The sequence below is a fragment of the Pantherophis guttatus genome, chromosome 5 (assembly GCF_059756535.1).
Source record: "Pantherophis guttatus breed Tessera chromosome 5, ASM5975653v1, whole genome shotgun sequence".
Taxonomy (NCBI): Eukaryota; Metazoa; Chordata; class Lepidosauria; order Squamata; family Colubridae; genus Pantherophis; species Pantherophis guttatus.
The window spans coordinates 94485115-94741707 of record NC_142067.1 but is presented as its reverse complement, the minus strand read 5'-3'; the positions used below and the strand labels follow the sequence as shown (position 1 = coordinate 94741707).

At 38.2% G+C, this 256593-nt stretch overlaps 5 protein-coding genes across 42 annotated transcripts; 4 read left to right on the top strand and 1 right to left on the bottom strand.

Annotated features, from left to right (window-relative positions):
- Nucleotides 1-22434: 22434 nt before the first annotated feature.
- On the top strand, nt 22435-91081 carry MGAT4A (alpha-1,3-mannosyl-glycoprotein 4-beta-N-acetylglucosaminyltransferase A). The gene is made up of 17 exons (XM_034431318.3): nt 22435-23067; nt 27213-27268; nt 32471-32776; nt 56623-56790; nt 58774-58914; nt 61814-61947; nt 67042-67088; nt 69465-69578; nt 70773-70848; nt 75385-75499; nt 76818-76948; nt 79891-79998; nt 82984-83177; nt 86480-86558; nt 87679-87745; nt 88396-88508; nt 89703-91081. Exons 3-17 carry the CDS (start codon nt 32683-32685, stop codon nt 89727-89729), a joined length of 1608 nt encoding a protein of 535 aa, XP_034287209.1. The 5' UTR covers nt 22435-23067; nt 27213-27268; nt 32471-32682; the 3' UTR covers nt 89730-91081.
- A 6321-nt stretch (nt 91082-97402) lies between these two features.
- On the bottom strand, nt 97403-106691 carry UNC50 (unc-50 inner nuclear membrane RNA binding protein). Of its 16 annotated transcripts, XM_034431322.3 has the most exons (8): nt 106293-106645; nt 106100-106178; nt 104781-104854; nt 102180-102463; nt 99365-99485; nt 98545-98684; nt 98359-98460; nt 97403-97768 (listed from the first exon to the last, which is right to left on the bottom strand). In XM_034431322.3, the coding sequence occupies exons 4-8, from the start codon at nt 102457-102459 to the stop codon at nt 97632-97634; spliced, it is 780 nt and encodes a 259-aa protein (XP_034287213.1). In that variant the 5' UTR covers nt 102460-102463; nt 104781-104854; nt 106100-106178; nt 106293-106645; the 3' UTR covers nt 97403-97631. The 16 variants fall into 16 exon arrangements, with proteins under 16 accessions (XP_034287213.1, XP_034287212.1, XP_034287214.1 ...); XM_034431321.3 differs by lacking the exon at nt 106100-106178 and having other exon boundaries at nt 106293-106667; XM_034431323.3 differs by lacking the exon at nt 106100-106178 and having other exon boundaries at nt 106430-106667.
- A 1138-nt stretch (nt 106692-107829) lies between these two features.
- COA5 (cytochrome c oxidase assembly factor 5) lies at nt 107830-115642 on the top strand. Its single transcript, XM_034431334.3, has 3 exons — nt 107830-108257; nt 112158-112241; nt 114422-115642. The coding sequence occupies exons 1-3, from the start codon at nt 108156-108158 to the stop codon at nt 114461-114463; spliced, it is 228 nt and encodes a 75-aa protein (XP_034287225.1). The 5' UTR covers nt 107830-108155; the 3' UTR covers nt 114464-115642.
- Nucleotides 115643-118694: 3052 nt separating this feature from the next.
- INPP4A (inositol polyphosphate-4-phosphatase type I A) lies at nt 118695-230486 on the top strand. 22 transcript variants are annotated; one of them, XM_087871471.1, is made up of 28 exons: nt 118695-118748; nt 130898-131142; nt 158450-158623; nt 166214-166282; nt 166933-167130; nt 168740-168784; nt 169478-169596; nt 169703-169819; nt 171444-171523; nt 174012-174123; nt 174619-174709; nt 176190-176337; nt 182799-182929; nt 186294-186398; nt 188597-188705; nt 192442-192459; nt 194838-195021; nt 196176-196394; nt 197586-197724; nt 209649-209681; nt 210214-210386; nt 211954-212077; nt 213387-213513; nt 218026-218166; nt 218810-218907; nt 220996-221108; nt 224479-224633; nt 226989-227194. In XM_087871471.1, the coding sequence occupies exons 5-28, from the start codon at nt 167025-167027 to the stop codon at nt 227167-227169; spliced, it is 2868 nt and encodes a 955-aa protein (XP_087727597.1). In that variant the 5' UTR covers nt 118695-118748; nt 130898-131142; nt 158450-158623; nt 166214-166282; nt 166933-167024; the 3' UTR covers nt 227170-227194. The 22 variants fall into 22 exon arrangements, with proteins under 22 accessions (XP_087727597.1, XP_087727603.1, XP_087727605.1 ...); XM_087871477.1 differs by lacking the exons at nt 130898-131142; nt 226989-227194 and adding an exon at nt 230283-230486; XM_087871479.1 differs by lacking the exons at nt 192442-192459; nt 226989-227194 and adding an exon at nt 230283-230486.
- Nucleotides 230487-237730: 7244 nt separating this feature from the next.
- Nucleotides 237731-255418, top strand: LOC117673749 (inosine-uridine preferring nucleoside hydrolase-like). Of its 2 annotated transcripts, none has more exons than XM_060686646.2 (6): nt 237731-237761; nt 246772-246962; nt 247816-247995; nt 248504-248615; nt 251933-252069; nt 254931-255418. In XM_060686646.2, exons 2-6 carry the CDS (start codon nt 246783-246785, stop codon nt 255249-255251), a joined length of 930 nt encoding a protein of 309 aa, XP_060542629.2. In that variant the 5' UTR covers nt 237731-237761; nt 246772-246782; the 3' UTR covers nt 255252-255418. The 2 variants fall into 2 exon arrangements, with proteins under 2 accessions (XP_060542629.2, XP_087727606.1); XM_087871480.1 differs by lacking the exon at nt 237731-237761 and adding an exon at nt 241919-242008.
- The last annotated feature ends 1175 nt before the right edge of the window (nt 255419-256593 follow it).

Below are 256593 nucleotides of genomic sequence, written 5' to 3'. Positions count from 1 at the left end.
ATATTGTGTAGAGAACTGTAATAAATTTTTAAGTCCAAAATACCTTGTGTGAACAACGTTGATTGTTGTCTTGTTTCAGCTTTCAAACTCATAACATAGTTGCTAGGTGAGAATAGCAATTTACTCAAGGCTGAATAGATAACTGAGAGACAAAGAAAGGAATGTAAGTCAAAACAGAGTCTCTGAGAAAGAAAACTTGCGGGGTAATTTTGCTTTCAGCAGGAACATGGAGAAGTCAAAATCCAGTGCAATTTTTCAGATTCACTGTGAGTCATGATTGACTGAAGACATCTTTGTGAATGAGCAGTAATGACAACTGCTGTGTAGAAGGAAAGATGGGGGGTAGAAAGTCTCCAGAGAAGAAGAAGAATGGAAGATCACCCACAGGGGCTCTGAATGGCAGCTCTTCATGAGGAGATCATAAAAGAGCAGTCACCAGAAGCCAAGGGAGATGACAACTTTGCTTTCAGCAGAAGTGGAGCCTTTAATAAGGATACCAAGCCAGCCAAACTCATTTTCTAGATACATTTGGAAATGTTCAATTTAACTATTTTATGGATAATAGAGACTTTCAAAACCGGGAGCTTATTTTAACACCGGGTAAATTTTACCTTCTTCTTTGGATTTAAGAAATGTTTAAGAGTTAAGATATAATAATATACAATTGGCCAAAAAAAATGGTTTTGTTTGTTTTTCAAATTGCAAAAATAAAAAATTAGTGGCAGGACAAATCAATATGGACATGAAAATCACCCAAGTGGACCTGGTTACTGCATTTGATTGGATGCAATAATATTTGTTGATCCTGCACCTGTGGGAAAATGCTAGGATGAAGAGGAACTAGTTGACAAAAAAAAAGTATTTGATTTAAGAAAGTTGTAAATGGACTGGGAGACCAGAGAGATTTGAAATATTGGTTATTTGTACTGTAAATTATGAAAAACAACTATATAATTAAATAATATACTCATGGGAAACAACTGAAAGGGAACTACACCCTTAACAACTGAGGCCTGATGAAGATTGCAAATGGATACTAGAAGGAACTAAAAGAGCAGGCAGAAAAATATTAAAATAGCCAAGCTGGCTATAATCATTTCATATCTTAAAGCAGGGGTCCTCAAACATTTTAAACGGGGCCAAAAACGGGGCATGCAGATGCACCCGGAGGCCCATTTTTGGTCTCTCCTGCCTCCAGTAGCAGTCTGCATCCTGCCTCCCGTGGCATCCATGCACCCCATTTTTGACCTCCCATGCCTCCAGTAGAACTCTGCCAGCCAAAAATATGCACGTTTTTGGCCTCCCCACCTCCAGTAGCATTCTGCATGCAAAAAACGGGGCATGTGGAGCCCTCCCGGGGCATCCACGTGCCCCGTTTTGACCTCCCCCACCTCCAGTAGCACTCTGCCAGCCAAAAATGTTGGCCTTATTTTCCAGTTCTAGCCCACGCAGCTCATGAAGGTAAGTCCTGCATTCAGCCAGCGGGTGGGGACCGGTGGGTGAGTGAGGCGAAGTGGGTGGGGAAGCCTCGTGGTCCTGCACGGGCCAGATTAATGGCTTCGGCAGGCTGTATCCAGCCTGCGGGCCATAGTTTGAGAACCCCTGACTTAAATAATTTTTTGATAATTGAACTTTTAATAACTAAAATCTCAAAGAATACAGATTTCAATGGATACATTCTTAGAAAATGATGAGAAAAAAATTAAAAACTTTTGCTTCATTTAGATATAGATTTTGAAGGCACGAAAGGCAACAAATTGAGATCAATGAAATCGGAACATCAAAACAAATCAGGAAAGGCATCAGGATATGGAACAGCTGCAACAAGAAATCTTTGATGATATCTTTTTATGTGTTTTACAAAGTAAGCTGATGAAAAACCCCTCCTAAATGCAAAGATCGATGAAAGATCAAATTCTGCAATGCCGTTGGAATGATTTAAAGTTTAAGATTGTGAAAAGGTGAAAGAAGGGATATAAAGTTGAACTATTTGATCAGGGATAAATTATTTGTTTAATATTTCTAGTAACTCCTAATGGACTTTTTGCTGAACGAGAACTGTAAACATAGGCTATGGGAAGAAAAGGTTTTTTATTTGTAATTTTAAAATCATGTTAAACATGATTATTTTAAAATTTTAAAATCATGTTAAACACCCCAGCATAAACATTAGTTTATGCTGGGGTGATGAAGGTTGCAAGCTGCTTCTTTATTTTATAAACTGCTGTTTTTTTTTCCTCTTTGAAGCTCTAAAGTAGCTATGCCTTTTTTCAGGTTCACATTGCTGCTTCAAAATCAAAAGTTCTGCATGCTTATATACTGTATGTAGAGCTGCTTTGCTTGCAGAAACAGTCAGGAGCTTCTTACAAAAAGGTTTGAAGCTAAAAACAAGATGCTGCTTCTGCTGCTTTAATAATCTGTGCCCCCAGAATAGCTCTTCTTTCAGATAATTTTCAGATTGGTAAAGTTCCTGTCGATAATCATTTAAAAGGCCTGATATGCATCTTGCCTGGTGACATAGAGCTTCCTCTCTTACTGTATTAAACAGTGGATCTGCATAGATCGCTGCAAGTTTAAGCAACAGACTGAAGGTGATGCTTTTCTAAAAGTGATTATTTCGTTAAAGTAATCAGCCACCCTGAGTCTTCAGAGAGGGGCGGCATACAAATTGAATCAATCAATCAATCAATCAATCATTGTGGTTAGATTTGTTACATGTTTAGTACATATATCATGTTTACTATCTTTCATTGAGGGGGACTATTTGAACTGTGTAAAGTTAGTACATAAATATATTAAGTAAAATGACTGAGTTATTAAAAATGTGAGAGAGGGAATTTATGAATGACTTTTCAGAACAGTTAGCCTTTATATAAGAAGATTGGAATGTTCTTCCGCCATTGCTCTCTTGCCAAACAAATGCCAAACATGAGATGGGGAAGCGCTTTGATGTTAAATTTAAAAACATACACCATTCAAATGGTGTATGCTACACTTAACAATCCAGTGTTCAGAACATGAGACTACCACTCCATCTCACTGTACACAAAGTGCACAAGAGAGATTACAGACACCGCTGGTAAATTTCATATCTCTCAATTGACCCACTTTAATAGGAACTTAGTTAACTTGGATAAGAAACTTGTGAGAGAAGTCAGAAGCATGAACTTATTTCTATAGTTTGCTTTAAACCAGTCAAAAGCCCTTCATTGGTATATTCCTCTGCTTTTATATAGGCACACAAGCACTATAGTAGGAAACATACATAAATGTTGGAAAGAGGGGTTTTTTTGCATGAGGGAAAGCAAAAATATATTTTATTGCCTTTGCCATTGGATCCTACCTCCCACTTGCAAATGTAATGTTCTAGGTAGCCATTCTGTCAAACACAGAATATCTGACTTGTAATGATGAAGGTCAAATCAGCTCATTGATGAGAATTACACAGGAGGGAGGAATTTGTGATATATTTCACAACATCATTCACTGTTTGAATCTGAACATGTTATTTCTACATAACTCCCTCTTATTTGTAAAATGTCATTGCACCAAGAGGAATGCAATTTCAGATACATCTCCTGCACATTGACTTAAAGAAGCTCACTCATACTTGCTTCTGAGTAAATATGTGTAGAATTGTAAATAAATCCGGGGCTTGCAGAGAACCAGTGTATAACAACTGAATTTATATCCATGAAATAACTTTCAGCCTTAATATGTCTATTGAGAAACAATAGCATTGTATTCAGTGAGCCACCAACAATATAAGTGTTCATAAGAATGCAGGTTTATCATTAAAATACAAATATGAACTTCAAATATTTTAAGTAAACAGTTTAAAGCCTCATATATTTACCTCTCTAAAAACTATTCATGTATGCATACATTCTAAAGCGTCTTTACTGTACAGTCTTATTTGCCTACTATGAAATAGTTTATTTGGATTTTCCATTTCGTTGCATACATTGGCAATCTTCCCAGAACACCTATGAATGAATTGCTCTAAAACAGCTTAAAGGGAGGTCAACCAGGAAAACACTAGACTATTTTGTCTTCTTAGAAGCAGTGATATAAATAAGCATTGCTTTAGTAAATTAGGTGGATACTTTTGGGGGATATACTGTATATCACTGATACCAGTATTTGCTGTTACTTGATTTTTCCTTTTGTTTCACAGATCTAGCATGGTGCGGTGGTTAAAATATTGTAGTTGGATTGGGGAAATTCAAGTTCAGGTTCCTTAAACGTAAGTGTTGTCTGGGGGATAAAATTAAACCATGTAAGGCACTTTGAGCTCCTGGAAAAGAGGCTGAATATCAGTCAATAACAAAATAATATTCTATATCCCCTTGCTACCAAACAACACATGAACATTTTAGAGGATAAAGATTCTATCCTGTTCACTTGGGAATTCCTGAGATCAAGAAAAAAAAATCCATAGGCCTATCCTTAAACAGACCTATTTCCTTCTAAATGTTCTGCCACCAAACACTGGTAGCTTTACATCCACTGGTGCAGCATATTGTCACAGCATCCGAGGTTTTGAACCTGATTCCATCTTAGCCTGCTCTACTTGTCCTTGTTACTCCTTGGTTACTGACAAATAATACACAGGAAGGAAGACAACTGTCTAAATATTTTCCTCTTTAAAACTGAAATCTAGAATAAAATTAAATTTTTATTAGTCTAGACTTTAAAATTAGTCTCAATCTTGTGACATCATGTATTCCCATGCTCTCTGAAAATCATTAAATAAGTTCTTCAAGTGGATCAGAGAATCCAGACTTCCCCTCTATTTACGACATACAGCTTTTTATCTCTCCTATAAATTCCACTAACAATTTTTACCACTTCAACTTTTGATTCTTGCTCTTTTCCCTTTCTTTTTCAGCTCACTAGCACTACAGTCTCCTAAATCAATATTTCTGCCAATCTCTACTCCTTACTGACCTTCTGAAGTGAAGATGATCAAGCCATCATTGAACAGGCCCTTCATTTTTCAATCATGCCTTCAAACTAGCATCTAAATGTAATGTCTTTCCACTACAAAAAGATGTTAAAAGATGACAATTGAAAGTTTCAAGCTGTTAGGTAAGGTAAAGGTTGCCCTCGCACATATGTTCTAATCGTTCCCGACTCTAGGGGGCGGTGTTCATCTCCGTTTCTAAGCCGAAGAGCCAGTGCTATCCAAAGACATCTCCGTGGTCATGACTAAATGCCGAAGGCACACGGAAAGCTGATACTTTCCCACCAAGATGATCCCTATTTTTCTACTTGCATTTTTACATGCTTTCGAACTACTAGGTTGGCAGAAGCTGGGGCTATTAACGGGAGCTCACTCCATTACGCGGCGCTAGGGATTTGAGTCGCTGAACTGCCGACCTTTCTGATCAACAAGCTCAGCGTCTTAGCCACTGAGCCATTTTCATATATATTGAAATAAAAAAGTATAGCTAGGAAAGAATTCAGATTCTACAAAAACAGAACGGAGTTAAAACAGGATCACATCATGTACTCCAACTGGTGCAGAATGTGGCTGTGCGGGGGATTATGGGAGCGACGGGGCGCTCCCATGTGACTCCTCTCCTGCGCGAGCTGCATTGGCTCCCAGTGGACTTTCGGGTGCGCTTCAAGTTGTTAGTGATCACCTTTAAAGCGCTCCATGGCTTAGGGCCGGGGTACTTACGGGACCGCCTTCTGCCACCAATTGCCTCCTACTGGCCAGTTCGCTCCCACAGAGAGGGCCTCCTCAGGGTGCCATTGGCCAGGCAATGTCGGCTGGCAACCCCCAGGGGGAGAGCCTTCTCTGTGGTAGCACCTACCCTCTGGAACAATCTACCCCCAGAGATACGAGTGATCCCAGACCTCCGAACTTTTCGTCGGGCCCTTAAAACTTATTTCTTTCAGTTAGCCGGGCTGTCCTGATTTTAGGGCTGGTTTTTTAAAATTTTGATATGAATTTTAAATTGGAAATGTTTTAAATTATGGGTCAAATCTTATTTAATTATTTTAAACTTATTTTAACTTTTGTATATAAATGCTTTTATTTTTGGCTGTTCACCGCCTGAGTCCGAAAGGAGAAGGGCGGTATAGAAATTCGAACAAATAAAATAAATAAATAAATGATAAAATGGGTTTCGATTCCACATTCTGGAAATTGTACTCAACTGATTAATATGTATTGCATATTAAAATGTCTGTCTGAACATATATACATATATCCCATTTATTTGCTGCTGGTGATCTCTCTGGTTTCTAATGTTTTGCTGATAGGAAAAAGGGGAACAACTTTAATCAAACCCCTGTTCTGGGACTGAGCACATTCTACCACAGGGGTCCTCAAACTTTTTGAACAGGGGGCCAATTCATGGTCCCTCAGACTGTTTTGGGGCCGGACCAGCTGGGTGGGCGTGGCTAGGTGGTCATGTGACTGGGTGGGCGTGGCCAATTTAGCAGTCCATTTTGCCTTTGTCCTTGCTGTACTTGCTCAACCCAAGGAATCTATTTACTTGAGACCACCCCCCCCAAAGGGAAAGAGTGCAAACTTTCTTGCCACTTGCCTAACTTCATTACAACAGCAGCTTCAGGCTCCTTAAAATAGGCCATTAAAAAAAAGAATAAAACAAACAGGATTTCCTTCAAAATAGCTCCTGATCATATGTTTCAGATGACCTGTGAGTGCCTGCCAGCAGGGGAAAGTGGCCAGGGAAGGGACAGGAGACCAGCCTCCTTTTTTGAATTATTTGGGATTACAAGGCTAAAGGTCTTTTAAGCCTGAAGGAGAATTCACAAACCGATTTGCTTTTTGCCACACTTGTGCATGTGTATATACACACACATGAATAGCTACCAAAATTATTCAGCAACCAATTTGGTGGATGTACTGTACTTTATATATGGCAAGAATCAAAGCAGTGGGTGAATTCTCCTTCAGGTCTTATACTGAAGTTGCATTTGAATTAGTGTTAGCCAACTTCAGCTGATTTTGAAAAAGCTAGGAGACATGGAGACATGTCCCCCACCCGCCTGCTTTTAAAGTGCTACTTTAAAAGCAGCCCCTCCCCTACTCACCCACCGGCCCTGGATCACATGGCTGTGAAAAACATCCTGAAAGGCTGTTTTTAAAGTGTTTTTAAAGACTTTTAAAGCACTACTTTACAAGCTGGCAGCTGCTTTGCAAGCTGGCAGCAACCCCTTCCCTACTCACCCCCCCACCCCACCCTGGATCATGTGGCTGTTCTGCCGGCAGCAGAGCTGCTTACAAGCTGGCAGGAACCCCTCCCCTACTCACCTTTTAAAGACTTTTAAAGACTTTTAAAGAACTACTTTACAAGCTGGCAGCTGCTTTTCAAGCCAGCAACAATCCCTCCCCTACTCACCCACCAGCCTGGATCACATGGCTGTGAAAAACATCCTGAAAGGCTGTTTTAAAAGACTTTTAAAGCACTACTTTATAAGCTGGCAGCTGCTTTTCAAGCCAGCAGCAACCCTTCCCCTACTCACCCCCCCCCACACTCACCTCCGGCCCTGGATCACGTGGCTGCACTGGCGAGATCACCCCTCAATCAGCTGGTCCTCCCCTGGACCCTTCGGCCTTACCTTCGGCAGCAGCGGTATGATCAGCAGTGCAGCTCAACCGGTGAAATAACTAACCAGAAGTGCAGTTGGAGTGGATGCTCGCTGAAAGATAAGGCCGACGGTGAGGGGCAGGGTGAGGGGTGGGGCTGAATCCCACCACTCTGCGGGCCAGATACTTTGTATTGACGGGCCATATTAGGCCCGTGGACTGTAGTTTGAGAATGCCTGTTCTAGCAGGATGGTACAAAAGGAAGCACTTGGCAATTAAATCTGACCCTTTTGAACCCGGGTAGCACAACTTCAAACACAACTTCTGATTTCATCTTTTCTAAATTAAAATAAAAAATGGCCACATATTTTTTCCTTTTGAGCTACGTGGAGTGGTGGATTTCAAATTTTTTTACTACCGATTCTGTGGGTGTGGCTTGGTGGGCGTGACATGGCTTGGTGGGCATGGCTTGGTGGGCGTGGCAGGGGAAGGATAGTGTAAAATCTCCATTCCCACCCCACTCCAGGGGAAAGATACTGTAAAATCTCCATTTCCTCCCCAATCCAGGGTAAGGTTACTGCAAAATCCCCATTTCCTCCTGATCAGCTGGGACTTGGGAGGCAGAGAATAGATGGGGGCGGGGCCAGTCAGAATTTTTACTACCAGTTCTCCGAACTACTCAAAATTTCTGCTACCGGTTCTCCAGAACTGGTCAGAACCTGCTGAAACCCACCTCTGGCTACGTGGCATATTGTAAGGTTTAGAATGAACAGAATAGTTAATCATTATGGTTAACCATGCATTCCTTGACTGATTTAGCCAGAAATAGACAAACTTTGTGATGTCACTTTATATTCACAAACTGATGAATATGGGTGTATTACAAATTGCGAATATGATGCATGTCCATCTCAACGTGATTTAGTATATATTCCAAAACTCCTTTCTTCCTGTCTCTCTAATGCCTTCCTCAGGTAGCCCCCAAATACAGAATTTACAGCAAGAAGAGTTTTCCATTGGTAACAATTGTGCCACAAGTCATTTATTTTCTAGACCAGTGCTCTCAAAATATTTTTGGTTGCACACTTTTCAAGGTAAGCATGTTTGTATTGTAGGAAGTTAGCACCCACTCACCCCCTAGAACAGTGATGGCGAACCTTTTCAGCACCGAGTGCCAAAAAGTTTGTGCCGAAATGTCACACGCATGCTTGTCGGGGCCTTGCACTGGAAAAGCCGAACTTCTGGGTTATAACACACATGTGCACCCAATGATCAACTGGCCAGCATACATACGCAGACCAGTTTTTGCCACTGTGGCACACGCGAAGGGATCGTGCTCTGGAAAAGCCAAACTTCCGGGTTCTGGTGCGCATGTGCACCCGACAATCAGCCAGCCGGCATGCATGCACATACTGGTTTTCGGCACTGCCATAAGCATAAAGGACAGCTGAATCCTCCCTATTCTATTGTTTTCTTCTATTTCTTTGCACTGTTCATTTAAGAAAGCATTGTTATCTCTTCTAGCTATTCTCTGGAATTCTGCATTCAATTGGGTGTATTTTTCTCTTTCTCCCTTGCCTTTCACTTCCCTTCTTTCCTTTGTTTTTTGCAAAGCTTCCTCAGACAGCCATTTTGCTTTCTTGCATTTCTTTTTCTTTGGGATGGTTTTAATTGCTACCTCTTATACAATGTTGCGAACCTCCGTCCATACTTCTTCAGGCACTCTGTCTATCAGATCTAATTCCTTAAAGCTATTTGTCACCTCTACTATATATTCATCAGAGATATAATTTAGTTCATACCAGAGTAGCCTAGTGCTTTTTCCTACAGTCTTCAATTTTGCAACAAGAAGCTCATGATCTGAGCCACAGTCAAGATGTCAGGGGATGTCGATGTCAATGTTCAGTCTTGTCATCTCTTGTTTGACCACGTCCAGCTTGCCTTGATTCATGGATCTTACATTCCAGGTTCCTATGGAGAATTGATCTTTACAACATTGGACTTTCCTTTCACCACCAGATGCATCCACAGCTGAGCGTCCTTTCAGCTTTGATCCAGTCGCTTTACTCTTTCTGGCGCTACTAGTACTAGCCCTCTGCTCTTCCCCAGTAGCATATTGGACACCTTCCAACCTGAGGGGCTCATCTTCCAGCGTCATATCTTTTTGCCTTTTGGTACTGTCCATGGGGTTTTCATGGCAAAGATACTGGAGTGGTTGCCATTTCCTTCTCCAGTGGATCACATTTTGTCAGAACTCTCTGCTATGACCTGTCCATCTTGAGTGGCCCTGCACGGCATAGCTCATAGCTTCATTGAGCTACGCAAGGTCCTTCACCATGACTAGACAGTAATCCATGAAGGGGATCTGTTATATAATGCTTCCTTGTTGCTGATATTTATTATCTCTGATGTTGACATTTCCTGTAAATGCCAAGGAAATTGGGTGATTTTATGTAATCTCTTCCTGCAGAGTTCCTCTGAGTTCAGGGTACAGCATATTATTTTGTGTCTACTCCAGGGGTGGGTTCTACTTACCTTTACTATCGGTTCGCATTGCACCTGCACACGCTCTTCTGTGCAGATCATCTATGATGACATTCAGGTCAGTGGGCAGAGCCTCCCGCTGGTTTTACTACTGGTTCATGTGAACTGGTCTGAATTGGGGCAACCCACCACTAGTCTACTCAGACTTTTATCTTATCTGGTCCTTTACTGCTTTTTGGGGGGAAGATTCTCTTAAGCTGCTGTCTGTAATTTAAGCAGCTCTATATTTCTGTTTCCTCCATATTGTAAGTTTTGCATGTTACTATTTAAAGGTAAAAGAGAATGTTTACTTTCCCCATTTAACATTTTAAATATATAAAGCACATACTGAAACTTAAGAGTGACAGATGGTACAAAGTATATAGCATAAGATGTTTCTTATAAATGTCACTAATCTTAGTTTCCATTTGTTTATTGATTAATTCAATCTATCGTATGCATATCACTATTTGCTTCTGGAAAATAGTCCAAGGTGAATGTGAAGCAGGATGGGAGGAACTGGCACACAACTTGTATATGGAGTCCCGTCACCCTCTCTATTTGAAGAAAGAAGGCATCCAGTTCTCTGATTCATTGCCTTCTAAATCTTCCTGACAGAATCTTCCTTTGCATGTATATGTATCTATTTATTTATTAGATTTGTATCTTGCCTTTTTATTTTGATAGATAACTCAAAGCAGCAAACATATAAAATACTCCCTCATCCTATTTTTCCCACAACAACCTTATGAGGTGAGGTGGGCAGAGACAGAGTGACTGGCCCAAGGTCACCCAGCCAGCTTTCATGCCTAAACTGAAACTTGAACTCATCATCTCCTGGTTTCTAGTCTGATTCCTTAATCACTAGACCAAACTGGTCTCTGTATAGCATCCATTTATGTCTAAATGTGCCTTCTGTCCATTCATAAGCTGATCAGCATATTTTCTGGAATTTAGTTTGAGTCTTTATAGGAGATCCTGCATGAGTTCCTTGCATAACTTGATCATTTTGACTTTACTCTGTTTTTTGTGGGAAACTTTATTGTTTCTATGAGTTTCTTATTTTTGTTTCAACACTCTTTCTCATATTACCTTGAGGCAACATTGTGTTGACATTCCTTTAATCACTGCCCAGTTTACTGACATCCTTTGACCTTGGTGAACATCTTGTCCAGTCTGCTTATCTGCGGACTAATCATTGTTATTTGATTCTACTGTTTCTGTATCTTTCTAAATATCTCCCAGCCTGACTTAAGCTTCTTTAAAAATTTCCATTCTTTTCCACTCATTCATTAAAATGTTTGAGAGCCAGTTTGGTATAGTGGCACTAGGCTAGAAACTGGGAAACCGTGAGTTCTAGTTCTTAGGCACTATGCCAGCTGGGCTAGTTCTTCTCTCTCAGACTTATGAAAAAGGCAATAGAAAACTGCTCCTAAATCCTGCCTTGCCCAAGCAGTCTCCAGGAGCCAAGAGTAACTTAAAGGCACAATAAATAAAAATTAAAATGGTTACATGCAAAGCAGTGCATTTTATGATAATCACAATATACATAACTGTATATTATGTAACTGTATATAATTGTATATTGTACATCATTGTGAATAATTATGGTATATGCCTTGCTTTGGCACAACCCAAATATGTACCAGCTAATTAAACTTTGTACTATGTACTCATATTTCATGTATACTTTTTTTATACATCGGTTAGAAATATTTATGCTCCATTCAGAATAAAAGTTTCCCATGTAGTCTTTAATTATCTTTTACAGTATTTCCCAAATGTATAAGCAAATATACAAATGCAATAAAAATGTACTCTTGTGTTGGAGACAATTGTAATACAATTTTGTGAGTTATTTTTAAAGCTTAAAACAAGTTTGAAGCTTAAAACATACACCCAGAATCAGGAAATGGGCAATTTCTAAACATAATAAACAAATAAATACACATAAAAAATGTCTGCCACAAGAAAAACAGAGCTAGTGATATGCTCTATGTGCAGTATTTTTTGAGATATAAAATGCGTTTATAGGTCAAAATATGCACATGCATCATAAGGCAAAAGTGGTTGCCCAAAATGCACACATTAAGAAATAAGTATTTTTTTAAAAAAAGTAATAGATTTTGTAAACTAACACATGCAAAAATAAAGCATAAGGATTCACACTGAATCCTTCTATTGTTGAATTTATAAATTGGTGTGAGAGCATAAATTTAAAACAAAGTTATGTTTGTTAACAATGTTAAGTTTGTTAAAAAATACTTCATGTGAAAACAAAATTGTTAGTTTTATTCTATGCAAAATGAGGAAATCTAGTAAGATCTAGAAAAATGAGGAAATCTAGTAAGGGGTCCCAACAGACAAAATAGCTGCTACTGAATAGCTGCTACTGATGCATGTATATGATTCTTTGCGTAAGAATGCTGAGAAAAAAAATTCAACAAGTAGCCACTTTTATTATCTACTGTAGCTCTCAAGTCTAAGAGCTTGAAGGAAATGGAGGGAAAAACTTCTAGTGGCAGAGAGCGATGACGAAATTAGGGGATATTTTGTGAAAGTTTAGATTAATCAAAATAGAAGGGACTTATGCATGAAACAAATCCCATGTACTATTTCATTTTAGTATTTTAAGTAATAGTTTACTAATTATAATCTTTGTTAGTCCAGCACATGTAGATTTATGCCAGATCTTCTTGTGGAAGATAAGGTCTCTATTCTACAACTGTCTACCTAGTACTCCAGAGTGGCCTTTCTAATATGTCTCTTCATCCATAGTCTCAATGATCACAGTTGAAGGAAAATGGAAGTTCTAATCCAATTTCTCCATTTGGAAAGACTATTCTAGTTTGACTGCTGTGAGACTAAACGCTTATTTATATATAATTGAACTGTAGCGTAACCCACTTACCTTTTAAAAAGATATTTGCACATCACTTAGCTGCTATGGTTTCCTTAAAGCTCTATTATTATTATTTGCCTTTCCCTGTGAATTCTGATCCAAGAACGTACCTGAAGTACTAACATCAGTGAATGTGATAAAGTATTGCTCTGTTCCTTCTAGGGTTTTGAATTACAGGAACAGAAAAACATTAATCATGAAATAAGCATCTTAATCATGAAATAAACAATGTTGGCAACACAGTTTTTGTTATTATCAAATTTGTTGTTGCTGGAGCTTTACAAGCCTCAGACATGGTTTATTAATTGTTTTGCAACTCTACCTGCTAATTATATTTAACTTGTATGGTCTAGGACTCTAGGTCCTCTTTCAGCAAGATGAATGGGATGGCCTTATAGATGTTAAGACTCATTCCTTGCATTCTTGGATAGGTACTTAAAACACACCCAACAGTCTGCTTCTAATATTAGTCCTAGTATCCCTTACCCAGACCAAAGATTGTCAGCACAGAGTAATTGGATCTAGCTATTATCTTTCTTTTCCAGAACATGCTGCTGATAACAACATCCCTCCCTTATAGAACATTAAAATACAGACCAAATCACCCAATGTAACAATGCTCATAGCATTGTTATCAGTTCGGTCTGAGAGGGTCAACCAAAAGTGTTTCAAAGACAACCATGGAGATATGTGACAACGTAACAATGAAATATTATTGAAATGGCAGTTTCATTACTAAATTGTGTGGAATGAAACCAAAGTTTTTCTAACCAGTGGTGAAATACAGTATGTCATAAGGAAATACAATGTTGCAAACTCACGGAGAAAATGCTGTGTAGGTATTACATATTTAATAACTGTTTGCAAGCTGTTCATATTATGTGGTAAATTGCATAACCTTTTTAATGCAATTAGCAATCAGTTTTTCCCTACTGTACATTAGATTTGGAGAGTGGAGTCCTTCCAGTTTAAATGTTTGAAGGTTTTGAATGATCAAATTTAATATGCCCACAGTCAATAAAATTGAAGCAAAAAAGACTAAACCAACCAACCACAGTCACAGAATAAGGTGCCACTTAATTTCTAAATTCACTTATCTTTGGAAAACCTGAAGGACCATGTTACAGCTGATCATTAGGGAGGAAATCTATGTAGTTGCTAACAATCCACACTGACTTCATGGCACATAATCAATTATTACTAAATGCACAGCATTGATGTAGAAGAGTTCTTCCAATTGACTTTCCTACAGATTTTTACAAAGATCTTCTCAGTCGGCAAGGCAAACCACTCCAAGGGCCAGGATGCAATACATTTGCCATTGAGCTTGGAGATGATGACACTATAATTCAGTGGTGGGTTTCTACCAGTTTGAGTGAACTGGAAGCAGTAATTTGACCTGCGTTGCAGAACCGGTAGCGACCGCTGGCTGACCATGCCCCCAAACTGGTAGCCTGGTTGCTGCTTGCTTACCCCGCCCACCCGCACAATTGCTGGGAAGTGGCTGGCAAAGAGGTCGCAGCTGGGAGGCTTCTGGCAGTCGCATTGAAAAAGCTGCTGGTGTTGCATCCCACTGCCTGCTGTGCCGTGCTTGGACTGACGCATCCTATTGCCTGCTGCATCAGTCCGAGTGTGACACAGCAGGCAATGGGATGCATGTGTGCAGCTGGCATGAAGAACAGGACAGCAATAGCAGCGGCTTTTTCACCGACCTCTGGTAGTTTTCAGCGGCCTGCGGCCAGCCATTGCAGCCACAAAGCAGCTCTCAAAGAGGGAGACTTTTTCTTTTTTGATGCGACTGCAAGAAGCCTTCCAGCCGCTGCCTCTTTGCCAGTCACTTCCCACCAGCGGCAGCTGGCTGGAGGCCACCAAAAACTACTGGATGTTGCCTTCTGGACTCCAGACCAGCCACCGTGGGAGGAAGGTAAGCAGCCCAAAGAAAGAGGCGGTGGGGGAGGAGGAAGTGGGGCTAGGGCTAGAGCCACTGAAGGAGGGGAAACGGGGCGACGCATGCGACTGTTGAAGGGAAGGCGGGGTGGCATGCAGAAGGAGGCTTTTGATAGATTAGGCCAGGCCTTGGCAGAAAATAAGTAGATAGGTAGAAATTAAAAAAAAAATCCTACCCTTTTCTGTGGGTGTGGCTAGGTGGGAGGGTCATGTGAGTGAATGGCCGGGGCCGTGAGTGATGCCAAGTTGGCCATGCCCACTCAGTCACATGACCAAGCCACGCCCACCAAGCAAGCCACGCTCACAGAACCAGTAGTAAAAAGTTTTTGAAACCCACCACTGCCATAATTTCATAAAGCATCTAGGAATGGTACCTTTATTTAAAATTCTGTAACTTGCATACAAGTAGTCCTTCACTTATGACCACAATTGAGCTGAGTTTTTTTGTTGCAGTTGTTAAGTGAGTTTTGCCCCATCTTATGATCCTTTTTTGCCACAGTGAATCATGCAGTCGTTAAGTGAATCTGGCTGCTTCCATTGAGTTGGCTTGTCAGAAGCCTGCTCGGAAGGTTACAAAGAGTGAGCACATGACCCTGGGACAATCCAACTGTCATAAATACATGTCAGTTGCCAAGTGCCTAAATTTTAGGCACTTGGGGATGCTGCAATGATTGTAAGTATGAAAACCAGTCATATGTCACTTTTTTCAGTACCATTGTAATTTTGAATAGGCTAAACAAGTTATTGTAAGTCAAGGGCTTCCTGTAGCACATCTCTAGAAAGCCAGAGGGAAACAGACAGGTATGTGGTAATTTTATCTTGATTTCTATGACTATTGGAGCCATGGTGGTACAGTGATTAGGATGCAGTACTGCAGGGCTAACTAACTCCAGGAGTTCGATTCTGAGCAGCTCAAGGTTGACTCAACCTTCCATCCTTCTGAAGTGGGTAAAATGGGGACCCAGATTGTTGGGGGCAATATGCTGACTCTGTAAATTACTTAGAAAGGGCTGTAAAAGCACTGTGAAGTGGTATATACGTCTAAGTGCTATTGCTATTAGGTATTGAAGGAAAACAATAATAAGGATATAATAAATAATACTAGAATATGATATACTGGTATACTAGATTCTGTAACCATTAGGTTCCTGTAATACATATATGCCTTTGTATTTGTATCTCCTGTAACAAACATATTCTGTTATTAGGCCTCTGTAATGTATCTGGTATTTGTCAAACGTATGTCCCTGCCATTTGACCTGAACTCATATCAATCTTCTTTCTGTACTATCTAAGAGCATGGTATGTATCAACAAAGGGATAATTTACACCTCAGTCCTAATTTATGTTTGATCTGGATAAACTCCTGTCTTCCAGAGCCAGGGGGCTAAGTGGCCAATTGAGTAAACAAAGAAATGCTTAAGATAAAACTAATTGGGAAGTTTCTATTCCCCCTTGCAGGGCAACAAGGAATACACAAACCTAAATTAGGAGGCCAGAATTGGGTACTAAGCTGACGTCCCTGAGGGTATAAAAGGACACCATACCTTCCCCAAGGTGTGGCTATCTCCTCGCATGTATTGTATCTGTATGTTCTGGATATAGTTCCACCCAGTATTTTGTTTTTGGCCATAAATAAAATCTGCTTTTTTGCAAGCCTCGTCTTGAGTCTCTCTCTTTGGCATTCTAGTGACTCAAGTATATTTTGGGACCTTACAGTATTAAAACGAGTTTTGGATTTTCTGGAGATGTTTGGAGTTGCTGGAAAATACAGAGGGATACTTTCTAGTAAGTAACAATGTTTCAAATGATTGGATATATAAAGTTATATGGAACTAAAAGCCTTTCACCTTTATTTACAACTTTTCATATTACAAAGCTGTTATTGTGCAGTTTAGGAGTTTAGATTTAGGAAACAAAGCCTCTTCATTTAATGGCATCTAGAACTGGCATGAAACAGTAGGAGGAAGGAAAATCACAAGCATAACAATATACAAACTACAGAAGATTTTGTTAGATTATTTTAGTCTATCATCCCCCTTCATTAAGATTTCTGAATTATTTTCTCTTGGTAGGCTTCTCAATTTTCTCAGAACTGAACTTTAATAAAACTTGTTTTCTTTTCTTTCTTTTTCCTTTCTCTTCTATAGGATAATTCTGTTTTTCTCTCCTACAAAAACTAATGCTTTCTTTAATATGTCACCGCTGTCATGTAGCTGCTTAATCTAATCACATTTATAATAATCCCAATATTTTTCTTTCCTCTCTCTCTAGGCTAAGAGTTGGTTGTCTTTTGTTGTTTACTGCCTCATTCCTTTCATTTTCTTTCTTCTAGACCTCTCCCACTTTCCAATTTTTTTTCTTTCTTAACTTGAATGGTTCAGAAGTCCTCATCCACTTTCAGTTAATGGATGAGTCAGAATCTACTTTGCTGGCATTCAAAGAGACTGGCAGTTCCAGTGGGCAGAAAAGCAAGACAAACTCTTATCTCTATTATACCCCTCCCCATTTAGCTTCCTCTTTTATCTGACTGGCATGATATAATCAGGGGTGTCAAACTCAAGGCCTGGGGACCTCGGATCTGACCTGCGGGATGCTTAGATCTGGGCCATGGGGCTACCCTGGAAACAGTGAAGGACAGGCCTGCAGTGCCTCTGCCAGCGAAAATGGAGCTTGGGTGGCTGCGATGGCCTCCTGCAACCTTCTGCCAGCGAAAATGGAGCTCACATGCAGCCCTTCTGAGCTCCGTTTTCTCTGGCAGAGGGTTGCAGGAGGCCGTCGCAATCACATAAGCTCTGTTTTCACTGACAGATCACTCAGGCCACCACCGGTGTCCCCAACTCGAGTGAAGTCAAGCTGGCCATGCCCACCCAGCCTCCAAGGTTAAACAGAACCTTGATGCGGCCCTCAATGAAATCGAGTTTGACACCCCTGATATATATCATTAGGCCACAGCCATCCAGCCATTTTATTTTTATTTATTTGATTTTTTTTGTCCCATGTTTATTATTTTTATCAATAACTCAAAGTGGAGAACAGACCTAATACTCCTTTCTCCTCCTATTTTTCCCACAATAGTAACTTGGTGGGGTGAGGTGGGCTGAAAGAGACTGACTGGTCCAAAGTCACCCAGCCGGTTTTTCATGCATAAGGTGGGACTTGAATAGTTTTCTAGTTTCTAGGCCTCTGTAAGATTGTAAATCTAATTACAGCCCACTTCAAAATAACTCCTACTGCAATCAAGTATACTTGTATCTAAAAAAATATATTTTAAGAAAAAAACCAGAGCTGGCCACACAAACAGTTCTGGATCTTGAGACAGAATGCTTATCAGTAAAGTACAAATGATTGTCCTCTTTCACAATATTTCACAAGGAAGTCTAGAAAAGGAAGTACAAGACCTATTTCACAGACAAAAACCAGGAAAAGCTCCAGGCCCAGACAAGATAACTCCTTCTTGCTTAAAAGTCTGTGCTAATCAATTGGCCCCTATCTTCACCTGAATCTTCAATAGCTAGAGATGTGCTATGTTCCTTCTTGCTTCAAACACTCTACTATGATCCCAGTGCCAAAGAAGCCCACCATCAAGGACTAATATCTGTAGTCATGAAAACCTTTGAAAGGCTAATGCTGTCCCACTTCAAAACCATCACGGATCCACTGTTAGGCCCCTTGCAATTTGCATACCGAGCAAATAGATCAACAAATGATGCTGTTAATGTGGCTCTGCATTACATCCTACAACATCTTGAATCTCCAAACACCTACACAAGGGTCCACTTTGTAGACTTTAGTTCAGCATTCAATACCACCATTCCAGACAGACTTCTAAGCTAAACCAGCTAGAGGTACTTGAACACAAATGGATCATAAGCTTCCCAGCAGGTGAAGCTAAGCAGAATCACATCAGATACCTGTACAATTAGCACAGGGCCCCCCCAAGGCTGTGTGCTCTTCCCACTTCTCTCTCTATCCCAATGACTGCATCTCTAACGATTCATCTTCATACTGAAGTTTGCAGATGACACAACAGTGATCAGTCTCATTCAAGACAATGATGAATCCGCATACAGATGGGAGGTTGAACAACTAGCCTCGTGATGCGACTGGAACAATCTGGAACTGAACACACTCAAAACCGTAGAAATGGTGGTAGACTTTAGGAGAAACCCTTCCATACTTCCATCTCTTACAATACTAGACAACACAGTATCAACAGTAGAGACCTTCAAATTTCTAGGTTCTACCATATCGCAAGATCTAAAATGGACACCTAACATCAAAAACATCATCAAAAAAGCACAACAAAGAATGTTCTTTCTGCGCCAACTCAGAAAGCTCAAACTGCCCAAGGAGCTGCTGATACAGTTCTACAGAGGAATTATTGAGTCTGTCATTTGCACCTCTATATCTGTCTGGTAGTGTTGTGGCCCGTCAGCGGCCTGTGGAGATTGTAGCTGATTCTGACAACGAGGAGGCTGATGTGGTGTTGTGCCAACAGCCTGTGCAGCTGGCACTTGAGTCAGACAATGAGGAGGCTGGAGAAGATGCGGTGCCAGAGGCAGGGATTCCGCCAGGGCCTTCAGAACCTCCAGAAGCTCCTTTAAGTGTGAAAGACGAAGAGGAGAAGCCTCTTCTTGATGCACGGGTGCGCAGAGCTGCCAAAAGGCAGGAGGAGGTCTCCATGAAAGTAAAGCTTGGGGCTAATTGGCCACTCCCTTAGCCTATTTAAGGAAGAATGCTGACTGAAGCAATTTGTAGGGAACAACTTTAGTTCACTCTCCTTCGTGTTTGGATTCTCTGCAAATTGCTTTTGGGCTTTCTGCCAACCATAGTAATATTGTGATTACTTTATCTTTGGTTTCCTGTAGGCTGTTAAGAAAGTTTATTAACAGCCTTTGTTTGAAAAAGACTGAGTTATTTTAGTAAATTAAGTTTTGTACAGACTGTGTGTGTTCTGCGTTCTTTGGGGTCCATAGCTGGGGCAGAACAGGTTTGGCTCTGCAACCCAACAAAACAGACACAGACTTCAGAGGATAATTAGAACTGCAGAAAAAAGCCATTGCTACCAACCTGCCTTCCATTGAGGACCTGTATACTGCACGAGGCAAAAAGAGGGCTGTGAACAACTAGACACAAGAACAGTTTTTTCCCAAATGCCATCACTCTGCTAAATAAATAAGTCTGCTAAACGATGCTATAGAGCACTGCACACCAGAACTAGACACAAGAACAGTTTTTTCCTGAACGCCATCACTCTGCTAAACAAATAATTCCCTCAACACTGTCAAACTATTTACTAAGTTTGCACTACTATTAATCTTCTCATCGTTCCCATCACCCATCTCCTTCCACTTATGACTATATGACGGTAACTTTGTTGCTTGTATCCTTACGATTTATATTGACTATTTCCTAATATGATTTGATTGCTTATTTGTACCCTATGACTATCATTAAGTGTTGTACCTTATGATTCTTGATGAACGTATCTTTTCTTTTATGTACACTGAGAGCATGTGCACCAAGACAAATTCCTTGTGTGTCCAATCACACTTGGGCAATAAAAAATTATATTCTGTTCTGTTCTGTTCTATTTACCCTGTCCCTATTTCTACCATACAGCAGCACCATCATGGCCCAACAGCCTCCATCTTGCCCCTTGGTTACAGGATGTTGTCTAGTCTCATCCCCTAGGGCAGGGATCCCAACCCCAAGCTGCAGCCCACTAGTGGACCGTGGCTAGTTCAGAAGCCAGCCCTGAGCTGTGGGGCCCGGTTCCACTCTCCCCCCCATTGGCTGGGCCACCAAGTCTTAAAGATTGGGGACCGCTACGCTAGGGGAGGAGCAAATCAGCTTTAAGTCATCAATAAGGCTGCAGAAATGTTACTTTTCTTCCATTAGATTTACCATGCCCCAGCACAGGCTCAATGTATGTAAAATCCCTATCACTTTGTCACCCACTATCTTGAAGGTGAATTCAGGTGATTATCATGAGTGTGACTAGCATGGCCCCTCCGCCCAGTAATCTCTTCGGCCATTTTCATCTTGCTTTTCCTATTATAGCACTCTGTTTCCAGATTTTCTTTGAAAGTTACTCTTTATCTTATTTCCCTATTTTTGAATCAATGTTTTTTCCAAGATTTCAACAAAGTAGAGGAAATAAAAGGAGACCTCCCCTATTTTATTTGGGGAAGAAAAGTGGTTCTTTGTACAATACCCTTTTACCAAGGCTCAGGAATGATATCAGTAGAACACAGATGTCAAACTTGCGGCGTCATGTTGCAGTCACATGACTTTTGTGACTTCCCCCCCCTTCGTGGAGCTGGCGTGGGTGTGGCCTGCACATGACGCATCCGGCCCACGGGCCACCAGTTTGACACCCCTGTGGTACGCCAAGGGCACCATCTATCTTTAGTTGCAGTTGTTCTACCTTTCCTTTTTGCAGTCATTAGAAAATAATGAGGAATGAGGAATTTGCCAATCCTTTAAAATTCAGGTGAATTTGATCTAGTCAGTTCCAGTAAACCTACCCTATAGATATTATCTGATTGCTGAGTCATTGCCCGCTCCCCTTCCCTACTCTCTGAAGCTATTTCTGTTTTGATATCCTCCTATGTTTCTTTTATACTATTTTAATTTGGAAAGATAGTCAATGGCTATTTGGGAAGAACAGATAAATTGATCTAGAGAGTCCTGAAATCACTCTCACGCCATTTGTACTGTTCTGTTCTGTATTCTTGCTGCTAGCAATGATGTGCAAGAGATAAGAGCAAAGGAGAAAGAGAGAAGCAGACAAGCCCGTCAAGATGACACCACTTGGCAGGACAGAGGCAGGACAGGGAGTGGCAATGGGAACAACAACTTTTACGTCAACATTGTTTCGTGGTAACTAAGGGAGAAATGGGCAGCACTTTAATAGGGAAAGGCTCAGTAGTGTCTTCTACTTCTAATCTTTCCACTTTTCCTTTGGCTTCTGTACAGACAGAACTTTAAAAAAAAACTTTTTAAAAAAATTAAAAGGTTCTTATAAGAATAGCTGTGTGCACCTTTAGGCAATATAGAAGCTATAATTTGGCAAAAGAGAAGTTTTAGATAAGTGTGTCATCAGGTTGTTTTCGACCTCTAGCAACCATAGATTTTCTTCACGATGAGCTAATGCTAATCTGATATTTCAATGTTGCACTCATCCCCACCATAACTGAATCCATCCAAGTTGCTGCCGGTCGTCCCCTTTTCTGTCCTTCCATCTTTTCCAAGGAGCTTAGTTTGCTGTTGTTCTAAGACAAAATCTTTATTATATGATTTTCTTGCATTCTATTTCAAAGTATTATTTTAGATTCAAGTAGCTTTTTCAAACAACCCGTTTAGCAGACCAATCGCCTGCTGCCGGTAGTTGGCCCAGAGAACTTGAAAGCAGAAGTGTCGGGTTTTTTCTCTCTTTCTTGGGTAAGATTACACTTTTTTTCCAACACAGACGTCAGAGTATCGGGCAAGGACGGCTAAAAAAAGGAAAGCAGCTCGCAGCTCAGATAAGACCAAGGATGTTAAGATGAAGGGTTACTAGTAGCTCTCCGATTGCTCTCGCTGTGTTGTCCCCCAAATCTGCTTTTGTGTATCTGTATAAATATTGGGTGGAATCAATAGCGAGGAAACAGTACCATCTTAGGCACTTTTATGTGAGAGCGAGAGCAAGCGCAAACGAACGCAGCACACACCACTCACACGGCCACTTATTTCCTACAGCCCCGCACCTCCAAAAGGAAAACAAAGCTCGCGAGACTTGTATATAAGGGCCGAGTAGGGGACTGACATCTTCGCAGACCATCGGCTGCAAAGGACCATTCAAGCAAAGATTGTTAATTGGTGACTTATGCGGCTCGTCTTGGCCAATGGCAATGCGAGTAAGTGAAGGGAGGCGGGTACTCTCAGCCTAGCCGGGGAGGCTCGTGGTGCCTGAAGTCAACTATTGCCCTGGGAGGGGTTTTTTTTTCTTTTTCCTCCTCCTGCACGGCATCCAGAAGGCAACCTCTCTCGGCTGACGGCGGCGTTAACGGCGAGCGGGGGTTCCGTCGCAATTGCGCACTCTGGAATCCCCCGTGCAGGAGCGGCGATTCTGCGGTCCAAGGTGAGCGTCGTGAAGGAGAGGACGGAGTAGCGTCCCGATGTAGCTGTTTCTACTCCGGGCTGTGATCTGGGGTGGGGGCGAGAGGAGGAAGAGACGCATTCACCTGAGGGAGCGGGGGGGGGGGGAAGAGATGCTGCCTACCGCGGCCTTGGAATGATTTGGCGGAGGTCGGAGAGAAGCTTGCAGGGCATCTGCCCCGAATGACAGCCTCGGGTGATGGTTGCAATCGAGGCGGGTGGCGGATAGGAGGGACGGAGAGAAAGAGGGGCGAGTGTGTGTGTGTGTGGGGGGGGTTGCTACAGGCTGGGTGGTACTCCCGGCCGCCGCAGCATCTTCGGGCAAGCCGTGAGAACGTCCGCGGGTCGGGCTTTGGGAGTAAACGGACCGCTCACTGCGGCAGCTCGGGGCTTTCTTTTTCTTTCTTTCTTTCTTTTTTTTTAAAATTATTATTATTATTATTTCTTTCACGCGTTCGGATAGATACAGGTAGGAAGGAGAAGAAGGGAAGGCGGGAAGAAAGTGGTGGGAGGACGGTCGGAAGTTATGAGGAGGGGGAGCCGCGTGCCTGTGCTGGCTGGTGAGGGCGCGCGGGAAACTCGCGTGTCGTGGGACTGCTGTCCTCCCGGAACTGTGCCTCGGAGGTAAGGCGGACGGGCGCCGAGCTTGCCGCGTGTCCGACTTTGTGACATTTGGGACTTTACCCGCCCCCCAAAGGTGGGTGGTAGTGGGGAGATATTTTTGTGGCACCGCATGAGTGGAGGGTGTGTAGACTGGGAAACGGCAGTCTGTCTGTGGGCTGTCACTCCCTTCCCCTTTCCACACAAGCAGGTGGATCTGTATAAAATTGGTGGAAAGTGTGGAAAACCGAGATGGATTTACACGCAAAAAAGCGGCTATATTAAGTTCATGGGTACGGAAAGACCTGAAGAAATAGGTGTGGTTGAGAGAGTCACTTTCTGTAAGTGTAAGAGAGAAAAACTTCAAATCAGTATAAAGAGAGGAAAACTATTTGATGGACAAAATATTTGAGTATTATGTGCCCAGGATTTATTTTGGATTATTTTTGCTCTGCGTTTTCATCTAAAACAAAGTAGCTAAAAGGATTTATTTAAAACAAGACTTAAGCTATTCGTTGCTTTTCTTTGATTACACTGTCTGGAAATGTTAGTTGTCCATCTCCCTGATGTTTTTGCAGCTCTGTGCTAAAGCTATCTATTTCTTGCATTTATATATTTAATTTAATTTAATTTCCAATTTATATACCGCCCTTCTCCCTGAGGACTCAGGGCGGTGTACAGCCAAGATAAAAACATAGAATACAAATATTAAAAAACAGTTAAAAATATATATAAATTTTGGCCCGAAAGTTAAGAAATCACAGACTGATTAAAAGAATTTAAAAATTTCTTGTTAAGCCAACCCGGCTTGCTGGAAAAGATGGGTTTTAAGGGAACAACGGAAGGCATTGAGGTCATGGATTCTCCTTATCTCAGGGGGCAACTGATTCCAGAGGGTAGGAGCCCCCCCCAGAGAAGGCCCTTCCCCTGGGGGTCACCAGCCTACAGTGTTTGGCTGATGGCACCCTGAGGAGGCCCTCTCTGTGGGAGCGCACGGGTCGATGGGAGGTCGTCGGTAGCAGCAGGCGGTCTCGCAGATAGCTAGGCCCTATGCCATGGAGCGCTTTAAAGGTGATATATATATATATTCAGAGTTATCCTGGGCAATTAGCTCAGTTACCCAGTAAATTTTGTAATTCCCCAATCCTAATTGACCACACTGGCAATTTTTTTAATAGGCATAATTTTTCTAATGCCTATGTTATATTAATTTTATTTGTAGGCGTACGTAACTTATTAAATTAGACCACAACTTTATTCAGGTATTATTTTAATAATAGTAACAGAAAGAGGTAGATAGCAGCATACACAATTTGAATATGGCAGTATAGTCTCTTGGTCAAAGGCCAGTATTCCTAGGCATGTAGTGATGTCACAAAAATTTCAAAACTAGATCATTTGTGTGATATTGTGAAGTGCGCAATGTCACTTGCTTCTCTATTCCCCTTTAGATACCATATCTTTTTATTTATATACACAGAGAGACACTTTTACATACAGTGCATTCAGAAAGTATTCAGACCCACTTTACTTTTGTCAATTTTGTTGTGCTGCAACCTGATTCTACAGTTGTTGAAATTCATTTTTTTCCATTAATCTACACCCACTACCCCATAATGACAAAGTGAAAACAGAATTTTAGAAATGTCTGTAAATTTATTAAAAAGAAAAAAATTGCAATGTCATATGAGCATAAGTATTCAGACCCTTCATTCAGTACTTTGTTAAAGCACCTTTGGCAGCAATGACAGTCTCAAATCTTTTTGTGTATGATGCAACAAGCTTTGCATACTTGGATTGGGGATTTTCTGCCATTCTTCTTTGTAAATCCAATCAAGCTCAGATTGGATGGTGACCATCGGTGGACAACCATTTTCAGATCCCTCCAGAGACGTTCAATAGGATTCAAGTCAGGGCTCTGGCTGAGCCATTCTAGAACATTCACAGAATTGTCCCTAAGACACTCACGTGTTGTCTTGGCTGTATGCTTAGGATTGTTGTCATGTTGGAAAGTGAACCTTCGGCCCAGTCTGAGGTTCTGAGCACTGTGGAACAGGTTTTCATTGAGGATATCTCTGTACTTTGCTCCATTCAGCTTTCCCTCAATCCTGACCAGTCTCCCAGTCCCTGCTGTTGAACACCCCCACCCCAATAGCACGATGCTGCCACCACCATGCTTCACTGTTGGGAGGATATTGGGCAGGTTATGAACAGTGTCTGGTTTCCTCCAGACATAATGTTTAGAATTGAAGCAAAACTGTTCAATCTTGGTTTCATCAAACCAGAGAATCTTGTTCCTAACAGTCTGAGAGTCTTTTGGGTGCTTTTTTGCAAACTCCAAGTGGGCTTTCATGTATTTTGCACTAAGGAGAGGCTTCTGTCTAGCTACTCTGCCATAAAGTCCAGATCGGTGGAGAGCTGCAGTGATGGTTATCCTTCTGGATCTCTGTCCCATCTCCACATAGGATCTCTGGAGCTCAGTCAGAGTGACCATCGGGTTCTTGGTCACCTCTCTTACCAAGGCCCTTCTCCCACAATTGCTCATTTTGACTGGGTGACCAGCTCTTGGAAGAGTCCTGGTTGTGTCAGACTTCTTCCATTTGAGAATTATGGAGGCCACTAAGCTCTTAAGAACCTTCAGTGCAGCAGAAATTTTATTGTAGCCTTCCCCAGATCTGTGCCTTGGAATAATCCTGTCTATGAGCTCTGCAGGCAGTTCCTTTGGCCTCATGGCTTTTGCTCTGCTACAGTACGCATTGTCAGCTGTGAGGCCTTCTATAGAGAGGTGTGTCTTTCAAAATCATGTCCAATCAATTTAATTTACCACAGGTCAATTCCAATCAAGGTGTAGAAACATTCAACAATGATCAAGAGAACTGGGAGACACCTGAGCTAAATTTTATGTGTTGTTGCAAAGTGTCTGAATACTTATGCCAATGGAATACTTCATTTTTTTCTTTTTAATAAATTTACAGACATCCCTAAAATTCTGTTTTCACTTCGTTGTTATGGGTTACTGAGTATAGATTAATGAAAAAGAATGAATTTCAATAACTAAAGAACTGTAGAACAGGCTGCAGCATAACAAAATTGACAAAACTGAATACTTTCTGAATGCACTATATATAAAATAGTTCCTGATGCCTATATTGAATTAGCTTTCTTGTAGGAGTATGCAGTTTATTAAACTATAAATTTATTCTGACATTATATATAACAATAGACACACACATACCTATGAATAAAGATAAGGTTGTAATCAGGGGTGGGTTCTAAAATTTTTTACTACTGGTTCTGTGGGCGTGGCTTATTTTGTGGGTGTGGCTTGATGGTCATGTGACAATTCTTTAGTATTTAGCAGAGATACTGGTCTACCAGGCTTTTAACTGCTTGCAGAGCTGTACCGGTCTACTAATTTGTTTTTGGAGGCACCAGTCTACCAGCACACTGCCTTTTAACATTGATCAGCTGTAGGGCGGCCCTTTGAAGCTCCAGAACAAGAGTTTAAACAGTTTTTTTTCCTTCTAGCCGATCAGCTGGGACTCAGGAGGCAGCAATAGATTGGGCGTGGAGCTAAATAAAAGGTAAGAATAACACAGGGGGGACCGCGGGGGGGGGGCAGAACCAGTTTGGTGACGTCTTATTGTCACCGCTACAGGATTGGCGGAACCGGGAGGAACCCACCACTGGTTGTAATGCATATGAGCACTATCAGGTTTTTAAAAGACACTTTAAAGACAGTTTTTAAAAAAACACTGGCTATATATTGATATGTAAATAGAGAAAAGCCACCAAAATAGGGGCTGTTTGCATTTGAGAATCCAACACATTCCTTATTGGTAGCTCTAGTACAGATGTGACCACTGAAAGCTCAATCAGAATGGTTTGTCTTGCAGTAAGAATATTAAACGCAAGTCTCTGTTACATTGTTCTCGTGCTACACTTTCCATTCCACTCAAATGCTACTTTAGACGGCAGTTCTAAACTTTATTTGGACCCTATTGAATACAGGAGTGTTACTAAATTATCCTGAATAATTGGATCTTGTTTACATAAAAACACTTGTGTGTTATATGTATTTGGAAAGTAATTACTTTTAGTCTTTATAATAGGATAAGATAAGATAACCTTTACTGTCATTTTTTTTCTGTGAACACACTGGCACACATTTAAAAAATGAAATTCTGATGCCTGCTCTAAAAAGACAACAACGGTATATTATTTTCTGGGGGGGGAGGAGAGTTTGTAGGAAGAGGGAGAAAAGCTTAAATACATGAAAGACAAACTTCAGCACTACTGACCTTGTAAGAGGACAGCTATAGTGGTAAAAAAAAATCAGGATTCTGGTAGCACCTTTTTTGACTAACAAGTTTTGTTAAACGGCATACATTATTGAACAGATGGAATTGCAGTTCTTGAAAGCATATGTCTTTCGATAAAATTTAGTAATCAGAAAAATTGCTACCAGACTCCTTCGGATTTTTTTCAAAACTATTAACACCGTTGAGTTAAAATATTATGCATCTCTTGCTATGTGGCTAGATATGTATCTACGGAAGAACATATTCCTTTCCCTGTAAATATTACAGTCAGCATTTTAAAACAGATATATTAAAAACAGTGCTTAACAACTCCCTGCATGTTTGCTGTATGTACACATTTAATTATATTTAAGGGACAAATAAAATAACTAGAGAAGTTTAAAAAGAAAGCAAAAATACAATTATTATAAATCGCCTAATTGAACAGTGAGAGTAAAATATAGTTGGAGGAAAAAAACAGCCATCCTTTATTTTGCCAACCATAAGTGTAATAGTTATACCCCAACCAGTACTAGATTTGCAGTCTCTATTGGTCATAGACATTTATTTAATGGCTTAATAATCTTGATAGTTTATTTTCCCTGGAGCTGGTTTGTATTTGATTCAATTTTATTGTCAGTTTTTGACATACACAAGCTCACATTCTTTGCAGATTATTTATTATGTTCTATTTAAGGATTTTGAAGTACCAAAAAAAATGGACAGAGCAACTTAAGTATGAATCATTCTGGCATAAATGATGTTACCAGCATTAGAACTACATTGACTTGTTTTTCCTCATTTTGTTTCCTACTTTGCTTATTAAAAAAAGGCAGTTTTTCAAACCTGCAAATGAAATTAGTACTGAAATAGGTTGCAAGCACAGCCTGGAGAATGTTGAAGGAATTGATGGTAGGGGGCGACGGTTTAAAAAAATGGCTGTTCAAGTGCTGAAAATGGTCTTATCCATCTGCAACTCCAAAGTCGAACTGCTCCATGGAGGAACTGGGATTTCCAGAAGAAGACCATCTTGATTTGTTGGTGGGATGGGAGATGGCTCTCAAAATTCTGAAGGGTCCTTGGTGCTCTCTGAGCTTGGTTGTTTTCTTGAAGATGTTTCATTACCCAAACTAGGTAACATCATCAGTGCTGCACCGCAAGGAGGCAAGGAGAGCAGCAAGGCCCCGTCTTTTCAACCCTGAGCTACAAATATTTTGCTTTATTGGTTTCCAAATTTTAGCTTCTGGTGAGAGTTAAGCTAGTTGTTTTAACTATCAGTTCCATTTTTGCCATTTAAATGATTTCTAGACCTTCTGTATTAATGCAGAAATAGTTTTACGAGGCAACCAAAATACAGATCTGGGAATGCCACCATGAAATCAATTGTTTTCTGGGGGAAGCTCCCAATAATGAAAAGCTCCTAGTAGAACTTAATTGTGCTAAGCCTTATTAGGGTTATACTTTTCATTAATGTGACAGTATTTACTGATGCACCTTCATGGTGGATAAGTATTAGCCTGCAGAGAACCATCTCTAGTTTGTGAAAAATAGCTTGTTTTCAAAACTGATGATGTTACTTTTTACTGTAGTGTCATAAACAGTGATGTTAATAATACCTTGGAACCATATGGCATTTCTTTTTTGTTACTGTTACTGACAAATTCTGTTTTTGTTTGGCAAAAATGATATGTTTTACTATGCCTCTGTACAGTCACATAACAGAATCAACTAGATCAAATCTTTTGATAATTACAATAATAAATACCTTCTTTAAATAAAGTAATGCCAGTATGGATGAATTGCAGTTGGCTTAGAATTGCTGAGGAGATTCATAACAGAAAACAGATATTTGAATAAGCTAACTGCTCATTACATAGACACCAGTGGTGGGTTGCTACCGGTTCGCACCAGATCGGGCGAACTGGTAGCGGCGGGGAAAGGTCCCCCCCACCCACTTCTGTGCATGCATGTCTGCACGAGCGCCCGCACACGCACAAGCGAACCAGTAGTGATGGGTTTTGGAACATGCACCTAATAGACACAGAGTTTATTCATGGAATATATCAATATATCTGGAGTTTTTGTATCCCTTTTTCTTCAAGCTTCTAAAATTAGGCTGCAAGTTATTCTTAGACTTTCCTAATCTTTTCTGCATTTGGCTGGGTCCTTATGTTTATTTTTATTTTTTGTAAGCTACACCCGGCAGGGAACTGGACTAGATGATTTGCAGATTGGATCCTGATTAATTAGCTGGATGATGGGATATGGGAGCAAAATGCAATGTGAATTAAATATTATTCTATTAACTTCAATAGGAGCTAACTTTAATTATTTTTGCATCGAGTCAGTCTAATTTTGTTTTCTGAAATTCTTCTTTCCTTTAGGAATGTTTCCAAATATTCCCTGGCCCTTTTCTATATTAGCACAAAAAGGAAATATGTTATGGATATCTTCCTGTAACATTACTAATTTCATTTCATGTGTGTGAGCTTGTGTGTGTGTGCCAATGGGCAGACGCCACTGTGATTTTTTCCAAAACTGGCCTACCTGTGAAACTCTGTGTCCTCCCTTTGTACTCTTGCTATTTGGAAGACTTTAAAAAGACTTAAGAAGATAGTAAGGGCAGTTTCTACTCACACAACCAATTTCTCATCCAAGTAAATAAAATGAAAGCTAGGAGTTTCTGTCCTTTCCCTCTCAGCATTCTGAACCTGCTGTGTGTCTGCTATAAGCACAACATAAACCATTTGTAATCAGAGCAGCCTGGCTGGATGCTGGGAAATGATAATTCATGGCCCTTCTCAGTCTTTTCAACTGGTCTAAAAGGAATGAATGGGTAGGAGAAATTTGTCTGGCTGAATTAAGACTCTTCTTCCATATCAGGATGTGGCAATTTGACTTCATGAAAAGTAGAAATGAAATGGAGAGCTTGCAAAGCTAGTGAAAAACTTAAAGGAAAGCTTGAACTGATTGGATCTCACCTATTGAAGAATTGTCCTCTAGGAAGGAATAGAAGCCATCTGAGTTTTTCAAGGTTCTTCAAATGAAACATTTACTTGGGATAGGGGCAGTGGTGGGTTTCAATTTTTTTTTCTACCGGTTCTGTGGGTGTGGCTTGGTAGGCGTGGCATGACTTGGTGGGTGTGGCAGGGGAAGGTTACTGCAAAATTCCCATTTCCTCCTGATCAGCTGGGACTTGGGAGGCAGAGAATAGATGGGGGCAGGGCCAGTCAGAATTTTTACTACTGGTTCTCCGAACTACTCAACATTTCCACTACCGGTTCTCCAGAACTGGTCAGAACCTGCTGAAACCACCTCTGGATAGGGGGTAGGGAATGTCCCCCCCGCCCAAAGTGCAGAATAGTGTAACATAGGAGTATTAAGCAATAGGTTGGGAACTATATCATGAGGAAGGCATGCACATTTGTGTTTACTAAAGCACTCCATTACCACTTTAATGCACTTGGGCAGACAATATGTTAGTTACTTTACCTGTACTGGATTCTCATGTTCATTTTATTTTTCATGACTCTTTCCCCATAACCCTATTTAAAATTGAAATTAGCAATTTATCAGGAGGTCTCAACATTGTGTTTACATAACAAGCTTTTTTCTGAATATCTGGCATAATGCTAAAGCATCATAGATACTTAAATGAACATTTAAATAATGATGTAAAAGTGTGAATACAAAATAATGAAATTCACAGATTTAGATACTATCCCTTTCTGAGTAAAATGCAAGTGATCAAAGTGTTTTATTTACTTTGCCATATTAAAATCTAAAACTTACCATTAAGAAATAATTCAGACCCTTAGGAAAAGGGAAAAAAGGCAGTCTTGAGGATAAGAGAAAATATTATGTTTGAGGATATCCAAGTGATGCTAAGATTAGATCATGGGGCATAAGTTCTGGGGAGATTCCCCGAAAAAGTGTTTCTGCAGCTGTTCTGTTGATGATCTGGCTATTCATTGCATATTTAAAAAAACCAAACCAACCTTTAAAAAAACCTTGTCAGTAAGCTGGTCCAATCAGATGTTGCCTCAAGTGATCATGGAGACTTGCCTCTCAAAATGCAGCTGTGCATCATGCAGTTAACAAAAAACCCCTCTTTTGTTATGCTAATAGCAAGCTGGCCCAATCAGCTGCTGCCTCTGAACATAAAGCCAATGTGAGCATTAATGTGGTAAAAGGGACTGAGACTCAATGCCCTCCAGTCTCCATGATCATTTGAGGCAACATCTGAGGCATTGTGTGAGGAGAAGACTATAATGAGGAATATAACTTTAATAGATACTACTGGTATTTATTTTGGGGCTGCCAACATATACTGCTACGAACAATTGAGTAAATTTTTGGCAGGACCAAGAATTCAAATAGGTGATTATTCAGAGTTTTGTCTCTTAAAAGTAATATACTGCATTTGATTTACTATTGATATCTCATGTACAGCCTCATTCTGAAATTACTGTTGTTTGTTCACAGAACATAACAGATTGAACAGATTAAAAAACTCCATTCTACAACAACAAAATCTTCAGTAATACAATGTCTTTGCCAGCTTTACAATGATTAGAAATGACTGGGCAGTTGTCTACTACTGGCTAAGCAACATTCATTGGAATATCTGGTCTTTAAGCCACAAAATTTGAATGTGGAACCTTGGTCAAATCTTCACAGTGTGATGTTGAAATGAGATGAGGCTCCGAAATGGAACTGTGGCCACTGCATTGATTTTCATCACATCTTTCCTCAGTTTATCATGGTATACAGCATGGCAGAATGGAAAAGGTAAGTCATATCTTTTATGAAAAGAGAAGGAAAAAAGGGAAACCAATATAAATACATTTGAAAAGTTCCTCTCAGATGTTTAAACTAAAAGAAGCACCATAATGATATTTTTTCAGAGAACAGGGCTACTTAAAGTTCAGGGCTCAGCAGAAAATACAGTAAAGGTACAGTGCTTGCTTGCATCTAAAAAAAAATGAAATCTAAAATTTAAATTTAGAAGGAAATAGTCTCTTTGCAGATCCATAGCTTAGAGTTTTCTTCAGACATATAGCAATAGCAATATTGCTTAGACTTATATACCACTCCACAGTGCTTTACAGCACTCTCTGAGCAGTTTATAATGTCATCATAGTGCCCCAATCTGGGTCCACATTTTACTGACCTCGGAAGGATGGAAGGCTGAGTCAACCATGATTCAGTCAGGATTGAACTCCTGGTTGTGGGCAGAGTTAGTCTGCAATACTGCATTCTAACCATTGCTCCACATGGCTTCTATCAATGTTTTGCAAAAAAAAGGGCAAAAGACTATATAAAATTGTTAGGAATTATTACTATATGAATTATGCTCAAGAAGTTCTGATAAGTATTAATGGAAATATATCAATTTCTGTTTTAGCTCTTATTCTACACCAGGGGTGTCAAACTCACGTTGTCATGTGACATATCGTGACTTTCTCCACTTCGCTAAACTGGGGGTGGGCATGGCCAGCACATGTTGCATCTGGGTCACTGGTCGCGAGTTTGACACCCCTGTTCTACACCATAGCTTTGCACAATTTTTAAAAAAATCGACATAGGATTGTAATACTGAATTCCAGCTTGAATTACAATGAGTGTTCAAAGAATGTAGGAGAATATTGTTATGATCTATTTTCTTCTTTCTTTAACATGAGTTAATTGCTACAAAGATGATAGACAGTATTCTTTTTTAAAAAACTTGGTTGTGTTTTTTAATTATGGTCAATTCAGTATTGACCAATTCATAAAGAAAAGTTTAATATTTTATGACAATTATACATACTGTTGACTGAATCAATTATTCCAGAAACTTATTTATAGAAGAGTTTATAAGAATGACCATTACAATAATCTAGCATGTTCAAATTGGTGTTGTTAAATATGGCCCTAATGCATTGTATTATTAACTTGCCATGCAAATCTTCAGAGATAAATAAGACTTGTGATTTATCTATGGGATAAATTTATCTATGGGAATTTTACATTTTGTGATATCAGTACAGCATTTGCAAATAAATATAAAACATCACAAGAACTTATGGGCAACAATGTCTTGGAGGAACTGCTTTAGTACAAATAAGGAATCTACGCAATTCATTCTTGGTTGCTGGCTTACTGTAAGTGGTAATAAAGAGAATATACCATTCCTGGCTTGTACAACATTGTTCACATCTAAGGTATAAAAATAGGAACAGAAAAGATTGTGTGGGTTTTGCTAGAAATAGCAGTGCAATTACTTGTTGTCTTTTTCATTGTAACAATTTTTGGAAATGATTTTGTTTCTTCCAAGTTTTTGCAATTCCAGAATTTAGCCAGATTGCATATTTGACATGTATTGTTAATTATATATGTTAAATATCTAAACTGGATGGATACAAAAACAGAAAAATCAGGAGATTGTACCTTTTTATTAATGCTTATCACTCTTACTTTATTTCTTTTTAATGTTACAATTTCCAGAAAATAGGGATCTATTTTGACCAATTTTAGAGATGTCAAATATATTCACTTTTCCTACACTGCAGTATAAAGCAAGAAAAAAAATAATCTCTCTTGACTATTTTTCAGTTAGCTGAAAATTCATAAGAGACATATCAAGGGAAGGCTGGTTGCCATTGGTGACATGGTTTCAGGAGTCTTGTTTCAAAATTTTTCATTATGGTTTACCGCCTAACCTTGTGTAACAAGCAAGCCCCACTGAGTTCAAGGTTATTTCTAAACAAATGTATATAGGGCTGCAGCTTTGATTCATTTTCTTTGTGTTTCCTACTGTAGAAGAATGCTATTCTGAAAGTACTATGTTGAATGGTTGAAAGTGAAATAGCTTTTTTCTTAAACTTTGTTTGATGTGAATAGACCTGTGAAAGAAGTAGGGATCACTGATTTTTATTGTACGCTAAATTTTAGTTTAAGCCAGGCTTCCCACACTGTGTATCTGAATTATAGAGAGAGAGGGAGGGAGGAAATGTATCACGGTGCTTCAAGCAGAGCATTCAAATTAGGAACATATTGTATCACTCTCTCAGGATTAGCTGGGAGAGATGCTTTCCTTTTCACAAAACTGGGTTCCTAAAAAATGGATTAAGTTGCAAAGACCAATGTAACAAATGTTCTCTATTTGCAACCGCAATTGAGTCCAAAATTTCTATTGCTAAACACAGGACAGTTCTTATGTGAGTCTTGCCCCATTTTATAACCTATTCTTCCACAGATCTTAAGGGAATCACTGCAGTTATTAAGTTAGTAATATGGTTATGAATTTGGTTAAGTGAATCTGGTTTTCCCACTGACTTTGCTTGTCAGACAGTCGCAGAAGATGATCACATGACTTTAAATACTACAACCATCATGTGACCATGGAGGATTTTGCAACAGTTGTAAGTATGAAAAACAGTCATAAGTCACTTTTTTCAGTGATGTTGTATCTTCAAATGGTCACTAAATGAATGGTTGCAAGTCGAGGACTACCTGTATAGAGTTCTCTTCAACTTCCACCCAAATACTTTGATCCAAATCTTGTTCTTCAGCCATGATAACACTCTATATTACAACAGGTCTGGTGAGCACTTTGTCTTGAAAAGCATCATAACTAACTAGAACCAATGTCAGGTATGGAAATATATTAAAGAGTTAAAATATATTTTTAAACTATAAAAACCTTTATGTATTTACAGTGATAGAAGTTTGGGGTCTACTTTCTATTTTGCATATACTGTATCTATTAGACTAAAGGCAATGCAGACAAAACAAATCACACAGATACAAAAAGGAATTGTTTAAAAATAAACGTCCTTGATGTCTAGCAGAACTTTCTTAAGCTTTAGCAAGCAGAAAGAAGAGAGAATTTGTTTTATCCTTAGTTTTTTTTTTTTGACAGAATAGCTACATAATATATTAGACATAGTATGTCTTTATATTTCAAAATACATGGCTCATTTTAATCATTGCAAGCAAGAAAATATACATTTTAGACATCAGGGCTCTACAAAATTCTCCAACCTTTCTGGCTTTGTGGATTGGTCGGGGTGGGTGGGGAGAGGGGATAGTCCCATGTGAGTGGTGGGCATGCACACCTGCCACTCGCGCAAATGGAGTGTGCACATGCACTTTGCCCGCTGCTCACACAAGTGGGGATGTGCTCAGGTGCACACTCAATTGCCACTTCTACAGCCCGGTTCTGAACAGCTCAAGGCCTGGTAGTGGGCCACAGTCCGGGGATTAGGGACTTCTGCTCTACTATACTGATCAACTGTTATGGGATGAGTTACATACCAAATAAAGACCAACCAGCCAATTTATAGTGAAGCACAAATGCTTTTAGGCAAGTTCTACATATACAGTATCTACTGGCAAAGCAAATTTTTATTCAGGTAAATGAAAAATATACATAACCAATATGTTCAAAAGTATTTTACATAGTATAATAGGTAAAATATTATACTATCCTTGATTTAATATGTTGAATATGTCTAATATTCTAAGAACTATATTCTTCAATTCTCTATGCAATTTAATATGATGTGTTTTTTGAAATGATTACCTTTCTGAAACCTATAGTGAGCCACTATAAAATGATCTTCTGACCATTTGAGTAGGATAGCATTGTGAAATGCATTCTTTTTAAAAAAACTTTTCCTAGATGGATGAGAGGGTGTAGTTTGAAGAAATTAATTATCTCATTTGAAACCTTCAATTTTCCTTGAGAAATTCATTGAAAACTTCATATCCTTTTGTGTGCATAGGCTGGATGGATATATAGGGAGCAAAAGAGGCTAAACTGTTTGACATAGAAAAGCAACCTGTGTGTTATTTTTAGTTAATGGCCTTCCCACATAACATTTTTAGTGCTACAAATCAGTATTTGTTATATATATTCCACAGATCCTTATTTTAAGGTATATTTGAGTACAAGTAAACAAATAATAGCTGTCCAAGAAAAATAGCTCATTCATTAGGTTTGATTGCTTCTGCTTTGCAACTGGTAGCAAACAACACAACTATCCCATATAATAGCTATGACAACAGCTTTCTGCCATAGTACAGGTAGTCCTCGACTTACAATCATTCATTTAGTGACTGTTTGAAGTTACAATGGCACTGAAAAAAGTAACTTATGACTGTTTTTCACCTTTACGACCATTGCAGCATCCCCTAGTCATGTGATTAAAATTCAGACGCTTGGCAACTGACTCATATTTACGGCAGTCCCAGAGTCACATGATCACCTTTTGCGACCTTCTTATAAGCAAAATCAGTATGGAAACCAGATTCACTTAACAACCTTGCTACTAATTTAACAACTGCAGTGATTCACTTAACAACTGAGGCAACAAAGGTCATAAATTGAGGCAAAACTCACTTAACAAATATCTGGCTTAGCAACAGAAATATTGGGCTCAATTTTGGTCATGTCGAGGATTATCTGTACAAGCCTCAGTTTTGTAGCCATTGCTCTTTTGAGGCATGGGAAATACCTATTGTGTTCTACCAGTATTAAGACTGCCTCGTTCACAGAACACACACTGCATGCTGTAACCTCCTTCTGATGACATTATACTTCAAAAAGTATATAACAATAAGCCGTCTATAACCACAGCGTCCATACATTGTAGAGTACCAAATGTTTCATTGTGTAGTGTTATTTGATTTACGTGTAGGATGTGGCAAGGAAAGTTTATACTACTTATATAAGCAGGGGAAATCACACTTGCCAATTTTCTACAGGCATTGTGAAACTGAGGTTATGAAATTGACTAGGCTGGATTCTCTGGTTAGATCAGATTGCAAGTTATACTAAGAAAACATTGGAATGGTAGAAGATGTATCTGATTCCTGAAAGCAGAAAGGATTGTTTCATGACACACGCACACAAAAACCCTATAGCAGATGATGCAGGAAGAAAGAGTTATTCACACCTGTGCACCTCCATAGACAAGAAATTGAACTCCAACAAATCAACAGAGCAGCAACTTGAACCTAGAGTTTTTATTGATTTTGTTGGATTCCTATTTGTGAGGCTATGGTGTTTGTGCTTCATACTTGCTTTCTAAGCAGTGGTGTCTGCAGGAAAGGGGGGAGGGGGGGCAAGCCAATTGTGTCTGCAGCATTGACTCAATCGTTGTCTGTTTTCATGTGGATTGTGATGTCATATATATGCCCAGGAGGAATAATTTATGTGCTGTAATATTGCAGTGCTCTCTATTTCATTGGGCAAAAGGGATGAGCTTCCGGAAATATCACTATTTCTAAGTGTAGGAATTGTTGGACATACTTGCCGTGTGTCTAGTGAGCAGCAGTTGTATTTTGGAAAATTATTATTACCATAGTAGCTTAAAAGGGGCTTTGGAATAGATTCTGCCGTCGCTGAGGGAGACGGGCAGTTTAGAAATAGGAAATATAAACAAACAAACTTTCCATGTCTTTTCTTTGTTGCTGCTTTGGACTGCCCCAGTCATATTGAATAATTCCAAAGTAATTTGGAGCCATGGAGATTACTTTGGAGAAACTATGCAGAAATGGTTATATAACAAAAGGGTGAAAAGCATGAGAAAGCAGTTCATGCTGTTTCAACCCACATTGATAGGGTATAAGAAGGAGAAAATGAAAAATATGGACTCTATTTTAGTCATAGATCAAATTGATTGATTCATCTTTTAAGATTGTGTTATTATAATCTAGATCAGTAACTAATGGTTCCAGTCAAATGTATGGAGTCTCGTTCCTGACCTGATCTGGAATGTTGTAAGTTGCCCCCTGGAGCTTCCTCAAATGAAGTTCTTGGGTTTTTCTCCTACCACCCCTACTTCTGAACATCCCACATTCTGGGGATTACATGTCTAAAAAGCTATCCCACATGCTCTTTTACAGGAAAAAAAAATCCTCTCTGCACCTATTGGCATTCTGGGACAGACCAGATAGGAAACATGACCAGAGGAGCTAATTCTACTTTATTGTAAAGCTGCATTTACAGAATCATGCAAATCTGAAATACATTTCTCCTCCTACCCTATCTCCTTTACAGCCCCAAAAACTAAGGAGGGTCTTTTTTAAACCTTGACTGGTTGTTTAAATCAAGGACTAACTGTATTTCTGTAGCTATTCACATTTGTTGTTGTTAGTTGCAAAGTTGTGTCCAACCCATCGTGACCCCATGGACAAGCCTGGCCTTCCTGTCCTCTACACTCCCCCAGAGACAATTTAAACTCACGTCGACTGCTTCAGTGACTCCACCCAGTCACCTCGTTCTCTGTCTTCCCCTTCTTCTTTTGCCCTCAATCTTTCCCAGCATTAGACTCTTCTCCAGTGAGCCCTTCCTTCTCATTAGATGGCCAAAGTATTTCAGTTTCATCTTCAGGATCTGGCCTTCTAAAGAGCAGTCAGGATTGATTTCCTCTAGGACTGACCGGTTTGATTGCCTTGCAGTCCAAGGGACTCGCAGGAGTCTTCTCCAGCACCATAGTTCAAAGGCCTCAATTCTTTGGCGCTCAGCCTTTCTTATTGTCCAACTTTCACAGCCATACATTGCAACTGGGAAAAACCATAGCCTTGACTAGACACATTTTTGTTGGCAGGGTGATGTCTCTGCTTTTTAGTATGTGTCTAGATTTGCCATAGCTTTCCTTCCCAGGAGCAAGCGTCTTTTAATTTCTTGGCTGCAGTCCCCATCTGTGGTGATCTTGGAGCCCAGGAAAATAAAATCTGTCACTGCCTCAACTTCTTCCCCATCTATTTGCCAAAGCTATTCACATACACTAATTTATTTATCTAGTTGTTTTTTTGAAAAAGCAATAAGGGAGAAATTTAGCACTATCAATTAAGAGACAGTGTAACTATTTTTTATTTGTCTCTATCATCATGTATTTTCCCCAATTGTTAAAAGGTATACTATTTTTTTTTAAGTTGGGTCTTCCTATAAAATCAATTTAACATGGAAAAAGGGTCAAATCTTCTTTTAAACCTTTCATTTCAATTATTTTTAACTGATGTAATTGTTTCCAGAGATACTAGAGTTCCAGTGCATTTTGACCTTAATACTGTTCATCCAACAAAGGTTCCATATATTCTAAGGTTGCCGAAATCAAATTAATACCAACTGCTGGTTTCCAACTGCCACCTCTCTTTCCTGCCGATCCCACCGCTTAGGAAGCAACTACGAAGCACAAACATTATAGAGTCGAGATGGCTCAGTGGTTAGAGTGCAGTACTGCAGGCTACTTCAGCTGACTGCTAGCTGCAGTTCGGCAGTTCAAATCTCACTGGCTCAAGGTTGACTCAGCCTTCCATCCTTCCAAGGTCAATAAAATGAGGACCCAGATTGTTGGGGGCAAAATGCTGACTCTGTAAACTGCTTAGAGAGGGCTGTAAAAGCACTATGAAGCGGTATATAAGTCTAAGTGCTATTGCCATTGCTATTATAGGAACCCAACAAAATCAGTAAAAACCCTAGGCTCTAGTTGCTGCTGTGTTGATTCGTTGGAGTCCAGTTTCTTATCTATAAAGATACACAGGTGTGCTGGTTTCCAGTATTTAATATTTGACAATAGGTAAGCATGATTCTTCAGAGTCAGAAAACTGAATCCACCCTTATTAACTGCTAGTTGCATTGTAAAGATATTCTCAGAATTGAAAAAAACCATATAAATTTTAAAACCAGGAATTGATTTCTGAATATATTTTTCAGATATATGAACTGAGATTTCTCTCAAAATATAAACATGCTTCCTGAAAGTCGAACTTTAACATCATACCTGCTGCTAAGATACAGTATACAATCATCCAGTATCCATTGGGCATGGTGTGACTTTTTCTGAGCACATGAGAAAGTTTAGTGATGAAAGGATGTACAGGAGGAAATGATGATCTTTTGTGGGCAATGAGTTGCATTTTTTCTCCAAAATCAGAATCTTCAAAGAACTTTCTTCAGTTCCTGAGTTTAACTGAATACATCTGATTATTATTTCCTGTAAAAGAACATAGTTCCAGTTTGCATTTCATTAAATGTCGTAATATAACTTTTTGTTTGAAATTACCAAAATCTACATTAAGTACATATCTTTAGGAGAAAATGAAAATACTTTTCTGAAAACATGCTTTTATTCAACTTCTTTAGCATAGTAGTGGCAATGTTTATAGAAAGTTTTGTTACCTTTTGGAATTCCATTAATGTGATGTACAGTACGTACTATAAGTGCCAAATTAGGGCTTGAGATTTTCCAGTGCTAAATTATTTACCACCGAAACTTGTGGTTGAAATTATTTTTTACACTATGCCAAATTAACACTGTGCCAATTGATAATTTAAACATCTGTTGTCCTCTTGAATTGTGCTCCCTTAAGCAAGTATGCTAGTGTAATTAAATCCTTTCATCCAAAATATACTGCTGATGATTTATTTGGTAAAGCTAACAAAGCAATGGTTGATAAAAACTTTAGTGTACACTAAATAATTGCTTTTCAGAAATAAAATCTTAGAAGTAAGAAAAACTTTGTTGCATCAGATTAAAGGCAACATCCAGTAATTTGTTCTTATGAAATTCTTAAGCAGCACATAAGAGTCTTTCGCACTTTTGTTAATAGAATAATAGAATAACAGAGTTGGAAGGGACCTTGGAGGTCTTCTTAAAAACTTCCAGCATTGTAGCACCCACAACTTCTGGAGGCAAATTGTTCCACTGATTAATTGTTCTAACTGTCAGGAAATTTCTCCTTAGTTCTAGCTTGCTTCTTCCCTTGATTAGTTTCCAACCACTGCTTCTTGTCCTGCCTTCAGGTTTTTTGTTGACTCCCTATTCTTTGTGACAACCCCTTAGATCTTGGAACACTGCTATCATGTCACCCAGTCCTTCTTTTCATTAAAACTCCCAATTTCTGCATACCCAATTCCTGCAACCGTTCTTCATATATTTCAGCCTACAGTCCCCTAATCATCTTTGTTGCTCTTCTCTGTACTGTAGAGTCTCAACATCTTTTTAATATTGTGTCAATCAAAACTGGGTGCAGTATTCCAAGTGTGGTCTTACCAAGGCATTATAAAGCGGTATTAACACTTACGTGATCTTGATTCTATCCCTCTATTAATAGCCTAGGACTGTGTTGGTTTTTTTGACAGCTGCAGCATACTGCTGGCTCATATTTAAAGTGATTGTCCACTGGGTCTCCAAGATCCCTCTCACAGTTTCTACTGTTGAGTCAAGTACCACCTATTGTATACTTGTGAATTTGGTTTTTCTTGTCTAAATGTAGAACCTTACTTTTTTCACAATTGAATTTCATTTTATTAGGTAGGGCCCAATGTTCAAGCCTGTCAAGATCCTTCTTTATCTTAAGCCTATCTTATAGAGTATTGGCTGGTGTCATCTACAAATTTGATGAGTACCCCATCTATTCCCTCATCTAAATCATTGATGAAGATATTGAAGAGTACTGGGCTTAAGACAGAACCTTGGGTACCCACTTCATACTTCCCTCCATGTAGATGCAGTTCTAATAAGGACTTCATGTTGAATACAGTTGGTCAGCCAGTTATGAATTCATCTGGTGGTGATAGTGTCTAACTGATATTTTTCTATCTTATTAAATATAGGTTGTGTAAGTAATCAAATACCTTACTGAAGTCCAAGTAAATTATATCGACAGCATTCCTCTGGTCCATTAATTTTGTTACTTTGTCAAAGAATGCAATAAGATTTATCTGGCATGATCTGTTTTCAACAAATCCATGTTGGCTTCTGGTTATGACTTTATTTGCCTCCAGGTGTTTGCAGGTGTTGGTCGGTAGTTTCCTAGTTCAATTTTTTTTCTTTTTTGAAGATATTTTCCAGCTTTATGTTGCTTGTGGTCCAAGATATTGTATGATCATTAAAGTTACAAGACATCAGCTTAAAAAAATTTTTTTTTGCCCTGATATATTTTATTGCAATTCTTCTTTTATAGCATGAAGAACACACTTATCTCAGAAATACCAAGATAATTTATTTTTGCAGTTTCATAGTAGAAAAGATAGATCTGCAATACCCATGTACTGGTTTATTTTATCTGTGAAGGTGGTCAAATATTTAAGAAAAACATTTCATGATATAAATGTGTTTATCATTATTGTTCTAACTAGATCCAACTCTACTTATTGGCTTTAATCTAAATATTTTGCACTGCAGAAGCAGCAAACTATGTAGTTAGAAACTAATTGTAGTCCACACTCAATTATTATTTTTATTATTATCACTGTATGTTGTTGCTACATCTGGCATAGTCCTTCCAAAAATCATTGGTCATAGCACCAAGTTATACATAGCTACATTCTGAACATGAAAGCCTGGGGGATAAATTAGTTGGCCGAACTTCTTTAAAAATGTATAATCACATTTTACTTACTAGGAAATAATTCCTTAATACTGAGCCTTTGTGAACAACAAATCTTTTAATCATGAATATGGACTTAATTTTTCTTATTGTTAAAAAACAATGTCTAGAGAAACTTAGGGTCTGGTCTTCATCAATCTTTATCACAATCAAAACAATTGATATTAGCTGCAGTTTGATATTAGATGAGTAACTAAAACATAATAATTACATTTTTTCCTGTTTTTTAACTAACAGTTTTTTAAAAAGGCAGAAAGACATAACTTAGATAGCTACTGGGGAAAGATGCATTTTTAATTCGTGGCATAAATATTGTAAGTCATACTTAATACATTACTTTGATACTGTGGTATTTATACACTATTGACTAGAGATTATTATATGAACACTAATGTTTAGATAATAAGACTTTAAAGACAGAAAAAAGGAAAAGGTCTTATCAGTGTTAACTATGATTTGAAATGTTAATAGTAAATTTGAATTAAACTTAATTAAATATTAAGTATTAAAACCACGCAGCTCTGAAGCTTCATGCTGTGCTGTAGTTCAGAGTTTTCTGTGTGCACCATCATTGTATGGCTGCACGAAAGTCCCACAGCCATCCAGGGAAACCCTAGCTGGCCCAGCCTGGTCTAGCACTGAAGTGCGAATTTGAAATCACCCCACGAAGGCTCATCCAACCCAGCTTGGCTCAGTATTATAATGTGAACCTGCAGTTGTCCTAGGAAGCCCCAAGCCGGCCCAGTATCTTGGCATGGAGCCCCAGCTCAGCCTGGCCCAGCAGCATGGTGCAAAGCCCCAGCTGATCTCACTGATCTCCACTCTCAGGCCCCTGTCATCCTGTGCTCTGCTGCCCCAGCTGCCCTTCCCTGTCATTTTGCTGATGTTGCTGACAAGGTATGCCCAGCCTGGTCCTTTGTGATTATGCTGCTGGCTATGCAAGGTCTTCTTCCCCAGGTCTCAGGAGGAAGCTGCCACAATGTGCAGCCAGCTGTTGCATGCTTGGTCAGCAGTAGGAAAAAGAGGATAAGAAGGTCAGCCGCGGTGGCAGAGCACAAAATGGCAGTATTGTCAGAGTACAGGGAGCCAATAGAGCAGGGGAGGGGAAATAGATGGGTGATGGGAGTTGAAGGGCTCCTGTGGTTGTGTTGCAGGCGACCAAGTGCTCAGATTTTGATCATGTGATCATGGGGGAGGGGTGATGCAAATGGCCTTAACTTTGGGGACCGAGCAGTGGAGAAATCTAAATTTTTTTACTACCGGTTCTGTGGGCATGGCTTGGTGGGCATGATGTGGCTTGGTGGGCGTGGCTTGGTGGGCATGGCAGGGGAAGGATATTGCAAAATCTCCATTCCCACCCCACTCTGGGGCCAGTGGTATTTGCCGGTTCTCTGAACTACTCAAAATTTCCGCTACTGGTTCTCCAGAACCTGTCAGAACCTGCTGGATTTCACCCCTGGGACTGGGCGTAAATACAATTCTTTCAGCAATGCTATAGCTTCAAATGGTTGCTGAATGAATGATTGTAACTCAGGGATTATCTGTATTGGTACCTTAAAATAAATTAATGGTCTACCTATTTGTTAATTTTCTACTTTTAATTTGGTAGCCGCTTGTGTGATTCTAACTTTATTTTTAGATAGTTCATAATTACTTCTTTTAAAAAAATAATTTCTAATTGATTAATTTTTAAAACATTTAACAAAGAAAAACCATAAAAGAAAATAGAAATAACAAAAAAATAGTAAATAGTGAAAACAGAAAGTAGAAAAAGAAAGATTATAAAAAAGTGATTTTTGACCTTTCCTCTTGACAGTGATTATAAATAGTTTTGTATTTTGCAATCTCTCTCTTTAAAAGTGTATCGTTTCTTTTTTCTGTAAAGGTTCCCTTTCTAATCTTTTGACCCATAAATTAGAAGTTCATTTTCTTCTCTTTTGGTAGCAAAATGTTTGTGAGGAATTTTCAGTCAGTGAAAAATGTAGTTGTTAATCTTTTGTTAATTAAACAATCTAATTTTGCCTTTCCTGCTAGTTCTGGCATCTCCACCAACCATTTCTCTGTTGTGAGTATTTCAGAATCTTTCCATTTTTGCACATATAATAGTCTCACAGCAGGACTCGTATATAAAGATAATCTTTCATGATTCTTTTATCATTGGCTGTCCATTATTCTCAGTAACAAAAATTCTGTTTCAATTGAATGTTGATTGTTGAAATTCTTTGTATCATTATATATATTTAAACCCAGAAATGTCTGGCTTTTTTACAAGTGTATCAGGCAGATCATGTTTAGAATGACCACATTTCCAACATAAATTTGAAGTACCTTTACACTTCCTAAACAATTTTTGCTGAAGTTATATACCAATGGTATATCATTTTACAAAAATTCTGTTATAGATTACAAATAATCAGTGGTGAAATATGAACCGGTTTACTACCGGTTCGCTGGCTGTGCATGCGCAGTGCACACCACACACCAAATGCGAGGTGCGCGCATGAAGTGTACGCCAAAAGGAGGCATGCAGTAAGTAGAACAGCATGCGAGGGGGGTGATCAGCTGTAGCGCGCAAACTTTTTTTTGACTTTTAAAAAAAGTTTAAAAAAGCCTCTGACCATCGCATTGCTCAGCTGGGATTGTCAGAGGCTTTTTTTTACCGTTTAAAAGCATTTTTTCTACAACCTCTTCGGCTGACTCAGCTGGGATCGTGAGAGCCTTTTAAAAACTTTTTTTTTGTTTTTATCGGCCGCAGAGGTTGTAGAAAAAATGCTTTTCAAAGTTAAAAAAAAGCCTCTGATGATCGCGTGGCTCAGCTGGGCATGGGGGGGGGCAGGGACTTTTGCTACCGGTTTTCCGAACCAGCCGCTGCCATCGCTACCGGATCAGGTGATCCGGTCTGAACTGGGAGCATTTCACCCCTGCAAATAATCCTCAAAGTTATGATGGACCTGCCTGGGAGTACTTACAGTCCAGATTTAGTGTTCTACTACAGGGGCACACTCTCACAGTAACATGACCGCATTGGCACTAAACAACTGGTCTGTTTTGTGGCCATTTGCAGTGTCCCATAGTCACATGACCACATTCTATGACAAGTTTGCCAAAGTCTGTCATTTACTTTCATTTTTTTTAAAATTTGATTTATATGCTGCCCTTCTCCGGAGACTCAGGGCTGCTTACAATGCGTTAAGCAATAGCCTTCATACTTTTGTATATTTATACAAAGTCAGCTTATTGCCCCCACAAACTGGGTCCTCATTTTACCTACCTTAGAAAGGATGGAAGGCTGAGTCAACCTTGAGCCTGGTGAGATTCGAACTTACAGTAATTGCAGACACTGCTGTTAATCACAATGCTTTTAGTCTGCTGAGCCACCAGGCCCAACTAGTCCAAACTGTTTGGTTAACAACTGCGATAGCCGCTTTGCTTAATGATCACTGCAAAAAAGGTTGTATGACAGTCATGAGTTATGACCATGATGGGCAGGATCAATTACAATTATAACTGAGGACTACCTGTATAGCATCATGTAAATTTCAATCCTTTTAACCATATATTTTCCCGCTGTTCCATCAGTATATTGTGTCCAAATTTCTTAGCCCATTTTGTCATATAGCCTCTCACTTGTTTTCTTCCTTTTCCAATTTCAATAAGTATCTATACATTTTTAGTAATTACATATTCATCATTTGTGCATAGTCCAAATTCTGTTTTCTGCTGTTCAAGTCTAAATATATTATAATCTAATATAATATATTTAAATCTTTCTCTTAATTGTGCATATGAAACCATTGAAAACTAAATCCCTTTTCACTCAATTGCTGTTTTGATTTCATCATATATTCTTCTTCTAACTACTCTTAGTAAGTTAACAACTTTTATTTAGCTACTGTTTTTCTTTCCTGTAACATTTCCAAAGTTGCTTGTTGAGATCACTGGTTATAGAAATCAAATCAATAAATTCTTGTGCTGCGACCCAATAGCGCATGTACACTGATTGATTATGTACCATCAAGTTGTGTCAACTCTTACAGACCACATGATTTTTCTCCACGAACTACATAATATGTATATGTGTACGTGAAATGTATGTAAAAATTATACATGTTTGCTTTTAAAAATAAACCTTTTACCGTCTGTATTGATTAGTGCCATTGATTATTGACTTGATCACCAGAGAACTGAGATATGTGAGCAAGCAGTTTCTTGTTTAATGGTTTGTCACAGAAGTTAACATAGTTCAGAAGCAAAAGTCAATTTTTCAGCCTCACCAGACCATCTCCATCAGCCAAAATTATAATATTATTAAAGTTTTATTAAAAGGGTTTGCCTGTAGAATTTTGTAATGTTTGGATGGGTTTTTTTTTTGAAATTTTAATTTAATTTGGGGTGATTGTGGCTATTGTTTTAGCAGTAAACTGGCACTATGTGCTGACCTCACATTAGAACTCACCTATAATTTTACAGGCATTTTAAATGTCTGTAATCCAGGAGCAGTGTGTTTCAGTTGTAATATGAGATATGCTCTTGATATAAACTACTTTCCCGCTTGTCAAGATAAGATATATTTTCTTGATAAGCGGGAAAGTAGTTTAGTTGATAGATTAATTCACTGAACAACCATATTGATAAACAACTGGCTAAACAGGCACAGCTTTTTAAAATAAATCCATATTGTATTTCTTTGAGAAAAAGAAGAAATGGAAGTCTATTTTCAACATCCTAAAAGATTAAGAGCCTTTAGGTGACTTTTTAATCTTCACTGTTTGAACAACCTACTTCTCAATTTAGTCTTGTAAAATAAGATGAACTTTGATTGGTACTTTGTTTCCTCGTTTATATTGTCTTTGGCTTGTGTGTGTATTTATATCCCACCTCCTAATCCTGCTGCACCACTCCAGGGAGTTAATGCAGTATGAGTAAGAATCAATAAAACACCTGAATAATTAATATAGTAATAGAACAAAAATAAAGTTGAAGTCCATCTACCTTGAAGTGGCCAAGGTTGAGAAACACTGATTTAGACGATAGTCACTTTGATGCAGGGGTTAAAGACAAGGGGTTAGAAACCAAGAGAAACACAAAACCAGCTAGGTGACTTTATTTATTTAGTTTGTCAAACGGCAAATTACTTCCCAAACAAGTACACTGCCAAGTAAACTGCCAGGACTTGTCAGGAGTTGACTCAAAGAAATTTATGTGTGTGCACACATACACACAGATAAAGGGGGGGGGATTACTGATGTTTAAAGTAGCCTTTCACCATCTAAAACTCCAACTTTCCCCAAAATACACCCTGGCTGAACAGGGCAAGTCTCTAAATGAAAGGGTGGATATATTTTTGGAAGCTTAGGATTTCGCCAAGGTTGGTGAACTGGAGATGGTAGAAGAATGGAATTTTTCTTTTTTTAAGGGTTGTTTGTAATTTTTCTTTTGAATCTTTTTAGTCATATCTTTTAGGATTTATGCTCAATGATTTTTGTGGCTTTTGCCCCATAATGTTTTGAAAAAGTACTATAATGCTTGGCAATTATGACACTATTATTTGGTGAATCAGATGGTTGGAGTGTTACTGCAACTGCAGAAAGGCGGATCCGAGATTTGTAGGTTGCCCAACCCTGAATTATGGTTTGAAGAGAGACTGGAAAAAATGGAGGCCAAGTGAGATAAGATTTTAATACAGAAAGAAAATGGTCATACAAGACTAACAACAGAAATTAATATAATTTTGCATCCAGGAAGTGTCTAAGCCATGTAGAGTTCCCCTAACAAAAGCTGACTGTGGAGAGGGATCTTAGTGACTGACAGCTTTTGTAATGTTTTAAGCATAATATAGAACCGTGATGGCGAACCTATGGCGCGCGTGCCACAGGTGGCATGCAGAGCCATATCTGTGGGCATGTGAGCGTTGTCCTAGCTCAGCTCCAGCGCGCATGTGCATGCTGGCCAGTTAATTTTTGGGCCTTCTGGGCCCACTGGAAGTCAGGAAACGGGCAGTTTCTGGCCTCCAGAGGGCTTCTGGGAAAGTGGGAAAGGCTGTTTTTGCCCTCCCCAGGCTCCAAGAAAGCCTCTGGAGCCTTGGGTGGGTGAAAAATGGGCCTACCGGACCCACCGGTAACCTTTTTGCCATCGTGTGCCAAAATCAGGGGGAGTGGGGGGTTGCACGCACATGCGCAGGGTGCAGGAGGCATTGAATTATGGGTGTGGGCACGCAGATGCGTGAATCTCCCCCCCTTGCAATCCCCGCTTTTGGCACTCGACAGCAAAAAGGTTAGCCATCACTGATATAGAGCAACATACCAGTTTGTAGTTTATGGAGTCCAGGATAGAATAGTTTATCAGTGTCATAAAAAACATAAGAATAGAAACAATACTTCTTCACTAATTTTGATGCCAATATTAACAGCTGCCTGGAGTTGCCTCTAGATAAGATGGGTGGCACAGAATATAGCACACAAATCAAATAAAATCAATCAATTAATAAAAATAAAAGTTAATGTTATTTCCATAAAATAGTACAAAATCATAGAATAGTCTGTAATATCATTGCCAGGGTGACATGAAGAGACCGGTTGATCCACACAAGTAATTTATAGCACCATGCAGCCATCACTATAGTGAAACATCACCAGTGTTTGATAGCTTTTATATCCCTACAGCGATGGCTGGATGATAGTATAAATCACAAGTGTAAATAGTCTTTATGTCAGTGTGATCTGATGCGTTTACAAGGAATGAATGATTGATATATACACACACATAGTATTCCACATTCATACTAGTAGCAGTGTAATTGCTGAGGTGTCCTATGAAGCCACTAGTTGCCCCAAATACCGTTGAAATAACTTTATCATATATATCTGAAATGTTCCATTGGAACAGGAATATTGCTACTGTGAATACATTTCTCTCTGTCAGTTCTGGATATATGCCAGAATGGACCTTAAGCCTCAGGAAATCTTGGTACATTTTCCATTGTCAGGCATGAGTGAGCAGCAAATCAAGCTCTCCGTTTAGTACAACATCCCTTCTTTAGTACAAACTGGCGCTTATAAGAGAACCTAGGATTATGTTGACATTTCTTAGGAATATAAAACCAAAGAATGCTTGGCTAGTCAATGCATGTGTTTAAGTGTCAATTGTAGAAAGTATTGTGAAACAAAACTAAAGGGAAGTGCAGGCAGAATTAAATAATTTTATATGAAATAAACCAGTTAAAATACATTTAATTCCTGACGTGCTCTGCATTAGACATTGATTTTTACCATCTCCTGAAAAATTCCTTGAGACAAAAGTAGGTTTGGATATCTATGTTGTACCTCTCTTCAGTCCATGAATCCATATGTGCTTTTCTTTAAATGTTAAATGTTCTTAATATCTATGGGGAAAATCTGATATAGATATAAAATATTATGTACTTTAAAATAATTCATTTTAATAGCATACAAAATGGATTGTAATAAAAGCAGGGTATTGTAAATGTAGTCTTTACATTTTTAAAGAAAAAATACAAATGGAACCTTTATTCATTTTTATGAACTACTCAGTGATGGCAAACAAAACATGCACAGATCACCATCGTAACTATAGATGGCCACTAAGCAAGGACTATCTGCTTGTTGTTCTAAAGGTCTTGAAATTTTTATGAAGTATAACTTATTAGTGTTTGGAGAGAAATTAGGAGGGAAAGTATCTATGAAGTAAATGTTCAGAATGCCTATGAGGTAACAGTAGAGTCATATATTGAGTGATCTTCAACGTACTTTCTGAATGCTAAAATGTGAAAGATTTTAGACCCACAAAATACAAACATTTCCTCCTTATAGCAAAGAAAAGCTTTTTTTCCCTGAAGTTACATGATCTCTTAGAAGGATTATCTAGGACAGAAGACATTAGTTTTTGACTATTGAAATCTTTTGGCAGTTAAAATGGAAATGAATTGTTTTTGTAATAAACTATTTGACCCTTTAAAACATGACACCAAACAGGAAACTCCATTGCTCGTGAGTCACTTCAGTAATTTTTTTAGAAGTAACAAAATGAATACGAAACAATTTAACTATCACATCATCAGTCTATGCTTCCTAATATTCTCTCCTTTAATTAAAATCTAGTGCTTGTGTAATAACTGTATCCCTACTTCATTCAAGTTCACGATTTTTGCTGGGCTTCAGTTTTGATTAATTTTAGAATTGAAGAATCTAAAAGGAGATTTTTTGCATTAGTGAAATGAAATTACAGCAACATGACTAAGCCTGTGGGGTGAAGTGTTGGTGGTTTTAAGTATCTTCTCTCCCAGAAGCCCTACAAACCCTCAAAGTTTAAACACTTTGCATCCTACCTTGGTGTAATGGCTTGGTAGGTCTGCTGCTACTGTCTTCCAGGAGGTGCCTTACAGTACCTACTGCCATATTTACTACATTCTGTGAGACAAATAAGGCCTCTACATCCTATCTATCTTACTGACATGGGAGCGGGAAGAGGAAATAATTTATTTGGATTTATAGTATTGGAATCCAAGGTTAGGGAAATCTCTGTGGAGCTCAAAAGAGAGAAATGGAATCAAACTTTACATTTTAAAGAGAGAAAAAAAGAATATAGAAATTCTTTTTTAACTGCAAGTAGTTACAAGCAAAGCTATCAGTGGTGGAAAACATAAAATTACAGAGCTCCTCAAACCTTATCCTAAAAGAAACACCAGTAAAATATACACGAAGATAACACTCTAAGTGAACCACAAGATAAGATGGCATGCTCCTATTAAGAGACAGTCAGGTGCAAAAAGGATCCAAGTTGCATAAAAAGACTGATTTTACATACAATCAGTGGATTCTAGAGACAATAACATTTAAATCAGTGCTGGGATTCAAAAATTTTTACTACCAGTTCTCTGGACATGGCTTGGTGGGTGTGGTTTGGTGGGCGTGGCAGGGGAAGGATACTGTAAAATCTCTATTCCCTCCCCACTCCAGGGGAAGGTTACTGCAAAATCCCCATTTCCTCCAGATCAGCTGGGACTCGGGAGGCAGAGAATAGATGGGGCCAGTCAGAAGTGGTATTTTTCCGAACTACTCAAAATTTCTGCTACTGCTTCTCCAGAACTGATCAGAACCTGCTGAATACCACCTCTGATTTAAATGGCATATATATTTCAAAATAAAAAGCAATCTGTCATAACATTGCTAAATAAACCATTACTGCCACCAATGTTTCTTGTCTGCTTCCCTGGATTTTCCAGATTTTTGCATATTATAATCTTAAATCAGAGGTTTAAGAAAGCAGTTGTTATTTCTCAATTTTACATAGACTCGGTACCTGAAGATAACCTCAGCTAACTTATTTTAAAAGGACCAAAATCTTCTCTCTAAAGAAAGGGGAGGAGTTCGAGAGAGCCTATCTTTTGCTGCATACTGAATTTTCATGTTGATTGCAAACGTCTGCTGTCTGCCTGGCATGCAGCTGACAGTCTGTGAAAGCAGACTGGAGTGGTTTCACAATGAAAACCTACTGTATTTAGACAGTATAATATTTTGCATGTATAATAAAAATATGCAAGTGAGCAGTTAATTTGGTAGTTAATGGTTGAGGCATCAGAAGAGCAAGAAGCTGTAAAAGAAGTAAAGAAGAAGAAGAGTGATCAACTGATTACCTTGTAGCAACATTGTGCATTTGGGGACTAAATAGTATACAGTAAGACCAGATATGACCAAACCTATACCGTTAATATAAATAGTTTGAAAAATGATGTGTATAAAAATAACTGTCTAGGTCTACCTTCAAAGCAATTCCTGTACAGACGACGCACAAGTACAATAACTGTTCTTATAGTTCCTAAAGCAATTCAAAGGATTTTGACCAGGTCAATCTCTTCACTGTTATCTACTGCTTTTCCCAATTCGTTTTAATGTTTCTCTAAAAATACATACAGTATATGTAAAAGAAGCAAAATACAGAACGTTCAATGGGGTGGGTTCTAAATTTTTTTACTACTGGTTCTGTGGGCATGGCTTGGAGGTCATGTGACTAGGTGGGCGTGGCTAGCTGGTCAGAGTCATTTCTGGAAGGTCCTCGCACTTACGACCAGTCCTTGCACTTACGACCTGACTCATTTGTTTGCTTTTAACACTGATCAGCTGTAGGACGGCCCTTTGAAGCCCCGTGGCAAGAGTTTAAACAGTTTTTTCCCCTCTAGTCATCAGCTGGGACTCAGGAGGCAGCAATAGATTGGGGGTGGGACCAAATAAAAGGTAAGAATAACGTGGGGGGGTGGGGAGGTGGGAGGGCGGGGAGGAGAACCGGTTCGGTGACGTCATATCGTCACCGCTGCTGGCTCGACCGAACTGGGAGGAACCCACCACTGGTTCACAGAGAAAAAAAAAATCCCAAGGTATATGGTCTATCTGTATTCTCTATTAAGTAAGTGACAGTCCCCATTTAACAATCACAAATTTTGGTCATAGGTTATTGCAATCATTATGACCTGACTCAATTTTATGATTATTTTTGTGCCCAAAATGCAATCATGTGACTGTGGGGTGGGGGTGGGGCAGCAGTCATAAATTCAAGGGTAGGTTTTAAGTAACTAATTTGAGGTCCATTGTAAAGCGACTGGTTAAGTGACTAGTTATTAACCAAGGATTACTTGTATTGTCCATAGTTGGAATCAAAATGTTGTTCCATAGGTGGCTTTTATTTTCATAACTATGCTTCGAGGAAAGAAAATGTATACTATCAAAATTTTCTAGAATTTCAGTTAGCAGTAGATCAGTTTGATACAGAATTATAAACTATATATATAGAATTCCTAGTGTTCCTAATGACAAAAGCAGGACAATTTGAAAAACAAAAATGATTTTAACGTTGTACATAGTAGATAGCAACCCAATATTGTTGCTATGTACAATGTTATCTTCACAAAGGAGTCTTCCAATTCCCAGAATAGCAATGTCTGGTATTCTTTTTGTGTTGATTTAATATATGAACAGAGAAGTGTGAAATATATGAAGAGAGAAGTATGAAAACCTACTGATACAATAGTAGATGAAAAACTTGTTATGCAGTTCTAATTTATGTCTTACAAACTAGGGATTCTGCAAAAAATGTTTGGGATTTATTGAATACAATTTGCTTTATTCCATATAATTTTTTCATAAGAACTGTCTCACATTTATGTATTTTGTTGCATGCTCTTGATTGAAACAATAATTAAACATGCGTTACACATACTGTATAGCTATCATGCTTTTCTGCCAAGCAAGCATATGTGATTCTCCTCTTCAACTTTCATGATATTGGAGTGAAAGTGTGATAGCTCTTAGCCCCGAGAACTGGGAACTCAGTTATATGAATAGACTTCAGTGTTCAAAAAGAGTTGAATGAAATCCAGTTTGGTTCAGCTCTAGGAAAATAAGAAGGTGCTTTGGATCATTCTGTTTAAAACCCCATATGTGATAAACGTTGTACTAGTCTTGAAAAACAAGTAAATTAAATCTTGCTCTATTAAAAGCAGCTTATTGTGAAACAGAGTTTGCCACAAAAAAAGAGGAAGTGATAAACGTGCAGGATTCAAAGTAAAATACTCTAACTGAACTATATAATTGTACTAATTATGTTTTTGAATAAATCATGGGATTCAGGAGATATTCATACTGAGGATGACTGAAGATGAAACATTTGGTTTTTCTGCCTGGATGTTCTTAAGTAAGCTGTCCTTCCTTTTTTTAAAAAAAAATATAAGAGGCAATTATTTAAGAGCTGGATGTTACCTATTTGCAAATCACTATCCTGTTCCTTTCCATTAAAGTATTATATTTAATTACCTATGAGTTGTTTTTAGTAGGTATGAGTCTCCTTTGTGTCCATTAAAATGATTTGTGTTGAAAAGGGAAGTATTATTTATGTTATTTAGAGCTTCCGAAATTGGTGCTTCACCCTTTGTGTTCTCATTATTTCAGAGCCTTCCAGGAGCTCTTCTGTTGAGTCACTTAACTTCCAACTTGTTTGAGGTGGAAGAGAAAAGAATGGAGGTTAATAATAGAACTATAAAGTTCCTGACCAGCAGTAATTATTGCTTTGTCCTGTTCCATGGAAGTTTAACTCTTGTTTCTCCTAACTGAGCAATTCAGCACGATTTAACAAATTGTTTACAGTTCACAACAATTCTTTTAGTAACCGTTCAAAATTACAGTGGCACTGAAAAAAGTGATTTATGACCATTTTTCACAGTTATGACCTTTGAATCCCATGATCATGCAATCAAAATTCAGAAGCTTGTTAGCTAGTTCATAATTATGACCTTTGCTGTGTCCCAAGGTCATGGGGCCACCTTTTTGACTTTTTCACAAGCAAAGTCAATGGGGAAGCCAGATTCACTTAATAATCAGGTTACCAATTTATCAACTGCATTGATTCACTTAACAACTGTTAACAACAGAAAAGTTGAAAAATAGGACAAAACTCACTTAACAAATATCTCACGTTTGTTTTGGAAATTTGGAAATTATGGATTCTATTGTAGACGTAAATTGATTACTATCTGTAATGACACCTAGATTGGGTAGTGACAATTTTTATCTTACTCCCCTCCATTGTTCATTTGAAGGAACTCTGGAAAGCTTATTCAGTATTGGACCTTCCAAAGATGGTAATCGTGGCCACACTTAAAAGACACTGAAAAATGTTTAGGAGATTTTGAATTCTAAATTGTCTTTGCATAGGAAAAATAATAACAGCTAAACTGATGAAATGAAAATAGGTTGCGTAACAAATGCTTGAATAAATATTAATATCAGCACAATCACTAAGCCGTCTATGCTTTTAAAGCCCATTTTATTGTCTTAATAGTAATTTCCCAAAATATATTACACAAAAAATATGCTATCTATTAAATAAAAAGGTGGATGACTTTCCAATTAGTAAATATATATATTCAATATTTTAAGCAAAGTAATAATTTATAACATTTCTTTTGGTAAAATATAATTGTAAGTCTTTTATTGATATGATTTAGACTCAAACATCAAAATTGTTTCAACATTTTATATTAAGTTTTAGAACCTTGTGACATTTCTTTTGATTAATGGAATTCAATTAAAAAAACCCTCTGTAGAATAAGCATTGTGACAGTTCATTCTGTAACAATGAATGGCAATCAATTGTGCAGAAACAGCCAAAGTTGGACTTTGATTTGTGTTAGGAAATTTTATTTTATTTTTGACAGAAAGTAACTTGAACTTTTTTATTCCTAGAAAAGCTCATTGCTTATCAAAGAGAGTTTCATGCTTTGAAGGAACGCCTTCGCATAGCTGAACACAGAACCTTGCAACGTTCTTCTGAATTAAATACCATCTTGGAGCAGTTCAGACAGGCAGTAGCAGAAACAAATGGAAGTAAGGATGCATTAAGCAGCGTTTCAGGTACAGATTGATGAATTTGAAGATTATTGGGCTTGCTATTCTCACTAGGTCTCTCCTGCTTTCCATAAGTCATAAAATACAAAACCTCTCTTACGTTATTATTTCTTGCTTTCATATGCAATTGAACAGAAAATACTAGTTTTATTTATTACTTCTCTTTATTACTATTGCCTTTCTTTTGAGAGTTGTTGGTTCTGTCATGAAATTTAGTAAACATTAATGTTAAGCATGTATTCACTAAACCTATTCAGACTCTTCTCCCAGTCATACACACATACATACCTGTTTTTTACTGTGCTCTCTGCTTCCTTCTCCATCTATACGTAAATAAGGGAGATCTGTGACTTATTTACTTGATGATCAGAGTAACAGAGATGCATTTAAAGAAGGTAGTATTGCTCATAGGCTTAATTCAGGTCTCATACATTTGTTTTTCCCTTTCCAACCAGAAAATCTTGAGAGGTATGACCTCCAGAAACCCAGAGACCCAGAGGCTTTTTTTTCTTTTAAAAACATTTTTTCTACAATATCTCTTCGGCCGAAGAGGTTGTTAAAAATGCTTTTAAAAGCCTCTGATGATCCCAGCTGAGCCACACGATCATCAGAGGCTTTTTTTTTTTACTTTTAAAAGCATTATTTTTGGCCGAAGAGGTTGTAAAAATGCTTTTAAAAATAAATAAAAAAAGCCTCTGATGATTGCGTGGCTCAGCTGGGCATGGGGGGGCACAGGGATTTTTGCTACCGGTTCTCCAAACCACCCGCCACCATCGCTACCAGATTGGGCGATCCAGTCCAAACCGGGAGAATTTCACCCCTGGATTATACAATTTATGACCGGTTGAGTCTTCGTTTGTCAGTGTTTACTTACCTATGGAGATAAATAGAATGATCGGGGGGGGGGGGGCAGAAAGAAAAGTAGTGTAAGTGAGAGTAACTTCCAACTTCCTGCCAGCTTCCCTATTGGCATTGCCTGTGGGAAGCTGGCAGGGAATGTCAGAAATCAAAATCTTGTGACAGCAGCTGACCACAGCGACACTCTAGTAGCATAATTTGGCAAATAAAACTGGTGTGTGAAGATCTTTGAAATTTCAATTACTGTATTTTTCGGACTATAAGACGTATCTGACTATAAGATGCACCTAAACTTAGAAGAGGAAATTATCAAAAAAACGTTTTTGACCTCCGCAGGCCCCATTTTCAGGCCTTTTTTTCAGGCCTTTTCCAGCCTTTTTTGGGCCCAAATTTTTGCTTTTTCTTTTTGGCCTGTTTTCGAGGCTTTTTTCAGGTCATTTTTTCCAAAAAAAAATTGGCAAAAAAAGCCTCAAAACGGGCCGAAAAAAGCCCCCCAAAAGGCTGAAAACGGGCTGAAAAAAGGCCCAGAAATGGGGCATGGGAGGCAAAAAAACGGCTGGTGGGTGGGCAGGGCTTCGGCAATATTCAATCTATAAGACGCACAGACATTTTCACTCCTTTTTGGGAGACAAAAAAGTGCGTTTTATAGTCCAAAAAATACGGTACGTGGGAATAAGGGGTCCTGGATTTTCTATGCATTCTTTGAGTTAGAGGATTTGAAGTACTTTGATTAAAAATTGTTGCCCTACGATGCACTGTTTTGGTTAACTGGATGTTAAAAGGAAACCATGCTCTGAAAAGGATGTGGTGTGCTTGCTGCCACCTGTCAGCTGCTCCTTTAAAAAGATGTCCCTTTTCCTGAGTTTGCCTGGATGCATAGTCCCAGAAAGATATTCACTTGAATAAATATTCAGATAGTCCCAGAAAGATATTCACTTAAATATTCATTGACATTAAAGAGGTTTGAAGAGTATATAAAGATCATGTTGCAACTTCCCTAACTCAAGTGCATATTTTCCTGCGACTTGTTGCTATTACCTGAACCTAGGAAAAGATGCACCTTTTTCAGAGTGCCAGAAATGAATATATCCATGACTCTTATGCAAATGTAACCCTTGTGTTTGCTTTCAGATGAAACATTAAAGTTGTTAAATGAACTGACAAGCAGAAAATCTCTTCAAGTGCCAAATATATATTACCACTTGCCTCATTTGTTGAAAAATGAAGGAAGCCTTCGACCCTCTGTACATGTTGGTCTCGGACGAACAGGAGGTAAACTAGCAAAATCGATACGAGTGATAGTGTGATGCGCTTAAAGATATACTTAAAATTCTGTTGTAGCTAGAGTCAGCATGACTTCTGAGAAGCAGAAAATGAAATTTTATTTTCTTTGTTGTGTTATCTCTTAGATTTCAAATTGAATTACTTTTTTAAAAAAGTTTGTTTTCAACCTTTTTGCTTATTGTTTTATACAGATCCTGCTGTTTTGATGCTAAGGTATAAGAGAAACAATGGATTTGAAACAGCATGTATTTGCCTTAATTAAAAACAACAACAGTGCATGACATTTTGAAATCATAATTTAGCAAATATGGATGCTGTGCAGCTTTTATAAAACTTTAAAAGTAAAATAAATAATTGGATTAGTTTATCTTTTTGACTTTTCACAACTATTTCAACAGTCGGTAGCTTTAAAATGTCATATTTACTCTGTTCATCATCTTATTCAGTTATTGATTTGTCTTTCTTTAAATAACGTGTTCAAATGACTCTAGAATAATTAGAATGGGCATTGGACATATTATAGGAAAACATGCACATTATATTAGACTTCAGATTATCATAGTAAATGTATATTTTCTGTACAGAATTTATAATCCTAAACAAATAATGTGCCTGAGAAAAATTATGGCTCTTGATTAGAATTTTAGAAATTTGCAAGGCAGTATTTACCCATATATAATGTTTATATATTTACATGTAATCCTTGTTTAGTGACCTGGCTGAAATAAGATCATAAACATAGTTGCAATTTTGTACAACCATGCAGTTGCTGGTCCCAATGGTAGTCATTAATTAACGACTACCAGAATTTAAAAGATTTATAAGGCCATCCCTTCCAACAACTCAGGATTCTGGGTGTTGTGAAAACATCAACAGTAAAAATAAATATAAAAATCAACCAAAAAAACCCCACACCCCCAAAAACCAAAGATATAATCAACACACAATTGAGATGGCTATGAAAACATATGCAAGCATCACAGATAAGCTTATCCACCACCTACATAGATAAAAAGCCAGGTGTTCACAGTTTGTGGCCATTTGAACATCAGGGGGAACTCATTCCAAAATTCAGGGGCAGGAATAGAATATGCCCATTTCCTAGGTCCTATTAGGTGACATTGTTTCAGAGAGGGAAACTGGAGTTGTGCCCATTCTGCACAACCTTGTTTTGTCAGTATGATATTGAGTTGTTATGCTTATACTACCAATTTTGTACACTGGGTGTGATGTTTTCCTTATCTAATTTTGGATGGCTTATTTTTTTATAGAGCAATCAGCTTTAGTGAGAAACTGCATTTTGCAGGCTTTACACTCTTTTGAGGAAACAAGTTTTCTTTGTTCTAATGCATGTTAGGCATGAAAGACACAAGGTTGCTCATTAAGATTTATAGCAATCTTTGTGTATGCATGCAGACTGTATTAAAGGTAGACTAAAATATCTATGTTTCTCATGTGCTTATTGGATAACAAGTTAATTTTAAAATCTTTCTCTAGTAGACTGGGCGTTACAAAAATCATTGTCACACCCAGTGAAATTTGGATCTAAATGTTTTATACTAAAATATGTTTTTATTTTATGGAATCTTATATTTTATAGATTTTAGATTTAATCTTGCATTTAAACATTTAAATGCACTTTCTAGGAAGAAAAGTATATAAAGAAAAGTCAACAAATCCTGGGTAATTTCAGACCACCAACTTCTGCCTAATCTCTTACACATTCTGTATAATTTTCTACATTTGCCATGCAAAGAATTTCACATGGAGCATGGGTACTAAGCCGGCCAATTGTTACAAATTTCAGCATGCACTGATAAGTGTGAAAGCTTGATTATGTGCCATCAAGTCATTATTGACTGCTAGCAACCAAATAGATATTCTTCCTGACAATCTGTCCCTAACTGTTGTTTCAAAGCATGCTGCTTTCCCTGAATTATGAATTGTGGGAGGAAGGATAACTTTTAATTAGATGATGTGAAGAATAAATGGGATTGTGATACTAATGATTTTTAATTGTTTAACTGATAATGGATTGTGTAAAACAGAAATGGCCAACCTTTTCTAGTGTGAGAATTGCACTTGGTCTTGAAGGACATACAGAAAATGAACATTGGGACAAAACTGATCTTGTTTTAATTTAATTTTTCTCTCCTTTTAACACATTAAAATGGACAAAACCGTGATAATTTTTGGTGGAGTTCTGGGGCCACATATGGCTAAAGGTTTACAACTCAAAACATGCATCTGTACCTCTGTCTCTACCTTTGCAAAGCATTGCACATATTTGGAATATTATGAGAACACTAAGTACTCTTACAAAATGGTTGTCATGGAGGACAAGGCTAGCTCCAAAAAAATTGTAAATTTATGAGGATGCTTCATGCTGTCACATAAACATGAAGGATGCTCCTCACTTACCTCATGTTCTTCTGACTATATTTTTTGCCATGCCACCTGTTTTAATTGTTTTTCTAATTTAAATTTCTGAGGAAGTCAGATGGGGCATTGTAGAAGTAGCAAAGGAGATATCTGCAGAGACTGTAGCTCTTATAAATGCTTTTTTGGGATGCTCATAATTTAAAATTTGAGGACCTAGCAGTAAAATTCCAGCTTCATGCTCTTGAAGAATATTATTTTCTCTGGCCAAGGAAAGACTAAAGCATTGAGGTATTAACTGCTACTTCTTCATGAAAGTATCATTTTTAAGTGCTCTTTTTATGCAACCTGTTTTCAGAATACCTAGTGGAATTGCTTGGGGCTGCATATTAATAGTGCAGAAAACAAAGCAGAATAACCTAAAAGGCAATCAATAGTATATTTAAAAACTGCAAAATAAGTCATTTCTTTTGTGTTCAAGGAAACTGATTTATCTATTTGTTTTTAGTTTCTATAGTAATGGGTATTCCAACTGTCAAGAGAAAAGTAAAATCTTACCTTACTGAAACTCTTCACTCGCTGATTGATAAGCTGTCACCTGAAGAAAAATTGGATTGTGTTATGATTGTATTCATAGGAGAGGTAATTCAAATATTGTTTATTTAATTTATATAGCTGTCTATTTCTCATACATTACTCTGGGATGCTTACAATGAAATAGATAAAAAACCAAATACATGTTTAAAATTAAATGCATACTGTAGCAGATGGGCATCATAAAATAACTGTCAACAAAACCAAGAGATGGGCTCTATCGCACTTCAGAGGTCCCACGTCCCAGCACAAGACCCAAGTTTTTAGGGTCTTGATAAAGGCCAGCAAGGTCAGGGTATAACCTAATCTCAGGTGGAATGGCGTCCACTGTTCTGCCCCAGCTACAGACCCCAAAGAATGCAGCACACACTAAGTCTGTACAAACCTTAGTTTACTAAATTAAACAGTTTTTTTTCCAAACAAAGGCTGTTAATTAACTTTCTTAACAGCCTACAAGAATACAAAGAATAAATAATCTTAATTTTACTATGGTTGGCAGAAAGCCCAGAAGCAATTTGCAGAGAACTAAGGATGATTGCCACAACATAAATGGAGCTCTTCCTGAACTCTACCAGCTGACACTCCTTAGCATGCCCCTCCTGCCAGACTTGGAGGGATAAGTAGAAACAATTGGTGAGGGATGGTCCCATAAGTAGTCCAGACTCAAGCCATGAAAAAATTTAAAGGTAAATACCAATGTCTACTTTAAATAGATACCCCACCTCTTTGAGCAGAATCTGTGAATCCAGGAGGACCTCCAGATTGTGCACGAGGTCTATGTGCACTGTGCCATTCACTCAGAAACAAAGATGGAAGGTTCCCCAAACCAGAAGTCCAAAAACACAAAGCCACTTGGCCTTCCCTCTGTATCTGAAGCCTATTGAGCCCCATCCTGAGCCCCATTACTTCCAGGCACTGAGAGAGACTCTACATAGCATCATAACACCAAGTGGAGATGTAAAAGTCAGCTTTGAAAGCCATATTAACACCAGAAGCTTCCATGCTGCCAACTTCTTGTGCTTGGGAAAGTAGGAGGGGGGGATTCAGTAGAATGATTGTAGTTAGACATAATAGCATTCTTCCCTTCGGTCAAGGTCATGGTGTTTATGCAACTGGAGGGGGAGTGGTTGCAGTGATGGCTCAGGTTGGGACAGATGGTGATTGGGCCATGTGACAGACTGATGGGTGCAGGGGTTGGATTTAGGGTTTTGATTTACTGAGGGAAAACCCGGGACTCTCAGATTTGGATTTTCCCAGATGTGCCAGTATGCCCACTCAAATAAATGGAACTTTGAGAAATGCTTGCCTCAGAGTTTTTAATTGGAGTGGGGTTTAATTGGAGTGGGAGTGACAATAAAGCTGTGTATCATCAGTATACTGATGATACCTCACCTCAAAGCTTCACCCTATGGCTTCCTGTAAATATTAAACTTTTTTTTATAAAATTCAAAATTAGAAGATACATTTTCAGTCTGTTTTAAGGTTTATCTCTTAGATGTAATGTGAGGTTGGGTAGGGGGCTTGGTAGAAAGCAGATTAAGATTTTCCCTGTAGATCTTGGATTATCTGAACCAGATAGAAAAACCTCTTGTTTCCATTTTACATACAATGGATATGACAGACTCATCGATAGCATGATATTAAACACTCATCAGTTTAGACCAGTGATGGCTAACCTTTTTGCCATCACGTGCCAGGAGAGGGGGGGCGGGGGAGGGTCACGTGCATGCGTGCCCACACCGATAATTCTATGCGCCCTGCCCTGCGCATGAGCGCACAACCCCCCCTCCCCTCCCCTCTGCTCCTGGCACGCGATGGCCTGGTAGGTCTGTTTTTCTTTCTTACCTGGTTCCAGATCCTCTCTATTTATCTGGGAAGGGCGAAAACAACTTTTCTCACTCCGTCGGAGGCCCTCCAAAGGCCTGAAACAGCCCATTTCCCAACTCGCAGTGGGACCAGAAGTGACATTTTTTGCTGTTCCCCAGCCTCTCTAGGAGTCTCTGGAGGCTAGGGACAGCAAAAAACGTCACTTCCTGTCCCACCGGGAGTTGGGAAATGGGCCGTTTCAGACCTTTGGAGGGCCTCCAAGGGAATGGGAAAGGCTGTTTTCGCCCTCCGCAGATGCATAGAGAGACTCTGGAGCCAGGTAAGAAAGAAAAACGGGCCTCCCAGCCCCTCCGGAGGCAGGAAACAGCCTGTTTCCCTACTTCTGGTGGGCCCAGAAGGCCCGAAAATCAACTGGCCGGCGCGCGCATGCACACCAGAGCTCAGCTGGCGTGCCCACTGATATGGCTACGCGTGCCACAGGTGGCACGCGTGCCATAGGTTCGCCATCATGGGTTTAGACTATAGAAAGTAAAGTAATCCAGTTAGTTCAAAGGGCCTTGTTTCACAGATAAGAGTACACAGATCATATCCTAAGAACTGTCTCTTTTTGCATGGTATCCAAACAAAACTAATGTTTTCTTTGCAGCTGCATATTGCAGAGGAGATGTGCTTGAAATAATTGAGATAATGGGCCATTAGTATCAAATCTTCATTAGGTGCAGCTCTTTGAGGCATAAGATTTGTGGGAGTTCATTCAAAAATTGAAAACAACCTCAGATCTGTTTCTGTTGTTGAAGTATACAGTAAGGCTTTTAATGGCCACCAGGTGAATTCTAGACAAACTACATAAATTTATTGCTTTTTGGTATGGAATGAATTGACAAGGTAGAGAGTCGTAACTGTCATAAGGGAAATTGCTGAAGCAAATTTCATTAAAATATACACGTGCTTCTTTGTGAACGGACTTGAATTGCACAAAATGAGCACTGTTGAGTGTTTTACTGTTAAGGGAAAATTCTGTTTGCTAAAGGCAGTCACTTAAGCAAAAACAAGTCTGGACTGTTATAATAATTTCTGTTTGTTTAATATTGGAAGCTATTATGGCATTGAGCCTGGAGCAGCATTGAACTTAATTCAGGAATTATGTAGCTTGTACAGTCTGCTTCTGAACTACATATAAAAAAGGTCAGAGTTCTACATGTGTAAGATTAAGAGGCCAGCAATCCTGTGTCTACTTCTAAAGTGTTTTTTCCCTTTGTCCTTTGTGTTTCTGAAACAACATTTTGATGAGGTTTGGGTTTTGGCTGGGAGAGAAGGGGAAGGAAAATTCATTTCTGTCTGCTTTTTTCTGGATCTAGTTCATCCCTTTTATGGAAACTTATGGAGTTGTTGCTCCATAACTTTTCTGGCTGGTCCAAGAAACCAAAATTATATCAAATGAGTTGTGGACTAAAACATTTGCTGTTTATGAATTCTTTAGAACAGTGTTTCTCAACACAGGCTGGGGAATGCTGAGAATTGAAGTCCATACTTTAAGAAGTATGGACTTCAGAAGTCACTAAGGTTGAGAAACACTGCCTTAGACCAAATACATTAGATTATTGGTTTTCAAAACTCTCTTTTAATTAAGCCAGTTTCTATATATGGAGAGATATATTTCAGTTGGAGTAGATAAAAGTTTTATAGGATATATATAACTAAGATCATATCCGCCTGGCATAATTTTCATCATTTTTGTGCCCCTGAACTCTTACAAATCAATCCAAAGTTGATTTTTCTACCATTTTTACTTCTGCTGCCCTTGAAACATTGAGAACAAGCAGAATATACAATCACTGAATAGTTCTCCCTGAAATTACCCCGAAGTTCAAAGGATGGTTCTGAAAAGGTATCCTATTTCATCCACTGCTGACATCATAGACTACAAAACTCCATTGCTCTACTCCATGCAATAGAAAAAGAAATAAACAACCATCGGTTCCCCTATTTATATTTTCAGTATATGCTCCATGCATGTTAGCCAATTTTGTGAGAAGGGAGAGCTATCTTTCTGTTTCTTTTTAAAAATCTAAGCTAGCTGAGATGCTGAAAAGATCACTTAATGCCATTATTACAGTCTGATGCTATAGTTTTTCTCAACCTTATCTACTTAAAGATTCATGGACTTCAATTCTCAGAATTCCAGTTTGCTGGCTGTGGAATTCTGGGAGTTGACATTCATGCATCATAAAGTTGCCAAGATTGAGAAATGGTATTTTTCACAGAGGTTCGAGCCATGATTCCTGATTTTTTTTTTTAATTTGATTTATATGCCGCCCTTCTCCGGAGACTCAGGGCGGCTTACAATGCGCTAAGCAATATTGCAGTGTAGAACTTCTGGGTGTACATGATGGTGGAGAAAGGAATGGTTATCCTGAACCCAGACACTGGAATTGGATGAGGCAATGATATGCTACTTATGTATGCCAAAGAAATCATGCTGTGCTGATTTTTTTTAGAGAGGTTACAAAGCTAATTAGAAGGATTTTAATTGGGCCACCTCAGTTCTTAACATAGTTAAAATGCAGTGGATACTTTGCTTGTGTGTAGAAATTGGGAGGCACAATTGGGCAGTAACAACATAGATCACCCGTAAGTTCTATCATTGCAATTCCCATTCCCGACTCCAGTTTGCTGCAGTTGCAGAATGGGGCCAGAGATAAGCCATCTCATAATCAAAGTAAGCAGATATCATGGGGAAGGACAATTCAGAACTTGAAGTAGCAGAGATTGTGCATGTGGAGAGGTCCTGCTCTTTTTTCAATGCTTTTCTGGGTTCAGATTCAGGTACCATGCCCAAAATATATGTGCCTATTGTGTATTTGTGAATAAAGGGCCTATATTTAAACTGCTGCTTTTCTCAATCAAACATACGAATCAGAGGAAAAAATCATTTCCCAACTATCCTGCTTTTGATTTTGCCAACAAAAACTGCTTTAAATAGCTGTGTCATTCACAATAGAGGCAAAGCATAGGTATTATATTACCATTCAGGTCTGTTTGACCTCATGGCTCTAACACTGGAATTGCTTAATTAAAAGTAAACATGCTTAAATTTAGCATGCTAAAATTGAATTTAACTGAATGTTCTGCTGGCTATTATCTGTGACAAGAAAACAATCTTTTTGTATGGCATTTGTTAATGAATGAATACATTTGGGATGTTGATGTCATGTTAGCCTACTTGAAGAACAAAACTGGGTATACAAACTATGCAGTTGTCAAACCAATTATCCATACTATGTATAAATACGTTGTTTTCCTTTTTTTTTCTAGACAGAACTTGAGTATGTAAATGGTGTTGTGGCAAACCTTGAAAAAGAGTAAGTTTCATTTATATAAGTAACCACTGAAATATTTTGGATTATCCACTTTTTAGTACACAGTTTAGAGTCCAAAAGTGACATTTCTAAATAGGTTTGTGTAATACATTATATCAATACACAATACATTACAGTTAAATGCAATGATACGATTCAAGTAATTTAACAACCGGTTCTCCCTAATGACCGCCTAGATAGGTGTGGCTGGGGGCTGTGTCATGTGACTGAGTGGGCATGGCCAACTCAACGTCACTCAGCAGGAAACTGCAGGTGGCTACTTCTGGCCTTTGTTGGTGCAGCTGGGCATGCATGCCTCTTTTGCTCGGGGAGACACCCGACCTGCTCTCTGCCCTGAGACACTGGCCTGCTGTGTTCACTGCCACCGCCTCATGGCTTGCCCTCTGACCCCCGCCACCGCTGCTGTTGCCAGGGGCGAGTGGGGCAGGGTTGCATTGTGGCTCTGCATCGTAATGGGCTCCAGGAGGAGGAGGAGGGACCCCAACTCCCCTTTGTGAAGTGTGCTAAATTTCACTGTGCTGTGCAAGGCGCTGTGAAAGCAGCGGGCAGGCCACTTCAGCCATAAGGCAACAACAGCAGTGGCAGTGGTAGTGGCGTGGGTTGGGCCAGCGGGCAGGGTATGAGGCGGCCACGGTGGTGAACGCGTCAGGCCAGTGTCTTGGGATGGAGAGCAGGTCGTGTGTCTCCCTGAGTGACTGAGGCATGCCCAGCTGCACTAACAAAGGCCGGAAGTAGCCACTCGCCGTTTCCGGCTGCAAAAATCTTTTTAAAAACCCTGACTGTCAGGCAGCAAGACCCAGCAAGAGATGAGGCACCAGAAAATCAGACCCAGCTGCTTCTCTCTGCCACGGGGCTTCCTGGACGTGGCTTACAGCTCTGAGCCTGAAGCAGTGGGAAGCCAGGGCTGCCTTGAGCGCAAATGTACTGTGATGAAAATGGAGTGCTGTTGCTGCGCAAAGGCAAGTACAGGCACACTTCACTCCTGCACTAAGGCTCCGGCCATCACCACCGCTGTTTCGGCCACCTGTGCTGCTCCACCTTGCTGCAACAGTGCCATTACCTCACTCTGACCAGCGAGGGCTGCGCGACTCCTTGCACCACTTCTTGTAGCACCCTCTATGGTGGAGATTTTCAGCCCCGCCCAGAGCGAGTCTCCCTCTCCCGCCATCGCCCTTACCTTCTCAGGCCAGACAAGGAGTGACTTTGAGGGGAGGAGCAAGGGGTGGGGCCTGCCAGTGGTGGGATCAGCCGGTTCACCAAACTGCAAAAAGTTAACTATCGGTTCGGCTGCACTAGTTTGAACTGGCTGAATCCCACCATTGCTTAAATAGCTACATTGAACATTGAGATAACTTTCCTTCTAAAACAGCAAATAGCATTACAATATAAGATCCAGGCAGGCGTGAAATGGATACATCCACATGAAATAAATATTGCATACCTACATTAAAGTTTTTATGGTAGTGGTAAAATATAAAAAAGACTATCTAGGTGCTTAAGAAGTTAATATTGGTTGGTTCTGTAAAATACATATTTACCTTTGTAAACTCTTCCATTGATAATTGCAAGTAGTTTGAGACAATATGCTGCATTGATTTTATAGATGTAGAATTTTCAACCTCAGAAACTATCAAAGGCTTGGTGAACACAGAAGCCTCTTCAGTCTAGTGTGGCCCCAGGTGACAAAACTCAGTGGTGAAATGTAAAATTTGTTACTACTGGTTCTGTGGATGTGGCTTGGTGGGTGGGGGTAATGTGACTGGGTGGGCGTGGCCAACTTTTTTTTTTTAACTTTTAAAAGCATTTTAAAAGCCTCTGACAATCGGGCAACTCAGCTGGGATTGTTAGAGGCTTTTAAAAGCATTTTTTTTCTACAACCTCCTTGGCCGAAGAGGTTGCAGGAAAAAAAATGCTTTTAAAAGGCTCTGATGATACCAGCTGAGCCGTGCGATCATCAGAGGCTTTTTTTTAACTTTTAAAAGCATTTTTTCAGCCGAAAAGGTTGTAGAAAAAATGCTTTTAAAAGTAAAAAAAAACAGCCTCTGATGATTGCGTGGCTCAGCTGGGCATGGGGGGGGTGCGCAGGGATTTTTGCTACCGGTTCTCCAAACCACCGGCGCCATCGCTACCGGATCGGGTGATCCGGTCCGAACCGGGAGCATTTCACCCCTGACAAAACTATAGTTTTACATGTAGGTTGAAATCAGCAGTTGGCCTCCAATTTATTAACTTGCTCAGTGCCTTACATTTTGTTTCACAGCTGAATAAAAAATTGAACCCAAGTCCAAATTGATCACTGATGTCTGAAGTAAAGCATCCTTAAATATAAAATAACAAAGCTGACTTTTCTGACCCCAGGTTTTCTACAGAAATTCGTTCTGGTTTAGTGGAAATAATAGCTCCTCCTGCGTTTTACTATCCAGACATGAAAAATCTAAAAGAGACATTTGGAGATTCAAAAGAAAGAGTCAGGTAAGGACTTTTTTTCTTGCAGGTGTGAAACTACTAGATCTTAACAGAGATAGTAGATAGTCTAAGATACTCTTAACTTAAATATTGCATTTGAGAATACAGGGTAAACTAGGCCCAGAATCAGGCTGCAAATTCTATTGCATGTTTTGTATCCCGATCTTTCCTAATTTGGTGCCCTTTAGATATGCAGGAACTATAGTTTTCACAGTCCTCAGCCATTGGCCATGTTGGTTATAGAATGTGAAACTGCCCATATACAGCATTTGAGGAAAGACAGCTTCCATTATTCTTACTACTCTTACTATTACAGTATTCTTCAGGAATATTCATTTTTAAACATGACCTCAGACATGAGTCTTAAGGAAAGGGTTTTTCCAATCTAAATCTTATCTTTTAGCTTTCTCATAATAATGTCAATTTTGCTGTTGTAGCCTTCTTTTGATCCGCAAATGCTTAGTTTGGCACTGTGTTTATGTCATCGGATTTGGAACTTTTTTGAGCTGCTACTGTGGTATTTGGTGACAAAGCAGATAAAGCGGAAATATAGTTTGGATTAAATAATGGCTAGAAAAACATTCTATAATGGCTATTGTTGCTGCAATCCTAGCACTAGAAGTCCATGTTTCTTTGGTAATGTCTGCTAGGACTTGGGGCAGAACCAAGGTGCTTCCAATTAGAACATGGGAGTATTTTTTTGTGATATTAGATACACATCAAACCAAAGTAAATATGACACAGGAAAACCTTGAACAGGATCTGCAAGATTTTTGAAGGACATCATCCAAACTTTCCCTTCCACTGGCAAAGGAAACTGAAGGCCAATAAAGATTCCTATGCAAAAGGAAGGAGGGTAGGGAACAACTTGTCACAGAAGAAATTGGGTGGAGAGTCCCCCAATGCAGCAGAGCAGATTTTCAAGTCCAAAAGAATGTAGGAAACTGCATAAGGAAAGGACATTGAAAAGGAGCTTTTTCCTCTGTTAGACTTCCTGTGATGGGCCTCTTCAGAGGTTCCAGTGAAGTGGTGGATGATGATATTTGGGAATCAGTCGGGGTGTGGGACGGAAACAGAGAGATTACTTGTGTTCATTCATTATTAAAATAATAATAACTAAAAGCCATGTTTATGTTTCAAGCTTATGTTTTGTCTGCCTGCTCACATGCAAAGTCAATAACATTAAATATTTAATTTTAGATGGAGGACAAAGCAAAATCTGGATTACTGTTTTCTTATGATGTATGCACAGAAAAAAGGTGTATACTACATTCAGGTAAATTGTTTTTATATTTTGAATGTAAAAGTGAATATTCAAAATATTTTTAAAATGTGTAATAGTGAACATGGCATAGTGAGTATTCCATAACACAACTATTTATCAAATGGTCCTTTAAACCTAATAAAATTTATTTATCATAATACCAATTATTTATAATATATTATTTTACAAAAATGTGTGTGTGTGTGTGTGTGTGTGTGAAATCAATAAAATAATGAAAAATAGTGGAGGATTTAAATGTTTGTTTTGCAGTGGAATTTAAAATTTCAATTTAAAATTAAAACTGCCTTTTCATGATTATTTGAAATTTTAAAAAGCTTGTAGGATTCTTAAACATGAAGTACATGCAGTATTTTTAACTTAATTAGCATCTGTTATTGTCAAAGTTGCATTTTGTAAATTTGGTTCAGCCTACCAGGCATCAGTGTGCAATAAGGCCATAGGCAGAGAGTTACACATGTTTAGATTTTTAGCCTCAAAGCATCTAATTAGTAATTAAGCAATACTAATTTTGCCCTGGAAAAAGACACAGATTGGTATAGTTAAAGTGCAACAAGCATCTCTTTTTGTATGCTCTCATTTGTCTTTGAATCCAAAGTGTTACATAACTGTAAAGCTGGCCCAGACATGTAAACACCCCTTGTTTAGTGACTACGTTGGTTAGCAACCATTTGCAAATACAACAGTAATAAAAATATTAATTTCCTGACCAATGTGCTCACTTTTATTCAAAATTTTGTACACATGACATTAGTGGCACACCTGAGTAAGAGTGACACTGTTGTAGCTGTACAAGAATCTTTTCTGAATGACATGGTATTAATCAGTGATCTTCATAGCTTCTCTCTTTCTCTCTCTTTTGCTTAATGATCTAGTTGTTGGAATGGATCATGGTTGTTAAATGAGGAGTGGGCGTAGTTTGTATGTAAAGCACAGAATTGCATGGAGAAAAAAAAGACTACTCCATCACAGCTTTTAGTATTCCCTCTCTGAGATTTTTTTAAAGATGTGCAAGCAGTCTCATTATAAAAAAAAAAAATTAATGATCTGGTCCCACAAGATTGTATTATATTGGTGCCTTTGGTCTAAGTCTGCAGATGTCCCTGGGCACATAAATGAGAAAGCAAGATTCTCCATAGGTTTTTTTCCTTTTTTTTTGGTCCAGAATACCTTTGAGTTCACCCAGGCTTAAAAACATCTGAGGAGAGGAGTGGAACAGAACAACATTCTGGGAATCAGCACTTTCCTTTCCTATGTTCTGACTCATTTTAAAAAGAAGGAAGGAAATTTAAAAAAAAGTTTCTCTTAAAATAATGATTGGCTTCTGAATAGGATTCTACATCATGTTTACGGTTGGGTGGAGAAGTTTGTTCATGTTGCTGAGCATTTGGATGTGGAAATTTCTGTGGGTCATTTCCAGCTTAGTTTTCACCCATCGGACTTCCCAGTCAATCTCTCTATTGAGATGAGAGCAAGTACACACATCAACTCAGTTCAGCTAACAAGAGTAACCTTTATTAAACATCAGCAAATATTTAAAAAATTGGCAGAAAGGGACAAAAGGTTGGCAAAAGAATAGAGACAGGAGGACACAAATGACAGGCAATAATTTAGATTTATATATCTGCCTAAATATCAAAAGGCACAAGCCTTCCAGAGCCATTGGAAACCATACTAATGATCATGGAGAGTCCCAAAGGAAGTGGCCTTTGGTTCTTCCACCTTTAAACCTTTTGTGAATATAGGACATGAAGTGATCCAGCCCTTATTCTGCAATGTGAAAGAAACAGTTTTGTAGAATGGAATGGTGCATCCAACAGTAGGTGCATTTTTGGAGATGAATTGTGTGTGAGTGTTTGGCACTACTTGAGTATCTTCTGTGAAGTGAGAATTGTTGCCAGGGATAATTTAGGGTGTTGTCATTACCATTAGCAGCTTGTTGTTTTGGCTTTTAGAAAATTGGAGGATGACATGCACATGGTTTTTTGTTTTGCTTTTGAGATAGATTATAAATTTTATTGTGTTATCAGAGTTGTCTTGAGAGTTTGATATATATCAAACATCACTGAGCATCACTGGAAAATATTTTGCTGTGGGGAACGGATGTTTTGGGGTTTAAGACATAGAAGTCTATCTTGGTCATAGTTTCTTTAGTAAGTTAATTACAACGGCTGATGTTAATTTGCAGTTCCGCAATCCTATATTTTACCTAGAGACACCCCCATTAAAAACCTTAAAGGCTGTATTATTGAAACAATATTTGGCCATTGAATTTCATGAATCTCAGTGGAATGCCTTATGTGAAAATTCTTTTAAAACAATTTCATCAAGTTATCAAGAAATTGTATAGAAGAAATTCCTAAATAGCATCATGATGTATTAAAATTATATGACATCCATCTCAATTTTTTCAAATTGTGCTGGAGATAAACATATATTTATTATTTTGTTTTTGATGCAATGGTAAGCATCGCAACAATCTTTTAAAGTGAACCATGCAGTGGTATTGGTATGTTTTCTACATTTTAAAAAGTGCTACTTTAAAAAAATCAGTTTTAATTATTAATAATGGTCATTCTGAAATACTGAAAAATCAAAGCATAATATTCTTAGATTGATAGCAGATTCTAAAGTGTGGGAAACTGCACTGACACAAAATTAATTCAGAAACAAAATTTAAATTTAATAATAAAAAATAAATGTATCATTTATTAGATAAACATTACTGTTTTTTAGATTTCTTCTATCAGCATAAATGACATCTTTTAAGAAATATATTAAATGATAATGATTAATTGTTGTGTTCTCAGCACTCTTTTTCATACACACACACACACACACACACACACACACACACACACAGAGTTCAGTATTCCCAAAGACTAAGAATATATTTTTTAAATTCTTTCTTTTTCCTGCATTTTGCTTTTATAATTGGGGAGGGGGCAGGGAGTAAATTATACCATAATTCGGTGCTCTAGGCCACGTTCCATTCTTCCCAGATTTTGCTCAAGAGTATTCCCCAACTTTGTAAAATAGATTTTGAGAATGTTTCAGAATGGGACCAGGGAAGGAAGGAGATATATTTGTTTACCATGAAGAGAGAGACAGGCCAACCCTTCTTATAAAGTGCCAGCCCAAGACTGAGTAATAACCACAGATGTATTATTACAGTTGAGCTGCCAAGACAGATACTTGGCACATCCTGCTCTGTTTTCCTTTCTGATTAAATACATGGATAAAGAGTATCAACCTTTGCATACCTCCTTAAAATTAAGTCTCATTTAGTGTAGCAGGACTTAATTCATTTTCTTTCGAAGTCTCTATAGCATTGCAGCCTAAATTATGACAAGGCTGCTACTTCTTTTTAATGTAAGGTTTGCTAAGGCTTTTGTAGCAATGAGCCTGGGGACAAAGCCTGCAACGTGGTTGGGTTGATTTGTTTGTTAGTGTTTTGGTTGTTTACCCTGGTTGCATATATCAGAATAACAGAGTTGGAAGTGACCTTGTAGGTCATCTAGCCCAACCCTCCGCCCAAGGAGGAGACACTACACCATTTCTGACAGATGGCAGTCCAATATTTTTGTGTTTGTTATATGGTGTTTTTAATTGCTGTTAACTGCCCAGAATCATGGATTTGGGATGGGCAGCCATAAATAATAGAGAAACTACCTGTGGAAGAAAGGGCCCCTCCTTATAAATCCAGATAGTGCTCGACTTAGGACCACAATTGAACCCAACATTTCTGTTGCTAACTGAAACATATGTTAAGTGAATTTTCCCCATCTTATGACTTTTCTTGTCACAATTGCTAAGTGAATCATTGCGGTTGTTAATTTAGTAACCCAGTTGTTAAGTAAATCTGATTTTCCCATGGACGTTGCTGGTGAGAAAAGGGGATCCCCACAAAAGGGGATCACATAATTGCAACTGTCAGAAATATGAATCAGTTGCCAAGCATCTGAATTTTGATTACATGACTACAGAGATGCTGCAGTGTTGTAAGTGTGAAAAATAATCTCTTTTTTTCAGCATCATTGTAACTTCAAACGGTTACTAAATAAACTGTTGTAAATCGAGGAATATCTTTATGATGTTTCCTCTGATAGGTCACATGATATTTCCTTCATCACACCCGCAGCCTAATAGTGAGACAGCCATAACAGTATTTGTGTTAAAGAAGTATTTCCCTCTTATTATTATACTCTCCAAGGGCAATCCTTGTCTGCTTTTTCCCTGGAAGAAATTCAGGTGATTATACTGGTTTGAAGCAGAAGCTACAGAGACAGAATAAGCATTAGCAGTAAGGATAGCAAATTTCTTATCAGAATAGGTTTCTGCTGGTTCAGGGATGGGCAGAGAACATTTCAAGTCATCAGTAGGAAAAGGCCCAATGATAGCTGGATTTAATGTATGTTTGAACCTGAAATCTGCTTAGTTTAGTGCCACCCCCATACAACTTCATTCCTCATTTAATTTCTTCTATTTTGCTTGCTTGCTTACTTACTTGCTTGTGCTTGGCTCCCTTAGCTTGAGGATGACATCGTTGTCAAGCAGAATTATTTCAGCACAATAAAAAATTTTGCACTTCAGTTGTCATCAGAAGACTGGATGATTCTAGAATTCTCTCAGCTGGGGTTCATTGGTAAGAAAAAAAAAATCCCTTACATAATTTTTAAAAGGGAAGGATAGAAAAGCGCTGTAAAATCTGGGAAAGTAGTTTAACAACCCCCATCCCACATACAAAAACAACTTTACAGTTCATTTTGTAATATGAAAATATTAGTTGTAAATTTTCCCGTGCTAGATTATGTGTAGATAGCATTTAACATGTAACAAAACGCATGTGATAGAAAAGGGAATAATGTTATAATGTCTGCAGTTCTTAAATAAAAATTTTAAAATTGAAGTATAAGCCTTAAATGGACTTCAGTCATCTAAACAAATTCATTTATAGATTAAGACAAATGAAAAGCAATGTTTTAAAAGCTTTCTTAATGTCTTATTTCTGCCTCTATCAAGGCCAGCAATTCAATATTTGCTTCTGAATCCATATTTGAAGAGAGATTCTACTTTCCTCGTATGTTAATATTAGTCTGATACAAGTTTTTGAAGATACTGGGTTTCTTTAAAAAAGAGTGTGACTTCTCTAATTCTTCACTACTGTAGTATGGCATTATAATTTCTAGCATTTGGTATACTATGTTCAACTAACAGCCTCCTTTAAATTGATAATGGAAACAAACGCCTAATCTCCCATTCAGTAGAGGGGGAAAAAGGAGTAATGACAAAAGCAGGGTTGCACCGTGATGCAAACTTTCCCTTTTGTATGAGTGTTTTGTCAAAGTGGTATGATGCTGCATGTGGCATTTGACAAAAAAGTGATCGCTGTAGGTACCTTTGCTTCGACATCTGCTGAAATGAATGCAACAGTTCCTATGAATTGAGGAAGACCACCTTTGCCCGAGAAACCCTGCACAAACAGGGAATGCCTTAATCAGAGTGCAAGACATATCATGAGAATGTTTAGTTCTGGAAGAAAAATGTAGCATAAAACAGAAAATATAATTATGGATGCCAGTTTTTAAAAATTTTGATCTCCAAAGGGACAGTTTAGAGCATTAATTGTTAATAAATGAGAAGGTACAGAGAAATGAAATTTAATATACATTAGTTTTAGTTTTATGTTTGAAAGTGTGTTCATCTAGGTAGCAGTTCCATGCCCTTGTGTCTTCAGCCTTTCTTTTTACCTAAATGAACCTATTAACCTAAATTATTCTAGTGCAAATTTATACTGATAGTGCTACATTATATAAAAAGAGCAACTTGCAGTAATTTGCTGGTTCAGATTCTAAACAACAGAGTTTTGGGTTCATACTCTTTAATGGAACACTGCATTTATCACTCAAAGTGCTAAATTATTGTTGATACATTGTTATTTACAGGTAAATTATTATTTACAGGTAAAATGTTCCAGTCTCCAGATATTACACTCATTGTAGAGTTCATACTTATGTTTTATAAAGAGAAACCAATTGACTGGCTCTTGGATCACATTCTTTGGGTGAAAGTATGCAATCCGGAGAAAGATGCAGTAAGTTGGTTTGAGAGTTTAATGTTTCTGAAAAGTCTACCTATATGACATGATTGTAAGAAAATATGTTAAGAAACCTAGTCATAGTTTTTATAGCTCTTTTCTAAATTATAGTTTCTTGTAGATAAACAACGTTTAGTGTATTATGAAATGATTAAGAAGATATGATTAATGGTTGAGACATTACCAGAAAGAAATCATTTGAAGCTGTGCAAAGCTTTCGGATGTGGTGGGTCAGTGGCTAAGATGCTGAGCTTGTCGATCGAAAGGTCGGCAGTTCAGCGGTTCGAATCCCTAGTGCCGTGTAATGGGGTGAGCTCCCGTTACTTGTCCCAGCTTCTGCCAACCTAGCAGTTCAAAAGCACGTAAAAAATGCAAGTAGAAAAATAGGGACCACCTTTGGTGGGAAGGTAACAGTGTTCCGTGCACCTTTGGCGTTTAGTCATGCCGGCCACATGACCACGGAGACGTCTTTGGACAGCACTGGCTCTTCGGCTTTGAAACGGAGATGAGCACCACCCCACAGAGTCGGGAATGACTAGCACATATGTGTGAGGGGAACCTTTACCTTTAAAACTTTTGGATGGAGCATTTTGAAAAGCATGATTAATATAACTGATTGTCTTGAAATGTTAAAGAAGAACATTTTCTAGAAGGTTTGGCAAGGCAGTTTCAAAAACTGTCTTTGGCTGTGGGTATGTGCATACACAGACAGCAATTCTCTGAAACTGCCAGAAAAACAAGGCAGCTCTGTGTGCAAGTATCTGTAGTCACAACCATGAACCATTTTGAAGCAATCACACCAAACTTTGCAGGAGACCTAAGGCAAAGAGAGAATGTTTTACTTATGCTAGCATACTGTATTTTGCAAAAAAACAACAACACACCTTTGCACAGCCCTACTATACAAACACTGCAGAGGCCAAGTACTATAAAGACTGGATTATATCCTCAAAAAAATTCAACTTCTCCAACTGTGCCCCAGCAGATAGCATGCCTTCTGCAGGTGGCCAGCAGAGAACATCCTGCCTGAAGTTTGAACACTCATGGCCTGCTGTCCGGTAGGCCAAACAGATTGCTGGGGGAGGAGAGGGAGGGAATCTTCCTGAATCTACTTAGGGATAAACATGCATTTGTGTGAAGGTATTCCATCCCCTTTTTCCAAATGTAGATTCCTTTCTACCACCATGTTTCCTGGCCTATGGATTGAAAGCTGCAATAGTTGAAGTGTTTACCCTGTGTTGAGAATGCCTAATTAATAGAATACTTTGCCTAGGGCAGGATCTATGTAACTCAGGTAGAGAAGGATGGTCCTTTTATGACTTGTGGACTTCAATTCCCAGAATTCTTTGAAGTCCACAAGTCATAAAAGGGCCATGGTTCCCCACCCCTGATGTAACAGAAAAAAAAACTGTGAGGAGCAGGGAAGGACAGACAATTCTTCTATGCCTAACTCTCTCTGTCAGCCTTGGGATGCACTGCTTCCCTTGTTCCTTCCCTTGCTTGACCTTTTGTAGGAAAGGGCTGTCCTGTCAGCAGCAGTAGCAAGGGGTTAGGGACATGGAGCAGAAGTTTTCCCAATTCTATTTCTGCAAAAATCAAGCCAGAATTCTTTTTTAAATGAACCAGGGAGCAATTCAGACTCAGAAGCTAGAAGAAGAGATGAAGCAAAAGTCCCCTTCAATGGGAAAAGAGTTACTTATAAACCCTATAGAACTTTTTATTAAGTCCGGACACAAAAAGAGAGGCAGGATGATCGTAGTGAAGTAAAACAACCATTTATTTCGGGCAACAGGAACAACAACAAAAATAACTACGAACTGAGGGCTGCCCGAGGCTGCAGCTCCTTTTACAGGGAGCTGTCCAGTATGTCAGCCATTGGTGCTTGTTCATTTTCCCACTGGGGAAAATGAACCAATGAGTGAAGGCTGATGTATGACTCACTCCTACTTGCATGTTCAACACTCCTCCCAATGAGTGATGGCTGATGTAAGACTCACTCCTACTTGCATATTCAACACCTTTCCACTACAAAGAGCAAAAGAGTTGCTTCTGCAATGTGAGGCATGCACAGATAAGGGATACAAATGACCTTATGTTGAACTCAACTGCTAGGGACTTCCATTAAATTCATACTATTTTTTTCTTCGCCATAGTACAATTTGTCCTTTTTTGTGTGCTGCTTTTCAACCCCAAATAGATATGTTCAGCTGTCAAACATAGGCAGTGTGGTGAGGCCTTGGAAAACAGGAGTAGTTTTTGAACGGTTTCAGTGTTCATGTGTGGAAATGTTGGCTGTACACCTTGCTTAGCTAGAACCTATGTCTTACAATGAATTTTTTCATGGCCTTTGAAAAGAAATGATTTATCTGATGAAAGAGAAATGAAGTGTGGAAGCAAATCATATATATCGCTTCCACATTTCACATATATATCAATATGAGAAAATTATTGAAAAGAGAAAAAAATAATAGACAGAAGTAGTTTATACTAAAATCAGAAATACAAATTGATTTGTCCAATTATAGTTTTCAGATCAAATCATAACAATAAGAATGATGCCTGATACATTATATTATTAGGCATAACATTTTTATTTTTTATTTTAATTTATTTATTTTAATTAAGTGCATTTCAAATCAGAGTGACATTATAGGTTGCAGAAGTAAAAGCTGCAGTTGAACAATATATTTTTTCTCAGAAATGGCATTTAGAAATCCTAGCAGCTGTGAGAGATGAATGATAAACTATTAATTACTTCCTATAAAATCACTTACTAAAGTTCTGATGACTGAATTTTTGTAGTGGTGTGAATATGTTATTTTAATATGCTAAATAAAAACAAGGTAAGAATGCAATAAATGGCCCAGATAGCCAGTTTTTAAGCCATGTATAATGATGATGTGTCTTATGCTAAAAATATTTCCACCATTTTGTTAAAGAAACATTGTGATCGCCAGAAATCGAATCTCAGAATAAGGTTCAGGCCTTCACTTTTTCAGCATGTGGGTCTACATTCTTCCCTAGAAGGAAAGATTCAAAAACTCACAGTGAGTACTGACAGAAAGCAATATATACATATACCAATTTTTGGAAACTTGTTCATTAATCTTAATTAAGAACTACATATTTTTAAATATATATTTCTTAACTATATACTGATTTTAAATACAATTGCCACAAAATCTAAGTATAATTCAGTCGTTAAGTGAAACATCACATGACCATGACTTTACTTCTTTGTTGTCTATTAACTCTGTTTGTCACAACTCAGTTGGGAAGAATTGGATGTATGTTTGTGTGGTTCTTGTGCTTGCAGGCACTTGACAATTGGCTGTAAGTGCTAATAGATTGCCAGACATCTAGATCATGATCACATGACTGCATCTAGTAATCCCTAAAATCTTTCCTTTCCTTTCCTTTCCTTTCCTTTCCTTTCCTTTCCTTTCCTTTCCTTTCCTTTCCTTTCCTTTCCTTTCCTTTCCTTTCCTTTCCCTTCCCTTCCCTTCCCTTCCCTTCCCTTCCTTCCCCTCAGTCTTGCTTAAGTCAGTGATTTGATTTATACTGATCAGTTTATAATTCTGTTAGAGTGGGTGTTAATCAGAGACTCATAGTGCTTGGGTATGAGTCATGATGGGGAGATGATATTATTTCAAGATTACCCTTTTTAGGTGAGAAGAGTTCAGAAGCTCTTCTAATGCCATACTCACTCTATATGCTGACCTGAGCATTGCACCACATGCAATGGGATCAAAAGTTCTATCTTATCTAAATGAAGAGACAGTATCATTGGTAGATGATCACAGTCAGAAGTGCTAACTGTTGTATGGTCTCTTAGGAAATTCACAAGTCCTGAAGCAAGGGCTGTATCATCTATTGTGCTCAAATTGAGGCCAGACCAATATGTAAACTCCCCTGGTCTGTCCCTAGGATCAACACCATTTAGGATATGTAAACTGAGGTTGCTAAAGCATTTTGCAAGACAAAAATCTGTGAAGTTAGATTTTGGACCTTGGATTGGTGGCTGTCCAACAGTGGACGCAAATATACCTCTGGAGGATATTTATGAGGTTTGAATAGCAATAGCACTTAGACTTATATATCGCTGCACAATGCTTTACAGCCCTCTCTAAGCAGTTTACAGAGTCAGCATATTGCCTCCAACAATCTGGGTCCTTATTTTACTGATCTTGAAAGACTGAGTCAATCTTGACCTGATGAGAATCGAACTGCTGAATTGCTGGCAGTTGGCAGTCAGCAGAATTAGCCTGCAGTACTGCATTCTAACCACTGTGCCACCACGGCACTAAAGGGCCTAATCATTATGGCCAAATCTTGCATTAAAATCTCCTTCTATGATTATGATTATTATTAAATATATATGCCTCCCACCTCATGGTTTAAGGCTAACTCTGAAATCTACTTGTGGATAAGTTAACATCAGTTTGAATTAGTAGTTTTTTAAGCATTGCCAAGTTTCTTTACATTCAACCTGAATTTTTGAGGGGAGTAAATATACATTTATCATCAGAAGTGAGCAATGTTTAAATTTTACCAACGTTGATGTTGCAATATTCCTAAGTGAATTCAACTCAGTGCAGCATATTTTCAATTTGGTAGAAACTAATATAGTCAAGCCTCACTTTGCCTCCCTTTTGGCCAGAAGCAATTGCTTCCAATGAGGTTATGTGACAACTGTCTTGTGTCTCCTGTCTTCCCCTGTCTATGGTTTCTTGCTTTTGGTTGTTTAATATTCAGAAATGTTAGGCTGCTTTTGTGGCTTTGAAGGAGCTGAAACTCCTGAATTTATTCTGTGTCACTTCCTTCTTTTGCTTATTTTCTTGCCATCTCTTGATTGCTTTCATGATAGTACAGTTAGTCCTTGACTTACAACCGCAACCGGGACCAGAATTTCCATTCCTAAGCAATGAGGTTACTGTGTGAGTCACACCTGATTTTATAACTCTTTTTGCCATGGTTGTTAATGAATCCCTTCATTATGAATGCAGTTATTAAGCGAATTGTGCCATCATCAAATGGCTTCCCCTATTAGCAATAGCAATAGCACTTAGAGTTATATACCATTTCCTAGTGCTTTCACAGCCCTCTCTAAGTGGTTTACAGATTGTGGGCATATTGCCCCCAACAATCTGGGTCCTCATTTTACCCACCTCAGAAGGATGGAAGGCTGAGTCAACCTTGAGCTGGTGAAATTTGAACTGCTGAACTGCAGCTAGCAGTCAGCTGAAGTAGCCTGCAGTGCTGCACTCTAACCACTGTGCCACTTTGGCTCTTAACTTTGCTGCTTGGAAGCCAGCTGGAAAGATTGCAAATGGCGATCACCTAACCCCGGGACGCTGCAGCTGTTGTAAATGCATCCCTGTTGCCAAGCGCCTACATTGTGATCATGTGACCATCAGGGTGGTGTGATGATTGTAAGTATGAGAATTTGTTTTCAATCACTGTTGGAATTTCAAACCAAATTCATAACCAAATGGTTGTAAGTCTAGGATTAACTGCAGGTGTAGGAGGTTGTTTCTCATGCAATAAATAAAATATTGCTAACTATAATATTCCATAGATTGAAAAAGAAAACAGTTTAAAAACAAAAATAAGGTAAACAAAGCTTAAAAATTGGAAATTTATAAACAGGAGTTAGGAAAGTCTGTAGGACAGGGGTGTCAAACTTGTGGTGTCACAGCGGCCGTGGGTGTGGCCAGCGTGTGACGCATCCAGCCCATGGGCCGTGAGTTTCACAACCCTGCTGTAGGAAGATGCTGTCATGTCACCATGCCCTCCCCCACATTTTCCTGTATGTTATGGGACAAAATATCCAGATGTAGTGCTTAGGGGAGCTTTTCACTACAATTTTGTCTAAGTGAAATGTGTCATGGAAAATTGTCACAAATGATTTTTATCAAGAAAAATTTAATAACCTAGAAAAGCACAGGAAATGTATTTATTGCCCTACACCTCTATACTTTGTTGTTGTTGTTGTTCTACCCTTAACATTATATCTTGTCATTTTTTTGTAGGATAAAGACTTCTTGAAACCATTATTGCATAAAATTCATGTGAATCCACCAGCAGAGGTTTCTACAACATTAAAAGTCTATCAAGGGCATGCTCTTGAAAAAGCCTACATGGGTGAAGACTTTTTTTGGGCTATTACACCAGTTGCTGGAGATTATATTTTGTTTAAATTTGACAAGCCAGCTAATCTAGAAAGGTAACTATTTTGTTTTCATTTTAATATGAAACATCTCCTGGGCTGGAGGGGCTTAATATCTCCTGGTAGTAAATGAAACAGTGAAGACACTACCGGTAGTCCTTGACCACCACTTGGACCCAAATTTTCTTTGCTAAGCAAGGCAGTTAAGTGAGCTGTGCTTCATCCTATTATTCTGTTATGGGCTTTTTGCCACAGTTGTTAAGCGAATCACTGCAGTTGGTAAGTCAACCTTGCAGTCATTAAGCAGGGGCTGCCACAAAGATGAGGGAGTCAAGCTATTCTCCAAAGCACCTGAAGGCAGGACAAGAAGCAATGGATGGAAACTGATCAAGGAGAGAAGCAACCTAGAACTAAGGAGAAATTTCCTGACAATGAGACCAATTAATCTGTGGCAGGACTTGCCTCCAGAAGTTGTAAATGCTCCAACACTGGAAATTTTTAAGAAAAGATTGGATAACCATTTGTCTGAAATGGTATAGGGCCATGATGGTGAACCTATGGCACGCGTGCCACAGGTGGCACACGTAGCCATATCGGTGGACATGTGAACTCAGCTCCGCCAGCTGATTTTCAGGCCTTCTGGGCCCACCAGAAGTAGGGAAACAGGCTGTTTCCTGCCTCCTGAGGACCTCTTGGTGGTGGGAAGGCCCGTTTTTCTCTCTCCCCAGCCTCCAGAGCCTTTCTAGGAGTCTGGGGAGGGTGAAAATGGCCTTCCCCACCCCCGAGAGACCCTCCGGAGGCCCAAAACAGCCCGTTTGCCAACTTCTGGTGGGAACCACTCCCACCCCCACCCTGTTCCTGGCATGCAATGGCAAAAAGGTTAGCCATCACTGGTATAGGGTTTCCTGCCTAAGCAGGGGGTTGGACTAGAAGACCTCCAAGGTCCCTTCCAACACTTCACTTCACTTCACTTCACTTCACTTCACTTCACTTCACTTCACTTCACTTCTATTCTATTCTATTCTATTCTATTCTATTCTATTCTATTCTATTCTATTCTATTCTATTCCATTCCATTCCATTCCATTCCATTCCATTCCATTCCATTTCATTCCATTCCAAATCTGGTTTCCCCATTGACTTTGCTTGCTAGAACCCAGCTGGGAAGGTTATAAATAGTGATCACTTGACCCTGGGACAGTGCAACTGTTATCAATCAATAGTTATCAAATGCTCAAATTTTGATCACATGACCATGGGAAAGCTGCAGTGATCATAAGTATGAAAACTGGTTATAAGTAACTTTTTTCAATGCTATTGTAACTTTGGTTACTAAATGAATAGTTGTAAGTCAAGGACTACCTGTAGTTTTCTAAAGTACCCAGAATGAATAGATTCTACTTGAAAAATTTCCTTCAGAGATTCTTTCTTTTCAGTGGGAGAGAATTCAAAAAATAAGAAACCGATAGAAAGGGGTTGAAAAATCTGCTAAATAAAATATATTACAAGTAGTCCTCAACTTACAGCAGTTCATTTAGTGACCATTTGAAGTTACAACGGCACTAAAAAAAATGACTTATGACCATTTTTCACACTTATGACAGTTGTAGTAGCATTCCCATAGACACGTAATCAAAATTTAGACGCTTGGCAACTGACTCGTATTTATGACGGTTGCAGTGTCCCTGGGTCATATGATCACCTTTTTGGACCTTCTGACAAGCACAGTCAATGGGGAAACCAGGTTCATTTAACAACTGTGTTGCCAACTTAACAACTGCAGTGATTCACTTAATAACTGTGGAAGAAAGGTTGCAAAATAGGGCCAAACTCACTTAACAAACAGAAATTTGGGACTCAATTGTGGTTGTAGGTCAAGGACTATCTGTACATTGTGGGAAGGTAAGAAGAAGCAGGAATCCCTGAAATCAATGAGGCATCTTCCCTGAATGGAAGGATTTGCATTGAAGAGAGATCTATAATTCTAGGAATTTTTCATATCTCTCAATCATTATGTAGAATCCCTCACTGAGTTAATATTATACATGCGTTCACAAGACATCTTTATGATTATGCTTACAAAACGTCATGTTCAGTTTGATGAAGAACAAGAATCTATAATTCTGCAAATATGAAACACGAGTACCATAAATTTTCTGTTGTTTGGAAATGACTTGACTGACATTTTGTGTTTAGCTGCTATTATGAAAAGATGGCATATCCTGTTTCATGGGTGGACCATCTCAAGTTCTGCTTTGTTCTCTCACAGTAACTTGGCTGAAATAATATAATAAAGTGGCTGCTTTAAGCAAATATTAAATGCAGTAATATAAATGAAGGAGGATTTGCAAATTGTGAAATCCTGTTTGTTTAATTTCTATAGCTGCCCATTTCTGTCAATTTTCTCTGGGTGGCTTACAGTTCAATACCTATTGTTATTTTTGTGCATCATCTTATTCTGAGAAACAATCTCACGGTTCTTGCTATCTTTTGCTTACTATTGTTATGCAATAATAGCAAACTTAGAAATTGATAAGGCTATCTTACTTGAACTGAACGTTACAATCATATCACAATGTTTGCTCAGTCTTAACTTTGCTGCTAAATTAGAATAGCATCAGTTTGATGTTTTACAAGCTTCCATATCTGAATTATATACTAATTTCCAGTCTTTTAAATAATCTTCCATTATATTAAATTCTTAATGTGGATGCTATATTCAGTTTTGTTTCTTGCTGTAGATAGCATGCAATAAAGATAGAACAACTGGTACTCTTGAAATATTTCTGACGTAGCTCCTGTAGTTCAAAAAATGTGGAGTGCATTTGGCTACTAAATTTTTGTATATGAGTGAAAAAAAACAGGGTCATTTTGAACTCAAATGCTAAGATTTTAACAGCAGTGCAACACTTCCTGTGAAATGGGAACTGTCCATTTTCTTTTAACATTTTGCACAATTCTGCCAAGTATGCTCCTATTCTGAAGATATTCAGATAATAATTTTGTTACTCTGATGTCATCTAAACTGAGTTTGAGTTAGAAAAACATTTTTCATGTTTTTCATATGAAATCTCATGAATGGCAAAATGGCCTTTAATTAGATTCTCAGCAAAGAGATAGAGCAAAAAGTCTTCTGCACTTGTGTTGTTATAACTGAAATTCTGCTAGTTATCTTGTTCACCTATTTGAAACTATCAATAATGAATTGTTTGCAAGATCAGTTTTGTTTTTCATCCTTGGTAGCAATTCTTTGCATATTACCTGAAAGTAAACTCTTTCAATAGATAGAATTAGAGATACATGGGTGATTTGTGATTGTTTTTACAATTTGTTTTGCTTTATTGTTTTCCATGATATAGATTCCTGTTCCATAGTGGCAATCCAGAACATCCAGGGGATATATTGGTCAATACAACTGTGGAAGTATTACCTCTTAGGGTATGATAATAAAGTCTATTTCTTTTTCCTTTCTATGGGTGTAACAGCAATACAAATATTTAGCAACAACAGTTGGGACCAGAACTCGATTGCTAAATGGGTTCAATCCCTAAATTGGAAAATCATGTGACCATGACTGTGCTTATGATTTTATTTCAGCTTTCCTTTTTTCCTACTCCCAAGCTGAATGCTTACTGCAATTCTGGATAATTAGCAAGAACAGAATTAATGTTTGTGTTACATTCACTGTAGACTAGAGAAAGGGATTACAAGAGAGTAAGCAGGAATACTCTTTTATTAATAATGGGGATCATACTGGCTGTTTGCTTTGCATGCTCAAGGCTGAGAATTTAAAGACAATCACTTCCTTCAATAACTGAGTCTGGAATCACCAGCATTTCTTTTTATCCCACTCTTAAAAAAATAAGCCTGGACTTCATGAAGCCTATTCTGTAACTATAGCTGGAGGTATTTCCTCCCTCCCCAGAACAGTAAATATTTATACAGCATCACAATAAACTTGACTTTAGTTGCTAAACTAAAGCTTTCTGTATCTCTTTCAGCACAGGCCATGCTGCAAGTTTTGTAATTCAGCCATAGCTGAAATAATGCTGAGCAATGATAGAACCAAGGAGGGAAGCTGTATTGGACTGCAGGCCTTACAGATGATTAAAAATAAAATTTAAATTATCTACTTATAAATTATTATTAACTTGTAAAACTTCAATTCTGTGTTGTCTTGGGGCTTATTTATTAGTAAATATATTTAGTATTGGACTACAGAAACTTTTTATAGGTTTCAAAGAAGAAGCTGATCAATACATAAATGCCTCATTTATATTATCATGCATATTATGTTAAAATAGGTTGTATATATGTAAATAAAAGGATGTAGCATATCATTATCTTTTAGGAATATTATTTCACTTCCTGGTATCAACCAACCATAGCCTCTTCTGAGAAGGCCCAGTCCAGTCTTGTTGGTTTCCAGGGTATTATGAAGTGGGGATGAGGGGGAAAAATTGTGTATTTTTTATTTATTACCATATTAGTATTTGTTAAACAATTAATTAAATCCTTTATCAGTTTGATGATAATTTTTTTATATCTCATTTTTCAGAATAAAGAGCTGGTATTAAGCAAAGAAACCAAAGAGAAACGGTTAGAAGATGGTTATTTCAGAATAGGTAACTAAATAATACTACAGTTCTGTTTTATAGACATTTGAGTACAAAATCTAAGTAACTCAAGTTATGGCTCATTTTGCATTTCTATTGATCTAGCAGCATACTAATCAAGTTCAGGTGACAGAATTTCATGAACCAATGTTACATAAGGTATCTGAGCAGCGATATAGTATTGGCATTACCACAAAATAAGAAGGTATGCTGTGACATGTGGGAACTGTGAAATCTAGGGGAAAAAATGCAACCATCTAATTGTGGATTCTGAAGTCTGCATCACTTAAATGTTGTTATGGTAGAGTAGTAATTCAGAATTTATTCCAAAGTGATACTTTGGAGTGCATAGGGGTGCATATATAGTGTCTCCTTAAAGCAACCATCTGACTTTACAAAAATACACAGCAGCAGCATTAAATAATTTGAGTCAAGTGCTATTTGCACTCTTCATGTTCTCTGAAGGCCTTCTTTGAAATTGTACATATTCCAAGTAAATGAAGTGGTCGTACTATTTTCATTTGATAGAATAAATAAGTGCTATATTGGCAGATAAATTTTTTGACTTTTTCATATTATACATAAAAATCCAGGTAAGTGTAAGTGATTTGCATTTGATTAGTGGATGCTTATTTAGAATGATTATTTTGCTTTTGAAGGCAAATTTGAAAATGGCATAGCAGAAGGAATAGTCAATCCCAATCTAAATCCAATTACAGCTGTCCGGCTGTTTGTCATACAAAATTCATCCGTCTGGACAATTATAAATGAGGTAAGAGTTAAACAAAGGGTGCTTAATAACTAGAGCATTTGCCTTCAGGCATTTAAATTCTTAAGTTTCTTAAATTAAATATCATGGTATCTTCACTATCTTCGGGACTATTCTGAATCTTTCTCCTTTATAAAAGTGTAGCTGCTGTGCAGTGAAAAGGAATATTAATGCTAATACTGGATGCAAAATTCAGAATAGTTTGACTTTTTTGCATTTTACCGCACTTGTATATTCTTGACTTCCTGTCGTAGACTAGATATTCCAATGGTATGAATTGAGTTAGATCCAAATATGTCCTATTTGTTGAAAGGCCCTTTGTCCTTTTCCAATTTTCCTAGCTACAATACTACCCATGCTATTCAGAAGGTTCTCCAGTTCCTGAGATCTGATTTCTAAGAATAGCGGAGAAAGGACATTCATTTCTTCTGTTACCAAGTGCCAAAGTGCTTTCTATCAATATATTCTGCTCATGGGGTCTTTGAACTAGTCCGTTGTAATAGACAGTTCAGAAAACCTTTTACAATAACCAAGCATGTCAAGTGTGTCAGTTTGCAGGAGTCTTAATGACTTCGATCAGACTTGCCAAATCTGGTGGTCTGTCATATAAGTTCTATACATCTGAAATGTCATGTTGGGAAAAAGTCTTTTAGATTAACAGAGAAATTGTGGCTAGTAGTCATATAACAAAGAACTATACCTTATAACAGAAAAGAGGAAGTTTCTGTTTCTCCTTTATCTTTCAGTAGTACTGACCATAGATGTACTGAACAATAGCTCCCAGCAACCACTTTCATCATGTCTTCTGCTAACAGATACTGTAAATTTTGATCTAGCACACTGGTGTCAAACTCGTGTTGTCACAGCAGCATCATGGGACGTACTGTATCGGGACTTATTTTCCCTTCACTAAACCAGGCCCGGTTGACATATCTGACCCATGGGCTGCTGATCAGTTTGATAGTCCTGATCTAGCAGTTCACCCCATCTCTGATTAACAGTCATTCTTGTATCAAAACACATGCAGAAGCACACTCCAAAAAGGTGATTTTTGTTGGGCTTCCAAGCATTTGTTAAATGTTGCAGAAACTTGATTACATCAGACTGAAAGGCATATGAACTTTGTTTGCTTAAGTGTTTGACTGTTTATTGGAGTCTATCAGACATTTTTCAATTCAACAGATTCATATTTTACAGATTCATATTAAAAAACTCCCCAACTGATCAATATTGAAGAAGTAAGAAGACAGATTTTGAACACTTTTGCAAAATCGTCCAAACTGCAGAAGGAAGATATTGAGTATGCACCTTAATTCAACTCAATTTTCTCACTGAAATACTACCTCCCGTGAATTCTACTGTAATTGAGAATAAAGACTCAGCAAGAAGGATTGATTACAACGTAGAAACTGATATTCACCTGGCATTCTTTATCTAGATTAATAATTTGAACATGAGTTCGGTTGGCTAGGGAGCACATAAATTCTCCTTGGTCTATCCAATGGTGATGGGTTAAGTACATAGAAGGTGTACATATTGTTACATTCCTTGGAAATGAGAAAAAGGTGTTAAAATGCATTTTATGAAGAGGGTACTTTTTGAAAGTCCATTTATTTTGTTATTGAAAACCCTCTTTTATAGATTATCAGGGATATATATTCAAAAATTTTAGGGTATTTAATTTATTAAATAATTTGAAAAGTACATATTTTTATGCCAATAATAACTTGATTAAGTTTTTTTTAATGTATTATCTTACTTCTTGAGTTAGCTGTACATTTTACTTGGTTAATGATCATATTTTGTAATATATTGCCATGGTCAGAAGAGTTAAATTGAATTTGCCAATGAAGCACTTTTGTACCAGACCAGGTTCTCCTGCACAAATCCCACCGAAATAAGAAGGGTTTACACAGAAGAACATCCTCATGAGAGGTTCACAGAATTACAGATATGGTGTTCAAAGATACAAACATGGCGCGCAAGGACTTTGAAGAACATTACCTATGATTTTCATAGCCCTGGAATTAAGGAATTTTATATTTCAATAGAGTGAATGAAGTCTGCAGCAATTTAAAGTTTGAATCATTCCCCATTAAAGGGGTACTTTGATAACAGGTTGTTCTTTTTTAATCTTTGTAAAGTTTTCTTCAATGCAATCAGCCAAGTTGCTCCTTTGGATAGCAATGCCTTCTGAAATCAACTTTTTTTTTTTTTTGCATCCCCTTTTCAATGAACTCTGCTCAGTGCTTTTGAATGATTTAATTTAGCATTATGTTAGGGATAATGGAATAGATACACAGTAACCTCAGCTGAGCTTTTATAATTGTAACTTTGTCAGTCCTTAAATGTGGAAGTGATTTCTATTTCTTAAGATCCAGCTTCTGCTTAAAAGCATTGCACTCCAGTTGACTGAAGCAAGACTCCTGTGATCTAAATGCTTGTTGTCTTTTGTATGTCAAAGAAAAAAGATGTTTGCTTGGTCAGTAGCCTTGAAGAGAGGCAATTCAAGCACTTTGTGCTCTGTAGCACAGAAAACATGCAATAGTAAAGTAATAATAGTAACAAAAAAAAAATTCTTATCTAACTCCAGCCAAGTTATGAAAAGCAAGGCTTTTTTTTTTCTTAGTCCTGTGACTCACACAGGTAAATCTTCAATAGTGATAACTTGTATTGTGAGTTAATTCTTAGATATTTCTGTGTCTCGGATGTAAGTTTTTGCCAAAAATCAGTGTCTCTCTTGCCTTCTATCAAATATAGAAATGATTTGTAATGTATTGAGTGGATTGGATATCTGTTTTCTATTTGAGTCTATGAAGAGTCCATCCACTTCTAAAGAAAAGAAAGATCACAGTATGAAAAAATACTTGAATTGTTTCAAATTATTCAAGATTTGAGATTGCTTTGATTTTAATTAGATGGACCTTATATTTATGAAATAGTTTTGCTGAAATTCTTTGTTGGTTGGGGATGTATGCATACAGAAATGCTTGTATGACATACTAGCTAAGTTATGAATTTGAATATTACTACTTCTATAAAATTAATGGATGGCCTGTACCTATTCCAAAATGGAAGGAATAGTAATAATGGCCTATTTTACAGACATATATTAAACTAATGAAGAACTCTGATTCCTAAATGTTCTATAAATCTTAAATGTTAAAATTATTTTTAGATAACCTGTAAGCTGCCTGTAATACTGAACACTAATTGAATGTGTATTTAATATTGACATGCCACGTTGAGGTGGGTGGGTAGGGTAAGGGGTATTTATGCTAAACTTAATAATGATAATCAAGAATAAGATTTTCCTACCCAAAAATAATGTTGGGTAGGAAAAACATAGAGGATTGGTGAGAAACTGTTCAAAATATGTACCTTTTCTTTATATGGAAAAGGGAATAACGTGTATGAAAATATTCATTTCCGTATTTTAAGTTTGCTATGAACAAGTTGTAAAGCTATATAATCACTTGTCCTAGCTCAAGCTAATATAGCAGATCAGTGATATATGAGTCTCTGCCTCATAAATGTGAGATTTTCTATCCCCAGCAGCTTATTCCATTGCAGTTTGTGTAGGTTTATTAACCTTTTGTATTTAATTTAAAAATTAGTCTGAATCTTAGATCTAAATGTAATTTGCTGTTCTCTCCCAAAGACCAATAGATCACTTCCTCCCATTGAATGTATGGTCTTTGGGGAAAGTCTCTCTCTCCAAAATCAGTAGCCAATTGATTTAACAGTAACCCAGAAATCAAGTGATGTCCTCCAATGCAACTTTAGGCATACTTAATCAGATGCAATATTTCCTGTATTCAGTAGTATTCTACTTTGCAGTACTACAGTTGTAATGTTTTAATCCTTAACTTTAAATCTCTACAAATAGACAACTGTCTTAGGTATAAACCATTCCATGTAATAAAGAATTGCACAGATAAGGAGGTACACTAGCAAAGTGTTCCTGTACTGCCAACAGGAAATGAGAAAAAGTAATGAATGTCAATTCTTTATACTGCCAGCTTTAAAGATCCAACAGGCCAAGGATAAATCAGGTAATAATGCCCACCCCCCCCAAGCAATTGGCCAGTTGTATAAGGATATCTAAATGGACCAATAAACATCTATGTGGATTAATGCTCTAATGAAGAAAAGAGCTTGTGTACAATTATCCACCACTTGAGCTATAGTAATAGAATTATCTTAATGGTCTTGTCTTAGCATCATTCTAAATACATTCATTTCATTTGATGTTATAGTAGAGATTATTAAAAATAATTTCAAATGCTTTCTTTTATTTTCTAGTGGAAGATTTAGATTATTGTTTTTTAAGTATAACAGTGAGACAGGCAATGTAATGATTAAGGCATTAGACCAGAAACTGGGAGACCCCGAATTCTAATCCTGCCTTATGCATGAAGCTAGATGAGTGATTTTGGGCAGTCTCCCCCCCTCCCACCTTAGCCTAGAAGGAGTCAATAGCAATCCACTTCTGAAATCTTGCTAAGAAAACTGCAAAGGCTTGTCCAAGCAATCACCAGAAGTCAGTATAATACTGACTTGAAAGCCAGATGCAAAAAACAAACAAACAAACAAAAAAAACAATATGCATTGAGTTGGTGCTTAGAATAATCTCACTGAACGGAATATGCAAAAAGCTTCTTGCTTTCCAATAACCGTGACTCTTTCATCAGGACATGAGTGCAACTATAATATATTAGATAGTCCTCAGTGTAAAATCACAATTGGGACCAGAATTTCTGTGGCTAAAGAAGGCAGTGGTAATGTATGGTAATCCTGCCCAATTTTATAGCTTTTTTTTTTTTTGCCACTTAAAGCAAATCACTGCAGTTCTAAAGTGAATCTGGCTTCCCCCATTGACTTTGCTTGTCAGAAGCCGGCTGGGAAGGTTGCAAATAGTGATCACATGATCCCAGGATCCTACAACCATCGTAAATACATGCCAGTTGCCAAACACCCAGACTTTGATTGGTGAATGTGTGGATGCTGCAACGGTTGTAAGTGTGAGGACCAATTATAAGGCACTTTTTTCACTGCCATTGTAACTTCAAACACTTGCTAAACCGTTGTAAGTCAAGAATTATCTATATCTCACTAGGTTGTTAGGTTGTTAGAAAATAGGTTCAGTAGAAAATTCTCAGTTGGTGACTTAACAAACAAGTATATCCTGATACTTTGGAGTAGATAATAACATCCTTTAGCATCCAAATTTCCAAAAAAATCCAAATTTCTAAAATGGGAATTTAATACATGGTAGTAGGCTTATTTTTAGTTCAAAAATCATTCCAAGTTTTCCAATAAAATGTGTGATAACTGCCCAGAATTTTGTTTAGAAGAGTGCCTAGAAGGTAGCATTTTGGTGGATCAGTACTTTGGTATAGGTTTCCTCATAGTAGCCATTTTGAGAGTAGGCCAATGCTCTTCCCAGATTTCACCATGCTTGGGTTCTCATACATTCTCAGCTTTCTAAATATATCAATCATCCCAAACTCCTGATACAATTATCTTTTCTTATATTTTCTACTGACATTCATATTTTCTTAAAATAAATGCAGCTGAACTAAATGTTCAAGTTGTTGGCATTCTTTATTTTACTGAAATATTAAATCTTAGCCGTTGATAATTAAGCATAGTTATTTTTTAAATATAAATAGGTGTCTGGATATTTCTGGTGCTTAAAACATCCCTGTTTTTTAAAAGAGCTTTTAAAAGAGTTTTTTTTTTCCCTAAAGCTTTTGAAATTCTTCCTGCAAAAGTACAAATATTACTTCATGCCCCTTCTTGCCTATTAGGTCTCAAATTCAGTCTACTTCCTCCTTCTGGAGAAAGGAACAGCTTGTATATTACTTGAATTATGGTGTTTTGAAGATGCTATTTTGATTGTCAGTAGAAACCAATTTACTGGTTAAAAACATTTAGAGTTGCCCTACTCCGTTTTTGACTCTGTCAGCTTTCTAGTTGTGCTTCTGTTCTTGTGCTTGTAAAATGTGAATCATCATCCTACAGCCAGATTTCTTGGCATTCTCCATGATATGGTTAAGCATTTTCATTACTTGTAACATTTTTCTAGAGCTAGATTTTGATATTGTTAATCTTGCTGCTACATTTGAAAATCTAACTGGGTCATGTTAATTGTGCCTTTCATCAATGCGCTATGTGCCATGAGCTGCCCATGTACTATTTGAAATAAATATTTTAAAAAACTGCCTTCTGGAGTTTTAACTAGAAAAAGAAATGGAAAGTTTTGCAGAAGGGCTGGAAGTATTTGTATTAGATAAATACAACTGGAAACAAGTGTACATAAAACTAAACAAAAATGCTTTTTATATGCAATAGTTTTAAGGATAGAATATAATAGAATTCTTTATTGGCCAAGTATGATTGGACACACAAGGAATTTGTCTTAGGTATATATGCTCTCAGTGTACATAAGGAGAATAAAATACATTCATCAAGAATACAAAGATACAACACTTAGTGATAGTCAAGGTTACTAATAAGCTAGCAGATCGTACTAGGAAACAAAAACAATATAATTGAAAGATACAAGCAACATGGTTATAGAAATAAGTGGGAAGAGATAGATACTAGTAAGGAAGAGAAGACTAATAGTAATATAGCCTTAGTAAATTATTTGACAGTGTTGTGGGAATTAGTTGTTAAGCAGAGTGATGGCATTTGGGAAAAAACTGTCCTTGTGTCTAGTTGTTTTGGTGTGCAGTGCCCTATAGTGTCTTTTTGAGGGTAGGTTGAAACAATTTATGCCCAGGATGTGAGGGGTTTCTAGATATTTTCACAGCCCTCTTTTTGACTCATGTAGTTTACAGATCCTCAATGGAAGGCAGGTTGGTAGCAATTGTTTTTTCTGAAGTTCTAATTATCCGTTGAAGTCTGTGTCTGTCTTGTTTGGTTGCAGAGCCAAACCAGACAGTTATGGAGGTGCGGATGACAGTCTCAATAATTCCTCTGTAGAACTGAAATCAGCAGCTCTTTGGGCAGTTTGAGCTTTCTGAGTTTGTGCAGAAAGAACATTCTTTGTTGAGCTTTTTTGATGATGTTTTTGATGTTGTGTCCATTTTAAGTCTTGAGATATGATAGAACCTAGAAACTTGAAGGACTCTACTGTTGATACTGTGTTGTCTAGGATTATAAGAGGTAGTAATATAGGAGGCTTTCTTCTAAAATCCACCACCATTTCTACAGTTTTGAGTGTATTTAGTTCAAGATTGTTCCGGTGGCACCACAAGGCTAGTTGTTCAACCTCCCATCTCATTTATCTTCATCTCATTCCTCGTTGTCTTGTTGTTATAATCTGCAAACTTCAGTATTTTAACAGAGGGATCTTTTGAGATGCAGTCATTGGTGTATAGAGAGAAATGGAAAGAGCACACAGCCCTGGAGGCCCCCTGTGCTAATTGTGCAGGTATCTGATATGATTTTGCCTAGCTTCACCTACTGCTTCCTGTCTGTTAGGAAGCTTATGATCCATTTACAAGTGTGGTCAGGTACAGCTAGCTGATTTAGTTTAGTTAGAAGAATATCTGGAATGATGGTATTGAATGCTGAGCTGAAGTCTACAAAGAGGACCCTTGCATAGGTCTTTGGAGATTCAAGTTGTTGTAGGATGTTGTGCAGAGTCATATTAACAGCATCATATATTAACATATGTCATATATTAAGATAGATAGATATACAGCATAATTCCAGCTAACATATAATGGCTATCTTAGAATAGTTTTCTTTTTAATTTTCTGAGGTGGGATAATGATTATGGAGAGGTGTGAAAGTAAATCAAAATGACAGTACTTTTCCTGCAGAATCTTCTTGTGAGATTATATGCAGTAATAGAACTATATATTTTTCTCCTGCCCAGAGTTGCTTTTTGAGATGGGTAGCTATACAGATTTGATCAATAAACAAATTCTTTATTTTATTCAGTTTCCACTTCTCTCATTTTATTTCCTCCTCCTGCGAACTATTACATATGCTTTGTATATACCATATTCTTCCTCATGTCCTTCTAAGAGTGTTGTCACATACCACTTTACTAACCACTTAGTAGAGTTTACATATTAATGTGACTAGAGTATTACTCTACATATTAATCACTAAAGTTTACTTTATTAATCTGTTGGATAGTCGGATTGGAAAGACTGAATGTATAACAGGCATCTTGAATAATTCATACTGGATTAAGAACTACTGAAAAGCTAGTAGTTATCTGCAATAATTTTGCTCCTACATCACAAAATTAAACTTGAAAACACATTTTCTGTGGCATGACTGTAGTTTTGTAGTACATGAATAGCAAAAAGTATGGACATTTTAGCACGTTGAAGAGTAAAGTAGTGCAATTTAAAAAATCTGTACACTTTATATAAAGTCTATCAAGCTTTTTATATATCCTGGAAAATCTATGGGCACAATGATGTTATGCTTTTCCTGGTGCCCTAGAATTGTATAAATGCGTATGTGTTAGAAGCTGCCAGACTAACACAAGAATGGTTAGACTATTTTCCAGAGTACATGACCACAAAAGTGGGTTGGATAGTGTTTCCCATCTTAAGTGATAGCTACTACCTGATGCTAACCAACCATGTTTTTATAATCTTACTTGGAATGGGTAGCAGTAGAAGCACAGCTTCTTTGAGGCCAACAGATTCACATGAAACATTATTACTATGTTTTTACCCACCTTTTTATATGGGTGGCAAGATGGCAAACATTTAAATATTGTCTTTAAAACACACTAGGCATTTATAAGTAAAATAAAATCAGTCATTACTGAAACTTGTCTAATATTGAATTTTGTAATATCTTATTGAATGACTTAAATTAATTATAAAAAGTGTAGTAAGAAATCTACTTAAAAGCAATTGAATTTTAAAAAGAATCTTTATTACAGAGATATACAACTCTTCCACAAAGGAGGGATATTGAAGGCTTATTGACAGAAGGCTGTCAGTGCTTTTTTTTTTAAAAAACCCAAACATTTTGTATACACTGATCTACAGTGAGGAGTAAGTTATTTACAGGAATGTACAAGAGTATCTTCATTTCACCAGGTTTGACATTTGTACAAGGTGTTATTTATTGGAGACCAGTTTATTTCACTCTGTATGTGTAGAAAACGCAAAGTGCTTTAGTAAAGTTCCATCCAATGGCTAAAGAGACCACGTACAGCAAGATGAGAAGCGCAAATGGATACAGAAGGATCACCGTGTTCTTCAGGAATGGCAGTGCTGAAAGGGAGCAGAGCTTCAGTAGAAACCAAGACTACATCTCTTTGTCTCAAGGATAAGAAAGAGCAGGAAGGGCTCCCTCTTGTGTGTGAGAAAGCTAATACACTTTCACTAAAAAATACATCCCCAGAGCTATTGTTAATTCTTGGAAATATGAAGCTTCCTGAAACAAAAACAAACCACTGAAGGAAATGGCAGAGTTTTCACTCCAGGGACTCATGTAAATAATTTACTATACCCCAAGGGAGGGTATGGCAAGACAACTATGGAGTAAGGAGTAAAAGTAAAGACTTTGAACCTAGCTTCTCTGTGATTACAGATAGTCCTTGACATATGACTGGTTGCTTAACAACCATTCAAAGTTACAATGGCCTACCCCCCCACCCCCACCCCAAGGTACTTATAACCCAGTTCTGAAGATGACCTCCTCCCTGACGGTTACATAACTGCATGTCAGGCACTCATGCCCGTGAAAATGGCTGTTTGACAGATAACGATATAACGTTTATACACGCTTGTTTAGGGCCAATAAAACTGTTCCTTCTCATCTGCCATACTAATTTCTTGCTGAAAGATTTACCGCTACTTACCACTGTACCCCAGAAATGTCACATAGATGTAATAACCAATTGCAATCAGCCAGAAAGTATTTCCAACAAAATAGCCAATAGACGATGCTGATAAAATTACATCTGCAAGAGATAATTCAGCCTCAGTATATGACATAAAAGAAAGCAAGACAATAAAAATGTTTCAATTTAAAAATAAATACTTACAATGAATGAAAAATAACTGGATAAAATGCAGGATAACAAGAAGTGGGTAGAAAGCATTCAAATGAACATCAAAAGCATAGCCCCACTCTACATCATAGTCCCTGTTTTGTTGCTTTAGCAAAAATTTATTGGAGATAAACCTTTGGGGGGAAATTCAAAACCTATGTATTAAAATGTGCAATGCTTTATTATTTCAATATAGCATGAAATAACTCTAACTCTCTTTCCTTCTGTGTAACATTTATTCATGTTTTGTAGTACTGTCAAATCCAAATGTGTTTTTGATCTAGAAATCCAAAATAAAATTTACAAGTTCTTTTAAGGAATATTATAAAAGCAAAAGAATAGTTTTGATTCCTTAGCAGAATATTAAAAATATAAATATATTCTTCAGTAAGGAACTCTATTTTTCCATCCACCTCTTCTCAAATCAGGACAAGGGGAAAAAAAACATTTCCCATTCTTTCTAATACAGTATGTGCCTATTATATGCCAGAGAATCCTAAACATATTTTTCTAGTCATTTTCTAGTCTGGATGGTTTCCATAAACTCTACTGCATACATAAATGTCAAGTAACGGTGATATGGTAACAAGTGAACTCAGAATTAATTTTAATTTTCTATGACCCTCTCCAGAAAGTAAATCCAATATGCGAGTATCACTTATGCTCCGTTGTTCAAAATTTATGCTCCGTTGTCTTTCCTTTTAAAATCTTGAGCTGATACTGGAGTACACTATTAATTTTAAATTCTCTGTTTGGAACTTGCTATTTTTAAATTCAGAAATCTGCATTTTAAGATTATTTTAAAGATACTTACCACATTAAAGTTGCAATTAGAAGGCCAACTCCTACACAGTCTATAAACACGACCCACAGCAGTAGCTTTATCATTTCAACAAATCCAAAGCCTAACACAAAGCCAAATCCTATAGTGGATACTGGAGGAGGAAGATGAACAGCAATGATATATATGATTAATTCAAGGTATACAAGATGCCCTAACTTTGGATAGTCATGTGCTCCCCAAAGTTTTAAAGAAGACTCATTCAGTAATATGCCTCCATCTCCAATAAAGTTAGTTACTTACAGGTGAAACTCGAAAAATTAGAATATTGTGCAAAAGTTCATTTATTTCAGTAATGCAACTTAAAAGGTGAAACTAATACATGAGATAGACTCATTACATGCAAAGCGAGATAGTTCAAGCCTTGATTTGTCATACTTTTGATAATTATGGCTTACAACTCATGAAAACCCCAAATTCACAATCTCAGAAAATTAGAATATTGTGAAAAGGTTCAATATTCTAGGCTCAAAGTGTCCCACTCTAATCAGCTAATTAAACCATAACATCTGCAAAGGATTCCTGAGCCTTTAAATGGTCTCTCAGACTGGTTCAGTAGGAATCACAATCATGGGAAAGACTGCTGACCTGACAGTTGTGCAGAAAACCATCATTGATACCCTCTATAAGGAGGGAAAGCCTCAAAAGGTAATTGCAAAAGAAGTTGGATGTTCCCAAAGTGCTGTATCAAAGCACATTAATAGAAAGTTATGTGGAAGGGAAAAGTGTGGAAGAAAAAGGTGCACAAGCAGCAGGGATGACCGCAGCCTGGAGAGGATTGTCAGGAAAAGGCCATTCAAAAGTGTTGGGGACTTTCACAAGGAGTGGACTGAGGCTGGAGTCAGTGCATCAAGAGCCACCACACACAGACGGATCCTGGACATGGGCTTCAAATGTCATATTCCTCTTGTCAAGCTGCTCCTGAACAACAAACGTCAGAAGCATCTTACCTGGGCTAAAGAAAAAAAAAGCTGGTCTGTTGCTCAGTGGTCCAAAGTCCTCTTTTCTGATGAGAGCAACTTTTGCATCTCATTTGGAAACCAAGGACCCACAGTCTGGAGGAAGAATGGAGAGGCACACACTGCAAGATGCTTGAAGTCCAGTGTGAAGTTTCCACAGTCTGTGTTGATTTGGGGAGCCATGTCATCTACTGGTGTTGGTCCACTGTGCTTCATTAAGTCCAGGATCAACACAGTCATCTACCAGGAGATTGTGGAGCACTTCATGCTTCCTTTCGCAGACGAGCTTTATGGGGATGCTGACTTCATTTTCCAGCAGGACTTGGCACCTGCCCACACTGCCAAAAGTACCAAAACCTGGTTCAATGACCATGGGATTACTGTGCTTGATTGGCCAGCAACTCGCCTGACCTGAACCCCATAGAGGATCTATGGGGCATTGCCAAGAGAAAGATGAGAGACATGAGACAGAACAATGCAGAAGAGCTGAAGGCCGCTATTGAAGCATCCTGGTCTTTCATTACACCTCAGCAGTGCCATAGGCTGATAGCATCCATGCCACACTGCATTGAGGCAGTAATTGATGCAAAAGGGGCCCAAACCAAGTACTGAGTACATATGCATGCTTATACTTTTCAGAGGTCCGATATTGTTCTATGTACAATCCTTGTTTTATTGATTTCATGTAATATTCTAATTTTCTGAGATTGTAAATTTGGGGTTTTCATGAGCTGTAAGCCATAATCATCAAAATTATGACAAATCAAGGCTTGAATTATCTCGCTTTGCATGTAATGAGTCTATCTCATATATTAGTTTCACCTTTTAAGTTGCATTACTGAAATAAATGAACTTTTGCACAATATTCTAATTTTTCATGTTTCACCTGTATATAGTTTCATCTTTCCAAGCAAATACTTCCTATTCTCTTGTTGTCAATACTGCTAGTCTGAAAACTAAGACACATATACGTAAAGTGCCTTGGTAATATTTTTGTATTTACATGTTTCTAAATTAATGAAGTAAGTTATAAATAATGGTGTCTTTTTTAAGACTAGGGATGAAATAGCTCAGCAGGTTAGCCTGCTTACCAACAGAGAATTACTGGACATTGGTGTTCCTAGAATTCAGACACAATTCTGAGTTCCTTCACAAATACTGTGAATCTGACCCTACCGCAATGGTGGGTTGCTACTGGTTCTCCCCGGTTCGGGCAATCCAGTAGCGGTGACGGTGAGGTGAGAGCGAACTGGTTCACTCTGACTGTCAGCTGGGCCCTCCCGCCCACCCCTGCGCTATACCTACCTATATTTGCTCGTTTTTAGCCCAGCTGATAGATGGGGCAGAACGGATTGCCGCACCTGTTGTTCCGAAATGGAATCGCGTGCAAAGCGCGTGCGCGAAGCGAACCGGTGGTAACACCAGTTGAAACCCACCACTGCTCTACCAGTAGGTGTTCAGACTTCTAGCTCTCAATTCTGTAATGGTTTACTCTGGTTGAGCACTATGTAAAACACCAATATTTATTTATATCCCACCTTTACTGTTTTTATAAATAACTCAAGGCTGCACACACACAAAATAATCTTTCCTCCTATTTTTCCCACAAGAACTCTGTGAGGCACGTTGGGCAGGCAGAGAGTGACTGGCCCAAAATCACCTAACCAGCTTTCATGCCTAAAATTCACAGTCTCCTGGCTTCTAGGCTGATGCCTTAACCACCAGACCAAATTGGTTATTGTTTCGGAGGACTCATTACTACCAATATTTCAGGGCACCAAGCTAGAAATACTAATTTCAAGTAAATAGGGAAGTTCTCAGGTACTCACCACACAGCCAGATACTCAGCAACACAAGGAAAGCAGGGTCATCTCTAGCCCACTGGTCTTTTGTTTGTTTCCTATACTGAAAATTTCTGTACACCTTCTGTGGTGAAGTGAACAGATACAACATCTGCCACACAGCAAACTCAAAGTCCATGTGACGAAAATGAAGGAGTCTTCTCAAGTATTTATAGCGCTTTGCCCCAGCTGTGTGTCTTGCTGATGCTCTAGTATTTAAAGATCCATTGCCCTGATCTCGGGGGTTAATTGATGTGGTAGGCAACATCTTGCTAAAGAGAGGGAAAAAACAATTACTACCAACCTGCCTTCCATTGAGGACCTGTATACTGCATGAGTCAAAAAGAGGGCTGTGAAAATATTTACAGACCCCTCACATCCTGTACAAAAACTGTTTCAACTCCTACCCTCAAAACGATGCTATAGAGCACTGCACACCAGAACAACTAGACACAAGAACAGTTTTTTCACTCTGCTAAACAATTCCCTCAACACTGTTAAACTACTTACTAAGTCTGCATTACTACTAATCTTCTCATTGTTCCTATCACCCATCTCCTCCCACTTATGACTGTGTGACTGTAACCTTGTTGCTGGTATCCTTATGATTTATATTGACTGTTTCCTAATATGATTGGGTTGCTTATTTGTTCCCTATGACTATCATTAAGTGTTGTACCTTATAATTCTTGATGAATGTATCTTTTCTTTTATGTACACTGAGTGTATGCACCAAGACAAATTCCTTGTGTCCAATCACACTTGGCCAATAAAGAATCCTATCCTATCCTATCCTATCCTATCCTAGCCTAGCCTATCCTAGCCTAGCCACAATTTTTAAAAAGTACATCTGAGCTAAAACTTCAAAGCAGGCACCAGTTTCCACACTGAAATTATAAACCACCTCCTCCCACTTCTAAGTAGTAAATCTTGCTCTGTTTTTTATAAGCATGTATTAGATCCTGTTATTAAACATAGTAGTAGTAGAAAGCCAATCCTCACTTTATCTGTTAAGTATACTCAAAGTGTTAACATACTTGATACAACTGCAAAAATTATTCCTCAAAAGATTCCAAATGAAAAAGTCACAAACTAATGAGAAAATGTTCCACTTCATCCATTTGGCATCACTATTCTTGAATAAGCAGAGAGGTTAATATTAATACCTCGGCTAAGGTCATCGTTTTATATGATTCTCTGGCTCTGGCAATGATGTGATTCAGTGCAAAGAACTCAATACATAAATAGCTATGAAAGAGTTTTACCTATTTCTTGTAAGATTGTTGGTAGGAATAATGCTTGCTAAAAAAAAAAACCCTGCTTCCAAGAAATCTGGGAGAATTTCAAGATATATACAGCAAGTATGGCAGGAGTTTGCCATTCCAAAATACTGACAAGCAGAGAAAGCAACAATAAATCACTGGCAGTGATTTTTCTCTCTCATTGCCACTCCTCACTAGCCAAAGATTCATTCAGGAGCCATAGCTACATGCATGAACCACAGTCTTCTGCAAACTCCTCTTCCCCTCTTGTACAAGAGAGTTATCTGGTTGATATAGTTCAGACCAGAGGTGGTACTCAGCTAGTTTGGACCGGTTCATCTGAACTGGTAGTGGAAATTGCGAGTGGACCCACCTACCCGCTTCAGCTCTATGCCATCCTATTTAGGCACATTTTTGAGGCTGGGAACATGCACAGAAGGTGCACCCGCGAGCAACGCACATGCATGGAAGGCGGGTGCTCACACACACAAAGTGAGTGTGCACACGCGGGGTGAACCGGTAGTAGCATAATGTGAAACTCACCGCTGGGTCAGACCAGTGATGGGATTCAAATTTTTTTACTACTGGTTCTGTGGGTGTGGCTTGGTGGGCATACCAGGGGAAGGATACTGTAAAATCTCCATTCTCTCCCCACTCCAGGGGAAGGTTACTGCAAAACCCCCATTTCCTCCCGATCAGCTGGGACTCAGGAAGCAGAGAATAGATGGGAGCGGGGCCAGTCAGAGGTGGTATTTACCGGTTCTCTGAATTACTCAAAATTTCCGCTACCAGTTCTCCAGAACTGGTCAGAACCTGCTAAATACCACCTCTGGTTCAGACCATTATCTTCTCACACAGGACAAATACATCCTGACTTTGTGAAACACCTTTAAATGATCCAAAGCTTTATTAATTCATAAGATCATTGTGTTGTACAAATGGAAAACAATATATCTGTAAATTATTTTTCTTTCCCACATAGAAAGGGAAAACTGTGCTGCATGTATAAAGTATACTAGGAGACTGTAGAAAATGACAGCAAAAAGGGAAAGTTAAAATATATGGATCTCTATAGGGGAAAGGGGAAAAAAAGGATAATGGGGGGGGAAGAAGGAGTAAGAAATGAAGACATAGGGGAAGAAAAACAAAGTAACAGATGGAAGACCACTATGAAACAATACTTAAAAATGATAAGATACCTATATGTTGTATGTTGTGTAAATGTCATATATGTGTTATAATAAAATTACAATTTTTTTTTTTTTAAAAAGAGGGAAAGTTCTTAAATTATCTTTGACAAAAACAGGCAACAACTGAGTTTTTATACCTTTTGATTCAATGTAGTAAATCTCAAGTGGCTAGAGAAAGTTTAGGCACAAGAAAACCATTCAGCAAACATAACTGTGGAAGAACAGAAATGAAAGTAAATCAGTACTGTAAAGGGAATGAAAAGCCAGTTGCAGAAAATATAGGTAGTCCTCGACTTAACAACCACAATTGAGCCCAAAATTTTTATATTGCATAGCGAGACATTTGTTGAGTTTTCTCCATTTTACTACCTTTTTTGCCACATTTGTTAAGTGAATCACTCTAGTTGTTAGTACTGTACTATGGTTATTAAGTTTATCTGGTTTCTCCATTGACTTTTCTTGTCAGAAGGTCACAAAAGTTGATCACTTGACCCAGGGACACTGCAATTGTCATAAATTTGAGTCAGTTGCCAAGCATCTAAATTTTGATCATGTGACTGTGGGGATGCTACAATAATCATGTGAAAAACAGTCATAGGTCATTTTATTCAGTGCTGTTGAAACTATGAATGCTCACTAAGCAAACTGTTGTAAGTCGAGGACTATCTGTACATGTTTGCAAGGTTGTTTTTCTAAGGAAAGGCTAAGTATGCAATAAAGTAGAGCAGGCTGTGTCTTTGCTGCTAAAGTTTGAAGGGGAAGAATAGTAATCAAGAACAGGAATTAGGTAATGAAAGAAGTTCCTAGAAGAAGAAACCCCAAAATCAAATCTGGAAGAAAGCAAAAGCCAAATACTTGAGCACTCTTGTCAAGAAAATTATATGGGCATAGAATAGATCAAACATTTAGCTAATCTAAGTTAAATCTCAGCAATCAGGACAATGCCAGCAACAGCCTGTGGAATAGCCTACAAAACTTAACAGCCTACAAAAATTTAATATACAAAACATATTAAATTCAGAAAGTTAAAGAGCAGGCAAGCTAGTAATATTTGTTCTGCAGGATACAGTCAGAGCATAAAACCAACGCATAAAACAGAGACGTTACACTTAACTTCTAAAAGGAGAACCCGACAGGAAGAGACAGAGGCATTCTGAAAATAGCAGCAAAAAAATATCCCTAAATATCCAAAGAAGAAAAGATCTAAGTGGCTTTGGCTTCAAGAACAGATCAAGAGAGGCCAGTCTGTTGAAGAAATAAAGAGAATATTAATCCTAGAGAGGAAAAACCATGACAGATTCAGAAAAGCTCAAGAGAATAAAACAGGAAACTGTATTTCTGCAACGACAAAATAAATAAATAAATCAGAGTTCTTAAAGCAACGTTTTGTCTGCGACAAATGGAAGGGAGCAGAGGAAGCAGGAAACGAAACACCCGTGGACAAAATCAGGAATACCGTCGGGATATCCCTGGAGGAGAAGATGTGATGGATGGAGGGTATTCATTCGTCTGTTTTGATTCCCTGGATTCGGGCACTTCAGATAAAGACAGATGAGAATTATTTGACAAGCCATCGGCTTATAGTAGCCAGAGGCCGGCTCGGAGAGCAGCGGGGAGGGAGAAGGAAAGTGGGGAAAGGCCGCAGGTACCTTTTAAGGCAGGGACGATCGAGGCGGTAGAAAAGGCGGACTAAAAGCTTGCAGGCAGAGAAGGGAGGAAAAGGGGGCGTGGCTCTGTTTGGATACCCAACGTTCTAGAACCCCCGGAACGTTCCAACCACTTTCACCTTTCGCGAGCGGTGACCGCCCACCCCGCCTCTTCTCGTCTGGTCGCTGCGCCGGGGAGGGGGGGGGAACTAAAGACGCTCCCCAGAAGAAAACACCCCCACACTGCAAATTCTGCTTGATTGCCGCCACCCGCCCCCCCACTACCACCACTCAGACCCTAAGTTGCTGACTCTTCCGTAACTTCCAGCCCCAAAAGTGCCAAAGCGCATGCGTACGCAAAAGACACAGGCTGACCGTGGGACGTTGGCTCGGCCACGGAGTATTTAAGCGCAGGATGATGACGTACACGGACTTTTAAAAAGGATAGAAGGGTCAGTCCTTGAACAGGAATATGTTATAGTGGGTTACGTTGCACGTTTCTTTTTAATTTAATGCTATGATACTACTATAAAGAGATACTGCTAGGTTTTTTTATGCTGATTCTCCAATGTTAAACCGACTCACCGTTGTATTTTTATTTAAAACGTGGAAGACAAATTCCTTGTGTGTCCAATCACGCTTGGCAATAAAGAATTCTATTCTATTCTATTCTATTCTATTCTATTCTATTCTATTCTATTCTATTCTATTCTATTCTATTCTATTCTATTCTATTCTATTCTACTCTACTCTACTCTACTCTACTCTACTCTATTCGTTCAATCTCACTATTCCCTTTCAAAGTAAACAATATTGGCCAACGGGCAGAAATAAAGATTCATACATTTTTTATAATGAAAGCATCTAACGTAATACGAGTATGACTTATTCTACTGTGGGAAAGAGTTCTAACTGCAAAAATCGATGGATATTAGATTGCGGAGGCAAAGATTTATGCAACTCCCTATCGCTTTGCTGGTCATCTATTTATGTCTCTCTCTTTTTTGTGCCGTTCAAAGGTAGTTGTTATTCGGGGTCAACGCAGTGCTTAGATTTTTTTTACCGTTTTGCACACAGCCTTGTGCAACGTAAGGATGATACTAGATTTTTCAATAACAGAGCTATTTTTCATACCAGAGAGAGAAAAAAACACTAAGCAAGAGGTGTCACACTAATGCGACTCACTAAGCCAACTCTGGGAGTTGAAGTCCACGAGTCTTAAAAGTTGCCAAGGTTGGAGACCCTTGCACTAAGCCATAGTTAATCATAGATTACACAACAGACTGTGTTCACTATAAATAACAAACAATTTCTGATTTATCATGGAACACACTATATTTTAGCTGATGAGTCCCGCATGAATCCAGCTAATGCGTCGATGCGTATCAAAACAAAAATCGAACCACCTTACAATAAGATCCCCTGCAAACCTATAAAGCAGGGGTGGGCAACTGTGGCCCTTTTACAACCTGTGGACTTCAACTCCCAGAATTCCTGAGCCAGTTTGGCTGTCTCAGGAATTCTGGGAGTTGAAGTCCACAGGTTGTAAAAGGGCCACAGTTGCCCAATAAAGTCCTATCAAATAACGCCTACACCTAAATACTGAGTTCTCCCACTGAAGTCTTACGGGCCGCTGTCTGGCCCGCGGGAGCGGGAGAGGCAGGTAAGCACGTTTCCAATTGAAAACGAAGCTCCCCCTCACGGAAGCAAGGCGCCTTTTCTACCCTTTTCGTAACTCCCTTTACGAAAGGTGAAAGGTGAGCGAAGAAGGTGGCTCTCGGGAAGCGTAGTTCTTGCGGCTGAGGAAGTTGCGGAGCCGCGGGTGGACTCCGTGGACGCCGAAAGCCCAGAATACGCCTCGCCGCCATGCCGAAATACTACGAAGGGAAAGAGGAGGACAAGCGGGCCTGCTCCGGGATACGCGAGGACCTGAAGACCTGCCTGCTGGAGTGTCCCTGCGTCATCAAGGTAGCTGGGAGGCTGCGGGAAGATGGAGCTCGGGGCGTCGCTTGGGCCCTTCGACTGGGGGTGGGGGCGGCCGAGGAAATGGGGCGGCAGGGTAGAGAAAGGCCCTCTGGGCTTTCCGTTGCCCCGAAGGTGCTTTTTCCCCCAAAAGGCACCTGGGACGTTCTTTGCTTGCTCTGAAGACGTTTCGCTTCGCATCTAAGCAGCTTCTTCCGTTCTGAACGAATGGTGGGAAATGTGTAACAGTAAGAGAGTTGGAAGGGACTCTCGGAGGTCATCCAGCCCAACCCCTTGCTCACGCAGGAGATCTATACTAGGGATTCGAACCGTCGAACTGCCGACCTTTCTGATCAGTGTCTTAGCCACTGGGGGCCACCTAGTCAGGCTCAAATGGACAGATTTGTACTCCCTTGCAAGTCATCTGGTCGTTAGCACTGCCTCTTGGGAGAGCCCAGTTCAGAGGTGGGTTTCAGCAGGTTCTGACCAGTTCTGGAGAACCGGTAGCAGAAATTTTGAGTAGTTCGGAGAACCGATAGTAAAAATTCTGACTGGCTCAGACCCCATCTATTCTCTGCTTCTGAAGTCCCAGCTGATCGGGAGGAAATGGGGATTTTGCAGTATCCTTCCCCTGGATTGGGGAGAGAAAGGAGATTTTACAGTATCTTTCCCCTGGAGTGAGGAGGGAATGGAGATTTTACAGTATCTTTCCCCTGCCACGCCCACCCACCAAGCCTCACCCACAGAACCGGTAATACAAAATTTTGAAACCCACCACTGGCCCAGTTGCCTTTTGAAAAAGCACCTTTGGGACAACTACCACCTGGATGACTGAGACTGTCCCATAGGCATTTACATCCCGTTCTTTTCCAAAAGAAGAGGAGCCAGCCTCGATGGGTGACTTGACTGTGAAAGGCTGCCGGCTTCCTTACAGCAGGGGTCTCCAACCTTGGCCAACTTTAAGCCTGGTGGATTTCAACTCCCAAGCTTTGCTGGCTGGGGAATTCTGAGAGTTGAATTCCACCAGGCTTAAAGTTGGCCAAGGTTGGAGACCCCTGCCTTAGAAGGCCGTACTGTCAAATAAAAGTATTGGCTTCGGCATTAAAATGTAGCCTTTTTGATCAAGAGGGCCAGTGCTTTCATGTCAGAGAAGGAGTTTCTTTCCAGGAACGTTTGGCTCCTAGTAATCCAGATTTGCTGCCATCATTGTTATACATTATACACAACAGTGAGAAATTTGGATTTGAATCAACCCTTTTCCAGGACATGTATACCAGTGGTCACCAACTGGTGGTCTGTGGACCACTGGTGGTCTGCAAGAAAATTTTGGTGGTCCGCAGAAAAATTATTTGCATTTTTAATATTGCACTAAGTACTATTTCTCTTTTTTTTAAAATTCATATTAGTGGTCCATGGGATTTAAAATTATAAATTTAGTGATCCCTGAGGTCCGAAAGGTTGATGACCCCTGATCTATACCCTAGTTCAGTGCATGTTCTTCTTAGCAAAACCTTGAACTTTGCAGGAATTACATTTGATTATATCTTATAAGAAGAAAAGTAGTTTTCAAGTATTGATTCTTAATAACCTATTGCGGTTTATTTTAATTTTTTCATGTGTTTGGTTGTATAGTTTTAATGTGGTTTTATACATTGCTTTAACTTTTGATTGGGAGCCATCCAGAATTGGTTAGAAGATGGGTGGTTATATAAATGTTTTAAATAAATATTTTAAGATATTCACATGAAATATGAAGAAGAGGAGGAGAAGCCAGGAGAACAGAAACATTTTGTGTGAAAGGGTTTTCACCTTTTCCTTTCCATTTTACAGCTAATAATATGATGTACTTATTTCCTTACACTGCTCTTCCTGAAGGGGTCTCCTTCCTACTTCGTTTTTAAGTGACTTAATGTGCAATGTGTAATCCCTTCTGAGAAAGCTATTAGGCTGCATATATGAAGAAGAGAAATATTAAACTCAGTACATTTTGAACAACATTTCTGAGTGTAACAACTTATATCAGCTAGAGAACTTTTGTTTTTAAAAGGTGCATAACACTTTATGAGGGTCTACAGTAAAAAAGTATGCAGTGATCTTGTTTGATAAGAATGTACCTTATAAAACCATAAGAGAACATTGAAAGAAGACTATCTACTAAAATAATGTCTTTGTCCTCTCAATTTAAAATTTTTTGAGATAAACAGAGGTAAACAGTCTTCCTGGACCAAGGTCACTTTTAGAATGGTACAAATATGTTATGAATACAAATAAAAATACAAATAGCTACTTCAGTGATTGACCAATTACAAAGCATTTATTTACTAGAGAACAATTCCCTGCCCCAAGTGTCTTCATGTTCTCAGTGGGTTAAAGGTATTCCTGGAAATAAATATGACTCGAAAAGTGGGACCTTATTTTGCATCATGCCAATGTTTATATAACTTTTCTTGTTAAAATAAAGTTTAAAAGAGTATTAAATAGATCTGGTGTGTAGTAAAATAAGTGCTTGACAGCACATTATGACAAGGTGTGTATTTATTGCCTATTGCTGAATGGGAGCAAAGAATTTTAATATTTTATCATACAGCAAATTATATACTGTTAGATTCAGTATGAATCCAATACAGAGTGCCCATATGAAAAAGCCCAGCCTTGAGAATGGTTTTTGAAAATAAGTCCAGCCAGCTTTTGTTAATATCAAACTTGGAAACTATTGGGACAGTCCTTCACAATTTTAGGTCTTTTCTTTTGAAACTTGTTCTCTGGGCCTTCTACAGTCATCTTAAGGAAGGCTATTGTGTTTCCCTGAAAATAAGACATGTCCGGATAATAAGACCAATCGGGCTTTTCAGCGCATGCGATAATATAAGCCACCCCCGCAAAATAAGCGCCCCACCAACTACTTACACAGATGCACAACCGGTCCCGCCATTTCCTCTAGTTGCTTGTTGCACAACCAAAATGAGTTGAGGCGGGGAAGGGGGGGACATGCCCTCCCCTCCCTGTTCGCCGAGTGGCCCAACACGTCCCAGCCCACCCCAATGGCAACAGCAGCCTGGCTGCTTCCCTTTCCCGCCATCTCTTTATTGAAAGGGGTGGCAGGTGGGGCGGGGGAGAAGCAAGACGCATGGAGCGAGACGTGGCTCGCTCTTACCTTTCAAATTCCGTCACTTTCCTTGCCATTGTGTCCAGGGAAACACACTGTGAAACTCCTGAGAAGGTTTTCTTTTACAGTGTGTTTCCCTGGACACAACGGCAAGGAATGTGAAGGAGCTGGAAAGATAAGATGCATGTCCTGCTTCTCACCCGCCCTACCTGCCACTCCCAAATTGCATCCCTAAAGGGGGCTAAGCGAAGGGCAGGAGCCCTATCATGCCCGGAGAGGGGGGGAAAAGAAACAGCAAGGGGAACCATGTCTCGCTTCACCCGTCTCGCTTGTCCCCCACCCCACCTGCCACCCCTCTCGATAAAGAGACGGCAGGGAAGGGAAGCAGCTGTTGCCATTGGGGTGGGGTGGAACGTGTTGCGCCGCTTGGCTGGCATGAAGAACACGGGAGGTGACCGCAGCGACAGGACATCCAGTCCCACGCTCGCCGCCTCCTGCACCCCCAAAATAATAAGACCCCCTGATAAGGCCAAGTCCTTATTTGGGGGAGGGTCAAAAGAAAATAAGACCCTGTCTTATTTTCGGGGAAACACGGTATATGAAGACTGTTTTGTTCTTCACTGCAATGAAGATTTTTTTTGCATTGCAATGATTTTTTTTTTTAGCAAGTTTTACTTTTTGGTCATTCTTTGCTTTTGCTTATGTTGGAAAAAAATATTGTGAAAGATTATGTATAATATAAATTTTTGCTAACACCTAAGTGAATATATTGAATTTTATCTGGGTATCTTTTATATCAGGAAGGGAAGAGCGCCAAACAATGCTTGAAGGAAGGACATTGCAGAAGTTTGCTAATTTCCATGTTTGAATGCAGAAGATCATTGGTAAGTTTGTAAGAGGAATCCCTTGAGAAAAATGCAAAAATGTGAGAGGCTGCTGCTGAGCTTGCTTTTTTGATTTACATAAATCACTACCTCCTCACTGCAAAGTGGAATGTACTTGTAGAGAGCAGACAATATATGTATATTTCATCAGACTAAGGTGATTATTTTTTAAAGACCTTTTCCTGTGTTCTGAATTGCAACCTGCTAATTTTATTCTCTGTAACTCAGTGGAAGTCATCAGAAGCTCAGCCCATCCCTGGGTATGTGAGTGGAGTCACACATTACTGTCTTAGGAGGAAAAAAAATGAGAAACCTCTATTGCTTGTTAATTCAAGGTATTGGTCATCACCTTTAAAGCCCTTTATGCATGGAGCCAGGATATCTGGGGAACCATATCACCCCAATAAGACTAGCCCAACCCACTGGTTCCAGCAGAAAGGGCCTACTTCAGATCCCATCTGCCAAAGAATTTCAGTTGGTGGAGTCCAGGAGAAGAGCCTCTGGAATATTCTCCTGTTGGAAGTGATGTCTGCCTCCCACACATCTGGCCTTCCAGAAGAGCCTGAAAACTTGGCTCTGCTGCTTAGCTTGGGGTCTATTACGTTGGGAGTGGCTGAGTGGGTAGAGAAGATCTCCACCCCCCCAGACTTTCACTATGGAATATAAAGCCATCAGTACAGGCAACCTTTCTTAGTTTTTCAGCCTACATTTTTAGTTATTTAATAAGTTTATATTGTTATCAAACTCATATACATGATTTTGAACAACTAACAATTAAAACAAAATAAATACAAGATGAAACAGCCAAAATTTAAAAACACCATAATAGCATAAAAATAGCTGCAGAGAATATAACTATTATGTTTGCTTATTAATCATGTAATATACAGGCTATGACATTCTTAATCAACAGTAGTTTTAGACATCCCAGATAAAGCAAAGACAGGAATATATCAAGTGGGTTCTAAAAAAAAGTGCATTTGTTTATTTTTGAGCTTACAAGACTGATTCAAGATAGTAATATTTATTTTTTACATCCTACCAACCTGGACAACATAGATTTACTATTGTTTCTCTATATGAATCACAACACTCACTAAGAACTTGAAGTCAGATTGTATTTTAATTCTATAACATACAATTCTGAAAAAAAAATACTGTAGAAGATCCGATGAACTATGCATGAATGTGAAGACGATTACAAGCATGACTTTCCAAAAAAGCTATTCAAATTTGAATAGCTTTAAGTGCTTATTGTATAACTGCTGAACATATTCCTTTTGTTGGCATTTTTTAAAATGTTGAATTTACTTTTAATCTATATATATATAAAAGCAAAAACCATTCACGCCATAATCATGAAATCTCCAGAACCATAAAGTCTACAAACTTGAAATTTGCCACATATGTTGCTCTTGGCTTCTTAGATGCTCACTAAGAAAGGATTTTTTGAAATGACCACCAGAGCAATAGTATTTCCTATATTATTATTAACAGGCTCTGATGCTAAGGAGTTCTACTCCCCCTTCCCACCTGAAAAGAAATCTGTTCCAAATGCAAAACACAAGCAGAGGAGAGGAGTTTCATTTTCAGTTTTACTTTCACAGCAGGAAGCAGCTTCACTACAGAACAGTTGAGCTAAGCCATGGCCAGGCTCCTTCCTGTCTCCTTCCTCACACAGCAAATACTGTTTCACTTTCCAGACAGCCCTCTGATGCTAAGGAGTTCTACTTCCCCTCCCCACCTGAAAAGAAATCTGTTCCAAATGCAAAACACAAGCAGAGGAGAGGAATTTCACTTTCACTTTCACAGCAGCAACCAGGGCATAGGATAAGGGAGGCTTCTGTGGGGCAAGGCTGAGGGAGAGAAGGGGATAGGATAGGCCGATCCTAACTACTCATTAATTTTCAAGCTGTAAGTGTTGATTTATCAAGCCCGATCACAGTTTCATAGCTGAGCACGGGTATTCAGTTAGTCTAAACTATTTTAAACTCGGGAAAATTTTTACCCATTTAGAATTCCTCCCAGGAAATTTCCTTCCAGGAAATACAATCTGGACTATATGGTAAATATTGCCATATTTTTGTATAAGTTTCTTAAAATAAAACAACTAGTTATAGGAAGTTTTATATAATAAAAAGTTAGTCGTTTTTACTTATATTTATTTTTCTCCTTTAAAGTTAGATAACAGAACAAGATTCAGAGGAATAAAAGGATATTGAAGCTGCATTTTAAGAAACAATCTTGGGGATATTTTTGGCAGATTGAAAGACCAGAATTCTCTGGGTTTCCTTCGAAGCTATTCCTGGATGTGATATCATGAAATGATTGGCACTGTGAATATTAGATGTACTGAATTGAAAATCAAGTCTGGCAGTTTTGTGGCTATCATATTGTAAATAAAATCTTTAATTTCAACTGATCTCTTTAACCTTGGTATTATTTTTCAAGGAACTGAATTATTGTATAGGTTAATTCATTTTATAATATTAATGTTTCAATATGTAGTATTATTGTACTTATATTTTTTTGTCTTTTAGCAAGTATTCTGCAAAAATGCCAAATTAATTAGACATTTTCTTATAAGAAAGTATTGCTCTAGTTCTGGAAAAGAAGTGTGGAGTCATATAGTATAATGCAAGCTGGTATCCACTGAAGTAGATAAATGTATATACTACAAACATTCATGAATTTCCAGATTCAGCAAATGAGGTAGAACTCATTTTCTGCAAACACTGCAATTTCAGAAAGCAAGCTCTAAAACTCATTTGAAAATGGTTAAAATTTGTGGCCTTCAGGTAGAAATGTCTAAAGCTAAGGTGTCAACACATATTTAAGAATAGCAGATTGGAAAAGGCTAGCTGGTTTTACTTTTTCTCCAAAACATATTGCTGCTTATTAGAATGAATATTCTACAGGAATATTTTTGCTGCGCTCCATCATTTTGCTATTTATACCTAAAACTCTAATCACTTTTTATATGTGATTTCTGTGATGAAATTACAGGCCACCAACTATGGTAGAAATTGACAACACATTACTCACAACTACTAAGGTATCTGTTCTGTTTTCTAAGAAGTGCCTATGCTCCTCCAGTAAAATTTTGGCTATCACTCCAGTGTTCACCACACCCAGGAACTATTCTCAAAAGCATGGCCTGTTCTCATGAGATTTTTGGAGACTGTGGAGGCCATGCAAGACTAGGATGTGTTCTCGCACAACTTTGGACTCGCTGGAAGTCATGTGAGAGGGCCAGGCTCTTGTGCCATTAGACTCTCAGAAAATGAGTTTGTTTTATTCGTATTTCATTTTTATAATCATTTGATGTTTCTTTATATGATACATAGCATCACACGTGATTAGAATGTATTTTTTTAAAAAATAAATGAATATGTAAATAATTGTTTCTCCTTTCATTTTTTTCTGGGGAGTTGGGAGGAATATACCAACAGAATCAATTAGGCATTTTCTGAATGTTTGACATGTCAAGATCAAAATCACGTGAAGTGTTAGTAGCCTTAGTATGACCACACTTGGAATATTGCATCCAGTTTTGGTCACCACGATGTAAAAAAGATGTTAAAAGACACTAGAAAGAGTCAAGAGAAGAGCAGCAAAGATGATTAGGGGGCCGGAGACTAAAACAAAGGAAGAACAATTGCAGGAATAGGGTATGTTTAGTTTAATGAAAAAACGGATTGGGGGGGCCCGATAGCAGTGTTGCAATATCTAAGGGGTTGCCATTACAAAGAGGGAGTCAACCTATTTTCCAAAGCACCTGAAGGCAGGACAAGAAGCAATGGATGAAAACTAATCAAGGAGAGAACTAATCTAGAATTAAGGAAAATTTTCCTGACCGTGAGGCCAAGGACTTGCTTCCAGAAGTTGTGGGTGCTCCAACACATGAGATTTTTAAGACTTGGATAACAACTTTTTTGAAATAGTATAGGATTTCTTGAGCAAGGGGTTGGTCTAGAAGACCTCCAAGGTCCCTTCCAACTCTGTTATTTTGTTATCTAGAAGGCAAGGTACTGTATGCCAATAAATAAATACTGTATTGGAACTAGATTCCCCGTGTTTGCCTTTTGTTAAAAGACTTTGCAGTAAAAATGTAGCATTCCCCATACAGATACAATCACAATGGAGCCCAAAATTTCCATTGCTAATCAAGACAGTTGTTAAGTTAGTTGTGCCCCATTTTATGACCTTTTTGCTGCAGTTGTTAAGCGAATCATTGCACTTGTAAAGTGAATCTGGTTCCCCCCATTGACTTTGCTTGCCGGAAGCTGGCTGGAAGGTTACAAATGGTGATTCCATGACCTCAGGAAAGTACAACTGTCATAAATATATTCCAGTTGTCAAGCATCTGAATTTTGATCACATGACTACAGAGATGCTGCAATGGTCGTAAGTGTGAAAACCAGTCATAGGTCTCCACAAGTGGGACCAGCATCTCCATTGCTGAGCAACACAGTTGTACACTGAAACATCACATCATCACACCAGGCTTATACCGTCTGTTCTGCTGCTGTTGCTAAGTGAATCAGCCAGGTCTTCAACCGTGACATCACATGACCGCAACTTGAGATTTCCTATTGCATACTGATAGCATGAATATTATTTTCAATTTAATGCATAATCTTGATTATTCTTAATATGAACTAAAAGGAATTATTTTCCTTTTTCAAAATATCTTCTGGGGAACTAACGACCAACTGATTTTAAAGACTTTTTCAATTTTGTGCATTTAAAAGAGGTTATTCAGAAAAAAATATTTTGAAGTGACTAGGTGGAAAGATGATCAGGAACAGCTTTGGAAGTAGCTGAATGGATCTTATTGAGTTGAGCATCATACAAATTTAATAAATAATCTGAAAAAAGATGCAGTTATTTTAATGATTCAAGGTGGGATGCTTTCTTTGTGCATCCCCCCTTCATGACATGATACTTCATGTCATGAAGTATCTTTGGCAAATGTTTTTATCCAAAGTCACTTATGAATTATATTTTTCCATAATTTTGCTATTTTTGTAAATAATTGATACATAATTCAATTTACACAATTTCCTGGTCAGGTATTGTACTATGTATTTGTATACTTAGCTCCAATTTCTGAAAAGCACTGTGTATTCTATATGTGTGGGTGTGTGGGTGTGAAATTTCTGAGATGACGATTATAAACCATCCTGTTTGTTAGACTGGATTTAGCTACTTCCAAAACAAATTGTACAAAAGTAGCAACACATGCCTTTTAACTTTATTTTTTTTCCATGTTTATTTTCATTGTGTACTCATTTTTAGTCTTCTAAGGAAATAGGAAACACTAGAATGACTCACAAAATTTGAAATGCAGTTTGTTTATTTGTAAAACCATTTTGAAGCTTTTCAGTGAAAGGAGCCTAAACTCATCACAGCAGAGCTATAATTATTGCCTATTCTTAGGTACGTTAAGAGAGAAACTTTTACAGTGCTTTTTCCCTTTATTTTGTGTATGATGAGTTGTTTCTTTTTGTTTTTATGTTTTTTGAAAATTGATTAGTAAAAACTATTTGCTGACTGCAAAGAAGAAGAGGAGGAAGAAAACCATGGAGATTAGTAATGAAACTAATGAATTGCAAAATCAAAATATTCTGTTGGGTAGCTATGTCTACTAACTGGGGAATTCTGGGAATTGAACACATGTCTTAAATTTTCCAAGTTCAAGAAATACTGCTTTAGCCCATTCTGAATAGAATAAATATGGTTATCCAATCTCTTCTTAAAAACTTCCAGCGTTGGAGCATTAATCTGGCGGTGATGATGTCTAACCCACATTTTTAATCTTATCAGGTAGTAGGTTGTTGTCTACTTTATGAAATGCCTTACTGAAGTCCCAAGTAAATTATATCCACAGCATTTCTCTGGTGCACTAATTTTGTCACTTTATCAAGGAACGTAATAAGATTTGTGATCAAATCATCAAACTAGGACAGTATGATTTAAAGAGTACAGTATATATAACTAAACTGAGAACTTGATAATGGTGCTCAGATTCAGGCATTTCCTGTGCTTACACACTATTCATTCAAAATGTGCCTCAAAGGGGGGGGGGGGGGGAATCGGCCTTAATATTACATGCTGAGAGGTACGTAGGGCGGCGACCGCAGCTGCGCGGTAAAAGCTAAGGCCACCGCTAGATGGCGCTCGCCAGGAGTTACGAAATCTCGCCCTCTCTCGGCTGCCGCCTCGCGCTCATCCGGATCCCCGCAGCTGAGGCGCGCGAGCCCAGGCCCCGAATTTGCAGGGAGAGCGGTCGGGGGGGGGGGGGAGGGAGGGGGGCGAAGTGCGGCCCCGAGGGCAGAGAAGCGGTGGGCGGCGCAAGCGCTGAAGAACGGGAGGCGGAGGAGGAGCCTGGGTGGATTATGGCGTCATAGCTGCCTGGGTGTATGCGCGCTAGGGAGCCCGGCTTGCTGCAGTAGCAGAAGAAGCTGCTGTAGGGTGCGAAGAAGAGCCACATCCGACGGGAAGGTGAGGTTGCAGCCGCAGCTCCTCGGACCTCGAAAGGGCCACGAGCCAGTCCAGCATGTTGCGCAAGGCTTGCTGAGGAAGCTGCGGCTCCTCTAGTCCGAGCGGGGTAAGACGGGCGTCCTTGCAAAACGGGTCCTCCTTCCGCTGCTCATGGTTACCTCCCGCGCTCTCGGTTGCAAACGCTGCTTCCCTGAGGGGCGGCCGGGGTTGGGTGGGTGGGTGGTGGTAGCTCTGCAGCAAGAGTCCCAGCCAAAGAGGGTGAGGGGCGGCAGGGAGGGGTAACGGCGGCGGCTCAGCGTCGCGTCCTCTCCCTCGCCTGCTTTGCAAGGAGCTGTCAAATAAACACGAAGGAGGGCGGAGGTGGGGGGGGGGAAGAAAGAGAGCTTCGGCGCTGCCCCGCTTCTGCTCAGAAGGGGCTGCTTTTTTACTCCATTGTTCGGTTTTGTTTGGACAACTTGGGGCGGTGGGGAGGGAGAAGAGACCGGCGCGTGACGGGTTCTGCTTTGCCTCGGCCCGCCGATGCCGTGGGGAGGACATATTTAACAACCACGGATTGTGCACGTCTCGTAGTAGGAGGGATGCTGCTGATGTCTTTCTCTGGCGCTGGTGTGTGATCCGATAGCTGCATTTGTCTGATGCAAACTGGAGGGCGTGAGTCGCACAGGATTTAATAAAAAAAGGAGGAAGAGAAGGTGATTGTTTATTGGCAGGTTCAGGGGCTTTTGTCTTTTCTTTTCTTTTCTTTTCTTTTCTTTTCTTTTCTTTTCTTTTCTTTTCTTTTCTTTTCTTTTCTTTTCTAGGACATAATCCAGGGTTATGTTTTGCGGAATGGGTTCCCAGGAGTTCTTGCCCCGGAGCCAAGGCTTTTTCTTCATTAATCTGTTTTCTTGGCATGTAAACGGCCTTTTACATAGAGGATTACATTATAGGTTCCTGATTCATCTGTGAATTGACAAGACATTTAAAAGGATCAACTTGATACCTTCCCAGAATAATCCTAAATCGTATGGTTGTTAAAACTATTTCACACAGATCACACCTTTCTTGTAGAGTGCTAGTCATCCAGGAGCTGTTACAAAGACTAGCTTAATTTTAGGCTTGGGTTACTAATTTTAAATGCTTGCCCACACAAGTCTACTTTTTAACCATGCCTCAGCAACAAGACCCATAGTGTTGCTCACCTCTGGCCAATCTCAAATGAGAAGGTGCTGTTGCTAGAACAGTTTCTTCTCTTTTACTGGGGTCTACTGAGGGTTGGGGTTATCTAAAATCTTTATTGAATTGTTGGTTTATTTTTGAACCTTGATCTGACCCTTTTTAAGTAACACCAAAGCTCCAGCTGATTTATAATATCTCATCCTATCTTGCGTTGGCCTGGTGCTTGATGTTCAGTTAATTTCATTGGTCAGTTTCAGATGTTTCTGCCTTTTAGGATTACGGTAGGATTTTTAGGATTACAGTATTTCTATTTGTCAATGGGAATACCAATCTCCCTGTAGATCTGCATTTGATTTTACATTATATTGATATTGCTGTGTTTGAACTTAAGGGGGGAAAAAAGAAAATAGCTGTGCAAGGGAAGTGTCTGGTCTCTTTGGCAGCCAAGCATAAATGGAGCTGCAGGCACAGAGCCCAGTAGTTTGATGGGAGAGGCTGGTCCACCTGGAACCAGCAGATCGCTGACCTCTGGAGGCCCATCTTGCAAGTGCCATGGATTGTCCATGTGAAAAGTCTTTGCAGTTGCTAGGAAGATGCTTCCATTCTTCAAAAGCACCTTAAATCAGCTTCATCCTGCCTTAGCAATAGGTTGACCACAAGATGGAGATTATAGTAATGGGGGCAGGTTCATAGTGCAGCAAACAGAATAGGCAGCTGAACTTTTGTCATATATGGAGAAGATCTATGGATATTAATGGGGGATAAACAGCTCAATTTGAGTTGATTTGGTGGGTCTGAGTATGCCTTGCGTGGGCTTCAACCCATGATCATTAAAAAGAATATATATTTTTTGCTGGAAAATAGAATACAAATGCTATTGATGCTCACTGAAACAACTGAGCTTTAAAAACCAATGTTAGCCAAACTTTTAATGAAACCATCCTGCAATAGTTTTGAATAGATTTACTGAGGTGTTTGCAATTTATCTTTTTAAATTTTATTTTGTTAAAGACACAACTATACAAACACACACACACACACACAAACAATAATTGTGTAAAATAACACAACTATTGATATATAATTGTACAAGTAGTTACTCTTTGCTACAACTTGCCACTTGTTCATGATTATCCAAAAAACTGAAGGTTTGGATAGTCTCAGCTTCTTGCTTAATATGTACCAGAAACCTAGATCATATTGAAGAAAAATTATTTCTGTAATTAATATTTCTGCTTAACCTCTCTACTTGATTACATTTTCAGCTAAGGCTACATTCCATAGTCTCTTGGTGCTTCATTCTTCATAAATAAACTACAATATAGCTTGACAGGAGACAATAGCTCTTTATTTCATGCTTCTATATACAAGGTATTATATGGTGATAATAGAGTCAATATAGGGGAAGGGGATATCTCTTTCTGAATAATCCTGCAAAATAGATAAATAGAGAGATAGATGGATAGATAGATGTAGATATAGTTATATAGATAGATATTCTTTTTAAATGAATAAGCTTTGCTACCATATATGAAAATAAGCACCAACCTATCAGTTTCTCCACTGACATAAATTATACCTTTTTATAGATGCATTACAATCTCACTGAGAGGAAGGGCAGGGAGAACACTAACTATGAATTATTTTGAGATATATTCTGTTTTTGGCAGATACAGTTTTGGTAGTGTTTTTTTGATGAAATATACAGTCAACTGTTCAAATAGTTTCATCAATAGGTTCCAATATTATTCTCCCAAATATTTCTAATGCTAGGAATTTATATACTTATAGATCTTTGAGACCAAAACTTTTGTGTTTTTATCATGTTGTAAAATTAATTTCTGTGTGATAATTAATTGTCTTTTTTACCTTTGATTTAACCCTGGAGTTAGAAATAAAATATATTCATGTTATTAGGTAAAGACATTAAAATTACAATAGCTTGTTTTAGATCTTTAATTAACTGCTTCCCTGTTTGGGATTGTCCTTTACTATACAGACCCCTTAATCAGTAGAGACCTGCTGAATCACATTGTTTATGATCAAACAAAATAGATTCAATATTTTATTCTTTGCCTAGTTTAGCTTTAAATTTAACAGTGACAGTACTTTTACAAGTTCTGTAACACATTTCTTGTCATAATTATGCTCATTGTCTATCATTTTAAAAGGCCATTTTAAATTAGGCACGATAGCATCCTTATGTTTATAGATAGCAGACTTCTGTGCTGTGTTTTTTTGCTTCCATATGTGTGATTTTTTTTCACTATACTTTATCATTTTCCGGGATGTCATTTGATAACTCTTGGAACTGCTATCTCAATCTAAGGAGGATATTCATTTTAATTGCAGATCTTTTCCCAACCAGAAGTATTGTAATCTAGGTTACTTATCTCTCATCCTGATGGAAATAAATCCTGATGAAATTAGTTGTGTTTATCCTAGAAACCTTTTTTTTCCAGCTGCAAGATTGCCACCCACATTCTTTAATCCTGGTTTGCTAAAGGGTTTATTTATGCATCATGTGTTTTCTCCTATTTATGTTAAGATATATATAGTAGTTGGATTCTTTGCAAAATGCAAACATGGTAGTACATGTTTGCTTGTAAAAATGTTAATCTTATATTCCCTATTAGCTGATATCAGCTTCAGGAGGAGATGTTTTATACAGTAGAAATAGTACCGTAATTTGTGAAATACCAAATAAAGCTATTCCTGCCTGCTGCTCTTACCTTAAGTGCTAAATTCTCTGCCATTGTTTTTTCTGTTTACTCATCTGTTGAAAACGTTAAGATAACATTTCTAAGAAAAGTTTTGAATTAATTTAGAACTACCATACTTTAACAGATGAGAAATTTAACTTTTTTAAAATTACCAACAACACTGGAATATATAATCCGTGGTTTCCTTGAAATAAACCATTTCTAGAAAAATGGAAGTAGGTCCATATTTTTTTATGGATTATGAAATAATTATAGTGGTTCTGAAAGATCCCTTGACACCCAAAGTGGTAAAAGAGGAAATAAAGAAGAAGAAGATCCTGAAAGAAATACATCAGGAAAAATGAAGAGCATCTAATTGCAAATATACATTCAGAATAAAATAACATTTATTTAATATCTTTATGTGTGTTTTTGTAAGGTCTGAGTAGACTTAGCAGTAATGTACTCCTATAACCCAGAAAGTATAGTATATATGTGCTTTCGCTGCCTGTCAGAACTATAGGTGAATGGCATTTAAGGATGCCAATGACCACGATACAAATTAGCCTATCTGTTTTTATAGGCCGTCCCAGCCTCCCTCAGCCAGGTCATGCATTCTAGTTGCCTATGTTGGACAGGCCTATGATGCACAAAGGAAGTGGCAATTATTATAATTGGGTAACTGAGGAAGTATTGCCATGTCACCTGCTGCCCCAGACTCTGCAAATATCTCTTCCAAAGAATATATTCTGTAAATGAATTTGTATGATTGCTTCCTAGGAATGATATATTTGCTCTGCTATTTGCCTAGTTAGGTGACTGCCATTAGTTGAGGAGAAGCAAACATATCCATGCATGTGGAAAACTAGTACTGCGTCACAGTTGTGCTTGTTAGGGTTTTTGTCTGTACCATTTTTTTGAACAGGACTGGAGCACTGTGAGGGAATATTTGCTTTTCTACACAGAAAGATGTTTTCCATTGTTTGAATGAAACCAGACTCTGTGTCTGTTGTGTTGTATCTGTTGAGTCTGAAGAAATGTGTATAATTTGGTTCAGTTGTTGTGAAGTGAGATAAAAACATTTGGCAGAAGAGCTTCTCACCAGTTTAAGAGTTTAAGAGTTTGGCTCTGCTTTTGCCTAATATTGTAGCTTTGTAATAGTAAAGTGCTATTATTTTCCCTTCTGCTCTTGTGAGCAAAAGATTAAAAATAAGGAAACTATAATATTTTACATTGAGAATTTGTCATGTGAAAGATAATACAAAGTGTTTTTAATAATGACAAAGGAAAATCAAATATAAAATGTATTAAAGTAGTATTTCTACTTTGCACTTCTGCAGTGAAACACTTGTTGCAGCATTCATGGGAATACTTATGTTGATATTCAGTTCACATACATGCTCTGATCAGGATTCTAGACCTCTTTACAAGTAGTCCTTCACTTATGACCAAAACTGGGACTAGAATTTCCATTGCTTAAGCAAGGTTGTTGTCAAGTTAGTCAAGATGGATTTTACAATCTTTTTGTCAAGGTGGTTTGAATGTATCACTGCAGTTAAATGAATCACACAATCATTAAGCAATTTCAGCTTCCCCCATTAACTTTGCTTCTTGGAAGCTGGCTGGGAAGGTCACAAATGACGATTGTGTGACCCACGGACATGTCAATCATTTTAAATACATGTGGTTTTCCAAGCACCTGAATTTTGATCACATGACCATGGAGATGCTTCAACGATCATTAAGCGTGAAGACTGGTTGTAAGTCACTCTTTTTCAGTGCTGTTGAAACTTCAATGGTCACTAAACAAATGGTTGTAAATCAAGGACTACCGGTATACCGCTCCTTTTTTCGAAAGAGCAAGTACTGGAGCATAGCAAATACTCCCCCAAAATTTAGTATTCTTGTACAAGATTTATAGTGATTAACAATTTGCATTTCAAGGAAGTAAGTTTGAACACAGTGCATCTGAATTGGCAATCACATTGCCTTGAATAGTTCCAGAGTTAATGACTTCTGTTTGCAATGCTGCTTATCTGTTTAATCAATGTTAACTATAGAGTGAACACATTATTCCAGTTTTAAACAATGAACTTTCAATTAATTGTTAATTTTGATGGCCAGGAACTGTTCACAAAACAGAACGGCAAAGAAGATTATTAGATCTTCAGCAGAAGTATGAGGTGTCTGTTCTGTAATTTCCTAATTATTTTGAAAGATTGTTTTCTGGTTGGGAAATCAGACTGATGTGTTTAGTAAATGTCTAACTATGAGACATTAAATTTTTATTACGGTACTTTAATGACGATCTCTTCGGGTAGATTAGTAGAAAACAAGATTGTGCAATTCTGTACTAAGTTATGATCATTGTCTTATTTTTGTGCAGTTTTAGTTCAAAATGAGACAACTTCTGACCTTTTGGGTCATCGTTTCAGAGATACTTCCTTATCAGATTCTTCAATGCTTTCAAAAGTGGCAGAACTTCTAATGTACTTAAAAGTTTAAACTTCTTAAAAATTCATGGAGATATTCAGAGATGTATCTGTCTTGAAAGTAGTCCACGTTGAACTGTATAGCACAGTCAAATATCAGAGCTGATCAAAGAAATGTTTTATGACATTTTGTATTATGTCACAATAATACATGATAATTTTATGTCATAAAATATTTTATAAAATTTGCCAAATTTCAATTCCAGGAGAGTCATGGATCTGATTTGGAGTGCATTCTGTAAGTTAGCCCTTTTGAGATACCTTTGTTAAAAAAGTTTTGGCTTAAGATGCACCATTTCGCTCCGTTAAAGGTTACAGACACAGTGATTTTAATAGGATATAAATACCTTCTTTTGTTTTTCATAATCATGCCTGTTATTGTGGCTAAATTGCTATTGCAATTATATTTGCTGTTTTGCAAGAAATTATAGCTATAAATTTGACACTATAGTTTCTCGAATGCTCTTAGCTAAGGCAAAAATAGTAATTCCTTCCTTCCTTCCTTCCTTCCTTCCTTCCTTCCTTCCTTCCTTCCTTCCTTCCTTCCTTCCTTCCTTCCTTCCTTCCTTCCCAGTAGAAAAGAACAGTGGGAGCTTTTGTAGCTTGGTTGTTGCTGAAGTACCCTTAGTATTTCATATATGTGTGCCCAAACCTCTGTTAAATATCTTAAAATAATCAGGTGGGCATGCTCATATTGTATAACAGCCTACCTTCAAACCATCTTTCCAATTTTAGCAAAGGAAGCAGTAATACAGTCAGATGAATTTAGGCCCCGGATTTAATGTACTTGCTGGTGAGATGATAAACCATATATATTGTTTTTTAGAAATGTGAGTCATTTGGAAAGTATAACAAGTCGAGCTCTTTTAAGTATGTACGTGTCCCTTTGACTTTCCCTTAATTAGAATGTGGTTTCAAATAGAAGGGGAAAAAAGATACTTCAGAGAATAATATCATTCCCATCAGTTTTGGTTTGTTCTAAGCCCAGAAATTGATTAACAACACGTCAAAGGATATTTATAAGCATGTTGATGACATCACTGGAAGTAAATAAGCCAAATCATTTAGGAGGCCTTAGCCTTCCTCCGGTGCTGAATATTTGCATAAGAGGGTGGGTACTCTCAGCTACATATCCTCACATGTCTATGTATATGGGAGTTGAGTAGGAGGTGAAATATATGCTCAGCGCATTTGCTAACTTCCTTCTCTTAATTCATCAAAGCCTGTATTGTCAACAGTGATAAGCAGATATTCCATGCAAAAGTTATCTACAGTACTTCTTTTTGGAGATTCATGGACTTGAATCTCAGACTTTCTTGCATGGAAAACATACATCTGTTCTGCTAATAGGTGTTACAAATTCATTGTTTCTGACATGCGTGGAATATATCAATTTTGTGACTTCCTTTTAATAAACACAGATATTTCTTCCATGTTTTAAAATGAATGATGGCTAAGGTACTGTTGCATATTTAATAAATCATATTCAAATGTTATTTCTGGTTTTGGATAAACTAAGAGAACCATGGCTATTATGGTAGCCTGGAGCCATGGAGATGATAGTATTTGAAAAAAGTAATTTTGCTAGGGTATTGTGTTAAGCAATATAGCCACAAAGTCCCTTAAATTATTTCATTGTGACTTCCAAGTTTATTTTGTTTCTAGATTAATTTAAACAAACCCATAGTTGAAGCAAATATTTTAAAGGCGTAGTGTGACGCAAAAAACTCTGAATAAATTGTTTTCTTTTTAAGATTAATCAACTAAATGAATTAGTGCTTATTTTAAACTCTGTCATTCTTGAATAAGTTGTATATACTTGGAAAAATATGAGAATTATTCTTTTGGCTAAAATAAGAGTTTATTTCCCGCACTGAGCTACAAATGTGACATGGACCAGGTTTACTCTTCCATTTTACATAACCCTGCTGGATTCCAGCCCTTAATCCCGTAGAGAAATTTAAAGGATTCAAGTTCCTAGAAGAATCTTATTAAGAAGAGAAGTAGAAGGAATTCTATTCTACATTTAATCTGAAATTGGAGGGGTGGTAGTTTTCATTGTATTTTTGTAGATATGACTAATAGCTTTTAATAGGCCTGTGTGCCACAAATTTAATTTTGTTCTTAATTCATTTAACTAGTTGCCATCCCCATGGGCACTGGATTTGTAATGTTTTTCTGCCTTTAATTTTGTTGTGTGAAGTGTTTCTATTGGTTATGTTGTATTTAATAATGCTGAATTTAATTGAATATCTTAAAAATAGCAATGGTTTCTGAAGAGGAACGCCTGTTTCATAAAGATCTTGAAATTACATAAACCTGTAGTTTTGAAAAGCTTTTGATAGTTTCCTTTCTGTCATTGATGAGTAATGTTAAGAGTCATGAAATAAAAATTTAGGTCCTTTTTTGGATTAATTAGGAACTATTTAAAACAGGAAGCAAAAGTCAAAATAAATACTGTATTTAATTAACATAATCATTTTTTAAAGTAGTTAAATGTCTCAAATATAATTACTGTATGTATCAAGTGATATACCCTGAAGTAAAATTCCCTAACTTCTGGAATAACTGAATAGCATCTTGAGTTGGCACAGTCTAATTAAAAAATACTATATATATTGGTTTGTTTATATATTTTGTTATTAGAAAGTTATAAAAATAATATCTATTATTATTTCCTACTAGTTACATTTTCATATGCTTTTTCATATGGCATTCAGCCATGTCCGGATCTCTGTACTTAATTCTGGTTGTCTCTTTATGAACTCATGGATATAGATGAACCTGAAGAAAGAGCATTTGGGCCTGCTGGAGAAGGACACAACTGAGATTTCTAAAATTATGAGGTCTAGATAAATTCCCCACTTCTCCAGAATAATTTGGGCTATTAAGCGAAATGGGTAGTAAAGCTATTAGAAGAAAATACAACTCTTAATTTAGGGAACTGGCTCCCTCAAGGTATGGTTTAAAAGCTGGCTTTTAAAGTTATTAGACCATCTTTACAAATGACGGTCATGACAGAAATCTAAATTTAGTACCGTATGTGTCCTCACTGCAACTTCTGGAAGAGTAGAGATGAATCAGATGGGTCAATTGCTTTGATGTTGGCCTTGGGGAATTTGCAGAAGATGAACTAACCTAGAAGAGCTACTCCTGTGAGACCTTATCATCGTGAGATAAATTAGTTCTGTAGCATAACTATTAAGCCACATCTGGAAAACAGATGGTTTTTTAAAAATATATAATGCCTCCTCTCAAGTACTAAAATGTTTTAAAATTTCAGAGTTTCCTGGCATTTCCATCCTGTGAACAGCTTATTTGCTTAACACACCAACCAGTTATTATGATATATCACGTGGCATTCCCTGCCTACAATTTTGGGAAAATCAAATAAATACTTGAAATGTGTGAACAGTCATTGAACTATCCAATGACATAGGTCTACAAAGCAAAATTTGCCTTACTTATTTGATTCTTAGTCCATTCATTCAAATGGGTGACTTCTGATAAGGTCAGCTCTACATTTCTTCACCTTAAGAGGGAAAGAACAAGCAAGCTCTTAAAGTGAAAAGGTCAATCAACCCTGAGAGGAGATTTGAAAATGAAACTTAGAATGCCCCCACCTTGGTATTGTATAGAATAAGATGGAATGGGGAAAAACCCTGGCTTTCAAGATACTTTATTCCATACTACAATAAAGAGCATTCCTATCATGCCTGATTCTTGACCTTGCCTGCCGGCCTCTGAATGACTGACAGACAAGATCTGACTTTGCCTTTGAAAAGTGCTACCATCTACCATGGCTTTTGTGAGGGTGGCAGTGTCAGGGTTTCAAGTTACACCCCAATGAAAGAAAACTCTGAGGTTTTGGTGCATTAGCCTTCCCAATTTTGATGTGATTGGTGGGCTTTTTTAAAATGAACGAGTAGAACCAGTAAGAGTTGCAGAGTAAGGTGGCATACCAAATGCTGAAGTCCTGAACCATAATGGCATTTGATTTGATTCACAAATTTTCTTTTCTACTTCCCATTTTATTTTTCCATTAAAAGAAAGTTGGAACTAAATTATGCTGTCAGCAAGATTCTCTATGGATACTGAACAAAGCAGAACAAAATTTGGAATGGTGGGAGAAGTCAATGAAAGAAAGATCAAGTTAGAGAATGGACTAGATCGGTCTAGGAGGTTACTGAGAAAAACATTCCAAGAAAAAGTCCCACCAGTGAATCCCTCTGGGAGAGGTAGTTGGGCTGTGGTGTTGAATGCTGCCTAACACTCCATTCTTAGCTCCTTCTGGTCACATACCTCTAAGTATAATATATACATTCCCATCATGTGCTTCCTAATCCACACATAGCAATAGTTCTTAGACTTATATACCACTTCATAGTGCTTTATAGCCCTCTCTAATCTGTTTACAGAGTCAGCATGTTGCCCACAACAATCTGGTTCTTCATTTTACTGACCTCAGAAGGATGGAAGGCTGAGTCAATCTTTGAGCCAGTCATATTCAAACTCCTGGCAGTGGAATGCAAAGTTAGCCTGCCATACTGCATTCTAACCAGTGCGCCACCACAGCTTCTATCTCCATATCCACAAACATATAAGATGCAGCCCAAGGAATCCACATTTAAAGACAGAGATAGTAATATGAAAGGGCACTTTGCATTTTCATTTTTTAAAAGATGACCTGTCATTCTTGTTGGCTTTTCCTTGAATGGGAAAAAAAAAATCCTTTGGGGAGAAAATGATTTACAACAATTTCATTCTTGGATAAACAGTTGAGTGGAAGATCAATTCAAGTACTGTATATGCATAACTCTCCTTTGCTTGAATTTGGAATATGTTTCTTGCAAAATAGTCATTTAAAAAAAAGAGTAGATATTTTTGGAGAAAACTAATAGTTTCCAAAGAGAATACCAGTCATTTTATAAATATGACTTGTGACAAGATCAAATCTGTTTATTACACTGGGAATTCAGTCACTGTACAAGAATTCTTCCTCTTCTGCTTCCTGCTAGCTACATCCTTTTACGTTCTTATGTGGGTTTGCTAAGCTGCACGAACTAGAAAAAAATTTCCAACTTGAAACAGATGCATTGAGTTTCAGGCATTTGTATGTGACTCTTAACCACCAGCGTACTTTTACCCCTGCAGCAGTGATAATACATCGAAAGCTAACATTGGCCTAATATTCTGGATTTACTGTCTAAGAGTCATAAATTAGTCACATATTAGAAAATATATGTAAGTATGTATAATTGGGAACGATTGAGGGCAAAAGAAGAAGGGGACGACAGAGAACGAGGTGGCTGGATGGAGTCACTGAAACAGTCGGCGTGAGCTTAAATGGAGGACAGGAAGGCCTGGAGGAATGTTGTCCATGGGGTCACAATGGCTCGGATATGACTTCATGACTAACAACAACAATGTATAATTGTACACCGTATTAAGGATAGTTAAAGTTAGAATAGTCAAACAAAATTTAGGAATTTAAAATTTAAAAACAATTCTAACAAATGAACAGATAAATAATACAACACAATACATTTGACCAGTAAAATTTGACCTAGTAATTCAAGTATCTGCCAGAAAAAAAAGCAATATAGTTATGGGAAAAGGAAAAAAAAAACCAGGGATCTACATAAACAAGGCTTGTATTTTATTTTCCTTGTTGAAACACAAAGAGAAATCTCAGTAGCATAGAAAGAGCAGCTTTTATTGGCCAACCCAAAAAAGCAGGCAGCATACAAATACAATTAGTAAATCACTAACCCTTAACACTTTCTCTTTTATTCAGCCTGCCTCTCTTTACTTCTGTTGAATTTGAATCCCTTTGACTTCCTGGATCTAAATCCATTGAAAGCTTTTAGTGGTGATTTCTAGTACTTGGAATTGTGTCTGGAAACAGCCTGGCAATTAGTGCAACTTGGGAAGAATCAACATGATGTGCTGACTAAGCACTGATTGATGGCTTCACATCTGGTATCTGGCAACTCTCAATGTAATCGCAAGTAGAATACACAGCTATAAGCCCATCTGGATGTAAGTAAGAAATGCATGTGTGTTCTGTTTTTTTTTAATTTCAGCTTCTTTATTTGTTTATCAAATGTACCAGGGATGAAATCTAAATTTTTTTGCTACCGGTTCTGTGGGCGTGGCTTAATTAGTGGGGGGGGGCTTGGTAAGGTGACTGGGTGGGTGTGGCCAAGTCAATGTCACTCCTTTGCCCTTTTTTAACTTACAAAACACAACGCAACACAACTGGCTTACCCACAATGTAAAAGCAGCTGTGCTAGACTCAAAACGACCCCGCAACAAGCAGGAACCTCACACAGCCACAAAAAGCCCAAAAAACCAACTTTCACACTTTACACACACAAAATTCCACATACAGCTTTGTGAGATTTTGTGTGTTTGTGTAATTAGAGTGAAACACTACAGAAACACACAAAATCTCAGAAAGCTGCACAAATATTATTTTATTTTAATTTATTTTTATTTTTATATAAAAGCAGCTAAATTTAAAACTTCCTAAACTTTAAATGGCTAGGTCTAAAAAAAGAACAACTAAAAAAACCCCCAATTAACTATTTTTTTTAAAGCTGCCAAAGGGGGAAAAAACTTATCCAATAGAACAGGGGTCTCCAACCTTGGCAACTTTAAGACTTGTGGACTTCAACTCCCAGAATTCCTCAGCCAGCTTTGCTGGGAGTTGAAGTCCACAAGTCTAGGCAGGAAGGCAGGCAGGCAGAAAGAGCTGCTCACCGATGAGCTTGATTGCAGGCAGGGAGATTCAGTTGCTTGCTGATGCATGGATTGCGATCATCATGTGATCAGCAGCTAAGGTAAGCAAGCTGGAGGCTGGGAGAGGTGGGGGGGGGAGAAAAAAATAAACTTTTTTTTTTTTACATGGCTCTGGCGATCCAAGCTGAGTTGCCTGATTAGCAGGCACTCAGCTGGGATGTCAGAGCTTGGCTGGTCAGAGCCATTTAAAAGGGAAAAAAAGCTCTGATGATCGCGGGGCTCAGTTGGGCATGGGGGCGGGGGCAGGGATTTTTGCTACCGGTTCTCCGAACTGCCCGCTGCCATCGCTACCTACTCGCCCTAGCGGGTCCGAACAGGGAGCATTTCAACCCCTGAAATGTACAGTATATAGGTGCCCATCTCATGAAGGTGACTTTGGGCATTGAAAGTTTTTGAAAATCCTTAGTCTTTATTTTGGTGCTTTAGTTTAGTTTCCTTGAATAGAAGAATTCCAGTGGGTCTTGCTACTAAAAGAATGTGTTGATGTTGGATGGGGATTATGGAATTAGGTTCCAACCAACATGGAGATCACCAGTGGAGAGAAAGTTTAGTTTAGATATGAATGGCTTCCAATTTACCTAATTAAATTTCCCTTCAGCGTTGAAAATATACTTGATGTAACCTCTATGTTGTGTGAAGGGAAATACTGTGTGGATAGAAGTTCTGATGGATGTTCTGTATGCAAAAGTGACTTTGGACTTTCATTTCCTTCATTCTCTGCTATTGGGCTCAATCCTTTCTTCTGTTCTCGTGAGTTTTTTGGGAACAGCACTTTAGTTTCTCTTATGGCTGCCTGGCCTTTACATCAGTGGAAACTAACTTCATATTTTTGTGATTATAAGAAGAGGCAGCTAAAGTTATCAAACTTGTTAGAGGAGTTTAACTTGACAAAATTTCTTTTTATTAGCAATTAGCTGTTGAATGCCAGTATCAGTGTTCGGCAAATATCTGAATAGAATGAATGAAGAATGTAGCTTTACAGCTTCGTAAGCGTGAAAGCCAAGGACAGAAAGTCAACTATATTGTTTTAGCAGGACAAGAGGTAATAAGGTACAAGGCTGACAAGCCTGGTTTTCTCCTAGAATCAGTAGGAGTTTTGCATTTTGGAATGTTGATCAGCAAAACCTAGACTGTGCTCAGTTTATATGCTTAATTAATCCCCCCCCCCAAATATTATAGGACACTTTTGAATTGATTTCAAAGAAAGTTTGATTAGGACTAGTTTACAAAATCAGGACTGTTCTGATTTTTGGATCGTAGGCAATATAATGCTAAGAATTACAAAGGCTTCTGTTACAAAGGCTTCTGAAAACTTCTTTCTAGACACTAAAATGGTTTCTACAAATTCCAGGTATGCCGTTAAAATTGCTGGACAGTGTGCTTCTAAATCTGGTTGTTGTTTTTCCCAATACTCCAGTCCCTTTTATTATAATATTTCATTATTTGAATAATATACTCTATATCTAACAACAAAAATAGAATAATAATGGTTTAAGTTCATGCAGCTACATGGGTATTTTGAATGCCCAACAAGGATTTCTTTTTCTTGTCTTGTTTTATATATTTATATATCTGTCTATCTATCTGTCTGTCTGTCTGTCTTATCTCCAAGCTGCTTTTGTGGTTTGTGGTTTACTTCAGAGCAATATAAAAGTATTGCATTGCCTTAGAACCTAATGCACATTGATAAAATGCTGTGTCTGCTACCACTTGTGCTTGCATGGTGATCACTGTGGATCCAAGTCAGTACCTTTTTTTCTCTAGAAAAGTGTTAATTTATATACAGTACTGTGGACTAAAATGTCAATATTGAACTTTTACCTATATGCGGCTAGTAGTCATGGTTCACAAGCCTCCATCAGTTGCTTTGAGGTTATGCAACATGGTGTCATGGTTCTGAAGTCTCTTCAGAAGTTAACCTATTTTTGTTACAATTTTGGTTTGTTGGGTTACCTTTTCTTTTCCAGAGTGCTGCTCCCACTGTCCATAGCTGGGAGGTTCATTCAGTTCTTGTCACTAACTGAGTGAGAGCTGATCAAACTCTCCCTGCTGAGGCACGCCTCCGATCCCATCATGCTTCAGTCTATCACTCAGTTACTGTCAAGAACTGAAGTGAATCGAGAGCTGTGGTGAATATTTTGCCAATTTCTCTTTATTATTCTTTCTCCCTCTCTCCCTGCTCTTCCCCTTCGCGTTAGGCTTTTTTTGTTATTTTTGATTACCTCTTTTCGTGCTATCTGGATTGTGTTTGTCTGCTGTTTTTTTGCTGCTGTAGTGTGTGGCGTGTCTGGCTCGCCCGGGCCGCCCACGCTTTGTGGATTCGCAGCTGCCGGATTCCGACTCTTTGGGGCGGATCCGGCTTCAATTATTAGCCGCGAGCGTGGGCTGCGTGTGCAGGACTGCTGCTACCGCCACTGCTCCTCTCCGGTCATCAGCGGCTTCGGGGCTGTGTCACCACCTTGTGCGCTCCCCGCGACGTTTAAGCTGATTCTACGCGCATTGGGGGCTTTTGTAGGCGCGCAGGCTTGCCGCCTCGCCTGTCAAGTGGCTGGACCGGGTCCGGAGCGGGTCCGGAGCAGCGTCACATTGCAGGTGCGCTCTCCGCTGTAAATCCTGGCGCTTCATCAACCCCTTCCATCGCCGGCCTGCCCGAGGTCTGAAGAAGAAGTCGGCTGCCTTTGGCGCGAAACCGCGGCGGGCGCCATTTTGGGCTGCGGGCGCCATTTTGGCCTGATTGAAAGCACGCCATTCTACACCGCTCGCTGTTGGGCCTGTTAGACGCTCCCGAACTGTGTCGGCTATAAACCTCTTGGACCTAATTTGGTTAGCCCTCCTGGCTTAATTGATCTGCCTGGGGCTACGAAGGTCTGGATTCGAGGATTTAATTCAAAATATATATATATATATATAAAATAAAAATAAATATACTGAGTGCATCAGTTGCTTGGTTCAGCCTCATAGCTTTCCAGTTGCCATGGCAGACCCCGCATTGTCCTCCGATATGGAGCCAGAGCAGAGCCCTGAGCGCAGACAACCTAAGAGGGCTAAAAATCCTCAAAATCGAGGTCTGAGTCTTCAAGCCACAGATCCCACAAGTCAAAATCGACTAAGGGCCTAGACCGAGATGCCCAGCGACGCCATAACGCCTTGGAAAAGCAGTGGGACAAGGCCCGCCGGGCGGCTGTTGCAGAAGTGGGTCTTGATTCATGTGCCCCTGACCTGGCCGCCCCCGCATCAGTGGCCGGCATTTCCTCATCCTCTGGCTCCCTGGCGTCTTCTCCGGATCGCGACTGTCATCGTTCGGCCCAGACGTCTCAACAATTACGCTTGTCAAAAGGGGTGTCACAATCCTTACCAGATGTGTCCGTTGGGGGCCTACCTACTCCGCAGGTTCCTGGTCGTGCCCGGCCGGAGGCCACATTCACCCCGACGGCGGCTGGCCTTCGAGACTCTGAAGGGGTGGTTCAGGCACCCCCGCTGGATTTCCAAGCCTTCCTTTCGTCGGCATTCTCCTCGTTCTTAGCAGCAGGATTCAATCAGGCATCTCAGCCTCCCTTGCCTTCTTCGGTGCTGCAATCTGCCCAACAACAACATCAAGCCACGTCGTCCCGGGTCTCAACACACCCGTCCTCGGCCCCTCGGCCTGATTCGGATCAGGGAGATGATTGCCCTGAGGACATCGAATTTTCCGACGATGAAGGGTTAATTCCGGACACACCTGCCTTTACAGGGTTGTTCCGCCCCTCCATGTTTAAATCCTTGCTACACAAGGCTCGTATGACAACCAATCTAGGCTCTCAGGCCACGGATTCGTCGGCCGCCTCATCTTCCACGGGTCCTCACGATGCCTTATTCCATTCAGCTAAGCCAGACAAGGACGTCATCCCGTGCCCTCGTCTATTCTTAGATGTTCTGCAGTCCCCATGGGGCCAGCCTGGGTCTTTGACATCTCCCAGCACCCTAGACAGGAAACTGTATTGTGCAGTGCCAGAACTTGACGACCTCTTGGCGCTTCCAACTGTAGACCCACCGGTGGCTTCTTTGGCATCCAACTCCGTGGTTTCGGCTGACTCCTTAGATGGCCTGAGATCTGAGGATCGCAAAGCCGAATTAGCCTTTCGTCGTTCCCACCAGGCGGTCGCCTGGGCAATCAAAACTGTGACTGCCACCTCCTTCTTCAATAAAGCCACACTTATCTGGCTAAAGCAACTCCAACAACGCTTGCCTCCGGAGGAGACCAGATTACATCAGGACATAAATAAGATAGTGGCAGCCACCGAATATTCGGCGGACGCTTCCTTGAATTCGGTGAAGTTTGCCTCCAGAGCCCTAGTGTCCACGGTCTCCTCCAGACATTTATTTTGGCTCCGCCACTGGAAAACAGACCTCAAGTCCAAGTGGCGTTTGGCGTCGGCCGCCTACAAGTCGCCTAATTTGTTCGGACCGGCGTTGGAACCGATCTTGGTGGAGGATCGGGATAAGCGTAAGGTCCTCCCGACTTCGTTCCGTTGTGCAGAGAGGAGGTACACTCCATATAACCAGCGCCAGTCCTTTCGCTCCTTCTCTGGCGCCAGCGGATCATCCTTTCGTAGACCCTATTACTCCGGGTCCGACCGTCCTCAGGGAAGAGACTCATTTTGGAACGTGGCAGGTTTCAACAACAGTCTAAGCGTCCCTTTCGTGGGTCTAACTTCCGACAATCTCGCAGAGGAAAATGACTCGCCTCTGACGGGCTCCATCGGAGGATGACTCCGCCGTTTTCATCATCAGTGGGCCTGTTCAACAAAGGACCTTTGGATTTTGTGTACAATTTCTTCCGGTCTCTCCATCGAATTTGTGGGGGCTCCGCCGAGTCGTTATGTTCCCTGCCCAGTCCCAGCCTCGTCGTCCCGTCACACACTAATGTTGATGGAAATCGACCATCTACTTCGCATCAAGGCGATAGAGCCTGTTCCTTCTTCCCAACTGGGATCGGGGTTTTATTCGACCTTTTTTCTGGTCCCCAAAAGTTCAGGAGGTTGGCGGGGCATCCTGAACTTAAAACGGCTGAACCTGTCGGTCTTATACCGCAGGTTCAAGATGCACTCGCTTCGATCAATTTTGCTGGGAGTGCGTCGAGGGGATCTACTCCAATCAGTGGACCTCCGGGAGGCCTACTTGCATGTCCTGGTACATTCCAACCACAGACAGTTTCTGAGATTCCAATACGATGGAAGACATTTCGAGTATCGGGCGATGCCGTTCGGCCTGTCCTCAGCTCCTCGCACTTTCACGAAGCTGGTGGCGGTCGTCGCTGCGACACTCCGTCATTATCCAGTGCGAGTGATGTGCTACTTGGACGATGTCCTGATCCTGTCATCATCCCTCGATCAAGCAGCACGGGACAGGAGCCTTGTCCTGGACACCTTCCGCCGCCATGGATTTTCAATAAACCTAGAGAAGAGCCATCTGGTCCCGACCTCGAGGCTGATTCATCTGGGAGCGACCATAGACTCGGTCGGAGGGCAGGTCTTCCTCTCTCCGGACAGAGCTCAAAATATTTACGATCTAGTTCTCCGAGTCCGCTCACTCGAGAAGGTCCCTCTGATTCTGCTGGCGCAGCTGCTCGGGAAAATGGTGTCCTGCTACAATATCGTTCCGTGGGCACGCAGACACTCCCGGGCACTGCAGTGGTTCCTCCTCCCCTTCCAGAGGTCGGGTCGGTCATGCTCGAATCACCAGGTGTTCCTCCCTCCACAGGTTCGTTTGTCCCTGTCCTGGTGGACGTCTCCAGCTCTGTTCCAGGGCTGCAACTTCCTGGAAATAGAGAGACTCACCTTAACATCAGACGCCAGCCTGAAGGGCTGGGGAGCGCACCTCGGCACCATGGTGGCTCAGGGCCTTTGGTCCCCTACAGAATCTCTCTGCAGCATAAACCTCCTCGAGCTACGAGCGGTACAGCTGGCCCTCCAGCACTTCCAAAGTCTGGTGAAGGACCATCATGTCCTGGTCCTCACGGACAATACAGCGGCCAAAGCACACATCAACAAAGAAGGGGGCACAAGGTCCAGGTTGCTGATGTTCGAAGCGGAACATCTCTTCAGCTGGGCAGAGCGTCACCTATTGTCCATAAAGGCGGACCACATATCGGGAGTGGACAATGTATGAGCGGACTGGCTCAGCCGGGAACAAATCGACCCGGCAGAGTGGCAACTCCACCCGCGCCTATTCAGCGAGATCTGTCGTCGGTTCGGGACACCGATAATCGACCTGTTCGCTTCTCGGAGGAATGCTCATCTGCCTCGCTTTGTGTCCCGGTATCCGGACCCATTGGCCGAGGACCGCGACGCTCTCACCTGTCGGTGGCCAAAAGGCCTTCTATACGCCTTCCCTCCCATCCCTCTCCTTTACCGGGTCATCAGGAAGCTGCTGCTAGAGAAGGCGGATCTGATCTTAGTGGCTCCCAACTGGCCACGGCGGGCCTGGTATGCCGACCTCGTCGCTCTCTCCGTGGAACCGCCTTGGATAATTCCACCGGACCAACTGTCGCTTCGCCAAGGAGCCGTTTGTCATCCGGAGCCCCAATGGCTCCACCTGGCTGCTTGGCGTTTGAACGCATCATCCTGAAGAAGGCGCAGCTGCCAGACGATGTCGTGGAAACGATACAAGCTGCTAGACGTCCCTCCACGTGCCGCATTTATGAGGCTTCCTGGAAGGCCTTCTGTACCTGGGGAGCTGCAAATCATGTTGACCCCACCTCTGCCAATGTGAAGGAAGTCCTAGGTTTTCTGCAGGCGGGGCTTAAGAAAGGCCTGGCTCCTGCGACCTTACGGCGCCAGACAGCGGCTCTTTCCACCGTCCTAAAGTGTCCGCCCTATGACTCTCTCTCTCATCATCCGCTTATAAAGGGCTTCCTCCACGGCGCTACGAACTTGTGTCCACCTCAAGTGCATCGGTACCCCACCTGGGACCTTCATCTTGTCCTACAAGCTCTGACGTCACCCCCCTTTGAGCCTTTAGCTTCGACTTCCTTGAAACATTTGTCTCTGAAGGTGGCATTTCTCATAGCCATCAGCTCTGCTCGACGGGTTTCTGAGCTTTCGGCCTTATCAACTCGGGACGACCTTTGCATCTTTAGGGACAGTGTAGTGGTGCTGAGACTTGATCCCACGTTCGGCCCAAAGGTGAACTCCCTGTTCCACAGGGCGCAAGAACTTACCTTACTGGACTTTTGTCCGTCCCCGCGTAATTCCACTGAGAAACGCTGGCACAAACTTGATGTGAAGAGAGCCCTTCGTATATACATTCACAGGACTGCAACCTTTCGTAAAACGGAAGCACTGTTGGTTTCTTTCCACCCAGCATCCTTGGGCCAAAAGGTGTCTGCGACCACGGTTGGCAGGTGGCTCCGAGCGTGTATTTCCTTGGCATACGAACTTGCGGCGAAACCATTACCTGGACGGGTGTTGCCACACTCTACTCGCAGCGCGGCCACTTCTGCTGCATGGGCAACCCAGGCATCAGTGGAGGACATCTGCCGAGCTGCCACGTGGTCCTCAGTGTCGCAATTTATTCGCCACTATAGGATAGACTCCTACGCATCGTCGGACGCATCCTTCGGCCGACGTGTCCTGCAGAGTGTTGTTTGTGACAAGGGTACGGGGGCTCACGTTGTCTTACCTGAACGTTCCTTTTCGGAGTGCTGCGACCACTGTCCATTTCCCTCCCCTGTTCTTTGTTCTGGTAACCTTTGCTTCTTGCAGACTGTTTCATCCTGAGGATTTCCTTGTTCCTTGTTGTTCCAACGCTGGATTTCATGGTTCTGCCTTGCTGTGCCTTCGTGATAGTCTGAAGCATGATGGGATCGGAGGCGTGCCTCAGCAGGGAGAGTTTGATCAGCTCTCACTCAGTTAGTGACAAGAACTGAATGAACCTCCCAGCTATGGACAGTGGTCGCAGCACTCCGAAAAGGAACGTTCAGGTAAGACAACGTTCGTTCTACTGATTGCTTTTCTAGTTTCCTTCCTCTTTATAATGGCTACATTAACCTGTGATAGCCTCCCTGACTTCTAACTCTCTACCTCTTGTAACTTTTACTCCTCTTAATTCTGCTATCCAGTATGATCCATAGGAATTGCTCAGTAATAAGAGGATGAGCTTCCTGAATGTAAGAGTAGGAGTACCTGGGAGGCTATGTTAGAGTTATAGGCAGATAATTGCAAATACTTCTGAAGATTCTATTCTAGAATATATGACAGTTTCTACAAATTCTAGGTGTGTCTTAACTTCGTGCTTCTAAATTTAAAAGCTGGTGGCTTTTGGTTTCATTATATCATTGATTTCCTTCTTGACTCCTCGATGTATTTTTGTCTATCTTTAAGCATTTTAAAAACTTCTTGAAAACACCAGGTGTCTGAAGAATGTTGCATGTTTGCTTTAAAAAAATGACTATAGATAGCTGCATTTTATAATTTTCCCTGTAAGCCTTTCAAAATAAATTCTGCACAAAGATTACTAGACTTGTTTTCAGTGGTAACAAAAATAGAATTAATGTTCTCTAGAGATATATGTATGAATTCATTATATCTAAGTTACAAATAAAATGTCAATTATATGGGGGGCATACAGTAAAGTGGCAGCATATGGTCAGCATGTGCTTATTTTATTTTGGTTGTTGTTTTTCATAAAAATAGACCACATTTTTGGTGAAATATAACCATCAAAAATATCTGGAACCTGAACAACATTGACATTGACAAAATGGCCGCTGGTCAATTTGCAAAAGGCAGTTTTACTTGGAACAGCTTACATCTTGTGACAATACTCTTTAATGCCACCCAACAAGCAATATCTGTCTATCCTAGATGCCTGGAGAGGATTCAGTAGGTGGATAAGAATGCCAAATTCAGTCTAAACATCTGATTGATTGTGCGATGAACCATAATAATTAGATTGTGCCACCAAAATGGAATTCATGTGTAATAATGATTATGTGAATAACAATAGACAGTGACAATATTAAGAGAAAATATTGCATTGTTTTATGTTAACAAAGGAGAGGTAAATAACTGACAAATAACTGTCTATGTCTAAAATCCGTGTCTTTGTCATCTAAAATTAGGCCACAACACCATGCTTCAAGTAAAAACTTTTAACAATTTGAGGGAAGGAGAGTTTCTGCCCCTTCCTGGCTTCTATCACAATAGTTCTTGATTGCAGCAAATAATTTGGGCTTTTTTTTTCAATGAAAGTTATCCATGAAAATCTAAAAAAAATAGAGGCAGAAATACTTTATATCAGGGATATCAATCTCAAGGTCCAGGGACTGGATCCGGCTCGCAGGCTGTTTAGATCTGGCCCATGGGGCGCCCTGGAAACAGCAAAGGATTGGCCCGTGGTGCCTCTGCCAATGAAAACAGCTTGGGAGCCCGTTTTTGCTGGCAGAGTGCTTGGGCTGCCACAGGCACCCCCAACACGAGTGATGTTGAGCTGGCCACACCCACCCGTGACCATGCCCACCCCTCGGCCCCCCAAGGTCAAACACAACCCTGATGCAGCCCTCAAGGAGTTTGACACTCCTGCTTTATATCCTGTGAAGATATAAAGCAGGGGGCAAAATCTGTTTTGAAACAGCATCCCTCTGAGGATCAGAAAACCATGTATGATGTTTATGTTAATAATAAGCGGCTAGTAATATTTTTCTTGCTTGATATGGTAATCTTTTAATGAGTGATTTTAAAATACTTCTTTAATCCGCTTGTAAGCCACCCAGAATATTGGCAAGAGTGTGGCTCTCAAAATTTCAGAAATAAATAAAATGTGCTGTGTTCTCTCTTTTGAAATCCAGGCATTTGTGTCCATCCTGTTGAGAGCTCAGAACATTCCCTTCTCCCTAAGAAATGTCATAAAATGTAGTTTTATATTAAAGTGCATTGCTAAACAGAAGTTTAGGTGACTGAAAAAGATGGCAGAATCATAAATAGTAGTTTTGTTTAAAAACTTGTAGCTGTGAAATATAAAAAGAGAACCTTCATTTTTAGTGGAACATGCTTTATTTTTTATTGAATCTGTACCCCATATTTCTTATGTCTTTGTTGTGAGCTTTTCAGTAACTTCTATAGTAGTTACACTTTGGTTTAATCACCAGAAAGATAGCTTCCATGAAAGAAAGTTTGCATATTATTTGGCTTTGTTTTTTACTTTGGGACAATGTACAAGACTTTTAAATTTTTGATTTAACAATTCTGGGATATACAGTTTTAAACTTATGCATTTAAATATGTATACTCTTGGATAGTTTTATTTTCCAAAGTTATTTATTTTTAGTTTAATTTAAATAACGAGCTACCAGGCTAGGGGAATCTTTCCTGGAAGTTAAATAAGCAGCTGATTCAAAGCTGAATTTCTGAAGGATTATCAATATCTGTAGAATTTGGAGATATGAAACAATGCAGTGACTCTGCAGCCCATTTGCAGTCAAAGAGTAGCATTTCTGGAAGGTGTGCGGCATTTTTCTGTTGACCTGGCCTAGTTTTTGAGAAATCTCCCCAAAGGTGTAAAGTTAATTTAAGTTTGATTGTCAAACTTAATTTGCCTTTTTAGCAGAAATGTAGGTCAGTATATTTTCCTTTTAAAATTAATCTCTGCTTTTGAAGATAAAGACATGGGCCTCATTCTGTTGAAGTCACCTAGGTTGTTGATCAGGCTTCTATATCTGAGGGTCCATAGATCCCATCATCCCAGATTGAGTTGGCTAGTGCAGGCTAGGAATAAACTCATTTTAGGCAACATGATGTGGAAGATTGAGGTATAGGTACTTGTGGCTGTTCTTTTCTGTAAGACATAGAAGAAAATCCTAATGTATGAAAGACATATCATTAATTAAGTTCCTTTCAGTCATTAAGAGAAAAAGATTGTGGTATGTTTAAAGGTATATCCTTGTATACTTTTCAAGCTTTGTAGTAAAATGAATGTCCTGAAATTTATCCTTCAACTGTCCTAGATTGTCTGGCTCTGTCACAAATAGATTGCAATAATTTTTGCAGAAAAAACATGAATGTTGGCTGGCTTGCTTGCTGTTTATACATTAGAATTGAGTTACTTCTGACAGCTGCACTTTCTTTTCTCTTTAATTATCAGGAACAGCTCTGTCCTTCACTAAAAGGCTCTTTTAAGGGCTGAAGTTGATGAGAATCAGCACTTCTCAGGCTGGATTTAATTGGAATGGGAATATTGTGCAGGTGTTCCCAGTCTAGGCCAGAAAAAGACCTGTTTCCATGGTCTCAGAAAAGTTGGAGGAAAAGGCCTAGAATAGGGGTGTCTGACTTTGGCAACTTTTTAAAATTAGTGGACTTCAACTCCCAGAATTCCCCACTCAGCCATGCTAGACCTACCTGGTCTAGAATTTAAACTGTGAAGCAGCTACAATTATATTGGCTTTGATTTCTGAGTTCTGCAGTAGGTATGCCTTCTCTATTTATAAGGCTTCTATCTTGTCTGCAATAAAGCATCTGGCCATGTTGCATCAGTGAGTTTATGCAGCAATCAAATTCCTAAATATGGCTGACGTTTCTGTACAATCAAGATTTATTTCTTATGCTGAGCATAAAATCTGATAACTGAAAAAGAAGGAATAAATACAGACTTGATAAGATGAAAGAGAAATAATAGCATAAAGAGAACTATCGTAATGTTTTATAGAAAAGCATCTTTAAATGAAATGTTAAGATTATGTCAGTTTTATACAAAGTCTATGTTTGTATGATATGAGCTATGAATACTAGGTTAAGACATTTATTTTGTGTTACTTTGTTTTGATGTAAAAGATTGTTCCATAGTTGGGGCCTAGCTAATACATTTTTTATAGTGAAAAAGTATGGCATTTTTCTTTCAAAATTATTTGACTTGGTAAAGTCATTGTTTGTGAATTGTTTGATTTAGTAACTTACATGAGCCATTTTCCAGTCCTTTTTTCTGGATATGCATCTCTTTGAAAGTATGTAACCCAATTCTTACCTTTTCTGAAAAAGTCTCCAATCTATTGTATTATTATTGGCATGTGAAAATGTACAACAACATACCATTCATTGCTTTAAATAAAGTCATATAAATTCTCAGTAGAAAATGTATATCTGAAATCTCCAGGGTGATGACCATAGCTAGGTTCCCAACCATGAGTATTTTTGATTTTTTTAGAAATAAAGTTAGCAGCTTCCAGTGTCACCATTATTTCAAAAAAAAAAAAATGTATTTGGGTCCCAGGTGGCCTCATAAAGTTTTTGGAAGGTAAGAGATTATTGACAGTTGGTAGCCATGTTATATTTGGACATGGATCTGTCTCTCCAGAAAAAGGCAAAGAGAAAAAGAGACAATAAGTCATGTTTTACAGGAGGAAGTAGTAGAGGAACTGATAGGAAACATTCTGAAAAATTCATTGCTGTTATGGATTGGATCCTTATGGCCAGCATTTTACAATAAATCAAGTACCTATGCACTCATACTGTATGAGTACCCACAACATCTTCTCACACTTCAAAAAGACTAAGGTACCTTGGTCAGCACTTTACACAATAGATATTGATGCAAGGATTTAGAATTTAGATCAGGTTCTAACTGGTTCTAGAGAACTGGTAGTGGAAATTTTGAGTAGTTCAGAGAACCGGCAAATACCATCTCTGGCTAGCCCCAGAGTGGGATGGGAATGGAGATTTTGCAATACCCTTCCCCTGCTATGCCCACCAAGCCACACCCACAGAACCAGTAGGGAAATTTTTTTGAATTTCACCCCTGATTTAGATCCTTCATTTTATATGTAATTTTATACAGCATACAAATAAATCTATTACTGAAAATAGTACAGTTGCTGAATGCAAGTTAGTCTTACAGAAAATAGTGCAGCAGAACCATGAATGAATAGAACGTTGGACAAGTGCATAATTATTCCACAATATATGATTTTAGAATTTTGTTTTAAGAGAAGACAATAGTGCATAATTAGCATATCATTGACATATACTTAACTGGATCTTAGTTTTTCCTTTCACTATTGTGCAGACATACAATGGCCCGGTTCAGATGTGATGTCTAAAGCAATTGTACAATTACATCAGCAATAAGAAAGTTAATGAGCAATTGTTCAAGCTGCAAAGAGCACTCTGTGGGGAATATATCCATACTATATCCTAGGGAATAGAATAAGTTGAAAAATCAGGAAAGGGGTAATTTTGTAATCATACTTATATTTGGTGCAGAGAAAATTGGAAGCTTCTTGTTCCTATTCTTTTTTATTTTTTTCTCACTGCATTTTTCTTTTTCATTTTTCCTACTCTGTTTCTTTCTTGTTCTCTCCATTTAGTATATTACTTTGTATTTATGCTCTCTTTAAAGCAGGCATGTGCAACCCACAACCACAAGCTTCATGCAGCCCTGGACAACTAGTAATGTGGCCTCATAAGATTGTATATTATATATGTGTGTGTGTGTGTGTGTTATTTTTATACATTAAATATATTGTACACTTTATATATAATCCAAGACAATTCCTCTTTACTCAGTTGGGCCCAGGCAAGTTAAAAGTTTGAACACCCATGCTTTAACACTTTTAATAACATTTATTTTTTTAGGAAAAGAGATCAGGAATGGAAGGTGACTGCCTAGGACAGGGGTGTCAAACTCGCAGCCTGCGGGCCGGATGCGTCACATGCTGGCCACGCCTACCCCCTTTTTAGTGAAGGGGAAAAAAAGTTGCGATACGTCATGTGTCAACAACATGTCGCGAGTTTGACACTCCTGGCCTAGAAAGTAATTAATGTGTTAAAAGAAGACTCAGGATCTTTTGAATAAAAAACTTTTTCTGTATTAATATGGTGTGGAATGTTCCTGATGGGTAATGTACAGTACCAGGATTTTTGCATGGATTGGAGTAGTTTATAATTATGGTTAATTCAATAAATGCATTTGCCAGATGGCTTAGTGTGCATAAATGAATCATATCAGATGTAGGCGTTTCCTACACAGGACATTGCAAATGATGAAAATAAGGATATGTGAGAAATGATTGTATTTGATCAGTGATGAAAGAGAAGATGATTTGCCAGATATTTCACATCTAAAAGATATACATTAAATGTCTGGTTCTTGAACTAAGGCTTGATAGGCTCACCAACTGGAGATGTCCTCAAGCCAAAAAATGTATAAAACATCTTTCTTAGCAACTAGACTCCCAAGCTCCTTTCTGAAAAAGCCAGAAATGGACATTGGGATTGTACATAAAGCCTTTGATATGGCAACCCTGAGTTCTACTTATGCCTTAGCCACCAAGCAAGCTGGGTGACTTGGTCCACCCCTCTCTCTCAGCTCTAGGAAGAAGAAGGCAAGGGCAAAACAATTCAGAAAATGCTGTTATGAAAATTTCAGGGACTTGTCCAGACATTCTCCAGGAACGAAGTTTTTTTTCAAAGTCAGCAGGCAAAAAAAAAGCAAAATATATACGCTACCAGTCAGAACTGAAGAAAGAATTTTATTAACTGAGGGACTAAGTGCTCCCCTAGTATATATTTCCCATATAGAAACAGGCTGAATTAGAAATGAATGTTCCTTATTGAACTATTTGATTGCAACTACAACAGGATTATACCTGCAAAATAGAGTATATGCACAAACAGGGAGTTATTTTATGTAGGAGCTATTTTTGCAGGAGGCCTTTTACAAGAAAAACATGTATTATGCAACCACTAAATGTTGACAATAAAAACATTTCCATTTACCACTTCAGGCAAAATGTAGCTCAGTCAAAAGCTGTCAGGTTTAAATAGCAGAAAGTTCCAGCTATCCATTTAGAATGTAGTTATTTTAGAATGAGCTGGCAAAGAATGATTAAAGTATCCTAAAATAATTATTTTCAATTTAGTTATATATATGGGTAAATCATATAAGAACTTTAGTTACTACTAAAGGTGGAACTGGAACAGAGTTCTTTGGGTTTTTAAATAACATTTTAATAATTTTATTAAACATAACAGTAAAAAATGAGCACCAATACAAATTAAAAAGAAATAAAAGAATATAAAGAAAAAATAGAAAGTGCTGAAAAGAAAGAAAAGCAATTAGAATATAGTAAAGAATATATATATATATAAGTTTCCCCCTTCATAATAACAAGCTTAGATATGTTTAGTAACTTACCACCTTCTCTTAAAATACAATACATTATCTCTTCTTCCTGTATGTCATCTTTAACCTATAAAATCAATAAAGCCTTGTCATTCAGTCCTGCTCAGCAAAAATCCATTAAAGGTTAGCAGAGTTAACAACATACCTATTATAACCTTGATCAAATAAACCAACTTTATATTATTTCTTTTGACTCTCTTGATTGCTGTAAACTGCATTTACTAGTTATGCCTTGGTCAGGGTAGAACCTTAAGTAATTGTATTACATTCAATATGGTAGCATAAGTGTAATTTATTTTCATTACAATCCTTACTGAGAAGCTGCCTTCTGTGAAGGGGCAGTCACATTTCTTTTGGTTTCTTCTTTTGAAATGGAATCATATATCAAACAGTGTGATACAATATCTGTGATATTTATAGCAGCTTGTTACTGTGGAAGAAATAGGAAGTGCTAGAAAGGTCTCCTCTTTTGATCAACAATCAGTGCTGCTGTTAGAGGAATTTGTTGCTGCAATGCATATTAATTTAATTACTGACAGGTTTATATACTCCCATGTTCCTAGGAAAACAGTCTGAAGTGCTTTATAATATAACATTCTGAAGTGCTTTATAATATAACAGTCTGAAGTGCTTTTAACCAAGTAATATCAGTTACTTAAAATCAAGCAGTGAGGGAATTCCACAAACCTGGTGTTACCGCTGAGAAGCCCCACTCCTGGTTGCTTGTAGTAGACCTCCTTTCTGGATGGTATTCATAACAGACCAGAAGAAGATAAATTGAGATTTGGCTGGTGATCTGGGCAAATCATTTAAAGAGGCAGGACCCAAGCTATAAAGGTATTTATGTATTAAAACAAGCACTTTGAAATTGGTTGAGAAAGCAATATCCTTCAGTGATACTAACCACAACAAGGGAGGAACAAAACCATGACAATGCCATATCTTCAACCTCTAACTTCTTCAGATGGTCTTGGAGGATATCATGATTGATGGTATCAAAAGCGTTTGATAGATGCAGGAGCACTAGCAAAGATTTTGTTTATTTATTATTACATTTATATGCTGATACATATACTCCCCTGTCCTGTTTCCTCAAGAGAATGTCCAACAGGGCAACCAAAGAGATCTTTGTGCAATGAACAGCACTGGAACAGATCTAGAGTCCCTTGGGAGTTGGGTGGCATAGAAATATGATTAATTAAATTAAATTAGATAATCAGAATTATTCAGAAGTGCCTTAAATTGACAGCCACCATCTGTTCAACTGTAGGTCATTATAGTCAAGTCTAAAAATAGAGGAACTAGAGGGAAGGATAGACTACCATTTTCTTTAGCATCATCCTCTAGAAAGAGGCATTAATGATAGCACTAACATCTTTCTTGCAGATATGAGTGAGTGACTGAGGAGAAAAAATTGGCTAAACTCTTAGGTTCACTGCTGAGGACGTGAAGAAGCTTTCTACAAGCTTTACAAAGGAGAAAAACCCATTTTCCTCTATTTCAAAGCCACATATAGCCATGCCACTATGTTCTCAGTGGAGGTAAATTGTATCTATTTTGAGACATCTGCTTTCTTACTTCACAGCCCAGAATTCTTTGACAGATCGACAGGATCTGTGAGCTCAAGGAGTGGGCGATGATCATGTGATAGTCCATGATCTGAGGTGGCTCAATATTTCAGTCTACTTTCAAAGGCTCAACTGAAAGATTTAGGGCCACAGCAAACTATACTTAAGCATATTGTGGCATTTCATTAGATCCAGAGGCACCTGTGAATAGGTTCTCACAATTGGCCTGTGCTCTACAACAGGGGTCCCCAACCCCCGGACTGTGGACCAGTACTGGTACGTGGGCTATTGGGAACTGGGCCATGTAATTGAGCAAAGCTTCAACTGTGGATGTGCGGGATCTAGCTAACATGCAAAATCATGCTCCTCCCAGTCCATGGAATTTTTTTTTCCTGTGGAACCAGTCCCTGGTGCCCAAAAGGTTGGGGGATGCTGCTCTATGTGGAAAGACAGATTCAGTAGATGCACCTTAACCATAAAAAAATGCTGCTGCTAGAGCACAAAGAATCAGGATCATTCATAAAGTTGCATCATAGATGAATTATTCAAATCTATACATAAGAATCTGGTTAACTAAATTGGCACTAGATAAGAGTCAACGAAATTCAAGGGGGGTTGGACTTGGATCTCTTTTGGCAACACAAGGACTCTAAACTGATGACATGTTTAACTCTGCCCTCCCCCCCAACTCTGTCTGCTGTTCTCCTACAACTATCTCTGGCTTTCCTCCCACAGAATATTAAAAATCCAAATCTAAGGTGTTTCCAGCTGGATGAGCAGTAACAGATTTAAATTTTTAAGTCATAACAGAGATGAACTATTTCAACTGATCCCCAAAGACTGGTCTCTGCATAGATGTTGAGGATCCCAAGCACCAATAAGCAAGGATTTCTCAGCATCAAATATAAGGCCAGTTCTGCCAACTCATATAAGGATGTTACTGGGCAATGCAGTGCCTGGAAATCTTCATCTTGTGTTCGTTCTGCTTGAGAAACATATACTAGGTTTCTGTGATCTCTTACTTTTTGGACCCAGAAAGAGAAATGAAAACTTTTGTAGTAATAAAAACACCTTCCTTTTGGTTTATTTCATGCCTCTGCTCCAGAACATGGAAAACATTTTTGAGAATCTGGGTTCAAATGACATTGCCCGATGTCTAGTCAACACTCCATTGTATACGGATAACTACATTGAAACCATGCCATCCCATTCAAGTGGTGAGGCAAGACTCACTATTGGAGATGGTAAATATAGCAGACAAGCACACAATTGTGGTAAAGCTGCATTGATGACAATGGTGGCGGTAATGTTGTTGCAGGCATCAGAATATTGGATCACTGGACATTATATTTCAGAATGTCAAATGTGACAGACCAAATGGAAGAACTCCTTTCTCTAACAAATTACTCTTCTCCATTTTTTTCCCAAGCTGTTGTTTCACACTTCACATTGTTCCAACACTAGACCGACCTTCCTTTTTCCATTTTCACTTTCACTTTCCTACACTTTTCTCTTCTCTGTGTCTCAACTCTTCAAAAGCCTATAACCAAAGTCCAAAATAGTCGTTCTACTCCTTTGATACTATTGTCTGTCAGACTCCTCTAATACAATCACTTCATTTTTTGCTCTTCCATCATCCTTTGTTTCTAACACTTTCCATTTCTGACTCTTCTTCCTTTGATTTTCTAGACCCCTTTTTCCATATATCCAGTGTAAATTCAGTTATTTGTTTATTTCTTACTAATCATCCAAAGATATTAACAGAAGAAAAATTTTAAGGCCCAGTTCCTTCAGTGTTTCCTCATAAAACTTAATTTTGAATTCCTTGAACATCCTGATTGTTTTTCTCTGCATTATTCCAGTTTTCTCAGAATCTATCTTTAAATATACTCAGAACTGAACATTGTACTGAAAATGAGGTCTGGCCATGCAGAGTATAATGTATCTGTTGCTTCCAGTTATTTGTAAATTCAATTTCTCTTGAAGCAGCTTAAAATTGCATTTCCTTTTTTAGCAGTCATGCTGACTCATATCAATTTGTGATTAGTTATTATGCCAAGATCTTTTCTACTTTCATTTTTCACCCACCCTATTCCTATACAAAACTTACATTTTCTTAAATGAAAAACTTTGCATTTGTGTTGATACATTTTATACTGATACTTTCAGCCCAATTTTAATATATCAAGATAGGCTTAAATTTGTTTTTATCTTCTAGAGTAGAGATAGTCCTTGGTTTACAACAGTTAGTTTAGTGACCATTTGAAGTTACAACGGCACTGAAAAAAGTGACGTATGACCATTTTTCATACTTATGACCATTGTAGCATCCCCACGTGATCAAAATTCAGTCACTTGGCAACTGACTCATATTTATGATGGTTGCAATGTCCTGGGGTCATGTTATCACCTTTTCTGACCTTCTGACAAGCAAATTCAATGAGGAAGCCAGATTCACTTAATAACATGTTACTAACTTAACTGCAAAGATTCACTTAATAATTGTGGCAAGAAAGGTCATAAAATGGGGCAAAATTAAGTTAACTCGTTTAGCAACAGAAATTTGGGATTCAATTGTGGTCATAAGTCAAGGACTACCTGTATTGGCTATCTTAATTTGATGTCACCTGCAAATTGAATTTCCTCTGCTACTAAGTCATTAATAAAAATGCTGAAGAGTATTAGGTCCTTTAGCATTCCACTCGATAGCAGTCTTCATTTTAGTGAGCTATTGATGAATACTCTTGTTTTTAAGAATGTATTTTAAATCAGTTCTGGATCATCCTATAATACATGGACTGGTAACCTGGCCATTCTCGTTTAATGGAAACTTGCATTCAATAATGAATCCATATCCTAATGTCTATTGTACACAGAATGTGTAGAAATTCTCAATATAGTAATTTAAAAATCCTATTTCAACATTACTTGAGGTTAATTTCTTAACCATAGCCAGGAGAACTCTTACCTCACGCAGATTCCTTTTTCAGTTTTGTAATTAATTGGTATCTATAATTTTCAGAAAAAAAGACATGAGTACCACCATGTTAGTTTTTGAATAGATTGTTTAAAAAATATGTTCAGTGTTATTATTAGATTTTTAATCTTCGTATGTAAAGTTGAGTTCAAGTATCCAATGTGCTGTTTCATTGCTATTACAAAACCACTCATATTATTGAAATCCCAGGAGCTTAGGTGCTTTAATTGGCTCTTCTATTTTTGAACAAAGTCTTGCAGTTTCATTTGTGCAATGTATGAAATTTACACAAATTGGCACTGAGGCTACTGATTTGGAGTCTAATTAAGAGTGGATCAAAGAGATGCACTGAATAATATAATGAAGTCTTGGGTCATAGTATCATTTGCTTTATATATGTACGTACACATATGCATGTTTGAGATAAGCATCATTATGCAAAGTACAGAAAAGGAATAAGAAATACTAAGCCAGAAGAATTAAAGACATATAATGAGAGAAAGAGAAAACTACTTTACATGAACACAATTCATTATACGTCTCCATGTAGTTCTTTCCTTATGGACTTCGTTGCTTTTACTATTCCATATATCATGCCATATATTATATTTTTAAAGCTTCTCAGTTACCTTTTTTTGAAAATTTCATCAGCCCATCCAACAACAATTTCTTGATCTTTCCTTCTGCTCAATCCATTCTTCATGATATATTGATATATATCATGATATATCAATTCATTCATTCATTCTGATATGACCAAATGCTTCAATGTACTTAATATTTCTGCTTGTATTTATCATCTTCCCTACATAAGATCAATATACATAACTTTACTCAGACCTATTATGCCCTTCCCTTTCTTCAAGATTCATATACTGTACACACAATGTATTTATCCTCCTTTTATTCATTTCATGTGTTTATTCATGCTTCTCAGCATTTATTCTTCTTATAGTCCATGTCAGAATCCACATGGCATTTTGGAACATATTGATTACTCTGCCATAACCATTCTCATAATCCAGTTTAACCAAAATCATGGTGCACTATTCTACACAAACTTGGTTTCTAATTTAAAAATTTTCTTTCAAGCCAACATTCCTTTTTGCTACCATATTTGTTTATACTGTGAAATACATTTCATTGAATGGCACTTATGTTTGAGTATAGCCGTTTTTACACCTTGTACTAGCATGGATATACTGAAGGAATAGGGACTCTCATTTATAACTCATCTGAAGGTTCAGAAATACACTTACCGGTTGGTTTCATTTTCCTGATACCATGATGAAAAGAGCTGTCCCTAATATAATGCTTCAGGAAGTGCCAATATAACAGTTTGCTTTCCAAGTGTCTCCAAAGCCAGTGCAACAGGTATATGCTTTCCACTTCACTTGTGAAATGGAAGATTTTTTTTTTAATTTTAGAATTTTATCCCACCCTTTTTTCATATACAGCTCAAGGGGGCAAACATATCAATAGTCCTTTCTCCTCCTATTTATCCCACAACAACAAATCTGTGAGGTAGGTTGGGCTGAGGCGTAGTGACTGGCTCAAAGTCACCCAGCTGATTTTTCATCCCTAATGTAGGATTCGAAGTAGAACAAGAACAAACTTTGTCTTTGTCTTCCCAGTTATGCAAACTCTTGCTTCAAATATTTACAATTTAGGAAGGTCCCTTGACTTGAAACTGGAGGAAAGGGTTACATATGAACTCTGAAAGTTCCTTGAAGGTGGCTCAAAAATTTATCATATTCCCTTTCTGTCTTTTTAGTACAAACTAGACAATCTATTATGACCTGTTGGGTCATTGTTCCTGTTTTTGTTTTTGTTTTAAATCTCTTAATTAACGGAATGACCATCGGTGGGCAAAAAAGCAATGGGAGTAGGAATGACTTCTGACTTCCTGCCATCTTCCCCATTGACTTTGCTTGTAAGAAGCTGGCAGGGAGCATTGGAAATGATAATGATGCGACTGTGGCTGATTATGGCAGCATGGCAGCACCGAAACAGCCATAATTTCCCCAAATTTCAATTCTATGGGAATCATGGGTCCTGGATTTTGGATGCATTCTGTAAGTTAGCCCATTTTAAAATACATTGATTAAAAATTGTTGACTTATGATGCACCTTTTCACCTAACTGAAGGTTATAAACAGTCAAACAGATATGAGAGTTTTATTACCAGTAGTATATAAATGTTGATGGTTTTACATAAACAACCAAAGTGTATGAAGGCTTGAAATACCACAAGGTCCACCTTTTTCTTTGTGAATTAATATTGTTATAGCAAGTTTGGTGGTTGAAGATTTTTTACAACTACATTTCCTAATTTGTGCACTCCTTTTTTGCACTTAGTAAATGATTTGCTCATATTCATATTGCAAAAATGAAATGATTTCCTTGTTTTGGTCCTCTTCATAACATTAGGGATAAATACATTTCTGTTTTTAGATGGCCAGTTGTTGAAGTGTTGAACTATAATGGCGTCAAATAATATTAAAATAAAATACTACATAACATGCATTATATTCATCAATAAATAATTATTAGATATGAAAGAAATGCAGCAAGAACAGCATTAACAAAATCCATAAAGAGTGTCTCCAGAATTTATACAATTAAAATAACACCAGATTTTAACTAATTAATTAAAAATTAATTGATAAATTAATTAATCTAATCCTTCTAAGGTATACTGTTATAATTAATTAACAGTAGCACTGTTTTTAAGAAAATTTGTACTGCAGCATTGCAAATATATCTGAATGTTTGGGGCAGGAATGGATTGAAGCTTATTTCTTTGTAGTATTAGACATAGAACAAACATATAAAAGCTTTTATTTAAAACAGACCTTAAAGCAGGTGTGTCCAATCCATGGCCCATGCATGGACAGCTAATAAAGTGGCCCCACAAGATAATAAAAAATAAAGGAAGTTTGTTATTTGTATACATTAAATATATATTTTGGGTGCAGCTCAAGACAATGTGTCTTCAGTTAGTGCAGTCCAAACAAGTCTAAAGGTTGGAAAACCATGTGTTACTCAGGGACACAGAAAAAATAGAATAAGCTTCCTGCTGAAGTAATGGAGAAACATAATTTCTATATCCATCATATTTAGATATTGTCTATGTGATACTTTATGACATGTGGAAGATGTTGCATAAATATAAACATTGAATTGATGTTTGCTTCTGTGTATTTTGCAGTGTAATAAATAGGTATTTGAATAAACAGGATTTGATATCATTAAGAGTTTTGCTAATATATATTGTTTTACTTTTTATTTGTTAGACTCCAATTCATTTGGGCAAGGAGCTCAGAAAATCTTCCTATAACAAAATATATCATACTGTTACCCAATGCCTTCTTTTTTTTAATTACAAAATACTTTTAGGGGCAATGCTTTCACAAAAAAAAAGGAACTGAGGAAAACAAATCTTAGTGCTTTTTAGATAGCTGCTTTTCCCTGCAAAATGCCACTCCTTGACTTTCTCAGCCCTCTCTTATTTGGGATTCAGTTATTTTGCAGAAGGGAAATGCTGCTGGCGAAAGTTTTGGAAAGAAGGAAGTGGCTAAGAAGGGAAAAGCCACCCAATTCCGCTTTTTTTTGATGTTATCATGTGTGACTGCAGCATTTCATAAAATTTGGCCTTTGGGGGAATCATCTGTGTTGTTGGATCCATTGTAATAAGTTCTGATTTTATCTAAAATCAGATGTTGACCATTATGCAATAATCTTGATTAAAAATATATAATTCAGGATTGAGTCCATTCAATATAGTTGCTATAGGAAGGGCAAATTTATTATATATTTATCAACTGTGGTGGGGACCATCTGATCAATTTGTACCATATATTTCTGCATGCTTATAAGCAGCATAGTGGAGGTGTTACAGCAAGATTATAACACAACTATAAAGCTTGCATGGAAACTGCAGTGGATTAATCCATATACAGGTAGACCTTGAGTTAGGACCACAATTGAGCCAAAATTTATGTTGCTAAGTGAAACATTTGTTAAGTGAGTTTGCCCCATTTTGAGATTTTTCTTGTCATAGTGATTAAGTGAATCATTAAATTTGTTAAGATAGTAACAGGGCTGTTAACTGAATCTGGATTCCCCATTGACTTGCTCTTCAGAAGTTTGCAAAAGGGGATCACATGACCCCAGAACACTACAATGGTATAAATATGAATTAATTGCCAAGCATTCAAATTTGACCATGGGGATACTACAATGGTTGTGTGAAAAATGGTCATAAGTCACTTTTTTCAGTGCCGTTGTAACTTTGAATGGTCACTAAAAGAACTGTTGTAAGTTGAGGACTACCTGTACAAAGTTCCTTTAGTTCAATGTTGTTGAACTAAACTTTTTAAGATGCATGGAATTCAACCCCATGTTGGCTGGGGAATTCTGGGAGCTTTAGTTGATTTATCCTAGCAGACGTTCATTTAAAGTCAGGATGCAAATTATCCCAAAAAAATGTTTTCTTGGATAAAACCTGAGAAGTGGCACCTTTTTTACCTTTTAGAAAGAAAAAGATATCATTTCCTCTGTGGATGGAAAGAAAAAGGTATCATTTCCTCTGTGGATTGTGTCATTGAAAGCTTTGCATAGATTTAAAGGTTAAGAGGCTTCCTTCAAAGGGGATTTCCATAATTTGTATTTTTATTTATTTGTATGTTTTAATCCCACCTTTATTACTTTTACAAATAACTCAAGTTGGTGAACATATCCAACACACATTCATCCTCCTATTTTTTCCACCCTGTGAGAGAGGTTGAGCTGAGAGTGTGATTAAAATCACCCAGCTGGCTTTCATGGCTAAGGAGGGATTTGAATTCATGGTCTCCCGCTTTCTAGCCTGATGCCTTAATCACTAGATCAAACTGGCTGTCAATTTGGTGTTGACAAAAGACTATTACATTTGTTCAAATGTATTCCACATGATACTCTAGCTAGATGGATAAGTCTTTATAGTTTAATAAGTTGTGTTTGTGGTGAGCAATATAGGTTTCAGTCAAATGATAGGAAAGAATGATATTCAGTAAGTCACTCTTTAGGATTGTATCTTGATTCTGTGTAACAAATAAGTAGTTGTTTTATACATAATTCCCTGGAGGCAGTGGTGAAATGTAAAATTTGTTACTACCGGTTCTGTGGGCGTGGCTTGGTGGGCAATAATATGACTGAGTGGGCGTGGCCAACTTTTTTTTTTTTTTTTACTTTTAAAAGCATTTTTTCTACAACCTCTTTGGCTGAAGAGGTTGTAAAAAAAATGCTTTTAAAAGCCTCTGACCCCACCTGACTTGCCTGATTGGCAGAGGCTTTTCTTTTTTTTTAAAGCCTCTGATGATCCCAGCTGACTTGCCTGATCGGCAGAGGCTTTGTTTTTACTTTTAAAAGCATTTTTTCAGCCGAAGAGGTTGTAGAAAAAATGCTTTTAAAAATAAAATAAAAAGCTTCTGATGATTGTTGGGCTCAGCTGGGCATGGGAGTGAGGAGGGATTTTTGCTACCGGTTCTCCGAACCACCTGCTGCCATTGCTACTGGATCGGGCGATCCGGTCCGAACCGGGAGCATTTCACCCCTGCCTGGAGGTGGCAATTTTCATTTTGATTTAAGATAATCAGAAAAAAAATCACAATGTGTTAAAAAGCAGATTTCTTTTTAGTTATAAAAAATCTGATATTCCTGTTTCTATGATTGGGATGTTTATGAGAGTTCGGACTACTGTGCCAAATCCATTGAAGAACTCCTTTTTAGATTGAATTTTTGTGTTTGTGTAGTTTCGACCATCCTTAAGGCCATGCATACCCAAGATCCTTTTTTGTGTGTTCATAAATTTTACACATAGCTGTTGTATTAAGTCTATACCTGTGCCATTTGAAAGTGTGTGGTTTAGTTTCAGATGTTTTGCAAACGGAAAATAAACTGCTTCTTTGTACTGAAAATCTTCCAGATGTGCTAGTTTTGATTCTTTTTTTTTATAATGGGGGGAAGAATGAGGAAGCATGCATGCCTTACTTCTGATTATTATCAATTTGATTCTGCTGAATTTCTTTTATTGTGAGCTGCAAATTTAGCCCATTTTTTTTTCAAATTTGGCAGAAAATAGTTGCACAAATCGCTGCCTATACTTTTGTATACCCTCTTTTCTAGTGCATTTGTTTTCATACATCATCTGTAGGCTTCAAAAATATATTTTTTAAATAGGACAGAATGTTTTTGAATGTAGTTTATCTTGGCTATGCTCTTCTAGGTGTAATTTGAGATGAGAATCTTGCAAATCACTGAACCAAATTACAAAAGAGTTCTCAAAATTCTGAGGGACCTGGTTTCTCACCTTTCCTTGCAGCTAACTTCCAAATTTTTAGAAATAAAAGTGGCAAACTTGGATGCTAATACAGTATACAGCTGAAAACCTTGCAGTGGCAATTTTATATTCTATTATTTATCCAGTATATTTTTAATTAGTACATATGCCATAGCCATCTTATTCTGCAAGCTTTCGACTTCCTCCCAAGGCAATGGCTACGAAAACTCCACAATAGTTGTCCAGGGAACTGCTGCTACGACTTCCAGAAGTAACATTTTTGGAACCATAGAAGTTCTGACCTGTAATTAAATTTTAAATTCCTTTTCTATTGCAGAATATCTTGGCCTACAGAGAACTTTTTTCCCATTAATATTCATTAATTTGATCAAATATTTATTGACGCATGGGGATACCTTTAAATAATAACAGTGAGATATTGAATGACATGCTTTGGACTTTGTTTTGTTCAGACTATTCTGCAAATGGTTAAACAATGACCAAACAGTCTCTTTGCTTGTATTTCAGATTTCATGTAAAAGCATCAGAAAGATTGGCAGCCAGATTGATGTGATATCTGTGGAAAATGAAGTAAAGCAACATGACTAAGGCTTATTTCTCATTCTGCAATTATACTGAGCAAGGGCTAAATTGGCTCTAATTACTCTGTGATTTTCAGCTTTTTCTTGACAAACCAGAAAGGTAACCTTTTAATTTATTATCATAGTTTAGGCATATCTCAGGGATAAGGCACTTTCTACCAAGCATCTGTAATATCCGTGTTGAACTGGTTTTGATTCAGAGTAGGATTCCAATCCAATCTTGCCAATGTCCCCAAAAAAAGGCTCTACCCTTCTATTGCTAGCAGAAATAAGGCCTTGTAGATCGTATGGTTTTGTTTTTTTCCCTTTGAAAACTTCCTTATTACAGCATTTGGTTATGTTTCTGTATTTTTTTAAGTACAGAATATGGCACTTAGTTTTAATAAAAGCAATTACAACATGATATTTTAGAGGGCTAAAAGCCTTGGAAAATGAAAGATCTTGCTGTCAAAACTCTGTGGTGGTACTGTTTACCGCAGCAGTTTTTAAAAAAAGACCGAAGATCCCTGGAAGATTATCAAAAGTTTCTAAATGAAAAAATCCATTACATCCAATCAATTTTCCTGAAGGATTCGCAGTAATTATGAGTAGTGAGTCAGCATAGGAGAATATGCCTTTTAGTGATCATTTCAAGTATTCAGGGAATCAAGGTGAAAACCAACATGCTTAGTTAAAGTTACATGTAAGTTGAAGATATGAAAGATCTCCGTGTCTTTCTACTATCGTGTGGTAGATTAGCAGAGTTTATAGTTGCTGAAGAAAGAATTTTTTTTCAGAGCAAAGTTTGAAATCCATTGCTTCCTATTTTAAAGCTTTCTACAGTCTGTTAGCTTTCTACAGTCTTTCCTGTTAGTTTTGTTCCTCTTGTGGTCAAAATGAAACAGATGTTAAAAATTGATGCTGCCTGAAAGGTTCAGGAAATAAACTGAAGAAAGGAGTAGCACATTTTAAATCAGGCTTGGACCTAGGATCTGATTTATTTATTTTTCTATGTGAAGGGCTTTAGCACCAGGATGAAACAAAATATTGTACGTTGTTGCAATTGTAATTTGTTTTGACTGCCTTCTTCGTTAAGAATTTGACTCATTTCTTTAGTTTTGGTATTATGATTATTTTAATATGGTTTTGTTTTGTTCTGTTTTGATGTATAAAATGAGTTTTCTGTGTACTATTTGTCAGCTGAGCATAGTTATTTGTTTAAAATAGATGGCCAATATACTTTTTTTAAAAATAAAATAAGGTTAAATTCACACCTGCAGCCAGAGTGGGAGACCCCTAGTGGAAGGGAAAAGAAACATTTGTTAAAAGAATTAAAAGAACACACTGTCACTGCAGGATAATATAACAAGTCATACAGCATTATAGAAAGAGGTATTTGGATGTAAGTATGTAATACGGGCAATATTGATTTGTATTAGGTACTTTTATTAAGTATTTGTTCCAGCAGGGCTTAGCACCTGGCCTATACTTTTTTAAAGCATACTTTTATTTAACTTTAAAAAATACTAGCAGTTAATATTTATTTAAAAACATTAATTATTTATCATTCTTTATGTAATCAAACAGCAATATAACTATACAACTATATTACTATTGTATAAAAGACTATAAAAAAGAAGCCTAATCTATTATATGAAAAAATATAAAGTGGGGGGGAGGGGGAAACCATCATATATTAAACCATCGAGGAGAAAAGAGAAAAGGAAAAATGACACCTGCCCTGAAAAAAATCAAACCAAAACATAAAATTAAAAATAGAAGAGAAAAATCCCACATCTAAATTACATTTTAATTCTAATTCTTTATGTAGAAAAAAAGGTTGTATCAGTCAATTAAAATTATATAGCCTGCTTTAATTTTAACATTAAGACTCAGTTTTTTAAATTCTAAGTTAAATCTAGTCTGTACAGTACTATATTGTCCAGTCTTGCCTCCCCATCTGTTCAGATCCAAGTCCAGCTTAGTTAAGTTGATTTACCTTGTTTGGATTTGGCTTCTGAGCAGGATTGGTCCTTGGTCCTTGGATAGGAGATAACCTCAGAAGACCAGGACTATGGGCTAGGAAGTCAAAAAGAACATGGCTAGAAGCCAGTGGCAAACCACTTTTGCATTACTGCCCATGTGCCTATGAAGTCCAAAGGACTCAGCGTGACTTAAAAGAGATTCAGCTTTTGCTATTACGATGAAACAGTGTTACCATACAGATGCTTAATAAATTTATGGTTTATCTTATAAATTGTTATCTGTTTTATATTAACTTGAAGAAAGGATTGTGAGTCATTTCACCTCTGATCTTTGGTGTCTACTGTGCAATGTTACCAGAAAAATTAAAAGCATTTGAAATAACTGTCATTGTGGTCCTAGTAGGGTTAGAAATTTCAAAAGATTTGAATCGGCCATCTACAACCTGTGAGTCTTTCGATATCTCAGATTATCTTTAGAAATGTAGACTAAAATTATCCTGAATCCTTGCCACCAAGAGACCTCATTGTGATGCTGGTGGGCATGATGGAAATTGTTGCTTGGTTGATTTAACAAGCTGAATCCTTTAAAACAGGACAGTGTTTTTTTTTCCTTGCTGAAGAAGCTTCTGCTCTTCATGCTACTTTCTAAACATTTCTCTTGGGGCCAATTATTAGAGCAAACACTAGTGTGCCAGGGTGGCATCTTAGCTTGCCAGAAAAATAACCAAGAAATCAAAATAATTCCAAAGAAGAGAGTTGTGTTTCTGAAGAAAAGGTTTCTTTTTACTGTAAGGGATTCATATTAACCAATAATATCCATCCTTGCATTAAAAGGCTGTACGAAGGCATAATCTAACCAGGGAGACCAGCATGCTTGGGACACAGAGTCTCTTCACAGGCTGAAAGATTATACAACTGGGGTGGGAAGGTGAGGGGAGAAATATGTTTACACCACATCATCTGAGGGTACTATTTAGTTTTGGGGTGGGACACACCAAATTTTTTCATCTTGCTTTGTTTGTGTATGTGAGAAAGTGTGAGTGAAACTTGCTAATTTTAGCAGCTCATGGATACAAGAGATTGTTTTGTTAGTCAGATACCGTAATATATGTGTTACAAAAGCCCTGCTTGCTTCCATTAAAAATGGATGTAGGAGCACCTTATCTGAGTGAAGTTTTAAATAACGGACAAAATGGTCAGGGAAAAAAAAATGTTGTTTGACAAGGGCTTTTCAATGTTTTAAGCAAAGCTTCAGTAGCACTCCTATATATGGTATATGGTGGGGATCAGGAAAAAAAAAGACAAATATTTAAAAAGTTCCCAAAATAGCATAGGCTTGGGAATAAAGAACATATTGCTCATTACAACACTCATTGGCATTGCTCAGAAGATGCCCCAGGGGGAAAAAAGAGGAGGATTAGCCCTAAAACTAGGGGGAAAAGTAAGGGAGGGATTCTAAAGTGCCAGTTAAAAATATTTTGAAATAATGTTCCTTTGTCAAGAGGGTTCTAAAAATAAATTAATACAGAAAAATCCACCAATAAATATGCAGCACACATACAAAGCACATTACGTGTTACCAATCTTACATTCACACTTAAAAATTCATATGAAAGCAAACTTTAAGTTGCTTCTTATATCTTCCAATTTGGAAGAAATCCATAGGATCATGTGTTAGAGAGAGAGAACATGGTAGCTATATCTGGAAAGAACGATAAACCAAAATTCTTCTTGTCATATTCACAAACTCTGTAAAATCATATGGAAGAGCCTTTACTAATCTCTTTGGATGGAACTGACCCAACAATACTGAATCTGTCATCTGAAGTTGGACCTCTGCCTTGGTGTGTTGCTTGGAAGTCAAGCATCTTAAACTAAGCAAGCAGACTGTATTAGGCAGAAGACATATATATCTATTCTTAAAGCAAGTAAAATAAAATGGGATCAAAAGGACTGTATATATAACCACATGACTTGTGAAAAATAAATGATAAACCCAGTTTCTTCGGACTTCTGAAGTTTATTTTTCTTGTATGAACAAAGCCAGACTATTTCTATTAAGCAATTTCAGATCACAGTATCTTTATACTAGGATCTCTCCCCAAAATCTAAAAATATCCCAATAGCTTATTTAAAATGCTGTAGCCAAGACAGCGTGTTTTGAAACCTAGAAGGGATGAATAAGAAAAACATAATCTGCTAGGCAGTACTGATTTTCTTAAGCATTCTATTTATGGCTGAAATTAGCTTGAGTTGAAGAATCAATTTTATATATATGGATTTCCAGAGAGAGCATTAATCTCTGAAACTAGATAGATGATTTTATATAACACACACACACACACACACACACACACACACACGTTGACAAGGACCAGGAGACAGCAGTGGTGATAGATGTAGTGGTGCCAAGTGAAAGCAACATCACTTGGAATATTAAAGGAGGAATATTAAAAGCTGCAGAAATACCAGGGGCCTGAAGGAGGAACTAGAGAGAAAGTGGTCCCAAGTGGTAGTAGGATCACTTGAAGCTGTGACTCCTAAGCTGGGAGAATGGCTCCAATAGATCCCAGGAACAACATCGAAGCTCTCTGTCCAGAAAAGTGCAGTACTAAGAACAGCTTAGATACTTTGCACAACCCTCAAGCTCCCTAGAATAGCAAATGTCATGTCTGTATAGTTTTCATACATCTTGAGGATGGGTGGATAGCATAAATTGGCAGTGATAGTTTTGCTAGTGAAAGAAGACCCTGTGGAACAGAGATGTCATTGTTTTAAATTTGTTGGTATTCATAGTGAATACTACATGTCAACTGTTGTAGATACACTGTTTTGTCTCTTGATTAATTTTGAGAAGATAAATAGGTTCGATCCAGCTAAGTAGAGATAGAAGGGACCATTAGGAAGTCGTATACTGGATGGTCAAAACAAGAAGGCAGTAGCAACTGATTTTCATTTATTTCCAAGAAAACTACATGGTTGTGTCCATGACACCAGCAGGAGTCAAGCTAGATTTGAAAAGAGAGTTTATTTTTGCACTATTGACAATGTTGTTTCTGAAAAGGATAGTTTTATATATTGTAAACTAATTTATATTGTTTGTTTATTTAACAATATCTACCCGGTTTCCCTGAAAATAAGACATCCCCTGATAATAAGCCCAATTGGGCTTTTGAGTGCATGCGCTAAAATAAGCCTCCCCCTGAAAATAAGCCCTCCCTGAAAATATTTAAATGCAGAGCTGGAAATCAGGTAAAATGGCAAGAGGAGCCCCATCTTGCTCCATGTGCCCCAAAATAATAAGACCTTCCCGAAAATAAGGCCAAGCGCTTATTTCGGGGTTCAAAAAAATATTAGACAGGGTCTTATTTTCGGGGAAATATAGTATGTACCTTCCAAATTTGAATGATTCTGGGCTGCATAAACAATACCAGAAACCATTGCAATGAAATCAAAATCAATTACATCAATTAAAATGATGCCCACAATTCCTCACTAGAGAACAAAGTCTGCTGAAACAAAAAAGTTTTTAGTACTTCATAAAAAGCCAAGAGAGTTAGATCTGGATGTCCCACAGAGGCAGTATAGTATGTTCCTTAAAGAGGGTGCTATTACAGAGAAGGCCTCCCTTTCAGCCTTCCTGCCCACTTTCACTCCCTAGATAGGATAGACAGGATCGTGTTCATCATGGCAGCCCCTAATATATCCTACTTCAACAATATATAAAGCTTTATAGATAATAAATAATAAGGTTCCTGATAGGTTCCAAATGGAGCTTGGGCCATTCCCTCAGACTCTGGCTTACGACTCGACGGAAGACCTCGTGGCCGCCTGGGATAGGGCGGCCGCTGGTGCTTTAGATCGGGTCGTGCCTTTGCGGCCTCTGACCCGGCGCCGAATCGGCCCAGCTCCTTGGTTCTCCGAGGAGCTGAGGGAGATGAAGCGCTGGAAAAGACACCTAGAGAGTAATTGGAGGGCTAGTCGTTCCGGATCTGATCAAGCACTAGTGAGGTCTTATATCAAGACCTACTTAGTGGCAATAAAAACGGCAAAGTGTAACTACTTTTCCGCTCTTATCGCGTTGGCAGATAATGGTCCAGCTGCCCTGTTTAGGGTGACCCGCTCCCTTCTCCACCTGGGAACGCAGGAAGACCCCTTGCAAGGGCGTGCTGAGGATTTTGCGCATTATCTGCATGATAAAATCACTCAAATTCGGGACGGCCTGGACTCCTGACTGGGTGGGTTCAGGCAAGGTGCCCGAGGCGGGTCTTGAGAATGTTATCTGGGAGGAGTTTGATCCTGTGACTCCCGAGGACGTGGACAGGATGCTGGGGAGGTTGAATGCAACCACATGTTTATTGGACCCGGGTCACTCCTGGCTGGTGCTGGCTACCTGGGAGGTTACACAAGGCTGGCTCCAGAGGATTATAAATGCTTCTTTGAGTGAGGGTTTCTTACCTCCCGCCTTGAAAGAGGCGGTGGTGAGGCCCCTCCTCAAGAAGCCCTCTCTGGATCTGGCTGTTTTGGCAAATTACCGTCTTGTCTCCAACCTTCGCTTTGTGGCGAAGGTTGTTGAGAGTGTGGTTGCGCGACAGCTCCCACAGTACCTGGATGAAACTGTCTATCTGGATCCATTCCAGTCCGGCTTCAGGCCTGGGTACAGCACGGAAACGGCATTGGTCGCTTTGGTTGATGATCTCTGGAGGGCTCGGGACAGGGGATGTTCCTCTGTTCTGGTCCTATTAGATCTCTCAGCGTCTTTTGATACCATCAACCATGGTATCATGCTGCGCCGGCTGGAGGGGTTGGGAGTGGGAGGCACCGTGCTACTGATCCCGGACCTCCGTACTTTCCACCGAGCTTTGAAGACTTTCTTATTTCAGCAAGCCGGGCTGACTTAAAATTTTAATGGGTTATTTTATGGGTAAAGGGTTTTAAAATTTGGGGAAGCCAAAGTGATCTAATTCTGTTTTAATTTATTTTAATTTTTATATTGTATGTATTTTAATCTTGGCTGTTCACCGCTCTGAGTCCTTTGGGAGAAGGGCGGTATACAAATTTAATAAATCTAATCTAATCTAATATCCAGACTTTGAAATGGGCCGGGAAGCCTGCAGTTAATCTGTTTTCCATAACAGATTTGGGTTTCCTAAACATAGGTTGTCACAGAATTATAATAATGTGGTGCCAAGTGAAGAGGGCGGGAAGGCTGAAACGGATGTCTACATAAAGAACTTAATTTACATTAGCACATTCTCTCATTTTTCTCATTTATATTGAAGATTCGTAATATCAATAAAATTGGATCTGGAAATTTTAAAAAAGTTTTTCAGAATTTTCTTTTTCTATATTTTTGGCTACAATCTGACAACAATTTAAAAAGGGTATAATTGAAATTATGCAGATTGCTTTTATAAAATTAATATTTTATTCTCTTAAACTAATTCAGAACAGTTAGGATATGATTTTCATAAACTAGTTCATAACTTGCATAATGTAGTTAGTTAGTTGCTTTCTTTCTGTCTTAACATACATTTAGAGTAAAGTTGGTACATTCAAAACACAAGCCTGCTGATGACATCCATCTGAAATTGAAACACCTGTAATAGTTAACATGCCAGTAAAAGAGGCTAAAGATTTTTTAAAAGGTCAAAGAAAAATGTGGATTTTAAAATCAATATCCACTTTGCATGCTTTATCGAATAACTAAATATGCTTTTTTTCAGATGGGAAAATAAATTGGCCTTTAATAAATGCAATACCATGCTCACATCGAAGAGGATAATAGCCCTCCTGTAAGTATGACATACATAAATATGGTGTGCAAAGACACATATACTATATGGAACAGCATGCTCTGAAATTCTGGAAACATTTTGAGCTGAAGTCTTACTGCAGGTGTTATTTTTCCAACTGTCACAGATCATAGGTTAAAAGCAAAATCATGGAGACATTACGTACAATTTTGAATCAGTTTAGTTCTGGCATCAAAATAAAATGCAATTTACAATTGGGAAAGCAAGATAATCTTGTGTGTTTCCCTTTTCTTCTCCTGTGATCACTTTCATTAGATTGGTCTCAGTTTGTCATGGCACCTAAATTCAAACAGATTGTGGTTAGTCTTATCTTTGGTTGCAAAAAGTGATCAATTTTAAGTTATTTAGGATTCCTGTCACAGAGCTCAGTTGGCTCAATATAATGATTAAGGATACTTAGATTTGTGATACAGCAACTTTGAGATTCATGTTTTATTTCTCACGTTTGCTTTCTTTATCGACTTAAACGTTAATGTCTACTAAAGCTAATGGCATACTGTTAACATCACCAACAAAGTGTTAATATTATCATTAATTATTTAATTCATTGACTGGTAAAATGAGCATTAAAATGATTGTTGTGTGAAATCAAATTTCAATTGGGCTTTTCTTTTTCTTTTTAATTTTAGCATGCTAATATCATAAGGGCTGCAAAAAGACCAAATCTCTGTTCTCTTTGGATGCTTCAAGCAGTATAAAGAAGTGGCTTCCTCATGACAACATGTCAGTGAAAGATCTCAGCCCCCGACATAGTTCAAAGTCCCGTGTAGTACAGCGGGCCTCTACTGTTGATGTTGCCTCTGATATGTCAGGTTTATCCTTGACAGGTGATTATCTGTTCCCTACTTGTGCTTTCCTAGTATTAATTTTTAACATTCTGTCTTAGGCCCAGGACCCTTCAATAATTCATCAATGATTTAGATGAGGGGATAGAAAGGGAACTCATCAAATATGTGGATGTTACCAAGCTAGCATGAATAGCCAACACTCCAAAAGATAGTCTTAAAATACAGAAGGATCTTGACAGACTTGGACATTGGGCCCTACCATCAAAATGAAATTCGATGGTGAAAAAAAGTAAGGTTCTACATTTAGGCAATAAACAATAAACAAGTATAGTAAATAAACTATAAACATGTATAGTATAGGTGGTACCTGGCTCAATAGTAGTAATTGTGAGAGGGATCTTTGAGTCCTAGTGGACAATCACTTAACTATGAGCCAGCAGTATACTGCAGCTGCCAAAAAAGCCAACACAGTCCTAGGATGTATTAACGGAGGAAGAGAATCAAGATCACATGAAATGTTAGCACTATTCTATAATGCCTTGGTAAGACCACACTTGGAATACTGCATCCAGTTTTGGTCACCAGAATGTAAAAAAGATGTTGAGAATCTAGAGTACAGAGAAGAGCAACAAAGATGATTAGGGGACTGGAGGCTAAAACATAAAAAACAGTTGCTGGAATTAGCTATGTTTAGTTTAATGAAAATAAGAACTGGGGGTGACATGATAGCAGTGTTCTAATATCTAGGCGGTTGCCATTAATAATCAAGCTATTCTCAAAAGCACTTGAAGGCAGGACAAGAAGCAATGAATGGAAACTAAACAAGGAGAAAAGCAACCTAGAACTAAGGAGAAATTTCCTGACAGTTAAAACAATTAATCAGTGGAATGACTTACCTCCAGAAGCTGTGAATGCTCCAACACTAGAAGTTTTTAAAAACAGAAGTGGACAACCATTTGTCTGAAATGGTGTAGGATTTCCTGCCTAAACTGGGGGGGTTGGACTAGAAGACCTCCAAGGTCCCTTTCAACTCTGTTATTCTATGTTCTATGTTATTTCTCCATTTTGTTATTGCAGAGCAAATAAAAAAAATCACCCCCCCCAAAAAAAGGAGTTAAATGAATACTTTCTTTTTATTTTGCTTTAATATTTTAAAATGCAATTCTATTACACAGATTTTTTTCCCCCATTGGATGGTGATAATAAAAAATTGAAAGTTTATGAAAAAGTAGTTTGTGTCTCCTTCCTACCATTGTGTGATTTATTTTTTGTCAATTTTTATGAAAATGGCACATATTTCTAGATTCATAACCTGCAAAATTTCAGAATATTAAGAGCAGAGATTAGAGTTACGATGAATGTATGGTTTTTGTCTTCTGCTCCCCTAATATATGGCAAATATAATGTAATAGGGATGTTTGATGGATATTTAAAAGGATACTGTATAGTGACAAAGATAAATAAAACCAGAGGTATTCTGAAAGTGACTCCAGAAGCTAATTCCATTATTTATGAATCATAATCAATTTATTTTATTTTTTTTAATTCTATTGGGTCTTTTGAGTCTCTCTGAAAAAGCATGAGGGTTAATAAGAATTTGGGTTTCCCAAAAGCAGCCCACAATTTTGCTAACGTTTGTGCTTTACAGGAAACATCCAAGATCCAGATGAGCCAATCTTAGAATTTAGTTTAGGTAAGTAATTTCATAATATGTTTTTCCTCATTCATTTTAAAACATTACCTTTATACTTGCTGCTTATATAGGAGTTAGTTTATCTACAGGTTTAATGGCTGGTTATAGCAAAACACGTGTTACAAGATCCTATGACACTTAGAGCTACCTTCCTTAGCATTTTGGACTAATTTTGGTAATGTATTATAAATATATCACCTTTCTAGGAAAACAGCCTGTTAAATTAAAACATAAAATAACCTAGCAAAAGCAGTGTAAAATATATGTCCAAAATGTATCAAAATTAACACAAACTGGGCAGCTTGTTATTTTAATCATCTCTTTCTGCACATTACCTCTTTTGATTAATCTTCCATTCTACACTTTTGTGTGAAATACGGCATCTGAATATACAGCCAGCATCAATTCTCATTTTCTAATCCTTGAAAATTACCGAACTTTAAATTATAATTAAACTTTTTTCACATTATTTTTTTCCATACTCAGTATCTTCTATTTTTCTCTCTTTTCTTTATTTCAGACAGTAGCCTAGTGCTGTGTGGTATAACATGTACAGTATATGAGAATGACAGCAATTATGATCAGTTCAGTCATTGTTTTGTATTTAACAAGTGAAAAATTTTCATTTCTTGTATTCTATTTGTGAAATTCAGTTCCTTCAGTGTGTGAAACGGTGCTGTTGATTTTCCACAGCTTGCAGTGAACTATTAACTCCATCACTAGATAGGAAGCCAAATTGTTTTGTAGCAGTGAGTGTGACTACACCACCTCAGGCATTCTGGACAAAGCATGCTCAAACAGAAATTATTGAGGTAGGTTGTATTGTGTTTGCTGCATCAGTAACCTGATTAAATTCAACTGGTACCAATTTGTTTCTACTAATTTTTGATTATTATTATTATTTTGTTTCCATTACAGGGCACAAATAATCCCATCTTTCTAAGCAGCATTGCCTTTTTTCAAGACTCTCTTATTAATCAGATGACACAAATTAAACTTTCTATATACGATGTAAAAGATAGATCTCAGGGAACTGTAAGTTAAAAATGTCTTATTGCTGCACATCTGAACCAAAGCTTGCATGCTTTTGATCCTGGAGGCCCTGTCTAGATTCTTTAAAAGCTGGCATTATTATAGTTGTTACTATAAATATAATAGGCTGAGCCTGTTTTTGAAGATTATATTAAATATTAAATATATTACATTCCTTTGCTCAAAAATACATACAAAATTAATCAAAAATCATAAGGGCCTGGTGGCTCAGCAGACTGATAGCATTGTGATTAACACCAGCTGTCTGCAATTACTGTAAGTTCGAATCTCACCAGGCTCAAGGTTGACTCAGCCTTCCATCCTTTCTAAGGTAGGTAAATTGAGGACCCAGTTTGTGGGGGCAATAAGCTGACTTTGTATAAATATACAACAGTGTGAAGGCTATTGCTTAACGCATTGTAAGCCGCCCTGAGTCTCCGGAGAAGGGAGGCATATAAATCAATTTTTTTTTTAAAAAATCATATATTTGAATTAAGTGAAAATCACCCCGGCTGCATTGTTGAGGATGCTCATTCTTATTTCTAATGCTGGGATGGCATTTTCTTTGGGGTTTGCAGGTGCGAAAAGAAATCTGCAACCTTACCTTTTTTATTATTATTATTAATTGGATTTATATACCGCCCTACTCCCAAAGGACTCAGGGCGGTGAACAGCCACAGAATAAAACACATAAATACAAAAATTTAAAATAGAATAAAAACGAATTAAATAATTTGGCTGAGACACCTTGCTAATGAATCTTAAATGTCCCTGCTTATTATCATTATTGAGTAAAAAAAGGATGGTAGTATGCTGTATAATTAAATACAGTATATAGTTGATGGACTATTTTAAGATGGAACCAAAGATTTCCTTGCTATGGCAGGGAGGAAACGAATCTTTGGATCTGAATTCTAAAAAATAATTATAATGGACATCTAGTGGTTCTTTCCTCTTCTCGTTTTCATAAATTATCCCCATAAAGAAAAGAACAAAAAAAGATCTCTCTCTCTCATGTATATATACATCAGGGATGTTAAACTGGCAGCCCGCGGGCCAGATGCGTCATGTGCAGGCCACAACCCCCCAGGGAAAAAACATTGCAATTGTCATGTGACGGCAATGTGACGCCACAAGTTTGACACCCGTAATATACATAAACAATGTTTACAATGTTTACATTGTTTATAGATGTATAATTTTAATACAGAGACAGTCAAAAACAAGCTATTTTAAATGTGAGTTGATATCATTTGCATTGGTTAGCAACACATAAACAAGAGGTAACTGGATTATGGAGTCATGCATTTATTATAAAAATGGAAAATGAAAGCTTGTTAGGTATTATTTGGTATAGATACCTATTGCTTACAACATTACATACCTACTAGCTATAATAAATGCTTGGGCCCTCAACTCATCATTTAGATTCTGAATTATGATTACCGGGTTCTATGATTTGGCATGATTTCTGAATTGAGGGAGAACTGAGAGAGAGAGGGATTCCTCCATCAAATTATTGACTTAGTTTTACATGAAATATTAAAGCCAAAGAAATGGCCTTTCAAAACTGGAATTAAAAATGGTAATAATTTATTACTGAAATATTTTTGGTTTTTTTCTTCAGATGTATTTATTGGGTTCTGTGATATTCACTGTACAGGATCTACTTAAGGAGAAAAGTCATAGGCTGCACTTAACACTAAGGTTAGTATTGAGTCTTGTTTCATATGAAAATAATCTGTATGCTAATTGAAGAAAGTGAGGCTTTTTAATTACATGCTAGTTCGGTTTAATTCATTTTTAAAACTCAGATCAAAACAAAAGGGTTCCTCTTTAAGACAATTGCCTCTCTGTAGCAGCACTAACCGTCTGGAACAACCTTTCACTAGAGTTTGGGTTAGCTTTGGAAACAGATGAAAAGGAAGCTTTTCTAAATATTGTGAATATTCTCTTCTGAAAAATTGATTGACCTATTTTCTGCATCATTGAATTTACCAAATCCCAATCTTCCTATAATTCCAGGTTTCTCTATTTTTTCCATCTTTTGGACTTAATCATCCATTATTAATCTTATGTTTTCCCCCATAGACAACGTTTAACCTCTTCAATTTGCTATACAATATTTGTTTTCCACCATTATGTCTGTAATATATAAATATTCATTATATATACTCATTCTAAAGCAGGGGTGGGAAACAATGGCCCCTTTCTGGCTCAGGAATTCTGGGTGTTGAAGTACACAAGTCATAAAAGGGCCATCATACCTGACCATTGTTCTAAAGGCTACAATCCTGTAATTTATTATATCTGACACATTGCCTTTCCTTTATGAGTGTGAAGATACTTTGTTCCTTTAAAATTATCTTAAATCCTAAATATTTTCTGTTTTAAAGAGGCCCATTTTGTTCTATTTATTCCTAAAACTCTCACTTAGAATGTTTTATTTCCATATTAAAAATATCAAGCTTTTCTCGGTTCATACTTCTCATATTTTATATTCCAAATGTATATGTCCTTTCAGTAATCCCCCACCACCCCGGCTCTCTTATGTTATGCTCATCAACTTCTGCCTGACCTCATCTTCTGTTCATCCCAACATTGGCCATTTCCATACACTTTTTAACAAAAATATAAAAGAGATTTGTCATAATTTTACAATCCCTTCTCTAGGTGGGTTGACCAGTCTCATGCCTTCAGAGCTCCATCTGCCGTGATCTGTATTTTGGTTTACTCTTTGCTTCATCATTCTCCTTTGACCTTACCAGCAAGGGTAGCCCTAATAGGAACTGCTGTTCCTATTACTCTCAGGATTATGGAAGTTATTAAATTCTGCTGCCAAATCTAGAAGGGTGTCCCTGGGTCAGGCCTGAATATTTCATGGGACAATGTAGGCCCAGATGAAACACACACACCAATGAAATGTGGAACAATTTTTATCCATCTGTTATTTCTACCAGAAGAAGCTGGAAGTTCAGTGCCTATCAGGTGTTCTCTGAGCAAAGAGTCCTTCAGCCCCCAATCAAAATAATAATTCTCCTGTATGCATGCAGTTAATTCAATGTTTTGTCATTCACTATGATAGATATGGACATTATGGTTTTAATGGCCCCATTCAAAAGTATGATTCTGTGAAAACATACATAATTCACAGGAACCATTATTATGTACATGTATGACTCTTAAACAAGGCAAAGGTCTCCAAAAACTTGTACTGGACAGTGTATCCTATTTTAGATAATATAGCTTCATCATTTGTAAGGACTTAAGGTTTCTCACCTTAGATCTATTTGTTTCATTAACTGGGAGTGCAGCTGTAGGCCTTAGTCTGCCACTTTCTGTCCCATATAAACCAGCAGCTGGATAAAATCTAATGAGATCAGCTTGCTATAGTTCTCTTCTCTAGCCGTCTCTAGTTGATGGTTTATATTCAGTTATTTCTTCAGTTTCTTCCCTTTCAGTTTTCCTTCAGAATCACCAAAGAAATATTCTTTGGGGATTTTGTCTTGCAGCTTTTCAAAGCCAAGTGTTCCACTCCAAGCAAAGAAGAACAGGTTGCTGAAATCCACAAGCCACAATACTAATTTATGTAACAATGTCATTCTTCAGTGAAAGTCTGTAACTAAGAGAATGAACATTGCAGGTAGAATCAGAATTCATCTCAAATGCTCCTCTAAAAACAAAAGTCATGTCATCTACAAGAGCAAACATAATGTAGCTATATGATTATTAGAGATATTGCTATTACTTTTATTATGATTACTGCATATATTTCTTGGGTGTTGTTATCACAGACTTTAAAGGTAGAGCAAAGCCTTAATCACTTTCAAATCACTGCTCAGAATTTCACTCAATCTTTCTTGATAAGCTTTATGATGAGCAATTTTTCAGAAATATTGTTTATTTCCAAAAGATATTGTGTGGCTTAGACTGAAGAATAAAAGAGTGCATACTCAACATTTTTAAATATGCTTTACCACTGACAAAATTATGAGGCTGAAATTTGGGATTAGACTTGTTTTAACTGAGGATAAAATCCCATTCAAGAAATGGCATTTTTATAAACAACAGAATTTGGAGGCCAGAGTGAGTCCAATTTTTCCATTTTGCACAATTGTATCTCTCTTAATGAAAGGGGCACCATTGTGTCTCATGGACCCTGATTGATTTATCCCAAGTAATTTGTACATTGTAGATCTGCGGAAAATGACCGTGTCGGGAACATTACAGCCATAGGATGGCAGATGGAAGAAAACACAGATGAAAGGCCTCCTGTGACCAGATCTCCTGATACTATTAATGGAAGGGTGAGTTGGTTGTCTTTCTGCTATATATATAACTCTTCTTATTCTTCCCACCCCATTCCTCAGAGTCATTTTTTTTCCTAAAGCAGTTCAGCCTTTGTTGGATAAAAATATTTTGTTATGTATCTAAAAGGAAGAGACCTGTGTAAGCTACCATCTCAACTCCAAAAGTGAAAATGAGAAAAAAAAGCTTACTTGCTTTCTTTGTCGTGTTCTCAATAAATCTAAGACAACTTTTTCATGCTAAAGGTAACTTATTGATGACCTTTTTTTAAAAAAAGAACTGTTGTTTTCCTCTCAGGCAAATACAATATATCTTAGGAATTGAGGAATCTTGGCCAGGGCACTTTGCAACTCTGCTTATAGGAATTTGTTGTTTGTCAAGTTTCTGAATTTCTAGATTGCACCTTCAGTTTGAGAACCTAGCTTAAATATACAAATGATGATGCTTGATTACTCTATATTTTTAATTAATATATTTTCCTGCTTTTTTTTCAGACTGTGCTACCAGTTGATGAAAGTTTGACAGAGTCCTTAGGAATCCGAACCAAATATGCTTCATTACGAAAAGATGCACTATTAAAATCTGGTATGGATGAATGGATGAGTATTCTGCATCTTTCTTTGGCTTTTTCCAGTCCATTGTCATGCCTGTTCTTCCATATATTATGTCAGTGTTTATGTAATCAGATTGACCAGACAAAGGATTCTTCCATTTGGCTTTGTGGAGAGAAGAGATCCAGTGAATATTAACATTATCAGTGTTAGGGGGACTAATCAGAGCTGACTTAATGGAACAGAGTGAATAAATACTGAAGAGAAAAAGCTCCAAGTTGCATTATTTTATGGTTTTCAAATCTTTAAAAGTGTGCTACATTGCAGATTTAACTATATAAAAACATTTGGACACATCTACATCTGCATTATGGTCATTCAGTTCATCTACATGCAGAAATAATTAAATCATTATTCACATGCAGACTTTTATTCTAAGTAATAATATTTTTCCAGGATTTCACTGAAATCTCTTAGATTAAGGACAGGGGAGGACGGCAGAGTTCACTTCATCAGAAGTAGTTGGCCTAGATTGCAATCCAGATGAAAATACGGCATTGATCTACAGTACATCTGTCTATGCATAAGAGATCTGTGGGTTTTTTCAGAGGAAGAGGGGAGTTGGCTGCAAGCTTTGTGCTGTTTTGAATTTAAGCCATGATCTTTAGGAGGTCATGGATCTTTAGGAGTCATGATCATGAGAAATTGATCAAGAAATTGTAAGCTGAAAGAAACTGATCAGAAGCCTCTAATATGCTTGTAGGACTATTGAATAGGATACAATAGAATTCTTTATTGGCCAAGTGTGATTGGACACACAAGGAATTTGTCTTTGGTGCATATGCTCTCAGTGTACATAAAAGAGAAAAAAAGAAAAAAGAGAAGAAAAAAATACATTCATCAGCTTAGCATCACTGATGTTTCTGTCTTAAATAAAAGGCATTAAAAAGGCATTCACATGTTGTGAATGCACATTCATCTGTGTTCTCTTTACATAATAACAACTGTTTTCAGCATAGGTTTTGATTTTAGTTGTCCAGCCTTTACTTTATGTTGTGTCTTCCTTTTAAGTTGAAACATACATGGCCTGTGGTATCAAAGGCAAGTGCATGGATGTCAGAGTGAAAAGAACTGTTCTTCAAACAAGAACAGTCCATAAATCTATCTTTTGTCTCATCACTAAATGCATTACGCTGAGAAACTAGGAAGACCTGAATATTGCAGTCTAAATATTCATTGTATGGTCATACAATACTTAACAATCTTTTCAATATCAAACTTTTGTGCATATTGTATCAAAACTCAACTTTCTGTTTCTGCTTTTTGTTGAGAGAAGTGTACCTTATAAGCTGTACTTTTAATATGCTTGGATGTGCTTAAGTAGGTTTTAGCATTTCAAGGTTAATAGGGTTTCTAGCGTCTCTAAACGGTTTGTTAAATTAATGTGTTAGGGGAATGGAGCTTGCATGGCCTAATTGCAATGAAGTACTTATTTAAGTGTTTTAATATTTTAGTGTTTGGAGGTGCCATTTGTCGGATGTATCGTTTTCCTACCACTGATGGCAACCATCTGAGGATTTTGGAACAAATGGGAGAGAGTGTGCTCTCTTTACACATTCCAAGGCAATTTGTGAAATTGCTGCTAGAGGAAGATGCTGCAAGGTAAAAGTCACTGCAATAAAGTTTTAACTATTGATGCTAATGAGGAAATACAATATTAAGGCAAACAGTTCAGATTTGCGCAATGCTTACAGTGATTAGCTGACACCTTTCTTTTATTTATTTTCCTGATCATGTCTATAAATATTTAATCATGTCTGTAAATAATTGGTAGGCTGGAAAATAATGCAGCACAATTACTTGTTTGTTCTATAGTGTTACAGGGTAGAAAAGGCATTGATCGCTCTGGTTGATTTATATTTGATGGAACTTTGTTGGGAATAGTACTGGACCTTTTAATGGTGTTTAATACCATTGACCTTGGTATTCTTCGGATTGTTTTCAGGGTTGTAAACTGGGAGCACCGTTCTGTGATTGTTCCATTCCTACCTCAATGGTGACTAACAATCCATAATCATGGGAATCACATTTTAAGTCCTTGTAAACTCTAGTGTTGAGTATTTTAGTGTTCTTATTTCTCCATGTTAATTAATATATACATGAGACTGACTGGGGAAATCATGTTATGATTTAGAGTTCAGAGTTATGATCCAGGTCATCAATGTAGAGATGATATCCAGTTTTATATTATCCCATCAAGATGAGCCAAAAATGCTGTAAAACTGGTACCTGGAGTTGGTGAGGGTGTGGATGGGAAAAACAAGACTGGATTAAATGTCACCAAGTCAAAGCTTCTAGTCATCATTAATGCTGCTATTTGAAAATTGTTTGATTTGTTATTTGCCTCCCAACCAGTGTCCTCTGGAATAGGCATGCTGTAAAATGTTGTGAAATAAATGAAAAAGAAAGATGTGTGCTGCTTCCAGACTTTGCAGCTGCTGCTGCTGCTGTTGTTTAGGCAAATATGTGTTGTTTCAGTTAACATAGGTACACACTGGCACTTGTAGAAGACAATTTGTCCTCCATTTACCTACTTACTGAGTTTTTCCTGCTTGAGCTTCTGATTTAAGGCTGATTTAAGAAAACTATAGGAAATCAGTATATAAAATGACTATTAATTATTATTTTTGTGTAATGGCTTCATGGAAAAAGCATGTAATTTTTGTTTGTCTTCAGTTTCCTCTGGAATCTGCTTTGACTGCTTTGAAATTACTCCATCACCCCAAAACACTTGATCTAAAGTTTTTTTTTTAATTTATAAATTTACTTATCATTGTTTTATTAAATCTATACGATACAATTCTGAAACAAAGCAAGTATTTATTGGCTGATTTTCACTTTGTGAAAATAATATTTGTTAATATAAATAAATAACAATTTTAAATAAATAAAAAGCAAATCAGATACTGGTTAAAGCAGAAGTGTCCAAAACACACCAGCCTCATCGAAGTACTATAGTACTGTACAGTAACACCCCACAGGATTTGTTTCATGTTATGTATTGTGTAGTAGAGCATTCCAAAGAGCAGTTCAACAGAATGCACTGATGCACCTTGAATTGATGAAATGACTGCTTGATATTGCTACTATGGAGAATTTCCCTGGGTTTCTCATGAGCCACTTCACAAAGTTGCTTTGTTCTGTGTGCCGTCCCAGCAGAGGTGTTCCCTGTGCATGCACATGTATGAAGAGATAGCTGGGAATAGCTTTCAAAGCAGCTGCGCTGAGTCTTCTGGAAGATGTGGCTCCTAGCTGGACTAAGAGTGCCCTGATAACCCAGACAGTTTTGTATACTGAAATATTAGTTTATAAAAATATGAGAAGAACTCTGCTGGATTAGATTAACAGCCTATGAAGTTCAGCATGCTGTGTAATACAGTGACCAATCAAAAGTATTCATAAGTTTCACTAACATGGATAGGATGGATGATTTCACATCTTCTGTTCTTTCAGAATAATTCTGAAGAATAGGGGGGTAATACTTAATTGAAACTTTAATTTAGCAACTGCTGTCACTGGTAATATAATTTTCAACACTTTTAGCAAACATATAGTTTGCTGGTCCGGAGATTTCTGTCATTGAATATCTATTTTACTTGGGGTTCATTTTATTTTTCATCATAATTTACTTTGAATCCAGGTTTAACAGTAGAAGTAAGGTAATGATAATATCTGTCCTAGATTATTTTCAGTATTGAAAATAAAGTGGTAAAAAGGATCCCATCTGACTCTTACCATGGAAGGCATCTTTGACATTCTCATGCCAGTGCTTTGTCCAATCTGGGGCCTACAATTGCCCCTAGACAATTGATTTTGAAGTTGGGATTGGATGACATCACATGTCCAAAGTATCTGAAAGACACTAGATTGGGGAAAGATGGATCGAGTGATTTGTTGATTAATTGTCATTCGAGCTACTTTCATTGGATATAAGGGGAATCTGACACATCACTGTCATAATGGTGTTGTAAGAATGAGTGTACAGGATAAATGATTTAATTGCTGTTATATTACTGGAGCTGTATAAAAAGCAGTTCAGGCTTTGAGATAAATTTTTAATGAGAAATTACTCAGTTTTCTGCAATCTTTCTTTTTGTCTCAGAATCCTGGCATCATGTGCCTTAGTTGAAAAATTACCTTTTTGTATTTTAAACTATGATGCCTGTAAATGTCATCTGCTTCTGTGATTCATTATTGCAGTGTAATTCATGCAGTGATTAGAAATTTCTCACCTTCTAATAGAGATCTGGGAATATCCAGTTCCTTTCCAGTTATTTGCATTCAATCAGAAGTTTTTAAATTAGGCCTTGCCAAGATTAGAACTTCCCAATAGAGCAGTTTCAGGGTAAAATTAGCAGATATACATAGATAGGTCAATGTAGAACATGCATAGAGGGATCTGTGTGGGTATTACAGGAAACCGGGTTTTCATATGCTATATACTATTATTATTTTTCTACTATTTATGATTAACCATCAAATGCTTAATTTTAGTAGATCATTTATTTAACTTTTGCCACCCTTGCCATTTTGTCTAATTCAGCATTTCCCAACCTAATGTCTACCCAGACATGCGTGACTTCAGTTCCCCAAATTCTCAACCAGCATGGACTTTGGTTAGACTGAGCTAGGAAGCAATGATTGACTGACTCAATTAGATTGAGCTGAGAGAAGTCTAAGCTCTGCTCACCCAGTAAGATCCATGAATGAATTGGATGTCTAATCCACTACTATTGGTAAAGCATACCTATTTATGTTATATGAGTAATCTCAGCACTATTTAGTTTTATTCTATAGGGAGTTGAAGTACTGATATAATTTTCCAAATGCTAAAAGTATGGATATACAGTCAGGTCCAGAAATATTGGGACATTGACACAATTCTAACATCTTTGGCTCTATACACCACCACAATGGAGTTGGAATGAAACAAACACAATGTGCTTTAACTGCAGACTGTCAGCTTTAATTTAAGGGTATGTACATCCAACTCAGGTGAACGGTGTAGGACTTACAGCAGTTTGCATATGTGCCTCCCACTTGTTAAGGGACCAAAAGTAATGAGACAGAATAATAATTATAAATCAAACTTTCCCTTCTTAATACTTGGTTGCAAATCCTTTGCAGTCAATCACAGCCTGAAGTCTGGAATGCATAGACATCACCAGATGCTGGGTTTCATCCCTGGTGATGCTCTGCCAGGCCTCTACTGCAACTGTCTTCAGTTCCTGCTTGTTCTTGGGGCATTTTCCCTTCAGTTTTGTCCTCAGCAAGCGAAATGCATGCTCAATGGGATTCAGGTCAGGTGATTGACTGGCCATTGCATAACATTGCACTTCGGTCCCTTCAAAAACTCTTTGGTTGCTTTTGCAGTATGCTTTGGGTCATTGTCCATCTGCACTGTGAAGCACCGTCCAATGAGTTCTGCAGCATTTGGCTGAATGTGAGCAGATAATATTGCCCGAAACACTTCAGAATTCATCCTGCTGCTTTTGTCAGCAGTCACATCATCAATAAATACAAGAGAACCAGTTCCATTGGCAGCCATACATGCCCACGCCATGACACTACCACCACCATGCTTCACTGATGAGGTGGTATGCTTAGGATCATGAGCAGTTCCTTTCCTTCTCCATACTCTTCTCTTCCCATCACTCTGGTACAAGTTGATCTTGGACTCATCTGTCCATAGGATCTTGTTCCAGAACTGTGAAGGCTTTGTTAGATGTTGTTTGGCAAACTCTAATCTGGCCTTCCTGTTTTTGAGGCTCACCAATGGTTTACATCTTGTGGTGAACCCTCTGTATTCACTCTGGTGAAGTCTTCTCTTGATTGTTGACTTTGACACACATACACCTACCTCCTGGAGAGTGTTCTTGATCTGGCCAACTGTTGTGAAGTGTGTTTTCTTCACCAGGGAAAGAATTCTTCGGTCATCCACCACACTTGTTTTCCGTGGTCTCCCGGGTCTTTTGGTGTTGCTGAGCTCACTGGTGCATTCCTTCTTCTTGAGAATGTTTCAAACAGTTGTTTTGGCCATGCCTAATGTTCTTGCTATCTCTCTGATGGGTTTGTTTTGTTTCTTCAGCCTAATGATGGCTTGCTTCACTGATAGTGACAGCTCTTTGGATCTCATCTTGAGAGTTGACAGCAACAGATTTCAGATGCAAATAGCACACTTGAAATGAACTCTGGGCCTTTTATCTGCACATTGTAATTGGGGTAATGAGGGAATATCACACACCTGGCCATGGAACAGCTGAGAAGCCAATTGTCCCATTACTTTTGGTCCCTTAACAAGTGGGAGGCACATATGCAAACTGCTGTAAGTCCTACACCGTTCACCTGAGTTGGATGTACATACCCTCAAATTAAAGCTGACAGTCTGCAGTTAACGCACATTGTGTTTGTTTCATTCCAACTCCATTGTGGTGGTGTATAGAGCCAAAGATGTTAGAATTGTGTCGATGTCCCAATTCCAGGAGCTGTAGTGACCCAAAACAGCTTCCATATTTGGTGTATCTTGTATTTACAAATTGATATATTTTGAAAGAGAAAAAAAGTTAAAGTAAACGGGAGAGATTAGTTTGAAAAGAAGAAAATGGTTGAACTTGATTGAAATCACATCAGTAAAAAGTAATATTTTTCAGTACTGTACATAGAACTTGTATTTTCAATCCACAGTGCTTTGGATTTGGAATAAGTAGCAGATAATTCAATAGGAAAATTTCCACTGAATTCCTGAGTTTTAGAAATTACAGTTATATAACAAGCTGTTGGATTTACAAACCATTTCAAGTGTTTATTTGACCCACATTGCAACTAGAGCAGCGGTTCTCAACCTTTGGGTCACGACCCCTTTGGGGGTCGAACGACCCTTTCACAGGGGTCGCCTAAGACCATCGGAAACACATATTTTCAATGATTTTCGGAATAATTTTATGGTTGGGGGTCACCACAACTTGAGGAACTGTATTAAAGGGTCGCAGCATTAGGAAGGTTGAGAACCACTGCACTAGAGTGTCTTCCAGACATGGTAATCATGGCTGTGGATCATCTTCCTAATTATTGCTGCCCGATAGAAAAACATTGCTTAGGTAGAAGTGGAAATGGAGTATATGCATTAATTCTGAGTGAAAAGTTTCAGAGGGATGGGATGGGACAAGGCAAAGCTGGAGGCAATGTTTCCTTCAATTTCTCCTGGTAAAAGAACAGAAATAGGAAGGTGGGTTGGGAGATTAAAAAAAGGGTTTTGAAGAAGCTGGCCAACAGTTTGAGAAATAGGTCCATCATTATCTTGTGCTTTTCTGGTGGTGTAATGGACTGTATTAGTTCATTATGTCAGTGCAGAGCTATAAATTGTGGTATGATGTCAGCACTACAATTCTCCATTTGGCCCTGTATACTTATAGCTAGCAATTTATACATGAGCTGTCAGTAATTTGGTGATATATTTGACAGAAGTGTTTTAAAATAAGCAAACAGAATACTATGTAATTAGGATATAAGAATTATAGAGACCTTAACAGTGAATGTATTACACTAGTGAAATAGATAGGATGGGGAAAATCCATTTGATATTCATTTTTGTATTAAGATGTTCAATCTGAGCTTTTTCAAACCTGGAACATACTTGTGTATCAAAATCCTGACTTTTCAGAATTTTTCAATAAGATGCAAAAGAGATATGTGAGATGGTAGCCATATGGTAGCCATACAAATATGATAAATAAATAAACAAAAATACAAGCAGAAACCACGTATTATATTAAGTCCCACTTAATACTGGAAAATGGAGTAATTAAACTGTTAGGATTTGAATGGGGTTAATATCTGACCCTTCTCTGTGTTGGGACAAAGTAATTTATGAAAAAAAATATGAGAATAACAAGGCTTATTATATGCCTCGAAAATGCTCAAAATGTATTCTAATTAAAATAAAATATTTAAGTAGTCCATAGGTAGGCTTGAATAGATAGTTTTAAAAGGTGAGGAGGATATATTGTTTTTCATTTAATATATAACTGATCTAATAGTTTCATTGTTTTTGGATGTTTTGGTAGGATTTGTGAACTTGAAGAACTGGGAGACCTGTCTCCCTGCTGGGAAAGTCTTCGTCGGCAAATAGTCACTCAGTACCAAACAATTATTCTGACCTATCAGGACAACCTGACAAATCTTCATCAGTATAAAGGTAGATGTGTCAGACAATTTTTACGATGGTTTCGAAATCACCAGCTTTTGTTGCCTTTTCATCAGAAGTAGATTGCTGTCTAACTGTACTCTTCGTATGGACACAATTGCATAGATTCATAGTAATTGTTCTGTTTGCTTATGCCATTTGGTTTCACCAGGATGGGTATAGGAAGGGATGTGGAATCTTGTATACTATCCATACCATCCATACTAGATTTCTTTGTCCAGGAAGTGGATATAGAAGAAGAATTCTATAAATATAACAACAGCTTATGCATTCAGTACAAGTGAAAGGCAATAGAACCACAAAGTAAAATAGTAATGGATCTAGTTGTTACCAAAAAATCACTAAAACGTTTTGAACAGCAGATACCTTTGTGTCCAAAATAGATCAGAAATGGGTCTGTATATATACTAAGGTGGAAGAAGAACAGAAAGAGTGCTATGAATAATACTGGGATTTGTAGCTTACAAAAATTGTGCCTTTTTAAAAAAAATAAATGAACAATTTGTCTTTTTTAAATTATATTTTTTAATTTGGACTTTTGCATGGAATTCTAGTCTTTAAACAACAATCCCTTTCTGCTAAACTAGATAGAGCAGGAATACATGAATATCTTTACAATATTGGACTTCTTCAATTTTACTTAAAAAAGAAAAGAGTAAGGGATGCTGAACATTATAATGAAATCTACTACATTTCACTCTACTGGCAGTTTTTAAACACACTTTGTCCATCAAGGCCACTTCCCGTATTGGACCACAGTTGAAGAAGAAATGGTTGGACAGGTTGAAATACTGTAACTGTGACGAGTGATATGGACTTGCCATTGATGTAACTCTTTTGCTGTTGCAATAAAAGTCGAGATTAAAAAAAGTCAGGTTTGTATATATTGGGACAATGTTTTTTGGCATTCAGCCTCTGTACATCATCACATTGAATTTCACATGAAACATTGAAGACGTCAATGAAGTGAAGATTTTCAGCTTTAATTCAAGGACTTTGACAAAAGTGTTTCCATTGGTAAGTTCTCATCTAGGCATGGTCTAATTTAAAATCATCTGATTGAATGCAAACTACTGGAATAGGGGTGAATATTTCCAAACCTCCATCATTGTCCCAATATATACGGACCTGATTCTACATTGTTCTTGACATTAGGCCATTAATCATGCAAAGAGATGGATGTCAGGTCTGATTTGTCATTAAACTGGTGATTCTGAAGATCTCTTCAAATTTTATTTATTTATTTGAGTTGGATAGCTACCTACCTCAACAGGGTGGTAGGTACAACTCTGAGTGACATGCATCATATGACTTAAAACAATTTAAAATAAGTAAAAGAATAGCAATAGCAATAAGACTTATATACCACTTCATAGTGCTTTACAGCCCTCTCTAAGTGGTTTACAGAGTCAGCATATTGCCCCCAACAATCTGGGTCCTCATTTTACTGACTTCGGAAGGATAGAAGACTGAGTCAACCTTGAGCCTGGTGAGATTCGATCTGCCAAACTGCTGGCAGCCGGTGATCAGCAGAAGTAGCCTGCAGTACTGCATCTAACCACTGCGCCACCACAGCTCATTGAATACAAAATAAATATATATGGCACCAAGTAAAAACTATTACTATGGATGTGACTACAGCAGGGGTGAAATGCTCCTAGTTTGGACCGGCTCGGGCAAGTAGGTAGCGATGGCAGCGGGCAGTTCGGAGAACTGGTAGCAAAAATCCCTGCCCCCGCCCCCCATGCCCAGCTGAGCCGCGGGATCATCGGAGGCTTTTTTTCTTTTAAATGCCTTTGATGAGCCAAGCTCTGACGATCCAAGCTCTGATGATCCCAGCTGAGCTGCCTGCTGATCAGGCAACTCAGCTGAGATCGTCAGAGCCATTTAAAAGCATTTTTACATGGTTTTACATGTAAAAAATTGTTTTAAAAGTAAAAAAAAAATGGCCACGCCCACCCAGTCACATTACCCCTCCACCAAGCCACGCCCACAGAACCGGTAATAACAAATTTTAGATTTCACCACTGGACTACATCCAGAACCTTGCCATACTCGGGGCTATAGACCCTGGACTTACAACCAAGTCTTCATAACCTTAGAAAAAGCCAAGAGAGTCAGGGTCATCCTGATATCTGAAGGGAGAATATAGGGGCAGGGGTGGGGGCTGTGGCAGAGAAGGTACATCTCCAGAATGCTAGCTTTTGCCGGGTTGATGAAACATTTATCCTAAAATAAAGGGAAAGCAGCAATAACAAAGGAAAATCAAGTGATGGAAAGGCTTTGTAGAATGAAGCTTAAAGTAGCACATCAAGGATGGATGAGTATTGTGGCAAAGAAATGCTTTGTTTGCATAAACTTTAATCCTATAAGCAAAATCCCAGAAACAACATTTTATAATGTTAACATTTCCAAATAAATGACAATAAAATGGTATGTCCAGTAATGGAATTAGAAGGATTCAAAGCAAAAGAGCATTATCTTTTTTTGGGTGTGTCCTTTATTAGTCAGCGTTCACAATTTTTCACATTGCTTTTAAAGGACGAAATCGAAATTATGAAATTTGGCAGATCTTTCCATTTATCATCTAAATATTTAAGCCTTTAAAATGTAGCATTGCTATTATGTCCTGTACTTTTTTTTTTTAAGTCTTACAGTATTTTAAAATTATCTTCATGGTTTTACGATCAGTTTTACAAAAATATTCTGCATGTCTGTTGTCCAAAATACTCCATAGACAGCACTAAAACAGTAACTTAATGGCATATTTTCTCTATTTACTTTCTTGAAAGCAACATATCAGCTACATTTATTTTTCCATCAAAAAGTATATTGGAAACTCTTGGATAGTTGTTTAATCCAAAAAAAAAAGCATAAGCCATATTCCTGTTACATTTCAAGCTTGGAAAACATCAGAGAATGAACTAAGATTGCAATGAACAATTTGGTGAATACAAGCATAATCACTAGCACTGATGATATTATCTAGTTTGGGTAAAGAAACAAACAAGTTTAGAAACCATCAAAGACTCCATAATTCAACCTTCTTTTCTATTGGAAACATAATTATGTAATGTGAGAGACCGTAATGGTGGTTATTAGCTATAACATCTGGAAGGAAGTCTACCTTCTTTTAAACAAAAGAAGTGACACCCCAACAGTTTCCCATAGGGATCGGAATTGGAAGCATGACTCTTCATTCTGACTTGTGATTAAATATAAGAAATACAATTGTTGATCTATTTTATCATTTTGTTATTGTTCTTTATGGTCATTGTTCTTTTCTGTTCATTAATAATTATATTTCTGTGAAGTGAATATACAAAAATTGATCTTTTTCAATTAATTTCGCCAGGACCATCTTTCAAAGCAAGTAGTCTGAAAGGTGATAAAAAGCTTGAATTCATGCCCACAAATTTACATATACAACGAATGAGGGTCCAGGATGATGCGGGATCAGGTATTCTTATGCTTCTTAATACATTTTATACATATATTATTAGCAAGCTCAGTTTTCCACGTATGAATCTTTATTTTTCATTAGCAACATGCTATATATAAGTTTTCAGAAGAAGAAAAGTCTTTAGAGCCTAATGAAAATTAAGCTTGTCTGGTATATTTCTGAAATTGAAGGGTCAGGAAATGGAATATTCTTGACTGGCTAGATCCCTGAGTAGGCATGCTTTGTGCTGTGGCAAAGCCCCATGTTTTTAAAGAAACATATTTTTTTCTGGTCTTGGGCTTCTTTTGCTCATGTGAGTTTGGTGCCCTTTGTTCTTGATTCTCTTTCTTTACCCAGCTTAGGGTAAAGAAAATGAGAGAGTTGGAAAAGGTTATATATTTTGTTTCCTGAATAAAGAGGTTGGAAGTCTATTGGATATTTGTTGGTTAGAACAAGTGGCTTGTGCTGAAAACTGATGAAGAAAAACTTTTAAACACCTGTGCAAGTAATCTTCGAGTTACAATAGTTCACTTAGTGACTATTTGAAGTTATGTGATAACACCCCCCCCCAAGTATTTACGACTCAGTCCCGAAATTACAAATTTTGCAGCACCACAGCAGGTATTCACCCTTACGAACAACTGCAGAGGCACTGCAACATTCACCCTAGTTATTCCCCCCACAACGGGTCTCCACAATTGCTTCCCCCCTCCCATCCTGCCACGCCGGACTCACTTACCTTGCAAAACTCTGTCTCCTCTCTGCCATGATTTCTTTGAGAGTGGGACAATTTCGCATTCAGCATTTGAATGGCTTGCAAATGTTTTGCGCGAAGACTAGAAGCTTCTGGGGACCTGGATCTCACAGGACTTCAGGCCATGAGATCATGGCACCTAGAAACTTCCAGTCTCCATACAAAATGTTTGCAAGGTGATGGGATGCTTTGAGGCAGTGCGATTTCGTGTCCCACAGCTGAGAGGCTAGAGAGGAGACAGCTCGCTAGATCTTTGCTAGGTAAGTGACCTGGTGCGGCAGGATGGGGGAGGGAAGCAATTGTAGGGAGCATGAGGTATTTCGTTAGGTCGGGGAGGCCCATAGGCAGGTGGCCTGTTCCATCAGTAGGCCCTCCATGGCCTTCCCCACCCTGAAATACCTCATGTGCACTTAACGAGCCTTGCATTTGATTAGTGAATGCATCGGCGAAAGGAGGGAGTGATCCCGTTCAAGGTACAAGATTCACTCCCATGTATCCTCGGGTTACAAATGGAATGGACAGGCCCCATTACATTCGTAACTCGAGAACTACCTGTACTCGGCAGAAAATCTTGGAATTTTAATTGAGAGATATTGATACTACTTAGCATTCTCCCAAGCAGTGATACTAACTGTGGCTTTCTGTGGCCTTTGTCATTTACAAATAGATTATTCTGCTTTTCATTGGAGGAAAATGGAATATCCCAGATAAATCTAAATTGTCTTCTTATTCAAGTGATAAGAATCCCTGATTTAAGCTGCACTATTTTAACCCATCTTTTTACAGTATAAGAAAATTGAAATTTTTGCTACGGTAGGCCTGTTCAAAATTTTGCACACTTTCCAATGGAAGAAAATGACCATCTTTGCAAAGAAATGTTCATGTGTAGCCATCTTCTCCATTGAGCACCTTACAGAGAAGTACAAGTCGATTTTGAATGTCTATCCTTAGCTGCTAAAATAATATATATTTCTCTTATGTAATTCTAAGGCCAAATGAAGAATGTTCTAATAGTTACATTCTTGGCAGGTATTGTTATACACATGGAGACTGTCCACATGACTAGGCATCTACTCACTAATCAGTTCTCACATGTTATGGTTGTGTATTTCCAGTAATATCCTGTGGCCTATAACAAAAGTGCAAGAAATTTGCATGCCATTTAGTAGAATGGAAAGTCTTACAGTTACAGTTACAGTTCATATATTAATTGGATCCAGACATCATTATTATAAGGAATTTCCTGTACTAGAAATAACTGATGCAGAAATGTCACTTTGTGTTAGATTTAAAGGTACATTAATGCAATTCTCAGAATTTTTAAAGAGTTTATAAGCTTTATAGAGAGTGTTATTGGTTCTTTAAAATATGGTGGTTGATGGTTTCTTTGCATATTTGCATTCTAAAGACAAGCTGACAGGAATTCTCATGGTGTCTTTTTCCCTGTCATTTTAATGTTTAGATGAGAATTATGACATTGTAACTATAGGAGCACCAGCAGCTCACTGCCAGGCATTTAAATCTGGAGGACTGCGGAAAAAACTACATAAATTTGAAGATGCAAAGAAACAGTAAGTGGCATTTTGAATGCACACCTTTTTTGTGACTCTAGTTTTGTAAAAAAAACAGAATGCCATTCCTTCTTTTCTTTTTTATCCACACACAGAAAGTTTCAACCAAATAGCAAATAGAGATACCTTATGTGAAGAATTTAGAAGAATGATTTCCCTTTTTAAATTGATCAATGTATTTCAGCTTTTAGCAGATTTTCCTATTTATTCACATATAAAAGCTGATTAATCATGCATTGGTTAGAGACTTCCCTTGAAATTTTGTGCAAGATCTTTTGATCAGAATAGATGAATTTTCAAAGAGGTGCTTCCTTCCAGATCTCCCTCTGTTCCTGGTGCTGTTGTTTTACACACACACACACACACACACACACACACACACACACACACACACACTCACACTCATTTGAAGTTTTTTTCGATCACCACCTCAAGAGGGGGAAGCACCTTGTTGACCTTGTCTGAATTTAGAAATAAGGAGGGTTGGCTTTTTAGTACTTGAATGAGAGAATGGCCAGAAAATACCAGACTGTAAACTAGACTGGTAATTTTTTAAAAGAGAAATATTTTTGAAGAAGGCAAAGTTTAAACAATTTCTTCTGTGTACCTTCAAGTAAATTACATGTATTACAGCCCAAATCAGTAACATTGCTTTTTACTATGTTGCTTATTCAAGAGCAGACAGAACACTTTTCCCCTTTTTTTGCTGTTGAGATGAATGATTCCATGTTTATTTCTTTTGTTTTTGCAATTTGGAGGTCTGGTAATTCTGGGTGGCTTACAATTAAAAAAGAAACAACATACTAAAAAGAAAAACAGGTTCATGTTCGTTTTGTTCGCACAGTTCTGATCCTGTGACCTGCTCCCGATAGAAACTATAGTGTAAAACAGAAACAATGTATGCCCATAAGGAAAGAGGGGTATGGAGTCAGGTGTTATGAGATGTATAAAGCATTCCTATATGATGTTACCCAGACGTGATGGCTCTAGTAGTCAAAGTCATAGAAGGAGAAGGAGGTCAAGTGGATAACCTTAATAGTTGGGAAGCTTTCATAACTGATTTTCATATATGAAATTATTTGAAACTTGAAAACACACTTATGCAATTTTCCTACTTTCTAGATGGAAAGGAATTTAAAGGATAAAAGCAATGGGTCACATGGATATACTAGATCTTCCACAGATTTGAAATAAGTGCTAGTACTGCTGTTGCTGTGAGCAGAGGAATTATCTTTTAATTTTATCTTTTTGGATATCAGAGATTTTAACCAAAAATGAGAACATGCAAACACTGGAACCACTAAGCTTGTCAAACATTCGCAGGAACAAAATAGTTGGACACTTCTGGATAGATGTTTTGTTGCTTTAAATGCTGCCAAATCAGATACAGTTTTCCATCCACAAAACGTGGCCAATAAACAATAATATTCTAAAGTTAGTAAGTCAGAATTAAATTTAGGCTGACACTTCCTATCTGCACTTTATTTTAGTTTCATATCTTAAATCACTGCTTATTTTAGTCTGTGTTACTTGCATAACTTTTAATAATAGCTCCAGAAAAAAAATATGTCATCTACCAGGCAGTAATCCATGGGTAAATTTTCCTTTAGAAGAACCATATTTAGAAAAATCACAATCTGCATATTATTTGATGATGTTTCTTCAAGTAACTTTGTTGCCATATTAATAGCTTGTATTAAAAATAATTAATATAGCTTTTTAGATAAGCTATATCTAAAGATCTGTCTGCATATTTTGTCTTTTTGACATCTTGTAATATATGTTATGTTTGTATTCCTATGTTTACGTTAGTAGGCAGTGTGACCATTTTTCGTATTCAGTAAAACACTGTTCGTAGTTCTTTATTATGGTCAATGACCAGAATTCCACTTAAAAGGCTAAAAATTTAAAAATAAAAGTAGATATAACTATAGCTAAATAATTAGTAAGGTTCACTATAGCAGGATTTATAAACAGTAAAAATGTGACTATATCCAGAGAAACTTAATCATATCGACAGGCTATTTTGCCATTGCGTGCTTGGAGCGGGGGGGTCATGCGCGCGCGTGTCCACACCCATAGTTCTATGTGCCCTGTGCATGCATGCATCACCCTCCGTCCCCGGCACGTGATGGCTCAGTAGGCCCGTTTTTTGCTCCACAGCCTCCAGAGCCTTTCTAGGAGTCTGGGGAGGGCGAAAATGGGCCTTCCCCACCCCGAGGTCCTCCGGAGGCAGGAAACAGCCTGTTTCCCTACTTCTGGTGGGCCCAGAAGGCCCAAAAATTAGCTGGTCAGCGCACGCATGTGTGCTGGAGCTGAGGCCACGTGCCCATCAGTGGCACGCATGCAATAGGTTCGCCATCACAGGGCTATAGCAATTGTACAAAATATAATTCTGAATATTCGTTTGAGATACAGATGTCAGCATTCAACCACGGTGGAGGTTACATGTTTACTGTTAATTTTATATTTGTTCTTTTTTCTTTTCGTTTTTGTCTTGTGTGTAATTTTTGTTTTGTTGTTGTTTTTATTCCGTAGTTTATATTTTATCTTTGGGAAGAATAAAAAATAAATAAAATAAAACTCTGAATAAACTGGTTATTTGGCTAATAAGGAGGATATAAAATGTCACTCTTAAATGACCATGCATTTTTATGAAATAGGGATTCTGAAATTATATTTAAATGATTATGGTAATGGCTTTTGACTATTGTGCACTATTGTTTATTTGATTTGTTGCAATATATGCATTACTGGAATGCAGTGTGCTTTTAATACTAAACACACTCTGTTGGTGTAAATAGTTTTTCTCAACTTTGGCAGCTTTAAAATCTGTGGACTTCAACTCCCAGAATTCCCCAGCCAGCCTGGGGAATTCAAGGAGTTGAAGTTCAGCCATCTCAAAACTGCTAGGGATGAGAAACGCTGGTGCAGAGCACGAATTTGTGCTTTACCATTACAGACATCTCTTACAGTCTCTTTTTGAGTCCTACAAATTGCCCATACATTACTGAAACATCAAAGTTTACATTAAAAAATATTTACAAATAAAACAGATACTCTTTTATGTTTCAGACATACCAGCTATTTTTGAATGACAATAAGAATGGCAATAAGAAATGCTATTAACTAGAACACATGCCAACATTTTCCTCCAGTTGGCATGTTCTGAGTTTAAAATCTTTTCTTAAATTCCATCAATTTTGTGAAGAGATGCCTAACATTTAGCTTGCTTATTATATTTAGAGTAATTAGGTAGTAATTGGGTGGGTTGGCCCTACCAACCCTTTAACATTGGCGACTGAACTATTTTATCTTTGGAAGATCATCTTGATAGTTTGGACACAGGACTGGGATCTCCGTATTATCTTAAATTTTAAAACTGTAGGCACAGTTAGATCATTGGTGGTAGCATTACCATTTATTGATTGGAAAATGAGATTAAGACTCTCTAAAGGAATGGCAGATGGCAGTCAGGGAGGGACTTGAATTCATTAGGGTATGTGCTGAATGTCTCAAAAAAATAGCTATGTGTTCTATCAGTCAGCTATAAGTTTTTCTGTGGGGTCTTATAACATTGTAGATGACATCTACCATTTTGTTTTCTTCATCTACTTGAGACAAACACACATTATTAAGAAGTATTAAAGCAATTAACATTTACCTAACATCATTTGGCTTTTGATATTTGCTAACAAATTAAAGGCTAATTTTCTTTTGGTTTCTTTTTTTTTAGCAGTTTTGAGGAAAGTTGGTGAGTTTTCTATTTCTGAGCTTAGTAGCATAGCTTTCTTCCTTTTCTAAAGCATTAACAGGGTGTATTTTATGGTTGTATCCTGATTTTGCTAATTTGCTTCATTAAGTAAATGTTTATTGAGGTATTTCATAGGCATGAATTTGTTATTTTCACCTGCATTATTTACTTTATCAATGAACAGCTAACATTTAAAAACAACCTTTGGATTATACAAATAATTTAAGAGAGAATTGGAAATATTAAATGTATAACTGCTCATCATTAAAAAACTAAAATAATTAAATACTGTTTGAATACTTTTCCTTTTAGGAGAAAGAGAAAACGATTTGATTGGGCTTAGTTTTAAGAAGTGTTTATTTGAAAAGGAGATAGTAGACACCAAGCTTATTTTGTTAAAAATTGCAGTGCTGAGGATCAAAATGTCTTCATATTATCTCATCTAGCCTAGAAGCCATTATCCTTATCATTCAGATATTTTTAGGTCAGTGGTATGATGTTGCTAAAACATCTAACCACATTACCAAATGAGCCTAGACATTAAAGGAAATTCTATCAGCTATGTTTAGACTCTGGTGATTAGATATTTCTACTATTTGTCCTAGGGGTGTGGCAAAGAGACTAGTTGCAGTTTATGTGAATATATGACTCTCCCAAAGGCTGATTTATTCATTTTGTGTACACAAAGAGGCTCATTTTTAAGATAAGGGATCAGCTTTTACACAAAAAGTTTACATAGATTTGGATCAGATATGAACTAAAACTTTAATCCATGCACATGAATTGACAGTTATACTTCCAAGCATTAGATAATTGGCCTATGTATCCATGGAACTACACTGTTATGTTTGAAAGAGTGTGACCTAGGGTCTTTAATAGCAAAAGTTGGACTGCTTTAGTCTACTTAATCCTAAATTTAAAAAGAAATAAAATTTTACCTTTGGTGGGGAGATGGATACAATTTTATTTTCCAGTTAAAAGCCAGTGAAGGATGATAGCTGTTCATTTGAGAGAATGGTCATGAGAAGCTAATTGAATTATTTCCTTTGATTCCAGCAAAAGATTTGCTTTGCTTCTTTTTTGAGAATGAGTCTAACACAAATAATGCTGCATGTAGTTTGCTACTGCATATAGATTGATTCTGCATGATGTCTCTCTTTCAAATAAGATGCATATATTGCTATAATGGTTGATAAAAATATTTAAAAGCCTGAGCCTTTAGATCTGTCCTTAAAATAAACAATCTGTATCACATTTTAAAGAAAACTCCTATAATAATTTTGAAGTCCTTTTAAAAATAAAAATACATACTTTTTCTGTTTTTTCCTTTTTTATTACAGCCTAAATCCTTTCCTCTAAAAATGTATTTTTCCAGATAGCTGAACAAAGCTTTGGTTAATAGCTTTTAAAGTATTAGCTAGATTCTTTCAAAGATAGATTTGAAATTTATTAAAAGGAAGAGATGTTGTTTCAAGACTCGTACTATCAAAAACATTTTTGGACAATTCCCTGCTTCAATTTTACATTGGGAGCTGATTCTGAAAACTTGCATTGTTTCTGAAGCATTGTTTTATGTTAAATGAATGCATTCTGTTAAATAAATCTGTTTTGCTGTGAATGAACTGATAATCTGAAATTTGCAGTGGGACATGGAAGGAAGCTATCTGCCAAGAGAAAGGAATTAGACTCCCATTTTTACTTTTCCAGATACATTGTGTGAACTACTAACTAAGCTGATGGCTCTCCAGCAACAATAGATGGTAGACCATATATCTGGATTTACAAAAACAAATCCAGATATAAGGAAGGGAAGGGAAGTCAAATAGCTAGGTCTTACTATAAATCTATATTGAGTTACATTTGGCTCAGCTAGTCATCTAAAATAGTGCAAATCTGGGTTTATTAAGCAAGATTCTGACATTGGCAAGAAAAACAGAGCCATATGAAACTTCAATCATCTTGAGCAATTACACAGTTGTGAAAAGGATAATATAGCAGTAGTATTTTCTAAGATGAACCTGGAAATCTTTGCAGGCAAATGGGTCGGTCATCCATTTGAATGAATAAATTATGCTTAGCCAAAGAATCAGATTAACAGGATTAATTCTGTTAATTCTGTATAATTCTATATTGCTTCATTGTTTGATTGGCAGTTTTCTGTTCCTTGTGTGGCTTCTGAGTAATCACATGGCATGTTTGATAAATACATCTTGTTCAAATGCTTTCATCTTGTGCATCTCAAGATAGTTTGAATAAGATGGTTGCAACATAGTAGATTGTCAGTCTTTGTACTTGGTGGCTTGATAGTTAGAACAAGATCCCAAACTAATATCTTCCACTATTTTTTAAAAATTACTCTTTTTTCCCCTTGTTGTCAGCACTGCAAACAATTCTCAGTCTATAATATACATACCGCAGGATATTATTCGAGCAAAGGAGATTATTGCACAGATCAATACCCTGAAAACTCAAGTTAGTTACTATGCAGAAAGACTTTCCAGAGCTGCCAAGGATAAATCAGCGAATGGACTTGAGAGAACACTTGCCATTTTGGCAGATAAGGTAAGGGATTTGTTCACCCTCCCCTATGTACCATTGAGATCCCTCTTTAACTTAATATTAACTGAATATTCTTATACTGTAATAATAACAAAACATTTCGCAGTTTTGAATTTCCTTCTCTGTAGACCTGCCAAAATCTGAGAATTCTGAAAGGGCTACAAGAACTTATATTTATTTGGTCTATATTTAATGGTCAGTAATGAGCCCTAAACCTCTCTAACCTCAGTTTATAAGATTATTGTATTTTATTACACTTGATCTAATATATCCCATCTACTTTAAGTCCTACTGCTACAGCAGACTAGACCTGAGGCAAAAAGATTCTCCTTCTCCAACCTTCATTTCTGTTGTGAAAATTTAAAAACTAATATCATAAATCTTGGTGATGGTTAGGGCTGTAAAGCAACATTCTTCAAATTGCTAATCAGTATTCTTTGGGGGGAAAATCTTTATGTCCCTGATCATTTTTTCATGTAATGGTATCCATCTCAGTGCCGACTGCTTCCTGTTAATCATGTTATATTTCCTTGCTGTACTGTAATTACATTCACATGACATTAAATTTAGTTTCTTTTAACAATAAGCCATAATTGGTGGGATCCATACAACATATTATCAAATGAAGGTTATATGCCACAATGTCTAGGTTACACAACATATTAAGGTAAGAAAGGTTATTGCTTAGTGTGTTGTATGAATCAATTCATTGAATTCAAATTGAAATTAAATTCACAGTGAAATGCTATAGAAAGAGTTATAAAATAAACACAATAGAATATATTTTTCTATGATAAATTCTATGGGTAGCTGTGCTCTCAATTGGCACTGTAATGGAAAGATTGTGTGTCTGCCTCAATCAGTACCTAGATCACTAATCGCATGAAAAAACCATCTTAGCAGGTTTTTAGTATGCTAAAATAACCTTTTTATTTGTTAAGTTTTGTGCCTTAGCCATAAGGCTAAATCATGTCCAGATTTGTTAAGAAAAGCGTACCTTGTATTAAACTGTTTTTAAAAAGTGACATAATTTTGGATTGTTACTGAGTTTGTTTACTTTACTACTTCAGTAGTGTTGGGATTGGATAGCAATAAAGAATGATATTATAAAATAGACGTTGTTTGCAAATATTGTGTGTCATCTTTATCCTTTCTAGACCCGGCAGCTTGTCACTGTCTGTGACTGCAAGCTGTTGGCAAATTCAATTCACGCCCTGAATGCTGCAAGACCAGATTATATAGCTTCAAAGGCTTCTCCAACATCTACAGAAGGAGAACAAGTGGTGCTAAGAAATGACCAAGATACTTTGGTGGCCAGGTGGGCAGGAAGAAATAGCCGTTCTTCTCTACAGGTGGATTGGCACGAAGAAGAGTGGGTAGGCTGTTACCTTAAAATTCCATTCCTATACTACAGTGAATCTTAATTCAGACAATTCCTTTTTGTGAAATTACAGCTCCCAGGTATTTGATCGTGTTTTGTGGGTTAGAGACTATGTTTAAAATGTTTTGAATGAGCAAAAGGCATGGTGGGCATTAATCAGTGATGCACAGTGAAAGTAACATGGATTTTTGCATCTTTTTTTCTTTGTGCTATAAATACAGTGACCATATTTTTTTTGGAAAAAAATGAAAGACAAATCTGAAAAAGAGACAACTCGGAAAGAGGTTCTCAAGGATAAGAGAAATAAGTATTTAGGTTTATAATTTTGCTTTACAAAGGAAAAATCAGGAGCAAAACCAGGAAAATAATTGTTAAATAAATCTAAAGGACAGTTTTCTGAAATAAAGGGCTGTCCTTTATAAGAAAGGATTATGATCACTGTAGTTATAAATGATGTTAAGCCTGTTTTAGAGCCTGTGTTCCAATTGTCATATTTCTATTTAAAAAGAATTGGTAAAAATCCATGCACCCAATTGTGGCAATCATTTTTGGAAGGTGCTTTGATGCTTCTGGAGCCCTTCGTTTATTAATTCCGGCAGACTCTACAGATTACACTAAGTCATAATCTGACTTAAGTATAGTTTGTGGAATAAGTCATTGGGTTCATATATAGTGAACCTAGGAACCACAACAGCTGAGGTCATGCAACTCTTGCAATAAACAAATGGCATGGTGACTTAAAGCAATCTGTGACCCCAGACATTGGGTGTTCACTTCTTTTTCTCTACTTCTGTTTCTATTTTTTGAGTTGCCAGTAAAAATGGAGCAGCTAAATTTATTTATTTGTTAAATTTATTTGCCGCCTATCTTGCTATGGAGTTAATTCTAGGTATCTTGGAGATGTGATGATTTCCCAATTATTAATTGGAAAGTAGTAAATGAACTGAGAGTCTTTGCAGTTTTGTCCCGAAGAAAATAATATTATGTTACCCTGTTGCCCAATTAGATGGAAATGGTTAGTATGTTTCTTTATTTCCTTTTAATCGATGTGCATGCTTTCTACGGATTACTGAAAGTAGTGAAAATAGTGTTTTCAAAATATTATTTCAATATACTTCTTTCTTTCTTTTCATTATACTGGGCACACCAGTATGTCATTGATCCCTTTCTGTTTGTCCCTTCCCAGGAAAAAGTCTGGGTGAATGTTGATAAAAGTCTTGAATGCATTATCCAGAGGGTAGACAAGCTTCTCCAGAAAGAACGATTACAAAGTGATAGCTGTGAAGATGTCTTCCTGTGTGAAGTCAGCTGCTCTAGCAAGAAAGGTAAACAAGATACCCGTGCATACTGGATAAAGCCAGAGATCTTAAATGAAATCATCTCATCTTCATCATCCCCACCATCATCTTCATCCATTTCATCCTCTGCATGCCATTTTCCCAGAATCACAAGTGCGTATGACAGCCATGGCTTTTTGCTGTTGCCATTTTGTTCTGCTTTGTTGCATTTCTTAGCTCTTCCTTAATCATGATCCATGTATTGTAAGCATTTCTTGGTATACTAGGAACCTTCATTTAACAGTAAGGTCCCAGGAATGAAAGAGCCATGGTCTTTTTGTTTTATTTCCATTTTGAATTTTCAGACCATTTCCTAAAAAGGATTAAATAGGGAGTGCTTCTAATCACTCTCCAAAAAGCTATAGTAGAAGTTTGATTTTCTATGGAGATTCTTAATAATCCAGGTCATGGTTGTCCCAAAGGTGCTTCTTCCAAAAGGCAACTGGATTTTCTTGTTGTTGTTTTTTTCTTTAAAAACATTTCACTTCTCATTCAAGAAGCTTCTTCAGTTCAGAAGTTCAGAACTGAAGAAGCTTCGTGGATAAAAAGTGAAATGTCTTCAAAGAAAAAACCCCAAGAAAATCCAGTTGCCTTTTGGAAGAAGCATCTTTGGGAGTAAAAGCTAACTAGATTATTTTATCAGAAGTACATAACATGGTGCTCTTAGGCACCACTGTGCCTGTAGACATTAATCTTTTCATCAGTTCCATTCCATGCCTTAATTAATTTTCTTTATATTCTTGAAATTAAAAAAATAAAGAACTCCAGACTCTAGTTTCAGTATTTATAAAAATGTCTGACGGCCCTGCATATACCTGAAGATAGAAAAATTGCCCAGTGATATTTTCAGAAGTAAGTTTATCTCCTAATTAAGAAATCAACTGATTATTTCAAATTAGTTGATATTTTAGGATACTTTCATATATTATGTGGCATGCTTTCTATGGGCAAATAATCTAAAAGGTAGGCTGGTATTTCGTTCCCTCTATTGCGGATGGAAGTAAGACACTGAGGCGGGAACATGGCTTGTTTCAAGCCACCTAGTAAGTACTTGGTTAGGTTGAAGACCTTAAGTGCTGCAATATGTTTCAGAGACCAGAGGTATTCATACTGTACAACATTTATGTGTGTGTGTGTGTGTGTGTGTGTGTGTGTGTATGAACATATGTATTACTATGCCTTTTCAGCAAGATGACCAAAGCAACATAAAAGAAGTAAAAGACATTAAAATATACATAGAAATATAAATCGTGCAAAAAAGGAATAATGTGTTTCTTCTGTGCATAGAACAAAGACATTGTGGCTTGGAAATTGAGCTGGACCATTCTGGACAGAGCTTTGCAGTCTGGCAAAACAAAAACCTCTTGGTGATTCAGGGTTTGAGCTGAACTCTAGAGGAGTCTTAAAGTGCAAGTAGGGGAAGGCTGGTGCACCTTGCTTCTCTCTCCCCTCCCTTTCCAAGTGGCCTAGACACCTGTCCCTCCAGTGATATTATCACTCCTTCCTTCCTGTACCTCCATTTAGCTGTGTGCCACCAGTAACCTCACTGTGCTTTAGATCAGGGTTCTCCAACCATGACAACTTTAAGACTTGTGGACTTCAATTCCCAGAGTTCCTCAGCCAGCAAAGCTGAAGTCTTAAAGTTGCCAAAGGTGGAGACCCCTGCTTTAGATGACTCCAATTGGCTATGCTTCCCCGACCTCCCATCTTCCTGCACCTTCTTTTCACTTGTCTCCCACTGCTATCTACACAGCACCATCATCACATTGCATTACAAAACCAACCACCCCAACTGCCCTTTCACATCTCTCCACACCTTGTCGTATGACCCCTTCTTCATCATTGTGAATGATCCATTTGTCCACCCTTTCCTATCATATCTCTGTGCTTTTCTTTCCTCTATCTCCTTTTGACTGCTGCTACCACCTAGGGCTTTCCCTTTTTTTATTTCATCCTAAGAGACCGGCTGACAGGAGGGAGTCTGGATCCAATTCATAACCTTTATTTAACCATAACAATACAATAGAACCAACACATCCCGCGCTAAACAGCTCCTTTTATATCGCCGAGCTGTCAACTAACAACCAATGAAATCCTAGGCTGCGAATGACCAATCAGAACACCCGGCAACTAGCCTCAATATATAACACCCCTTCCCACCAAGATGAGCGTGCGCCACATCAGGCGCATGCGTAATCACTTAAATAGGCCGGTCTTCTACGTATACGTCCGGAACGCCGGATCTCCACCCCTTCCCGTGGCGGTGAATTCGAACTTTCCTTCTGGAATCGAGCGTCCTCCTTCCGTGGTCTATCTTCGCGCCCAACCTCCCTGGCCCGGTCGCCTCTAACGGGTGATGGTAAGCCCTCTGACCCTTCATTACCAGGTGTGTGTGTTTTATCTAGCTGGTGATTCTCCTCGCCACCCCCTTCCTGCCTATCGTCCTGTGTGTCTGGCTCCTCCTCTCGTCCCCTATTGTCTGACAATTTTTTCCGGGCCCGCAATTGATCCTTGTGGCGCTTCCAAATTCTTCCTTGTTCCATCTCTATGTGGTAAGAACACGGCCCCGCTATTCCTACTACCGTCCCTGCTAACCACAACGGCAATCCCCCATAATTCCTGGCATATACCCCGTCTCCTATGCTAAACTGACGATATTGTCTCCGCGAATCTAATGGCTTGGAATGCCCATAAGAGGGGTGTAACCTGTCTAATGTCGTGCGCAGCTTCCGACCCATTAACATCTCGGCGGGGCTTCTATTAGTGAGTTGGCACGGTGTGGAATGCTGGGCAATTAAGAATTCCTCTACCCTTTCTCCCCAAGTACCGTGCCCAATCTTCTTGAGGGCCTCCTTCGCGGATCTCACAGCGCGTTCCGCACATCCGTTACTAGACGGATGGAATGGCGAGATTAAACAATGACGGATCCCCCTATGTGTCAGGAACCCCTCAAATTCGGCAGCCGTAAATTGAGGACCATTATCTGAAACAATAACATCAGGCAGCCCATGGGTAATGAACAGATTGCGCAAAGCATTAATGATGGCCCCCGCCGTAGTGGAGCGCATGGGTATTACCTCCACCCACTTAGAATATGCATCCACCAGTACCAGGAATGACTGGCCCTGTAGTGGGCCAGCCAGGTCTATGTGCAACCGTGACCAGGGGGCCCCAGGAGCTTCCCACGCCCCCGGCAAGTCCTTGGCCGGCAACGGCAGGTTAACCTGACACTGAGTGCAGGTGGAGACCCACTCCGAGATGTCCCGATCCATCAACGGCCACCACATGTAACATCGGCCCAAAGCCTTCATATGCACCACCCCCGGGTGACCCCTATGCAATTGTTTTAACAATGAATGGCGAAGTGGCGGCGGAATAACCACCCGGTGGCCCCATAGGAGGCAACCAGCTTGGGTGGACAGTTCGAGGCGTCGCGTGGCATATGGTTGAAATTCTGGAGCGAACGGTCCCTGAGGCCAACCCCTGGCCATCGAGTCCATCACTTTTGACAGGGTAGCGTCCTTTGCAGAGAATCGTGCGACGTCCGATGCGGTGACCAACGGGGAAGTCGGTCAGCAAGAAAACAGAAGAGACTGGAACTGGGTCCGCCAGGAGGTCCGGAACGGGGCAGCGGCTCAACGCGTCCGCGTGAGCCAAATCCTTGCCCGGATGGTGCACTAGTTTATAGGAGTAAGCAGCTAAAAAAACAGAGTAACGAGTCATTCGGGGAGACAGAATTTGGGGGGCTTGGCGATCACCAGCCAATATACCTAACAACGGTTTGTGATCAGTATATAAAACAAAAGGGCGGCCGTACAGGTAATGGTGGAATCGTTTGACCCCGGCCACCAGGGCGAGAGCCTCTTTATCCAGTTGCGAGTAATTACGCTCTGCAGGAGCCAAGGTTTTAGAAAAGTAAGCAACTGGGAGCTCGCGGCCCGAGGGCAAGACATGGCTTAACACCGCCCCCACCCCATACGGAGAAGCATCACAAGCCAAGGTCACGGGAAGGTGGGCGGAAAATTGCGTTAGAACGGAATTGGAGATTAGGAGGCGTTTCACGGCCAGGAAAGCAGTCTCCTCCCTGGCACCCCAACGCCAAGTCACAGTCCGGTGCAATAAACGGTGTAAGGGTTCGGCCACCGATGCTTTATGTGGAATAAAAACTGAATAAAAATTAAGTAACCCCAGGAAGGATTGAAGGTCAGCCTTACATTTGGGGGTTGGCGCATCCATAATGGCAGCGGTCTTTGCAGCCGTCGGATGAATCCCCGAACCATCGACTTGGAACCCTAGGAATTCTACCTGGCGTACAGCAACTTGACATTTATCTCTTTTGACCTTGAGTCCCGCAGCGTCAAACTTCCGAAGGACTTGCCTCAACCGGTCCATCAACTGTGATGTCGAGGTGGCTGCGACGAGGACGTCGTCGAAATAAGGAATGACCCCGGGGATTCCCTGAAGCATACGTTCCATCATGCTCTGGAAAATCCCCGGGGCGACACTAACCCCAAACTGCAGCCGGCGACATCTGAACGCCCCCCGGTGGGTCACAATTGTCTGCGCATCAGCAGTCTGATCGTCCACCTGTAATTGCTGATACGCTTGGGCCAGGTCCAGTTTTGCAAAGACTAACCCCTGGCCCAAGGAGTGCAGCAGATGTTGCACTATAGGTACAGGATAAGCATGACCCAGGAGGGCCTTATTTAGTGTTGCCCGATAGTCAGCACAAATGCGGATTGATCCATCCGCTTTAACAGGTGTGACAATAGGCGTCTCCCAATTGGCAAATTCAACAGGTTCTAACACACCCTGAGAGATTAATTTATCCAGTTCAGTGTCCACTCTCTCCCTCAAGGCAAAAGGAACCCTGCGAGGTTTCAGGCGGCGAGGGGGCACGCTAGGATCTAGGCTAAATGAAACTGGGGGCCCCTTATAACAGCCCAGGCTGCCATCGAACACCGCTGGGAATTCTTGAATTAGTGAATCCAATTCAGATGAGCGGATTGCATTTATCCCCTGAATTGTAAAACCCAGAGCCTGGAACCAATTCAACCCCAATAAACTGGGTAGTGGGGCTTCCACGACCACTAATGGCAAGCGGCCAGAAAAGGACTTAAATTGTATCCTGAATTGTCCACACCCCAAAATGGCAATGGGTTTGCCCTGATAGTCCCGGAGTTGTAGAGGACAGGGGTTCAGGCGGCGTTTAGACATGTGTGGTGCTATCCGCTTAAGCGTGCTCCAGGATACAATGGAATTGGCCGAACCAGTGTCCACCTCCATCAGACACGGACGGCCTTCAATGGAGACAGACACGTCAATTTTCGGCCGGCCGGCAGCGCGAGGGGCGGGATACACCCCATTTACCCCTCCAGGCTCACGTCCCCAACCAGTGTTTGTCCTCTGGCCCCCCTCCCTTCTTCGAGGCCCCCTGGAAGGCCCTTGTGGGGGGGTTGTCTTTTTCTTCAACTTCTGAGAGCGGCATACACGAGCAATATGTCCTTGGCGCCCACACCTGTGACATGTAGCATCCTTGAAACGGCAAGTTGCTCTCATATGACTGCCCCCACAACTTCGGCAGTCTCCTATAGCTTGTCTAGCCTGTCTCATAGGTCGCTGAGACTCCTTGATGCGATCCACGTCACTATCCTCTGCCAGACAGTCCTCATCGCTATACTCCGTTTCGTTATAATGAACTGGCTCATTGTTACTTTTGCTGCAACTCTGCCCCCGGGGCAAATCTGCTAGCGACAGGGTGGCCAGTTCTGCAGCGCAGGCTTCATCTATGGCTTCTTGGAACGAGAGCTTTGATTTGGCTATTAAACGTCGTTTGAGGTTCTCGTCACGCACCCCGCTCACTAATCTATCCAGGAGGTAATCATCTAAATCGACGAACTGGCAATGCCGCGCCGCTTTGCGTAATGCTGCAATATACTGACTTATTGACTCACCCTCCGCTTGGTCCCTGTGATAAAAATGCTGGCGGCACGCTATTCGGGACGGTGCGGGGGCGTAATGCTTTTTCAACTTAGATATAAAGTCCTCCCAAGTCCCCTCATGAACAGAACGCGGGGCCATGAGATTCATTGCAGTCTCAAACATCTCTGACCCGCATAGACTCAAGAAGTATGCTCGTTTCCTTTCACTTGATAACTCACGGTAGTTATTGGCAATCAGGAAACACTCAAAACGCGTTATGAACGCTTCCCAAGACTCCGTGGCTGCATTGAAGGGAGCAAAGCTCTGAGGCGACGCCATTTCTTCCCCTCAGTGCTTTCGATCCGCTACAGCTGTGCCGGTCGGCGAGAATTTTTTTTCTTTATTTTTAGTCACGGGAACCCTTATAACCCAGTCCAGCAGGTTCCTACCGTGATCCCATCCTCGTCGCCACTATTTCATCCTAAGAGACCGGCTGACAGGAGGGAGTCTGGATCCAATTCATAACCTTTATTTAACCATAACAATACAATAGAACCAACACATCCCGCGCTAAACAGCTCCTTTTATATCGCCGAGCTGTCAACTAACAACCAATGAAATCCTAGGCTGCGAATGACCAATCAGAACACCCGGCAACTAGCCTCAATATATAACTTTTTTCATTCTCCCCACCCTAGAACACTTCTGCCTGCAACACATGTGTTTTAGGTGCCTGTAGAACTCAAAATATGCAGGGTCTGTATGTATACCAAGATGAAATAAATATTTTGTTCATTGAATGGTTTGTCCACAGAATGTCTTGGCCATCCATCATAAAAATTACAGTAACATGAAAACATTTAAAAATTTGGTTGCAGTAATTCTACAGATCTCCATAGAGTCCAAACAAATTCATAGTGGGAAAAGTAATTCTTTCCAATTATAGTAACTTCAGGCCTGTTATAGGCCAAAATTATTGTCTTAAAGTGGGCGTGGAAAGCAAATTGCAAGCCCTAAAGGTATTTCAGATACCTGTAGGTATTTGCCCTTTTTGGACATGTAAAGGATATGAGTGTGGCTCTTCTCACATTTGAAAGAGGAATATTTTTGCAATCCACAGGGCAGGATTTATATGTTAGTGTTGTGACTCTAATCTCACTCAAGACTCATTCTAGAGTGAAAACTACCATCTAAGCAGGGGTGAGATTCTACCGGTTTGGACCAGTTCGGGCGAACCGGTAGCTCTGACAATCAGCTGGTAGTGAACCACTTCGCCCCGATGATCAGATGGACCCATCTGCCTGCCCGCGCTATTTTCCTATCTTTATCTTCTCAGCTGATTTACGCGGCAGAGCAGATTGCCGCACCTCAGCTGTGTTTCTCCTCCGAAGAAACACGAAAGTGAAGATTTCTTCAAACTGTGCATGTGCGTGAAGCACGCAAAGCGCGTGATCACCAAATTGGTTGTTAAACAGGGAGGATCCCATCACTGTATCTAAACATTTCTTTAATTAATTTGATTCTTTAAGTGAGCCTTCCTTGAGATGTGCAGACAAACCTGTAATTCCTCTATCAAACATGGCTCTTGGATCTATTTGCTGGGTGTTATGGGACTTGAAATTTAAGATAACTAGAGGGCACCACTTTGGGAAAGACTATTTTAGGCCAATACTATGTGTAGCAGTTCCAGATATAGGTGGTATGCAAATACAGATCATTGTATTTGAATGTTTAGGAATCCCTGATCAAAGATATTGATCAGGAATTCCCAGACTTTGAAAATGTTTTGAAAATCGATGGGAGGATCTCCAAATACAACACATGCAAAGAGACTTAAGAATATTGCTGAGCTACAAGAGTACTACAAGGGAGAAAAGGAAAAATCCAAAGAGAAACAAATGCACATAAAATTTATACTTAAATTTGCAGAAATATGCCATTTCTAATTTTGTACAGGGTAGGTAGAGTCTGTATCAACTTTTGCTTACTTAGAGATTCTCTGAAACATACAGTTTGCTCAGAGGTATTTAACCTTTTGCATACAAACCTATCTGGGAAACCTGATTAAATAATACAGTATTTAAAACACAGTTAAAGATTGATCAATTAATAGCACTGACATGTTCGTTACAAAAACACTAGTATTATTCTAATCTAAAGCGGTGATCATCTGCAAATCTACTTCCCTAATTGTCATGTTCTATAAGTAGTGCAGAGTATGTTCATACTGGAATATGAATAATACATAACGTTATATATAAATGTTTCAGAATGTAGAGTAAGAATGTATTGTATTCCATGTGCTTGCTTGACATTTCAAAATAATTTTTACAACACCTATAGTCTTATATTGTCTCTTCATTATGTTTCCTTACAACAGTTTTTTATGTTTGTGATTTCACAATAAATTATTATTTAAAATAGTAAAATCACATTATTATCTGAAATAACTGAGATGCCTCTTTTAATTTATTAATATAGAACAGTACATGTATGGTTTATTCAGAATTCTAGTTACTACTTTAAATTTATATATGTTAAGCACTAGCAAAGTGGAAGAATGACTAATGTATTATGTATGGAATAGTGTATTAATGTGCAAATAGCTATTATAGTAAAATTTTAATACACATTCTGATTTTATTGTGAAAGTGTGCAAAATATAGGCATAATCCGATGACATCAGATTAATAAAGGCAATTTATAAGACGAATCTCATATATTAGATAGGTAATGAGGAAAATAATCCCCCCAACTAGAGCAATATCATATATACAGTATTAGGTCATGGAATATATTTACATCAAATATTTCCTGATACTGTCTTGTTTGATAACCATTGAAATAATGGATTGATACAGTCAGTGTCACATTTATACTGATGTGTATTTTCCCTCCCAGTAAGTATTTTAATCTATAATCAATGCATACTAAAATATTAGAGTAACATCACATTCTAAGCCAGGAGATTTTTAACTTGATTATTTACACAGCTGAAGTCATGGTAGGCAGTATTTATTTTTAAAAACACACCAGTGAGAAGATTAGGAAGAGAATGCATAGTCACGTTTTAAACCCTTTAGGATTTTTTAAAGAGTGTGGCATTGCATAGGGGTGTAATGCTTATAATATGACATTGTAAAAATCAGCATGACAGCAGAATCATTAGAACAATAAACATTTTCTAAGTTTTTAGTGTTGCCTATTATTAGAATACTGTTTCTATTCTAGTTGCAGGTATGCTATAAAATTACAAAATTAAATTCAGCGGTTGGAACTAGACATAAACTAATATAGCTTTGTTCCTCTCTCTCTAACAATATTTTCCAATGCTAAATGTATAATGCAATATCACTTGTGGAATGTTTTCCTGCTCTTCCTGCAAGTGACAGCCGAATCTTTATGCAATCACTTCATTAAAAACCAAACAAAAAATCTTCTCTTATGACAGAAGATAAGATGCTGACCTTAATGTTTTTCCATCATATAAAGTTCCAGCCTGAATTTCTTGCACTTATCCTCACCTCCATTCTCCATCCATAGAACAACCCTAAGGAACTTGTCATATAATATGAAGATATCTAGCTGTCTGTCTATCTGTCATGATATAGATAGAATAATGAAATGGTTAAAGTGCTGGAGTAGGAGTAGGGAAGCCCAGGTCCTATCCTCCTTAGGCACAGAAGCTGGCTAGGCCAGTCACTCAGCCCTGGACTCAGAAGTTAAAAAATATTTATTTACCAACCTGTACTGGACCAGCATGGTAGATTGGGATCCATTACCATCTACTTCCATGGATTGATTCTGGTGGATTATTATCACTTAAACATTAGGCTTTTATTTTCTTGGTGTAAACTAAATTCAGACCTTTGGAATCATAGTTCAAGGGAAGAAGAGACAGGGAAGTATATACTGAATTTTTCTGAGTATAAGACGCACCTTTTTCCCCCAAAAAAGAGGGTGAAAATCTGGGTGCGTCTTATACTCCGAATGTAGCCCTGACCAGCTTCTCAAATGGAGGTTTCAGAGGCTGAAAAAAGCATCAGAAAAGAAGCTTAAGAACAGAAGTTTCCAAACAGAGCTTCAGAGGCTTTTTTTCTGAAGCTGTTTCGGAGGCTTACAGAGGCAAGAAAAAAAGTTTTTTCTGAAACACAGTTTCAGAAGTTTCAGAGGCAGAAAAAAAAAAGTAAAAAAAAGCAAGGCACAGAGCTCACAACCAAGGAACCTGTTGCTAAAATTCACCTCTGGGAACAGGTGATTGGGGGGTATTCTCCTGCCAATCAGCTTTTTTCTTATTTTCCTCCCCAAAAACTAAGGTGTGTCTTATACTCCGAAAATACTGTAATGGTCAAGTAAATTCTGCTGGACTTAAGTTCTTCTGTTATTTGTGACAGAGTTGTTTACTGTTATTGTTGTTAGTCGCGAAGTCGTTCCCCACTCATCGTGACCCCATGGACAACGTTTCCCCAAGCTTTCCTATCCTCTACCATCCCCTGGAGTCCATTTAAGGTCGTGCCGACTACTTCAGTGACTCCATCCAGCCACTTCATTCTCTGATTCATCCCCTTCTTCTTTTGCCCTCACCCAGCATTAGGCTCTTCTCCAGTGAGTCCTTCCTTCTCTTTAGGTGGCCAAAGTATTTGAGTTTCATCTCCAGGATCTGGCCTTCTAAAGAGCAGTCAGGGTTGATCTCCTCTAGGATTGACCAGTTTGATCGCCTTGCACTCCAAGGGACCACATACTAAACTTATAAAAAGTTAGAAGTTTTAAAGAAGTTTTAAAAGCAGGTAGGGAAGAAAATGGAATAATAGTATTTTTTATGAATGCACGTTAAGCACAGATTCTAGTTCGTCTGCAGCAAACCAACAGATTTCCCTTTTCACCAGCCTCCTGCCAGCTCTTTAAGTTGCTGGTGTATACTTCTAATCCATCAATAAACTTGGTGTAGTGAGTTTAAATATTATTTAAAAAATTAAAGAACAGACAATAAAATCAATTAAACTATTAATAAATGTTCATAAATGTGTTTCTTGCTGAAAGTTGTAAACAATTTTTTAACATTGGAGAAGAGTGTAAAACATACATAAAAGCTGGAAAAAATGATGTGATGGGTTGCCAGTTGTACTGTTCAATAGAGCCTGAATGAAGGCTATTTGAAATGAAATTGAATTTGTCATTAAATTAACATTTCCAAGAAAGTTTGCTTTTAATCTTTTTTTTCTGGTGAATTTTCTTCACAAACACACCATATTTATTCTTTACATTTTTAACTGTACACATTAAATGTTTCAGGTGCACACCTTTAAAATGTCTTTGTGTATATTTGGGTTATTTGGTACACCCCAAATAGTTGATATTCTGCTATTCTATTTAGTAGCTTCTAATGCAAGCCATGAAGCTGATGGCTCAAACTCTGTAGGCTGTAGTAGATAAGGCCCAAAATGATACACCTGTATTTTTCCCAGTTTCTAGGTGCTTCCGTGAATTGGTAGCACAGGGATTTTGGTCCTCCTACCAGCAGGTGTAGTGTGTTTTAAGCAGAAAAGAGGATCTTGAAAGAGGCTACAGCAGGAAGAAGCAACCATGTGTTTTCTTTCATTGCAAGAAATTTATAGGAAGCTGCATGTCAATAATGAATGAGCTTATTCAAACAGTGGACAAGACTAGAAGCAACATGAGTTGAGTCACCTATTTGCTGTTTTTCTCACAACCCATTTTTTTCCTCTCTGTGCTAATTCTCTCCTTCTCCTTCTTGCCTTTCCCTACAGAGCAGTTGTGCTATATTGTTCTTACTTGGATTTTTTGCAGAAGGCTTTTGAAAAAAGTTTCAGGACATGTGCATCCCTACAACCATAGATGGCCCACTCCTATATAAATTGATACCCCTCCCCAAATATTTGAGACTGCTTGTGCTAAGCATTTCAGTTGCTTATCTTTAAAATGTGTTGCTGCCCCTTAATCATGCATGTTACACCTCCATTTTTATGCAGATTGCAGTCCTACTCCTGAAGAATCCAACCCAGGTATGTATATTTTCCCCCTCCATTCATCGTATTTGTACTTGAAAAACTCAGGGGGGGGGAGGGGGACAGGGAATGACTGTCTTAATTTAACATCTTTTGCTGATTGTACATTTTCTACTACATTGACTTTTGAGTGGGGGGAGGGAGAGAGAGAGAGAGAGAGAGAGAGAGAGAGAGAGAGAGAGACTATCCCTCTTTCTCACAAAATAAACTATGGATAATAGTATCTTGAGTTGATGATCACTCAATCTAAATTATATCTATCTATCTATCTATCTATCTATCTATCTATCTATCTATCTATCTATCTATCTATCTATCTATCTATCTACCTACCTACCTACCTACCTACCTACCTATCTATCTACCTATCTATCTATGATGTTTGAATGCAACTGATAGATCATGACTGAGACTGAGATATGTGCAGTCTTGGGATTCTTAGATGCCTTCAGGCGATATTAAATTGTACTTAAAACCAAAATACATAAACATACAGAAGTGCCTTGCTCTTCTCTTTTCTGACCTGTAGGTGAATGGAGTGAGGCTCTTTATCCTCTGCTAACAACGCTCACGGACTGTGTGGCCATGATGAGTGACACAGCAAAGAAAGCAATGGTCTTTCTTTTAATGCAGGACAGTGCCCCCACCATAGCTCTTTGCTTAAGCCTTCAGTACCGGAGGGATGTGGTCTTTTGCCAAACTGTAAGCAAGAACATGGAATCTATATTTTGGACTTTGGAATTTGTGCTTGGAGGATTAACAGTTTGAAAACAATGATTGTACTCAAAAGGGGAGAGTGATCATGTAGGGCACTTTAGCAATTTTGGAACCAGATAACATAGTCACAGATTTCTCCTCTGCGGTGATAAACTTTTGGAATATTTAGAGTGCCCGTGTGTCCTTTATTATAAAGGACAGAACTTTATAAAAAAGCTGTACTTTAGACTTATTTTTCAAAAACTCACTTTTGTCTTTATAGCAGTAGCACTTAGATTTATGTATTGCTCCATAGTGCTTTACAAGCATACTCTGAGTGGTTTACAATATCAGCATATTTGCCCCCAGCAACCTGGGTCTTCATTTTACCTACTTCAGAAGGATGGAAGGCTGAGTCAACCTTGAGCTGATCAAAATCAAATTCCAAGCTGTGGCCAGAGTTTGCCTGCAATACTGCATCTAACCACTATGCCATCTCTTATTTTGCTCATTTAACTTTTACTGTATTAATGGTACCACTTAATGCACAGACTTTCATATTCATGTGAAAAATATGGCAATTGAATTGTCTCTTTAAAATAAATGTATAGTGTTTAATTTGAGATGTTTTTATTAGAATACACATCTTTGTAAAATTTCTTTTGGTTTTGCTTCTGCGTTTTCCTTTGTAAAGCAAAGTTATAAAAATAAACATTTTTTATCTTTACAAACTTCTTTCATATTTGCCCCCTTTTCAGATTTCTCCTTTATTGTTTCCGAAAAAAATATGGCCATAGTAGGGATATCACATATTGGCCTGCTTTTGAAACTATTCTGAAGCCTTGGTGCAAGATGATTACACGCAGTATTAATTGGCACCAAATATATAGAATTAACCAGAAAATCTTAAAATAATGGCACTGAGTTCTAATCTGCTTCCAAGCAGAACTTGAAGTGATGGCATAGGCATATGGGAATTATATACCTAAAGGGCTGCTAAGTCATCTGGATTTTAATAAGTCCTCCAAGACTTTTTCTTGGGGGTTATCCTTTTAGAAAATGTGAATTTAGGATTCCAGCACTGAATGGTGACATCCTACCTATAGAATACGCTATTACTTCTTGATATCCATTTACCATTTTGGCAAAGTTGACCAAATGCTGAGAGTATTCAGTCAGTTTTCAGTAATAAGAAGTATTAGGTGGACAACCTTTTAAAAATCATTTACAGATCCATTAAAACATAATTTAATAAAATGATGCTGACTGCAAAGGTTGGATAAGTATTTGTGCTGAGTTTCAAATGGTTGCACAGGTGAATTGAATCTTCCACTTCTGAATCTCCCATAGCAGTTACTATGGGAGGCACTGATGGATGAACATAACAAAAAGTGCAATAAAACTGATAGTGTGAAAAACAATTGCAATTCTGTCTTCAGATTGCAGTGGAAGTCTAATGACCTTTATGATTCATCCATTCAGAAGCAATCTGCCATATTAGTATTGGCTGAGTAAACTTGAGAAACCTTGGCAAGTATCTTCAATTATTTTCTTTTTGTATTCTTTCATGCAGCTTACTGCCCTGATCTGTGGTTTCATTATCAAGCTGAGGAATTGCCTGCATGATAATGGATTCCTGAGGCAGCTGTATACCATTGGTCTGCTGGCCCAGTTTGAAAGCCTTTTAAGTACTTACGGTAAAGAACATTGCATGGGGAAAGCATGCAGAGTTATTAATTCCCTGAAGCGTTACGTTTAATGAAATATGTGTAGATAATGTAGGTCTTGTTATTCAAACACAAAAAGGCTCTAGGTAGGTTTAGAATCAAACCATGAAATACAATTAAATTTTAAATCAGTCAACAGAATCCAATGCAACTAAAAATCAAAGATGCTTGTGATGATTATGGACAGGGTCCAAATTCAGAAACTGTGTAATGAACTTGGTGTGTACTGATAAGTTCCTCAAGCAACAGAAGAGCAATTAGAGAAGAGTTGTTCAGCAGGACGAACAAATTTTTAACACTGGCTGCCTTTTTGAATGGAAAACTTTCTGTTGGAGTGTACCTAAATATTTGGATTTGTTGAAATTAATTTTATTTGGATTGTGTTATCTCAAACAATGGCAACTATTTTTAGCTGAAAGCCTTGGCAAAATTGAGACATTAAAGTTGAAATGTCAATCCAAACTTACAAGTTACTTTGGAAATTGGATTTATTTATTAATTTATAAATTTATATGCCACTGATCACGCTATCCAAAGTAATTTTTGATGGCTTAATTTCTGCTTATGGTGCTGGCACAAATTGCAAGTCTCTGCAAGTCTGCAGAGGAATGCCTCCATGTTAGCTATCACTGCACTGACATCTTTATCATGTTTATTTATTTATTAAATGTATATGCCACTCATCTCACTATTGGTGCAACTCAGAGCTCATATTAGTATGAGGATGTGATGTTGGACCCAGGAAACATGGCTAGTTCCTGTTACACTGTAGGAGTGTTATATTGCAATTAAAGTGTGAACAGCAGTCATAGCTCATCCTTATCTGGGTTCAGAAGCTAAGCAGTTCAAACTTGGTTAGTGCTTGGAGAGATACTTTAGGGCTGTGGCCCCCAAATTTTTGGCCATTAGAGACTGGTTCCGTGGAGACAGGTTTTTCTGCAGACCGGAGGGTGCATGGTTTTGTGTGCTGCCTGCAGTGTGCAGATGGGGCTTTGCTTGTTTGCGCGGTCTGGTTTTTGGCATGCCGTAGACTGATGTCGGTTCATGGACCAGGGTTTGGGGACCCCTGCTTTAGGGAATTTCAGAGATACAAGTTAACTAAGAAATTGAAAAGTAAATCCCAGACATTATCTCATGTTTTCAAGAAAACTAAACAAACTTATTCAGAATCACTGGGGCTTCAGCTTGCCTCAAAGACTACTTTATAATAGTTGGCAATAAATGTAAACATATATTTTGTAATCATATTAATATTGTCTTCATTTTTTTTTTCATTTAGGAGAAGAACTGGCTATGCTAGAAGATATGAGTGTGGGAATAATGGACTTGAGAAATGTAACGTTTAAAGTAACTCAGGCCACTTCTATGGCTTCTGCTGATATGCTGCCAGTCATTACAGGAAATAGGTAAAAAATTGGAGTAGGAATGGAGAAGAGAGGTTGGGGAAGGGAAAGAAAGGAGAAATGCTTTCCCTAATAAGGAACATTTTAGAACATGTTCTAATTAGTAGAGTGCTTAAAGCAATGTGTTACTCTTGTGCAACATGTAAACATAAATTGACCATCTGTTTTACTTAAGATAAAATGCAAGCCACGTTATCCTTTTTAAAATTATGAATGAAGCTCTTGGATAAGGATTTGTAGAAGGAATAAATAACAACTTTCATTTGTACTGTATGCAAGAAGATAACAAATGTGGTTTCTTCAGTATTCTGAGGAGGAAATGTAGTCTTCTCACATACATGCATACACAAACACACACACACATATACATACATATATTTGTGATAAAATATAGGCCTTCATTATTTAGTTGTTCCACATTTTAGCCCCCCATTCCAATGACAATAACAATTATCATTAAAACATACATAGTGTCACGATCTTTCACCATCTAATCTTTATATCTAGCTATGACTTTTAGTATATTATATAAAAATATGCATAATAATATTCTCCCTATTTCTTGTTTCTGCCTCTTTTCTAGTGTTCTGATCTAGGCTTCCTTAGAAAGTATAAAGCACAATCTTAGTCCTGGCAAAACCTCTTTTATTTACACGGCTGTGAATTATTGTCATTCACAGTCTGCAAGGCTTCACAAACAGTCTTTCAGGGGAATGTTTATAAACACGCACCTTATCTCCCCTGGAATGCTGCCAGAGAACTAATTGCCAAACACAGGGCAAGGCCAAACTTGGCACAGAGTCAAACAGAACTTTTCAAAGCTTGAACCGACCAGATGAACTAATTGCTTCCTGCAAAAGCTCACGTCCCGTTCGCTCCTCTTTTATGTCTTATGGAAGGGGCCAATCATTTCCAAGCCTTACTCCCAAATTGACTTAATTGTTCTTGTCTTCTGGCAGCTCTGCGCATGTGCACACTGGGAACAGGCTCCCACTGTTCTTCTGCCTCGCTTATGTCAGACACCGGAGACTCCGGAAACTCCGGAGGCAGCACATAACTATCAGATGGCCTTGGTCCCCTCTCTGCCTCCGATGCAGAACCCTCGTCCGAGCTTTCCCCAGGCCCCAGGACTGACCCAAGTTTCTCCCCAACCTCATCACTGTCCGACTCTGCTGCCAGCTTTGCTGGCCAATGGCAGGCCACAACATCTAGCTCCTAATAAAGCCAATCTTGTGTTACATAACATTTCCTTTATCCATCACCTCTTGCCCATTTTAATATTTCAATTCTTACTAATTTTTTAACTTGCCTCCAAATTCCTCCCTTGGGTCTTCATCTCTATCTACATCTTTCCTGATTAACTTAAGTATTTCTTCCATTTCTACTATCTTTTGCTACCAAGCCTCCGGAGGATTTGCCCAAATCTCTATTTTATTTTCAAAGATATCTTTCTGTTTATCCAGTATCATTTTTTGGTCTTTTAGCATGTATTTTCCCTGAATTGCTTCATAAGTTTTTATTACTTTCTCTTTCTTATCTTCTTGTTTTATTTGTTGATTTGTCCATTCTATCCTTTCCCCTGGTCGCTCTATTATCTCCTCAGTTTCCTGGGCTTTTTGATCATTATTCATTATCCCTTGTGGAACACTTTCTAGCTTCCCATTTATGTTATTCATTAAATCCATTATATCTCCTGTGATTCCTTGTCATGATATCGTAAATGCTTTGAAACATCAACGCCAATTCTTTTTAAAACCCACTTATTTCCCCCTGCTGAAACATCTTGTCTTCTTTTAATAAGTCCCAGTATAGCTCAATAGTCTGTCAGTGGTCTATCACTGTCCCAGAGTCTCAATTATCTTTGATCTCAGAAAGTCGATCTGAAAAACATTTACTCAGTCCAGACATTGCTCCTCAGGGAATACAGTAATATAATTCTTTATGTCCCACAGTTAGTCAATTTAGCTCTTTTTAAGTAATCCAGGAAGATTTCCAAATGTCTCCTTAAATCCACTCTATAAGTTCAATCATAACTCCTGATGTTTGAAAGTCACTCTAATTAAATGTCTTTCATGTTTTCACCATTAGAACTCCAGTAGTCTTGGAGCAGATAAATATAGAGCAATAGATAGCACAGTAATCCTTCAGATGTTATTTCTACTTTCTCCTCTGTCTTATCGGTATTTTTCCCAGAGTTGTAGGAGTATACTGTCTATTTCATTCACCAGTAGATGGCGCCTTCAGCTTAACTTCAACATTGCACAAATTCTAACAGGTTCCATTTGTATTTATTCAAACAGATCATCAAAATTCTGACAGGTAATTCCAGCATTTTAAAATGCCTTATTGCCAGTAAAAATTAGAGTTCCAATCTTTCAATGTTTTTAAAGGTTTTGCGCTCTCTTTTTAAAATCTTTTCTTCTGGGTCTGTAATTTTTCTCTCTGTAATTTTTTGCCACTTAAACAAACGTTTCAAAGAATCTCTTTTCCAAGTTAATTTTCTTTGTGGTAGGTTTTAGGTAAAAAAAGGTAACCTCATCCAGTTCCAGTTACTGTTTATGCACACCGCTCCAGCACATTCTTTGTTTCTTCGGCTGCCCCAGCTTCACAGCAGCCATAATGGCTGCCACTCCTCTTCGTTGTCAGCTGAGAGGGAATTAGCCCTGGGTCAAGCAGGAGAGCCACCGCTCTCCGTGACCTGCAGGACACCCCTCCACTCTTTGTCACCCCTACAGGGTGACTTTAGCCCCTTATGGGGTCCTCCAATGAAGGGATTTGGCATGATTTTGCAGAGCCCCGCTCTTCGTGTCCAATAGCGCCGCAACGTCAACTGGAAGTCTAGTCCAGAATTTCTTAACCTCAGCAACTCTAAGAGATCTACATTTCAAGAATTCCCCAGCCAGTATGATATAGCCTGTTCATTCCAGTTTTATGTTACTAACTTAACTAGGACCCGGTTTGTGGGGGCAATAAGCTGACTTTGTATAAAATATACAAAAGTATGAAGGCTATTGCTTAATGCATTGTAAGCCGCCCTGAGTCTCCGGAGAAGAGCGGCATATAAAAATAAATTAAAAAAAAAAAAACACTAACCAGAAATAGTTAAGAAATGCATGTTACAATAATCAAAGGTGGACAAGAAGTGAGTTTTCATGTAGATATAAGGTCGGCCTGATTTGACCATGTCTGGGCACATGTAACTATAATATTTTGGTAGTTAATGTATTATTATTATTATTATTATTTATTGAATTTCTATACCGCCCTACTCCCGAAGGACTCAGGGCGGTGCACAGCCATGAAATAAAACACATAGATATACAAAATTTAAAATCGAATAAAATGAATTAAATAAATTTGGCTGAATTAATACCCAATTTAAAATACCATATTTTAAAATCCATTAAAAATTTAGAATTTACACTTAAAAGGGAGAAGATTTAGGCGAGGCCAGCTTGATGAAACAAAAGCGTCTTCAACTCGCGGCGGAAGGTGCGCAGATCCGGAATCCTCCGTATCTCTGGGGGGAGCTCATTCCAGATCGTCGGTGCCCCCACAGAGAAGGCTCTCCCCCTAGGGGCCGACAGCCGACATTGTTTGGCCGACGGCACCTGGAGGAGCCCCTCTCTGTGGGAGCGTACTGGTCGGTGGGAGGCTGTTGATGGTAGTAGGCGGTCCCGTAAGTAACCAGGTCCCAAGCCATGGAGCGCTTTAAAGGTGGTGACCAGAACCTTGAAGCGCACCCGGAAGACCACCGGGAGCCAGTGCAGCTCGCGCAGGAGAGGTGTTACATGGGAGCTCCATGTTGCTCCCATAACCACCCGCGCGGCCGCACTCTGCGCCAGTTGGAGCCTCCGGGTGCACCTCAAGGGGAGCCCCATGTAGAGAGCATTACAATAGTCCAGACGAGAGGTGACGAGGGCATGAGTGACTGTGCGTAACGAGTCCCGATCTAGAAAGGGACGCAACTGGCGAATCAGGCGAACCTGATGAAAAATCCTCCCGGTCACGGCCGTCAAGTGCTCTTCTAAAGACAGCCGTGAGTCCAGGAGGACGCCCAAGTTACGAGCCCTTTCCGTGGGGGCCAATGATTTGCCCCCAATAGCCAGCGATGGCGCCAGCTGACTATATCGGGACGTCGGAAACCACAGCCACTCGGTCTTGGATGGGTTGAGCCTGAGCCCACTAGTATCCACTCACTATGAGCAAACTGCTAATTAAGAGGTTGTTTATATCAATGTGCTTTTCTTGAACAGCATGGTTTGTTAAGCTTAGACTCTTGGGCTGATATGACATTCAAGCCAGGTCTTTAGATTCTCCTATTATACTGTATTTCCATTGCTTTCTGAAAACTGCCAAGAATGGAGATTCTTAGAGTGCTTAGAATTTTGATTTTAGTTACTGTTAGCAATCTCCTAGATAGCAACATACTGTATGCCTTAAATATTTTTTAAAGGGGCCTTTCTGAAAATAATACTATTGCTTGATTAGCTTCAACTTTCTTGTCTAAATTAGGGATGGATTTAATGTGAGGATTCCACTACCAAGCACCTTGTTCGATGCCTTGCCTCGTGAAATCCAGAGTGGCATGTTGCTGAGAGTTCAACCAGTACTCTTCAACGTGGGAATCAATGAACAGCAGACTTTAGCAGAAAAGTACATATACCTACACATTCTCTTTTCTAATCTTTCATATTTAACAGGCAGCAGATAAATTGGTTTTCCTCCTCCTAGATATATACTGAATGAATTTCCAAGTCGTTATTTAAAGGATAGCTCAGGAAGAAGTTGAATGACATGAAAACCTTTGTGGAATCAGTACTTATATGTCTACTATATAGATTACTACTCTATCTAGCCTGCTGATATTATATTTAAGATTAGATGCAAGCTTGGCTTTGTGGGATATCTTGAGGCATTTACAACATTATCCAGTAGATCATGCAGTATCCATATTCAAAAGGCAACATGTGATTTGGAGCATGCATGGAAACAGTGGAGGATGGGGAGGCCTGGTGTGCTGTACTCCATGGGATCGCAAGGAGTCGGGCATGATTTAGCAACTGAACAAGAAATTGATGCCTATGTAATGCTTATGGAAAATAAATAAGATGTCTTTTTGCCAAGATTATTTCTCGGCTATAAAGGGCAATCATGCAATCCCAGGAAAGTCACAGCTGCTTTAAAGTGTTCCCATATATGTGCCAGACTCCTTTTGAAAGAACAATTTGAAAGCTTGCAGATGTTCTCCCATTTTTGTTTGAAAGCTCTATTAATAAGGTCCTTTAAATTTTTAAAGGTTTGGCGATACCTCCTTGCAGGAAATTATTAACATGGAAAGCTTAGTGCGGTTGAATTCCTACTTTGAACAGTTCAAAGAAGTTTTGCCTGAAGATTGTAAGTGTGAATTACAGATATTTGTATTCAACACAATTTAAATCAAGAAAAGATCTGCTTTTATATGATAACAAAACAATTAAAAATCAGTAGCTATGTCTCCCGAATACATTGAGGTTTCTTTAATACATTGAGGTTTCTTAGGGCCAAATTTATATATATTTATATATATATATATTTAATTGTATTTTAATGTTTGTAGTTTTATGTTTTTACTTGGCTGTTCACCGCCCTGAGTCCTCAGGGAGAAGGGCGGTATACAAATTTAACAATAAATAAATAAATAAATAAATAAAATCTCAGTTAATGTTTTGAGTTGGGTTTGGTAAAATGGAACAGTATCAACCTCCTGTGTACAGTCCCTAAACCCTGATACTGAAGGGTTTGTGTGGCCATAGACACATGTAGAGTAACCAAAATACAATTCCAATTGAAGTTGATTGATTGATATGCATCATCAACTCATTGCTTAGTGACCACATAAATATTTTCCATGACAATCTATCCCACGGATGTCAAACTCTGGGGTAGGCGTGGCCTGCGCATGACGCATCCAGCCCATGGGTTGCCAGTTTGACACCCCTGATAGATTCTATCCCTAACCTGGTCTTTCAGTTTGTCGAGTGCTGCACTTATTGCCACAATAATGGTGTCTACCTAACTCGCTGATGGTCATCCTTGCCTCTTTCCTTACCTTTCCCAGCATTAGAGCCTTCTTCAGAAAGCTCTAATACTTCTCATAATGCCCAGTGTAGGCTAATTTGAGCTAATCAAGTATGTCTTGAGTGAGAACTCAGGATTGATTTATTCAATGATCTGTTAGTTTGTTTTCTTGATTGCCCATGATATTTTCAAGAGTCTTTACCAACACCAAATTTTAAAAGCATCAATCTTCTTATTCTACTTCTTCATAGTCCAACTTTCACTTTTATGGAGAATACCATGGCCTGCATGATTCTGATCTTTGTAGGTCACTTTGACAGTATGGCATTTAAATGTCTTTTTCAAGTCCTTCTACTTACTGAAATGAAAAAGTATAACTCCAGTTTTATTTGCTGCTGTTTTTGTTTTAAATAGCTGGCAGTCTGTTTCCTGCAATGATGATGCCAGCACATTCATGATATGCAAATTCAGCACTAAATCAGTTCTGTGCTCAGATGTGGATAAGAAAAGGGATATTTATATTAATTTTAGCAATATTGCTCAAGGAATTTACAGTTTAGAATACAAGATGGTCTTTCACTATTGCTGCTTACCTTTTACCAATCCTCTTTTTTCTATCTGCTCCCTCAAAAGGAAAGTGCAACCATTACAAAAGAGTGCTCATGGCCCTCATAGGCTGTCCCCAAAAATCTGAAGGAATCTAGTAGTACTTTTTCCAACTAACACATTTTATTAAAAAGTATAAATTTTCATGGAGTTCACCATATCAGATGCAACACATCAGTTGATGTGAGATGTGTAAGAATGGCTTCTGAATTCCTATTATGTATAGTTCCAGTTCCTGAAGTAAAGAATATTGGGTGATCCATAGGTTTTACGTACTCTAGTTCAGATTTCCTAAATTCTATTGAATTTCTATGATTTTGCTAAAAACATAACTGTCAACTGTGCCATTCAGTCATCTGGCAAAGAAAGACTCCTGGCCATTTGGGGTTTTTTTTGCCAAGAGTATACTTTACTGAAGCTTACAGATATAGCATAAGCTGAATCTGAGGTTTTCTCATGCAAACAATACAAAGTAAATTTTCCTCTTTCCCCGCCAACCATCCCCCGGTTATCCGGTCCAATTAGGTGCTTGTATATTGTTTAGGAAACAGGTTCTTGGTTCCCAACTCTGCATACCGATAGTTGACCTGGGCTGGCTGAAGCTGCTCACAAGCTTCCATCCCCCCCCCTTCCTCCTTACATTCAAATATCCCCTCCCCCCCCACCCCCATTGCTAATGTCAAGCTGTCAGCTTATGTAGCTTGGATAGGAGAGATACAGTCATGAGAATAACTCTCTGTTGCTAAACATAACCTATCCATTCTCAGATGAAAAAATGCTATTGGGCATTTGTTAAGGTGGTTTTTTTTCTTTCTTCAGGTCTACCTCGATCTCGGAGTCAAACATGCCTGCCTGAACTATTGAGATTCCTTGGACAGAATGTACATGCAAGAAAAAATAAGAATGTTGATATTCTTTGGCAAGCTGCTGAGGTAAGATTAAAGAAAGTTAACTTAAGTATGTTGTCACTTATCTCCCATGACAACGTTATGTCTTCAGAATAAGCAGCAGTACAGAAAGCTTCAGACCCCTGCATGTTCTCTGCTGTTGTGCCATGTTGTTTCCTTGACTAAAAAGATTATAGAAACACCTTCCAGTTTTCTGATTTTAAGACATTTGGTTTGGTTAGATTAGGTTAGGTTAGGTTAGGTTAGGTTAGGTTAGGTTAGGGAATAGAATAGAATAGAATAGAATAGAATAGAATAGAATAGAATAGAATAGAATAGAATAGAATAGAATAGAATAGAATAGAATAGAATAGAATAGAATAGAATTCTTTATTGGCCAAGTGTGATTGGACACACAAGGAATTTATCTTGGTGCATACGCTCTCAGTGTACATAAAAGAAAAGATACATTCGTCAAGAATCATAAGGTACAACACTTAATGATAGTCATAGGGAAACAGTCAATATAAATCTTAAGGATACCAACAACAAGGTTACAGTCACAGTCATAAATGGGAGGAAATGGGTGATGGGAACAATGAGAAGATTAATAGTATTGCAGACTTAGTAACTAGTTTGACAGTGTTGAGGGAATTATTTGTTTAGCAGAGTGATGGCATTCAGGAAAAAACTGTTCTTGTGTCTTCTTGTTCTGATGTACAGTGCCCTCTAGCATCGTTTTGAGGGTAGGAGTTGAAACAGTTTATGTCCAGAATGTGAAGGGTCTGTAAATATTTTCACAGCCCTCTTTTTGACTCATGCAGTATACAGGTCCTCAATGGAAGGCAGGTTGGTAGCAATTGTTTTTTCTGCAGTTCCAATTATCCTCTGAAGTCTGTGTCTGTCTTGTTGGGTTGGAGAACCAAACCATTCTATCGTGGTTCTATCATGGCATGATTTCCTCCAGGATTAGCAAAATTTTAGGTTCTGGGCACTGTTGCATAAATTCAGTCTGGGCATCATTGTAAGATTTCGACTATTTTTAATATTTCTAATTCATCAGAATTCTGGAGATTACTTAAAGGGCTTCAGGATTATATGTGATTTATGTGACAAAGAAATAGAACAGGACTAAATTTGATGTGAGGAAGAAGCCAGTAAAAAACAGATTAAGTCTGAAAATGGACTAGGTAAGGTTGAAGCCTGCTGAGAAGATTTCCCAGATGGGCAAAGCCTTGGAATGCTGATGACAGCTTCAGTCTAAGGCCCCTCCCTCCTGTCATGTGACTCATAGTGGAATGTATGCAGCTTGCTCTGTACTTTGCATTGCGTACATATACACAAACCACAACACAATACAGAAGAAATATAGGAAAAGTAGAAATATGTTTAGACACTCATGTATATAGGAAATGCATATGCACAACCTTTGGGGAAAAGTGCATATATACAGATGCAGATGCAACCCATTACTTTATTACACAAAGATGAAGGCAAAAGCACCAATGGTCATTGTTCATAAAGGAGGTGGCAAGAATTCCAGAAGCCATGCTTTTTCTACTTTGTTGATTTTGATGTTAAAAGTACATTTATTTGATTATTATAATATTTGATTATTTATATCCAACTTTTATTAGTTTTACAAATAATTCAAGGTGGCGAACAAATCCAACACACCTTCCTCCTTCTATTTTCCCCACAACAGCAACCCTGTGAGGTGGTCTGAGAGTAACTGACCTAAAGTCATCCAGCTGGCTTTCATGGCTATGGCGGGACTAGAACTTGCAGTCTCCTGCCTTAATCACTAAACCAAACGGCTTTCCATATATCTCTATATCAGTGGTGGGTTGCTACCGGTTCACCCTGGATTGGGCAAACCGGTAGTGGTGGCAACGAGAGGCTCCACCCACCTGCCTGGACGTCTCTGCGCATGCGCGGAAGCATTGCACGCACACACTTGAACTGGGATTTGAAACCCACTACTGCTCTACATATATCATAATTGTGTAGTTTCTGTAGATATCTCAAGAAATGTTAGAAATATCTCATTGGCAGCCACTAATTTAAAAAGAAAATGCTGTTAAACTATTGACACTATTGCCAGCTTGGCTGCCCTAGAAGAAGCCTGCCCATTTTCTACTGAGGGTGCTATTACCAGTTGCCTTGTTCTGCATAGAAATGGCAATGATGGGCACTGAGGATTGCAATGCTATAGCTTGACCAGTGAGGTTCACAAGAGAGTTAAAAATTTACAAGAAACTGGGCATGACATTGATATATATAGAAAAGGGATGGCGCATGCATCATGAAGTTATATCCACCATTCTGTAGATTTTGACACTTGAAAACCCATATTCCATGGCTGAAGTAGGCAATCTGGGTTCTACTGATAGGTTTTGGTTTTTTTTGTTCAGTGGCCCCAATAAATATGGCATGTATTGAAAATTGTCCTCTAATATCTGTAGAGCATATCTATATCTAACTAAAGTAATGACAATAGGTGGAGGAGGAGGAAGAAGGAGAAGAAGAAGATATTGAAGTGATGAATAGCTTTTGCTTTTTAGGATCATCCATGAACAGTAAAGGAACAAGCAGATATGAAATATGCCACAAACTAGGATTCAGTAGAGCAGTCTTGAAAGGCTTAAAAATATTCAAATGCCGTGATATGTCTATACCTACAAAGATCAGAGTCATGCAAGCCATGGTATTCCCTGTGTCACTCTGGGAAAGCAAAAGTTGAGATTTAAACAAGTAACGTATGTAGAGTATTGACACCCTTAAACTTTGATTTTAGAGAAGATTCCTGAGAATACTGTGGACAGCCAAAAACACAGATCAATGGGTTACTGAACAAATCATCTCAGAGTTCTCACTCTGAGGCACAAATGACTAGGCTCCAATTCTCCTACATCAAACACATTCTGTGAAATCCCAGCTTTCTGGAAGAGACTCTAATGCTAGGAAAGAGTAGGGCAACCACCAGCAAGGCATGATATGGGTCCCATCAGTCAAGATGTGTCAGCTGGCAGGAATGTGCCTTTTCTGCTATAATCTCTGTCATCTGGAAGGTTCTCCCTCCAGAAATAGATTGTATGAATGTACGTATGAATGAATGAATACAGGTGGATGAACTCAGTTATAGTAATGATGAGTACACTATTGGGAGATTTGAAAGAATAGGCTAGGGACAGTTCATCACAGAAAAGATGTGGTTGCTAGAATTCAAACACAATTTGACAGCACATAATCATACTTAAAATAATTCAAGATTGACTATAGATTCTACATTTCTTGAATTCTAATCTCATCCCAGTGTCAGCTATGAAATTCTCCTAGTAATTCTGGGGTAATACTGTATCTATATATTTGTCCTGCGATACGTGGAACTAATACCAAGCATTCTTTTTTCCAGATTTGCCGCAGACTAAATGGTGTTCGGTTTACAAGCTGTAAAAGTGCCAAGGATCGGACTGCCATGTCGGTGACCCTGGAGCAATGTCTCATACTGCAACATGAACATGGAATGGCTCCGCAGGTCTTCACTCAGGCCCTGGAGTGCATGAGGAGGTAAGAAGATCTAGTTTGCTTGCGCTTACTTGTTTCTAATCCCGGAGCCCTGTAAACTGCAGATGAGTATTCAATACTATACAATTCAGCTTTTTCTTTACACATATATAGTAACTGTCATTGCTGAGTACTCTGAGATCCAGACTTTGAAATCATTTAAACCGTCTCCTTGGAATTGAGATATATAGGAAGAAATTGCTAAGCATGTAGATCTTTCTGCTTTACTGCTATGAAAGCTTTGTAACTAACATTGTCAAGGCTGCTGTTTTCCTTGGAAGTGAAAATGCAGAATTATCAACTGAATTAAGGAGAAACATCTGCAGGTTGCATTGGTTTCCTATGCTTACTCCTCAGACAATAGTTTGCCCCTTCAGCGAATTGCCATTATGAATGTTTCATGATACAGCAAACAACTCCATCACAACCTTCTGTGTGGTCATATCAGTTTAATCTGCTTTCTGAAGCAGTTGACATATTCACAGATTTCAGTTTCTGTTTTAAATAAAAATCCAGTACTTATTTCAAGCACTGCTGAAAAGCTCCAGTTTTACATATGAAGCAAGAAAGGATAAGAAATCCAGATTTAGTGTTTAATCATAGTTTAACTTGACTATAGAGTTCTGCTTTCAACATTCACTTTTGCTGAATGTAAATGTTCTGTATGTCATCTCACAAGCTCTCACAAATGTTCAATTCTCTTATCCTTTCTATATGTTTTTGCTATTTGACCCTTTCTAAACCTTCAATGGTTTATTATTTTTAAAACCTACTTGCAATGTCATCTTACTTTAGCAAATGTTTTCTAATTCCATAAATCCTATCTAGCAACTACATAATTCCATAAAGTACAACTTTTAAATTTTATGGATATACGTATTTTATTGTGGCTGTGCACCGCCCTGAGTCCCTCGGGAGAAGGGTGGTATAAAAATTTAAATAATAAATAAATAAATAAATAAACTGCAATTGTTTCACATTGAGCCAGCAATTTAAGAATATAGTATATCTAATATAAGAGAAAGTATTTTCAAGTTAATTCTTATCATTTCATTAATTGTTCGTCTGATAACATTCACTACATAGTGATCTAATATGGATCACATCAAGGACCAGTTGTATTAAACAAACATTTTTAGCTCATACCATGCTGAGAAAAAGTTACCATGTTGTTGTGCTTTGAGCATTTAGGAAATAAAACTATAGAATTGATGTGGATGATGCTACATAGTAGACTAATAGTAGGAAATCTATTTTTATTTGCTTATTACAAAATAATTGCTACATTTTGGCATTATTTTACAACAAAGCAATTTTTTCTGGCAATACAGCCATTGCATTAATAATACAAAAATTAAAATTGAAGCAAGGGAATACTCTTGTTGATCTGAGTTTGAAAATATTGGCAGTCAATATTTCTTCTGTAGAATTTCAATTTAACATCTTTTAATAAAATGTTTTAAAATAGATGCTAATTTTCTAAAACATTCATTGAAAAAAGCTCAAAATAAATGCTTCATGTAGTTTATCTTGCCTAAGATATTTTTCCAGAGACTTAATTCTTCAATTTTTTCCCCCTGCCTTTTGATACACATGATACCATATCTTTATTGCTGAAAACGTCAAATAACAAAGTGAATAAAGTCAGAATCAGGGGCCAAAGTGGATAGATTTACTTTTTTAAACTTTTAAGCTCTCCACCTATTCTTCAAGTATATTTTAGGCTGGGAAATAGGACATCTATGTGGTTTATTTTAGTTCTTAAGCCACTGAGCTAGTGCCATGGATTTTAAGAAATAACTTTTACCTAGCTACTTCAGGGGAAGTTTCACTACATTAATAGTTTAATTAATTCAATATACCCGGCATTGAAGCATTCTTGAAAGGGTCAAATATCACAATGGTTATTCATGTTCAGTTTGCTTTTCAGAGTTCCCTTTCTTTGCAGCATGTGGAAAGCATGGCACAGGCGCATGGAACATCGCTTAGCCAAATGAGAAAAATGAACATGGAAAACCATTCTAGTTTGACATACATGTATTTATTTTCAGTAGACTACAGTATTCTTTCTTATTTTCTCTTTTTTATTCTCTTTCTCTCTCCTTTATTCTGTAATTGCGCCTTTTATTATTATTTTGAAAAATTGGCATATTTCCTTATTCTTTATCCTCACACATTCTACTTTCTGTTGTGAATTTTTCAAAGTTTATTTTCTTTCCTGTTCCTGAACCAATTTTTTTCTCTTTTATTTTGCCATCTTGATTCTCTTTTTATCTTTTGATACATACATTGCATGTCTGTGGTTTTTTTTTTTTTCTGTTTCTTTTCTTTTCTTCCCAAATCTCTTCCTTTTCACAGTATTGGAACACGGGAGGTAGTCATCCAGAAGAACTTGTGTGGCCTGGTGCCCCTCCGGGATTTCAGGCTAGATCCCAGTCTTCTTTACTCTATTCCTTTATTAGCTCTAAGCCCCAATTTACTGATTGTGTGGCTGTTTCTGAGCATTGCATACTTGGTGGCTAAATTACGTTGCAAATGAAATAAAACAAACAAGCAAAAATCCAGTAAAGTGCCAGAATATATATTGCCACCTGGTACCGATTTGTCAAAAAACGTCTCATAGCATTGTTGCCAAGAATAATGATTAGTATGCCTTACAATTTTGTTTCTATTGTACTAAACTTGTAAAATACACATCTGATTCTTTTATGAAAAGGAATTGTATTGAGTGCTTACACTGTCATTGAGCTTCCAGTCCTTGTAATGTAAGTCCAACAGCTGCCTGTTACCTCAGTGATTTAATCAACCTGAAGATTAGTTTCTGTATCATCTATTTTAGGCATTCAAATCCACCTCCCCTCCATTTCTTTATAACTACATACAGCTTTGTTTCACATGTTTCTTGTTATCCCGAGAAAGAAACTATGTCTAAAAAAATTTCTAATGTTTTTGTATATCCTAAAAAAGTGTCAGTCTTGCATTTCATATTTAAGTGGTAAGGGGGAAAGGGGGGGGCTTTGTAACATATTTATCTACACATCTGTCTAAGGCATCTTTCTACTTTGATTTACAAGCATCACTTCTACAGTGTTATAATCATCAATACTTAAAACCGTGGAGTTAATTTTCTCATAGATCTGTTGCAACACATTATGCCCTTTAAAATGAACTTGAAAGCAGTATGCTGCACACAATATATAGTCAGTATATTTATATATTTACTTTCTTACTGCATCAAAAAAAGAAAGAATATATGGAAAGAGTAAACTTAATGATCATCTAATTCCATTCAAATCATTGGAAAAGTATTTTTATAATCTGTGTGATACAATGCTATCACATGTTAATTAATATTTACATTAAATATTGCCATAAAATGCACTAATAGCTCTTTTGGGTTAATATTAAACTTTAAATCTTAAGGTATGTAAAAGATGCAAATGCATTTTAGTGATATCCTGAATCCTAATCATTCAATTTGTAATAGAATTATCTTAATTTCTATCATTATAATATTTATTCATCCAAAACAAAGATGTATATATTCCCATCCTGATAGCATTTATAAATAAGATCAGTGTATGTTTTAGGAACATCTATAGATAGATAGATAGACAGGTAGACAGGTAGACAGATAGGTAGGTAGATAAATAGATAGATAGATAGATGTAACTATTGGGTATTAAAAAAGCAGCTCCAAGGCTTATAAATAAAATTCTTTAATATTTGGTTGTGCTACATCCTGTTTATCTGATCTGTTGCATCATATCAATTGTATTGCAAAGATAAGACGTAGATATGTTCTTGAACGGATTGATTTGGATCTTGACAAAGTAGCACAGTAGCTGCTTTCCTGGTAGGTATATGATTCTGTTGCAGTGAAAGGTATAGGGCTCAATTATACTACATGTTTGTTTAACTTGCCAGCAGCAGGGTAGATAATGAAAGTATGAGACACTTCCTGTAGATGTCACACAATAATGTTCAATTTGTAAATCGAACCACAATTTTATTTTATTTTTTAAATTAAACCACAGTAGTTACATCTTGGTAACTAACAAGTCCTTTGACAAATTTATTAGCAATATATTGATCATTTTATGCCAAATCTAAGCATACTCTATGGCATATTCACATCACAATCTTTTCCATACCACCATTTCCTTTGCTTACCCAACAAGATCACTTATTCCAAATGTAGGCTTTGATCACTGCATGCATCTATGTGGCCTCGCAAATGAAAATAAGTAGCCCTTAAGTTCTCAATCACACCTATTTTCCCAAGACAATAGAATTCAGTACATAAATGCAGTCTTGGGTTTGACGAAGTAATGTTGGGTTGACAAATAGCCTGAGGAAAACATCCAAGTAAGAATTTTCTATGTATGGATTGTAGTTCTTATTGAGGTGCATAAATTATTTCAATACATTTGAATACAAATGTATTCAATGGTTTGAAAAACTCAGCTGTCCTGCCTTATATTGTGGCATTAAATATACTAGAGTGCTTTAGACTTAAAATTGTATGTGACTTTATTTATAGGGGTGTGTACGTATGTATATATACATGCAAACACATCACAAGTTATTAAATCAAGAAATACATGAATCTTTATTTCATGCATTTCCTCTCATAAGTCTGGAGACTTTTGTTTAAAACATGCCCGGTGGTAGAAATGATGCTGAAACCAAATATATAAATAGTTGTCACTACATACAATAAGTATACCAAATAATCAACTATTTAACCCATACATTTAAAACATAGTGAAATCAGTTAGACCTAGTAATGTAAGAATATAAGTGTGATCCATACAAGATAATGCAAATTAAAACCTTTTATTTATATTTGTATAATAAATATCAGCAAACCCAGGAAATCAATACAATATTTTAAAAACTTATTTGACTAGAATTTTCATTGTACTGATAATTGGACTAAGTTATTATAAATTGATATCCCAGTGCATATTGGAAACAAAACTGTTGTAGTTAATGCTCAGAGCATGTTCAATGTTGCTGTCCTTAGTTGTCAACGTACAAATAAATAATATCTCAGTCATGTTTGTATACTTTTGTCTTCTGCTTCTGTAGCTTTCATTTTCCTTTGTCATCTCCTGTTTAGAAAAACCAAAGAAGGAAACTTGGAAAGTATATTTTGAGAATTCAAATTACTTATGTAATTATGTATATGTATGTATATCTAATAATAATGGCTTTCGCAATAGAGTTCAGTCTTGCTGAATGAAAGTGTGCAATAGATTTCAGAGCCAAATTGAAAATGCTGCGATAAAACTCCTGCGGTAACATTTCTTCTCCTGTGCCAAAATCTTCCGGAAGTGATGTTATTACTGCCAATATGTTCCCTGTGATTCAGAGGAGCTGGCAGACTTGCCTACTCTATACCCTCTTTTCCTCAAAAAAATAAAATAAAAATGCATTTTTGCTTGCTTAGATTTGCAAGTGTAGCTGTTAAGAGTCCATGTGGCATTTATGTACACCTTCAGTGGCCCATTATTTAATTATGAATTCAAATATTTTACTGAAATGAAATAGCTAACTCCTTTCATTTTAATTAAAATAGTGGTAATTTTGTTTTTGTTTTACTGCTGTCATTTTTTTTTCCTTTTCTGTGCTTGTCTTTTTCCCCAGCGAGGGCTGTCGAAGAGAAAATACAATGAAGAATGTTGGATGTCGCAAATATGCATTTAATTCCTTGCAGCTGAAGGCTTTCCCCAAGTATTACAGGCCTCCTGAAGGAACTTATGGAAAAGTTGACTCATAGGATTACGGTGTCTTGTAATTAATTAGTTGTTCCGTTAAAATATGTGAATACACTCAACTTTAGTATAAGAACTTTGATGACAATGTCAGAAAAAATGTTTTTGTATGTTTCACTAAGAAATACTGAGCATGTAATTTTGTTAAACTGGATTCCATAGAAAGAAAACAATTACATGCTAAATAATTATAACATGAAACTAATGTAATGATTGCCCAGTATAAGATGCCTGCATACATTAGTTAATTAATCTCTTTGCCTAAAGAAAGATAATTCCTGGACTGTGGAGGATTTTATGAATTAGGCAGCTGTTTCCCTCATTTTTATACTGATTTTATTTAAAACTTTCATAATACTTTTTAAAACCTCAGTGCTGTAAATAGTAAATAAATTGGAAATGAGGAGTTGTGACAAGTACAACAGGTATTACAAGTAGAAGAAAAGGCTCAGTTTAAAAAACCGAGCAGTGCATTAAAATATAAAGTTGGGAATTTAAATTTATTAAAACACTATTATATAAAAGAGTTATATAGAAGACAGGAACTGACACATAACCCTATTTGATTTTGTTTAGAAACTGGATTGAAAGGTGATAATTTCACTTAAGGAAGAAACCTATTGCATTCCAACACCTAAAAATCCTTTTAAAATACAAAAAAATGATAGTTGCTCATAAGAAAATACTGTCTACATCTAGTAAAGCATGACTTAGCCCTAAACAATGAATCCAAACAAAAGGTATGGTATCCATATCTAGTTACAAAACAGAAGTGGATTTCTACCTGCAGTTTGAAGGACTTCATTGGGCTGAATCGTCTGTGTCTTCCACATCATAATAATTTTAATTATTGTCACTTTACCCTACTTTGTTTGCTTGTGAGTTAGCTGATTCCACAGTGATACATAGTGTAAACTAGCATGTACAGGTCAGATCTTCCGAGTTCCTTTTTTTTAATGACAAGAATGATTTTAGGCAAACATATTTGCATACAAAAACTGTCCTATGCTGCATTTAAGAATTCTGCAAATTCCTAAGATGCTTGCTTGTTAGATCCTATCCACAATGTAGGTGCACTTTAGTTTACATAAATCAGTGTTCCTCATTTTCCTGTTGAAACTCCTACTTTGAATATTGTTTTATATATCCAGTACCCATTACTAATTTTTGAAACTCAGTAATCTACAATTTGTTCCAGAACATCAGAGTTTGAATTTCAGGTTAATGAATTGACAGAGAAGGGGAATAATTTCCTACATTATTTAATAAGAGTTATTGTTTACTTAGGAATTGATCTGTAACAGAACCCAAATTTCCATGAACACTCTTGGTGTTGCTAAACTATAACTTATTCCTTTGTTCATTATTCCTGTAACAAATTCATACTTTAAAAGCAAGATGAACCACCACTTGAAAAATATAGTGGTACCAGTACATACTTACAGAAGAGTAGCATATTCATTAAATGACTATTAATATATAACAACTTTGATTAATAGGTAACTGTATATGTTTTTATGGATGTGAATGTTTATCATCTGAAATGCTACGGATCAGTAGTAGTGTTTGGATGGATTTTGGAAGCTGTAGGCAGGTTGCGAAATCCTTCCAACTTTTCATTCTAACAATTTAACCCCAACATGTTTAAATTCCATTGATACTTGAGGGATTTACTTACATTAGCATTATTGGCCATTTAATGAAAAGAGGAAAATGGCACAATTTTCAAGAAAGAGTCTGGTATTCAAATATTTTACTTTATTCTGCCTTTTTTTGCACTTTATATTTATTGAAGGTATGAATGTTTTTTTCAGACCCAAGAAATTTGTTTTAACATTGCCTTTTAGTAGCTTAATGGTTTAATTCTTATATGTACTAAACAGTCTGGATCCCTCTGAATGCAATAAATTAATTAATCATGCATTGTTTCGCAAACTTGGTAACTTGGAGATGTGCAGACTTCAGTTCCCAGAATTCCCCAGGCAACATGCTGGCTGGGGAATTCTGGGAGTTGAAATCCACACATCTTCAAGTTACCAGATTTGGGAAACAGTGCTTTCAAGTCTTAAACCGAACAGGCAAAGGAATAATCATATCTGTTGCTCATGGAATTCCTGGTAGTAGCTAAGATTAACAGGGCAAAGCAGTGAAGTCAACAAGAGTTGAGATTTGCAAGTAAGCTTCCCTTGATCAACAAAGTTAGCTGCAAAACAATTTAAAACAAAATACAAATCAGGCTGCCATGAAAAGTTGTTCCCCTCCAAACTGTATTTGGGCGGCACCTTGCATAGAAAATATTCCCTTCCTGAGGTCTCCTGGCAGTGAACAATGCTGAACTGTTTCCAGTCTGCAAGTACCTAAAGGTATCCTTCTGCAGCTAAGAACATCTTTGGCTTTCCTTCCTGTGTTTGCATAATATATTGAATGGCGGAATTCTGTAAAATTGGTGGTTAAGTTTATATTTTCAGGAAAATTTCAAATGTGACAGAGAAACTCCTTTTGATTTATGCTAGTTTGTTTAATGTTTCTTCTCTGTTCATCCTCTCCCCACCCCTCTGTGTGCAAAATGTATTTATATTTAAATGCTTAATATAATTCACTTTTTAAAGACTGCCTTGGCAAGAAAGACTATTAGATCTGAAACTATTGTTTTAACTTAAATTTTCTGACATTAAAACTTGTTGCCAGCAAAAGTACCATATTTTTCAGAGTATAAGATGCACTCCCCCCCCCCAAAGAGGCTGAAAACTTGGGTGCGTCTTATACTCCAAACGTAGCTTTTGCCTGCTCCCTCCGACTCTTAGCTTGCTTTAGAAGCTTTTTTTTCAGCCCTAATGAGGCGCTAGCGAGTGAAGCAATTTTTGCCTGCTTTTCTCATTGCTTCTCTCTCCAAAGATCAGCTGTGCTTTAGAAGCTGTTTTTTATCCCCAAGTAGTGGATAAAAAGCACGCGGGCACTCAAAACCAGCAAACTAATGTGCTAAAGCTGACTAGACTAAGGACGCTAGCCAGATGAATACCTGGCAGGCAGATTTTTCCTTCCCTATTTTCCTCCCCAAAAACTAAGCTGTGTCTTATACTCTGGTGCGTCTTATACTCCAAAAAATACAGTAGTTAAGATAAATTCCGTGATTGCTATCAGCACAGTATATTATTCTCCTTCATTAGTCTTCTCCTAGAAGCAATTAGGGTCCCCACCCATTTTGTAATGGGAAAAGGAAATTCTGTTCCGCTGTTATTTCCATTAGTGTGAACATATTTCCATTGTGTAAACATAAAGCTCATATGCATTAGGAATGTATAGGTTTTTCAGAAAAGAGAACTTTAAATCAGACCTGTCAGCACTGCAAAATGTATGCCATGGAAGATATTTCGCTACTCCCATTCTGAGTTAGGTTAGATTTTTATTTTACATTCTGATTTACAGTACTATACCGACTTAACAGCTGTGAAAAGCTAATGTACTACTTTTTAAAGCAATTCCCAAATTCTCTGAATGAATAATTATTTCTCTTCTACCCTTTCTGAGAACAGGACTCCAGTGTACAATGCTGCATCACATGTGACAAACAAATGCAAAATTCTGATTTCATTTCTTTTGCATAGATTTCCCTAAAGGAAAATAAATATAGCTCAATAAAAACATAGGAACTAAAGAAAGCATATATCCATATAGAAAACATCAAATGAACAGACTTTTCTAAAATATTTGTTTTGTTGCCATAGAAAATTCATTATTAGGAACTATTGTATGAACCTCATGCTAACCTTTTTGAGTACAATTCTTAGATGAAACTTTAAAAGGATATACAGTTACTGCCAAGCTTATTCTGTACATGTCTGTAAAAGCAGCCACAGCACTGCTGCCTTTGAGTTTTTCATTTATATACAATATGTATAGCTGTTGTAAAATAGAACATAGTTTTGTCCGAGCACAGTTGTATTTCCTAAAACTTTTTGCATTGATTTTATTTTATTTATTTGTTTGGAACAGTATTGGCGTACCATAAACATATGGTTACTGTTTTGTATAGTCTTAATTCACCCAGTCCATGTATGCTGTAAATGTGCTAGTCTTTAGGAATTTTAAAAAAAAATAAAGAACTGACAAGCATGCTGAGATGGCTTTTTTTTTAAAAAAACCCACCACAATATGAGTACAGGTTTAAGCCCTATATTTGTTTGTACTTTCTAAAGTTTTCATGCCAATAAATTATCATGGTGGTAGCTCTGATCTATTTTAGAAAAAGAAAGTAAAATTTATTCTGGCATAAACATTTATAGACTGACTGCTGTATAGTCTCTGAAAGATTATGCCAGAATATCCTTCTCTAGGTCTTGGAAAATGTTTCTTTCTAAAAGTGTATTTATGTTTTTAATATTTTATTTTCTAAAAAACTGATGACCCAATATAGTGATATTTCTATGCCCTTATCAATAAGCAAAAAGTTTTTTATAGTTTAGATCAAATCATTGGGTACTTTACAATGAAAATAAACAACTGATGGATTTATTTGTGTTATTTATACTAAATTGGTAGTTTCCAATAAAAAATAAATCAAAATAAAATCAAACACTAAATGTATCATTGAATCCAATAGCAGAAAATAAGACCAACATAAAGCTAATGGCAATCTTCAAAAGATGTAATATCACTAACATTCCAGTATTTAACTGCAGAAATAGACTTCAAATACAAGAATTAAACTCTGTAGAATCAAGAACTGGTTGTAAGCCTGGGATAGCCATATGATGTATCGTCAAACTTGTACTAGGGCAAAACCAGATTCTCATCTGTCCACAACCATGAAAACCCACTGAGTGACTTCTTAACCGAAAGAATAATTATTCTTTCTTAATTGAATCTACTTCCTAAGGTGGTTGTGATGACAGAGGAAAAGAGTTCACCATGATTTTCAACAACAAAAAAAAAAAAGATGGAAGATGACAACTTTATAACAGGAGTTTGAAATGTGGATTTGAAAACACCCTCACGCCTATTTTATTCTATTCCACCTAACCCCATGAAAAGTGATAAATTGTGTTTGAGGGACTTTCAGCATGCTTTATAATACCATGCTTTATAGTATCATTTGATGGCTTGCTATTCAAGGAGAGCCAAAGATAGGCAAAAATCATGTTCACACCTCTTCTTCCTCTTACAATATTTTATTATTTACTTATGTACAGCTGTCAATGGTTTAGGGAACAAAGTGATAATCCTTTCTCAAGCTCATAATCTAATCTTCAATATAGGGAACACAACAGGAAAACTGCATGACTATGAACAAAGAAATCATCATTCAGTCACCATACTTTTATTAATTTGCTCACTTCTAAGGATACCATGATATATTCAACGAAGTAATTGGGAGAACTTTTGCCAACCTAGCAGTTTGAAAGCACGTAAAAAATGCAAGTAGAAAAATAGGGACCACCTTTGGTGGGAAGGTAACAGCGTTCCGTGCACCTTTGGTGTTGAATCATGCCGGCCACATGACCACGGAAACGTCTTCAGACAGCGCTGTCTCTTTGGCTTTGAAATGGAGATGAACACTGCCCCCTAGAGTCAGGAACGACTAGCACATATGTGCGAGGGGAACCTTTACCTTTTTATAATAAAGGGAACACAAAAGGAAAACTGCAAGACTATGAACAAAGAAATCATTATTCAATCACCATACTTTTATTAATTTGCTCACTTCCAAGAATAGCATGACATATTCAAGTAATTGGGAGAAAGGGCTTTTCTTCCCTAGGGTTGTCCAGGTTTTAAAACTAAGCCTTCTGCAAAGATATCCACCTACTTTGATATTCTAGAGCAGGGTGTCAAACTCAAGGCCCATGGCCCAGATTTTACCCACAGGGTGCTTAGATCTGGCCTGCAGGGTCACTCTGGAAACAGTGAAGGACTGGCACGCGGTGCCTCTGCCAGCGAAAACAGCTTGGGAGGGCCATGCGCAGCCCTCCCGGGGTCTGTTTTCAGCTGTGACAGCCTCCTGCAGCCCTCTGCCAGTGAAAATGGAGCTTGGGGGAGGGGGTGCACACTCCATTTTCACTGGCAGAGGGCTGCAGCAGGCCGTCGCAACTGAAAACGGAGCCTGGGGGGCGGGGGTCACACGTGCCAGTCCCAAGGTCCATTTTCGCTGGCAGAGGGCTAGCAAAACAATCTACTAGCAAAAGTGGCATTTGATCACAAGGCAAGGAGGCATCAAGAAATTCCTCCACCGGAGAAAGTGGATCACCCGAGCCCCACCCAGGCCACCAAAGGTGCCCCCGACATGAATGACATCAAGCTGACCACGCCCAACCCAGCCACACACAACCCAGCCCACCGAGGTCAAACAACCCTGATGCAGCCCTCAATGAAATCGAGTTGACACTTCTGTTTTAGAGGTTAATTCCTTTAATCTTATTTAGGACAAAATGTAAGTCTCATACAGTCTGTTTTAGTTGTGAAAATGAGAATCATGAAAATGTTTAGAATTTAGCTTAGAATAGAATAGAGCTGGAAGGGACCTTGGAAGTCTTCTAATCCAGTCCTCTGCTCAAACAGGAGAACCTATACCATTTCAGATAAGTGACTATCCAGTCTCTTCTTAAAAACCACAAATGATTTAAGTGCCCACGATTTGTGAAGGCAAGCTGTTGCACTGGTTAATGGTCCTTACTGTAAGGAAGTTTCTCTTTAATTTCAGGTTGCTTCTCTCTTTGATTAGTTTCCAACCATTATTTCTTGTACTACCTTTAGGGCTTTGGAGAATAATTTGACCCCCCTCTTCTTTGTGGCAACCCCTCAAATATTGAAATACTGCTATCATGTCACCCCAATTCTTCTTTTCTCTAGACTAGCCAAACCCAAATCCTGCAGCTTTTCTTCATATGTTTTAGTCTCCAGGCCTTTGATCATCTTAGTTGCTCTTCTCTGAACTCTTTCCAAAATCTCAATATCTTTTTTGTAATGTGACCAAAATTGGTTGCAGTATTCCAGGTATGATCTTACTAGAGCTTTATAAAGTGGTACTAATACTTTATGTAAGGGACCCGGTGGCTTAGTGGCTAAGATGCTGAGCTTGTCAATCTAAAGGTTAGCAGTTCAGCAGTTCAAATCCCTAAGTGATGGTTTTTATTGCATTTCAGTGAAATATAAAGCTAGGAAATTCAATTCCATTATCTCCCACATAATTTTGGCTCTAAGAATATTGATTTAAATTGCTGTTATATGTGTTAAATGTTAACACATCGTTAAAATTCTAACAATACACTGGTTAAATATTAACAAGATCCGGTCAAGTTCCACAGCATTGAAAAGTAAGAAGCATTCAGACTGAGAGAACTTGAGAGCTGAGCAGGTAAGGATAAAAATATTTTTCACGAATGAAGGCTAATATACATGTCCCAGGATAATGTTGCAGGATCCAATCTGGGTCAGTCACAAGGACCAGAGTTTTAGTGTTCCAAACTTTTATGAGGATGGGCTCCAGTATGAGTCCAAAAGCTCAGAAGGCTAAATCTCTGTCCTGGTGACCGACAAACTACAATTTATTGACTTACTGGATTTATATGGTCACTCATCTCACCACAGTGACTCAGCAGCTAACAAGATTTAAAACCAAAACAAAAATAATATAAAATCAAACTACATGCAATGGCAATCGCGGTAAAGCCTGTTTGCCACAAATTGATAACTACATGGACTCCAAGATGCAGTTCAACTTCCATGTTCAAAGTATGAAATGCCAGCAGGGTTAGGATCCAGAATCAAAATCAATCTAATCTTGGGGGTGGGTAGGGGAGGAATGTTCCAAAAAGAAACAGAATTTTATAACAGAAACAGAAGGGTACAACAGCATTTGTAATTGCAACAATTTATGAAAAGATATAATGACCAACTACGAGTGAAACGAGCTCAACAGAACGAATAAAAACCATGGTGGATCATCGGGGAAAAAATCCTGTTGACCTAACTTTCACAGAATGTTGATTGTAGCAAAAACTCTATCATCCTTATATATTGTTAAATCACAAACTTCAGCACTTTTATTATTAGCTGTTGGCTAAATCTATTGAGACTTGAAGTTCAGCCCACATAGCTTCTACGATAATGTACCCTGAAATTATTGGCCTTGTAAAGTTACCCTTTAGCCTTCTTGGATGTTGCTGGATTTAGGGGGCTGCCTTGACATTCCCATTGCAGTATGTGGAACTCGGGACAGGAGAAACAGACAACACAACTGCACAAAGCCAATATTCTATTGCTCTTTCTTCACAAATCATTTGATCATGTCTGATTGTTTGGGTTTTTTTTTTAAAAAAAAGATTAACAGTAACAGAGTTGAAAGGGACCTTGGAGGTCATCTAGTCCAACCCCCTCCTCATGCAGGAGACCTGTACTAGGGATTCGAATCTCCGAACTGCCGACCTTTCTGATCGACAAGCTCCATGTCATAGCCACTGAACCACCTAGTCAGGATTAAGATGCTCATAATCATAAGGACCCATTAGTATTTTATAGCTGTGTCTTATTCTGCACAGTTTATTTGTATTCTCTTATTTTGGAGCAAGAAATGGAGAAAAAAGGATTAGGATGATAAAATGGCCCTGAAGGCATTTCATTATTTTTAAAAATCCGCACCTGATATAAAAATGTCAGTAAATTAGGATGAATCTTTACTATTAGAGTGACTTCAGAAAAAGTGGCTTTTATGTATATTATGGTGGGATCCATGTTCTTTGATAGTGTGCCTGGTAAAATATAACTGCATGGAAGGCTGAAAAGCACCATCCTAAGAATTGGTAAGAAAAGCATTATTAAACTAGTGCTTATCATATGAAGGACCATTCTTCCTGAAGCTTTCTTTAACTTGTAATTACCTTACAAGTATTAGAACTGATCTACATATAAAATATAAAGTCAAAACAGTAACAGCTATTTACAAAATTTACATATACAATTACTTAACATACAAAGACACTCTGACATACAATTTTACCACTTATTCTTTCACTCAGCAGGTGTTGATCACCTGATGAGACTTGTACAGTATTCCTGGATTCTGAAATGAGTGTCTCATTTTCTAGACACTAAGAGGGCCAGGTTAATCTATCACAGCCAATATCAGAAGGAATCCAATAGCAACTTTCCTAATTAACAAATTGAAAGATATACAGTTTTATGAGCTGTAGCTTACTTCATCAGATGCACGGAATAATTAAATTGGAGTAAAATTTAAAAACAGAAGTACAACTGAGGGAAGAAAGGGTGGTTATGTTACATGTGAAACAGATTATTACTTCATCAATAAGCAATTGTAGTGTTAAAAGCTCTTTTAAACTCTCCAAGCCTACCTTTTGCCGAACTCCACATCACAACTGAATTTGTTCTGTGACAGATATGCTTAACTCACAGAATTAAGCCAGGCATTCAGGAGTCTGAACTACCCACTCAACCAATAGACAAAAGAGCCAGATCAATTCCTAGAAGCAGACTACAGAAACAGAACTTCACTCGTTGTCACCTGCAGCTCTCGCCACCCAAGCCACAACCATAATGACAAGGACGGTGCCTTTTCTCAATTCCCGGATGGCATTCTTACACACACAATGCCATATTTGCATACAATCTCTGTGAGACAGATTAACACAAGCGACAAGAATAATGAGGTTAACATGAGAACCAGACCTTTCAATAAACCCAGATAGTATCTATACAGGGAAGGGGGCAAGGTAGCTAACAGCCACATCACAGGCCCCCACAATTTCTCACAGAAAATTAGAATAAGTCCCCTTCTCATGCTCCTCTTCCACTGCTGTTATCTGCCAGCATTGTTACTCTGCATTCTATTTTGGAGAAGGTCAAATGTTTTGCAAAATAATCAAGTTTGACATCAGTTCTCAGCACAATGCAAAGAACAGCAGAGCACTTTAATCTCCCAGGACACTTCATTACAGATTTCATAGTTGTCTTTTTACGACAAAAAGGTGCCAGCATCATAGAGTGAATCCACCAAACTTGACATCTCAAAAAAGTTTTCAAGCTATCTTAGAAGATGCCAACAAATAGGTGTTTGATACGTTACAATTGCTAATTGATGAAGTTCTCCAAATCTGTCTCACAAGTCACATGCAGTGGCCTATCCATCCTTTTCATGTTCTACACCAACTGACCCACTCCAGGCATCTGATAGGTGAACTACATATTATGAAGAGCCTTGGTAGTACAGTGGTTTAATGCACCCTGTTATTAACACAGCTGCCTGCAATTTCTGCAGGTTCGAATCTTACCAGGCTCAAGGTTGACTCAGCCTTCCATCCTTTCTAAGGTAGGTTAAATGAGGACCCAGTTTGTGGGGGCAATAAGCTGACTTTGTATAAATATACAAAAGTATGAAGGCTATTGCTTAACGCATTGTAAGCCGCCCTGAGTCTCCGGAGAAGGGCGGCATATAAATCAAATTAAAAAAAATATATATGAAAGCTTCTGTCCCTTAATAACTTTTTTTTAGCTTGAAACGGTGCTGCCAGATTGATGACTTAAGAAAGATATGGCAATTTCTAACTGGAAGCCTTTATAGCATAGTGCCATACCTCATGAACTATCTCTTTAGCCTCACACCGGCAGGACAGGAGTTGCGGATGGTATAACACTCGAATCTGAGGACCACTGGAAATATCTGGAAAGGGCCTTGGTGGTGCAGCAGATTAAGTGCTGTTATGTAGCACTTAGTTGCCAGCTGCCTGCAATTAGTGCGAGTTCAAATCTCACCAGGCTCAAGGCCTTCCATCCTTCTGAGGTAGGTAAATTGAGGACCCAGATTGTGGGGGCAATAAGCTGACTTTGTAGAAACACCGCTTATGGGGGGGCCAAAAGCCCTAATAAGCAGGTATATACAAAAGAATGAAGGCTATTGCTATAAGTGCATTGTAAGCCGCCCTGAGTCTTCGGAGAAGGGTGGCATATAAATTGAACTAATAAATAAATCTGAATGTATGCATGGATGGTCTGATTTTGTGCCAGAAGATTAGTAACATATCCGGTTTCAATAAAAGCTCTTCCACCTTCAGCCGGCTCTTTTTACAAACCCACACTAAGGATAACAAGTCAGCTATAGGCGCCTCTTCTTGGAGAAGCGGTTCTTGGTCTGTTATTTCCCGAAACCAAGTCTGGCAAAGCCACAACGAAGGTGTTAAAAGCTTCGATGCTGAGCCGATTATCCTTGAAGAAACTGCACCTTTGCGCTACACCGCAGGCAGCCAGGCAACTGCCGGGAGGATTTTCATGGCTAAAAATATCTTCGTGCGTATTTGCAGGTCGAGCTTCCAAGGGCTCGTAGCTCAGCCGCCTCGAGGCCCAGCGAGCATCTCTTCTTGCTGGCATCCAGTTCTCGATTAAGGCATCCCTACCAGACTCTCTCTCGACGTGGGTCCAGGCGTGCAACGATCGGAAGGCGGTTGCCATAACAACGACCCGAATTTACTCCAAAAGAATTCAGTTGGGCAGCTTCCGATTGGCCGATTCTGGGCGTTCCTTCTCTCTTCAGCCCCGCCCGCCGGAAAGCTTAAGATTCGAGCTCGGTCTTTGCTGACGTCGCTTCGTCAGGTTCGCTCGTCCACTTGGCTGGTTTTTCATTGGCGCCTTTTTATCCCGCTTTTTAGACTAGTTTCGTCTGTCCCTAATAGCGGCTGTTAGTGATAAAAGCGAATTGATGTGGTATCTTTGTTTCTTTTTAAGGAAGCAAATTCCTCGTCTTGGATTTTAGGCAAAATACGCTTAAATAGTCTAGCTGCTAAGTTTAACTTGCTCATTTCTTTCCCTCAGACTCCTCACTGCTTTGTATAATAAATTTATAAACTGGACCAAATTCAAAAGGTTTCCTAAAATGACCTGAGGCATTTAAAACTCTGTTTTGCTTATCTTCTGATATCAAGAATAACAACTACACCGCAAGTAGAAGTTCAGGAAGCACTTCTGTTACCAGTTCTTAATACAACTCAGACAAGTGCATTTTCCTAGGTAGCTGTCATAAAGTGCAAATATCTCCCATAAAATTATAAGCAATGTCCTGGTGGATTGGATTCTAGCTATTTAGTTCAATAGCCTTTTTTTATGGTGGCCAAGCAACCACCCAAGGGAGCCCCCTGGCCTCCTGGCAGACAGCTGTCCTGCTAAGGAAGATGCAGGACACTGAGTTAGGTGCTTCCTCTCCAGAATCATCCTCACTATGAAGGGAAGCCAGGCAGTGGTGAAATCCAAATATTTTTACTACTGGTTCTGTGGGCATGGCTTGCGCATGGTGTAGCTTGGTGGGTGTGGCAGGGGAAGGATACTGCAAAATCTCCATTCCCACCCCACACTGGGGCCAGCCAGAGGTGGTATTTGCCGATTCTCTGAACTGCTCAAAATTTCCACTACTAGTTGTCCAGAACCTGTCAGAACCTGCTGGATTTCACCCCTGAAGCCAGGTAATATTGGAAATATGCTGTTACTAGAGATTAGTTTTTGCCCCATCAGACATAATAATTATATATCTGGAACTTAAAATACAGAAGATCAAAAAGAGAGAGAGAGAGAATTGATAGGAGTTAGGGGAGCAGTGCAGGAAATGATTGACTGAGAAAGCATCTTGGATTTTAGTACCTGTTTCAAATCTGGACTTACTTCAAATGTTAGCTTATAAAATTCGATGAGGACATTAACTGTTTCCTTTAAAATTACAAGTATAATTTGCTAATATTTTCCATCTTGCATTATACCAGTAACCATTCCACCTTCTTTCCTTCACTCTCTTTATTCACTCCAGCTATCTTGATAATGAATTCCAGACACAGAGGCATTGTCTTCATAAGCACATATGTAGTGATTAAGAACATGTATGTGGGAAGACAGAAAGATCCAGACTCACCTGGGTCAAAGTAGAAACTCTTCAGAGGAGTGGTTTAAAAACCCATGTCTCATAGGGGGAAGTAGGGTGTCAGCTTCCAAGCTGCCATAAGGAAGGGAGGAGAGGCTTGAACTTTCACTACTTTTTCCCCTGAAGAACTGTCTCCACGGAGATAGAGATGGGAGGGGGGCATTCCTGTGAAATGACAGAGATGGGATGAGTAGAGTGGCTTGGAAGATGGCCAATGAGACGCAGAAAATTGGGAACCGGAAAGGGAGGTTTTGGGGGGGCCAAAGTTCAGTGCTAACTATGCTTTGAGTCAGGGTCAGTTCGTTATGTCCAATAAAGAGAAAAATTTCCTCAAAGATCGGACGTTTGGAAATTCATTTATTTGGAGATAACAACGAAGCTTGACATAGGGCAACTCCATGGCCAGAAAAGCCAAACAATGCTGGAAAGGAGGCTAAAAGAATAACACAAAAACAGAGTTGAAAGGGACTTTAGAAGTCTTCTAGTCCAAATCCCTGCTCAGGCAGAAAACCCTATTCTATTTCAGGCAAATGGTTGTCCAAAACCTGCAGTGTTGGAGCACCCATAAATTCTGGAGGCAAGGCAAATCTCAAAAGAGCCTTGGTAGTACAGTGGTCTAAGGCACCCTGTTATTAAGCTGGTTATTAAGACCAGCTGCCTGCAATTACTGCAGGTTCGAATCTCACCAAGGCTCAAGGTTGACTCAGCCTTCCATCCTTTCTAAGGTAGGTAAATTGAGGACCCAGTTGTGGGGACAATAAGCTGACTTTGTATAAATATACAAAAGAATGAAGGCTATTGCTTAGCGCATTGTAAGCCGCCCTGAGTCTCCGGAGAAGGGCGACATATAAATCAAAATTAAAAAAAAAAAAAAAAGTCGTTCCACTGATTAATTGTTCTAATTGTCAGGAAATTTCTCCTTAGTTCTAGGTTGGTTCTCTCCTTGATTTTGTTTCCATCCATTGCTTCTTGTCCTGCCTTTGGATGCTTTGGAGAAGAGGTTGACCCTGTTTTCTTTGTAGGAGCCTCTCAAATATTGGAACACTGCTATCATGTCACCCCTAGACTTCTTTTCATTAAACTAGACATATCCAATTCCTGCAACTATTCTTCACATCCCCGTAATTATCTTTGTTGTTGTCAATATCTGTTATCAATATCTGTTATTGTGGCAACCAAAACTGGATGCAGTATTCCAAGTGTATTGCATTCAGTTTCGGTTGCCATGTTATAAAAAAGATATTGAGAGAAAGAAACACACTGGAGGATACCATCTTCACAGAATGTCTTTGGGGCATAAACTGGGATGTTCCAGAAAAGCTCCTAAAAGCATGTCAAAATAATCCTGAATCAGAAAGGATTTCTATCCTGTCTGTGATTACATAACTACAGAATTTCCTCACTTGCAGAGGGGGAGATACCTTATTCAATGGATCACTTCTTAAACTGCTTTTTTTTTGCCTCAGAATGCAATTACCTGATTACAGGTAGTCCTCAACTTATGGTCACAATTGAGCCCAAAATTTATGTTGTTGAGACATTTATTTAGTGAATTTTGCCCCATTTTATGATCATTGTTATCACAGTTGTTAAGTGAATCACTGCAGTTAAGTTAGTAAACCAGTTATTAAGTGAATCTGGCTTCCCCATTGACTTTACTTGTCAAAAGATCACAAAAGTCATCACATGACTTTGGACACAGCAACGGTCAAAAATATGAACCAGTTGCCAAGCATCTGAATTTTGATCACCTAATCATGGGGATGCTACAAAGGTCCTTACTATGGAAACAATCATAAATCACATTTAGTATCCTTATTAGTACTTATTAGTACCTTGGCAGGTAGTAGCCTTGATATGTAGTTATTAGTACCCTTGGCCCACTTGACTGCTACCTGAAATTAGCATGATCCCAATGAATTTCACCCAAAAGGCATCCCTTTGTCTTCTAACTCACCAGAAGCACATTAGCACAAATAGGTAGTACCAAAGCATTCCTTTCAATGTGTATTCCCCATAGTGTACTTGTGTGCTCTCTTGTAATCTCTTCCTATCCAATAGGTATAAATCATCATCATCATCATCATCGTTGTTGTTGTTGTTGTTGTCTTCATTTTAGCTATTGTCTATCCACTGCGGGATTTTGGCCTCTTCGACATGTTTCCAATGAATACGGTCCTGAGAGCTAGGGACTGAGGGCCGTTTTTGGGGTTGTATTGGCATATGGAAAGAATAGACCATAATCTGCCATGCTGGTCCAATGCAGGTTGGCAGATGTGATCAGTCTGGGGGTATCCATCATGGCCTGTTTGCTTTGGGAGACCCTTCTGGACATATACATGTCCGACGACATAACCCTGTGATTTCATTTATTCACACAAGCCCCTTTGCCTCATCAAGGCCCCGATCATAGAAGGAGAAGTATAAATACAAACATTAATTTGTTGTACTCTTACAGTCAGTTTTCATCAATCATATCAAATAATGTTGTTTAAAAACGATATTCAACATTGGGTATAACTATGGACTGCACAGTATCAGAGACTAAATTGATTTTGAACTTAATATCAGCAGCTAGGCTGTTGGTAGCTCAATATTGGAAGAAGGACTCTTTGCCTACTATTGAAGAGTGGATTTGAAAGTAACAAACCTAGCAGAAATGGCGAAAATCTCAGCGTACTTGAAGGACCACACGCAAGAAAGATACATATCGGAATGGAGAAGATGGATTGATTATATTCAAAATAAGTATCAGACAAGAAAATATCAAATAGCTTATGAATGAATGTTAGTATTAGAAGTATTAGGTTATCTATAGTGGAGTTAAGATTTCAGTGGGGGGGTTAGTACTTTGAGGATAAGTAGATTAATCTAGTTTATGATTGATTAAATGAAACACCTTGTATTTTGCTCTGGGAAGTCTGGGGGGGAGGGTGGGATGAGGGGGGGGAAAGGGTGGGGGGAACATGGGGGGGGAAATTTTTTGTATTTTTTTTTGTAAAACTTTTCAATTAAAAAAAAAACAAAACGATATTCAACAATAAAGGAAACAATTTAGGAGGGGTCTAGCTGTTCCTGGGCAGCTTCAAGTCAGAGTTTGGGATTGGTTCTTGTTACTTTCATCAGTTATATTTTGATCTGATTTCCAGTATATCCTTATTTCAGTCTACCACAGTATACTGGTGTATTCTCTATGCGCCAGTATGTTCAAATAGAGTGTATATATTTTTAATAAAACTTGAATATACATCATATGGCTGATCAAACCCAACATTCATCATGATCATTTGTAAAAGTTATTGATGGGCAAGCCTTCGAAGAAGTTATTTTCTGCTGGGCTTGCTCTGGTTCATCCAGCATTTGGTTCCTATCTATCCAAAGTACCCTTCCAACATTGGTTACAGCTGATACATAGGTTATTTTTTAAATTATTGATGTTTCTTTTCCATAGATATTTCTGATATGAAGAAACTTCTGTTGATTGATGCTGATTGTGGTGTTGATGATGCTCAAGCTATCATGATGGCTCTTGCAAATCCCAGTGTAGAAGTCCTGGGGATTACTTGCACTTATGGGAACACCCTGTTGGAAAATACATCTAGAAATGTGCTCCGTGTGTTGCAAGTTTGTAATAAGCTTGAGGTAATTGCCCCCAACTGAACAATCCAACACATTTGGCATAGTATTGTGTGTGGGACTCACAAAGTCAGATCTTGGCATGTGAGACTGGTGCTTATTTGCTTAAATGTAAGATTCACTTTACACATAAGAGAAACGTGACTGCACCACTAATTTTCAAAAAGCTGTTGCTTGCCTTTTATCAAAAAATATTGATGTGGCTGTTTTAACTATACATATGATTTCTTGGATGGGGTTAAGCCAACTTCATGGTTTGCATAGGAACTATTACCGCTATGATGGAATACTATGTGTGTTTATAGTTTTGGTCTGAAGTGGAAACTTTAACGTATGTATTTGCTTGGTTTCATACCAATCCATATATGGTTTTCCAGATTGAGGAAGAACACAATTATTACTTAGCAATAATACAGGCACTTGTGCTGCTTTCTTTCACTCCCATTGGACCTTTTCCCAAGCAACAGCATGGCAGAGTTTCCCAAAAAAAAAAAAAAAAAAAGCTACAACTTGACCCAGGTCTGGGAGATGATGGAAGGAGAATGGAGGAGATGTATGTTTTGGACCTCTGCAGTCGCCAGCACACAGAATATGGCAGCCAAATGAAAGAAGATGTTTTCCCTTCAGAAGAAGTGGATGATCCAAAAGAGGGGAGGAAGTGTAGGAGCCCAGAGAGACAAAGCACTCACATGCCATATATATATGACAAATGTTTTTAAATGCGATAAAATATGCTTGAAATAAAAATAGTGGATTGCTGGTCTCATAGAGCAATTCAATTATTTGACATTGTTATTTAATTTTAGGGAATCAATAGTTCTTTAAAATTCATATTATATTGGCATCTTTTTATATATAGATTCCAGTTTATCCTGGTGCTGCTGCTCCTCTACTTGGTGGACCTGTTACAGGGGCAGAGTTCCATGGTAAAGATGGATTGGGCGATGTTCCTGATCCTAATGCCCCAGGAACAGAACTTCTGCAGAAAGAAAATGCTGTGACTGCAATATTAAGAATAATCAATGAGCGGCCAGGTCAGGTGAGATGGTAAAGGTACCATAAATATTTATCATAAATTTGGAATAAAATAAGGTCTTGCTTCATCTTCCATGCTCCCCAGGATCTGAATTCCAGCACAACATTGTTAATAGGGCTCCAAAAATCTACATGGCCAATATATGTAACAATTTTTTATATATATCTCTTTGTTTTCACAACTTGTGGTTGTCTAGAATTTGCAGTCCTACTGTTAACACAAGGAACCTAGAAAGAAGAAACAGAGGCATCTGAACAAAGACAGAACTAGGCTGTACCAAATGGAGTTACAGTACATTCCTTATGAGTACAGCAAAATATTTTTTGACTTTCAGTTCAAGATTCACTTATTATACTATTTCCAACTGGACCAATATATATATATGATCACATATTGTCTCTATAACAACAGTTTGATCTGAAGAAGTGAGGCCTAATCAACCACGGAAAAATTAATATAGTCTTACAGTTATGTGTTTTTAATAATATTCAATAAATAAATTTATCTTTAGGTATCTCTGGTTGCTCTTGGTCCACTGACGAATATAGCACTAGCAGTGAAAATGGACCCATCACTTCCCAAGAAACTTAAAAATTTGTTCATCATGGGAGGAAATACTGAATGTAAGTGAACTCAAGAGGACCTATTTGACATGTTTATATCTGCCTAATTTGGTAGGTCCATGCTTAAAATTAATTTTAACCTATTTGTTCATTTTTATGGCAAAAAAACTAATCATATTACCTTATTCTGGCTGCTTAGATAACGTCTGACTGCTTTAATTCAAGTGTATTTCTACCAAGTGTATGCATGGGTGTGTGTGCTTAATATTTTAGCTCATATATGAGTAATGAGATAAAGTGAAATAAATAATCATAGCAGTTATCCATGGAAGTTATTCATGATGCACATGGCTATCACAATTGAATTATGCTTAATTTCATCTTATGGCGTGATAGAATTACATCATTAGGGGAATGCTATAGCCATAGTGTATCTGGACCTCAGCAAAGCTTTTGAGAACTTGCCTTGTGATATTCTCCTCCATGGAATAGTAAAATATGGCTAGGAGGTGCTACTATTTAATGGACACTGTATAATGACTGTACTTAAAGAATATTCATCAATGTCTCAAGTTCAGCCTTTAGGGAAGTATTGAATGGAATGCCATAGAATTCTGTTTTGGGTGCTGCTATTTAACATTTTTAATCTATGAATTTGATGAGGGAGTTCAAGGGACTCTTACCAAATTGCACAAAGCTGGAAAAGTTTAATAACATTAGATGAAAGACGATTCAAGAAGGGCTAGATAGCTTTGCAAACTGAAATAAATAGGGTGAAAATAAAAGTAGAGAAATATAAACTAACAGTGTGATGCAATTGCTGAAAAGGCATATACTATCTTGGGTGCATGAACAAGAGCATAGAGTTCAGACCATGCGAAGTTATTGTTCTATTCTGCCAGTCAAACCTATTTGGAGAACTTTGCCCTGTTCAGAGAAGGCTACTAAGGCTCCCGAGTTGCTAACCAAGTCTGAAAACCAAGTCTTATAAGAACGGATAAAGGATTTAAGTATGTTTGGAGAAAATACATGAAGTTGGTCTTCAAATATTCAAATGTAACTCAATAGAACATGGTATGGATTTATTCTATATTGCCTATACCAGAATCGGTGAGTTAAAATACAAAGAAAGATTCCAATAAAGGAGAATATTATTTGTAGCTCAGGATTGAAATGAGGATTCCTTCGTAGTCTCTGAGCTTGGTTGTTTTCTTGCAGGCATTTCATTACCCAAACTAGGTAACATCATCAATGCTAGTACTAGTAGCTTGCCCTGTCAGTGTTGGTGGGAATGGTCTTGGAGGTTGTTTGTTTGGGCTGTTTATTGCTAGTTTGTTTGGCAGTTCCTTGATTGGGGTAATGCTTACTCCTTGATTATTGGTCTGACAGGGGCTGCAGTGGCTCAAGTGGTAAGACACTGAGCTTGCACTTGGCTGAGGTCGGCAGCTCGGTGGTTCGATTCCCTTGAGTGAATAAACCGCATAGGGACAGGAAAGGAGCCTCCCTCAATTGCCTACTGGCATTCAGGCATCCCACGGATAACACCGCCCAAAAAGATTCCTTTCACAGAGGTAGGCAGCCTCTTCGTGATCCCTGACTAACACGTGCCATAAGCTAAATAAATAAATAAATTGGCCTGATGTTAATTTTGGAGTTAATCTCTGCTCACCTGGGTGTTGATTGCTGGTGGAGAGGTGCTTAGGTCTTTTTGTTCCCTTTTGGATTGTTGATTGTTTCTTTTGTGAGGACTGTAGATATTTTTTATGTCTATGTGTCTATTGATGGCTAATATGTCAAAGTGCCAGGCTTCTAGAAATTCCCTGATGTTTTTGGACTTGGCTTGGTCTAGGATGGTCACAGTTTCCTAACTGAAACTGTGGTTAAGTTTGTCTATATGTTAGAAAAGAAAGATTCACAAGCTAATGTTGTGCCTGCCAGCGGCCAGTGGAGCTGGTGGCAGACTCAGTCAGTGAGAAGGTTGGGGAGGAACATGGGCCAGACCTGGAGTCTGGGGAAGGCTCTAATGAGTGCTCTGCATTGGAATTGGATATCAGTGGGGCAGAAGAACAGCTGTAGCCTGTTCCAAATTTATGCATGCGCAGAGCTGACAGGAGAAGAGAACAGCTAAGGAACAAGGGCTGACTTGGGACTAAAGGCACAGGTGGACGATGAATGGCCCCTCCCATAGGGAATAAAGAGGAGCAAAAGGGGAGGGGACAGGGGTGAAATGCTACCAGTTTGGACTGGTTCGGGTGAACCGGTTGTAAAAAATGCTACTGGTTCGGGTGAACCGATATTTCTGATGATTAGCTGGGCGACGATCAGCTGTGATGCACAATTTATATTAGCTAGAATCGTCGGATTTCCTGCTTTCTAGCTAATCTAAATCACGTGGTACAGCAGATTCCCTCCCCCTCACTATTCTACTTACCTTTGCAGACTTGGAAGGCTTCAAAATGTTCCTTTTTTAGTGGTGTGCGGGCGCGCCTCAGGTGCGCATGCGCACGCACTGGTAGCAGACTTCAGAGGATTTCACCGCTGGGAGGGGAGTTTGCAGGAGACAATTGGTTCAATTCATTAGAGTGAAGATCTGTTCCTGACTTCTTGCCAAGTAATTCTACAGCGTGGTGTTTGGAAGATAGCAGCCTGGCAGTTCTCCAAGCCTGGTAAAGGTCTGTGGTTGTGAAATCTCAATAAAGACTGTTTGCCGGAACTTTGCTGGAGAGAAATTCCCTTTAACCTAAATAAAAGAGGTTTTATCTGGACGAGGAGTCTGCTTCATGCTCTTGGGAAGCCTATGGCAGAACAGCTACAATGTAGAGGAACTTCCTGACTGTACAGCTTGTCAGCTTCTGGTATAAGCTGCATATGAAGAGGTGAACTCTCCTTCACAAGAGATCTTCAGAGACGGGATGTATTTTGCCATTTCATTTGAAATATTGTCATTAGAAGACCATATGTTTGAAAAGGAAATCCATCTTACCGTTTTAAAATATGTTTGCAAAAAGCTTTTCTCACACAATGCAAACAAAGCTACATGTATCCACGTTCATATTTATAGGTATATTTTATAGATTGTGACTTAAATATTATAAGTATGTTAGTGAATGTAGGGAACATTCCTGCATATTTAGATGAATGAACTGCACTTAATGTGTAATGAAATTTATATAAGTGATAAAATTTCTAAACTAAGTGACTGGATTTTTGCAACTTAGCTACAGCTACAGTAGCCATAAAATTTCACATTGTCAATAAAACATGTTTTTATATGAGCATGATGTTTATATATGAAATTATACATAGATTCATTCCAATTCATCTACTTCAGTAATTAAATGGTTCTTCTAAAGAAACTTCATCTTTGTTTCCTTTAGCCAGAGGAAATATTAAATTGTGTGGAGAATTCAATTTTGCAACTGATCCTGAAGCTGCTTACATTGTCTTAAATGAGTACACCTGCCCAATGTATATTGCAGCCTGGGAGTTCACCTGTGCCTGCTCACGGCCCTGGGTAAGAGATTTCTCTACTCTTTTGTCTATACTGGGAGTCAGTTTCACTGACTTCAATAGGGTTTTGTTCTGTGTAGATAGGTAGGTTAATTAAACTAGGTTGCATAGGCTCACTCTACTCGCTTCTGGAATGGCGCCATACTGCCTCTGCTGTGTAGGAAGGTTGTGCAGAGGAGCAGCTGATTTCCAAAAATCTACCAAAAAAGGTAAGTGACCAATCCATGCCGGGGAATGGGGCGGAGGGTGTGAGTCCCAATAGGGTGGGAAAGCAAGTCCAAAGCAGGATGAGAAGGAGGAAATAGGCAGTTGATCCTAAGGGCAGGCAGATTGCCAAGTGCCATTTTTTTTCACATGACCACTGAATTAATGGTCATAAGTCAAGGACTACTTGTTCTTTCAAGTGCATCAAAGAAACATATCGAAGATTTCTAGGCTAATATCGTCAACATTCATCACAGGCTTACATTCACCCATTGAATTATTTTATTGTTATCAGCTGTTCTATTGGCTTTTAAATTGCAGTAAAAATGTAGAAAATATTAGGAATTTCTTATTAGGAATATGAAACTAATTGATACTTTATAGATATAGATAATACTTACATTATTTGCATTTTGTTCAATTTCATCAACTCTGGTTGGCTTCCATAAAAATATAATTAAAATTATAAAACAATTAATTGAAAAAAATTGTTGTTGCATATTATTTATCAGAAAAAGAAATCTCCTGTTGTAAAAGCATCCCCACCTTTTCTAGATTCATTTTTCAAAAACTCGTAGAGATGCACATTTAAAGAATTCCCAAACAGACATAATTCCAAAATAGAATAGAATAACAGAGTTGGAAGGGACCTTGGAGGTCTTCTAGTCCAACCCCCTGCCAGGCAGGAAACCCTACACCACTTCAGACAAATGGTTATCCAACATCTTCTTAAAAATTTCCAGTGTTGGAGCATTCACAACTTCTGCAGGCAAGTTGTTCCATTTATTGTTTAATTATTAACTGTCAGGAAATTTCTCCTTAGTTCTATGTTGCTTCTCTCCTTGATTAGTTTCCACCCATTGCTTCTTGTTCTACTCTCAGGTGCTTTGGAGAATAGTTTGACTCCCTCTTCTTTGTGGCAACCCCTGAGATATTGGAACACTGCTATTATGTCTCCCCTAGTCCTTCTTTTAATTAAACTAAACCTACCCAGTTCCTGCAACCATTCTTCATATGTTTTAGCCTCCAGTTCCCTAATCATCTTTGTTGCTCTTCTCTGCACTCTTTCTAGAGTCTCAACATCTTTTTTACATCGTAAGTAGTTTGCCTTTCCACACTCAACACCTTCACTGGCTATTTAGGAACACATGCTACATTGATTTATCTACTGCATTGAAATTAAGAAACTTTGTTATCAGTGCATATTACAATCTTCTCCTCTAGTTTGGAATATTAGGGCTTTGTTTCGTTTTTCTCTTTTTTTCCTCCCCAAGTCTTTTAAGAGTTTCTGTATCACAAATTCCTGTCTGCTCTCCAAGAATTTAAGGCAATGCACATATTTTCTGTCTCTCATGGCAGCCTTGTGAGCAGTGGTGGGATTCAAATAATTTAACAACCGGTTCTCTGCCCTAACGATTTCTTCCAACAACCAGTTCACCAAACTGCTCAGAAAGTTAACAACCAGTTCTCCCGAAGTGGTGTGAACTGTCTGAATCCCACCACTGCTTGTGAGACATCATAGCCCGAGAGACAGTGACTTTCTAAAGTTTTCCAATGAGCTTCTGAAATTTAACTTAGATCTTCCCAATTCAGTCCTAAATCCTAAAGACTACACCATTCTGGCTTCTATTGCAATGTTATAATACAGGCTTGGATACTGCATTTATTGTCTGTATCCATCCACTGGATATGTTCAGTTCAATGATGGAATATTGGTTGGGAATTCAAGAAAGATACAGTATAAATTGATGGGGCTGAGATATCAAGTCCCGCACAGAGGCATAGCCAGTTACAGTAATTGAAAAATCTGCTGGTGTCTTGTATATCTCTGTATTTGATACAGTTAGGGGGTTTGGGTCAGCTAGTTTCCCTACCAAATGCTAAAGTATCCTTATCTTAGTTAATAGCTTTTCCTTTCCTGGCTCTGGTTCTTCAGAATCCACTCCCACCAGATTGATGCTTGGGATTGGTTCACTGAAAATTTAAAAAGGCAGTAAAATACTTCTATTCTTATGGGACCCCATGAGATGTGTTTAAGGCATATGTACATATACCCATAACTCAGGGGTGGGTTCTACTTACCTTTACTACCGGTTTGCAATGGGATCGCGCTTTGCTCGCACGTGTGCCTTGCTTCACTCTCTCGCATGCCTTGCTTCTGCACATGCGCAGATCACCGATGATGACATCCGGGGGGGTGGAGCCCCCCCTGGTTTTACTACTGGTTCTTGCAAACCGGTCCGAACCGGGGGCAACCCATCACTGCGTACACTATAGAAACAGTTTTGTACTGACTGCAAAGGGTATCTTTTTAAAATCAATCTTCTCCTAAGGCAGAACATTTCATTAATAAGTTAGCAGTTCATCTTTTATTAGATTTATGCTTTCTGTAGTAGTAAACTTATTTTTCATGTTTGGAGGCTTACAAGGCAACATGGATGACTTAGGCCTTCCTCAAAGTCCCCATAACAAAATGGGGGCAGAAAATCCAAGGCTACTGGTTCCAGCAACATAACATTATTGGGTCTGCTTCTTTTGTCTTCTAGCAAGGTAGATGTGAGTCCCCCAGGCTGATTGCCCATTGATCTCCCCCCCTTCCCCCCCCCGATAATTCCCTCTTTGGCTAGTTTTTAATGTTCAACATTGTTTTTTCCTTCCTAGGAATTCTACCATGAATGGGTGAATCAGAATACTGAGAAAGCCAGGTTCATGAAGAAAATATTTGCTCATTCTTTAAAAATCGCAAAACCTCACTTGGGCTTTGTTTCTTGTGACTCTTATGCTATGGCTGCTGCCATTGATGAAAACTTTGTCACGGAAGTCACAATAATTGGTGTAAGTGTTGAGCTCAGTGGCTCTCTAACTAGAGGAATGATGGTAATGGATTGGTCTGACCATCTGAAAAAGGAACACAAAGCATTTGTAATGAAAAACTGTGATTTAGGGAAATTCCAGGCACTTATGATGGATGCTTTGAAATAAAATGGGCTTATGAAGTTCTGTTCCAAATATTTATGTTAAGTTACTGCTGCTGGGCAAACCAAAATTTGCCTGAAACACTATAATAGCTGCCCATGCAAAAGGTTCTAATTGAATTCCTTTCTAATTGTTCTGAAGAATAAAATTATCTTTTAACATTTTTGCCAGCATGAAAGATATTCATTGAACTTCTTTTTCTCTTCCTTTGCACTACAATTGAAATCCTTACCAAAATCCTTACCAAAATCCTTTCCAGTCCCACCTTATCCAAGAAAATGTGGTGGAATGTGGTACCTAGTGGCAAAAGGAAGAGGTCTTTCCAGGGGTGGGTTCTACTTACCTTTACTATTGGTTTGCAGTGAGACCGCACGCATGTGCTCTTTTTGCTCGCACGCACGCACTTCTGCGCATGCGCAGAAGCGTTTTGATGACATCGGGGTTGGTGGGCGGGGCCTCCCGCTGGTTTTACTACCGGTTCTATACAACCGGTGTAAACCGAGGGCAACTCACTACTGGGTCTTTCCCAAGGAACTAAGAGGCAAATCAGCCTGGAACTCTTGATATGCAGGAAGAGGTCCAGAGTAACTTTTCACAGGGTATATCTAATAGTATCTAATAGTTATGCAGATTGTGCTTTAGTTTGGCAAGATTCCTGTCTAAAGGAGAACAACAGTAAAGAAACTACTCTGAGCGAATCATTGTGTCGTTCTTGATTTCTTGCACCTGACCGAACGTCTCAGAAAAGCACCTATTCACCATATCTACTCTTGTAGGAAAGATTTAAGGGTCACATTTTTCTAAAAGGAAAGTGACTCTGAATTTAAAAATGTAAGAAATGGGACTCTATTTATTCAGGCAAATAACCCTTCTCAAGCAAAGAGCGGAACTTCAGTCCTGCCAAGTAAATAATTAACACATAATTCAAATATTCCTCCTGTACCTGTATATCCTCCTTTTACCATTTGGTAGATAATTTTAAAAAGTCAGTAATAGCAATAGTTAAGGCATCAGGCAAGAAACTGAGTTCTTGTTCCACCTTAAGCATGAAGCCATCTGAGTGATCTTAGACTAGTCATTTTCTTTCATCTCTAGGAAGGAGACAATGGCAAATCACTTTTGAATACCTCAGCAAGAAAATTTCAGGGAATTTGTCCAAGCAGCCTCTGAAAATTATATACAGGTAGTCCTCAACTTACATTATTTAATTTAGTGACTGTTCAAACTTATAACAAAGTTTTTTTTTCAAAGTTGAAAAAAAGTTACTTATGACCATTTTTCACACAAGCATTGCAACATCCCCATGGTCACATGATCAAAATCCAAACGCTTGGCAACTGACTCATAT

What these genes read in the sequence shown, in the direction of transcription:
- COA5 (XM_034431334.3), top strand. Translation starts at nt 108,156, where the DNA reads ATGCCGAAATACTACGAAGGGAAAGAGGAGGACAAGCGGGCCTGCTCC. An exon ending in AGTGTCCCTGCGTCATCAAG is followed by an intron (nt 108,258 to 112,157) that starts GTAGCTGGGAGG and finishes CTTTTATATCAG; the next exon opens with GAAGGGAAGAGCGCCAAACA. An exon ending in TTGAATGCAGAAGATCATTG is followed by an intron (nt 112,242 to 114,421) that starts GTAAGTTTGTAA and finishes TCTCCTTTAAAG; the next exon opens with TTAGATAACAGAACAAGATT.
- MGAT4A (XM_034431318.3), top strand. Translation starts at nt 32,683, where the DNA reads ATGAGGCTCCGAAATGGAACTGTGGCCACTGCATTGATTTTCATCACA. An exon ending in GATTCAAAAGAAAGAGTCAG is followed by an intron (nt 69,579 to 70,772) that starts GTAAGGACTTTT and finishes ATTTAATTTTAG; the next exon opens with ATGGAGGACAAAGCAAAATC. An exon ending in AGATGGTTATTTCAGAATAG is followed by an intron (nt 87,746 to 88,395) that starts GTAACTAAATAA and finishes TTGCTTTTGAAG; the next exon opens with GCAAATTTGAAAATGGCATA.
- LOC117673749 (XM_060686646.2), top strand. Translation starts at nt 246,783, where the DNA reads ATGAAGAAACTTCTGTTGATTGATGCTGATTGTGGTGTTGATGATGCT. An exon ending in CATGGGAGGAAATACTGAAT is followed by an intron (nt 248,616 to 251,932) that starts GTAAGTGAACTC and finishes TGTTTCCTTTAG; the next exon opens with CCAGAGGAAATATTAAATTG. An exon ending in GTGCCTGCTCACGGCCCTGG is followed by an intron (nt 252,070 to 254,930) that starts GTAAGAGATTTC and finishes TTTCCTTCCTAG; the next exon opens with GAATTCTACCATGAATGGGT.
- INPP4A (XM_034431336.3), top strand. Translation starts at nt 167,025, where the DNA reads ATGTCAGTGAAAGATCTCAGCCCCCGACATAGTTCAAAGTCCCGTGTA. An exon ending in CTAGAGGAAGATGCTGCAAG is followed by an intron (nt 176,338 to 182,798) that starts GTAAAAGTCACT and finishes ATGTTTTGGTAG; the next exon opens with GATTTGTGAACTTGAAGAAC. An exon ending in TTCTTTGGCAAGCTGCTGAG is followed by an intron (nt 221,109 to 224,478) that starts GTAAGATTAAAG and finishes TCTTTTTTCCAG; the next exon opens with ATTTGCCGCAGACTAAATGG.
- UNC50 (XM_034431319.3), bottom strand. Translation starts at nt 103,572, where the DNA reads ATGGCAAACTCCTGCCATACTTGCTGTATATATCTTGAAATTCTCCCA. An exon ending in GCTGAGTATCTGGCTGTGTG is followed by an intron (nt 99,486 to 102,179) that starts GTGAGTACCTGA and finishes TTCCTCCTCCAG; the next exon opens with TATCCACTATAGGATTTGGC. An exon ending in CTAATTGCAACTTTAATGTG is followed by an intron (nt 98,685 to 99,364) that starts GTAAGTATCTTT and finishes TTCCCCCCAAAG; the next exon opens with GTTTATCTCCAATAAATTTT.